The sequence below is a fragment of the Cyclopterus lumpus genome, chromosome 22 (assembly GCF_009769545.1).
Source record: "Cyclopterus lumpus isolate fCycLum1 chromosome 22, fCycLum1.pri, whole genome shotgun sequence".
Lineage (NCBI taxonomy): Eukaryota > Metazoa > Chordata > Actinopteri > Perciformes > Cyclopteridae > Cyclopterus > Cyclopterus lumpus.
Window position 1 is genome coordinate 11,192,781 of NC_046987.1, and position 283,275 is coordinate 11,476,055.

Sequence of the window (283,275 nt, forward strand, 5' to 3'; positions counted from 1 at the left end):
CAATGTGCTACCATTTAGAATTATGTCAATGTTGTCATGTTGATGGAGCAAGCCATTAATGTATACATGGCAATCAATAGTACATACACAATTTATGCATTATACCAAACAGAAAGATGTGCATAAGTTGATTTAATTGCTGAGTTTTTCAGTTGTAAATAAAACTGTACATAACAACAGACCCACAGCCTATTGTGTTTAAAGAGGCATATGTGCAGACATAAATCTGTTGTTATGTTATGGCAGACAAACTGAACTGTGTGTGGCCAAGGTGATACAAGTGAGCCTGTTATATTAAGGTCCTGCTCATCCTGTCTGCAATGTGCTGTGTTGTGCCGTTCATGTCTTGGGCAGAGAGCTGTGCCGGCCGTGTCTCCTGGGCCCCCCGCAGCAGAGGACATGTTCTCAGTCTGTCTCACACAGTGCATCTTTAATGAACTGCAATTATCAAGCATATTGCCCTCCATGGGGCTTAATGACGCAAGAAAACATATAGGTTGCATATTGTGTGCGTTCTGGGCTCGATAAATAATCATGTGACAAAACATCATGGATGTGTGTGAAGGATTTCTGCTGCTCAAGCGAGATCGAAATTGGGGTTTAGAAGTAAATTAAAAGAAGGAAGTAGATTCAAAAACACCTCTGTGAAAGATTCTTAAGTTAATTTATAAAGACAATTTTCTACTTCTATTTTAATTTTGCACATTATATGCACATTTTGCACATTAAGTGTAGTTAATGATGTGAAACAAACAAGGGGGACAAACCTGTACAATACAGGCTGATGCACAGGAGCACTGAAGAGGAATGTCAATGAATTATAATGTGAATGAGGGACCATAGAGTGCTTTGCCTGCCCTGCTTGAGATGTGCCACTTGATGGTAATGCCAATGGACACTGAGCAATTTAAACATTCATGCATTGTCCAGCCACGGCGCTGTGGATCTCACTGTAATAAAAGCAATGTGACAGCACTAGGCGGGGGGACCAGGGATTGTCACTGTCTCAACAAGCTTCGTGAGCCTCTCAGAAGGTATTTCCATCGAGCAAAAGGGCACTGATACACAGGTTCTTTTAAAGGTGGGTTCTTGAATTGAAATGTTTCTGTACAAAACTAGTGCTGCACTCTGTATGAAACTACCTCGCTCAACCTGCTCTTTAATCAAGAAATGTCACCAATGCACACACCTGGTGATACACCATGCTGGTGCACGCAGTCTGTGTGTATCAGAGCTCACAAAGTCCTTTCAAAGCTGACCTTCACCATCTTTGAGGACCCACTCTCTGCCTGAGAGGCCTTTGGTCAGCTTTAATTACCCTCACTACCTCCAGCTGCCTGCCCATCAGGTCAGCACTTCCATAAGGTCCTCCAGGAGGCAGCAGGCAGGAAAGGCAGGCAGGGGCGGGGAAAGTGCTGAATACCTGTGGGACACTGATTACATAAGATGCTGCTAATGAGAGAGGTTCTTAAGTAAAGGGCTGTGAGTTCAAAGGATCACAACGGTGGCAGTGGCTGACAGATGCAACCCCAGAGCAAGGGGGACTTGATTAAACACACACATCTGTGCACATGATGGAATACATGCACATACACACCTGCACCCAGCAACACTTTAATACACTCACACACACACAGAGGTACACAGCAGGAGAGCGGCTCTTTGATGAGACAAGACTAGAGGTTGATGAGAAGGGGCACTGCAGCCTGATTCAGCTACCCCGGGGTCACCGGGGAGTGTGTGTGAGTGTGTTTGTGTGTGATTATTTGTGTGTGTCTGCGTTCATTAGTCAGATTGTGTGATATCATTACACTAGTGACTCATTTGGCATACACCTCTCAACATGGGTCCTCTTACACATGCAGTGACTAAAAAAATATATGCAAATCAAATTTGACTTATTTTTGTCCAATAAACCAATTTCTTCTTGCAGAATACATTTATATCATCAGATCTAATTCATTTTAAGGCTTGATAATGAAATCCTTGCAGCAGTGAAGATCAAAACCAAGATTAATGTGCTGTTCGACTTTCTAGCCCTCGTGTCATCTGTTATTCTCAGACAAGGGCTTCGTGGTAATGCGGTTAGACCTCACAACAATGCTTAATCACAACAAACCACATTAGGCCAAAGGTAATTGTGTTTGCTTGGTATATGCGTGGGCCAATCTGTTTCGCTGCTGCCAATGAAGAGGGGCATGGAGACGTGGGGTGGGCTTTCCACTTTGGGGCGGAAGGGGGGCACAACCAAAATAGTCTTGTTTACCTCCCATGTCTGGCTCCACCTTATCGAGTTACAAAGCTGCTGCTGCACCTCAGATTGGCCTCTGATTGATCAGAGCTCTGATGGCGAGAGGCAGCATGACTGACAGTCTGACAAGGATCTCAGACGGGAGCTGAGTAATGCATGTCATGTGATTTTCCCGGATACACCTGAGGTTTAGTTTCTCATCCAGGAGGAAAAACAACAGAGCCGATTTTATCGCTCTGCCATCTGCATTATGGTAAACTGGACATTTTCCACATCAGCCAGGACATCAAAGGGCAGTAAATGTCACATTTGAATTTTGAAGGGTTTCGCAATTGATATGAAATGACAAAGCGGTCTCAATGTTTAGAAAATATCGTACTTTTATTATACAGCTTGCAACCAAGCAACTTAAAAAGTGATAGAATATGAATGTAACAGAGTGAGCGTATATAAGATTCAACAAGCATTTGCTTTTACACCCTCACAATACTAACATGGGTCTATATAAATTCTTCAAATCTGTTGAACACAACAGTTAGGCACCTGATGCAATTATCTCCCACAAGCCTGCCAAACCTTTAATTATTAGCTCCAGTGATAGCACTTTCAAATAGCATAGATTTACTGTACATATACAAGTATTACACTAAAGATGCTGAAAATGATCCAGTCCAAATGAATCCCACAGCATCAATTTACAGAAGAGTCCTTTTTTGGTCAGAGGGATCGTCCAGAGAGGATGCATGCAGGTCTAAGGACCCAGACTGGACCCAAGGCGACAGCAGAGAAGGTCACATGGGATAGAACTGCGAGGCAGCCTCAGACGACTGGATTTCCACCTGAGCCATCTTGAACTGGGTGCACTGCAGCCATTTGCGCAGAGCAAACGGAGGGGCTCCGGATGTCTGGCCCTGCAGACACTGGTGGTTCACACGGTTCTGGATGGCCTGGAGACGCAACTGCAGCCCCGCAGACAGATGCTGATGAAGGAAAGCATGAAAGATGACAACGTTTTATTCTGACGTCACACAATGAGTCAATAGTAAATTGCATTGTATTAATTAATCTGCACAATTTTTTTAAAGCCTTACCTTAAGGTTTGACTGAATCATGGGTAGCCACATAGGGATTAACTAGGAAAGAGTGAGAAGGGATGCATATTATGTTATGTGTTAAGGTATATATTAACCAAGTAGAAAAATACCATAATTATAGCAAACCTTGACAAAGATGGTTGAGTTGCACTCCTGCAGGGCTTCCATCAAACTAATGACATGAAGACACACCATTTCTACCATCTAAGAGAGAAAAGATCAATCAAAACATAGCTACAGTTTCTTTATCACATATGAAACTGTAATTCATCCTTACACACCACACTTTCAGGCACATTTTTTATACCTGAGCGGCCATAACTAAACAGCAGAGCGCTTACCACTTTATTGTGGGCCATAAGCTGCAGGATGCTGGGTGTAACCCGACTCCAGAACTCCAGGCCAGTGAGGATGGCGTTAGACGAAAATTCTGTCTGGTTCTGGTTCTGCAGGGACGGAGCAGCAGCCGCCTGCTCGCAGTAGATGGTCCACAGCTGGGCAAACATGAAGGCGTGGAAAAGAGAACACATGTGCAGCACCGACGTCTGGGGACGGAGATCAAGACCAAAACAGAAAAGGCCAGTGAGGAGGTTATAGATCATATTAACGAAACCTGGGGTCATTTGAAGGGAATTGTTTCTGCCACACCTTTGACTGTTCCGGAAAACCAATAAGAATGACTATTAGATGATCTGCGATGTGGGAGCCAGCATCTAGAGGGATGGGCATACAGGAGGTGGAGCCCTGGTGCAGGGCACAGTGTGTCAGGGAGCCCAAAAGCAGCCAGGACAGCTGACGAATGTGGGACACACACTCAATAAATTCTTTTGGCCTGCAGAGAAGAAACATTGATATTAAGTTTCACAAATCAGCCCACAATATATTTGATTCAATTTTATTCTCATACCTCTCATGATTATACTCAAGGTTTCACTATAAGTTAGCCTTACTAACATTTGTGTTCACCCAAGTTACATACAAACATATGTTGTCACATATCTCTGCTGGAATCTAGTCATGAAGAAGTTTTTTTCTTTTTCCTCATGGATGGATATCTTACAACCTGGAGATATGTGAGGAAATATGTTTTCATGTAATTTGGGTGGACTGACGTCTGTAGTTTTGTTATTCTTACCCTTGTTGCATGGTGGATGGAGGATGATAAAGCCAAGGAAGATAACGGACCACAGCTTTGTTATCACGGTGATTGCCTTTGCTGATCTCCATGGCTGCGACTTGTGCTAAGCCCACTTTCAGGTTCCCCCCGAAAGTGTCCTCATGCAGCGGCTGACAGCAAGCCTTCATATGGCTCTGAGTGACATATTGGGAGTAAGTAAAAGTTAAGGCTGAATAATAAGCAAGCCATGAGAAAAACAACTCCAACTACTACTTCTAAAATACTACGAAAGTTGTGGGTCATTTGAAAAACAAGACTTACTTTTAGTTTGGTTAGCGTGTGCATATCTGCAATGAAGTCCAGGAGTTCACTTATGTATTGTCTCATGCATTCCATAGCTGCTGTTGTGCACTGTGGTGAACAAAAACAGTTTATCCTTTAGGAGGAATCCCAGTGGGGAACTATCATTATTTCTCGCTGTTTTACGAGGCGGATTCTAATAAGATCCAAGCAGACATCTTATAAAGTCTTACCCCCGGCAGCGTTAAGATCATGTGCTTTTGGATGATGGTGGATTCCGCCAGCCGTGTACCAATATCTGCACAAACAAACTGAGAAATTCCACAGCAGGTTTTAGATTTGTATTCAGGATGAGACACTGTGATTTATTTGGTTCTCGGAAACTGAAATGCATGAAACTGTATTTCTTTACCTGGACCAGCAGTAACAAGTTTGTGTCAGGCAGAGGAGACTTAAACTTGAGAGCCTGCAGAAGCTCTAACACCACAATGCGGGACATGTAGAACTTATCTCTCTCCTGGATGCGAGGAAATAGAGAGTGGAGTAAATGTACTGATGCAGCAAGGCTGCCTTTTTCTATTATCACTCCCCCTTACTCATGCTGCGAGGAGAGCATAAACTCTGTAGCCTGAATAGAGGGGGAAGGACAGGCAGCGAGAGGGGAGGGAGGCGAGGCCGGGAGACAGAGAATAGACAGAGAATAGTGAAGCTGAGGAGTAGATTTAGGCCAGTCCAGATCTCTCCTCCCAGAGTCCCAGGCAGCTCAGATGAGTCTGTCAGGCTGCCTTCTCCCTCCCTGAGGATAGGCTGCTCTCTTTGTTCATCCCTTCCACACAAAGCCCAGCTGCCTGTTTACAAACCACACTGTCATCTTCTGGCTTCCACTTTGTCTCTCTCTTTCTCTATGCAGTCATGTTTGCTTATGTTAGGTGCAGGCACATGCTCCTCCGCTCTTACAGAATGCAGAGATGCGTCTGAGTCTCCCTGTGTGGCTTGTTAATGTGCATACCTGTGCTCGGCACTCTCATAATAAAGTTAATGGAGCATGTCTGTTTGGTAAATAGCAAATTATAGGCTGTTCTTAAGCTAATGCCTGTGACAAATAGTGCATGGTGTGACAAACTTAGGTAGGTCCAGAGAACATGACTTTGTGTCCTCAAAACCTGACCTCCAAAGATAACTGAGCTGCGCTTCCCAGAAACCTCTCTTCTCTAACGGCACAGGATAGGTTCCAAAAGCAATTGCTCATAGTGACTCTGGGTTTTGAAAAGCGTATATTATACAGTGAGGAATTAAAGAAGGTGTATAAAATCAATACTGCAGGAGACATAAAGCATGCAGCGTTGACAGTGGTGGAGGACTGAGGATCCATCTGGCCCAACAGTGCAGACAGCCCTGGCTCCATCTCTGTCTGAGACAGCCACTCAGAAACACACTGTCGCCCCTTGCACGCCAACTAATCATGTTAATCAATACAAGCTGACTGCCTACTTAATCATCTGTGACACATGGCCACATTTCTGTCTGACTGGAGAGTAAGGGAAGTAGGTATAGCACCATAAGAGTGATGAGTGAGAGGCCTGTGAACAGGAGCTCAACATTTTTAACACTGCAGATTAGTTTGAAAGGTTTAACTCTTTCAAGACAGCATACACATGGGATGTAAATACAGGCTTTATTCCTACATATTAAACTCTACCTACACAGAAAGATTGTATGTAAATACACTCAAGAGTACCTTGTTGAAGGCTTTGTAACACAGTCCACATAGTTCTACGAGGTAGGAGAGGCTGAACATGCCATACTGGATGACAAAACTCAGTAGCTTGGAGAAAGGCTCCAGGAGGCTCTGTAGTGTGGAAAAAGAAGAGAGAGGGTTAGACATTAAAAGGCCATAATTTGGTCATATCATTAAATTAAATTCTGATCTAGGGTGGCTTACCCGGGTTGCATTTGTAGTTGGGATTTTCAGTAGACAAATTAATATCCTCAAACTGGAATCCATGGGGCACTAATGAGACACACATATTGCAAACAAATCTTGACTATCAGTAGATTTTGAAATGCAAAAGTTGAAAAGTGCATGGTGCATAGCCATATTCCCGGACTTTAAATTTGTGTGCCGTGATAAATTGATTAGAGTACATTAATTTGACCTCCAAGGTCAACATCGCCAGAGTCAAATCAATTACATATATCCTATTGAATCCGACAAGGGCACTGCTAGATGCTTTTTTCTCCAGCCATAATCCCATTAGACCATATCAGACCATGACTAAGTGAACGGGAGAGTCGATATCTACTTTCAGAGGAAGCACAGAGGGCAGTTTTGTGAGGAAGGTCTGGAACTGGTTGCAGATGGTTGTCCACAGGTTGCTAGGAGAGTCCATGGGAAGAGCCTCCATGAAGGTGGCAATGTTGTCCAGGCAGTGCAGCATTGTGCCCCCTGCTGGTAGACTCTTCTTGTTGTTCAAACCCTAGAGGGCACAGAGGCATAAACCATAGCAGGGTTATATAATCAAATTCTATAAGCGTAGATATTTCCATTTAACTGATCATTCAGTCCTGATCAATCACAATGCTCATGATGAGAGTGGGGCTTTAAGACACTGAAGCACAAGTGATTGCTTGGATGAGCTCATGCATCAATGGGTTTCATATCAGTGCCATTTAGTTAACTTTAACAGTAACAATAACTACACTGGTGTAGAGTAAGCCAGGTTTTCTTGAATCCCCTGATGAGTTGTTGTTTTACATGGGCTTATGCTGTACATGTAGTTGTAACCAGAAAAGCTTGTGCTTTGACAAGAGCTCCTCCTGCTGGTGAAATGACTCAACACAATTGCATGAAGAAGAACAAAATCCCACCTCAAGAAGCATGTTGAGGGCAGCAACAGAACTCAATTCATTAAAATCTATCAGGGAAGATGCAAGTGTTCGCAAAAAACTTCCATCTGCAAAAAAAGAAAGATAGACTGAATTCATAAAATGTATGCGCATTAAAGCATTCAAATATGCATCTACTATAGCTTATAAAACGTAGTGGAACAAAGTCAAAACACACATAAATGAGCAGCTGGGCATGCTGTAAGTCTCTATAAAAATAATGCAGATACATTTGAAGGACTTTTGAGTAGTCAGTGTTATGAGCACACCTTTGATGTTACTCTGGAAGAGTTGGGGCAAGATGCCATTAGGGGCCAGCTGGTGAAACATACAGCGTAGGAACTGCTTTGCTACACCTGCTACATTCCCTGGGATCAACATACTGCAAAACATCAATGGACATGGGGTCACAGTTCACATTAATTATTAAACCCAGCCATAAGCACAGTGAACAGTGGTATGACGATTTCAATGCTTCATACCTCTCAGCTTGTCCAGAAAAATTGGCACTAGAAGCCAACCTGAAAGAAGTTAAAGCAGGATTAGGGCTTGAGGGGGGAATCATGAATGAGTTCTAAAACTTCATTTCAAGGTGAAGTGCTGTGTGGACGTAGATTGCAGGAGCAGTTGTACCTGCCCACAGACTGCATGATGTCAAGGAGCATTGGCGCAGCCAAATCTGGGCTGAGGTGGATGAACATGGAGAGAACCACCACTGCAAGGCCGAGAGTCTCTTCGTCGTACTCCTCCAGCACGGCCGCACAGTCCCGACACCTGGGACATCGCATATAAATAAACCAGGCAAGTCTTAAGCATTATGATCACCAGTTGTAAGACAAGTATAGCTGCTGATTGATCGATTGATTCACCTGTCAGACATTGTGGTCGGCTGCTCATCAATGAACTCTTCCGGCGCAGGGACAAACATGCTAACTGTGCTGGGTGCAGAGAGCAGACTGGTTTTTGTAGGCCCTATAGAAAATGAAGAATACCAGTGATTAAAATGAATAGAAGGCTTTTGGTAAGATCCGGGTATTAGATGTTGATGAGGAATGAGGAATATTTACTTTATTGGATTTCTGTAGATGCAATATGTTACTACTGTATGTCCATATGTCTCCTCAAGGGGTCATTACAGGATAAAGAAAAGTCTTAAGTGACTGACCCGTGTCCCAGGTGCTGATGTTGTGTGGCGCACTGGATTGGTGTTCCAGCTGTCTCTTCATTAGCTGGCTCATGGTCAGAGCTCCCAGGGAGCCGCGCTTCACTTGACGGTACTGAGCTAAAGGTCAGACACAAAAACGACACCTGGGGTGAAGTACCTACTAAGACCGTTTCAGCACTACCATCAAGTGTGTGTGTGGTTACAAAGAAATAGGTAAGACACACATGAAAAGACTATCAATATGATTTTTAAATATCAGGACAAAATTAAGTTAAGCACTTAGTCTGTTTGAGAGACTACAACATTAAACATTGTAGTCTCAACATCATTTAGACTGAAGCTATTTTGAAAAAATTATTTCTGCATTTGTCTCAGGAATTTTAATGGCTTTATGATGGGATGCCAAACAATATATATGTGTTTTTGTTGTCTTTACAAAACATATATATGAGATGACACGTAAACCATCTAAAAATGGTCAATTATGGCCCTCATAATGATACCACAACATTCAAATTGAATGAGGTTTAATAGGGGGCTAAGAAGCAAAGTATTTGGATCCTACTTGATACTGAAGAGCGGTGGCTTGTTTCAGGCATAGCAGCTTCGAGCGTTGGGGCCGAGGCAGATTCTCGTGGCTTTTCCAATGTAGACAGAACTTTGTGATCTGCAAGGCAATATGGGTAAATAATGTGCGGGGCTTTGGCATCACAATATATGCTATTTTATAAGATATGGACATTCAGTAGTAATAAGCACTACTTTTGCTAAAATTAGGGAATTACGGTTGTAGCAATTTCTGTGAAGTTTAGTGTTTTGTTTCCCGCACCACCAGTTTTAAATTTAGAAAATCACAGTTTGCAGTTTGATCTTTGGTTTTGTTCCTCTACTTCTGTTATGTGAAGTCATATTACATAGTTTCACAGCTTCTGATGTGTGCTGTAAAACCTCTGAAGCTTTAGGATGACAGGAAAGGAGGAGCGAATACATACATAGAAACAAACAACAGGACACTACACAGCTGGACTGGATGGTTAAATACAAATGCAGATGTTCAGAGTACACTTATATTAAAAAAACTTTAAGGAGTAAACCCATGTGTTGGCAATATTCATCTCTATACGAAAAGCATGTATCCTTTACATATATAGTGTCTATTGTCAAATGCTTACTCTCACTGCCATTGGCTTCCATTTTATTTGGAATCAATCAGTAGTCTTTAGTTGAATTGTGCTATCCATCACAGTGAACATTAAGCCTGTATTATTTTAAGTCAATGCTGTATTGTCAATATGTAGTAATGTAAATAAAGTGCAGATTGCCGAGAAAATCAGTTTGGAACCTAAGCTGTGAGGAGGTCAGTGATTAAGTCATGAGTGAGGCCATGACGTGAACTCGGACCTGAAGTCTAGATGATTTATAGTAAATGCGCTTGTATTTGGAAAGAAGAATAATAGTATGGTCCTTTAAGTTTAGTGAAAATGATTGTAGGTTAAATGGTTCCACCACAATGTTACAAAAAGAATGACCTTTATCCATCCTTCCTTCTTACCAGTTTCTGTGGTCTGCTCACCACTCAGCTTGTCGAACATATTGAACGTGATGTCCAGGTATTCCCTCTGGATGGCACTAACCGCTATCTTCCTCTGCTTCCGCTGTCGAGGAACAATCTGGATTTTAAACTCTGCCTCATCATTGTCGTCTGCGTGGTCAGGTTTTTGGTCGCTGTCCACTTCATCACCCATGTCGTCATCCTCTTCATCATCCCCATCCTCTTCTTCATCGTTGCTATCACTCTTGCTTTTTTCTGGTGAGGAAAGAGGCTCTGCTTTGTCTTCTGGGATGTCCAAGAAAATTGACCGACCAGAGGGACTGGTCCCCGGTCCAATCCCGGTCTTTACCTCATCACACATGTCATCTAGGGAGGTGTCAGGGACATGTGGTGTCTTCCTCAGCAGGTCTCTCTTCTGCTTCAGGGTCATCGGGCTTTCATGTCCGACATTTTCCAGTTGGTCAGAAAAGTCCAGAGAGGCGCTAGGAGTCACGCGGTTTGGCTTCTTTGCCACAAACAGTTGCTCCGCACCTCCTACTCCCACCAGCAGGTCTAGCGTCTTCATGTCACTAGAACAGTCCTCAACACTCACCTGCACCACAGGAGACAGTCGCAAAGTCTTGCTGCTAGCAGGGGAAGCAGAGAACTTAGGACTCCCGTTGAACTTGGAAGCTATGATGGCGGTAAGGTCAAACTCCTCGTCGCTCTCTACGATCCTCAGAGGAGGCAACGGTTCAAACACCAAGGAGTCGCTGTCAGACATGGAGAGCAGTGAGTGTTTTTCTGGAATGGAGGTGCAGTCAGAGGAGAGGTCAATGAGGTCTTGGTCCTCCTTCCCCTGAGCTGATCCTCCTAGTGACCTCAGGTCCAACTTGTCCTCACAGGTTTCCATGCAGCTAAGGCGGACCTCTGGGATGACAGGCTTGGAACCCCGCCGGTCCAGTGCATCACTGCCCTCCACCCGAACCGAAGAGCCATCAGATGATCCTTTGCCAAGATGCTTGCCGTGCCTCGTTGCTGAGGATGGAGGCAGAATCATCGGTGGTGCCTGCATGTCACAGCGATCAATGCAGGATTTACGTCTGTGTTCGTCCAGATTGAAAAGGATGGAGTCAGTGTTGGAAATGTCCAGAGACTTCTGCTTGTGCATGGCCTGCAACCGCTTCTTCCTGGTGCTTTCCTCCCTCACACAGTGCAGAATGCTGTCCTGAAGGGCGCTGGCTTCACGATACTCAGACAGCTCAATTTCACCTAATACACAAAAATGAGACTCAGATAAAGTGAGACTTTCCTTCAATCGCAAAAATATGTTCTGCTGTTATACTATGAAAGCCTCTGCTTCTTACTTTTCTTGGCATTCAGCTCTACCGGCTGATACTTCACAGATTTGCCACCGCCAATCCTCTTCAGGCGGGCAAAGAAGGTCTGTGACTCCTTGTTAGCAGCACCAGTCGGCGTGTCATGGACGTCTGACTCATCAAATACACTGTCCTCTTCTAAGATGGAGAATTTTTTTCTACATCAGTGCTGCATTTAAGAGGCAAACAAATACCCGCAGAACGATACATTCACAGGGAAGACTGTCATTTAATCCCAGCTTGACATTATAACCTGCACAGACGTTTTTTCTTCTAAATTGTTGTCCTAATTTGCAGTCATAAATGATATCCTCTGTAAGAAGTTACACCTAAAATCAGCAATTGAAAAAGCTATTCATCCGACTAGGCGTTTTAGAAGTCTGGTGTTGATATCAAAAACATACTCTAATTTGATTCACCTTTTTCTTTCTCGCTGTAGCGGCTCATGTTAGAGTTGTCGCTGTAAAGTGGTCCTGCTGTAGCGTGGGGACGACAGCTGTGATACTGGGCATTCAGTGTGTTGATGGTAATGTGGATCAGATGGAGGACAACTTTACTCCCATCCATGTCTCTGTAAGGGTACTTCGATGCATAGAAATATATTATAAGCTTGAAAGCAAGAAAATATGTAACAGCAAGAGACTGAAAAAAACAAATCATCTAGGAAACTGAAAGAATAATCCATGCAAATAAATCCCGTTAACATACAGTAATAATACCTTATATAGGATAACTAGTAGGGCTTTGAGCCACATCTGTCTGATGTGTGGCTTCAAGGCCCAGAGAGAGCATCGAGGCGGCTGCTGAAAATAGTGCCTCAGCTGGGGACACGTGCAGTACTTCAACACCTGGACCACCAGGGGGAGCAGCTGCTTCCCCAAACCAATATTGTAGTCCATCACCTGAAAGAGACAGTTAAATTCCTCAGCATTCATGTTATACTGCCATATTCTTCTTAATGTTCTATTGAAAATACCAGTTAATCTGTAGCTGCAGTCACAGAATACCCCAAAAATGCAAAAAGATCTTATGTCAATTACTTGTGCAATGCCAGCGATGAAGGCATTGAAGCAGGTAGAGGTGCGCATCTTCTGAGGTGCAATCATGAAGCAGCCTTCCTGTTGGTCATAGCCAAGCAGCACGTACAGGTGACGCTTCACTGTGTTGAAGGCCTTGGCACTGCCAATGTCGGCCTCGGCGCTGCTCTGGTCTTTAGCCATAAATTTCATGAGCACCATGATGAGCTGGTGAACCGTCTGGTGGTCGATGCCTGCGTCCTCAGGAAGCAGGTCTCTGATGACAGTGTCGTCCTCAGGAGACGGGGTCTGGCCTACAAGAGGGACTGAAGCGTCAGGGTTAAAGTGTCCAAGGAAACATGCTGCAGACAGAGGAGAAGATGGGCAGAGGAAAGGATGCTGGACCGGCGGGGTAACAACACAGGGGTGGGAGGAGTCAACTCATCCTGCCCACTTCTGTCAAGACAGGCAGAGACATCATCATGCAATACACATACATCAGTGCAATGTGTTTATGGAGTATGTAAACAGGGAAAACACAAACAAGACCAGCTCACTGTTAGCAAGAGTGTTGCAATTGTATGATATTTCAAGTCAATTTTATGTATATATACCCTGGGTCAGAATTGGTGTTAACAGGATGAAAAAACAATGACTGTGAGCAAACATTGCTTGACATGTTTTCTGAGTGGCGTTATTGCTAATCATTGCTGCATTCTCCTCCAATATGATGTGATTATGAAGACTAATGTTTCAGATTTAGGTTGTTATTTACCTGGCAGGACTTTCTCTATCATATCTCCCAGTGTCGGGGCAGAGTGCTCTTGCCTCGTAAGCCTTAGGGCTAAAAACCACATAGGAACACAATTTAGGAGAATGTACAGGGGCGGTAGTACAGGACACATGTGTGAGCTCCATCGTCCCCCAACACATGTGCACACACACACACACACACACACACATAAACACACAAAGAAAAACATACTATATGGTCTCGATAGAGTGTAAAATCCAAGTTTTTTGAAGAAGTAGGTCTAATCACAAATATGAAATCTGAGCTTTTGAAGCCAACACAAGTAGCATCTCCATAATACTTCAAAAGACAGCTTTCTGTGCAGAGCCAAATATAAAATTAATGACATGGTTGGGAGTTCCTCCTTTATTAACACAAAGCAGTATTTAGATGTTGAAGTGTGATGAACATTGGGAGCAAAGAAGCGAGAGAAACATTAGGACAATGGGTCAAATTTGGTCAAATAGTATTTGCAAATAAGAAAGTATTTAATTTCACCCACAAAGCATAGGAAATGGGCAATGGTCCCCACATTAGGACAATGCAGACAGTGTCGGGTGCTTCTCTACGAAGTGATAATATATTGATTTAAGACAAAGTCATGGATTGAACCTGTAATTTCAAGTCAAACAAAGCACCTATGAGGCATTTAAAGTAGTAAACACTGTTCGACCACAGACTGAATGAAAGTGACACAGGTTGAGATTCAACTTAGACTGATCAGTGCTACTCACGGATTCGGTTGCTCAGTGACTCAGGGAGTGAAAATGCTCGTTTAGACTCTGTTGGGCCTCCCTTCACACTGTCACGGAGGGAACGCACACTCTTCTGCCGATTCCTGGCAAAGCGGGCACGTCGTATTTTCCACATCGCCGCATCACTGAGGTTGGCTACATTGGTTCGCACAGCTGTGATGGCTGTCAAAAGAAGGATTATAAAATAAAACACAATTAGGCTGTAAGTTTTACGTTGTGTGCACAGCAGGTGGAGCAGCTGTAAAAACTCTGAATGAGGAAATAGTAGCTACATACTAGTAGGGAAAGGGAACTCCTTGTTGCAGTCCAGGTGTAATTGAGCCTCTAGAGATAATGTTTCAAAGCGGTTGACAAAGAACTCCCAGCTCAGCGCGGGGATGTCTTTCTTCAGGAAGTGCAGCAGCAGGAGCTTGCTGAGGATAATAGGCCGATCCCTCACAACAGTGTCAAACTGGAAATCCAGGCACAGGCATAACCCCTGTATAACACACACATGTAAATATACGGCGGAACATAAATATATATATGCAGCATTTAAATCAAATAAGTATCCGACTTTAATTGGGGCCTAACAACCTGCAGGGCTGGCCTCTTGATGGTGTCCAGCAGCAGTCTGGCTCGGGTGGCCACAGCTGGGTTCACGTCCTCCACAGAGGCCAGTAAGCAGCAGAAAGAGTGAGCCAAGGAATACTTCAGCAAGTGGTTTTTTGTCACCGCGCCGATATCCAGGAATCGACACAGGACCGCTACCTTCTCCACTGGGAATTGTCATGAGAATATAAAGTGGACAGGAACATCATCAGCGACACAGACTGATTGCATAATAAAAAGAGACAACTAAGGTCCTGCATGTCTGGCCATAATTACCTAGATATAAGAATCAGCTATGAGGTCATTGATGAAGTTAAGTTAATGTATTACTTAGCTACTATTTCTAAGTCATCATATTTTTCTTAACATAATGCACGGGTGTGTCAAAATGTATTATTTGTAAACTAACTGAGAAATGGAATAATCAATTATATTAATATAAAATATATTTAATATCTGTTTCAATTACACAATATCTGTATCTGCATGTTAGACATGAGAAATGTAGAAAAATAGGCAAAATGTCTCATTTGCCATTTTCTCTGTTGGTGTAAGTGTAAAAATAAAATTGAATACATTTCTATAATATAATGCTCATAAGTTCACACATAAAGTTACCACTCTTACCACACAATGTCCCATATCCTGTGTGTAAAATATATTTAAAAATCAATTTAAAAAAAGATCCTTCCAGTAATCATTGCTGTTATCATGAATCACAAAAATAGATGCTTTATTCAGAAATCCATAAACTTTCCCCCACTCTGGGCTTATAAATAGCACTCAGTGTTTTGACCACTAGATGTCAGTGTGGAGATTAAGACACATCCCAGAGCTGCACCACATTGCCACATGAAAGGTTTTAAATATATATTTAAATATATTTGTATGACTTATGACAATAGTTATATCGGTTTCAACACTACTAATAAGAGGGTGTAGCATCGTTAGAGCATGTGGTCATGATATATTCCATCAGCATTTGAACCCGTCACGATGCATACATTTACTAGTTCGGATCAATGAATGACTGAATATATCTTACTATTTCCTAGGATATTTATATACAATTATATAAGCTAATTACTACACATTTTAATGTTTTCTGTATATTTGGGGCTATTGTCAATTCAATTGTTTCCCTGTATTCACACATTGAGTCTAAGAACCTGTCCTCTGCCTCTGTATCAAGGTCATACAGCTCATCTCTGCCAATCACAAGACAAGAAAACCTTATCAATCCCACAATTCCCCTTTCCCGCCTGTTTGAGCCACACGGTAACCATGACAACAGAAGGAGGAGATGTGGGCAGGTAGTGGTTTATATTACATAAGCAGATTGGTTGGGGGTATTCATCTAATGGTTCATTGATAAACAACCAAAACCACTTTGCTTTAAAAATGATTAAATAAAAACAAATATGGATGTTTTTGTCAAAACCTGATGAGGTATTAATACTCATGTTGTACACTGTGGATACTCATCTTGAGAAGCAAAGGCAGCTATCAGATACACAACATTTGTGATTTTATACCATAAGCATATCTCCCACCTGCTTCAAATCGTATTTTCCAGTCTTTGCTGTTAAAGTTTGTGTTGATGAGGTTCCAAAAGATGTCCGCCCCGTGCGACAGAGACAGGGCGTGGAGAAGCTGAGGCACAGCCAGGGAGGCCAGCTGGCAAAACTCTGACTTCAACATGGACCACAGACTGAAACAAAGAACACCAATTTAGACACACACGCACACACTATTGTCAAGGGGTTGGTTAAATACAACAATTTAACAAGAATTTTGATTACATTAACAGTCAACACACACCTCGGTATGAGCATCTTTTCCTGGATGTAGGCCAGAAACAGGGGGTGATCCTTGCGGGCAAGGTACAAACACTCTCCATGGAGACACAAGATCTTCAGACAGTTCAGCATGTTGAACAAGATGTCAGGCTCCTCAAACTTGGACATTTCCTGAATACAGAGGAGATGTGTGACTCAAAGTGTACCGCACTAAAATAAATCACAGCCTATATGTGCATCAGTTGTAACATTCAAGTACCTGCAGAATGGTGTATATGAGCTTCAGAGACACAGGAAGCTGCTGGTAGGAGAACTTCTTATCAGAGTTATTCTTCATGGCTGAAGGAAAGAGTGCAGTGTTAGAAATAACTCAACTGTATCAAAAATTCCTCGTTTGTGTAAACATTCCTGGCAATAAACGGTTTCTGATTCTGATTCTGATTACTTACTAGCATTATGACAGAGCAGATGTGGTTGAAGTCAGTTAGCTTAGCTTAGCATAATGACTGAAAACAGGGGAAAACTTTTTCTTGGCCGGGAGTAGTACATTTCCATTGTTTATAATATTCTAGGATGTCACTCCACTTGGTCAAGAAATAGTCAGGTACCAAAACCCCTGTAAGGCTTTTTACTTACTAGATTAAACAAATAGTGTGAAATAGTGAGCGATAGGTTGGTAGGATGAGCCTGGCTAGCTTTGTCCTACTAGCTACTAGAGGTAACTTCATATTTACACTACAAACATGATATTGGCATTGATCTTATCATCTAACTCTTGGCAAGAAAGAAAAAAAACATATTTCCCAAAATGTTGAACTATTTCTTTAAAAACAAAGCTCCAGCTAGCAGCTTAGCTTCGACAAACAAGTATATTTCCAAAAATAATGAATTATTCATTTAAGTATTTATAGTAATCTTTTGGCAGTTAACAATTTATGAAATTATATTTTGTTATAGCAGACAAATACAGAACTGATACACACATGGGTTATCAGGAGAATGGTTACTAGGGTTGTCAGTGTGCGCGCCATTTGGGTTTTCTCCTTCCACATTTCCAGTCTCTGCACCAAGGGAGAAATCTGGCTGACCCATGAGCAAGGTTTCCTCCAAGCTATCTGTAGGTTCCTGTAGAGCAAATCAAACACATTCAAAAAGTCTCCTTCATATGATTTATATAATTCAGCTGAGCGTAAAATGCATTAGTGTCATTCACAAGTAATTTTACAACTACCTATTTGTAAGTTGTCGAAAACAAAGAGAAGCAGAGATTGAAACGATGTATGAACATGTATTTTATGTTATCTACCACAACAGTAGCACAGTGGTGTTTGTGGTATTGTGGTAGTGGACATGGGAGCTTATATTCAACGCCTTGCATGCCTAATGCACAAGGTTCATTTATATAAGATGCATAGAAATTCATGCTGTGTCTCACCACAAGGCGAATTTCCTCTCGGGGGGTAAGCCTCTCCAGGAGCTCACAGCCCAGCTGGTAGCACAGGATACTGGATTGGCACAGGCTGCACTCCAGGGCCTTCTCATCCTTCTGGCAGGTGTGTGAGCCCCCCCATGGGGCCTGGAAGACGTTGTTGATGATGCCCACAATGTCCTTCCCCAGGCTGCTGTCTAGACCCAGCATCACACCATCATCCTGGAGCTCCATCTGGGACAGTGGGGGATACGACCGTAAAAACCGGGGAACAAAAAGTGGAGTACAACACACAAATCTCAAGATCCCACCTGTGAGCATTGTTGTCATTATTCTCTATGTTATATCTTATGAACAATAATTGTTTTTAAACTGTGTGCACTTCAGTGTTCAACCTTGGCAGATGTTTAGTAATACAATATGATAATGTTTGTATTAAGACGTTTATTTACTCCCCTAAAAATATTATTAATAAACAATATTAATATGTTTTAGATATATCATCGCCATTGGGCATCAGAAATAGACCCGTAGTCCCTCGAGGAATATGATTATCCCTATGTCTGTGCGGTTACCTGCTTTAGGATGAGGTCAAACATGAGGATGAAGCAGCCGAGGTTCATGTCATCATCGTCACAGTCCAGATCCAGAGCGCAGTGGCCGGTGGCGTGACCCAGGTTTTTAAAGGGGCTACAGCGCAGCGGGCTGCGGAATGGGCTCCTGAAGGGGCTGGGGAACGGACTGAGCGTGTTGTGCTGCCCACGGCGTCCTGGATCTGACACCACGCTCACCTACAGACAAAGAGCACATCGCTGTATAAAGTAAGTTTCATGTGTTTCAAACCATTTATGCCCCTGACAGTCTTTTAGTCTCCAACGTTCCCCTGTCACTGCCAGTTATAATAACAAATGAGTGCAGAGTTGCTCAGCTATACATTTCAATGATAGATCTGTATCACAGTCAAGTTCAATTAAGCCTTTTAAGGAAGTTATATTTAGACATTGGCAGTTACCATGGCAACACACAGTCCAACCCAAATAAATGGTATGAACTATAAGCAAAGAAGAATAGAAATGTCATGATCCTCAACAGGTATCGGATTCAAAATAGCACAAAAAAAGCTCTCTAAGATGTAATAACATTAAGTCAGGTGATGTTTTAAGTTGGGTGAAGTGTTTTTTTTAAATATACTATAAATCCTGGCTTATAACTAACCAAACTAAATTAAAATGAGCTTTGAACCCTCAGGGCTTCCTTTATGGCTGCACCCTCCCTCTGTAACTCTCTCCCCCAACAACTCACCACTTTCAAAACTGTACTTAAATTCAATCTGCTTTTCACATGTGATGCTAGTTATGTATGTTTTTGTTTTGTTTCTTACTGTTATGATGTCATCTCTCTGCCTTATTTATATTGTTATTGCTTGTATTGCTTCTGTATGTACAGTTTCTTTAAGTACCATTTAAAAGCTCTATACAAATCAAATGTATTGTTATTATTATTATTGTATTAGAATAGTTTTGACCCAGTGGTCTCCCTCACCCTGCGAGCCCCCGTGTTGCCAATCAGATCTGATGCGCGTGCCTTTCTCTGATTGGCCAGCTCTTTTAAAGAGTTCACACCATCAGAGAACATCCCAATCAGCAGCTGAAGAGGCACCACAATGTCCAGCTCTGACAGCACCTGCGTCCAAACAAGAGACACAAAACATTCACACTAGTTACAAAAAATATATTGCTATTTAGATAGTTTTGATATTATTTCTAATGCTAAAAAATCTGCAGTGGTGGAAGATGTTTTCAGATCCTTTACTTAAGTAAAAGTACTAAACCCACACTGTGAAAATACTCGACTACATTCAAAGCCTGATACAAATAAAAGTATATACGTTTTATAAATTGAATACACTGAAAGTATACAAAATAAATGTCGTAATTGTGCAGTAAAATTAATAGCAATGCATCATATTCTATAAGATCATGAAGTATATTTAATAACTCAACTTCTCATTAGAGCTCAGAAAAACAGCCCTGTTTTCCGCATTGTATCATTATATTGTCCAACTGATACAAGAACATTTCTAAATAGTTTATTAAGCTTAAGAATAATGTTCTTAACCCATAAAGGAACACTTCATCCTTCAGTTTGTCATAAACAGATCTGCATGGTTTTCACTGGACAGGAAGGGTATGAAAAACTGTAATCTTTAAAGTTACTAAAGCAGAGGAATACCTTGATGTACGGAGTCAAATGTTGCACCATTTCTTGAATGTGACCTATTTCATGTGGCTAAATCAAAGCATCTCTTGATTATGGTTGTGACAGAAAACTTGAAAATAATCCATGTATACAGGACAGCAAGCTGTGGGTGCATATGGGATGAAAAGCAACATCCCTCCTATCTCTCTCAGTCTCATTCAGTGACCCAGATCCATATTCAGCAGGGCCCCTGCCTAGACTCTTGCACTCTATGATAACCTGTTCAATTCAGATGCACTGTGGACAGAACCGCAGGCTGTGAACTGGACATGACGAAGTGTGTGTGAATGTGTGTTCATGCTACTTACATGGAGCCACAGCAGTGCCTGCTCTTGCACAGATGCTGGGTAGCCAGAGAATCTGCAGCTGATGAAGCCAAACATTTCATCCATGGAGAAGGGAAGGGGGCACAGCTCAATATCGAACATCTTACTGAAAGCAGAAGGAAGAGCAGAATATTATGTTCCTTGGATACTGTGGCGCAATCAGAGATTTTCAGTTCAGGTCAGGCCTTTTTAAAGTTGTTCCAATTGTATGGTCTCCACACTGCCAGTTTTAGTTCTCTGTCAGTGAGTGATTTCATTTATGCAGACATTTTCCAGAATGATGCGTAGGGGGAAGATACCATCTCTTTTCCACTCTTCAAAAGCCAGTGTTGAGCTTTATAGACCATTGAGGTCAAAAGTAGCATTTTTGGAAAAGAGTCAATAACAAATGTCTTTAGTACAAGAATAACAGCTAAAATATGCAAACACTGAGGTTGTGGTGGACGTACCTGAGCACTTCCCGGAACTCTTTGAGCTGATGGTCGGGCACCTCAGTGCGGATAGCTTCCAGCCACTCAGGCATAAAGCACTCCCACAGTGGCTGACTGATGACATTGTAAGGTATCAGACACAGGATGCGGTTCAGGCCCTCCTTCAGTTGGGTCACTTTATTACAGGACTTGTCCCAGTAACCTCCCACCTGGGGAAAAGTGTGAACGGACTGGCTTAGATCAGACACAGCAAGAGAGCTCAAATAGGGACCTGTATTCCACAATTTTAATAAATCTCAGCCCTCAGTGACATAGTGATTTAATGAAATTCATGAAACATGCGTTATGACTGAGATAAACAAAAGTTTGGATGTGCATTGGCTGGATATTTGCAGTTATAATGTTCATGCTATTAGTGCTTTCTGAATATAACGTCGTCCCCCCCCCCCCCCCCCCCCCCCCCCCCCCCCCCGCATCAGCACGCTGTACATCCTCTACAATCGATCTTGGCCTTACCCTGGCAAACTCAACAGGCTTGGGCAGCAGACACATGACCATAACATCAAATCGCACTTCGCACACAGTTTTTAGCCACTTGGTGACAAACTGAGGCTTTAGCTTCTCCACCAGGCTTCCGACCTCATCGTCCATCATGTAGGCGGTGGAGTGAAACCACTGGAAGACCATGCTGACCAGCCGAGCCAGACTCTCCGTCGGTGTGTTTTCATTGGGTGTGCACAGGCTCACCTGCATATGTGAGCAAAGGTCAGAGAAGCAAACTAATCAGTCAGATAACCATAAATTCAGCGAGGTAGTGATAAGTGATAAGGTAGTGTACACATCCTTGTCTCAAAACTCCCTGTTATTGACGGACAGAGCAAACGCCTTTGATTACACACCAGGAACCAGATGCCAAACTGACTAAGGAGGCGCTGGTCGTGCTGATCGTCCTCCTTGTTGTCAAACTCAATGTTGTCCAGAGAGTGGTGGGAGGCGGACAGGCCCATCTGACGACGTCTGTTCAGCTCAAACTCACGCTGTTCAGCGTGAATTTCTGCCTCCTTGAGAAGGCTGGGTGGATATGGAGAGGATAACAGAGAATTCACAAAATAGGAGAGAAGATATTGACGGAGGAAGAGCAGAAAAGGAGTTAAAAACCCAACCACACATGGCATAGACATTTATAATCTCTTTATTTCCCGCCGTATTGTTTTCCATATGTTCATGTGAAAACATGTGTCACAGCATCAGATGCATATGCCCTGTAAATGTGACTGTGATAGAGGATGTCAGTGTAAACACTGTGGATGTACCTTATAACAGCTTCCACAGTGCACACCAGCTCCTCGGCTCCGCACTCCCGGGTGTTGATGGGAGGGGGCGAGGTCTGGTACAGATGGGTCTCCGCAGCAGCCCCCACCTCGCTGCTGTGATGGTTGACATGGCAACGCTTGCAGTAGCGGACAGGCCGGTTGCCATGGCGCCCACAGCAGCCAGCCGAGAAGCAGGTGACCACAGCCCTCCGAACATGAGAGCTACAGTTCTACAAAGCCAAGAAACAGGGTGAAGGAGGAGGAGATTAGTCGTTTCTATTCTTGGCAGTAGGCAATCAAATTAAAATATGCCACCATCACAGAAAATCAGGCAATAATGCATTATGACAAGCCTCTAAAAATAAACATATTTCCAGTCCTCAAAAGCAACTAACTTCTCTGACGGTGAATATCGTCCGCTCCGATATGAGTATGTTTAGGGAATGTTGATCTGTTTACATCTACAGTGATAGTAAAAGTCTTTATGTATCCCAACGGTGTCTCAGGTTTCTAAAAATAAAAAGGCATGGCCCGAGAGAACCATCCTAATCTGATCAGCCTGTAATCTTGTGCCATTGGAGGGATGCAGTGCACCCTATCAAATTAACATATACGTCCTCTGATGATGAGTTCTTTCATTCACTCACCCTGCTTTCAACAACAAAAAACACAACCCTGATATTACTGATGCTGTTTACAGTATGTTCTATCTTGGGTATCATGGTGTATTTATAAGTAGCTATTCTCAGATGAAGATGACAGAGCTTGTGTAAATCCAGTTGGGAGTTTAAAGGGCTTTCTGAAATGAGTGTGACAAAGCCTGATCAGAAAGGGAGGCTGTGGATTATAAACTGCTGGACAAACCACGATGGAGGCCAGCTGTTTCCCCTGACAATGCGCGGTGGCTCGGCCTGATGGAAATACCTGAGATCATCTCACACTCAGTTTTCCTTTTGTCTCCCTGGAAACCAGCAGGGAGCACTTGCCCTCAGCAGTACGTTCAACAACAGCAAACAAACATCACGCCCCAGCAGCTTCATTTGAAATGTGGTCTTTACTGAGCTGCTCGGACTTCTCAATGAAGATAACATGTCAGGTTCATAAATAAATTACTTTGCTATGTACCACAGGTAAAAATGGGTTCCATGATTTGTTTTAGTTTTGAGTTATAAAACCATTGACAGCACGTGTTCTGTTTGATTTGCGTTTGTATTGGAAGTTGAAGGTGAAGGTGAGTGAGGTTAATCAGGAACAATAAATCACGGCAAAGGTTTATTTGTCCTCAATAAGGAGAATCATTTGATAATGTTCGATATGACATCATGCTGTATTGGATTGGATCAGAATAAATATGACCAAATGAGAGAGTCGGCAGCTGCAGGACAAATACAAATCTTACCTTCTTTTGACAAATGGCAGATATCTCTGCTGCAAAGACAAATTAACAAAATAATTTTAGTTTGCACATGACAGAAGTAGCTTTTTAAAATAAATTACATGTTTCAATGGAAACCCCTTATTCAATATATCCTCAGACAATGAAACATAATCAACGTAAAGGACGAAATATGGGTTCTCACCATCTGTATTATATTATTATGTGAACAACCTTTATGTATATTGTAGATTATACTGAATATATTCCATGTTTGTCCCATTTATATTTATATGTCTAATTGTCTGTGGGGAGCAAGACAGACTTTACAATCAAACACCTTATTGTTTGTGAACGCTCACCCTGGGGTAGCAGGACGTCAACAAGCCATTCAGCGTGATCTCTGAAAAGGGAAAAGAAATGCATCAAGTTAGATTTAAAGGCAAAATGCTCCACTGAGGCTATATATAATTCTACTTGGTGTGTCTCAACTTCCTAAAAGAACTGGGACACAAAATATCTTCGCTCAATATCAATTCAAATGAAACACTGCAGAATCCTACAATTATAACATGCTAAACACACACTGGAGAAAAGGCAAACAAGTGGCGCGTGGTTTCGTGACGATGATCTCATTATCAGCGCAAGTGAATTACGTAACCATGGCGATGCATTTTCCCTGGGATGAAGTGGGGAATAATGAGGCAGGCAGTAGGTGATGTATGCTTTGAATGGCATCGCATTTAAGGAGGGGGAGGATCCGGGGTTATGGAGAAAGAGGTGAAACAGATGCATACCCTGCTATCCTCTGGCTGCACTCCTCACATATATAAAGAGGAGGGGGCTTGTCTCCCAGGGCAACAGAAAGAGTAGGATCTATACACATCTGAAAAGTAAAACAGGTAGTGTTAGAATATGGATGTGGTATAAAAAAAGTGAATATACTGGTATTTTGATGTTTTATTTTCATACAAACCAGAGGGAAAGAAAACCATTTCTGCGCATTTTGGGATTGTACAAAAATCATCAGGATGTGAAGGGGGACTGAACATCATGCTTCAAAAAGTAAGAAAACACCATGGAATTGGTACAAATCCCTTTTCCATTATTCAACAAAGATCCATGACAAAGATGGTATAATTTAATCTAAACCTTGTTCATGGAATGGTCATTTTCACATAACCACCAATTGAAGTGGAATAAAACATACCATGGATTACCTGTATATTCCAATACCCATACTACCATACTATTTAATATACCAGAACAAAAAGTATATCGCAATACAGTATGTAAAATGCAGTATGTCCTACTGCATCCGGTCAAATTTTTCAGAATGCAAACCAGCATGCTTTTTCTGGCTAGTCTGACCCACTATCCTTTTCGAAGCAGATATATGGAAGAGGATCAAAGTTCAAGGTGCAATGTTATGACAAGGTAGAATATCCCAATTGAATACATACTGCATGCAACTGTACGTACGTTGTAAGGCCATCTTTAGTATACTAAAAGTGAAAATAAATAGTATGTGATTTGGAGCGCTGAGAGCATTTACTACTGGTATTTTCCATTTGTCCCTCTCACATATAACTCTCCAACGGGAGTTTATCATGATATTGCCCAAGAAGTCACGTGACACTTGTCTCCCCACGCTTTTGCGTGGATGGCTGCGTGCATATGCTGCACTCTGTTCTCTTGCAACCTGTGCCTGACCCTGTGCTAAACCTCAATGCTTATGGCCTCAATGTTCAGATGGTGCACTGTAATTTACTGTGCTCACTTGATGCCACCCTAGCCTATCCTCAAGGGCTGCACAGGGTCAACGCTTCCAATTAAGCTCCCTTCCCTCCATGCCCCCTCCCTGCTCTTGGTAATTGAAATCAGGCCCCTGTCAATGCCTTTGTTTCTACTCTATTTGTCAGTTTTGAGCACAGTTGAATAAAAGCAGGTGGAGCTGATAAAGCAGAGCAGCCAGTAACAGATGATGTTATAAAGTAGCATTGAAGCTGATATCATTACCCCAATCCCACAGCTGCCCAGGCATGCACTGATATATTTACCAAGGGGGCTCAAAAAAGCAAACATGCCGAGACGCGTGGTTGAACTTGGCAAAGCAATGTGGCACATGCTCCATGCGTTCCCAAAGGATGTTCTCAAGGGAAGCAGCTTTTGAATGCAGGGTGTGAAGCTAATCTTACAGTCATACGGAAATACGGGGTTGTGGGATCCAACAACCATAAATGTACCTGTGATGTAAGCGTTCATGTTAAAGGCATATTTAACATGTTTTTTAAGACTGAAGTCACCTTGACAGCCGGTTTATTGATAGCATTGTGGCATTCGATATGTTGACAGTGGATGGGGTTCCAGGCTGATGAAATTGAAGAGAGAGAGAAGATGTCAGTAGAGACAAGAAGACAAATTGTGGATGCGTTAGACCTTTAGTCAGTTAAAGGGCAGATCAAGCAACAGATGTGACATTAAGAGAATCTTACCTGTGTACTGAAGCCCTCTATATTCACTAATGGCTCCAGGTGGCTTCAGGTTGGGCCAGTAATGAAACAGCATCTGCACAGCTGGAGGCTTTACTTGGGATGGGCCATAGGATATGACATACAGAAGGTCCTGCACACAGTATAAACAGTATCAACAGTAAATACAAAGTGCAATGATATTCAAAGGTGTACGTTTGCATGCTAACGAATGGCAACTAATTCAAGGTTTTCATTCCAACATGCTTTATACCCATTTTGTAAAAACTAAATTTTGCTCAATGTCCATTGTTCAAGATTAAGAAAACATTGATGGGACTATGTCTTTTACATTTTTTTTAATATCCGAAAGGAATATGCATTTCAGGATATTTTATTTTTTGTCAAGAGTTACTAAATGAAAAAATGGATACCGCTAACACCCACCAGTAGACGGTTAGCTTAGCTTGGAGCAGCTAGCTTGACATTTAGTTGTGTATTGATTAATTAAACTTTGTATTACATGTTGATTATTTAGCCGGTAGGATGCTTTTTAAATCTTTGAACAGAGCCAGGCTAGCTGAGCTGTTTCTCCCTCCTTCCAGGTGTTTTGCCTTAAGCTAATTGGAGCTAACCGTCCTCTTGCTCTAGCTAGCCGAGTGGCACTGGTCTTCTCTCTCAACACATTGTACATGTTTGACTTCCATAAAGCTATAAAATCTGCCATTGTGTTTTACACAAAAGACCTTATATCTGTAGCCTACCTTCCACACTTCCTGTTTGTGCTTCATTAGACACTCCAACAGTTGACAGTGATACACTAGAAAGAAGAAGAAGCCAGTTTAAAATGGGAGCCATACACACCATCACAGTGTTAGTTATATTTGCATGTATGCTGTGAAAGCTGCCATCGTGGTGGTTTACCTGGATTTGTGGTGTACTGCATTGCAATCATTAGCATAGAGGAGGCAGACAGATTGACATAGGCCGGGACTCCCCCCTCCCTCCGAGTGGAACCCACTACAGCAAGCAAGCAAGAGAAATAATTACTTCACTTTTTGATAAATGAATTAACATTAATGCATTTCATAAATCACCAATCATGCCAACATAAAGGTACAGTTTTATTATGATGAAAAGTGAATTAGTTGTCAAAAGTATCTTATGATAGGTTATACTCACATATTGCCATGGGGAGAAAAGAGGTGCTCAGGTACTCAATGATGTCTTTGTGGAGGAAAGGGGGAAATGTGGCTAAAGTGGAGATCATAGTATAGGGCAACGTGCTGAGAATATCGTCACTGAGAAAGGGCAGGAGGCATGTTGTTGTGTAAAATATGGACTGTCCCAGATCTGATGAGAACGGAAAAAGGCAACAACAAAAAAAAGAGAGATACACAGACACTTTCAATTCAATTAACAGTACATACAGTACTCACACAATTGTCAAATGTACATGAAATTTCAGTCATTACATATTGATATATTATAACAGTAATAACAGTAAAAACAAGAACATTTAGAATATTAACTTTAGCTAAGGCCAGTGAGCTTTTTTAAAAAGCCACTGAGGTACAATTTGCCTTCAGGAAAAGTAGAACATTATAGTCAAGAAGATGGGTTTTCATGCTTTTTTTAACACTGGTAAAATATTCATGAAAAAAAAGAGCACTGACTGTGATGCAGCCTTTAGCCCATAAAAATACAGTGCTGGAATAAGTCATTCTCAGATGTATTCTAAACGTATTGAAAAAAATAAAACATTACATTGGCCGATGTGTGTTCTTCCATTTAACTTATATATTTGCACATGACACCATAAGTAAAACATTTCTCACTCTTTACATAACAAACATGCAGTCAAGTATGATACACAGAAGAGAAGGCCTGTCTGGTGTATCCAATGGCTTATGAACGATAAGTTGACAGGATCCAGCGTGCTCCCAATCACCCCATGCATCCCTCAAGATCCTCAGCAGGACTTCTCTCCTCCAGTTACAAAAAAGGCCAAAAAAGCAGCAGTGGCTTCATGCAGGCCAGACGGCTCGGGGATGATGATGACAAACAGTGGTGCACTGGGCCTTGACTCACCATGCTGACCATGCTGCAGCAGGGGCACCAGGTCAAGCAGGGTCACGAGGGTCACATAGAGGCCCTGATAGTCCAGAGAGGGGTACTCTGAGAGCTGAGCGTCCCGACTCTGCTGCCCCTGCCCCCCGCGGTCTGACGGGGCATCGCGCAGAACGCTGTAAAGGAGGGAGCGAGTAACTGAAGGGTTGATGGAACTGACTTGTGGTCTTAGAGATGGGGTGAGTGGGAATGGCACAGGAAAAAGACACATGGTCATGGGCACGGCCAAATTGGAAGCTTCCTGGTTCTCCTTCCTGCCTGTGCGGGACAGAATGCTGCTCCGGGGCGGGAGGGGAGGGGAGGGGAGGGAGGGTAGGGAAGGGGAACAAGGGAAAAAAAGAGACAACAAAGACACAAAAAAACAGCACATTACATTGAAATGGCACTACAGAGACAGCGTAAATAGAAAAAAACAAACCCAGATAAACCCCACATAGGATGCAGTGTCTCACTATTTGACTGTATCACTGAAGGCACGGGCAATTTTCCCTGCTTTGTCGGTTCAGAGTGACTTTGATTCAATTTATCTCGTTTTGTCTATCTTTGCACTTGGAAAACAAAAAAAACATGAGCACAAACTGCAATGATCACTGCATCTCATGCGTATCTGGTGACAAGGAGCAAAAATATAAAAAATGGCATGTTTTCAGTGGCAACCCCATACTTCTCCAAAAAGGCACAGTGCAAAGGACTGTCCCTCGATGGCTGCTATCTTCCAATCAGCAAGGTCAGAGGCTACCATGCAAAAAGGCCAATGAGCCGTGGAATAAAAAAAATAAACAAAATAATTTCCTTGTCTTTAGTGGGGCTGTCAAGGATGGGAGTGACACCAAATTGGTTCGGGAAAATACAGAGGTGACACTTTTGAAACATGCTTCAGCCAGTAATAAACATGTGTGTGAGGTTAGATCAAGTGCTCCCAGGTCACAGCACATGTTTATTGCACCAGAGAAATAATGTCCGTGTGCATACGTTATGATACTGTACCAGTATCATCAGGAGAAATAATGAGATCCAACAGGCATATGGATTCAGGTTTCTAAAATATAAATAACAACTAATCTACGGTAGAGGAGAAACTATAATGACAAAGGAATAGGTTGTATCAGGGGGAGATGACTGGTAGCATTATGTTTGTGAGCTAATGCAGGATGGACAATTGTGTTTGCTGTTCCCTGGGAAAGGTGGTGGACATATTAAAATTTAAAAAGGGGAAAAACAAAAGGAAAAACTAGTTGGGTGTGGAGCGTCTAGGGTGAGGATGGGGGAAGGGGGGGGCCAGAGAGCATTGCTCTTTTTACTGCACAACTAAGCTGTTCTATCAGGCAAATGATTGGGATTTATCAAGAGAGCCCAGATTATAAATGCTGATGTATTGTTTATTTATTTATTTTATTTTGAAAGGTCATCCCAGAGTTACAGCATTCTCGGCAAGTGAGAAAGGGGATTTCAAAATCGATTAACATAACATTAAAGACATAATGTTGAGCATATTGCTTAACAGTTTATACTGTCAACAGCAGAATGTAACATTTCCTGAATCATCCCCTCAAAGTTATACTCTGTAAGATTTTGGTCAGCGTAGATTCATTCTTAAAGCTGCGTATTGTACAGCGTAAGCTCAAACAGGACTAATTCAAACAACAGACTTTATCTCAGAGTATGACTTTTTCACTGCCAATTCTCATATAGAAAACATCATTATTTTGAACAATGAACATAGAGATAAACAGACACGCTCACACGCATACACTTAACATTTACACACAAAGAGACACACATGTGTGCATACATACACACGTACGTACAAACAACACAAAGAATTACAAACATGTACGACACATAAAACACATGTAGAAATGCACTGATACAGACACATGACATACATTGACTGTCAAACCCTGCACTGTCAATACAGAATCATTAACTATGTAGCAGTAATCCAAAGCACAATCAGATTTCATAAATGTACAGAATTAGAGAATATCATGTCTAAACAATACTAGATATGATTTCTGCTCCTTCCAGTCATTCTTCTCAGAGAGATAGAGTTTGGCATGAAGTCAGCATGGCTCACTGATGCAGAGAGCTCAATCTGACTTGCAGAAACATGAAAAGTGCCTTTCTTATAAGAGGCATATTCAAGTGTCAGTAAACAGAAAATGTTAACCTTTCTTTGTTTTCTGACCTGATCTGACCTCAACCTAAAATTGGTGTGTGAATCAGCAACAACCTCCTTTGGCCATTTCAGTTTTTCTTTCCAGCAACATGACACATCCCTGCTCCACTTTTCAAGGCTCACTACTCCCACTGTCTCCCTTTCTTTCTCTCTTTTTTCATTTTTCTATCTTTTTTCACCCCGGGTTTCAGAAGGCACAGGTGTATGGATAATCCTGCAGTCCCCGCTGAGGAAACCAGACCCCTCTAATGGTGGCGAGAATTACTTGTTCTTCATATCCGAGGCTGAGAGGCTCTGCTTCGGGAAAATATCATGTTAACAGTGGCATCATAGCGAGCCATTCCTTTCGCATTAGGATGTCAATGTCTATCTGCGTAAAAGACATATGAAAGGCCATGTTTAAAACAACACAGTGGCTGCTGGTGCTGGACAATCCTTCAGCAAAGGCTAAGCACAAAGTATGCACTCTGTGAGCATCACTCAACAGAGGAATAATCCTTATGGGGCTGAGGCATAAAGTGTAGAATTGAGGCCGGCTGCCAATCTCAAATAGATTGCACCCTAAGCTGAAAATAATGATAAAAGTGGAACATACAACTTCAGCCTTTAGCAATGCCATCCTTTGTGTAAATTAGCCATTTCAGAGGCGCGCAGGCAGTAAGATTAAACCTTTAGACATATTCAAATATGCTATCACTATAGATTACTTTTCTATAGAAAGAAGCACCAGCTGGAAAAACAGGGACATGACACATTGTGAAATAAGACGTGTCCAAAATGGCTGCCTACTTGACCTGTGTTGGAGGAGGAAATAACATGCTGTTCCTTTCCTCCGGCTTCCACAGCACCCAGGGGAGCAGGCTCACCCTGCAACTGCAGAGCCAGAGGAGCTGCCCTCCAACGGCCCCCTTCTGGGAAGGACACAACAGGCCGCCCCAAGGAAGCGTTTATTTAGCAGGCGACCCCTGAATCAATAAATCTGCAGCTGCTTCAAAACAACACAACGATATCTGCTCCATCTTCTTCTATCTTTCAAAGCAATGCAGTCAGAGTTGGCCACGTCTCTGACTCTCTTGACATACTAAATTCATATTAGCCATTTAATTATGGCATTGTCATCCCTTTCAGAAAGCGTGTCAACCTGCTGTAAGTTAACCTGTCTGATCCAGAAGGAAGCTAAATATCACACATTCTAAAGTCTGTTACTTCACCTGTTGGCTCCAGAGCAGGGTACTTACCTGAGCAGAGTTTGGGAAAAGTATTTCAGTGTGTTTGCAATGTCTGTTCCGGAGGGCACAGGGTAAATATTGTGTTGCACACGGTTGTGATACTCTTGCAAGTATCGTATCTTAGAGGCAACTAGACAAAATAAAGAACAGAGTAACAAGCAAATCAACACAAGACGATCATTTGAATCTGAGTACACAGATGAGGCAAATGGCAGAACATGCATAACGCTGTGTTTCTGTTGTTTTTTCTTGGTTCAGATTCATGTAAGACAGCATGTAGTGTACAGCACAGATGCTCCAATTATTAAGTTAAACAAAGAATCTGTGTTCTCATGGCTCTCTGGCCTTCAGCAGGTGACCTTTTTGGTACAGCGGCGAGGTCACGGGAAACCCTTGAGGACCCAGCAACCTATTGCTTAGAGAAACACGCTCATGTACAAAAGGTTGCCAGTTCAAGTCCCAAGACAAGCTGGGGATATGCAGTCAACATGACACGCGAGAGAGGGCTTACTCATCTCTTAGCAGATGATACTGAGAGACATTTCAGCACTGACCCCTTCGGGTTAACATTGTCCTTGCGTTACTGTTAAAGATATGAGTGTGTTATTTTTGCCTGGTTAAATAAGAGTACAATAAAGTTGGAATGGGTGATCGCTGACCCATTTTCTGTGACTTTGGGCAGTGGTGTTTAGGATCCTCCCTGAACTGTAAATGACAAACCCCAAAATAAAAATAACAGCTGTAGGCTTTGAGTATGTGTGGTCAAATTATTTGTTGCAAAACATACAACCATACACCTGTTTCTCTCTTCTTAAATCTAAACACCTTTTAGATTTGTCATGCCTAAACACAATAATACATTTTGTTTTCAATGTGGAGATAACCGCAGCTAATTAGTTGTTTTCTGTTGTTTTTTTATGCTAATAGCCTGATTAATTCAACCATATATTTACCTCTAAACAACATCAGCCACACACAACTTTAGGCCAATTGAAGTGGAAGCCTTAAACACCAAGTTTGAACCCATTTTGTATGCCTGTTACACGAGCCAAATCAGATTAGAACTGTGCAGCGATCAGTCAATAACATGGTATAGAGTCCGGAGGTAGATGCAGCTTTCCACCTGTTCAAACGCAAACGGAGCAATGAGGAGAAAATTAAGAACCGCGTCCAGGATGGTGTGATCAAACCACAATATCGATCAATCATATACCACCATATTGTTCAGTAAAGACTCGGTCTGGTCGACCTTGAGACCAGCAGCACACCTCGTATATTTGCAGGCGCCTCATCCAGCCACGTCAATCAAAGAAAAGATAATGTGACGATGTAGCCATTGTATTGTTTCCCCCTTAACATGCCGAGAAACACACCGCGGCGCCCGTGTGCGAGGAGCCTCCAGCCATACTCTGCAGCGAGAGGACGTGTTGCAACCTGCCATGGCAACCGCGGTTTCATCACCAAGGACAGCTCCCCTCGTTCGCTTTCTTGGTTACAACAAAAATCACATTTCCAGCTCAAACCCCCATGACAACACAGGAAAACACACACACACAGTCGTACTTACACTGCTCTGCCTTCGTAGACATTTCGCAGACACTTGGGGAAACATAAAACCAAGACTGTCAATTCTTTTGGTGTATTTTTTTTTTCCTCTCCGGCGTTGTGTTTCTCTCAGTCGTGAAAAAGTGAATATACCCCACTCGCAGCCCAGACTCGGCTTGATTGTACCACTCTGCGCGATGGATTTATGCACTGTGGCTTTTTTAGCGGTGGCGCGGTCGCTTTTAGCCGAATTAAAATAAAGACCCAATTTTGTGAGTCTGATTTTAATTTTAAGAATTGTATTCTTTCGTGACAGAGAGGAATGCTGATATACATCTGCAACACCATACCTTTCTAAATGGACTGATCCACCTTTGACAAATTGTCATTCAAGATCTCCAACAGCCGTATCAGTCCTATTTGAACTGATCAGCCTAAAAAAGGGAAATACCAAGGAAATCTCAGAATTTGTCTAGATATGCACGCGCACTTTTGTATATAATACATATAACAACAACAAAAAGTGCAACAGATGGTTGTTACATTGTCATAACCACAAGCATGACATGTCCTGGAGGAATATTTATTTTCATATATAGTTTTGTTTTCATGTTTTATAATATTCAAATTCTTCCATTGCAGTGAATATTGGTCTGTCATTAGGCTAAATATATCCACAATATTAGTTTTTTTTAGCCACCAATTAACATGCAAACTATTATTTGAGCCTGTGATAAATGTATTCTTCAACATTTTCACATAGCAAAATACAAGTGAAAGATAAACAGACTCCAGGTCTGAACCACTGACAGAACCTTCCCATTACGGTTTGTGCCAAGAACTGTTGCAGTATTTCCATCTCATCTGTAGATTGGGAGAAACATCCTGGAATGGCCCCTGTGCTTCTTGCTACTGTTTATGCTCAAACATTAAGCCAAATATTAAGCATTTTCCAAACATTAACTTAATCAGATGAGTCAACAAATCAGCCTGTTTGAAAAAATGTTTAACCTACGTGTTAAAAATAAAACATACCACTGCAGATATCATATCAGTCTTTATACAGGAAAACAGTTTCATCGTCAAGTTTGACCTTCACAACATTTTGCACATTGGAAACCACAATAGCACAGTCCATGGGTGTCTTCCTGAGCGTAGAGTTTTTAAGAAGTCAGGGTTGTGGAGGTGATCTCTGCTTGTAGTCTGGGATGTGATGCAGGATCCATCCAGCCGGGGCCAAGAGGGTCACGGCAAATACACACATGGCAAAGAAAGATTGCTGTAAGAAAGTCCATGAGAACATGAACATAAATGTATGAGTAAAGATTTTTAGTACACAAAATGTATAGTGTAGTATAGCTCCCAAACTTATGTTGAAAAGAGGATATTGAACACATGTGTCCACAACAGAAGGTCCCAATCTCAGTGACTCACCAGGTGATATAACAGAAGCCCCCATTTATATTGTCCTGCCATGATATTCCCTTTGTCCCTCTGCACTCTGGTATTCCTAACCTGAGCCAAGCTTTGTAAAAGCCCCTGTGTATGTCCCTCAGGACAGATCAACAGATTTATAGTGGCATAAACACCAGCCGCTATGTTGCAGTTCCATTCGTAGGATGCCTTTACGGAGGCCAGAGCTTCAAACTGACTTATGGATAACAAATGAATAAAACATCTCTCCCACTCTACGGACTGGGGAAAACAGTTCGCTTGAATTCCTCACATTAGGGGAAATACAGTGAAGTATCACAGATACGGACTTCCCAAGAGTGTTGCACTTTGTGTGTGCCAACATGGTCCTTATCATTTGTATTAATTATAGTTAAGCACCCAGTTAGTACAGGTATACACAACCCTGCTTTTGCAGTACATATCTTTAGAGTCAAAAGACATGGGATGTCTGTCCATTCAACTTCTACCAGACAACGACTAATACAAATATTCTTACCACGGGTCCAATCTTTTCCTTTGGCGGCTTGCTGTAGATGGTTGACCTGTGATTTTGCTGAATGGTTTTCGTCAACCTAGACCAGGCCAGCGTGGGTCTAAAAAGGGAGAACATCTTTCTGCTCACAGAGTCATTGGAAAATGCTATGTTTCTGTGAAATGTCTTCTCATATCCTGTGAGATGCTAACAGATAGTCACTACTTTCATCTAATTCCCTGGGAGGAGTTACTTCCAAAGACACTCATGTAAACATACAGATCAACTTCTCATCAAGATAACCAATTTAGCCTTCTCCGTGAGACTGTAAAAGTAACTGAATAAAATCAACTCTGTATTGTCTAACAGGGATTCTACATTAGAATAAATTATTAAAAGTACTTTTATTTTGAGACAGAGACGTATCTAAATTAGTCAACAACAATAACGTTTCTTCAAAAAAAATTTTTTAACAACTAATGTGGACCAAGTTCCTAGAGATACCTGAGACTTGAGTTGACAATTAATCAAAATATTGGAATATATGCAATGAGACATTGCAAAAACTGGGCAAAATCTGCAAAGATATTATCAGAGGCAATTACAAAATATATCATACCAATTCAAACAGTGTAATGGGCTTCGCCTAGCTGCTTAAGGTAGGTTTATGGATTAGATTTTACAGCTTAGATATACGGTCAATTTGAATGGCCTAAATGTGTGTTATAGCCTAACGTTACATCCTAGTAACCCCACGCAGCAGACCCTATGAAGGACATACAAGTTATAAATAATACTTAATTAACTTCAGTAATTATTGCAACTAGTTATTTGGCCCTCTTTATCAAATTACTGACATTCTCTTAGATGATAATCTCATCTATGATGTTGATGGCATGCAGCCCTCATAATCCCCACTGCAACAAAAAAACACTAGAGGGCGATAGCAACTGTATAATTGCACAAATTGCTCGGAGTACTGATGGGCCTCTTGGCCAGTCGGTGTAAAGTATTGAGAACCTGTCAAGCTAGAAAAATACAATAAATTAGGTTATTTCGCTTTCAAAATAAAAGAGCGACAACGGTGCAGACACGCTAACATGATCTAATGTGAACAGTATTTTCGCGATTTTCCATTCGCTCTTCATTGAAATGATTTTCAATAAATAATACATGAACATGTAATTGAAACGGCTTTTATCAGATATATATTTGATTCTACAAATGAAAAGAATGTAATATTCTATTGTTTTATTTTGAAGGTGCCAACCGGAAACTCGGTATACCAATCTGCTTACCTTGAAACGGTTATCGTTGGGATAGGCCATAACAACCACCCAACAAGGCGTCGTGCTACTATGGGGAAATGTCGGACCGAACCGAGAATATAAACGGTGTTGGTTTAGTTTAGAGTCCAGATAAATGCTGGAAATTTGCCGGAAAGTCGACGCAAGTGGAAATGATCGCATATTAGGGATCAAATGTGGACCTTGACGTCGAGCCGTGCGTAATGAGCAGAGTTGGAAAAAAGAAGGTGTTGAGCTGCATTTTTTTTCTCTCTCTCTGCCTGCCTGCCAGGACAACTTGTGTTGGAGTACTGTCTAAACTACGAGGTGCTACGAATTAATATAATGTCCACGAAGCTCTCCACTTTCTGGTAAATAATTGTGAGCGCTTGCTTTTCAACAGTTGCATCCTGCTCCAAGTGCATGTCTGTTTCCGAGGGGTAACGTTGAAGTCAAAGCGACAGAGCGGAGATAGCTTACCCTAGCCTCCGAGGATATGCTACTAATTACAGGGCTGTGGTGAATGTGACTCCCCTCGCCAGGCTGTCGCTGAATGTTTGGACATTACTTACCATTTGTATCGTCTGAGAAACCACTCTCTTGGTTTTATGCTCTTACAAACACTTTTAACCTGAGCTTCCGCTGAGCAGCAATAGCCACCAATAGCCCAAAGAGCAACAATAGCTCCGCGTTAACGTAAGGCTAACAAAGCCATTGCAAATGATTGATTTCTTTATACACCGATTACAGAGGAGGGGGGGTTCTTCTTCCGTTTTGGGGAGTTTATATCGGTAGAAAAGTTCGGGATGAATTTGGATTTTAACTTTGGGGGTCAACCTACATGTTGCTGTTCATTGCCTATGTGTCAGATAACGGTATTTGTAATAGTTTGTATACTGTGGCAACATATGGCATCGTATATTGTAACCTATAGGCTACTTGTGGATGAGGGTTCATTGGTGTACCAAAGTCATATAGTACTTTCCTGCAGCATAAATATTTGGAGATCTCTAATAGATGCCCTTTCTCATTTTCCCAAGGATGTTATTTGTATTGCTTCTCGTGGGGGTTTCTCTAACAATGTATTTTATATGTGTTGGTACCACCACCTATTTAAGTGGTGAAGAGCCATATGCACATAATCCTGTGGTAATCCCAATGAAATACTGGTTCGACACAGCATTGTTTACACCCTGCCTTCCTCTGAAAGACAACCTGTGTGTATCTTTCTGTTTTTTTTCATTCAGAAAAGTGCATTCACTGCTCTCCTCAGCATTTAAGTTTGTCATTTCACCAGGTTAAGAATTTGTGTCAGTGCTCCTGGCCACTAATGCCATGTAATTATTGAAGTTACATGCTCAGAAGTCCGTGACTGAAGTTACTGAAAGAGCCGGACTTTGGCCTGAATGCTGTTTACCCTCGGCTGTCGGGTTGAGAATGAGGAGCAGTGACAACTCACTTAAAATAAGCACTTATTGTTTCCTAGGCCGCCTTTCATTTGCTCGAGGTTGACTGCCAGGTTGTGTTTGCATAGTCTTTACACACTTAACATTTCTTGATTGTATAGATGGCCTTGTTCAGTTGTTTTGCCAGCTGGCCGAGAGCCTGTTATTCACCCGTTCATTCTTTATCATTCTAGGTAACCTCATATCTTTACCTAAAGATCTAAACAAAATAACTTATTGATGCTGATGAACTATCTTAATAACTACATTTGTGTGTGATGGCCTCCAGAGCAAAAACAATTATAATCATTTCACAACATAGTCTGCAAAATGCTAAATATGCAGCACTACGGCCCATATTGTTGGTTGACGGGCTTATCTAGAGACTACCCACCATGAGTCATCATTGTGAGGACTTTTGTTTACTCTATCTATCTCTGTCATGTCAGTGTGTTGCTGTTTCTCGCCTGTTCTGATTCCTGTAGTTTCCTGTTGCTCTCCTGACAGTCTGTAATCAGTCGAATGGCCTGATTAACTTCTATACTGATTGACCTGATTGGCAGAAACACTGCCGAGGTAAGCAGTCTTCTCTGCCACTAAATCTTCTCTCTCTGCTATCATTTCAGACAAAATACGACATGTTTATTATTTAAAGAGAGCTGCGGTCCATATTCCATTTGCTCATCTTGGTGTGAGATGCACACAGACGCATCAATACCGTAGAGGTCACTGTTAGAAAGTTCTGGTTTCAGCTCAACCGCTGCATTGCTTATTATGATGTTTTTTGAGCACCTCTGATTGTATCAAATATCCAAAGAGTCAAACGGTCTATAATTACTGTCTGAAGCTGTGCTTGTTTAACAAAGCACAATCTCCAAGTCTCCATACAGGTCATTTAACAGCTTCTGTGTCCGCAAAACGTTTTTGTTATTTTCAAATTACAAGGGATTAGTTGACGTATTTGGATTGTTTTTTTAAATCAGTTGGACGAGGCCTGCATCTTTCTTTTTTCCGTTGTATGCGAGTCAAGAAATTAAATTATCTCTACGACTTCATGAGATAACATGCCAGCAATAGACTAATACACATTTCATATTGAAGAAATGGTATTGATGTGTTTTTGTAAGCTTTGACACATTTAGAGAATTTTGCAGCTACTGTATCATTCTAGACATGGACGTGTTTGGGGAATGTGTTTCAGTATTTCTACAGTGGTTGCCCTGACATTCAGGCCTGACTGTGATACTGGCACAGTGATTGCTCCGCTTTAGAAGATTAGGGGCTGTGTCATTCAACCTAACAAAGATTACTGTCAAACGGTGGTGATTTTATCATTTAATTCATAGGATTCACACTGGGACCAATGAAGAGCACAGCACCCAGGTGTCTTTGTGCCATTTGAACAAAGCAGTCTAAGTCTTTAGATTCAAAGTGTTATAAAATTACCAAAAAAAGTCATGGAACATAAGTTTCTCAATCATTTGCTACACTGCCCAAGTAATTCTTCACATCGCATTCAACTGTTGAAGTCTTGTCATGCTGTCCTAGCTTCATTGCTGCTGTCGCTTTTGATTTAAAATGTTGCCTGTGTGTTTCATTAGTAGAGCGTTGGTTAAGTGGATGAGTTGTAAAAACCTGCTTTGAAATAATAAGAACAGGCTCTTGAGATTTGGCGTTGCAGACAGGCAAGAAGATCCAGATACCTACCGGTTCCCTTTTCTATAGCAGTGATGAGGACATCCACATACATGATTGATAAGGTGCCGTGACTGACATTTGAATAATACATCGGTCCTGTTCTCGTGCCAAGCAGTTTTGTATGGTAATGTTCTGTGGCAGGCTGGGGTTCTGTCTTTTAACCCTCTGCAAGTGTCTGCTTTTAAATTAAATAAAATGATCCAAGCGACTGAGGCAAGGTGAGCAGCAGTTTGAAAGGGTACATATGTCTCTGTATGTAGAAAGAGATAGGTGGGGGCAGGGAGTGTCTCCTGTCACCTCTCATTAGGGGCGTATAGTCCAGCTTGGCCGGCGTCTGCTTCCCCCCAGCCTTCCTCTGTGGCCCTGCCCTCCTCTGCTCCCAGCCTGAACACAACAGAGCAGCACGCTGTTTCAGTCAAAACTGCTTGACGTCTCTTAACGTTGAGAGATTATGGCAGAGAGTCCTAATGTTGAACAGTGCGAGTCAGTTCTCAAGGAAATAGCTGTCTTAATTTTTGCTTTGAGAAATTCTGCACTGCTACTAAGTTAAATTTGGTTCACTCATTTGAATGCGTTAACGTCGTCCTAGTTGGGAGTCAGTGTGTTGTTCAATTGATGTGTTGGTTGCTTTGTTTTATTCTGCCTCTGCGGTGCTCCTTGAGGACCCCCGCCCCCTTTTATAAACAAGACGGTAGGTAGCTCAATGGCTGCCTCCGCTCTCCTCCATATTCATATTCAATTTCTAATTTTGTCCAAATGAATTCCCTGTGAAGATGGAGCTTATTTAAAGCAGTCTAATGAAATAAAGATCAACCAACATTTTTATTGGAGTGCTCCAGTGTGACTGCTTGGTAAATATTTGTGTGCCTGTGTGGAGTAACAGCCTGTGGTTTTCCCTTGAACCCTTGGGAGGCTGTAGAGTGCTGCTCTAAAGGGGCAGACACAATGATTTATTGGTATAGTAGGCAGTAACAACTAGCAGGCTGAAATGAAACGGATCTTCCATCACACTATAGTTCTCAGTCTTGCATTAACTAGAGAAGAAATGTATACATATTACTTTTTATATTGAGTTATTTAAATGCAAGAGCAATTAGAATTACATATCTAAGTCACTTAATAATGTTTATAAAGGGGCATATTTATGCAACGGTAACCGTAATGTAAGTGCCATAGAAAATTGAGACGCTGTCCCTCTATTTTGGAAAATCATAGAAATATATTTTTTTAATGTTTGTCGAAATGAAGTGAGATATACTTGTCTTGTAATTAATAATCGTCTGGTTATGGGTATGCTTAATAACAACTTAGTAAATGGATTTGTACTGGGGTAGCGTTTATTTCTCGTCTTCCGACAACTCAAAGCGCTTGAACTACATGTCGTCATCTATCCATTCTCACCCATTCATACACTGATGGCAGGAGCTACCATGCAAGGTGCCACCTGCCCATCGGGACTCAAACTAACCATTCACGCGCCGCACGCAGGCACATCCTGTGCCAGTAATTTAAGTTTAAGGGTCTTGCTGTTATTGATTTGACTTAGGTGAATGAGTTGTCACTAAAATTCTAGTATAATTGTACTCTGTGTGGACATATCCACACTGAACTGGAAAACCATTCAAATGATTCATTAGACTAAAAATGTCAAAACTACTAAAATTGGCAACATGTGCAACGGCTGAGTGAGTTGTACGTTCCTCTGAATATCACTCTACATCTGCATTTGATTTGTTGTTGACTGCCAGTCAGTTTTCTGAGGACCGACCAGAGGAAGTCTCTGTTAACCTAAGTCACCAATGAAGATTATAGATAGAAGCCTGTACACGCAGTCTTCAGATAAAGACCTCAAAATCACAATTTGTAGCATTTCAGGCCTGTAAAGTGGCAAAGGAATCTATGATTCATGATTGCACATTAATCAATGTGGCTGAAACAGTGTAATAGATAGTAATAGATGTCCCTCTGTTCCGCTTCCTTAACACCAAGGCCCCTGGCCATTCATTATCTTTAACAGAGTCCAAACAGTCCAAACTCATCATGTTGCAATCCCTGTCAGATGTTTTAAAAAGCATTCACTCTTTGACTTAAACATCTGTCTAACTGTTCTTTCCACCCTCTTCCATCTTCCTCCCTCCAGGTATGGCAGGCTGGGCCCGGGGCTCTGAGGATCCGTGCCTGAATCACGACTGAGGATTGAGAGGAATATACGTTGTCTGAGCAGAATGACTCAGCAGGAGGGGGGACCCCCAAATAGCAAGTGAAGAGAAGTGAGGATGGGTGCTAATGGATCCAGCTATCCACACTCATGCTCCCCACGCATAGGGGGAAATTCACAGGCACAGCAAACATTTATAGGTAGGTGTTTTGTGTTGTGAGTGTTGTCATCGGTTGCACTGTTAACACAAAGTCAGCTCTGATCGATGATTCTGCTTTTTCAGTCAGCAAATGATAAGATCTAACTGTTAGATGAACTGATAGTGGAAAAACCTGAACCTGTTCCCACTCGTCTGAAAAGAAGTATTAAAACCGTACTCCTGAACTGGCTTTGGCAGTGTGCACCCATGCTCCAAACAAAATGGGGGTCTAGCATGGCCAAACTCACACTTTAGATTCCATTTCATGACAACTAATGAGGCAAGAGGTAGATATGTGTGCATGAGATCTGTTGAACTGACCCAAATACATTAAAAGAACAATGCACCTACTTTTCCCTGCCATATGGCTTTTATGAAGTATTCTGAGAGGCAGATATGCAAGTAAAGTTGTGTCCAATGTGGGTGGTTAACCAAAATCACATGAAGTGTTCTGCTGTCTGAGTTTAAAAGTATCTTCCACCAAAAAAGAAATACTAGCATTGCAGTCTTGCTCTTCTTAGCTTGGTTGTTTTTATGTGCTTGTGGTGTGATAATTATCAGGCTGCTGGCTATTAGACTGAATGATTGTTGTCCCTGTGACCAGCTGCTTGTTAGACTGTCACATTGTTCTGCTGAAAGACATGACATGTACAGTCTGAGACCTTTTGCTTTTGTTTCAATTTCAGAACTGTTGATGTCATTGTCAGAAAGCATTGTTGTAAGATAGCTTATTTCTGTCTAGTTGTGTGCCTGCATGCAATAAATACAAGTTTAACATGCAGGTGGTATTGTTTGTGTGTGTGTGTGTGTGTTACTTGTATGCACAGAGGTGTATGAGGTCACTTTGTATTGCTTATATTTACAGATTCACAGATTTGTATAGGTTCTTGGAGTTAACTGTTTATTATGAGGCATGTTAGGAGACTTAGCTGATACTCCTAAATTATCAACTGTGAGAGTCTTTTTGGCATATGGGCCGTAAATCTTTCAATGCAGCCCTCAGTACCAGAGGGTTTGGACAACTGCTTCAGATATACATTTTAAATACATCTCTCAATAGCAAAAAACATTATTTACTTCACTTTCTAAATGACCTTGAGTTTTCTTTTTTTTTTTTCTTCAAAGTGAAAGTATTGTTTAAGGAGCCAAATGATCTCTCTAGCCCTTGATACCATGAGGTTTATGCTAAACTCAGCAGTTGCTTGGTTGAGCTGGCCTGGGCCACGGATGACTCAGTGGATGATTACTATTTGGGTCACATTGATGGATGCTGAGAGAAGGGCAGGAAGAGGGGATCTCCTTGGCAGCGCTTCCTCTGACGTACGAGTCCTGTCTCTCAAGCCAAACATGACTGCTATTTAGTGTAATTGATTGGGCCCGTATGTGAATGGGCCCAAATTAAGTGAAAAGTACAAAGCAGGACAAAGTCCTCATTGAGCTAATTGGTTCTCAGTCTGTGATGAACCATAGTTTGATCTAAAACAAAACAACATAATGGTATTCTGTCAGGTTTTTTTCTGCTGCTGAATTAGATCCAAATGCTTTGGTAGCTGGGTCAGGGTAGTGTGTATTTAGCCTGACGGAGCTGCCCACACCACAGGGGTGCTAGAGACGGATTGTGCTTCCAGATTGTGTTGGGGTTATGAAGTATGTCTCATCAGAACACAATGAGCTATTTAAAAAGAGGTGTCTTACTTTAAATCCAGAATGTGTTACACTTTCAGATTGTTTAAACTAAATTAAAAGCTAACCTGCGATGTGGGTTTATTCCAGGGACCTCATCCTTCTCGCAGCACGGATATGGCTGGGAGTCAAAGCTATACAGTTTGGAGCACGGCCATGAGCGGCCCACAGACAGGAAGAAGAAGAGCCTCGGTCTGGCGACCCTCAAACGGAGGTTCATCAAAAGGAGGAAGTCCAGCCGCTCAGCAGATCATGCGCGGCAGATGCGGGAGCTTTTGTCAGGGTGGGACGTCCGTGACACAAACGCTCTGGTGGAGGAATATGAGGGCACAGCAGCACTCAAGGAGCTAAGCTTCCAAGCCAGCCTCGCACGTGCTGAAGCACCCAGCCTGCAGCGGGATCTGGCTGCCCTCTACCAGCACAAGTACTGCACAGATGTGGACCTCATCTTCCAAGGTACTTGCTTCCCAGCTCACCGGGCCATCCTGGCTGCCCGCTGCCCCTTTTTCAAGACTCTGCTGTCAACATCCCCTGGCTATGGAGCAGAGGTTCTCATGGACATTGAGACAGCTGGCATTGATGTACCCATGTTCTCTGCCTTACTTCACTACCTGTACACTGGGGAGTTTGGAGTGGGCGGGGCGGAGGATACCAGGCTGCAAAACGTGGATGTACTGGTGCAACTCAGTGAGGAGTTTGGTACACCCAACTCCCTGGAGGCTGATATGAAGGGCCTGTTTGACTACATGTGTTACTACGACGCCCTGCTCAGCTTCTCCTCAGACTCTGAGATGATAGAAAGCTGTAATGAGCGAGGGGCTGTGGCTGCAGCACCAACAGTGTGCTCAGCAGGCCCCGGGACCCCGGACGAGGACCTTAGGGCTCATAAAGCTATCCTCTCGGCACGTTCTCCTTTCTTTAGGAACCTTTTGCAGAGGCGCATCCGCACAGGAGAGGAAATGACAGAGCGCACATTGCAGACACCAACCCGCATAGTGCTGGATGAGTCCATTATCCCACGGAAATATGTGCAGGTTATTCTCCACTGCATGTACACAGATGTGGTGGAGCTTGGGCTGGTGCTGCGGGGCAGCCCCTCAGCGGGCAGCCTTGGTGAGGTGCAAGCCCTGGTGTCTGGGGGCCGGGGAGCGAGCACACGCACTGAGGAGGCAATGGAGCTGTACCACATCGCTCTATTCTTGGAGTTCAGTATGCTTGCGCAAGGTGAGTCATAATTATATTTACATTGCACATACACACAAGTTAACAGTACCTGACAAGATAAAGATTTTGTTCTAAATAGACTAAAGCCACGTTGTCCATACTTGGTGGTGCTTGTGAGTATGGCTGGGTAAAATGACCTTCAATTTACATGAAGACATATTATTAGATTGACCTTTTAACCATTAACGTCATACATTTGTTATGCATCAGTGCATGTATTTTCTCTCTCATATGTTTGTCCTGCTATATAACATTTCAGTGTAACTTAAAAATACTGTACTGTTTTATTTTACTTTTGAGCAAAGTCTGCCAAACAATTTAGTGTGGTTTGATTTCTTAATAGTGTGTCGTACTGACTATATGAGTCTCAGTTGAGTTAGCAGCTTTGACAACTTGTTTTTAAACTGTGATTTATGTAGTGTAATAGTCTTTACCTGGAATTAAAAGGTTAATTTGTCAGTCCACTAATTATAGTGTTGATCTCTGTGGATAAAGTAATACGAGTTGGATTTTTTTTTGTAAATTATGTCCGTGCATGACTCAGGCCTACTTAAATTTCTCCCTTCATGCATTCATATAATGTGTCTGACTCTCCATTTGTTTGCATCTCCCGGGGCAGACAACTTACCCGCTGCCCCTTTTTCATACATGCGGCGCATCAGAACCTCTACCAACACTTAGTCTCTGGTCGTCTACGTCGTCACTAGTCTATCTTTACCCTGATGACACTGTTTCTGACTCTTGCCACTGTTTCAGAATGACCCTACTAACATGGCAAAGGTTAAAGCCCTGGTTTGACATGACATGAGCCAGTCACTTTGTCACTCTCATCTGAGCGTTGTGCAGGTTCTAACACACCTAACAAAAATCAGAATAACCTTTGCAAATTGCAATACTTGTAGAAGTCTTTTTTTATTTATTTGCACAACAAGTACTGCATTAGTCCTGTATATATCTCCACTGCCCCATGCTGTGTGATGAAGTCATAACACTATTATGTTCATGTTTCAAGTTACTGTGCTATTCAATGTATTCTCAACACTTCGGTCAAGCTGAAAATCCTGTAGCTTAAAGGATTGTATTGTGAGGCTAAATGTCCATTTAGTGTTATTTTTTTTTGTGATCGCCAGCATCTTGTTCAATTGCTTCTGAGGAGTGAGAGCAAAAAAGCACTGCACCAACCAGAGTGCTCTGACTTTTTTGTGCTTATGTTTTACGAACGCTGTTAGTTGAAAATCTCAGAACTTTCAGGAAGGCTTTGGTGATGCTAACGCATGTATTTATAATACTTGGTTTGAATCCAATAAACTCTACAATAGTAAATATGCTTGTATAGAATCTTACAATACCACATGATTAGTTATGGGCAGCTGCTGAATTGTCTGTATTGACTAAGGGGCCAAACATCTCACTTTTTTTGTAAGACCCCTGCAGTGATCTCAATAGCACTGTACACTAACACCAGACACTCAGCTGGTTAGACACCACCTCCCACCCTCAAGCTCTAGTGTCACTCTCAGGGTCACACTGGCAGCTTAAGCTGACGAGCAGCCAAATAGTGTCATCCCCACACACCATCACCTCCTCTCCTTTCCCATCCCCCCTCTCATCAAGCCCTTACTTGAGGGTATTTTTATCCCCTCTCCTCCGTCTCCCACAGTGCTGCACCGCTCTAATCAGTTCCCATGAAACCACAATGTGGAATTTGGTGAGATGGTTTAGGTTGACCTGGAGTCATTGGGCATTTATTTTATAAGTAACCTCTTTTTTTCTATTTTGCAACCTGCCATTAAGCTTTTTTGGAGATGTCCACATTTAATTAAAATCCTTCAAACTCCAAGTGGCATCTGTGAGTTGATTATGAAATGAGAATAATTGGTCTGTGTCCACCCCACCACTTCAGCAGTTGCCATATCTCGTCATGAGGCAGCAGAGAGGCTTATGTCAGGGTTTTCATATGGAGAGCCCTCTCATCTGTCACACGGTCGGCCCCCTTGTGTGCTCCTCGACGGCTACTGTCTGGCTGTGTGAAGTTTTGGCTTATGGAGTTTTTTTGTGGAGCAGATCTTGCTGTCATTCTTCCTGATTAATTCTCAAGATGTGTATCCCTTTATGACTCCATCTCACTCAAATAGCAATACCAATATTAAAAGCCGTATTAATTTTTTAAGTGCACCGCAGAGATGAGAACCAGTTGTTGTGGGTTCAGCTTGTGCACTGTGGTACTTCCTCTCTCTCCATGCTCACTGACTGACCAGTGCTTTCAGTGCCCTGTCTTGTGTTTGGAGTGTGCCGACTTTAGTCCCAGTCCTTGAGTGATCATCGGACATGATTTACATCCACAGGCTTGTTTACAGGCCATTGAGTGCTGTTGATGATTTAAGTGGCTTTGGAGACTCTGCGCTCCATAAACAAGGAGCTCCAAATATTAACAGCAAGACAAAATGCATACGTCCTCCAAAGTTAGTGTAGTGTAAAGCTGGCTGTCGCTGCTCTTGCTTTCCTGTTATATTCTTGCCAGTCGACTCGTCTCCAGTGAATGTGGTATACCACCCATGGAGAGATGGGGAGGCGGGTTAGTATTAGATATAATGCTGATTATAATCTCTAGCTCATAATAAAAGTGCTGCATTTTAAAAGGCCGGCTGTCGCTGTGAATTTTAATGGGCTAACCCAGAACGTGTGTGTGTGTGTGTGTGTGTGTGTGTGTGTGTGTGTGTGTGTGTGTGTGTGTGTGTGTGTGTGTGTGTGTGTGTGTGTGTGTGTGTGTGTGTGTGTGTGTGTGTGTGTGTGTGTGTGTGTGTGTGTGTGTGTGTGTGTGTGTGTGTGTGTGTGTGTGTGTGTGTGTGTGTGTGTGTGTGTGTGTGTGTGTGTGTGTGTGTGTGTGTGTGTGTGTGTGTGTGTGTGTGTGTGTGTGTGTGTGTGTGTGTGTGTGTGTGTGTGTGTGTGTGTGTGTGTTTTTCAGAGAGGGCAAAGGTGAAAGATTGACGTGTGCAAAAGCACTTTCTAGAGGACGAGTGGTGGAGACAGATGTTGTGAATCCATTCCCTTTTCCAGTCTGGCTTTTTTTTTAGCTGCTATAAAACAAAGTGCCTGGGTCCACATTTCAACTTCATCTGTCTTCTTAACAATGCAGGAGTTCCACCCTTGGTTTTAAAACACTGCGGGTGTCTGCTTTGCATTCTGCTAACTTGCCATAACAACTTTAAGACGACCAAAAGGGGAAATGCATCATACCTTTGTGAATCCATGCATGTATGTGCACGTACATGATTGCCGACATGTGTATGTGTTCATCTTAAAAATGTACCTTAAATGAGTTGTGCTTGGACCGATATGAAGCCTCGTATTCAAAAGCATTGCTGGAGCCATCCCTCTCAAGTCTGGTGTCCAGTTTCCTAGAGTGTATGTTCAAAGTGGTGGTTTGGGGGCGGAAAGGCAGCTTAGATCCTCTACTTCAAGATAAGAGAAGCATTTCCCCGTGGAGCGTTGCTACTAGCCCAACTATGAGCTGATGGACAGGACGGCCTGGAATGAGGAAGTTGGCAAGCTTGTGTTACAGTTCAGAGCAGCTCTAACTGGACGTCAGTCAGTCTGGCTTTATCTCGATGGATGTCCATTTTGTATTCAACAATATTTATAAGAGAAAGGCTGAAAACAAGGCGTGTTAGGGTTTGGTATTGATAGCATGACCTAGCCAATCACATGTTAAATTGAGTGGATGTTAGGGAGTTTAATTCTGCTTAAATGTATCCTTCTTAAGAGTAAGTGTAAGTTAGCGTGCCCTAATAGGCTGAATTTTCAAAAAGACGTCCTTTTTTTAAAGAAAATAATGTTATGGCTAGAGCAGCAGGTACATAATTCACAAAGCTTTCTGTGGCTTTTTAATGCATTTTTGAATTATGCACACAAGTGTGTACGCTATTGCAAAGTGCGTACACAAAGTGCACTGGCAGCACATTTCCTCAGGCTGCTGTGTTTACTTATCACGGTAAGAGGGGGCAGCTTGAGACTGAAACACATCAAGGTATCAAAGGCATTTATGTGGGTTGGTGTGTTACAGAGTTAAACCACTGCCTGCTGTTCTGGTATGTGCTCTGATTTAGGAAACGCAGCGAGGAGGATGTGGGGGCTAGTAGAGGGAGACTCCCTGGGTCAGTGAATACAAGTCAAAACTACTGATGGTCTGGCAGCGGCTGCAGAATTACCACTTGTATTCCAATAACTTTTCAATTATTGTATTTCTTTTCTTTAAGCTTTTATTGTAATGCTATTTTTTTATTATTATACATTTGTGCCCATATATACACAGGCTTGAATATCAAGATGTAAATTGCTTATCTATTTTATTGGCTCTCCCAGGCTGTGAGGACATTGTTGTGGAAAGCCTGTCTCTGGACTCACTCGTCCCCATTCTGAAGTGGAGCTCCCAGCCGTATGGCTCCAAGTGGGTCCACAGGCAGGCCATGCACTTCCTCTGTGAGGAATTCAGTCAGGTTGTCACTTCAGATGTTCTCTACGAGCTTGGCAAGGAGCACCTTCTCTGTGCAATTCAGTCTGATTACCTTCAGGTAAGGAAACCGAACATTGCTTCATCTGTCAATCTGTCACCCTTAATGAGATCTCACAGTTTGGAGGTGAAGCGTGAACTTTCAGTAATGGGTGACTGACATGTTCACAATGACTACTGCTTGGTAAAAGAATACAGTAAACACAGAGATACATTAACACATTATCTGTGTCACTCACAAACTATGCACACACACAAACACAGACGACACTCGGGGTCTACAGAGATGAGTAACACTGTTCCCTGAAGGGAAATACCTTCAAACCAAGAACCTAATCAAAGCTGAGCTGTCATGTGCACTGCCAAGCTACTCGAGCATTAGACCAGATGGTTGAGGTGTTGAAATCCAACTCCACAAACAAACCAACCAGGCCTGAGCTTTGCTGGGACACCGCCTAAACATATTGCATTTACACCTCATCCTCATTTAACAGCTTCCCAGTTTTGTTCTCAATAATATCTAACCTTGTCCTAATAATACTTTTCTGTCTTTCGTTCTCCCTGTCTCTCTCTCGTTTTCTCTGTGCCTTGGTCTCATTTACAGGCGAGTGAACAGGACATTCTCAAGTATGTTGTTAAGTGGGGCGAGCAGCAGCTTATTAAGAGGATGGCAGACAGGGGTAAGATAATACACTCTATAATTACCCTCTGAGCAGCCCCCCTAATGGCTCTGAGGAAATTACCCACTTACCAGAGCCTCCAAATACACTTAAAAGCATTACTGAAAGGCACCAAACTTTACCCTAAAAAAAAAAAAAAAAAAATGTGACCTGATAGTGATTGGTCATGACATTATGTGCTCTGACCTAGTAAGCAATTGTTTTCTAGAGAATGTATTTTCAAGGTCGTTAGTCATATTGTATGGGCCGGCAACCTGCTCTTAGGAAGCTGAGCCACACAGGAAGCCAATGCAATATTCATAATTTGTTAAATCAAACTGTCCTGAACAATGTGAAAAATAGCCAGCATGTTGACTTCCGATCATTAAACGCCAAATCATAGTTTAATAAATAGTCACGGTTATATGCATTATATATTAAAGCTGCTAATGGCTGCTCCTGTTCTTATTTACCCAGAACCAAATCTTTTGAGCGGCACAGCCCACAGTGTAAACAAGAGGGGAGTGAAAAGGAGGGACCTGGATGTGGAGGAGTTAAAGGAGATCCTGTCTCCCCTCCTGCCCTTTATCCGAACTGAGCACATCTTACCTCCCAACAGTGACGTCCTCGCTGACGCGGTCAGTACTGCCCGTCTACTTTTTCCGGCGTGCACCTGAGTCATGGTGACCTTCATAGACTAAACATTGATCCACATTCTTCACCCCTGTTCACAGCTTAAAAGAGGTCTGATAAGCACCCCTCCCTCAGACATGCTGCCCACAGCTGAGGGGGGAAAAGCAAATGCCTGGTTACGGCAGAAGAACGCTGGCATCTATGTGCGTCCCCGCCTTTTCTCTCCTTATGTGGAGGAGGCTAAGGTAAGGCTCATTCACTACTGATAATTCAGACAATGCAGGAAGCAGTGGATTATTTTTGTCCTTTTTTAACTAACATCAAAGAGTAGAGGCTCTGTGAAGAGGGGACATTTGTGGACCAGTTTATAGCTCAGATGCGAAAAATCATCCATGCCCAGTTGCCATGCATACTCAATGTTTTTATTAGCTGCGGCCATCACTTGACTGAAATTCATTTTATGTCCATTTGCACACGTTTCCTAATAACTTATATGGCTTACCAGGGCCATGAATATTTATGAACCTTTCACTAACCCAGAGAGAGTCATTATTAAATGGAACTAATTTGAAAACCCTCTTGTGACCTTGAGTTGCACATATGAGTCTTATTTCTTAGAAGTTGTGGTCTAACTTGCCCTCTCTCGTCCACCTGCTCCTTAGTCTGTGCTTGATGAAATGATGGTGGAGCAGACAGACTTGGTGCGTTTGCGATTAGTGCGCATGTCAAATGTCCCAGACACACTCTACATGGTCAACAACGCTGTGCCTCAGTGCTGTCACATGATCAACCACCAGCAAATGGCAAGCAACTCAACCACAGCTCCATCGGTTGTGGCCAATGAAATTCCAGGTAAGAATTACTTTAGAAATGACCAGATAGTAACAGAAACTGGTGCTCATGTCGCCAAGTATCCAAACGAAGTACCCTTTAAATATGATGCTAGTATCAAAAAGTAAAGCATCCCTCAATGTATGTGTTCGGATTGTGTGCATCTTTCAGTGCCTCAGCTGTCTGTGGTAAAGGAGATGATCCGGAGGCTGCAGGAACTGAGACACACAGAACAGGTCCAGAGAGCGTATGCCCTTAACTGTGGTGAAGGTGCCACCGTCAGCTACGAGCTGCAGCTGCGGGTGCTGAGGGAGTTTGGTCTGGCAGACGGAGCCACTGAGCTACTGCAGGTTCGTAGAAAGCAGAGTTTGTTCCGAGGGGTTTGAGAGGTGATGAGATGGCTATGGCTGTGACACTAACGGGGACGGTTGTGCTGAGGATACGGACAGACCTCAGTAATGCAGCAGATACAGACCTTAAACTACCCCAGGCAGATAAATCTTAAGGACAATCTGAAAAAAGCTTTGTCAGCACCACAATGGACAAAGATTTCTATATCTTGTGTTTTGTTTTTGTGTTTTCAGAACCCGTACAAGTTCTTCCCTGATGAACGGTTTGGAGATGAGAGTCCAATTCTGGCTCTACGCCAGGTGGGTCGGTGTCGGGTAAACAGCAGCCCAGCCATGGATAGCATGTTCACAGAGCTAGAAGGGGTAGTTGGCTTTCACCCTCCCCTACCTCCTCCACCTCCCCCATACCACCCCCCTGCCACACCCAGCCATGCTCAGCTCAAGGGTGCCTGGCGTCCTCGTGTGCCCATGCCAACCCCTACCCGTTCCTTCTCCTATCCCTGCAACCGCACCCTGATCCAGCGCCATGCAGCTGCTAAGCATGGCAGCTCGGACTACTCCTCTGTGCCCAGGCCCCAGCCCCCAGACTGCACCAACCCGCAGGCTATGGGCCGAGCTTTGCTTTCTGACCAGCAAGCGGTGAGTGTGTGTGTGTGTGTGTGTGTGTGTGTGTGTTACTTCCTAGAGTCCTTGTGCTACGATTTTGTTTCCGCTGCATGGTTTTTGCGTGGGATCATCAGTTTCTAAATTGTCAGGTAACGTCACACATTTGTATCTGTTTTCCGGTGCAGATGAGCATGGAGCCTGTTATGAGGGAGTTCATGCCTGACATTGCATTGGGTGTCTCTGTCATGTCCCTGAGGGAGCAGCACATGGCAGAGTTGGACAGGGAAGGCCCTCACGGCTCAGTGGGACCCTCAGGCCACCATCTGCCCCATGGGCCCTGCCCTTCTGCCCGCCACGGACATGGACATGGCCATGGCCACGGTCCTGGACATGGCCATTCATGCAAGAGACATGCTCCTGAACCCACGCTGGAGGCTCAAGCCGAATTCCCTGACCTGTATGACTTCTCCTGTCGACCTGCAACCCCGACCTCCGCTCACCCTCTACCATCCTTTGCAGGACCAGACCTCTACAGCCACAGCTGCACTCCCTCCAGCTGTTATCCACCTCCCTACATTTCTGAATCTCAGTCCCAGGGCCGCCAGCAGGGACGGACTGCCCCAGACCCACTACGTCTTGATGTCCTTAATATGACCTCTCAGAGGCATGATGGAGTCCTTGCCAGCCCTTCTGGGGCCCAACCTAGGATGGGACAAATCCCAAGGGGGCGATCAAATGAGACAGATTTGACTCATGGCTTAGGACATTTACGGCCTCCCAGTGGAAACATGGACAACTATGAGGAGAGGCACACAGGACCTAGAGAAGCTCCGGAGGAAATGGTTCTAGCTGGGGAATCATTGGGCCCGGGGTCCCTCCAGCAACCTCACAGGAACAGTGTCAGCGAGGAGATCGCCAGAGACCGCAGGTCACCCAGCAAGCCTGACTACCCTTATAAGAAATCTGCACTTTAACCCCATTTGAGGACCAGGGGTTGAGTTAGGAAAAGGGAAAGCATGATGAGTGGCTGTCCATCACAATGGATGGCAAAGCACTAAATGTGTGTGTGTGCGTGCGTGTGTGTGTGTGTGTTTGATTGAGAGACGCAGGGTAAAGGGGTGGTCGATGGTTGCTATTTATTGGATCTGTCCTTTTGTCCTACCTCTTTCACACTGTGCTATCCATCACACAGTCAGAGTATGGAATGAGTAAGAGCTGTAGGTTAACTGTCTGCTTGTAGTAATTGATCGCTGCAAGTCTGCCTCGTCCTGCTGGTTTAGAGGATGACTCAGGCTCTACTAGGACCGATTGCTCTCTTGAGTTTGATTGTAAAGAAAGGGTTTCGCTCTATGCTGTGTGAGTCCTGCATGGGGAGGTCACAACACTAGATGTAGCTCAGTTATGAACTGACAGTTCAACAAAGATTACATTCATAAGCTCTGTTGTCTCTCGATTGTTTTAGAATTGAATGGGTAGATGGTGGGATAGGAATCTCAATTTACACAAGCTAACAATGGTATACCGTTTGGGAGAGAGAGTGTTGTGATAAAATCATATGTAAATACATCTGACTGGATTCTTTCCCCCCCCCATTATTTGTATTTCAATTTTTCCTGTAGCATGCCTATAGCAACCCACTTGAGTTAAAGGGCCAAGACTTGGTCACACAAAGCAGGAACTGGATCTGACAGGAAGTAGGTCATCAGAGTTTGTCATTCTTCTTTTACCCAGTCTGATAATTGTGTCAGGGTTTACCTATTACATGCTTTGAGTGTCTAGCTTGGAGGCAGACGCCTGGTGTTTTCAGAGGGCTAGGGGTGGCAGGAAGGAGCACGAGCAGGCTCATCACTAGAATACAGTGAAAAATATAGGGGTGCCATGGCAACTGACGTACAGTGATCAGAAGGAGTACTCGGGGTTCGTTGGTCTTTCAGCTGAAACAGGTGTGTGTGTGCGCGAGGATAACTTTGATACACACAGTTGTGTAGAGACAATCTCAGTACTGTACACTCCCATCTTTAGTCAGCTCTCTGTACATATCAGAGTCTGATGAGTTAACCAGTCTTTGCCACAAAGTGTGATGGTCAGCGAGCTAGAGCCTCCTGTTCTGTTTTTACGCCAATAGCATTAAGTAATCAAATCTAAAGCCTTAACCAGTGCTTGGAATATTCAGTTTTAGCTACCTTTGTTCAATTAAGTATGATGTCATATCGCTCCTGTTAATTGCTTATTTGACTGTTCTGTTTACTTTGGACACATTAACTACCCCTTACCTGAATGCTAACATGTATATACATCAGGCCTCCATCACATCACCCCATGCGAGATTGTGGACCTGCATAGTCAGCGTTGATATGATTTAAATATACTGTTTAAGAGCTGCAACAGCTGTAGCTCCAGCACCATGCAAGTACACATACAAGCCTGTTACAGCCAACAGCTGGCATACAACCTCACATACCAGTATCATTGCACTGTAGGAGCCACCGGTATATTAGCTGAAGGCAAAAGGAACAAATTAATTTTGAACAAAAGGAATCTTCTATTGAAGAAAGGTTGGCAATCGCTGGCTCATCTCCAATGAAATTGTATATAATGAATTGAGCGCCATTCTGACACATTTCTAATGGTTACTATCACATTTTAGTGGTTGTTGAAGGTTTGAGTTTTTACTGTAGTGGACAACACTGTGTACTTGTCTTTGTCATGAAATCTCACTAAGAATGTGTGGTATAAAACATAAAGATTGTGTCTCAATCTACTTTGTTCCTAAATGTTACGCATTAGGGCAGTCTGTTCAATGTTCTAGGTGGTGTGGATTACAATGTTTGTAGAGATGTTTCTTTTCTTCCCTATTCTTTACTTTTAAAGTAACATGAATATGTAGAGGATCTGAAGATATTATTAGCTCTCTGCTTAGCAGTGATGAAGTTGCCAAGCAGAACAATATTTTTTCCATCTACGTTGCTTCATGGGGAAAAAATGCAAAACTCCAGATTCCTCCATGTTCATGTTGGGTAGTTGTTTTATTTTCCGAGACAATGATCCATTGAATAAAAGTCCTTGTTTTGCTCTTTGCTGTAGAGAAGTCAGTGCCTTCCCCCGCCTGCGGCTGGGCTTTTATTGGAGAAGTGACTTTGATGTCTATGCAAGCTTTTTTCTACCAGCTTACCAGCCTGCATCAAACAGTCCTTTGAAATCTCATGTAGCTCGTTTTGTGTACATAGTGTTATTTAGCACCTTTTGGAATTGAACCATCTGAAATGTGTGATTGCTTGTGTTGAATTATAACAAGTACTTTGTACTTGTATGGTATTATAGAAAACATGTTTGTAGATTGATATTAAGTTGCATTTAGTTTCACTGAATCTATTTTTCTACTGTCGCCTCAAAAGGTGCATAACAGTGGTCAACTTGGGCATCCTCAAAATAAACTGGTTTGATATTATGGAATTAATTTGATCTCAGTTCGGTTGTTTTGTGCACTAGAAATGTGATAACTTTATTTGGAACCTGAATCCATTTAAAACAGTATTTGTTCACATCACAAGTTTGACTTAACTAGTCCCCACCAAAGAATTTAAACACACTGGTATTTAACTCGGTCATAATTACAAACTGGACATGTTCATGTGATGTACATAACATTGTAGCAATGTAACAATTTAAATCATACCGTGCTGAAATGTTTCAAGTCACATTCATTTGGAGCTTTAGCGTTAAGGCATTATTATACATCAATAAAAACAATCGGACACGAAACACTTACCCGAACAATCTCACTCCTTCACTTGAAAAGTAACAAGTTGGTACACTTTGCGCTTTAGGATCACATTGGTTGCAGCAAGAAGCCCATTTATTCAACAAAAAGGTTAATCTAAGTCACGTTCATACAAAGCACCATATAAACCAGGCATATGAAAGCAGCATGGCCTCCTCGTTACTGGTATGCTGCATTGGTCCTTTGCCTCTTTCTGGCCCGCAGCTCCTCGAAGAACTCATGTACAGCTTCAACTGTGACTGTCTGATAGACAGGAGGGAATTGTTTGAGATTTAGAGAAATTAAAAAAATGTCCACCAAACATGATTTTGGGGGGGGGGGGGGGGAGACAAACATTTGCACACTTTCCTAAGGGTGAAAACATGAATACTAATGGGTCAGTCTAATATTTGCACTTGGGTATCAATATCTTACCTTTCCTTCAGCAACACACTGGTCTAAAAACGCAGTGATCGAGGTCGTCAGCTCGTTGAATCCTGAGGGAGGAACACGTGATTAGTCTCGATCAATCGCCTCGTCCGTAGATTGCCCTTTGCATGATTACATCCTTGGAGGGAAACTGACCCCACATCTTCCCCGCGCTCACCGTAAATGACCTCCAGCTGATGTACACGGTCCATGGAGTTTGTCAGTGCCATCAACGGGTGCTGCCCAAACGGCTCATCCAAGCCTTTGTTCTCATAGGCCAGAATGGTGTCTGACTGATCCATAAGAAACTGCACCTCGTCAGCCACATAGACCCTCTGTGCAACAACGCAGCACACAGTTGACAAACGTTCATTAAGGAGAGAAGCTTAAGTACATCAGACTCATGTAGAGCCAACACCTGCAAAGTAACTTTCTTGTGCCCTTTGTTAAAACCCACATAATCTGAGCGGTAGCATTTGTGGCCTACCTTGCAGCTCATGCAGGTGCAGAGCTCGGCACGCCAGCTGTAAGGCCAGAACACCGCTCCCTGTCTCCGCCTCTCCAGCCCCTTGGCTTGCAGCTCCTTCAGCCTGCAGACAAAGGTTTGGGACACGGCCTTTGCAGGGCTGCCTGACATTTCCTCGTGGGTCCGTTTGCAAGGGGAACTCCCGTTTGCCACTTCCTAAGATACAAATGACAGGACGGTGTGAGTTGCTGTGTTACTGGCAGGAGGAGTGACTGAAATCACCTGGGCTTTGTAAAATATCTCGGCTCACAGCACTGCAGACTCATCCCGAGAAGTCTCAAGGCGACTGACACGACGAGATGATTGGGTGATGAAAATCACCAGTTTACAGTAAGCTGCCCTGTGAAGCCTGGCCAAAGCTGACTCCAGTGCAGGGGAAGCAGTGCCTCATGGGTCATTTCTCCCCTAATTACCCAGAGGGAAAAGCACGATAACAGGAGCCTGCTCTATAATCTGCTCATTACCCTCCAGCCCCATCTTGTGGCAACTAAAAACACCAGCTGCCACCAAGGGACTGGACACAGTGAGCACTCAAATACTGTGATGTTCCACATGAAGTCACACACAGCTGTAGAGGGCTTCCAAATTATGGAGGAGGGTATACGTAAACAGGTAAACAGTCAAACACTCCATAGGTAGGAAACATCTGTCCACATGGATACAGATACCCACATCGCTCAAGTTTTTCCCTTTAAATGCAAACCTTTCAATATGTCCTACTTTAATTGATTTGTGCATATACAATATAGGTCCAAGACAAGTTTGAAAGTCATAATCTCAACGATTGTAATTTGATGGTAAACACCATGGTGAATGAGCCTATGGCCCACTGAGGAAAACCCTTGTATTTGCAATATTAAAAACTGGGTGTCTGTGGCGATATTTCCTGGGAGAAATCACAAGTAGGGCCCTCTGAGAAAAGAGATACAAACAGACCTGCCATTACCGCTTTAGAGAATGAAATGGACATCGAGTTAGTAACTTTAATGAATTTGGGGGAAAGGGATGCTTTCTTAAAAATTCTAATTACTTTTCTTAATCTACCATGAGCACAGTTGAAGGAAAATACAGCTAAAACCATTAATGGAAAAGTAACAATAGAAACTGTTTATGTTTCTCCCATTTGACGTCAAATTTGTTTTGTTCTTTTGAAGTATGCTGCGTCATATGGGAGCTTTAGTCATTACAAATGTCCATTAATTCTGCAACTGGGAAAGCTCATATTTCACCTTCGCACTTAATGTGGAAATGCCAGAAAACCAAACATCAGCCAATGATAATCGTTAAATGTAATCAAAACCAATTTTCTGGATATAGCTTTATATTATCAATGCATCAAATCTCTGATCATGAAACTGTTTTAAGTTGTCAGATGACAAGAACGTTTGCATGTGGTTAACGTGGGAATTGTCAAATCGCCAAATTAATTGGTTTGAACAGATTAGGTGCTAGTAGGTCTTCTTGTTCACTTTAACTCCCTTTTTTCTGTTTTTGCTCTTAATAAGACAAACCCTCCAAGCAAACATAGAAACAGAGGCAGACGGTCTCCTGAATACGGGTTCTCACCTGCGGCTTTGTGTGCTCAGCACTGGTGGATGGTTTCTCATCCCCACTTTGACTGAGCTCAGAGGCTTCTTCCTTTCCTGCTCCGACTTCTTCTTCTGCCTCTTCTGCCTCCTCCTCCTCCTCCGCCGCCGTCGTCGTCGTCGTCGTCGCCACCACCTCCTCCTCCTCCTCCTCCTCCTCCTCCTCCTTTTTCTTCTCCTCCTCCTCCTCCTCCTCAGGAGGACTGACGCTGGTCACAAGGGAAACTTAAAAGGGAAAGACAAATGCAAAAATTGATCTCTGACTTTTAAATGTTTGCAAAGTCACGTGAGTTTGTATTTGCTTACCGCAGCTCAAGATTATTAATTACCTGCAAAGTGAGCAGCATACGTCCACAAGACAGGGACCTTGTTCATGCAGGCCTCACATATCATCTCTTGCAGCTCCTCAGGGTCCACTGTAGTGCAGCCCAAGTGCTATCAGCGACAAACAGATTGACTACGTAATGAATACAAATTTGAATAAAAGAAGTTCTCACAAATGTAATTTGATCAACATGACTTATGCTTACCCTGCTATGAAACCAATCCTCACAGCTGACACACTGAATCATCTCATCGTTGGCCTATTGGGTAATTAAAAAAGGAGTTTTGTGTAGTCACAATGACATGATATAAACAGTACATTGTATCAATTTAATCTGAAATACATGAGAGTTCAGAGATATAAAAATAAATGAAAGGAAAACCTGATCGTCTGTGTCTGGGTACGGCCGGTCACACGAGCAGTAGCAGCCATTGAAGTTGTGATTGTAGTGATTTCTAACGTTGTCCTCATCTTTGGCCTGTGAATACACAACATGGAATAACTTCAGCATTAAGAACATAGAGCATGATTCAATTAGAAATCATTATAAAACCAGAGGACTCACGGGAATTAGCAGGCACTTGAATTCCCCAAACTTGCCATTTCCACAGTCGCAGCGAAAGTTTCTACATGAGAAAATAAGGTTAGTTATGAAAAGTATATGACAAACTGTAGGGCTGAATTTGTATGATCAGTTCACATCACACACAAACAACTCAATCAAAAATACCTTTTGGTGTACAGTTCAAAGATATCATGTCCATCATGGCATTTATTGGCACAGGCCAAACAAACCCCAGCAGGTTCTGCAACATTTGGAGTGCAGGTGTTGCATGCAAATACAGCCTGTCTCTTTGCATAGCCCTGTAACAATAACACAGGAAGTATAAATATACAACATTATACATACTATTGATGACATACCCCCTCTAATAAGGACTGTAGTGGTAATTTTATATTGGCTCATTAGAAATACTGCAGTGATATCAGAACAATAACTATAATTTCACAGTTTCACTAGTGAACGCCCCTCAGAAGCTACAAAGACCTCACTTGTGACACACACAGTCGCACTTAACACACAACACTGAATCTAAAGAGCTGCAGAAGGAGCTTTTTCTTACCCGAGAATAAGAGCAGTTTTCTGGGTCGCTTCCAGCCAACACACACAAAGCTCTCTCGAGCTCCTCCGCGCTGGAAGGAATATCGTCCGTGTCCGAGTCGTTTATATTTGCTGCCATTCTGGTAAAAGAGGGTGAAGAGAACACAAAGGCACGCTCAGCTGCACGACTGTGTTGACAAACGACTGTTCCGGGCGGGAGTCGATGGATAGTTTGGTGCCGAGACCACGTGGAGGAAGTGACGTAAGGCGACGTTACTGATTAACAATAAACAATCTTTCAATGTTTTGCAATTCAATCAATAGCGTTAGTGGTTTTAGTTCAAGGAAGTGATATTATCAAGAATTCAAGGATCGGCTTAATACAAGGGTTGCATGTAATTGGCTTAAATAAAATGATGTGTCTGTATTGTATTGTAACAGACACAAACTGCAGGTGGCCATGGTGGAATTATTTACAGTAACGTTATATGGATAGGAATATATATAGCAATAGAAACAAATTACACTAGACATTTAAGAAATATACATTTTGAGGGGGAATTACAGTGTATATTTACAATAAGGGAAATCCATTCATGTTTTGGAGGGAAATTAACTAAACATCACTGAAAATAAACAAAGAGGCTTTTCAAGGTCTGCTTTTTAAGGTTTAACGATGAGACATACCTGTCCTTGTGGGAGACTGAAGTGAGGAGATGGACTGGAAATCGGTGGTTTCTCACATTGTGTACATTTAAAAAAAATGTTTTGATATTTCGTTTTCAAGAAGTGATTCGGTGTCTTCGAATTATTTTGGATCGATCACACTTAGTGCGTGCGTGCGTATGCACGCGCGCGCGCGTATGTACGTGAAAAAAGTATTTAACAAATGTAAATACTGTAGGTTGCAGTGGGTTTCCAATAGATGGCGCCACTGTGATATGTTTCTCTGTTTGGGCCTAAACTATGCGTTCATTGCTGCGCTGAAAAGGGCATTGCAAGCTACAACATGCCCACAAATAGAAGGTCAGTTCCTTGTGCTCACTGAAGTTCACAAACCACTCATCCGCGTTTTGCTTTTCTTCATTGTTTATGTCTGTCGTGTTGGTTGGGTTGACAGTCAAATAGGGAAGCTGCTGAACTTCTTTGACCGCATCCCGGTTGCTTTTAAAGACTGTCGTAAATATTGTCGAACCATCATGAAAAAGCCCAAAGAGATGATAAATGCGAAGGGACAGAGCGAATAATCATGAGTCTCCAGCAAAAAGAGTAATAATCCTACTGTTATTTTGTGAATAATGAAACACATGCTGCTGTTAAAGTAAGGACTATACAATTAAACAACTGCTCAACAGCACGTACAGTATACATTTAAATGTACAACACTTTTCGGGGTTTCATTTCGTGTTTTGTTGACTTGAGCAAATTATTCAGCAAACAAAACTCCAATAAATACAATGATCAGTTTTTCAGCGATAATACAAAATGTGTCTCGCTCCAGCCCATCCAATGCAACAGTTTGCTTGTCAATTTGTTAAAAGTCACTGAACATTTCATATCTCTGGATTTAGGACCGTTAACAAAATAGTATCTCCCAATAATTCTATAATTAAAGCACATCAGCGCGTGAAATCAGAACGGACTGTGATTGAACAATGATATTTTCCGAGGGGCTCCTGAAGGCAGCATCAATCTCCTGGCTCCTGGGTGTGTGCAGGCAGTTCAATCTATAGACCGAGGGAGAGGAACCAGGAACATCTCATCGTGAGTCCAGCTGTGCTGTCATCTGTCACTTTGTTTGAAAACCCCTTCTTCACCGGACGAGCCGAACATGGGAAACTGTCCGAGCTAGTTTCTGAAGAGGACAGATTCACGGGGGAGCTGTGCTAAAATTGCCAGGTTAGTGAATGCTAGCTCCCCACAGCCTCTCTGGCCAAGCTTTAGTTGCCTTTCAGTCAGTTGCTTCATCTTTTCGCCAACGAGCCGCCGCCGCTGGCCGTCGTTAGTTAGTTTGAACTCTGTGGATATTTGGAGGTGGTGTGACTCTGTTCTGCCGGATAACGTCGGTCAACCTTGTTAGCCAGCTAGCTTACGTTTCCTAATTGCATGCCAACGGTTAGCTTCGCAAATGGTCTCTGCCCAGCTTGCTAGCTAACGTTAGCATTGAGGTTAGCAAAAGGGGCTCAGTGTGCGTGGTCCGCTGATGCTGCTCCACGTTAACTGAGTTATTACGTTTGAAACTAGAACATGTGTCTAAGCGAGGATGGCTGTGTTTGAGTAACGTAACGTCTCGCAAACCGGAGAAGCGAACTTGAGTATTTCCTTCATTGTTGACTGTTGTGAGATTAACGTCATAGTGTGGTTTCCTGTTTTTCGCCTGTCCAGGTTGAGTCTTCAGCCACTCCATTTACCTCCCAGAGAAGGAACAGGAGTACAGTGGAGATGCAGACTTTCCTGAAAGGCCGGAGAGTTGGCTACTGGCTCAGCGAGAAGAAGATGAAGAAGCTGAATTTTCAAGCATTTGCTGATTTGTGCAGGTATGTGGCTTTGACACCAATCCAATGCATCCAGGTCAAGTGATTGTAGAGCAGCTAACCGATACATCCACACAGTAGGCCTACCTTAATGGATATCACAGTGAATTAAGAGATATACTGACATACGCTGTACTTCCTCTTAATAACTCGGTTGCAAAAGGGACTAGTTTATAAGGCCTCAGGGCTGCTGTGTTTCTTTTCTTTCAGCTGCAATACAATACAATATAGTAAAATATGTACGCATGCCCAAAGGGAAGGTTGCACAAGTCACTTTAGTGTATTTGACTTTGTTTGCTATTATCTTGAGTCCGTGCCTGTTGAGACATAGTGGAATGAGGGAATGTGTTTCGTATGATGGTTCTTAGTTGCCTATGGCACATGTGTTACAGGACAAGCAGATATAACAGGTGTTGTTATTTAGTTAATTGCCCTGAAGCATGAAACTCTAAGGCATGTGCTGTTGAATTGAAGAAAAACAAATGGCCTGTTATCTTTATTTTTAAACCAAAATAAGTGCTCTTATTATACAGAATTAACTAATACGGTATCTTATATTGATTGTAATTGGAGGCCAGTCTTGGCTTTTTGTCTCTCGTTGTTAGACGTTTTATTTATAGATAAAAAGGGGAACTTATCTTTTCAAATGCAAAGTCATAATATTCATTTGTTCAAGGGTGTATTTTGACCGTAGCAAGGATTTGTTCTCCAGCCTTGAGAGGGGCAGCTATATGAGGGTTGTATGTAGCTTATCCTTCTTCAGACCAAGTCAATTGTTATATACGGTTTTATAGAGTAGAGCATGGATTTTCTCTGCCGACATGATTTAGGTCACTGAGTTACATTAGCTGCTTTACAGTATACTATATTGGGGAATGGCTCCAAGGTATGGTCGCAGCCTTATCATCTTTAATTGCAACATTGCCTAACTGCCTTTGATGTATGAGGGCCACGGTTATCATGTAAACGCAAACGATGACAGTGACTAACAGTGAGAGAGAATGGAGAAAACATTTTATAGTGTTAAGTCATTTGAATAAGCAAGAATGTGGCATGGTAGGTCAGGTAAGTTGTCAGTGCACATTATAGCAGGCAATTACTTCCTACCTTTTTCATGAGGGTTGTTGCCTCACAAAGCAACCTGTTTGAGCCAGCACAGATTACTACTAATCCACAAAACATTTTTAATCTCCTCATAAACCTTCAAGTAACACTCCCCTGTGCTCCCTGCCTGCATCCCGCCAACCCCTGTCTACAGGAAGAGCTGGACTGAGGGCTGTTTAATATGAAGGGCGGGGACCAAGTGTTAAGAAGGGGTAATTGTGGGTAAAAGTCAGATGTATTTCCTTTTTACAGGAACAACAACAAATACTACCCCATTTAAATGTGGGTGTATCATGTTTATGATCACTGCATGATCACATCACTACCAGTCAGCCACTGAAACTTGTCTTCTGTTTCTCCTTTTCCATGACATATTTCCCTTATCATGTACCATGTTAGAAAGCAAAAGTTAGAAATCTAAGATTGAACTAAAATAACCTTCCTATGTGCGTCTAAAGGTATTTAGCCTTTATTGGAGGCACAACTCCCCAAGGGTGTCAGTTTTATTTGTGAATGAATGATTTCCTTGACAATATCATACTCTTTGAATTTCATTTCCTGCACCTTGATTTCACTTAACAGATAGATATAGGCAGGCTTTTTTTTTACTTGTACGGCTGTATGATCAAAGATAAACCTAATGTTTCACCTTAACTGACCGGGTCACTATGATACTCTAATAGTGGCTGAACAGGTTTTCTTACTTTTGTCAAGTGGTATGCAGCTGACATTGAATGCTTCAGTGTGGAGTCTGGCCTGTCTTTTGCAGCTGGACTAAAGGGATTCCTGCTGGTCAGAGCTACTTTGATTTATGTTTGTGTCCCATGGGCTTGCAAAGCAATTTAGAGGCTTCTTACTGACTCTCATAAATACTGATTTGGTAAGATTCAATGCCCTCGAGAACAGCCAGCCCAAGCGTCTTTTGACACAGTGACAATATTGTCACTTAGTCCAGTCAAGGCAAGGCCACTCTACGACAACAAGTGTGAGCTACACGCTCTGTATGTCTGTAGTCTTTCACCCAAATGATTCAATTTACTGCAGTGATTGAGAGACTTTTATTATTTAAAACCTGTTACGAGTATGGCTTTAAAATATGTAAATAAATTATTGTGTTGATTTCAAGGAACAGACAAAGTTTAAACAGCCTTGATCTGCTTCTCTGCTGGGTCTTCTCCTTCATCCCTTCATTCGGCTGGCTGTGTAACTGTATAGGAAAGCAGACAATCTGCATATCTGAGATGGGACAAAACTAAAGGCCCCATTCACACCACACGAAACACGCCAGCTGCAGTATTAAATATCCACATTGTTATGAAGCAGTGAATGGATACTCTGAGGTTACCATGGGGCTGCTCGCTCAATAACAACTGGTTGTGGTGCTGGACTAGTTTTGTGCTCATTGTAAATTTTACGGTTGGCTTAAGTGTGTGTGTGTGTGTGTGTGTGTGTGTGTGTGTGTGTGTGTGTGTGTGTGTGTGTGTGTGTGTGTGTGTGTGTGTGTGTGTGTGTGTGTGTGTGTGTGTGTGTGTGTGTGTGTGTGTGTGTGTGTGTGTGTGTGTGTGTGTGTGTGTGTGTGTGTGTGTGTGTGTGTGTGTGTGTGTGTGTGTGTGTGTGTGTGTGTGTGTGTGTGTGTGTGTGTGTGTGTGTGTGGTCAAAGACAAGGAGACAAGTCCATGGCCCACATGTACAGTGTTGTGCTTCACTACGTTATGGTCATCTCTGCCAACAACTCTGCTCATGTAGTCGTCTGCTGGTTGCCAAGCAACACATTTTTATCCAAAGACTAGTATTTCTCTACCGTTTCTTTAAAAGTAGAATATTCTCCAGCTTTGAGATGGGATCTTTGTATTTTAGTTACTTTGCTGTCCTGATAAAAGACAAATCTCCTGAATAAGTTGACTCATTGTTTATTTGTTTTTGACCTAGACACAGAAGGACCCATGTTATCACTAACTCGTGTCTAACTGTCTACAGTGAGTTTTGAGTTTCTGTTTTCTGATTGGCGCAGTGTGCGATGTCACTTAAATGGCCCGTTTGAGTGACACTCTTTTGATTGACCCATTTGATTTGCATGGCCCATTGATCGTCAGTTATGTGATTGGCCACTGCAGTGTGGCGCTGGGTTTTGTTTCCCAAAAAGTTGATCCTGTTTCAAGTTTTTGCAGCAGGCTGCTGCATCTTTTTCAGCATTCCCTGCGGTTCCCAACGCCACATTCCAAACGCACTACACGCATTCAAATGCATGGCAGGACTGGCGTTGTCCCTGCAACACCTGATTTGTTGTGAATGCGCTTTATGGAGAGGAACTGTTTTTTCACATTTACATAAAGAGTAAAAGGAACCATCGCATGATAAAGGGAATAAATCAAGTGAGAGCAACTAATGCAAATACCTGTTTTACAAAGCTTGTATTTTATAACATGAAAGTAAAACAGAAATTGAAGTGTGCTTTCTTGTCAATTTAGTGTATCAAGTAAATACATAATATCTTGTAGTTGAGGTATTGTCAATGCACAGCAGTGTCTATTTATAACTGACTACATACATTTTTTGGTAAAACTATTGACCCTTACTTTTGTCTTTTTTTTTTTTCAGGAAAAGAGGAATAGAAGTTGTTCAGGTAAGTGGACAACATTTTGGTATGATACTGTTGTTATTGTCACAAAAGCAAAACTGAGCAGTCAGTCATTGAAACATTTACTGTATCCCTTTTATGTATTGAGGCAGAGTCTAAATTATTCTACTGTAAAGGACTGCAAGTTTGTTACGTACCACATACTAAATGTAGTATTTTCTGTCTGAATGGATCATCAGGGACAATTCACCAGACAAGTCCATTTTCATTTTTACGCTGTGAGTGTTTAGTTTGAGTGTGTGTGTGTGTGTGTGTGTGGTTTAAACGCTTGGTAGTAATTGTAGAAGTAACCGTATCACAGTATCCAATATCAATCACCTACACCAACAGCTATATTTCTTATTATATAAAATTAGAGAAAAACAGGCCCCATGGGATCTAAAAGCTGCTGTCATTAATGGATGTTGGACACAGCACACGTTGAGTAAGTAAACACAGCACATATAGCAGCATAGTAACAATTGTTATTAAGTCTTGGGAGCTCAGAGTTGAGTACTTGTCAGTTAAAGGGCTTTCTGTAGTTGAGGAGCAAATCGTCCTACCTCAGCCTCTTACTCTGTTTTTCTTTTTTTAATTCTGTCTTTTGTCTCCCAGAAAGAGCCTTGTCCTGGGAATAGTCCCAAAGTAAGCAAGGCTTTGTTTCCCACTGTGCATTCAGTCACTCCTGGGAGAGTAGTTCCTCACAAACCCTCAGCTTGGGGCACCCAGGGACTTTAACAGCCCTCTGGCCTCCACCATAACTCTAGTCAGGACTACCTGTTGCCCACTAAGTTTTACTTTTACTTTTTAGTTTGGCCAATTGAGAAAGCTCAGTTTACTTGGCCAGAGATATTTTTAAATTCACATCGGTGACTGTTGGCCGAGATTCACTCAATGCCAGTCTGTGCCTGTACTGTCATGGTTGCTTCACAAGCGAAGATAATGGGAGCCGTTGTAATGCGTTGGCCTTGTTATACAAGACTCTGTACAAAGCTGTCTTCTCTTATTCCTCTCGTCAATTCAGAGCTCAGCAACCCTTAGACTTTACCCTAGACTGTTATTTTGCAGTCTGTGAAACAATATCTAATGCCAAGTTATGTATTTGAAATGTTATTCTAAAGATTTTCCCCTGTATGTCTTCGCAGTAATTATTTTGACCATATATTTTAAGCCCGATCTTACTGAAGCCTACATTTTAACCGGAAAGAAGATTAATTAATTAATCTCAACAAAGAAGAATAAGAAGAATGTTTTGTGAGAGTGGGATGCAAGAGTGATGATAGATGTTAGTGAAGAGATATCATGGAAAGGAACTGCTGGTACTTACCACAGAAAACATTTAGCTAAAACTTGTCTGGCACTACTAATGGAAATTGTGTTTTATTGCAAATTAGGTGTTCATTTTGAGTTCTAGTTGATGTTCTATTAATTTTGTAAGGCTTTAAAGGTGGCTGGGAGTGGTGCTGTGAATATCAAGTTAATTTAACCTTCTCTAGAAGGCTGGAGTAGAACATATTTGCAGATTTATTGAACCAACCGTGACCCTGTGGTCCGACAGAATAGCTGATCTTGATAATAAAAAATGCACCTTGGATATCCAAGGATAAGTTTATCCTAGGCTTTTTCTGGTGGAATAAACCATTAGTTAATGTTTACGTTCTCATTACAAGCTAATTCACTTGTTGGCTGTCTGTCAAAAGCACATATTTGTTGGAACAATGACTGTGTACTAGAGCTGAAATGATCCGCTGATTGGCAGAACCTGTTGGGTTTCAGATTGTTTTTCATGACGTTGTCACCTTGGGTTTTGAGACAATTTGTTGGCCATTTAAAAATTTTAGACCAAATGATTCATCAGTTTATGAAGAAAAACATCAACGATTAATTGATAATGAAAATAATTGTCAGTTGCAGTCTTAAAATCTACTAAAACAAAACGTAGAAAAATTGAAGTAAATTGATGTATAGATATTTCACATTGCACATCCACTTGGGAATATATGGTATTGGCCACAAGAGATTGGATGCTCCAGGGGGTTGGTAGTGGTTATGACGTCGCCCTGTGTGAACAGATCTTTGCTAAATCTGGCAGCCCCAGGGAGCTCATTTTGTATTTCCATTTCTAGTGTGGGAAAACATCTACATGTATACCCATCAAGACTGACAACTGAAAGAGAACAGATGGTTCTTTTGTTTGACTTTACATGATTGCTCCTTTCGCCTCTAGCATCTTTCCGCTCTAACTCTTCTTTTTTTTTTTTTTTTCAAGTATCCCATTATCACGCTCACCTTGTCTCTACTTTTCATCCCTCCAAGCGCGCTCTCCCTCCTCCAAGCGGTTTTGCAGCATCTCATCAATACTGACCCCTTAGCCCTGAGCTCCTGAGAGCCATCCACCCGGGGCTCTGTACATTAGCTTGTCTGAATCACAGAGCTGATGAGATTAACTCACCAGGCTTGGCCTTGAGTAAGCCAATATTCGCTCTCCGAGGATGGAAACCCATCACAGCAAATGGCCATCGTTTGAGTGGGCTGTTCATAGAAAGTTATTGAGTTCTGTTTTTATTTTATGGGAAGTGCTTTGGAATGTAGTGTTAATATCCGTCATTCTTATATCTTATTCTTATATCCGTAAAAATATCCGTTTTTACTCTTTTATCTTATTTCTGTTATTATACTACTTGTTTTTTACTTATTACTGTGAGCAATGCTGCTGTAATCCTGTAATTTCCCCACTGAGGGACTAATAAAGGATTATCTTATTTTATCTTATGCTGGATCTCACCCACATATTGAATTGGGGCTTGACAAATAAGAGCTTGTCTTTAGATGGTATTTATTGGTCCTCCAGTGTACCACCAGCCAAAGAAAGACATTATTTGCAATTAGTATATAGTTGTTTTTTGTATTCCTGAATGAAGGTGGAGATGATATAAATTATATATTCATCAGTTTGACCCAGATGAACTCCATCGTGAATATTATGTTTTATCATCCCCTGTGATTTATCCACCTGTCAAAAATATCTTTAACAATGTTAATTATTGGTTGGAGGCAAAGGACATTTGCCTCATAACCTCCCAGTGCACAAACTAGTCTGCAGTGCTGAGGAGACAGCCATTAGCCTAATGAGCTGCCACTTTGACCCTCCATAGAGTTTTTTTGGTTGGAGATTCAGTCATGTTGATCCCCTCTCATGTTTAGTCTTGTACTTTATGTGAAGTGTGGCCCACAGCCGCAGTTTGTTTCCGACACATGTGTTTCTTTTACACTGGACGAGGGTGTTGAGTGTCTCACACCATACAAAATAAATCCTTCATCACATGTCTGTCTACACTCTGGGATAGTCTGAAAACAAAGCGAAAGGCAGGTGAGATTAGATCCAGTGGAGGACCACTAGAAAGAGACTTCTAAAGGATGAAGCAGCTCCATGGCAAAAACCTCACCAGGCACAGAAACAAATAACTGCTGCATACATGGGTTAATACTGTTTGTGTTCACCATATTTGTACATAATTATGTTGAAAACGTAAATCCACATGGGAGCTTTGTCCCTTTTTTTCTTTGCTCAAATTCACCATTCTTAGATGTCCCTGGGGTGTAGCTTGGGCCCACCATGGAGCTACATCAAAGCCGAAAATATATTGGCCCTGACCTACCCTCTCCCTCTAGGATCCAGCGTGTTTTCTATGCTGTCCATCACCACCGTGGCCCACTGCAAGCACTCAGTCCAGAGGGACTTGCAAAGAAGTCAGCTGACATTTCTGCTTTTAGCATTTAGCAGGACATCAGTGACTGCTGGGTCTTTGGATGAGCTCTAAAGCAGGGTCTACACACAGCAGAGCGTCATCCTCTGCGATGCGTCTTTGCCAGTGGGTGTTGACCCCCACGATGTAGCCCTGTGTTTGTGGAGAGGCCAGGCTGTGGAAAGGCCCTCTGTGTTATGGAAGCAAGAGATTAAAAGCCATGCCTCAGCGGCATACAGACACATTCCCTTCCACCCGGCTCTAGCTAGACAGAAAAGCGCCAACTGTTTTTTACCGACCTGCTGTACCTCACGCCACTGCGGAGACCCTTTCACCACTGCTGCTCCTACTGTTATAGACCCAGTAATAGGTTATCCACAGGTGATGGCACATTTTATCAGCGTTGACTTACCAGGATAGTGCTATTAATGTCATAGCTGCATGTTTGTGTTTTATGCATCTGCCATATGCCACACCTGTCTACCACATGATGCCTGATAAACCAGCTGGACTACTACAACGCTGAGTCACCAAAACGTCTGTTTTTTTTCTTTCTTTTTTCTACTTATCATACTGGTTATATTGGTATGTTGTCAATGCAGCATTGTATATCAACTCCTAAAACTGTCTGAGTACTTTTGAATATCTGACTCAGTGAGTCAAAAATCAAAATCCTAAATCGCCCACTGTCGTCACCACTAGCTTCTGCCGCGCAATAACATTTTGACAGAATGATTTTGCACTTATCTGATTTTGCATAAATCCAAAAATACAAAATTGCATATCCTGTGTAGTACATATACACTCTATTTGATGTGTCAATTCTTGCAAACCTGCTAACGTCAGTAGATATTTTCATCTTCATTGCCTTGCGTACATTTTTGCAGCTCGTGATGAAATATTACTTTTGAGTAGACGGGCATGTTTTTACAGGCAGAAGGAATGGAGTATGGTGGAAAATGAGAGCCCACAGCATTAGATGGGCAGGGAAACGCTTGCTATGTTGATGTATAGTGCATAATGAGCTCTCAAGGAAATGTGGCTAGACTTGCCCATTACAGGGTGTGTTGCCATTTCTTTGTATGTTAGGATATTGTATATTGTGTCGTATACATTGTGCATGCTCTACATAGAAAAGTGCATGTATCATGCCAAATCTAATGAGAACAATAAACATACTTCTATCAAAATATGGTCTCCCCGAATGCGAGTAGGACCTAAACTACATTTTGTTCTTCCTTATGAACCCTCTGGAAAGACCATGGTATCTTAGTCAACTGATATTTAACAGATCTACAGCTCTGTGCAATTGACTTGTCTAGGCAGGATCAAGGGTACGCAAATTAGTCATCTATCAATCACACTTCTCACAATTATTAACCAGGACATGTTCGCTGAACTGAGAGGTTGATTGCGTCCAACCATAAACCAACTGAAACTAGTTTACAGTACCTGCATTGATCCACACCAGTGTGACGAAGGTGTGGCCGCTCTCTGTTTGCGAACTCTATGGACAGTACAAAGGATAGTGTGGTGTCCTGCCCTGCTCTGGCTCATTTGTATGTGTTGCTGAATTATCTTTTATCTTTTGTCTGTAATGATCAGGTGATTCCCATTTGCTTATTAACTAATGAGTTTGTGACTGCATTACACATCAGCACCACTGAAACCTACACAATTAGCTCTATTTGACAGTCTTGAGGACATTGTTGCTGTTTGCGCTGGTTTTAGTTTCACTGTCTCTTAGTCCCATGATTTCATTTCATTTCACATATTCATAATGTGCTGTTAGATTATTTGTCACAGTAGTATTACTGCTGTTAGGATAAACATAGCCTACGGTTTTAGTTTGTCTCTTAAGATACTTTTACTCATGGCCTTATTCGGTAATAGCACACTTTGCCACGTATTGAAGGCTTCTGTATCAGTCTCTTGGTCTGTCTGTCCTCTCACACAACCATACCTCTCAAAAAAAAGCAGTCATAATTCTAAGCAACCTTGCGTATTCTAACTTTAAAAGTTGTCTTGTCTTGACTCTTTGTCGCATCAAACTTAGTCCTCATCAGCAGAGGACGCAACATTGGTTGCTAAAGCCTAGCATCTATCGTGTGTGTGTGTGTGTGTGTGTGTGTGTGTGTGCGCTGACCTAGATGAATCATATCCACTTGAAGAGCTGCTTTGACTACTTGTGAACTACTTAGCTAGTGCAGTCTTTTGGTTGCGTTAAACGAATGCTAATATGGCATTTTCTCAGAGGCTGACTATGCTCAGACTGGAGGCCTGGCCAGAGGGAGAGAAAGTTTGAAATTCATAGTAAAATAGCTGATGCCAGAAATAAAACCTAATGGTGAATAACAAACTCTGGCTGCACCAAAGTTAGAGCTATGAATAAAAGAAGAGAATTTAGAATCGGACCCAATGTTTTATAAGCAAAGAAGCAGAACATAACATTTATGTTTGCTTCATAGAGCAGAACTATGAGATTAGGATTATAAATGAGAAGAGCAATGGAAGATTGATGCTTTCCAAAAATGTGTGTTTTTCAAAAGTATTCTCCCATGTTCAAAAATATATCCATTCGATTGAAAGAAATAACTTAAATTGTCTTGGAGTTAAATGTTGTTATTCTGCAGTTAATGGTATTTACTGTTTTTTGTGTACACTACTTGCTTTGATTAACATGATTGTGCAGCTATGATTCAGTCTTGTTTGTAATTTCTGAACATCCAAGACTTTATCAGCAGTACTGCCTCCTAGCTAAGATGCCTGGCCAGTGCACTGGTGCATATTGTACAGCATAGGTATGAGTATAATGAAGCATGCCCGATATATATGATAAAATTCCCTCTTGCATTGTATTTGACATGCAAATAAGTTGAAAGTGGTTTGACTAAACAGTACGTATAGGGGAAACATCGTTTGACTTTGTTAACAGACTGCAGATAGCAATACTTAAGTGGCGGTAAAGGAGAATGTTGGGACATTTTAACGAGTTCTGACTTGAGGCCTGAACAAGCTGTGGGGATTTCATTGTTTTTTTTTCTTCTTCTTTTGGTCAAAAACTTGCCATACTGCTTGTGAGAACATGCTTTTGATTTTGTGTGAAGTGTGCTGTTGGCTTTACTGTTCTCCCCCTAAACGGCCCGAGACATAAGAGTTGATACACTATCATAGTTTTTCTGTTTAAACGTTAATAAAGTACAAATTTAAAATAGAGGTACATGGCATTACGTGAAAATATATACTACATAAAATAATAGTTAGAGTTCTTTCATTTTTATTTAACGTTATTGAGCTGGAATCAATCACATTTGCTTTTTTTTTTTTTTTTTTTTTTTTTAAATGACGTACCAAATGCAGTAAGTATCAAACGGCAGACACTCTTGGCTGGTTTTAAATTTAATGAAGGCTTTCTATGGATGATTGCTTCGGTTAACCTTTTCTAAATATGATAAATGAATACCTGAGCGTAGGGGTGTTTTGTGTGTTTTATTTTACCATAACCCTTGACCCACGGCTGTTCTTCTCCTCTTAGTTGGACCTCAGCCAGCCTCTGGAGGAGCAGGGTCCCTTGGACGTCATCATCCACAAACTGACTGACCTCATCCTGGAGGCTGACCAGAATGACTCACAGGCTGTGCTGCTGGTGCAAAGAGTACAGGTATGCATGCATCTTTGTCTTCCCTCATATCCCCTGAGTAGTTATAGGTAATGTAACCTATAAAGAAGAAGAAAGGTATGTGTACAGGATGGTTATTGATTCTCAATAATTGTTTGTTTGTCACATGTCTGTAGTACCAAGTATTAAAAAAAACTGAAACTGACTTATTCGTTGACCAGGTAGTTCCTGTTTGACTTTTTAGATTATTTTATTTATTAGATCATATTTTATTATTATTTTAACAAGGCACATTTCTTGCATGTCTGCTGGTGTTGAGACAACATTTAATATAAAAGAACTTTCACTTTACCTTCAGCAAACCTCAAATGATACCCAGCCCTTATCTCACACACTATTGACATGATCCAGTGATCATGTGGCCCAGCCACTGTCCTCATGCTTGATATGGAACTTTAGTTCTTCAGATACAATTGAAATGTAGAGAAAGGCGCAACACCTCTGGATACTGTTGTCTGTAATACAGCAGCACTGCAGGCAAGAAACATTTATGGATTACAGAATTTTGTGTTTACATGTAAATATATCAGATCAAAGAATCAAACAGAGAAAAACAAAGAGCCTTTAGGAACATAAAGGACATTAGCAGTTACATTTGATCATATGGTGAGTTATTAAACCTAAATGATGTCACTTTAAGTTCCCTAAGAGTTTTGTTTGTTCTTTCTGTGAACACACTTCAGAAAACTTGTGTGTGTGGCTGCGCCTGTGTATTCATTATTCTAGCAGTGTTGTAGATTGTGTGAAAATGTATTTTGTACCACCAGCTAGCTCTCTGTCTGTGTGTGTGATGTGCATTATTTTACTTTTCTTTCTCTCAATAGATGTTTATTAAAGTTGAAAGGTACTATAGTTTAAGTGAACAGTGGTTACTTTAATACAAGGCCCTTTACTTAATTGTAGCATTTCATACCCAATAATGGAGTGTAGTTTGTTGATCAATAATTCTCTATTATTCCAGTATTCGGTGATTACAGGGTAGCATAGACCTTCTATTCCCCCCCAGCTACGTCCTTCAGCTCCCTTTAGGGCATCCTCAGGCACCCAGTGTGTCCTGATCCTAACTAAATGTCTCCTCCCAGTCTGCTGTGTGCATTACATCTCTGAAGGACGTCATCCTGTAAGTACTCAAACCACCTGGACAGGTTTTTGTTAGTGCATAGGAACAGTGTTTTTTTTAGTCCAATATTGTCATTTCTTCACTCATCATTTAAAGCTTGTAAGGTTTATGTACCTGACCACATCTGTGATCTGTGATTACATTTTTGATATACCAGCATGTTCTAATATGACACATATTTGAACATAAATAACCTTTTTGTGGTAAGGGGAATATGCCTTGTGGTAAGGGGAATACTCTAATATACATTTTTATTTAAAACAAAAATGATGTACTCTGAGGTGTGATTAGTGCGCACAGCAAACTTGGCGCAGATATTATTAGGATGATTTTTTGAGCTGCATAATTATGGGTGCAGTGTTAATGCATTTTTTTTATTATCTTGATACAGATGCTTCAAATAAAGTTCTGGGTGTGATTCACACTGATGTGGTGAATCACACCCATCTGGTTGTGTTACTTAAAATGACTTTCCACTTCAAGTTTGATGCCTGTGACATAGTTTCCCCTTGGAAACAGATCTGCCTTGAAAAACGAAGAGAAAATGTGCAGCCTCAGCACCAACTCTCTCACGCCCACACTGACATGTCTGGCTCTTTTCCTCTTTAACACGTGCTCGCCAGTGCTCATCTCCATCTCACCTCCCCTTCTTGTCTATGTTTCAATGCATTGAGCAGCATTGCCTGTGAGATGCCTGCAAATCCTAAAGATGGGTCGCTCATGTCGGGGCAAAAACATTTGTTTACATGTTGAATGTTTGTATAATAAGAGCAGGATTTTTTTTTTTTTTCCACGCTGCACAAGTTTGTTTAATGTCTGATATTTACTTGTGTGTTTAAATTCATGCAAATGTGTATGACAGTGGTGCTGTGATGTCAACGGGCGGGCGGTTTGTGTAATGTGCAGTCCAGCCAGCTCCACCTGAGAGTGTTTATGAGTCAGGAAAAATTGCTTGGAAGGGACGGTTGGCAGAGAAATCCACAGAGCAGAGATGGAAATGCGGAGAGCATGGAGAGCTGCAAAGTGGAGAGGAGGTGGTGTGGGGACAGAGCCAGAGCAGAGCCGACAAGAGAATGGGGAGGGCAGTTATGTAAAATAGCCATGCAGAGATGAAGTGATGTAACCAACACAGAGCCGCTAGCATACATCTCATGCGCTCTCTCACTCATACACATATACAGAGTGAGGCATGTTGACCCTTCAACTCAGTGTTTGGATTTGTAGTTTGCCTACTTTGTTTGTTTAATATTTAACTGTGTGTGTGTGTCATGGCAGATGGTTGCTTGTGGTGTGAAGCCTCAGGGTACTGGTGTGCAGTCCTCCTTTTTGCATATTTTATTTCATATCTGTCCCAATTATTTATTTATTTTAATACGAGCATTATGTTAAAAATGTCTGTTTCAGGACTACATTGATGCCCACCCTGAGACCATCGTCCTGGACCCCCTTCCAGCCATCCGAACTCTGCTGGACCGCTGCAAGTCCTACCAGCTCATCCACAGGATAGAGAGCTGTATGCAAGGTAAGATGTTTCATGAAACGTTTACAATTTATGAAATTTGACAAGAAAATTAAAACTAAGTCCAAAATGGAGGAAGGTGTGACATAAGCTGAGATTCAACATGGTTTGCAATCCGTTGTGAGAAAAGAGTGGATGGTCCAAATACATTCAACTGAAAATAACCTCCTTTTACATATTGTCCAGTGAGTGAGCGGCCGACAGCTCAGGCAGACACTTTATCACCAAGGAGCACCACTTATTTCAATTTTACTGTTTTTTTTTTAGGTCCATGTATTTTTTTACATTTTTATTAAAATTAATTTAAGCAGGAAAAGCCTCATTGAGATTATAAATCTCCTTTTACAAGAGTGTCCTGGCCAAGACAGCAGTAGCACATTAAACAGAGTTTCAGACCTACAAACATGTATCTTAAACTAATTCAGTCTTATAGAAATGTTCAGTTTAGAGTTGTTGATTACAAGTTATTGCAATTCTTTTTTAAGCGCTGTTGAATTACACTGCGTAATACTTGGAAGTGTTTCTAATATTTTGTCCATCCCATCTATATTGACAGCACTGCAAACTGCAGCCTCCAAAATGTCCATAAAGCTGAATCAATCCTAAACAGTTTTAAAAACAAAATTCATGAAGGTAGAATGTACTATTCCATGAGACTGCATTTGTTTTAGCTAGATGTACGTAATAAACTGGCAATTGAGGGTTTTTTGCTGTGTCACTACCGTGTGACCAGGCTTACTTTGTGTATAAAGTCAAAACACTCCCATGTCATTGGTTCAAATGAGTTAAACACCATTAACATCCTTCTTCCTCTCCCAGTCCTTGGTATTATATAACAGAAGTTGTCTAATGTAATAAAGGAACTGTTGATTTCATGGACACTATCCTTTTAATATCATTTGATGTGTTACGTAAGGCAGAGTCGTGGTAACTGCAGATTCTGTCTTTCCTCTTCACTTCCGGAGGGGATACATGGATAACATATGACAGCCCTGTCGCCGCTCTCTTGAATTATGTTACGCGATGCTTCCGAGCAGATGTTTAATTCTTGTCAGCTGATATCATAATTTCTCTCCTCCCTCTCACACGACAAATGCACCTCTCCATTTCCCCCTGCCAGAACCCAGTATAAACTTGGCTCTGTTTAGGTTTCTCACTGATGGATCAGAATTTGCCTTTGAGTCAGTGCAACACCTTGCTCTGTCACGAGACCATAAACTAATCGGCAAGAGATATCTATTGGCTGGAGGCATAGAAAGGCAATGACGACAGGAACACATTCCCGACCCACACGCACTGTAAACACACCTGTGACTCATCCACATTTCCTTCAACCCCGTACATGGCAGGCAGGGGACATGAACCTTTAAATATTACTTTACTGATTGTCCATGACTCTTTGAGAGGCCTCAGTTTGGTATCAGAGGAACGGATCAGAGGTATTTCATGTCGACTGTCATTAGGTTCTCAAAATAGAACCACAAGAAGACGTCTTTTTATCCAAACAGACATGATGGCTGTTGCATAATAGTATAAGCTGCATCACTCTGCCTTACTGTGTGCATTAGGTTTGAAGAGGAAGATGGCTCACTGGCTGCATTTATAGGAAGCTCTTTTTTTTCACCTCTCTGCTTCCATTAATGCTCTCTGTTCACACTTAGGTTTTGCATACCTAACAATTGTGGCTAGTTTAGACACAAGCATGGAGTGTAAGCCATAATAATCCTACACCACACCACTGTGATTGTAGGAAAAACAGCATTAGTATAAATGGACTTTCTTCAGTCAAAGAAAGAGGGACTGAGAGAACTGGGTTAAGTTTAAAGTGGAAAAAAAGGATAGTGTGGAAAGTCTACCTAGCTTTCTTAGACACAGCCACTTCCTCCTCCTTATCAGCAGAGGCCATGGAGTCCAGAAGCAGCTGCCAAGGCAACCCAGAAAGCTTGCCATGCTTAATTCTGCATGACTCAGAATAGTACTCAATAGAAGGAAGCACTTGAGGTGCGTTTGTGCCTGTTCTGGAAACCTTATTCTATCACTTGAGTGGTCTCTCCATGTTGAATAACCCCAGTCGCAGTATATTTAGCTGTTGTACTCTGAATTGTTGAAATGGATTTGAACTTGAGTACAAAATTCCGCTCATCTTTAATAATATGTTTAATAGAAAATAGCCAGAGCACTAATGGGTCAGTGTCACTGATTCATAGTTGTGCTTACTGAAACTGTTGGCGCTGCTCTGTTGTCCGACTTGGTTTTGTGATTCCTGTGTTAGCCAGAGCAAGGTAACTGTTTATGTTACTTAGTGGAATCTACTGGTTCCTGTGTATGCTTGAGTTTTGATATCTTGGACTGTTTTTATAGACAGAAACCGTTGTCAAGTCAACTCTTCTATCAAGCAAATCCTCTCTCAATGTTTTAAGCTTCATATTCTCCAGCTCAGGATAAAAGGATTCTTCTGAATACAAAAAGGATTGCTCTGGATCAAACTGAAACCTTTTGGGGTTTATTTGCATATTATCTTTAAGGACCAACATAACAAGTGTCCCGTTTATGCAAGTGATGAATTTCATTCTGGCAATTGCATAGCTGCAACATGAGAAGAGGCAAACGCAGACTTTTTAGGACCACTTGTCCAATGAGCCAAGTGGATTTCCCAACTATTAAATGATGAATACCTCATAAAAGTAGGATTTACCTTTTTTGTGAAAACAATCACATTTTCTTTTTCAAAATAAATGATTCATAATTGTAATTGCAGTGTAAGCCTCTTACATATATTTATATATACTTACGATATTAACAATTGCATTACACCCGGTATGCAGCAAGAGAGGATGCTTTGGTTTCTAGGAAACATGCTCTAAATAGCAACAGAAGAGGTCAGCCTTCCACCTGAATAACCACTTTTTCTGAAGCTGAATATAACTTGGCACTGTGTCGTTCACAGCATGAAACCAGAGGGAAGATATGATCTGAATCTTAGGTGTTATAACTCTGTTCAAGAATTTTCTTATCTGTTCTTTCTCAGGCACATCAGTCGTTGCCTCGAAGTTGGGAGTTAATTTATTTGCATGCATGGATATGATGTAACAGACCAGACAGATGGTGGTGTGTGCAGCGGATGTCCCAAGGAGATACAAAAAGAACAAAACACAAAAGGCAGTGTAACTGGATAATGACATTTAAGAAGCATCTCATCGAGGAGTCCCGTAAACGTCGTTCTCGGCTCCGCTGGGTCTGCTGCGAGCACGCTGTGTTTAGACAGAGCCAGAGATTGATCCCCCCCCCCTTCCCTGCACCCCCTTATCCCTAAAGCATCATTCAAAGCCAAGTATGCATGCTATTACAAACTTGGCCACATTCTCTAATCCACCATTCCTCTGTCTCTTTATTATAAGTCCTTAACTTGGAGCATGAAAAGTTTTTCGTTAAGTTTTAGGTAATTTAATGTTTTTTTCAATGACAAAATGTAGCTGCATCAGGCTTTGGGAACTCAGTAATGTGGATGTTTTCCCTACCAGACATTATGCTGCCATTCTCGTCCTGGTAAAATAACGGCAGTGTAGTGAGCGTGGCTGTAACCAGTGCACAGATGACTGATGGGTAACCCTCGAGGCTTCCTGCTACCAAAAGTGACCGGTTGCTGGAATAGACCCAGCTGCACACGGAAAAGTTATAGAGCGTAGAACAAGTATTTGCCTGTGAAAGAGAATAACAGTATTCTGTGCTCTTCTGTCATGTAATAGCAAAAAATAGAAACATTTTAACCATGCAAGATCAGATGCTGATGCTTTTTTGAAGGGAGAATATAATAATTCCTATTCAGAAATGAGTTTTGTACATTGTGGTCAAAGCACATGTTCAGCTGCAGTGGCATAAAAAAACTGGAGGGCACAACGACAATGTGGATACGTGAATGATTATTCCAGGTTATTATGTCTTGGGTCTTATGTCCGTAGCTGTTATCATTTCTATCAACTTTGATAGCATTGAACTCACCAAAGTCATTGACAAGGTATTGAAACTTGACAGAATTGCTGCTACAATAGTCAGACAAGGTACAGTTGCGCCAGAATATTTTAAACTACTTTTGGTAGAGGTCCAATCGAAGAGATTGTATTTGGAAAATGTCAATAATAATCCCATATCCAATTGATCCTAGATGTTGATCTATAAACTCTGATGCATGTTTACAACATTCAGTTTCATAAGATAAGATATGTCTTTATTCACCCCAAAATAATCTGTTGGCCAGAGAAGCTCAGTATACAAAACAAAATAAATGTGTACATCATCATATAATATAAACAAAATCTACAGTAAAATAGAAAAAAGATAATATTATATGTATATTATATAAGCATTGAAAAGGTTTTGTTTACAGTTCCCCTTTTTCTCTTTCAGATAAGTGTATCTGTCTTTAGCAGTGTAGCTACAATACCCAGTATCAGCCAATAACCAGAAGAGCACATTGTAAAGCTTGAACAATGCTACTATTTTTAATTTATTTTTCAAATAATATCCCAGTTAATATCTAAAATGATCAATGAATTGCTTTGTTTATAATATGGCAGTATATGACCCTACATTTCTATTCCAGTTTAAAATATCTGGCAATACATTTTCTGTCAATTAATTAATCGACTAATTGTTCAAATGCTTGTGCAATATTATTAATATTCTAATATGATGGCCAAAACTAAGCCAGAAACCCCTTTTAATGATATGTCGCCCTCGTCACTATACTATCATGCAGCCCTATTACAGAAGCGTGCGTCCGTGCGCGCGCACACGTGTCGAATTTTCTTGGAATCTGCTTTTTGGCTTGACGTTGAAGATTCTGGGATTACTTTCGGCCTTTTGAAAAATCTCTTTTTGCCTCGTGCATCAGCTTTCATTGTGGGGTTTTCCAAACGTTTTTGTGTGTGTCTGCACTATCTGTCTCCGGTGGGAGCTGTAGATGTCAGTGGGGCCCAATGCTAACCCATAGTTCAACACTCAGCACTGGAGTTAATGTAGGCAAATGAGATTCTCCTGACCTCAGCACTAGCGGGGGCAGAGAGCCCTGCTACTGCAGAGGCCCACAGAACACAATGACCGGCGTGTTTCTATTGTGTTTTTGTCATTAGCATTTTGCCAGCTCTTGGTTTGGCCCCCTCACTGATTCTCTTTGGTGATATCTCCGACCAGCTGGCTTATCATCCCCATGTACCTACTGTAGAGGGGAGATTACTGAAGGCAGAACATTTGCTATAGATGCATCCTGAGCCCGGATATGGTGAAGTATGACGATACTGCAGGGTGTATTGGAACTGACGACCTGTCGCTACAGGATGTGATGTAAAAGATATTATGGAAACAAACAAACATGATGGGATGTAAAAGAACATGGTGGAGATGGAGGCTGAGTGATTTAACCTGACCTCAATTATGTTTAATTAATGTATGGCTGAGTTTATATTCTAATTGCACCTACTTTGTTGGCTGCTGTAAATCACGCCTGTCAGCCAGGTGATGCATCTGATGACTGTAATGTCCTCAGCTGGTTTGACCTGTTGTCTATAGTTCCTCATGCGGTTGTGTGTCTTCCTGTATTTCAGCATTTTCCTGTGTGGGTGTATGTGTGCTGTTTGAGAGCAGCAGAAGGGCCTGGCAGCTTTCTGCTTTATTTATTTGAACAGAAGTCATGTGTCCCCCCCAAGGCCTCAGATGGTCACCAGGATGGAATATAAATATAATTGTTGGTCCAAATTAAATAAGTTGTGTCTACATCTGCGAGAGACTCGTTGACGGATCTTGAGCGCTTTTTTTTTCAGACTACAGTCTGATGATCTGTCCTGAATCTATTCCTAAATAGGCTTTGGATGATAACAGACCAAATAGCTTTGAGTACTGCTATTTTAGCATTATTATTTGAAAAAAGTATATAACTTAAGGTACCTTGGACAGGTGAGACGGTATGTAGGAACATAGATCACCAGTCACTTTAGCTGCTCGCCAGAGAGCAAGGACAACTGACAATAAACCTATTTTTAAAGTTACTGTGTAGAAATATTGCCGGAATTTTAGTTTAAAATATTAAAAGAAAATTAACTAACATAATCAACAGACTGTGAAGACGTTACAGTGTTGTATTGTGTTGCAGAGATATTTACTGAAATTAGCATGTTAAGCGACTGGTGTAGTGTCTCGTGGTAATACCGGTTCCCGGGGAGGCGATAGTGAGTCACTGTAGCATCTTGTCTCAGTCCGCAGAGTGAAGAAGTAGAGCTGCAACGGCTCTTGTCAATTATATACACATCCTCCGCGGGTAGGACGAGATTAAGGTGCGAGTTGTTTTCCCACTTCTCCCAATTTAGATTTAGTCCACTAAACAAACTATCAAAGCGAGCATGGCCGTGCATGTTAGTGGAACACACATTCAGGTGGGTCGGCAACACACGTGAACATTATGCGATAGCGGTGTGATTTTGACCGGCTCTTAGAGTTTTAGCACATTGGTTGAATTGTGCGTATTCTTACTCTGCTGTCAGTTAGTAGTTGGCTTTTAAAAAATATATTATATATATATATATATATATATATATATATATATATATATATATATATAAAACTGATTTTGTACACTGAAGTGTAAATATCTGACATTTATTCTCCATCATTATTTCCTGTTCAACTGAAATTGGTGCCTTTGGTGTCTCTAGCTTTTTCAACTCCCTTTTACTTCTCTTTTTATCAGATGAAAGGATTTGCTCTCCTCCATTCATGGTCCTGAACACAGAGTGCAGCCCAGATGTGCTGGAGCATATCAAGAGGCAAGGACTCACATTCCCCTTCAGTAAGTGGGTTTTCTTCTTCTCTAGATATTGTGGACCTAAATCTATATTCCCTTTACATTACTTTGACCTGATATTGCACTGGTAACTACTAATTATACTTATATGTTGTTGTATAAACTGTGAGATTTAGTTTTTCTGCTTGAATTTTCATTTGTGCTTTACAGTATTGTACTAAGGTGGGTTACTGTGCTTATGTTTTTCTTGCTCTTCTTACTTCCTCAGTTTGCAAAACACGGGTGGCTCATGGAACCAACTCCCATGAGGTAAGAGGCCACAGGGCTCAGGTCACTCACACCCTTAAAAGTTTGTTTTGTGTGAGCAGGAACTCCTTAAACTCAATTCCAAACAAGAAAATCAGTGTTACAAGTGTTGTAAATCATTGCCTGTCAGCTCAAATCAATACGCTGTCAGGCTGGCCAAATAGTCTTCATTCCTTCACACTCTCAGCATTGAATTTAGTTAGGAATTAACTAGACTTGTTGGTTTGGACACTTATTTTAGTTGATTAATAGATTAGGCGTGTCATTTACTCTCTGTCCTCCTGTTCACAGATGGCCATAATCTTCAGTGAAGAGGACCTGAAGGACGTGAAGCCCCCTTGTGTGATCCAGAGCTTCATCAACCATAACGCAGTGCTCTACAAAGTGTTTGTGGTAGGAGACTCTTACACTGTGGTGGAGAGACCTTCACTGAAGAACTTCCCTGCTGGACCGGCAGGTGAGACAGACAGACAGACAGACAGACAGACAGGCAGGCAGAGATATCTAAGGGCTGGCACACAGGACAGACTGTAGAAGTTGCAAGTTTTTTTCCAAATAACCCAATAAAAGAGCTCATAAAATGGCTTTATAGTCCTTGTGATTGGACCTATTCACCCTTTTAAGGGCTGCAGCATGGTGCAATTGAGTTGTGTTCTGTTGATACTGTTGACAATATAGGAGGAGTGGTGTTTTTCCTCCATAAACATGTCAGAAGCCTTCCCCATGATGCAACTGTGAACACAGGGTTGTCCCCTGGCACACATGACTCCAGTATTTGCATGTAATACATGAGAGGCCCTCATGCAAAGTAGTTTTGCCATCAGTGTAGTTGTCTGCTTTGTGTAGCTCTACAGAGAGGACAGTTGCCTTTCGCCTGGAATGCTGAGCGGTGCAGCTGAAAAGCACAACCCTTGTCAAACGCATAAAAAATTTTTTTTTTAAACATATCACACGGTTACATCTGAGCAGCATTTCATTCAATGTGCTCGGTAGCCCAGACCTACACGTCGGGTTTTGTAAGTGGAGGGAAAGGCCAGATGAAAGAGTGAGGTATGAAGATAAAGAAGTTTGGAAAGATCTTAAAGATAACAGAGTGAGAGACATTCTGTCCCATCCGGCGGTCCTCCCTGTGCTTCTGTCGACTTATATTGGTGTCTGTTCATCCAGTTTAGGAATGATCGAACACATTTGCCACAACCCCTCTACAAGCTGAGGGGCATATTTATTTGGACAGTGGTGGACTTTACCCCCCCCACCCCCCCCCCCCCCCCCCCCCTTTCCTTCCCTCCAACACTCTAAAGTTAATCATCACAATGGTAACAGAGAAAAAAGGGGCTATAAATTCAGAAGTTCATCCTGTCACATTCATCACTTCTTCAAAGAAAATCCAGGGTCCCAACGGGCAAAACAACTTACATGCTGATGAGTTCGTAGGTGAACACTCAACATGACGTGGTGAGAGGGTTGGATGTTAATACTTCACACCAGGGGGGTTTGGTTTTAGGTTTCTGTTTCTTAAAGATAATCATAAATCAGTAAATAAAGACATTAATTAAGTCAATCTGTGGTTGCCTCATTGCACTGTGTAACCAGTTAAGTTCTGCTGCCACCTACTGCCAGAGATGAGAAATGTATGTAGATGACTGCACTCGGAAAACATGTAGTCAAAGCTCTTTAATATTCAACCTCACCTTTTTTCCTCTGCCTCCTTTTCAGACAGGAAAGCAATTTTCTTCAACAGCCACAATGTTTCAAAACCAGAGTCGTCCTCAGACTTGACCACGGTACGTCCACAATGTCACAGACTGCTATCCCATGTAATTTGTACGAGTTTTGTTGCTGATAATCTTCAATATTGTACCTTATCTCAGAGAGAGAACGTAGAGGGAGAATCTCTGCCACCCAGTGACGATGTCATCAGAGAGTTGTCCAGGTCATTGAGGCAGGCGCTGGGCGTGTCCCTGTTCGGCATCGACGTCATCATCAACAACCAAACAGGCCAACATGCTGTCATTGACATCAATGCATTCCCTGGTAGGTGCAGCCTCCCATCCACAGGGTCGGGTTCTATTTTATGTGTGTGTTATGCCTCCACGCCAACGACAGCCGTGACCGTAGACATTATATTTTCGGGGTTGTTTTGTGCAACCAATTCTATGGTGAACTGGTTCATTCCAGATCTCCAATTTAAAATAATCAAGTCAGATGAAATGGCATTTCCGTCTGACTATCATTCTAGTAAATATACTAGACTGTACTATACATAAATACAAAAACAGCTTGCATGTAAATACGAATATAACCCTTGTGAGCATTTATATATATATATATATATATATATATATATATATATAATACGACCAAAAGTTTAATTAGCTAAACTGACTGATGTTCTCAGGTTATGAGGGCGTCCCGGAGTTTTTCAATGACCTCCTGAACCACATCACCAGTGTGCTCCAGAGCCACAACCCAGACTTCCCCCCTGCCAGCGAGCAGCCCAAAGGCCTGCCGGTGAGCACCACGGTATCTAACGCCGCCCAGCCAGCCCCCGGCTGCTGCAGCATGCTGGGAAAAGAGGCCAGCGGCAGCCCCTGGATCGTAGAGGGCGACGGAGGGCTGAAGGGCCCCCGTCAGAGACTGGGCTGCAACTCCGCCATGTCCCCCAACTTCCAGCAGCACTGTGTCTCCACAATAGCTACCAAGGCTTCCTCCCAGTGACTGATTCCCTGCCCCCACTCTGTTTGATCCCTGAACATAAAACGGATGACAATGGTGACAATAATAATTAATAATAATCATAATAATTATGATGTTAATGATGATAATATATCTAATCAAAAAACAAACCTTTTCCTATATAGTTATTGAAAATGATGGTGATTGAGTGTAAGCTTTTTTCTCTCTGCCTTTTTTGTATTTTTTGTTTTGTCTAATGAGACTTAACAGTACTGTAATGTGAACTTTTGGGAACTTTTGCCTCATAGCTGATTTTTATTTTTCTCTCTTGTGTGAGTTCTCTGTAACAAAAGGGTCCAGATGAGGGAGCTAATGGGAATGGCTGAATCAGGACTGGAGAAAGATGTGCCACTAGACGTGCAATGTATGATCCCTTGTATCTCACACACATTGACACACTCACACATACACATAGGTACGTTTACATTGCGACGGACCGTGCCAGTGATGTGTGTTTGTCTTCTGATCAAAAACACGGACTCCGCTGCAAAAATTGACGGGGAGAAAAGGTGGCTGGGCATTTGAACATTACTCCACAGATCCTGGGCTGCTAAGCGAGTGTGGCCAACTGACTCCAGAGGACATAAAGATAGTTTGGGGTTTTGTTAGTTTACACAAACGGGTAAGCCGTTTTACTTTTCTGAGTGCCATCAAATTTGCTTTGAGTGTAGGAAGGATGCCTGCAGAAAAAAAAGGTTAAAATGTTAGAAAGAAGGAAGTACATCTCCATGACTACGTGACCAAGTTTATTTTTGTTTCTAGGTCTTTGGGTGCTTTACTGTATGTCAGATGCCGGATATTAGGTGTTCAACAAACAAAACGCGTCCTTGTTAGACTACCAGTCGCTCCGGTGCAGAGAGACGAGGATCACATTCCTTTTCCTGTTTGTGGATGTTTTCAGAGAATTCCATAATTTTTCATAATTCCAGTGGGATCTTGTGACATTTGTCATCACTTTATGGGTTTGTAATCTCCTTAAACAGACACAGTTCTCCACATGTCTTCAATGCTTGTATCTAATGTGAGCAAACTACTCGCCTGAAGCCAACTTGACCCATCACAAAACGTGGGGCTGCTGTGTTAATACGATAATTGTTAATCAAAGAATCAATTATTCCACTAAAATCAAGGTAAAATGTGTCTTTGAATATCTACTTATTGGGTATTAATTATTTTTGATATCATTAAATGACCACAATTATAGATGATTGAGAAATTTGTTTAGCTTTATTATGTCTATCATTTGATTTAGTTTCACTCTAACAGCACTTTCTTACAAAATGTAGTAAAGAAACCTTCGGTCCAGTCGGTTCATTTGCTTCATGCTTAAATTCTCTGACCTGTCTCCTGTTCCAGCTGCTGTATTTGTGTCAGATGTTGAAATCATTTGGAGGGGAAGTGAGGGAGACATGTTCAGATCTTGTTCCCAATGTTCACTGTGAGATTTTTTTACTCCAATTTTGTTAATATCTTTGTCCTGATATCTACTAAGAGCAACTTTATTTTATTGAGATTTTATGGGGAAAAGGTTTTATATAAATGAAATGAAAGCACTGGGATGTTTTTGAACAAACGGTGGATATTTTACTAGAGGTATAGTAAAATGCTGGGTCGGGCTGTACAGGTGGTGTCAAAGGCACAGACGGGCTTGTGGTTGATGCTGTTGTCTCCCTCTAGCATCTAGTGGGAAGGATTGCCAACCTGCAGATGTGTGCATTCCTCTGAGCTTGCTTCTTCTCTTGTCCCAGAGAGCTTCTTCTCGCCGTTTCATTTCCTCCATCAGTATCCGAGGGAACTGACTGTCCTCTTGCGCGCCCTGTGATCGTAAATAATAGTGTCGGCGCAGCCATCTCACCAGCATCTCTCTGGGACAAAAGAATACCAATGATGTTCTAAAGGTTGGTCTTCACTAAACACATCGTATTGGGAGAATATTTCCACAATGCGATTAATATCCTGTGTTAATTTCGCACAATTTAAGTGTGTTGTGAAGCAACAATACATTCAGAATGTAAAGGTAATGCAGCAGATTCAGGGGAACTTTTCACATCCTTCCCCCCCCCTCATCTAGAAAAAGGGGGGGCGCTTTGAGTGTGTCCGTTACAGCTGGAAAGGCTGATATCTGTGTACACCACTATCTTGTGTCCTATGTTGTGTTCCTTATTGTGCTTCTAAATGGGAAATAAATGGTTAATCCTACCCGTGGTCATTTCTGCCACCCAGGCTGTCGTGCTCCCAGTTTCCACCTGGATGTTTACTTCTTGGGTGTCTTGTACAGTACGTGTATATATGCCTCGGCTTACATCCGTACAGTATGTTTTGTATCGGTTCTGTAATTGAAAGGAATCCACAATTGTGACCTTTAATTAAACAGCCAAACCAACAGGGCAAAATAAACATGTGAAATTCAATTCATCTTGGTTTTCTAAACTGACTGGGTAAATAAATGTGTTGTGTAGGTTACCTTGAGTAGTGAGGGACTCAGTCTCATGTAACCGTTATTCGGTGTGAATGTAAAGTAGGACTATCACCAGAACGTTCTCTTCATTCTGATCAATCCATTCTGTTGTCTTATGGTCATTAGTGAATACTTTTAATTTCACGTTCCTTCATGAATGCAAAGTGAAGACTGCAAAACAAAGTGTAGCATTTCTTAACCCAGCCTCCAGATGTTTATTGACTCAGCATTTGTGAATCGTGCATTTCATAGAATTGTAGACAGTTAAAAAAAAAAAAAAGACAACATGACACTTTTTTCAACAAATCCCAATGAGACAAAACGGTTGCTTATTTTAAAAAAAATATATCTTTTCATAATCTTAGTCTTCTGTACACGTAAAAAAACAAACAGATATATTTACAAGAACAAAAGACAATATAGGTTTCTAAAGCTACTTTCTGATCCCTGCCAGGCCTCTGTGCTGCTGGGATGTTGTGCTAATGAGGTTGTAGATGTGCTGTGGGGTTTGCCAGCAGTCCCAAGATGGTAGAGAGACAGTGCAGTTTCTCCTTGACTTGCTCTGGCAACTTCTCGTTGTCCTTATACCTGTAGACAAGAAGAGCATTAATGAGCGCCGTCCCCCAGCTGCCACTGCCTTAACAGAAACACAGGAGCCCTTAAAGTGACAACACATTTCTGACGTGTTTTGCACCTGGTGATCCTCCCCTCTGGAGATGTGTAGGTGATGCAGGAAACTCCAGCCTGAACCACCAGCTGGGACCCATCATTGAACTGCACCCACACCTCTCCACTCGTTAGCTGCAGATACGTGAATAAAGATGAAATCATTGAATCACAAAGACAATGAATTGCTGGTTATAGAATATTAGCTTCATTTATTCAATTACCTGGGATGCCCATCCAACATTGGGCACAAATATCGACTTAACCACTTTTCCTGTGTTTTGCACCATGTGCTGTCGCAATGGGGAGGTTTTCTTACTCAGGCTGGCTGTGGTAAAATCTGACCCGTCATAGGAGATCATCTGAAAATATATATGAAATCTTATCAGAATCTGTTTAAGCCTCTAAACTATCTGTAGGTCCTGAAGTGTGGGGCTGTGAGTCACTCACTGAAGGAGTGATTTTGGGAGGTTGAGGAGGCGACGCTGTATCCGGAGGCACCGGGTGGGAAGGCAGGGACGATGAGCACGGGGAGTCTGGGTTGGCGGGTCGCCTAGGAGGGGTGACATACACAGAACCAACAGTCACACAAGGCAACATTGAAACCGAGAGTATCCATACAACAATCTGTTTCTCTCACCTGCCAATAGTTATGGGGAAGAAGGGGATCTTCTTGGCGCTGCGCTGCTCCTCGGCTGTGATGGCGGCCTCCAAGGACAAACACATGCCGTGGCCCTCATCAGACATCTCCACATACAGCCTGCTCTCTGGGCTCAGGCCGCTCAGCCCCACCTCGCCCTTCACGGTGTACGACTTCCCGCTCTTCTCCACCACTCGCACCAACTCTGTCGTCTTGTGAGTCTTTGCTCCTACAAAACAGAGTTTATGAAGCATTACATATCAACTCACACACAAAAAGGTCAGTGCAGTTTCGGATCACATGGTTCAATAAACACATGTAACTGACTCACCATCATAAAAGCAAACTTCCAGGTCTGCATTAGGAGAGTTCTCCATCAGCATGACCTTTGCATACTTGGTGTAAAATGTCACTTTAGGAGTCTTGGATTTCACGAGCTGCACAAACCTGGAGGCGTATTGGTACTTCTTCCAGTATTTCTCTGTGGCAAAAAAAATAAATAAATATATAAATCAACGTGCACATTCTAATCCTTTCCAAGCTAAAGTTACTGGGTTTGATGCAATACCTGGAAGGTCCCCATAGCTACAGATCAGAATATCTTCTGGAAGAGCAGGAGGACAGTCCAGGACAGGCAATCCCTTTCCACCATTGGGCTGATATATTGTCACCTAAAAGAGATGATAATACGTTTTACGTATATCAAATGATGCCACCAGCCTTGCATCATATAATGTTGGACAACCCTCCACCAGTCACATATGGAACACAGAGACATACTTCACAATGCAATCCTGTGAGCTCACCATCAAACCATCACCGGAAATCCGAAGGACTTCTTTGACCCTCTCTTGACCACTGTGGCTTTTTAACAACTCCATACACACTTCTCCTGTGTCCAGGACGCTCACCTGGAGGAAGCACAAGGCAAACAAATAAGACAATTATCTCAACTGCTTGCACAGCGCACATTTAACAGGTTATCAAAATAATATGTGCAATATCTTACAACAGCATTTTTGGTCTTCTGTCTGATAGACTTTAGTCTGGAGGCGCACAGGGGCGGGACTATGTCTCTCAGCGTTTTCTTCTCTATGTCCACACTGGGTTTGGCTGAAGGGAGCTTTAATTCTCGGCCATGAGGAGGTTGGAACTCTGCTCCAGGTATATTTTCCCTGTATGAGTCAGAGTTGGAGTGCTGGTTGTGGTGAGGGTTCACACCTCGGCTCATGGGCTTGTCTGTCCAGGAATTGTGAACCCCTAAAGGACCTCTGCTGCTATGGAAGCTGCCGCTGCTGCTGTGAGTGCTGCCGTCTGCGGGCCTCTGCCCAGAAGCTGAGAAACATTTGGAAAGATCTGATTACACATGTGGTCTTCATTGTGTTTAGAGAGTTTTAAGATTAGTTTTACGACATATTCAGTCAGTATACTGGCCTCTATATATCAGGGTAAATCCCAAAAAGATATAGATATTTATGAGTGTAACCCAGCAGGTAAACCATCTAAAAGTTCCCCCGAATGAAAACATCAGCTGAGGTATTAAACTGAAGTAACAATGCTGGAACCATGCTGAAATCTCTCAATACGCACAGAAAATGAACAACCTCAATTTTACCTTCATTATTGAGCCAATTAGTAACTCCCTCCCGGTCTTGAAATTGCAAGTTTGGTGGATGTGCAGTCTGTGTGGAAAACAAATACCCAGGACTGAAACAGAAAGGGCAATCTGTTAGTCTTATTACATTTTGTCAAAAATAAGAAGATGATACATAAATAGAGAACTTCTTACTTTTGTGACGGGTGCTTTCCATGCTCTGAAAATGGGTGCTGAGTGGAGGACATTGGAAAGACCGGTCTTTCTAAACCAGTAAGACTCTCCTCCGAGTGGCATCTCCCCAGTTCAGCGTGACTCGACCCCTGGCCTGTGGCAGATGAGCTGGAGCGATCTGAAGAGTGAGCCCTTCTCAGGTAGCGAGATTGCGGCTGCCCACTGTCTCCACCATGACACCCCCTGCTCCTTCCCTCTCTGTGAAATCTGTCGGCCGGATGCTGCTGCCAACTGGTCTCCGTCTTCAAAACAGGCGTGGTTGGGTTGGCGTGGAAGAGTTGGAATAGGTGCCATTCGGTTGGGAAGGGCAAGAGCCAATCATGTGCCTGGTTCTCCTCTGGAGGCGGGTATTGCTGCTGGCCGAGGTGGAGGAGGTGCAGGCTGTGGAGATGGTGGCAATGCCGCTGTCCATGGAGCCTTCATCCCCCAACCCCAGCTCCTTGGTCCTAACCAAGACGATTTTGGGTCATGAATGGGTGGTCCAGCACTGCAGAAAGGCTGGGCCGATTGGGCGGGGGTCCCTCTGCAGCAGGTGATGGATCAGGTCCTGAGCCTCTCGAGAAACATGGCTAGGCATCTCATACTCCCAAGAACCACTTTAGACAGAGTGTGTTTGACTGTGTCAGTGTCAAACGGAGGGTAACCCATCAGAAAGGCGTAGAACATGCACCCCAGTGACCAGACATCGGATTCAAGACCATGAGCGCTGCGAGTGGCCACCTCCGGAGAGATGTAGTTGGGTGTCCCCGCACATGGTAAAGTGCTTTTCATTTGGGAGTTTGAGCTGAGTGGCCAGGCCAAAGTCTGCTATCTTAATGTTAATGTTGCTCGACAGCAAAAGGTTTGACAACGTCAGATCTCGATGCAAGATGCCGTGGGTATGTACAATACAGCATTCCTTTCACTATTTGATGCATGAAATGTCTTGCTGTGGAGCAAAGATTTAAAAGGGTAAGCAGCTTGCAAAACCGAACATCACTAAACCCATGTACTGCAATATAATTCAAATTGTATTGTCAAAGTAAAGTAGTTGCCTGACCTTCATACCTCTGAGAAAGGCATTTCCCGCTCTTTAAGGTGCCGACTCATCTCCCCACTGTGGCACATCTCCAACACCAAGTACACATAGTTGCTGTCCTCAAAGTAGTTGTACAGCTTAAATTAAGACATGACATAATACAGTATTTATTATCATGCCAAAATAAGAAGGCACAGAAAATATTTGAGTTTGACAAAAATGAACACATTTGACCTTCGGGGGAAAACTATCACATTTTTATCGAAAAATGAGTTTATTGCTGTGGTCCAAAAAAGGTTCAGCTTTCCACAAGTATTTAGACAAAGCAAAAGAGCTGCTCTCCTGGTTAATCTTCAGACAGACACTAGGGGCAAATTGTCCACATCACATAACCATGACAACGGTAGCACAACGCTCATATCAGCAGACTCAAACACAACCATCACACAGGTTTTTGGGAGGAACTAACGGGAGACGGGAAGTTAGTTCAAGTGTATTTCGCTACCAGAATTGTTTTAGGTCTATTGTACATTTACATCGAAAAAAAATAAACCTAAAATCTAAAATGAGAGCCACAGCAGACTTTGTGTAATAATAAGCTACAGTAATACAATAAATCAGTTGTGCCCAGCCAACATTACCTCAAGTATAGAAGGATGTTTCAATCGACACTGGATCTCCACCTCGTTTATCACACGCTGGACCATACCGGCTTTGTGCATTGCTTTTTGTCAATCCTGCAGATGGGAACAACACAGATAATTATACACCTCCCACTCATAGGATCAACGTGTTGCAGCGCTGCTGCATGGTGGTTTGGTCGGTGGCTAATAGTCAATCTGTCGCCAACAAAGAAAGTGAACTATTCAGACCTCCCTTGTGAGGAGTCAAGGACCACAAGAAGCCCTTGGGAGACAACTAGGGTCTAATAATCCAAACAGTTCCCGTTGGCAACAGCTTGGGAGTTGGTTACAAGTCTACATTACAGGTGAAGCGTGCTATAATTACCTAATATAACTGACAGAGATAATGTTGGGATTCTTACCGTTTTGATAGCAACCTCCAGACCAGTTTTCACTGATTTTGCCCGGTAAACACATGCAAAGGAGCCTTTGCCAAAGGAGTGTGAGGACCTTAAATCCTACAGCAGAAGACAGAGAGAAACAATTAAGAATGAGTTTTACAAACCATAAATTGTATTTGCAGAGCCAGAGAATGTATGATTTTCAGATTTAAAATGAATTATATTTTGATCCCATCTAACAGGATCTTTAAAAAAAGCATGATACCTCGATCCTGAGCTCCTGCGCATAAGAGAAACACTCCTCCTCATCTCTGCTGCTTGGGCGTCAGCAGAGAGATGTTTGAAGAAAGAGTGACTAACGTGATCACACCTCGTCCCTCTAGCCTGCAACATGTCGGTGTGCAGCAAAACAAGAATCTAACGACTGCGACTTCGCAGAGGAGAAATCCTCCCACAACAAACGTTAACTGTCAAACAAGCCACGGACAGCTGACGCTGTCAGATGGCCAACCAAAACTTTAATTATCCCGGCTCTCTTCCCGCTAACGAGGACCACTTGGAGCCGTTTCCAGGCAGCATGGTGAACGACCAAACTGATGCACTGGGGAGGAACCACACGGTTGGTCCCGGGGGAGCCGGGGTAAGGTTACACACCGGAGTGCAGAGGCTGCAACACACGGCTGGAAGCCCCGACATCACGACGTAAAACATAGTCATGCCAGCAAGTTTAAAACATTTTAAAAAAGGGAGAAAAAAACAACACATGTATCAACAAACAAGGCGATAAAGAAGCTAATGCTAACACAGGTGGCTAGCTAATTAAAAAGGCGTCAACTTCACAGCATTAGCGGAAAGTTAAACGTTTGAAACATTTTAATTAAATGGATCAAATTGAACGCTTTCTTGCCACTTTAAAAGTTGAAATGTAAAGAAAAGCTTCGTTGAACTGCACGGCGAGGCAGCTGTGTACCAGCTCGCCTCAACCTAAACGTTAGTGTGAAGACGGCTTGTGGGCGTCCAGCCGACGAGACGACTCACCTCAATCTTATCGCCGATCGAAGCGCTCATCGTGCTGCTGTTCGGGTTGCAGATGCCCGCGGGTTCGTAATAATATTCCTTAACCGACAGAGTGCATCGGTAGTCGGTGTGTGAGTCCTCAGAGGGCAAATAAATGTTGTTCTTGTGTTCCCCTCCAAAACGTTGCAATTTCTTCCATTTTGAAAATATCCGCCCGTTACTCTCGTGACTACGTCACATGACAACAAACTCTCATTCTCGTTTACCACGCCTCTTTTTTTTCTGGATCCGTCCCAAACACTTCTTCTTTCACCTATTTTACTCTTTAAGTTAGTATGTTTGTATTAAAGCTTATATTTGAGTCGTGTAATTAGTCATTAATACATTGTGAAATAAGCAATAAGATGAGTGCATATAGAACAAATAATTAATATATCCATGACATGGAGAAATTCTTTATATGGAAATATTTTTACATTGTAATGAAATATTTAATCTAGGGCTTTAACGAATGATTATTGTCAGTTGATGATTATTTTTATTGAATACTCATTTGTTTTAAATATACTAAAATAAGGAAAAATACATTTTCCCAGAGTTGTGTCTTTGTTTGAGGTATTCATTTTATAGTTATAATAAACAAAAGAGCAATTGTTTGGCATTTCTGCTTGAAAAATTACATTAAAGTACACCGTCAAAAGAGTTAATGATTCATTTTTGTTCAATTAATCAATTGATTGACAAGATGTTTCTGCCGTTATTTCCAAAATTACAATCATACAACTGACTCTGTGCCATGTTTGTCTTGATTAACAAAGACTCGCTGGCATTGTGAAAAAACAGTAAATGTAAGAAAATAAATTTTAAAAATCAAGACAATACATTTCTTGTTTAAAAATCAAATAAGGTATACTTTTTAATATAATTTGCTGCTTGCATTAAACATGTCGTCTGTTGTTATTCACCCATATTTCTTAGTGTCCAATGTATTCATTAACTTCAGGGCTCCATACACATACATACATAATATTCCTTAAAGTGTGAAGATCAAATCACAGATGTTTAATCACAGACTTTCACTTCACTCTTTAGACTCTTTAAAAGTGTACAATTAATATTGTCCATAGTTTTTTCAGAAACCAGGGTCCCTCTCATGTTGTACTTTTGCAGATCAAGTAGTAGTAGCAGTAGTGTTAGTGTTAGTAGTCGTAGCAGTAACAGCTTACATTCCCGAGCTGTCCTGATCTCATCTCGGGTCTTCACTCGGACACAACTAGAGTACGGATTTGGCCAATTTCTTTCAGGTTCTGTTGTAGAAAATTGAATTTCAGACTAAAGAAATATTGTCTTACAGACAAATGTATATTTGTTTGCCATCTCTAAATCCCTGGATTTAATTGTGTAAAAAGGCAAGAAAACAAAAAGGGAATATGCAACCAATCACCTACTAAATATATTTGGTGTATCAAGCGTTGCCATTGTACTAGGAATATGTTCTTCATGTACATATATTATATACGCAGGCCGCTTTTATTTACTAAAATAGTATTTACAGTTTCTAGACATGGACATCATCTCAAACTCATTAGATACAAATATATATAATTTGTATCATTGCATACAAATTAATAGTTCCGCAATAGCAATTATTTGGAGAGCACTACGTCGAGGGAAAGGATTTACTGCAAATACTGGATGCATATGAGACATATGGAACGCAAACACAAAGGGTACCTTCCTGTGTGGTACAGAGGAAACAGTTTAACATCACAATCACAGTTTAATCTATTGCATCATTCTTTCATTTATTAAGTATGTCAAATCTTAGAGAGAGTAAAGCACACGATTGTCACACATAAGGATGAAAACAAAAACCTCAAAAGGTTAATAAGTCCAATGGGGGGCACAACAAAACAAGCCCACAGAAGTTGCTAGTGACGATTGAGAAATGGTCCCAGTTATTGATGTGTCTACTGTCTAAATGGTCAGTTGTGGGAAACGCGTGATGATTGCGGAGTTTGCTTCTCAGACACTGATCTCAGTCCACCTCCATCTCTTTCGTGCCAGGCTTTGTCTGCTGGCTTCCCTTTGCATCTCCCTTTCCTTCTGCTGCTTGCCTGGCTGCTGGGTCATTATGAGCTTCACTGTTTTGGTCATTAACTTCAGGCGCCTCCTCCACCGTGGGTTTTTGGCATGTTGATCCTTGATTACAAACATCCTCCAGTTCCTGGTGAGTAAGAAGCATTACAATTGTAGGGAAAAGAAACTCACTGCTAATTAAATCAATAATTACATCTTAAATAGTCATTCACATACCTGTATTTTGTCAATGATGTCTGCTACTTTAACAATGGGGTCCTGAGTAACACCAAGTTTACTCTGTGCGTTCAGCCTGCTGTTCAGCCAAACCATGCCTTCCTTCACACACCTCTCCACAATACTCATCTCCTCTGCACTCAAATGCAGGTATCGCTCATCCTAGGGGAGAATTTGTGACAAGAAGATTACTAAAGTTACATCTACAAATCCCAAAGATTTTGTAGTGGGTGCCACTGAAGCCGAACCAAAACATAAGCATTAATGTGACACAACAATTTTAGAATGTATGCGCAGACCAGTGTGTTAAATATCACACAGGTAAAACACATTGCAATTGCACTCAGACCTGGTTGACGAAGAAACTGCATAGACATACTTATAAAGAACTGTACAAAACCCAACAAAATAAAGAAAACTATTATCATTCAATTCATAAAGAAGATGTGTAAATGCATTGCATCCCTCGATCAAAAGTATTTACCTTCTGTTTATAGGAATCCACAAACTTCATGTAGATTTGCAGTTTCTTTCCCAGCTCTTCAAAAGCTCTTGGCCTGTCCTCGTGCTCTCTGTGCCGAACCTGAATGGGTTGACCCAACCTCTAGAAAATACCAGAATTTACGTAAATGTTGACGGTTATCCTCCCTTTAAGTCCCTAAAAGCCTTTCAAATACCTCTTAGCCTCAGTCAAGCTCAGTAGGTTGTCAAAGCTTTTTTCTAGTAGATAGATAGATAGATAGATAGATGGATAGATAGATTGATAGATAGATAGATAGATAGATAGATAGATACTTTATTAATCCCCAAGGGGAAATTTGTTGTCATAGTAGTTTTACAGACACCAAATGGAATAGACTAAATAAACTAAACACACAAAATAAAATAACATATAAGAACAGGGATGACAGATATATACAAAATATAAAATAATATATATATATATATAATATATATACACAATAGAATACAATAAAATATATATATACACAATAGAATACAATAAAATATATATATACACAATAGAATACAATAAGGACATTCAATAAATGATGTGCAAAATATGTCAAATATATATATACACAATAGAATACGAATAACTGCAGTGTGTATTTAAGGACATTACTTTAAGTTTAAACAGAGTGTGCAAAATGTAAAGTATGTGTAGTGTATATGAAGTGTAAATCAACATGAATGTGTACAGTGAAAATTAAAATTAGTCCATAGATAGAGGATCTGGCCAGAGGTGATTTGTTGTACAGTCCAATTGCTGTAGTTAGTTAAAATCCCATCTGAAATTGAAAATAGGAACACAAAATGAAACAAACAAACCTTAAGTGCATCCAGCTTCTCCTCATAGACTTGTTTGGGTTGGTCCTCACCGTCCTCATACAGCCAGTTCTCTGTGTCCTCCAGCATAAGTGTTAGCCGGTTACTGTCCTGTTATTAATGGCAAACATAAAACCGATTTTAAGTAAATACAGAAGTAGAAAACTTGCTTGGTTCATCAGAAATATGTAAGAAAGCTGCACTCACATCCTCAGTGATATACTTTTCATATATCCCACACAGTTTGTCCCGCAGATCGTATACATACTCCTCAACAGCATTTTTAGCATCATTCTGCTCTTTCACCAATTTGTCCTGGATAATCATCTGATGCTGTGAGGAAAGAAAAACACAAACAATGTCACAGGACAGCAACAAATAGCAGCAATACCTTAAATATAATGCTATCTGGCTAATAACATCATAACGTGTCATGTCAAGTTGAGTTGAATGAACACCTCTAATGTTTAATTCCACTCCACCCATTAGTGTGCCATGACTCAGCGTTTCCAAAGGCCAGCAGGAGCACTCACCTCATACTCCACAAAGTCGTTGAGGACGTCGCTGTCAAGCTGTCGAAGGTTGTTGGCCATGATGGGAAGCTCAATACTCTTCACTTTCACTTTGGGTTTACTTCCTCCTGCTGCTGGGTCCGGCTTTTCTCCAGACGCCCCCTCGTATATTTGGAAACCAGAAAACACTTTAGACCTCAAAGACCTTCTTTTGTAAGTCTACAGTCGTTATAGACGGGACATTTCATCAAACTAATACTCATATATTTTTCTGACTTTTTTTGTGACTGTGTGAAAACATATACTTTTTTTATTGAAGGAAGTCCAGCTGACCTTACTGCTGGAACTGTTGTCCTCGTTCTGCTGGTCGCCCTGGCCTTGGCCTTCCTGGTCCACCTGCATTTTGGTCTGAGACACAACACACATTCAGCTGTTTCATCAAAGTCAGATTAGATATAAATAACAACAAATTATAATTTAAAAAAAGCTACTGTACATTGGACAGGCAAAGGAATTAAGGAATTAATTGTGTTTTTCTGTTTGCACTCTTACCTGGTCTTCTGCCCTGCCTTCATTCTGCACCATTGGCTCCGAGTCGATTTGCATGTCCTCTCCCTCCCCTTTCTGCTTCTCAATCAGAGAGGCGCTGGACACACTGAAGATGCCATGGACATTAACGCGCACTTTGACCTTCACTTTAGAACTTTCTCCTTCTGGCTGGGGAGCCACATTCTGTACAGAGAAGCATCCTGGTGGCAGATGGGAACAAAGCGAGTACTCTGTTGAAGAGCTTCAATTAAACACCTTCAACATATTCCCTTAAGAGACCGAATGTACAAACTGATATCCCACCTGAGGGTAACCCCCCTCCTTCCTACCACACACACACACACACATTTGTTTGGCTTGCTCAGCAACAATCGGGGCCAGCCATAAAAACTGGGTTACAGGCAGGTGTGACTGACTTTGAGAGGGCAGAATGAGTAGAGTTACCTATCCTGTGGTCCGGGTAGGGGAGCTCTTGAGGGCAGCTGTAGAAGGCTTCAAGGTCAAAGGGCTCCTTCTTGTGAAAGGTGATCACTTTGGAAAATGGAGCAGCGTGATTCTTACTGAACACCTCACACTCTCTGTGACACAAATGCAGTAAGGTGGGGAAAGAAAAAGCTCAGTCAGATTGTTGAAACCCAGCAAATACTGCATCGTCAAACTAGCTGACCTAGCTTGGCTTACCACATAAAGAAAAGACTAAAGAGAAATATAAAGGCTTGTTTTATGTATATTGGTCCTGCCGTGCATGGTTAATTAGGATAAGGTAAAAAATGTCCTAACCCCACTCCATCCTCTGTTGGTGTTTTCCAGCGAAGAGTAATAGGAAAGGGAACCACGTCAGTGATGGAGAATTCACGCACCTTAAATGCTGGAGACAAAATTGCACACTACACCGAAACCGCACACACACACACACACACACAGACACCACACACACACACACACACACACAGACACCACACAATTAAATGCACATTAACTGCATTGTATTTGACAAGCTACAGAATAGTTGTACAGTGCATCAAAACTAGAAAACATGATCTGTTAGTGTTCCACCTGAAGTGCACAGCCTCTAGCGACAGCTTCGTCTGCATTGAGCGTGGTGCTGATGTCTTTGCCGAAAAACTTTGCGATTCTCTCTTTGACAGCTGGGATTCTCGTGGCTCCTCCAACTATCTCCACTGCATAGATATCATCCCGGCTTAGCTCTGCCCACAAAACAGACACAGGACTGAGTCGATTCTTACTATATACAGTATTCAAGCAATATACTTCACAAATTCAACCAAATGTTCGGCACATACTTGATTGTTCAAGGACTGCTTTCAGTGGCATCTCTACTCTCATCAGATATTGAGCACTCATGTCTTCAAACTGGCCCCTATAGGTTGCAAATGAAGAAGAAAAGTAATTTATAATGCTTGATTTCCACCAAAGGGAGGCACAATTAAGGAGTAAAACTTAAAATGTGTACCTGTTCATCCTGCCGGAAACATCAATGTCATTCATGAAGCACTCTATGTTCAGAGGCAGATCGGAGGAGTTGGCACTCATTAGCTTCTTCAGTTTCTCACACTCCTGGTGCAGCCGCAGCAGAGCCCTTGGGTTCTCCCTCACATTTATCTTGTACTTGTTCTTAAACTCCTCGCAGAAGTAATCTACCAGCGCCTCATCCATATTGCGCCCTCCAAGGTACAGGTCAAATGCAGTGGCGAGGACCTGACGGAGCAGAATCAGCACTGAGTTGGGTTGCAAAGCTGCAGGTGAAGGTGTGAATCAAGGTGGAAAAAAGGCGAAAGGCTAACCTTGAGTTTGCCTTTGTTGAAGGCAGTGATGGAGACCTGGAATGATGAATGTCCCATGTCAACAAATACCACATTTCTTGGCCTCTCTTCCGGAGTAGGAAGGTCCTGCTTGTAGATCCCGTAGGCCAAAGCCACTGCAAATACAAAATACAAATGAAACACAAGATATTCTACTGTTGGTGGAGTTAGATTGTTCTGCTATTGCCTTGCAAGAGTTCAGTGTGTACCTACATATTAACTTAGCGTGGGGTTAGTGAAATTTACAAAGCTGGACACTGAAGAACTAATCGTCGTTCCACTTTTGAACTTTGCCCCCATTCAAAAGGTTTTACTGTGACCCAAGAACACTGACCTGCAGTGGTATCATTAATAAGCCGTAAACAGTTCAGCCCTGCTATTTGAGTTGCATCAAACACTGACCGCCTCTCAGCATCTGTGAAGAAACTTGGGACCTGTAAAACAAAGCACAACTCAATATGTATCATTGAACCACTTTGTGAATCATGCTGCCGGTCTTCTGTAATGTTTTCCTCACTCACAGAGACGACACAGTCCACGACCGGCTTCTTCAGGGCGCTCTCTGACGTCTCTTTCAGCTTGGTAAGCAGCATCCCGGTGATCTGCTCCACTGTGAACACTTTGTCCTCATCCAAATAACGCACCTGTGAACATGATACAATTAGGACCGGCAAGGACAATTAAAGGCTAGAAGGTACAGCGTATTAAGCATACAGCCAATGAGTTGTTTGGAGGTGAATTACAAAATAAAACATCTGAGCATCCCATGCACTTATTAGCATCCTGGTTGAATTTGAATAACAAAGGTGTGCAGTGGCAGCGGGAAATGGTCAGGATCAGAGAGAAAGGGAAAAACAAACATGCTGTAAGTTTGTACAATAATTCACCTTAATTCCCGTGTTTCCATTGGGCAGTTTGTGTAAGCTGTAAGGCAGTTTGGGTTTTTCCACTTGGACCAATGGGTCATCAAATGCTCTGCCGTGGAACTTTTTGAATCCATGGACTGTATTTTTAAAGTTTGTTGTCATCTAAAATGAGAGGACACTCATAAAACTCAACTGTAGACTATACAACTCATAATCAATAAGACAACTTTAACAATGTATCCAATCATTTCAGGGCAATGTTGCATTTATTACAGAAATTAGACAAAATGCCATAGATGATCTTACTTGACTCTTGGCTGCATTTCCGATCATGCGGTTTTTGGAGGCCAAAGATACACAAGCCCTTCATGGAAGACAAATGCATCAGAAAATTAGGATACAGTAGAAATAACCGTTACCAGATGTTGTAGACGGGGCAGAACTCTAATTGACTGAATGTCGCAGACAGAATCAAATGTCGAGTGCTGAGAGATTTTGATTTAGGAAATTTCACAAGGGAGTCTGAGGAAGAACCACAAACTAGGGCAGTGAGAGAACAGTTCATCTTCAAAAGTAGGCTCATCCTGTACAAAAAAAATGTTACCTCTTCAACTCATAAAACTCTTATGTCTTTTAGCCGACGTACTGCAAACCATTCCCTTTACTGACAAAGATAAATGTGTCTGCTCATACAAGGTTTAGGGATCCATTTGGCTGACAGTGACAAGTCACTCCCTAGTTTCACCTTGCCACAAAAATATCCCCATTCACATCAAGGTGTAATGCTCTTTCTCCTCCACATCTCTGTTTGCAGGATGCTGCATCTTTATTTCCCTCAGAGTCAGAACCATACATGGAAATGTCTTAGTATTGTAAGATTAGTTCATTCATGACATATTCCATAAATAAAACGTACACCATTAATTCCCTGTTAATTCTGGGCTGGTCCTTGTAGAGGAAGTAGCTTTTTGGCAGGCCATGGGATAACCTATTTATTTTCCTTCGCAGACGACAGCACTGACATATATTAAAATGCTCTGTAATCTCGATAACATCCTGTTTTCTTTAAGTTACTCATTCTCAGTCAACTTTGAGGTGCAGTGCGCACACTTTGGTGGTTACCGGGATACACATCAACTGTCTGTTTGTTTGCGATCATTTCAGAAAGACATTTTGTCATTGTGTCTTTCTGAAATGACCCTAGCAAACCTCCGTTAACCTGCGGTGATAAACCAACAGCTGGAGGCCGCATCACAGCCGCCGCCGCCGCCGCCGCCGCCACCCGTGCTGCCTGCACACCGTCATCGCTCAGCCAGCGCGCCCCCAGTTTGCATCATTGCGTAACAAACACACATTTAACGGTGATGGTGACGGTCAGTATTTGTACTTACGGTGTGCATCTGTCACTGTACTCGTTCGCAATGGTTTCAATGCCACCGCTCCTGGCCACTCCGATGTAACAGTTTTGGTAACCCACATCAATCCCGACCACTGACATAGTGAGCGCTCTAAAATACAACTCCTGTAAATTATCCTCCACCACGACGCACTTGACAACTACGACAAAATGCAACTGTTATTACATACAATGACCGTCTGCACCTAAACGAATTGTAATTAAGCGTGCCCTCTGCTTTGAAACACTACGAGAAAGCTAGCTGAGGGAGTACTAACTGAATTACTAGCTGTTATGTAAGTCACGCTGTTTATAGCAAACTCATTCAGAGTAATCCCAGGGAGCGATGATGTCCAGACCGGATTCTCCCTCTCCTCCGCCGCCCTCACATCACCCAGCGGCTCTGGCTCCGACTCACGGATTCTCTCCAGCCCGCCCCCACGCGTCTGTGATTGGCTGCGGCACACCCATTGCCCTATTGTGATTGGTGGAAAGAGCAATTGAGAACAGAAAAATCTAGAACTCCCTGGAAAGAGGACCGTGGAATACGTCACAAGCGATCGTCAGCAGTGGCATTACAGCGATGTTTGCTCTCGGTTGAAGCTGTCAAGTAGAGTCTCCGTCTAAATCTCACGTGTTTTAGCACTGATGAGTGCACAGTGCAGTTATATCTGTGAAGTTAGCGTTACATATACCTGGAGCTTGCAAGCTGTCCTTCTGAAAGGCTTTGGACGGGGACACTCCCATACCGGTGACAGGTGTGGTCAGGCCATAACATGTACAGCTCATCTACTTATAATATGTAGTAACTAATATGGAAAGAATGAGACAAATGAATCACCATCCTCCTGGGCTGGTGCACTGCATCACAAAATATCTCCTTAACACGTGTTTCTCTGTGTATTATTCAAATGTCTGAATTATTTTTCTTTGTATATTTTTGTGTTTTATTTTAATATATCCAAATTCACAAATGTGCCCTTGGCAGTGGTGTAAGAAGTACTCAGATCCTTTTCTTTAATAAAAATAGTAATACCGCTGTGTAAAAAGTTAAAGTCCAGCAGCAAGATGTTATTTCAATAATGGCACAGAAGTATAATTCGCGAGAAGTACTTAAGGCTATGAAAAGCAAATGGCTACTTGCTTCTTTGGAATGTATTTCTAGATATATCTTATTAAATTGTTCGTAACGTTAATGTGGAACAAGCATTTTAATGGAATTGAGATGGAGATAATAATTACTACTTTATATGCTGTCGAGTTGTAAAACAAGTTGTATATATATATATATAACAACTTGTTTTTTTTTTTTAAACAGAGGTTTTGAATGAAAAATCATATCTGCAAAGGAACTGGAAACAATAACTATTAAATAAGTGCAGTGAAGTTAAAATAAGGCTGCTATATTTCCCTTTGATGTAGAAAGTAGCATAAACAAAAATACTTTAAGTAAATGTACCATTACCTGAAAATTGCAGTTTACAATTTTAATATTATTGTACAGTAATTAAGTATTTCCAGCAGTGACTTATTTACTTTAATTTCTGCATAAAGATACAAAGTGACAGAAAACAACTTATAGAGAATAACTAACCTTAGTCATATGGCTTTTTTTTAAACTAAAGTCTAGACATTTTACATGGAGCCATGCAATAAATATCAAAGAAATTGCGACTAAAGTAAATGTTAAAGAAATATTAACTTTTATTTTGACTGAACATTCAAATATCTTCAAATGAAATGTCTATTAAATAATTATGATGTCTTTGAATGTGCAGAATTAAAGGTAACGTAAAGGAATAATTATTGACTGATCATTTTTATTATGGTTAGTGTGAATTTAAATTAAGATATTTGGAATTAACATTTCTGAGTCAAAATGTAATTACAGATATTTAAATGTTGACTACAAAAAAACATATATATATATATATGTATATATATATAATTATTTAAGTTAGATGATTTTTGACTCATGATTAAATGCACTGTTAATATCTTTTCTGTAAAAATAATTGTACATATGTAAATAGTTTTACCATGAACACATCATTGTATTGGTTGTGTGTCCGGTTGGATTTCATCCTCACTAGAACACTTGTCCTTGTTTCCTTGATGAAAACCAGACCGACTGCCCGTTACCACATATTCTAACTGAGCCTGAGCGCGAGAGCAGGAAGTGCTGCTTCAACAAGCTGAGCAAGCTAGCTGGTGGTAGTTAAGTAGGTTAGCTTGGCATTTAACGGAGTAGTCAAAATGGGACTGTTCGGCAGAACACCAGATAAATCACCAAAAGAGCAGGTGAGTACTGACTGTTGAATCCCAGGACTGTCTTTGAGTGTTTAATCCGCCGTAAGACGACAACGTTAGCTTAGCTGTCAGTTTAACGTTAACTCCGCATACTTCGTCCAATCTGTTGCTACTTCATGCTAACTGAAAAGCTGATGTTAGACTCGTTTAAAAATAACTAACACTTCCTGTAATAGTACCCGGTGTTAACCAGCAGTATGTATACAGTCTTTAATGTAATACGCCGGTTTATGTGCCCCAATAACCGATCAGCCAACCTTGTTTTGGTTTCTGTAGTAAGAGCGAGCTAGTTAGCACTCACGCTAACACTCGTCTGCTTCGATGTAAACAAATCCTGATTGTGTTCGCTTCAGTGTAGCTGCCATCGTGATCTGTTACAGTTGTACATTGCTTTAGTCTGATACTACACGTAACGCCATGTTGAAGAGCAATTTTTAAACGATGTCCACAACATTTCAGGTGAATGAGTGGTCTCAAAAGATCAGGAAGGAAATGAGAGTGATTGACAGACAGATTCGAGGTAAGATACAGTCAACTGTAACAACTGTAGTTTTTATAAAAGGATATTTTTTTATTATAAAATGAGTGTTTATTTCACATTTCATGATTAGTCTAAAATGTCTAATATCTGAAAATCAATGGAAGAAATTATCATATTAGTTTCAATTGGAATTTCTTGACGCAAAATGGGGACAATTTGCTAATAGAGATCTTAAAACATTAATTTGAAGTGACAACAACTGCCTTATCTCATTCGCTCAATAGCCTGAAAAATGTCAAATAAAAGAATTTCAGTAAAAAGTATTAATGACTTTGCACTGGAGGCAGTCATTCCATAAGATGGTAGATTTGTCATGTTGCATAATTTAATTATCCACTAAATGCAATGACCTAATTATATGTTATTTGCTTTACATAATGTCTGAACCCGTTTCTTTCAGATATTCAAAGGGAAGAAGAAAAAGTTAAAAGATCTATTAAAGATGCTGCCAAAAGGGGCCAGAGGGATGTGTGTGTGGTTCTCGCAAAGGAGATGATTCAGTCAAAACGAGCTGTCACAAAACTTTACGCTTCCAAAGCCCAAATGAACTCTGTGCAACTGAGCATGAAGAATCAGCTTGGTGAGTTTGGGACTAAATAGTCTGAATGATTGGACAGGGGAATATTTAAAGTCATCAGATCTAAAATTATGTTTGCTGTTTCATCATAGAACTTAATGTTCTGCTCTGCACTGTCAGTGAAGGGAATGTATTTTGTATATTTCTAGCTGTAGTGCGTGTAGCCGGGTCCCTGCAGAAGAGCACAGAGGTGATGAAAGCGATGCAGAACCTTGTCAAAATCCCAGAGATCCAGGCCACCATGAGGGAACTATCAAAGGAGATGATGAAGGTCAGCAGAAGTGTCCAACACGAATAGATACATTTTACTTACAATGAATGGAACGCCGTGGCCACCATCTACCATTACTCCTTTACAAGAAAAACGTTGCTAAGCCACGTCATTGTGTATACATATTAATCTTTCAGGCTGGCATCATTGAGGAAATGTTGGAAGACACATTTGAGAGCATGGAAGATGGAGAGGAGATGGAGGAAGCAGCAGAGGAGGAAGTTGACAAGATCCTCTTTGAGATCACAGCAGGTGAAGAAATTTGTTCAACTAAATCATCACAATACTTTGTTTCATTCCTGTTTTGGTGTCTATATTTTCTTTAAGTCTGAATCACTCCAAATGAATAATACTGAATGCTCTGTTTCATGGTTCTATTTGCTTCGTTAGGTGCCCTTGGCAAAGCACCAAACAAAGTCACAGACGCCCTGCCTGAAATAAAGCCAGCTGCAGCTGCTGCAGCTTCAGAGGATGAGTCAGAAGAGGACATTGAAGCAATGCAGTCCAGATTGGCAGCTCTGAGGAGCTAAGGTGAACTGCCACTGTTCTGTCAAAGTGAGTTTACTCACTCCAATAAGGACAGAGACAATTCTGGTGCTGGGTTTACAGTGCTGAGCAGCCTCCAAGCTTCATATTCTAATTATTATTTTACATTATCATTTGGGGTTAACTTTGTGCTATGACAGTTAATGTTTTTTTATAGAACAGTTGGTCCACTTGGACAGGAAAAAAAGGTGTTTTTGCTTTTTGTCTTTTATTATCAGGGGAAACCCTCGGTAAGTCTTTATTATCCAAAGTCAAACAGAAGGTTTTTGAAAGTGTATATAATGTAAGTATGACAAGCCTGCTGTGCCTATAGTGGTTCATCATATCTTCTGTCCTAAGTTATGGAATGGTGATGGATGTACTTGGGTATTTATGATCCAAACAAGCGATTAAATAACCACCCTGCACTTAAATCACACCCTTGATCACTACTCGGCAGTTCTAATCTGTTTCGGATACATTTTGTAAGCAACAGCTGTTCTCTTTACTGGTAACGAGTCTACATCGTCTGAGACACTAGAGATGGTGGGTGGATTTCTCCTTTGATAGTCTGTACAGTCAATATGTATCTATTCTATATGTGGTCATACATGTTAAGTGAATGCACGCATGCCACCATAACCCATTTTATTTGCATTAACATTTAGCTCATTAAATGTTTGACTTCATCATGATCCAGTTTCTTCTCAGCGGAAAGATGCAGAGGAAATCGAAGGGTTGGTTGGTGCAGAACCTATGTATTGTGGAATTATTGTGCATATAATTTTTCTATGTGAATTGGGAAAAAATAAGGAAATAAACTTTAAGATCAAAGGTTGCTAAACAGCAAACTGGATTACACTTTTTTTCTGCAATTACTTGGCGTACATTTAGCATTTCAACGTCAAAATAAACACTAAATGTTTGTCTTAATTTGGGAAATCTGAACATGCTGCCTTGCAACAGCCCCCTCAACTGGTGAGAAACTGAACTGCACGGAAAATATAATTCTGTAATTCTGTCAGATGAAGGTGCTTGCTCGCTGTTCAGCTAAAGCAGTCTAGTAATAACCACGTGCTGGAAGTATGACTCAGAAAAATATGTCAAATAATTATTCTCTGGACTTTTTATATTGAACCTGCCAGACAATGGAAGTAATACTACATTGATATGTAGAGTCCTTTTTATGAAGGGCAAGAAAGATAAAGCATTTCCCTTGTTTTTAAGCCTTTTCTTGGCTTCAAAATGGACAAAAGGATTAGATTTCAATGAGTCACAGCACTCTCGCAGCAGCTTTTGTTGTACTTTAACAAAACCATTGCCCCTTGTTCTTTGGCTTCAGCATGTAGGCCAAAGGTACAACAGCTCTAATGAAGAAAGTCAGTTTGATGAGAAATGTCATTCTGATTAAGAGATGTATTATTCTAGTATATTTGGCTATATTGTGACATGTAGCACTGAAACAATATGTTGATTTAGAGATCAGTCAATTGACAGGACATAAATGGGCTAACTAATTTGATAATCAATCAATACTGTCATCATGCAACAGCTGCCTGTATTCTCTGGTTCCAGGTTCTCCAATGTGAGGATTTGCTGTTTTTCATTTTTTCACAAGTGAATAATATGGGGTCAATCAATCTGAAGAAGTCATGGGGTTTAGGGATTTGTGATAGACATTTCTACTAATAAGATTAATCAAGCAAATGTGCCGCAGATTTGAAATTCGATAATGAAAATAACTTCACCCCTATAGGCTATAGGGCATATTTCAAAAACATATTGTTGAATCAAAATTGCTTTTCAGGCCCAACAGAAGATATTTGCCTCCAAACCAATCCGGGAATGCATACAATCATATCACATCTAAACACACTTGTTAAACCAGACAGCGTCGTCCTTACCCACCAGACATAGCGCGTATCTGTGCAACACTGCCATCTATGGATGTGAGTTCTCGTTCTCCCGCATCACGTCGTGCGCGTCCAGACGCAGCCGCCTGGACGCGCCTGTCATCTGGAGGAAACTCCTCCCCGCAGACAGCGCGTCCTGTCGCCTTTCCAGCGCAATGGTCTCCTGGATCATCTCTAGACTTGTGGTGTAAGTAATGCTATTATTTCTTCACGTCGACTCATAATAAATTGTGATTCTCGGTTGTTGCGAGTATTTGAGCCGCTCATTGACGGTCCTGTGGGCGGCGCGCTTTACGAGCCCCTGCAAATGGTCTAATATTTAATCCGAATCAGACGTCAGCGTGTAAGGAGGGCAGACGTCCATTTATTATTATTTTTGCTGAAAAAAAAAAAGGTCCAAATTCCACTGGATTGCACTTTGCCATTTCAGCAGCAGAAATGCTGAGCAAGGCCTGTAACGACTGTATGTAAACGGAGCTCAGCAGCCTGACACTCTTTAGGGTGATCAGCTGCCTTTTTATTTACAGACAAAGAGGGGACGTGATTTGTTATATAATCCATTGTCATCCATGAAATGATAATATGAGTCACATCCAGAAATCAGAGACGTCATTCACCAGCACAAAGCTAAATGTCACTGAGCGGCGAGGTGACTGAACAACAGGGGCGATATTCTCTGTTGATGTACCAGATTGGAAAAAAACAAAACAAAAGGGATGGGTCAGCCCTCTCAGGTTACAGTGCAAGTTGTTCATGTAATATGACATTTATGCATATTTGCCGATATATTCGCTTTGATTTTAAATGATTAAGCATAGGACGACATTTAAGTTGTGGTTATTTTTACCTGCTCAAAGTATGAATCAGCGCCTTTGCAGACCGCGAGGAGTATCCCAACCGCAGGCCCAACCTCAAAATAGTGAGCCAATTAAATTTAGATTAACAAGACCTTGTTAAAGAACTGCTTCAGCCCTGCGGTCCACAACGTGGTCGCGTGATTAATTTTTGTGTCCAATCTTCAACTCAAATGTTAGTCTTCCGCATGTGATCTGTTTACTCTTGGTGTCCTTGTGCTTCTTAACTCTGTTAGAGCACAGTTAGGCCGGAGAGGTGCAACATGATGTGGGTCAGTAATTTGATCAGGTCGCTCTCACAGCTGTTGCTGGCTGTAGCCCTGTCTCTGGGTCACCCAGCAGCACAGGTGTCTACACACCAAAATACATTTAAAGAAAATGAGGAAAACACATGGACGCTCATTTAACCTCATGGCTAGAAGTTAAGCACCTGGACACATTGTTTCGCCGAATCAGCAGGAATAAATCTATCTTTGTATTGCTGATATGATAGTTTCCTTCTGGAAGGGAAAATCTGTTGCACCTTTTCTGTTTTAGCTTGATCTTACCTGACCACAATCTGTTCATCAGTTAAGTTATGTAAGCCGGCTCTTGATGCTCATAGATACAAATGTACACCATAAATATATGCATTGAAACAGATACAGTATTTACACATACTTTACATGGATTCATGAAGACCGAGAAATACATTTGACATTTGAGCTCAGGTATTTTAAAAGGGCCTAATTTGAAATATCTGCCATATAGCTTTTATTTTTTCCAGAACCGAGATTTATTTTATTTAAAATGTCTTGATTTCATATGTTTTTCATGCACATTTGAAATATCAGTTGGAGTGCATTGCTAAAGGATTTGTTTCTGAAGTTGACGGACACATTATTTTGTCTTCCAGACTTGTGTTTGGGACACTGTACCCAGCATACTCCTCTTATAAAGCTGTAAAGTCAAAAGATGTGAAAGAATATGTGAGTATATTATTTTTATTTTTAGTTACGAGATGATATCAGGTGAGGTGTTGTGTGTCGGTACTTTAACTATTTTCCACTGCCGTGATACATTTTAGGTGAAATGGATGATGTACTGGATAATATTTGCCCTATTCACTGCTGTGGAAGTGTTTACAGACATGTTTCTTTGTTGGTAAGTGACTACAGATATGTCAATTATTTAATATTATTCCTCTTGACTCTTTTCTTTTCATATCACATGCTACATTTTGTCATCGACATGTTTTTTAAATATACAATGCTTTGTTGAACCAGTGGCTCCATCATTGTGTGTCTTTATTGCAGGATTCCTTTCTACTATGAACTGAAGATAGCCTTCGTGGTGTGGCTGCTGTCCCCGTACACTAAAGGCTCCAGCGTGCTATACAGGAAGTTTGTTCATCCTACACTTTCCTCAAAAGAAAAGGTGAAAAACCCTTTGTTTCTTATAGCTTCCTTTCCTTCCTGATGTAGTTTAGGAAAGGCTTAGGTGAAAATAGACACTTTAAGTTAGTCTGCATGGGTATGTAACTAATATAATTTGAGCTTTGCAGCTGTGTAGAGAACAAAAGTGCCTTTGTGCCAATTCCGTTTTCCACTTTAGCTGTTGAAGATGTGTTTTCAGGACAGGAGAGAGGAAGTGTCATGGTGTTCCTCCCTTTCGCCTTTCCTTTTCCTCTCTACATCTGAGTCAGGAAACACATTAGCGAGTTGGTGAAGATTAGCAATGCAATCAAGCAATATAAGAAACACTTGTAAAAACAATGAATAGAGTATCATGGATACATTATGATGATGATGATAAACAGCGACACAATGTTCATGTGCTTTTTTTTAACCTTGTCTCAGGACATTGATGAGTATATCTGCCAAGCAAAGGACAAAAGCTATGACACCCTTGTGCATTTTGGGAGAAAAGGGCTGAATGTTGCTGCCACAGCTGCAGTTATGGCTGCAACAAAGGTAATGCAGGCTTTGGATATTTGTTTTGTATTTACCTGCGCAGAAGGTCATTGTTTATAAGAGTATCAAGCATGTCATGTTGTTTGTAATTCTCATAAAATAGGCTTATTGTATGTTAAAGTATCCTGTTATGTTGACATTATTTATACCCTAAAGATGGTCTATGCTGTAACTATCACATACGGCTGCTGACACTACCATCTGCTGTGACCTGTTCTAGAGCCAAGGGGTCCTGTCAGACAGACTGAGGAGTTTCAGCATGCAGGATCTGTCTTCCTTCCAGTCTGACCCCGTTAACCCCGGCCCCACGCAGCCTGCAGCAGCACCGCAGAAGACCAGGACTATGATGCGTAGCAAGTCGGAGAGCCACAGCAAGGGTGAGCAGACATTACTCTGTGTTGTGGAGGAATATTACAACTCTGTTGTAGTGTTGAGAGTATTAGCCACAATAGTGTCATTATAATGTAATAGCAGTGCACTGGTTTGTTTGTGTAAAAAAAAAAAAAGATTATCTTGTAGGTTTCTGTGTTCCTGTTCAAGCTGGCAGATATTGTTTAGAACCTCTGCTTTCCTGAGTGGCCCCCAACGTTAGTCCTGCCTTCCTGTTTGGAGCAGGCCGGGCCTCACAGGCTGTCAGACACCCTGTGATACAACTCACATGTAGCTGGGGGGATTTGTTCCTCGTGTGACATCGTGTGGAAACACTTGTTGTTTGTTTTTATCTACATGGGGTGTCTTGTTTTTCATCTGATAAGTATTGCTTTGTTCCAAAAATATGGACATCACAACTTTCATTTTTAAATGCTCGGTAATTCCCTAAAACAGCTGACCACGGTAGTTTTTAGGAGACATTGCTTAAACAGAAATGAACAGGTAATTTATTGGGGACTATTTTCAGCAGCGGATTAATACATATGTTGGTGCTTTAGTGAGTATTTATGGCAGCATGATTGTGTATGTGGGATTGACAACAATAACAATATATATACAGTATATAATAATAATAATCCATTTAATTTATATCGCGCTTTTTAAGGTACTCAAAGACACTTTACATGTTACATTCATACACTGTAGACACAGCTACGGGGAGCAATTCAGGGGTAAGTGTCTTGCTCAAGGACACATCGACTAGGGCGGAGATTGAACCACCAACCCCCTGATTGAAAGATGGACCTGCTAACCACTGACCCATAGTCGCCATATACATTATAATTTGTTGACAACTTTCTTACAGAAGATAAACTATAAGCATTATTTCATTGTTGTTTTTGGTCTTTTCAAGGGATTCGTTGACAACATTAAAAGTATATAATATTACAAAAATCGCTGTGTGGTTCGCAGAATGATCATTAATTATGATATGAACTTGCATAATCCCCGCTGACAAAAATCACATGCAACTCAAATAGCAATTACACAAATTATTTTGCTTTCAATCGAATAGACAAGAGACGTGTCATTCATTCCTGCCATCAACATTTCTTTCACGGTACAGGACAGGATTTTGACATGACCGAGTATGAGATGTTGGGTTTGGACCAATGGGACTCAAAGAAGTTGCTGTCCCAGACCATTTCCCCTTCTGAATCTGAATCCAGCACTATTGCGCCCTCACTGACACCCAAGTCCTCCACACCTTCCATACCCTCTCCACCACCCTCTCCTCCAGCTCCGGAGCAGCCTGAGGAGGTGGGGAAAGCACCAAGCTCTCCACAGCTCAGGCTGTTTAAGAAGAAGGCTCCTGAGGTATACTGCCTCGTCAACGCGGCTGCTCAGCTGCTGCCTGACTCTAACTGCCCCTTGAGAGTGGTGATTTACCCACCGATTCACTAATTTCTGCTGCTGTGTAGCTAAATAATAATTCATGGTTCAGTACTTCTGCAAATGTGGAGAGTCTGGCTGCCAAAAGGATTTCTGTACTGATAACCGTGTTTTGAGATCTTAGTGCAATAATTGTTTAGTTCAAATGAATGTGTGATCTTTCTCTTGCATGAGTGAAGTTGCTCACTTCTTTGGAAATGATTGACATACTGACATGGATTTCAGTGTATTTCAGCACTGACAGTAACTTCTATATTTATGGAAATGATTCTGCACAATCAGTCCCTGGAATTATTGGGTGTTCATTAACACATTTAAACAGCTAATATCAGTTTCTTTAAACACGGTCATGCGAAATGAAGTAGCACTGTTTTAAGAATAACACCAGCGGTATTTATATTTGTCTTATTCTCAACAGATTCCATTAAAAAAAAAGAAGTATTGTTTGTGTAGCTGAAGACTGATATAGCTTATTCCACTCTGCTATAGACTCAAACTGCATGTATGTATATGATGTTTTTTTAATAAGTTTCTTTACGAAACTAAATACTTGTGACCTGCTTTTAAAGATAAAGGTCTTTAGTAGGAATCAATGTGTCTTGGACAGAGACACTTCATTCACAGACAGGGTGTGGAGGTCAGAAAGTCTCAAGAGATGTTGGTCTTACCTTGGGATTTGTTGACAATAAGCAAAAAAATACTAAATAATGCCAGCATCCTTAAAATATTGTGCAAATCGTTGTAGCTCTCTCGCTAACCTTTGCTTTTATGCTCCCTTGCAGCCTCCTCTTAGGGTCTTAAGGCCTCTCACAAGATCCAGGAGGGCTTTCTTCGAACAATGAAGCCATGTGAAACTGCCCTAAAAACTACTGACGCTGCCTTTGCTGCAAGAAGTAAAAATACTGAATGGCCAAAAGCTACATGACTAAAGCAGCCTTGCTTTGGAATAAGGTATTACCAAAGTGACCTATGATGACCCCTCTATAGATAGTATATGGCTCATGATTTAAAAACAGTGACGTTTGTGACATTGAGATCGTACAAATGAATGAATGGGCTCCATGCTGATACACATTTTGAGTTTGTGGGTTATTGAATATGTATTTATGTACAGATTGTGTGTACTTCATCTTTCTGATTTTATTGTTTTTATATATCAGGTTTGGGTAGGCAATTGCATGTGTCTTCCCAGTTATTAGTACGCTGTTTATTGAACAGAAAGTACTGTCACTGAATAGTTAAACAGGCATTGAGAGCAACATGGTCACTCTTAGAGAATGTGTTAAAAGCAAAGAATCAAAAGAAAAGGCTGTTTTACCCCCATTCAATATCAAGAAACATCTGTGATCAGCTGAGTTCTGCACAGTTTAATTATTACATTAAGGTCTTCAGGAATCACCCAAAAACCTATTCCAAGATGAGACAACCTACCTTTGTAATAATGAAAGGTCAGACAGCAGTGGCAGACAATATTCTGTTATTTACCTCTCTATTAAAGCCTTAATGCAAGACATCAAAATACAAAATGTTTCCACACTATATAAGTATTTCTATCACAACTATGTTCACATTAAACAATCATTTTGCACTATGTTTAAAATATACAATTGCTGCCCTTAATTCTCTGAAATGGCCAAAAATTACAACAAAATAGTAACTGAATATTATTACAAATAAGTATATTGTTATTGCTTAAATCTTCTGTGTGAAATAAATAATTACTCTGTAACAAGTAATAGCATTTGCATTACGGATAAATGAAGTCACTACTTCAAGAAGTTTCCTTAGTAAAGCAGACTGTTTGTCAGCACATTTTGTCCTTTAATTGACAATTTAAGGCCAATTAAGAAAAAGTCCCTTTCAGCTATAGCAGAAAAAAGATGAGAATTTATTTACTGTATATTAACATGGTTCTTTTTCCATGTTTGAAATCACTGTGTCGTGTTCTGCTGTTAACTGAGCAACACGAAACCCAATGATCTTACCTTCTACTTGCTTAGTTTTTAGGAGGGACTTTATTTCTTTGCAGGTTTACAAACTTGTATTAAGTAAATATTGCATGGTGATCAAGTTTGTTTTCATTATGTACTTAATTCACTGAGCCTGAATCATAGCAACATTTTACACAAAGTATCACTCTGTTGGACGTCTGCTGCAGATGTATTGTTGTCATCGTCGTATCTGTATCATTAGGGTGGTTTGAAGTTTGAAACAAAAGCTTCTCAGGTACAACTGCTCTGTTTACACGTCATTCACTCGGATGTTGTAGATGCACTTGTTATGCTCAAAATGTCCTTTTAATGGATAAAGGATGAAAAATCTGATTGTGTCACAATGTGAGTATAAGTGTTTGTGCTGGAGGGGATTTCCTTCTATTAAAAGTCATGCAAAGTAAAACAGAGAAAAAAAACATGTGGCTAAGTAGCAGTTTTGTAAACTTGTGTGAAACTCATCATTGCATGATGTTTGTTATTAATTTGTATAAACATTGGATTTTTAAAATGATTTTGTTAAGATGCCTTGCTGGTAAACAATTGTCATTTTGGTTGCTTTGTTGAAAGAATATGAAATGCAACGACTATACACACGTTGGCTATACATATATATGAATAACGTCTTATTTACCGATAAATTAGCCACTTTAACTTTAATGAGGAGACACCACTTAAGTTACCCTAAGACATTTTGTTCTGGCAGGCCAGAATATCAAATTACTAACATTTTAACTTGATTGTGAAATATAAAACAAAGAGCAGTGAAGTGGTAACCTGATGGTTCATTTGTCAATTTATTGTTCTAACTAGGTTAAATATTTGTTTAAATCGAGCCATTAAATATGAAGCAAAACTTTAACTGTGTGTTGATCTTTTTTGTGTTCATCTTAAAACACCATTTAAAAGTAAAGAATCATTTAAGATATATGATTTTATTACGTATGTAACATTATTACATTATATTCAAAACAGAAAACAAGATGTCACTTACATGACTAAGCAAATTACAGTTTGAGGTTGACCCTATCGTGGTATTTCAGGTATGGATCATTAACAAACCAGTTCCTCCTTTTCCAAAAAGAGGTAGTCATTTTATCCAAAAGTTTGGTCTGTGTTTTGCTACAGAATACATGCTCCCGCAGGCGCTTTCGTCGGGTAGCATTCTTCTTCCACAGTTTCTTCTTGTATCCAGCCTGTTTTCACACAAAAACAGTAAGTCAGCTAGGAAACGCTGTTTAACCCTCATCTTACCAAAAATATTGTTAAATGTTGAACCCCCCAAAACTACTGTAAGAAACAACCGTTGTGAATGTATTTCTTCTCAAAACATTAGGTATAGAGTAAAGTCATCTAAAACAAATATTATTAAAAGGAAAGTTAGTTTAATTTGAGGAAATCGGTGTCTGTCTGTTTGACTGACAGAATGTCCTTTATCCCCTTCATAGTGTGTGCAACTTTAAATGTGTACCCATGGCATTTTAACAACATTTTATCCATCTATTCGGTTTTATTTAAAGATGTTGGTGCTTTTGACTGGGGTCCTACATTTATATTTTAAGTCACCAATTACAACATAAAACAATGATATGAAGTTATTAGTAACAAAGGTTTACGGCTAGAGTCTGTGAGGACTCTTGCTGGTAGGAAGGGGGTTAGGAAAGAAAAGAAAACAGTGATATATTGGAAGTTCAGATAAAGACACCTTGCGTCTGATCCAAAGGTCACAATGCAGCCTCATGAACCGGTCTGTCACTGATTTAACAGTCTTCCTCTTCCCCTTCTTCAGACTGACATATGTCAGACTTCTGCTTGGTTGTTGAGTCAGACTGGGAATAAGTGGCGATACCCTGCAGCAACAAAGGAAGCAGAGAGTGAGATCACAATAATTGTTTATAAAAAGGTTAAATTCACTCAAATTACAAAACAATATATTAGAATTCAACACAAATAAGTGTGTTTAATTTGGTCAGGTTGATATTTCGCTCCCTGAGATTACTCACGCCACTCCGGATACACATGTTGAGAGTAGCATTTTGATTGTGACACCTACGTTTTTGGCTATATTCAATCATTCCAATAAACTCGTGAGAGGTAGATATTAAACGATTTCAAGGATTACTATAATGTAATTCGCGGTCCCTGACATGATAAGCAGCGGAGTTTGAAGGGGAGACGTATGTGTTGACATATTCAGCATACTATGAAGGGGTTACAGTAGATATTAATATTCGCAGGAGCACTCCTGGCCCTGTACCGTTGTAGGATGCTGTACCGGGGCGTCAGACTCGCTGCAGCCCGCAGAGGAGCGCGGACAGCGGCTGCGGCAGAGCGGTAGACAGGCGGAAGCTGGACGAGGCTGGAGAGCTGACAGAGTTGCGGTGCCTTTGAACACAGAGAGACTGACAGCGGCCTCAGCAGCGCTGTGAAACACAAGGACACCATGGAAACACATGAAGAGTCACAGAAAACAGTCTTAGTTGTAGCAACTTCACGGACTATCGGTGCTCACAAAATACGGTTATATTACAAAAAATGTACGGAAATGAACATGTATTATTGTCAAATTGCAGATACACACCGGACACCCTTCTCGCTAAGGCGGCCGCCATGTTTTCTCCTGAATACTGGCGTAAGTACGGAGCCTTGTTGGGACAAATTTCAACGTTATCGCATTCAACGTTAACGACACATTACCGCCACCTAGCAAATGTTACTGCAAAAATACAGTATTGTGGTACTTGTTTTTTGCTACTGTATAATTATTATTGTCCTAATGTAATAGTGAATATTCGTACTTTTCACCCAAGTACATTTATTTGCCACTTAAATTATGTTATTTAAACCTGAACTTGTACAATATGATGTGTTGTTAAAGGCCTGCAATAAACTGACCAACATGTTGTACAGCTGTATCTGTCTTTCTAACTTCACGGTTGTCACACTGTGTAAACATATTTGTCCGATCCAGATATATGTCATTGGTCACGGTCTCCTGTTGGAAAGCTTACATAATGTGGAAATAATTTTTTTGTGCTGTGTGACCGAACTACAGTCATACTCTATGAGGGGGATTTCTCTCAGGCTTTTCTGTCTGGTAAACCTTGCAGTAGGCCTATATCCACTGGATAGATAGATTGTTTCACTTATCATAGCATGACAAGCACATGTGAAACGAATACCATTAACAACGTTCCTATTCCTATTTAAGAGTACAGTTCAATTGCCCTGGATCTTCAAATTGAATGCAGACGTTAATGTTATTAATTAATTAATTAATCCTGTCCTTCTATGACATGTCTTAAAACGTCTGCTGTAAGGAAGGCCTATTATGTGAATTAAACCTCTCAATTGTGCTTTAGCATCCTTTACTTTTGATTTTTCTGATTGTACCAAAATGTTCAAAACAGTCGGACATCACAGTTTATCCCAAAAGAAAGGGAAGAAAATACCAAAACATTGCCATAAAATATTCATAAGGAATTTACAAAGGCTTTGTTGGCAATTTCCATGTGTTTGGTACACTTGAATGTTTTACTAACAAAACTTGTAATGGGATGATTATTCAAAAAAAGAAGAAAAGTCTGTGAGGTCAAATATGTCATTATGGGGCAACCTGTACTAAAAACATTGGCAGCTACTTGTTTAATGATGGCCATGAAAAGGTTAAATGTGTGGTATTAGTTCAAATTTGACTTATTTGTAATTTGGCATACAATACTCAAAATTGTATTATTATTTTGCGAAACAAATATATTAAAGTTTGCAATAAGGTTCAAATGAGCACAAAACAGTTGGAAATTAGGGTCAAGTCAATAATTGTCTTTAATTTCTTTTAAAACATACAAATATAACCTTAAAAAAGCAGATGAAAAACAGTACGCAAAGATTTACAGACAACATGGTGTGCTAAATGTATTAAAAAACACAAGGTACCAACCCCCGTTCATGTACCTCTCTGTAGCTGTGGAACTACACAAGTTAATGGAGGCATCCACAAGTAAGTGCAAAGTAAATCAGTTATCTGTGTACAAAAAAAGAGTGCTATTCATAAGCAAGAGTGGTTTGTCTCAGTGGGACAACTGTTACAGTGTCAAACTACAAGAATTCACAACAACTTCTGTTAACCAATAATATATTCAAATGTACTACATAAAAAAGATGATGGCTTGTCAGAGTACATTCAAGGCACAAGTCCAGGGTTTTACCATCAGTCCTTTTGTCTTTGTTTGGGAGCCAACTGAAGAGCCGACTATAGTTGGTTTGTTCCCACCAAACACTAAAGAAAGCTAAGATTAGGTCCTCTGGTTCACCAGCCAGCATACACAGGTTCTGCATCACAGGGGATCCCATAGTATCGACCCTGAGGTCGCTCTTTGCCTAGTAATGGCACTCGGGCTACAGACAGCTCTCCATCAGTGTCTTTCCGTTGACGGAGGACCATTAAAATGATGAACAGCAGGGCCACTGAGGAAAGAGAGGAGACAAACCAGAGGATCTTACAGGAAACGTCCCTCTATAGTTGGGTTCATTTACTCTTGCACAAAGAGAATATTGATATGTCAGCATGACTCTATTTTATGTCCTTTGTACATAAAGTGGTCTCTGTGTAAGAGGGGAAAGAACATCTGTTTTCAGTGTGCAAAAAGTGTACTGTTTCTGTTAGTTATTGGATAAAATGACAATTAAACTGTGATATATAATGAGTATTTACTACATTCCCAGAACAGCAATTCAAATCAGCAGTAAGAAATGCATATTATCAATTCAAATGCAAATAAATGATTCAATACAAGACATTTCAACTATAAAACCTTTCAATTTCATTAGTTATACATGTTGAGTGGACTGAATTATAAATTAACATGGTTAATTTATATTTATATAGTTATAAGAAAACTACTTAGTCTGTCCAGAAGGGTAATCCTGTTTTATAGTCCTTTTTAATTAATTGCTAAGTCAAGAGTGGAAAGTACCTTAGTGTTTTTCTAAAGTTCTACTTTATATTTAGATTGTTTCATCTTTGCTCATTTCCTTTAACAAGTGAAAAATAAGCTCTGACCCTTTAAGCTATAGAAATAGGCATGCCTAAGGGAGCTATGAACCATTACTATGACAAACACCATCTACTAATACACACTTTAAAGCAATTATTTTGTGTGTAATTGGATTATATAAATATTGGATTTTGCAGTTTGAAGCTTGTCAACAATAAAGTCAACCATTTAGTCCTGTTGCCTTATCTTTTTTTAATGTATTTTATCTGTGTTATGTGATTTCTGTTGTGTCTTGTGACTGTTGCAATTATTCTATGCTGCTGTCTTGGCCAGGCTTCCCTGGAAAAAGAGATCATTGTATCTCAACGGGACCGACCTGATTAAATAAAGGCTAATACATAAAAAAGGCAATCAGTTTGAAAAGCATAACTGTATATGTACAGATTGTAAAGCCTTTGGAGGCAAATTTGTAATTTGTGATATTGGGCTATAAAAAATAAACTGAATTGAATTGAATTGAACTGTAATCCAATGCCTTGAACATGGTGTTAAGTCGAGATGCATTTTGAAAGACGGTCAGAAATATCAGGATAACATACTGGATAATTAGGTGTTACTTACCTCCTCCTCCAATAACTAAAAGAGCAATAGTGACAGGGGCCAATTCACAAGAGTCCCCTTCTTTGCGGAAGAAAGTTTCCATGCAGTAGCCTGGAGACAAGCTTCCCTCAGGACAAAACGCGTCGCTGGGACACTGAATGGGGTTTACGTCTGGACTCTGAGAGAATAACATACTCTGTCACCAAACATACGCGGGAACTTTGTCCAACACCCACAGGTTCATTTTCTCTTGTGAGGCAGAGGGGGGAGGGAGCTGTACTCACAGGGCAGTAGTGATTATCTGGGCATACATCACAGCTCTCCTGGCCCCAGTGGATCTGGAAGAAGCCGCTACCACAGATTTGACACATCGTCTGATGGGGAGCCTTGTGCATGCCTAATCAAAACCAGATATCAGCTGGATGGATATTCATGCTTCCCCTCTTCTGTCATGAGCCGCTGTACTCACCAACATGACTTAACAGGGCCCTGTGGCTGTAAGTTACCTGGTCGACATTGTGTGCAGTCTTTAGCTGCAGTCTGTAGAGCTTCTGTTCCTCCAGGACAGATCTGGCACTGGCTACAGCCAGCGGAGCTGTCAGAGAGAGACGCTTGTTTGTGACCGTAAAATGGACAAACTACCTTACTGCAGGTTCACGATGGTAATTTAATTTAGAGGCATTTTTGAGAAATTATTTAGTTTAAAGCTGTTGTTGCAGCTTGGTTTCACACTGCTAACACACATATAAGCCAATGGTTTGATGTCGGACTGTTATCCAAAGTTTAAGACGAGACACTACGTGAAAAAACATAATTTCTCCTTGCACTGATCAATTTTAAGGTTTTGAGCTATTTTGCTTCCACAACATGTCTTCTTTCAGACTAGAGGAAATAAAACATCCAAAATACACATTCAGGTGTTCATTTTACTACTTTGCCTATTTGCATCTGTAAGTTTCTCCTGAATTCGCCAAAAGTTAGCATTAGATAATGCCTCATTTGCATATTTAAACATAACATTTCACAAAAACTTGTAATACAAAAAAAATATTGTCTCAATGCAAGCAATCAACTGGAGAAGTTTCATGGTGATATCTGATGGCTCTTTTTGTTTACCCTATTCACCTGTAGTGTCTCCCCTGAAGCAAAAGGCTTGCATAATATTACACACATCATCACCACTAAAAGCATCATACATGCCTTCTGCATGTTCATACCTTCTGCTGATTAATCAATGCAGCGACTGTGTAACTGGTCTGTGTGTGTGTGGGTGTGTGTGTGTGTGTGTGTGTATGTGTGTGTGTGTGAGTCTGTGTTGACAAACAGAACCATGGGAGGAAATCATGTGATGTTGTTAGATAAGTGAGTGAGTTATCAACGTTCTATATTAATTCCTGAGTCCTAGTTACTAACAACAAAAGACAGAAATAGAAGCAGAAACCCGGTGACCAAACTTACTTGCAAAACCTTCCCAGTGCACATGGAGCACATGAAGTGGAGCTCTGCTGCGATGTAAAGAAACCTGAAAGCGGCAGACAGATAATAACTCCACACACGTGATTTGTGTTTTCTCTCAAGTTCTAGATTAAATAAAACTATGTTGAGATTATTGCATTTAAAATTGAAAGCATGTATCTTTATGTCTAGGTAATCTATCCATTCATAAGCTTGTAAAGCTCATCTGGTCAAGACATTTTACATATATAAATATAATTGCTGACGACGAGCATACTGCTGTTTTTGTCTGAATGCATCACTAGTTACTGATTGACAACAGAACTATGTGTTTTCATCTAAATCTAAATAAACACACCTGGTGAACAAGTTGAGCAATTGTCTCTGCCGGTGTTATTGTTGAAGGATCCAGAAGGGCAGGGGTGACATAATGGACTTCCTGTGAAACTGTGTAGGAGTGTAAAGTAGTGTAAAATACACAAGAAAGTGGCCAGTAAAGTACACAGTAGAGTATTCAATACCGTTCAAGGTAAAATAATTTGTTGGCACAATCTGTGTCCTTACTTTGTGTAGGATCCCTGGTTGCAGGGCAGACACTGCTGCTGTCCTGCTAGTGGCTGATAGAAACCTGTGGCGCATGGCAGACAGGCTCCAGGAAATAGACACAGCCCGGGGTCCGAGCAGCACATACACATCAAGGTGTCTAGCGAGGAACAGAGACACATTTCTTACTTTACCTTTTACAGTTTGTATTGCTGCAGTAAGAAATCGTAAAATGGTGGCTTCATGTCGGATAACCTAAACATAAAAAACACCATATAGTTGATGGTTATATTTTCACATTACACAATGATAAAGTGGTTTAGTGTTTAACACATGTAACACGGTGGTTGACTCACTGTTATCGTACTGAGATCCCGGTGGACAGGGCTCACAAGTCGAAGTGTTGAATGCAATGCAGCCCGGGGTCGTGGTGCTGAGAATCACGGGAGTCATAGTCAGACTGGTCACATTCTCGATGAGAGTGGTGTTCATCACAGCAGGTGTAAGTGTGGTCTGGCTCAACACCATGCCTGGAAGAGAAGCACACTGCATATTTCAAATCAGACTTCTGGTGGTGGGCTGCAACACAAACTCCACTATTTAATTTGGGTAAAATTGTTAACGAATTTTTAAAAAAAGAAGATGATTAGGGTAGTAATCATAGTCATTGAAGACTGTAAGGGCTTAATCGTGAACTGCAGCATCCCTGGTTTGAGTCCAGCTTTGGACCTTTGTCGCATGTTGTTCCCGATCTCTCTCCTCATTTTTGGGTCATTCCTCTACTGTTAGCTGTCTGACAAAGGCATAACATGCACAAAAACATTGACAAAAGCTACAATATGTAGTAAATTAAATAAAAGGAAGGGAATTATTGATTTGACCTGCAGCTGACCTGTTGCAAAGATTCTGCAAATCTCTCTGTTTTTTTGAGTATTAGAGTTGTCTAATCCTTTATGTTTTTCTTTACACATTATAAGTAATAACTGATATCTCTCCCCCTCTAATTTCTGCTTGCTTCACTGGCTCACACAGTCTTTATTTAAGTTGTTTCTGCTCCAATGTCACACATAAAAATACACATCACAAAAATAAAATGTTCTTCTTTCGTGGTAAATAGTTGATCTAAGCGGATTCACTGTAGATTTGTCTCCCTCCTTCTCAAACATGCATTGAACATATAGATGCAGCCTCGGCAACACAAACAAGATATGAAAAAAGTGTTGTATGTGGTTCTCCTCATATAAAAGTCTTCAAACGATGGCTGTGTCATTGTGATATCTTAAACCACCCCACACAATCTTAAGAATGCCATTCAGCTGTATCTAACCACTGAGAAAGTGAGGACAACAGGTATGAGTACAACAGCTAAACAGATCCCATATTGTACTCATAATCACATTAGCCATGTGCTTAAGTGCTGCCTTGAATACAAGCCATCCTCCTCATGAAATGCAATTATTCAGAAAGGGGGTCATGTGATATCTCTGGCTTTCAGGGTTGGCAACATTTCTTACTCAAACTTGTAAACATACTTTGGTTAAACTGGCAGAAAGAAATACTTTAATCCTGAAAGTTTGGCAGGATCAGATTATTGTGTCAGCAAAATGATGAAGTCCCTTTAGTGAGATTATAGTAATACAACAGTGAGATACCCATTTAACTCAAGATCAGTATTATTTTCACCATTGAAACAGAGTAAGCTAGAACATTCACTCCATTGCAATTGTTCACGAGAAGAAAGTTTGTTATGAAGTTTGAAAGCAAAAATAAGTAAGATTCTATTATAAATCTTCCCAAATAATTAACTTGTATGATAGAAAGTATATTTGTCATACTTTCAAACAATAGATGTTTTCATTACATGTCCTTTTTTTCCATGTATAGTGTGTATACTTTATTTAATCCACAACACAATTCTATTATTAGCGTAATAATGAGCTATAATCGCATTCCATGTTTTAAGTGGCGAGATAACACTGTGGTATTTATTATAGTTCAATAATCTCTCTAGTGCCTTTCCAAATGTGTTGCAGTTATTGTCGAAGAAGAGTCTAACTTACCCATGAAACAAGCGGCGCACATTGCAGGCAGAACTCCCCGGCAGTCCATCCTGCAGATATTAATGAGTACTACCACCAAACAATGTCCCTACAGCATCTCATCCCGGACAAGTGCCCGAGCTGCCTTTGTTTTTACAGAGGACGACGGTGACGCTCGCTCGCAGAGGGATCGGTCCTTGAATCAGTGTCATATGACAAAATACACATCATGTGATTTTACTTTACAGGGAAAAACTGAGGAAAATGGGCCGGATTCAGACCGATTTCTTGTTGTTACACGGAACAACCAGCAGGGGCGACACTGTGGTCAAAATGAAATGTATTGTACAGCGTATTATATGCCGATGATTCAAATCTATTAATACACCTTTACATGGAGAAGTGTTCCTATTTATTCGACACAAATAGATAGATAGACAGTAACATACTTAACATAATTGTCCATTTTAAATCATATTTGTTGATACATTTATTAATAATTAAGATGTTGTTATTATTATGACAAAGATATTTAATTTCTATAGTCCTTGTGTAGGTAATATAAATAGGCTCAAAATATTTCCATTTTTTAAATATACAAATACACGTATTTATATATATATATATATATATATATATATATATATATATATATATATATATATATATATATATGTGTGTGTGTGTGTGTGTGTGTGTGTGCGTGTGTGTGGAAAAATACAACTTAAACAGATTTACTTGCTATAGTTCTCCTTTTGAATGGGGATGACGTTGCTGCATGGTCTTGATGATGAGTAATAATGAGTGACATTTTCTTACAGTAATTGTTACCAAAACATACAGGCAACAAAAATAAAACGAACATTGATTTGGGGAAGGGAAATGTTCTTCATAAGTCATAAGTTGAAGGTTCACTTCCCTGTTCATGCCACATACACAGGTGCATGGCATTTACTTTGTGGAGACATTTGTGACATGTATCGGACAAAAAACTAATTTAACACTTCAAGTCATGATAATAAATAGAGTATAATCACTCACAGAAAATCCACAGGACAATATAATAATAATTGTGGGAATAAATCAAACAGTTTTACAGCTATTTTAATGCACAATGTGTCCAATGACATGACAAACGATGACAAGCTTCTCGTCCCACACATTTCTAGCAACAAATATAACTAATGCTCCTTATGATCTAAAATGAAACATTCACAGACTTGGGGAGCATGTTGTGCATATTTATGTCTGGAGTGTTTTTGTATGAGAAACAACATAAGGCGCGTCCTTCTGGAGGTGACGCTCCAAGCTCAGCTCCAATTCCTTCCAGCTTTTCTCTGTCAGGCTTTTCTGGCAGTAAAAGAAAGAAAGAGACCATTTTTGTTACTGCTCCAAGCAAGAAAAATGCCAAGACTAACAAAATCAGACAATGCTTACAAGTTACTGACTGAGAGAAGCCATTTCCTCTTTGTTTTGGAATTCATACTCACTTTGGTGGGTGTCCCTGTGCGTGCTGCGGCCTGTTCAGAGGTTTTAGGCTTCTTGCTTTCAGTTTGCTTCAGTCTTTGACGCTCTAGTTGTTTCTCTTCGAGCTTCTTCTGCAGAGCAAACACTGTCTCATCCTGAATCATCGCCTTCCGAAAACCCAGCATGGCTTTCCTCTCCTCTTTCCTGCAACATGCCAAAAACTATCAGCCCCGTGTTTTCCTTCGAACCATATTCAAGTCAGAGCCAAACATTTTCCTGACCTGATGGCAGCAGCCTGTGCCAGCACTCTTGTGTTGAGGTCGATGGCGTCCAGCTGCTCCAACAGCAGCTGCTTCTTGTTGTGCTTCTCCTCCAGGATGTGCTCCCGTTTCTCATGCTGCTCTGTTTGCTGCGCCTCCCTCAGGAGGCCCAGACGCTCCTTCAGCTCCACCAGGGACATCTCTCCCAGCAGCTCATGGCCTGCAGGCTGACATGGGACAACAGATTCCCCGTGACACAAGAAGTATACGTGAGTTTTTCTCAAATGTTTGATGGCATCCATGCTTTCCTTCACTCACCCCTGTGTTATCAAAATCCCTGACTCTAACGTGAGGGAGAGATTCGATGGCGCGGATTTCACGAATGACTTTAAATTTTCTGCTGAGCTCTGCTTGTGCTTCCTCCAGTGCTTGACGAAGGAGCTCTCGTCTTTGCTCTGCGACTTCTTTCACTGTGGAAATTGATGAGAATGTAAAGGAAACTGTGAAAAAGTGATAAATCACTGTATCACATGTGATATCAGAGAGATGGAGGGCCTACCTATACTCTGCTTGAATTTATGTAACTTCTCTTTAGCCGTCTTTGAGTTCTTGTGTCCTTCTGCCACTTGTTGCACCAAGTCTCTCATTTCTTTTTCATCCTGCAGCCTTTTCTCGGCATATCTCCGCATCAGCTGAGCTGTCTAGAGGAAAACAAAACAACCATAAAAAAACACTTTAATCCTGCATAATTGTAAATCCCTTTGAAATGACTTCTTTAAAGGCTGTTTGTAGACAACAGGCCCACTTTTGTCTAGTGACCCGTCTCGTTACACACTTTAAAGTACCGTGTCATCTTCTGTTCTGGTTGCTCTTAGTTGTCGAGGGATCTTTACTCACCTCTTCTTTCTTCAGCTGAGCAGTCTTCTGGTTGCGTTCCATTATGCGTGTGCGGGCCATAGCTGCTTCCTCATAACTGATGCGTCCTTCCAGACGCCTGCACTCAATCTTGGCCAGCTCCTCCTGGAGGTCCTTCTCACGCATCTCCTTCTGCCAGTGGAGGAAAGACGAGGGCTCATGTGCCCCCTCGACCAGACGCTCCATTCTGTTTCATAAATACAAGCACAAAAAACTTAATTTATTTGAGATCAAGATCCTCTTGGCAAGACAGACCTGAGAACGTATTACAAATGTACTACACAAGACAATTCAGTCACACAGACATCACACACAGACAAGTATTATTAAAACTATCAGTAGGTAAAGTATAATTGTATTGTTGCTCAGATTCAAATTGTGTTGGCAGTTCATTCTAGTACTGTCTTGTGTATTATACTGATTATGTGCAGATGAATAATCCCACTAAAATATGACAAGCATTCGCAGGTAATTATTGTACCTTTGCAGCTCTTCCTCCACCTGACGGTCGTATAGCACCCCCTGCCTTAAGATGGCTGCACTGTTGAGCTTGATGGGCCAGCTATTAGTCTAACAGAATCAGAACAATCACATGCACAAGCACGTGCTAGTGGATATTAGCCAACATTAGTTCATATTCATAACCATCATACTGATCCACTGAAGCAGGTAAAGTAATAAGATCTCACCTTATTACTGGAGGGTAGTCCAGAGGAATGAAATGAATTGAACTTGAGTTTTGAATCCAAGTCCTCCTTAATCTGAGACATCACTCTCTGCAAGACAAATGAGGGTTCATCAGAAATGTGAACTGACTCACTCAATAGTAAATGTTTCTCCTTCCACCTCTATATATAATCAAGTTTGGTCATGAATCAATAATATTACTTTGAAAACAGACAACAGCCCCTACCTTGGTGTGTTCAGACTTGTGTGGATTTACACATCTGAACTGTTTCATATTTGCCTCATACAGCAGTTCCTTTTGTGAAGAACAGGAAGAATATCATTACAGAGGTATGTAAAGAATACGTGTTGATTATGATGTATATGATAGGACTCGTATACGCCACTTTGACATGATTTAATTCAGAAAAATTATAATTCAGAAAACAGCTTTTCTGTGTTTCGAATGTGCAGTAATCCAATTTGTGTCTGTTTTGCTTAATTGTTGCATATGCCAGTTGTCTTTCTGCCAAACTTGTTTTCTTTTGTATAACATTTATCCTTGTACTGATGATAACGTTAAAAGCAGATTGTGTACCTCAGTCTTTTGACGGTTCTTTTGTTTGATCTCCTCCATCATCTGCATGTCTTTTGGAGCCTTGTATGTGCTTTTTGGCACCTATGAAACAGAAACCTTTTGAGTCTGTGGCAGCCTCAACACATATATATACAGCTTAATGACCTGTCTTGTTTATCGTAAGACGACAGCACACACAACAACTCTGTGTGGCAATGTTTGAAGAAAATATAGTATAGAACTGTAAATGAGGCTGACTGGTTTTGATTGTTCCTGCTGTGGAATGAGCTCAGGCACAGGCAGAGGTCGAGGTTTAGGTTTGGTGAGAGAGAACTCCTGGGGCTCAGTGGTTTTGATTGGAGATGTCTTGAACTGATTCCCGTGAGATATTTTTACAACAAGCTGGTCAATGAGAATATCCATCTCAGGGCGCCATCTAATGGACAATAATATGCAGTCAGTCTTGTGTGTGTTTGTAAAAACATTGGTTTTCTTAAAAAATGTTTTCCTGTTCTTTTCTTACCTTAACAAAGGGCAGATGCAGTGTTTCTCCACATATGCAGCATCATATATAGTATTCCACTCCTCTTGTATCCACGTGGTGAGATTTGTGAAGAAGAAAGTCAGGAACTACAGCCAAACACAATACACACTTACATGAGGGCAAAGTATTGGAGCTACTGATTGCTGGTTATTTCCAATGCAACTACACTTCTGTTTGAGAGTTTCTTACTGTGTGCATCTTCTTGATGTCCAGAGATGTAATAATGTTACTAAAACGCTGAAGTCCAAGGTCATCAAGAGAAAATGTGGCAAGGTAACAGATAACTGAAGAACAGCAAAGTAACGCATGTCAGTCTTGTGTCATTCAAAGTCAAATTATAATTATAATTTAGAAGTGTGTTTAGTTCATTGACTTACTGACAAACTGGCTGCGGTCCCCTCTGGATACACATTTCCCCTTCTGTCCATAGAAGACATTGACAACTACGTCCAGTAACCTTTTGTGCTCAATGCATCCGGAAACGACATCAAGTATGAACTTCTTCTGCAGAGTATCCCTGATCTGTAACACATAACACATAGCTTCTTGAAGGAGACATTCGGGCATCGGGGCACTGATCTGAGTCCACCTACCTGCAGTTCCCTTGAAGCCTCTTCCATGAAGACATCCAAACACTGACTGCCAGCGCTGAACTTATCGAGCAGCACACTGGCCTCTTTGGCAAGTGATCCAAAGCCTGATGCCATTTTGCATCGATCTGCAGAAAGCTAGTGGAGATTGATAACTGTGGTGAAAGGTCTTTGCTCGCAGAAAAGCCGGAAGAAATACAGTCGGCCTAGTTATATGTCTTCAATACCCACGTAGGCCTGTAGAATGTGTAAAAAGTAACATTTGACCTGAGACAGAACAAAATGGGTGCTATTAAAAGATACATAGATTCATAGAAAGTGCAGCGGCTTGTTTTCTGTGCGAACCGTTGTCATGTTCATTCGTTGCTTAGCAACACACTATCGTAAACAGAAATGTATCCCAGCTTCTGTTAAATGAGTGGAGCCTTAAAAAAACGAGGAACTGTCGAAATATATCAGAATTCATAGGAGATGTTTATCTTTTATTTTGTTTACTTCATGGGTTTTAATCCAACAGATGCAGATTAACAGTGTGACAATCGAGATCCTTTGTTGGCTGCCATAACAATAACTATGACGTAGCATATTCTGATGTCTGGGCGCGCTGCCTTCACGTACTGTTGGAAATTTTGCAATAAGCACAGCAACGTGATAAATTCGTTAAGGAAAGAGGAAATGCATGCTGTTAATTATAACCAGATTAACGGCTAAGTGTATTTGTTACAAATAACTGTAGGGAAACGTGACTAACTTCAGAGTGTAAGGGGTTAGTGGGGAGAAGCTGATTACTGAACAAATCACATGCAAACTGAGGGTTTTAGTCTCACATGGCATCATCTGATTTCGTGCCATAATCTGATTAAAATAAACTCATTTGTGTGAGCATGTAAACAAAACCAATGGATTGTCACTCTATGGTTACAAAAATACATTTAAAACGTACACTTTACAAAGGCTATATATTTGTAGTCCTATGGTAAGTCTTAACAGTGAATTGTTTAATCAAAGATTGAGCTGTGAGAATGAACAGTCAAGCTTGGTTTACTTTTTCATTGCAATTTAGCAAGTATATGTCAACTCTCTGTGGATGAAGACAGTGCGATACAATTGAACGTTCAGGAACCATCGAGTGGACTTTGAGCTGAGATTGTTTTGCCACCTCCTGTTATCCTGTGCAAGAATTAATTCACATTTATGTTGCAAAGTAACCTTGCGTGAATTTAAATCCTCCTCTGCTCAAAAATCAGTTTTGCTGATTGTTACATACTTGCAGGACCTTCAGTGTACAGACTGATGTAGTTCTGCCTGTGGGCAGAGTTTGACACCATAGACTTTTTCTCCTTCATCTGCTGAAGAGGGCACGTTTCTTTGTGGTGACCTCTAATCTGAATTTAAAACGTGTACAGAAAAGCACACGTTTATGAGTCACAAACAATCATGGTCCAATTTACAACTCACACAAGTTGATGTGGTAACCTGAAGCATCCACGACACAAACAAACAGAATGTTTTAGTGAAGTAGAAGATAGTTTTCTCTCCAAGAGTCAACATGTTTATATTAAAGTGAAAAAAAGGGAGTAGACCAATATGTAATTTTAGGATTTTATAACTGGGTAATTCAGTTTTTTGTAGAAAACCCATAACAAACACAAATGTTATTGGGAGTCTCGTATTCATTTTACAAACACACATGGGAGGGAATGTTTAACAAATATAAATAACCAGTCACACTGCAGGCCTAACATGGTCTGTTTTGTAGGTTTGGTATCACATTTCCGACCAAAAGCGATACGGAGCACGGTATTTGTAAGCGGACCTTGAAGGCATCCTTTCCTGGGAAAGTGGGAGGTGGATGTTGTCAACGTGACTGTCATCAAGCAGCGTTAGAGGGGCAGAGAGCAGCACAGCCGTCGCTGCTCCGCTTGTCTGGATCGTTGGGACTTGGAAAGTGGCCACCGGGTGGGGAGACAGGCAGGCAACCTCGGGATTCAGCGAAGATGGGAATAAGTCGTCGTTGTCGAGTATCGACTTTGCACGCGTCCAGAGCCGCGTTGTAACGTTCAGGGCAACTTAGCAAATATTGTGTTTTGTACATTTTGCGTGTTGGAACCCACCAGCGCGAGCTAGCTTAGCAAGCAGCCGCTGAGACTGTCAGGCACACAGGTACCGGAGAGGAGAGGAGGGGTTGGTGACAAAGGAAGGTGGCGAGGGGACGATGAACCGCTTTCGAAAGTGGCTGTATAAGCCCAAGGTAAGTTGTCTTGGATTCACACGCTGTGTCAGCTCTGCGGTGGATCGTTTTCTATGCATCGCTTTGGGGATAGCTAGCGAAACAGCCGACCGGTGAGGCTGTTGAGACTGCTAACGTTAGCCAGTGTTCCTAATGTTACACTGTATTAATCAGCAGCATTCCCTTTGTTGTTGTTGTTGTTGCTGTTGTTTTTAAGTGCCAGGCACGGCGAACAATGTGACAGCCTGACAATGCACGCTGAATTAAACTGACTGACTTACTGCTGCCTTCAGCTGGCATTGCCATTAACGTTAGGTATTGTTGAAGTGATTTTCTTTTCGTATTATAGTCACACATTCTTTGTAAAACTATCATACTAATGATACAGTATTGATAATATTAGTAACAATGTTAATAATAATGTCATCCTTTTACAAAATAAGAAATGTATCCTTTGTGAAATATCGAAGTAAATGTTAGTTAAATATAATAATAATTAAAAGTAATTATATGTTATGGCTGCAAGTAATTATCTTCATTGTCAATTTATCTGAAGGTTATTTTCTCATTCACCCGATTGATTATGTGGTATAAAATGTCAGAAAATTTTGACTTATAGTCCGAATCTTAGATATATTTAATTGACTTTCACATAATACAAAGAAAATCTGAAAATCTCACAACTGAGTGGCTGGAACTTGGAAAAATGTTTTTCATTCAAGATAGAAACATTATTGAAATTATTTATTGATTATCTAAAAAGTTATTTTAATGTTTTAATTGTTTCAGCAATGTTGCATAGAAGGCTTAATCGTCTTGTTAAATGAACAGATAAAATATATGCCAACTTCAGCACTTTTTAGTTTGAGTGAATGCAAATAGTTCTCAAGGGAGGTAACTCTTGTTGATTTTTAGGTTTTAGGAGGATACATTATACTTAATTAGATGATTTGCATGCACGCTAAACTGAATTAATCTGAATAAAGTAATGATTGATCAGTTTATAATTTGTTGTGCTGTATCATTTAATCAGAGTTGAGTAACAACAGACAGGCACAGATTGTGTGCCCAAATTGGATTGAGAAACACCTACTGGTCTCACCCACCTCTAAACAATTCTGAGCTTTGGATGTTGTAATGTTTAACGTGGGTTTACATTCTATATGCACTCATCCCCTTGACCAAATTACTCATGTCCTCTTGTTGTAAGCTTTTATATTTGCTGGGAAGACTGAGCAAATAGTCCAGTGAAGCTCTTTGCGAAATGTTGCACACCACTTGTACTTGAACTACACAATATTCCAATGCAGCCTCTTCTGGAGGATGGGTACGGTTGTTATTATCAACTGTAGAGCATTTATATAAAAACATTATTGATACCATTTTTTATTTCCTTAAACTTTCTGTACTCTTTTGTGCTAATCTTTACTTTTGAGGACAAGGCTGAAGACCGAGGTTTTCCTATAGTTCACATATCCAAGTCCAGAGCAAGCCGACAGAGCAAGCGCTGCACATAAACAGTTAATCTTGCATCATGCACTGGAGGAAAATATACTGCAAACAGCTGCTTAAACATGTTGGGGACTATAGTGCTTTGTTGTTTTTCTTGGCATAGAATATCAGATGTTTTGCTTAATTTAAAAGGGTTGTCAACATGTCAGTCTCTCTGTTAATAGAAAGTCAACTGTGTTTCCATATCAAACAACAGTAATTATACAGTAGTGTCAGTTATGATAAAATGCCTGTGATTATAGATTGTCCAACTGCTCTTTACCACATACACGCACCTGCGTCACTCTTCTCTGTTTACCATTTTGCTGTACTAGCATTTTGGTGGCCCATTGTTGTGGTTAGGCCTAAGTGTTGGGGTTCACCAGAGTATTGTCGCCTTCATGAATGACTACTGACTCTGAAGTGCTGAGCTATGACATCAGTCCCTTTTCTGCCAAATCACAGCCATGGTAGGAATTAACAGAGTTACACATAAGTCTGTGGGTTTAAATGATCTGCCTCAAAGGGGTGAAGAGAAAAGTGTTACAAGCCTCTGTAATTATGCCAATCAGTATGAAAAGACAACAGTAATGAAAGAAGGATTCTGATCACATAGAGTAGATATTTCAGTGGTAGTTAAAATCTGTACCCAACCCACATAATCTGGCATTGATAGTTGAACACTGCATAGTATTGTCATTTTGCATCAACAGTAAGCCATTTATTATTGAACTAATGTTCTCTTGGAGACAGAAAACCGTAGAATTAGCTTGTTCCCCTGACTGAAGCGGCACAATTGATATTGCCAGAACTGCTCTTTATTTCCCCAGATAAGTCCCACTGAGGAGGACTTCCTCTTGCCTCTTCTATCCCTCCCCAGTGCGTTGGAGAGTAGTGTGCAGCTGCCGGACATAATGTACCTGTCTATTGACTCTGTCATCAAAGTGCCAACTTCTGGAAAAAGAAAGAGTAGGAATGGATTTCCCTGCTCACCCAGAAGGATGTGGGGGGAAAGCTGGTATAGTTAACTCACCCAAAGGATCTTTTTCACATTCCTTCTCGGCCTTTAAACTGGTTTATCTAGTTTTTGTGTGACTAGCTAACCTTTATCTCCCAAATTATCAACAAAGGAGATTTTACTAACCGCTATAGGTATTTTGTGTGCTTTTATTTGACTGCTCATTCGTTGACCTTTGACTTTACATTCTGTAGGTAAACATTTTAGATAAGTAAAGAGGCTTTGGAGAGGGTGAAGTCAGGGGAGACATGTTTCAAAAAATCTTCTTCAGCACAAATCCCTGCAGTCCCAAAAAAAGACGAGACCTGGCTCAGGTTTCCACGCAGCCAAAATGGCCACTGTTTCCTCACCTCTCTGTCATCAGGGCAAACTTGCAGAGTGACTGGTAGGGGGAAAGAGAGATGTTAGGCGGGTACACCTGTGCACCTCCTCTGTAGCCTGTGCTTCTCTCTTGGTTGTTATAACATCAGGCATTCAGGAGCTGACCTTCAGCTCCATTCCACCTCATCTGTCAGTGTGACAGGCTCACAGCTCGCACCAGGCCGGGTGCACTCACCCCCATCTACAGGATGATACTAATTTGCCTTTCATTCCCCCCTAACCGGCCAGTTTAGTGCGTGGCTAGTTGATACTTTCTGCACTCCTCCTTAGCGAAATGTCAAACAGATATCGTGTAACAATTTAGGCTGTTAGCAAGTGCAGGAACCTATGTAATGCTAATGCCTAATTACTTTGATAAGGTCATCCATCCTATATCTGACCGGTTACTGATTCTTGCAAACTGATTATTTTAGAAGAATATAATCACATCATGGTCATCTTAACAGAGTAAACGATAAGAAAAGTTCTCAGTTTATGAGTAGGCTAGTTTTTCAGTGTAACTAGTTATACCTTTTTATTCCTCTCACGAATGCCATTTATTTATTATGTCATTTTATGCCAACAGTGCTATTTAATGAATAATTTAGTGTATCACAAATGTGTAGTCTCAAAAGCTAAATTTCTATGCCGTGGCATCCTTTCAGAATGATGGATTCTGTTTGTAATGTGTTCCTTGTGCAACTTTATCTGTAGTGTATAATAAAATAGAAAGAATAGAAGACCATTTTGGGCTTTTAAAACATCAAACTACAGTTAGAAAGGTCTTCTCTTGGCAGTCCTTATGATTGAATTGCATCTTAAGGTAATACAAAGTTGTATTTCATGGAAAAGATGATATCTAAATACAATACAACTAAGAAAACCAGCAAATGTTTACCTTTTTAATAGCTAGAACCAGTGCAATGTTTGGTTTAAAAATGAATATCATTACAATTGTTAAAATGATAAATCATTGTCAAGCCACCATAAAAGATGCTTTAGAGTTGTTTGTCTACACTGACAGAAAGTAGACCCGACATGTTGACAGCTGATGGTGTCGACAAAGCAACACATTGTTCCTTATCTTCCACCCAGGAGCCCCTTTTCCTCCTGTTGCCATCTGTGTGGGCCCGACTTGAAATGCAGCAGTTGAATTTGATTTTGAGGAAAATGTTCATCTATGAAGAGGTGGTTATGATCTGGTCAAAACAGCTGTAAGAGCTATGTATGTCTGATTTAAAATAAGTGTGGAAGGCGAGGCAGGATCATGGGAGTTATGGATGACCATCAGTTTTCCTAATTGTAATGCTTAAATAAATTATGTCACATTTTCAGGTACATATTGTCTTTAAGTGGTTTCAGTTGGTAAATTGAGCCAAAAGGCCCAATTGCAGGACGTGTTCCTTTTTTGGGGTTCATTTTAGACTGTTTGTTGGACACAATAAATCATTTATAGACATTGGGGGAGGAAATTGTGGTAGGAATTTTCACAATTTCCTGTCATAGACCAAAAGATTTGTCTATAAAATGATTGTCACCCCTGCTCCTCTTTAAACATTTACCCATACATTCAGTTTATACTTGATACATTCTAAATTAATATAAATAAATATAGGTACATTCTTAATTAAGATATAATTATCTGAGAGAAAATATAAAATAAATGCCTCCATGTATAGTTTCATCAGATCATCACTTTTCTCCCTGGGACACATTTAGTCAATCCTGTTGATTTCCTCAGTAATGATTGCAACACCTCTACTGAATGACAGCCCGGGTTGTAGTAGGTCCTACTGTTGCATGATTTACCTCACCTTCTTGTTCGCCCTTCATTTGTCATTTATCACCATCCTGGTTTGTTTCTGTGAATATTGCTAACGTGACATTGCGAGAACTGAGAGCAGGTGAAGCGAATAGGGTGCTTGTCCTTACAAAGTTGATTCTGCGATCAAGTCGATGGAAGAGGGAGCGGCAAACTGCTGAGCAGCAGCCAGCGTGGCTTCATATTTAGCCTCGTTTCTGGAATTCTTTGCGGACGTCCCATTCTGCTTAACCACCAGCAATGCGGTAATTGATTTGGTGTCAGCTGCCGGGATTTAGAGGGCTGACCCTAGTGCAGATTGAGACGGGCTCGGCGATTGAAGGCCTTTTTAAATTCATTGCAGGTTTGGGGAATCAGGGCCCACTGTCCGAGGTGTGGGGAAGCAATGATTGAAAGAAAATTGCTGTGGGAGTGAAATTTAAAGGTACCAAAGAAAATCAGCTTGTCTTGGTATCGACTGAGAGGCTGCATTTATTTTCTACAGCCAGTTTCTTATTGGTAATAATTGGTACCCTCTCTGATCAAAGGCTTAAATTCCTCTTTTCATTTTCACTGAAGATAAACAAACCATGCATTCAAGGTGTCCTCTGTCTGTATTATGAGTCTGATTGTTCTAGAAAGAGCCAGCAACCCCTTCTGCTTTGGGCTCTGTCTTATCAGCAGGGGAGAGGGAAGGAAAAAGAGGCGAACAGTAGGCCTGTATTTCTGGGATTAGATTTTGGCCTTGGTTACAGTTGGCAGGAGATAAGATGAACGGATGTCTCTCTTTAGCAGCTCCACTGTTTCTACCTACAGGACTCTAGAACATTAATATTGTAACTCATATTTTAATAGAAACAGTTTGTGTACAATAGATGGATATTGAAATATGCCCCTCTTGTCATTTTGATGAGATGACTCACTTTACAAAAGTAAAGTCAGCAATGACTGGTATTTTAAACACGCCTTTTTAATGAGGGAAAGTGCTTGTCTGGAAATATGCAAACAGAACTGCTACTTGTTTATTGGTGCAATCCCAGTTGCATAATCATGTTGACTTGCAGCCATTTAATCTCTGCAGACAGCAATCAAAGATGTGTGTTTACTCGCACGTATTGTTGCTGCACACAGCTGTCATAGGGGGGAGTTCTGGACTGCTGCCGGGGCGAGGCCAGCTCTGTCACTGTTCGTAACCATGAAAGGTATGTGGACAGAATTAGTGTGTCATGCATATCCTCAGTTGTGAAAAGGGAATGTGGGTCCTATGTTCACAGAAAAATCACGAGAGGGCATAGTTGGGGTTGTATGAGTTTCGTTTCTAAATGTTAGACATGCCAGTGTTTCTGTCCCTCGTGTTTTTGTATAAAGATAGGGAGTATGCATCTTCACCGCCACCCTCTCTTCAGAACTTGTACACCATGACAAATGTAAAGTTGTTGACTTTGTAAATCTACAATTCAACCTTCTTCTCTCTAGTCACAATTTAACAGCCAGCTCTGGATTGTATAACCAGATTATTTCTTGCATAATAACTTCCCTGTGATGGCAAGAGGGATGTCACCACACTACCAACGGGGGATCCTAGACACAACTTGCAGTAACCCAAATCCCCCCCTCCCTCCCCTGTGTCACCTCAGCCTGTCATGCTAAACCATGTGCCAGGCACATGCAGTGGTCATTGCTTAGTCCAAATGCCAGATTAGGGCAGCCCTCTCAGAGGAGACAAGCACACGGATTATGCCATCAGTCCAGATGGGCAGACCACTCTTAATATATTGAGTCAATGAATGTTAATCTGTAGTCTGCTTTGGATCCAACTTCCAGCTGGTTAGTGCATACATACTCTCTGCAGTCTGTGATCACTGCCGTTGATTTAATTGCTCATTTATGTTAAAATGTGAACGATTGGCGTTCATGCCTGAAAAGTCACCATCAATAACTTTGTGGCTGCAGAAAACAACACAGAGGTGAGAAAAGAAACTCCTGATGCAAGCGTAACATGAATGAATGAATGACTCGACACAACTGAATGCACGTAAGCATCACACTGCATTCTCAGAAAGATTATACTTTTTATTCTGCCAAACTTAATATAAATAATGGTCAAGGAAGTTTGCTTGTTTGTTACCAAAACGATTAGCTTGCTCTTGCCTTGGCTTTTATGCTGAGCCCTGAATAATAAATAAGGTGATGAACTGTATCCAGCTGATTTTTTTGCCAGTCTGCCAACTGACTGGATGAAGCAGAGTCAACTGGTCCCCCGTCCCCCCCGCCCCCCGCCCACTCCCCCCTACAATGTTTGCCTCTGATCCTTGGAAGGCAGCCAGAAGGCAGCAAATTGAGCCTGGAATAGAGTATGGAGGCCAGAGGCAAGGTTTCTCATAAGTCCCTTAAGTGGGCTCAATGTGCACGCACCGATGCTATGGACGCTCATGAAGCATTAGCCTGACGGCCTCCATCATCCACACAGTCTGAATAAAAGTGAAGTCCAGAATCAGTGGCTCAAGGAGAAAGCTGGCTGAGATGATGAAAATGTTGATTGTACAGAAACAGGCAACTCTCAGTAACTCGCTTCAATAGAAATCCCACTGTCATCGCCTGTTATTGATTTAATGTTAAACAGAACAGACAGAGTCATTGTCACATGATGTGATTGAGGGGGCTTAACAGTAATTGTCACTGTGGAGCCTAATAGTCTGAAATGATGGGTTTGTGACCACATTGGATAGAGTTTTTGAGTCATCTCAAAGAGAGGGAACCCAGTGGCATGCCACAGGGGATGGGAGCTGAATCTGCTGAATCATTTTCTGACGCGAGGTAGAGCTGTTATTGGTGGAGACACATTATCAGGGTCCAGATCCCCAGATGTTCACATTGGCATAACAATTTGAATACCCGCTTGTAGGAAGGTATTGTTTTCAAGCTTTTTCATTTTATCGTTATTAATAGTTGCAATTTCTTTAAACCGTTTACACTTGTAATGTACATGCCAAAGCCAAAACTTTAGTCTGTGCCAACCTATGTTATGTAAGCAGACAGCTTGCCTTCTGTTGCTTTTCAGAGTAACATCATTGTTGACTCATTGTCTCTGTAACAAAGTGTAAATATCACCATGCAAGGTTTACATTTATATTTTAAACATCATGACTTGGCAGGCCTCATCTTTCTGAAGCAGCTTCCCTTATGGTTGCCATTTTAGCTAAAACTTCCCGCTTAACCCAGTTAATATTCAGCATTGTAATCAAGTGTTATGTGTCTACCTCATCCCATTACCTCTTTTTGTTTTTTAAATGAATGCCACCATTTGTTGTGCCTTTGCGAGAAAACGGTCTTTCACTGACCCCCACTCTTGTTTCCTGTTTGATCATCGTGGCATTTGTGTCATAGACTCACTCATTGTTGTGTAAAGTCCAGTCAAATCTGACTTCTGCCTGGTGATGATATTGCCTTTTACGGTGGGTTTGTTTGCTTCCTTGTTTAATTAAAATGGTCTTTGTGCTGATTTCCTATTAGCCTCTACACATTCAGAGAAACACACTCAAATAGATTTCCATTGTAGTAATGCCAATGCAATATTGAATATGACTATTTACAGCATTTTGTTTTTTGTCGCTATATTACCGTGGCTGCCTATTCCCATTCTTCACAGATTATTTATATATGGAGCATGCATGTGGCCTTGTTGAGAAAGAACAGTCAAGGAGAGTGTGAAACACTTTATTTGCCTGCTGTAAAACAGCCTTTAGAGCTGCCTGCTTTAGTTTGGATTAGATGCCTTTTTTCTGCATTGCTCTTCCAACTTGTTCCAAAAACATGAAAAGACATAAACATTCACACCCATGAACAAAGTGTGCAGAAATATTATTGATTTTGCTTTGGTGGGCAAACTGGGTTTGGCCATTCAAGTGTCCTTGAACAAGAAAAGACATGCAATTCTGCGCTGCTGTTCTGTAACTCACCGAGTGCAGCATGATTTAACCTGTAAAACTGTGACAAGTACTCTAGCTGTAGTTCTATCTCTGTTTTCTCCTTGCTGGTTGTTTTATTATTAATGAGGGAGAGTGAGGGAACAGCACCATGTATCATATTCAGAGAGAGAAGCCAGGGCCCACGGGGAGAGCATCACGCAATAGGAAACACTGCAAATTTAAAGGAAAAGGTCTTGTGAGAGGTTTCGGTAAATACCAGTATTCATTTTGACTTCATGAAGTATATTTCCAGGTAGTTGACGCGTGCACGGCAGGCAAAACAAGCCTGTTTACTGTCTTCAAGTTTGCACGGTCATGCCGTCCTTTTTAAGCTCCTGTACCGTCATAGGGTCCTCGTGGTTTGTGATCATGCACGTTGGCATGTGGTCGACATTAGCCTGGGGATGTTTGTGTGTGTGTGTGTGAGCGTATACAGTGTTTGTTGATGTGATTTAAATACTCTTTATTTTACTGCAAACGTATTAGTTTATGTTGGGTCGGCAAGACGACTGATCAATTGTTGTGTTCACATTTGTTTGTGCGTCAGTGTTTCTTCCCTACCTTGTGTGTTGTTGCTGTGTGTGCGCTTCACGCAGCAGCGGAGGGATTTGCTGCGCTCTGCCTCCCCCCCACACCGAGGGGAGCATGGTGGGAGATAATGACATAAATCCTATTCGAGGGCCAGCGTCTCTAATTACACCCACTCTTCTGGGGAGTTTTCACACTATATTAACCTTTTGTTAACTCTTGTTAGGACTCATGCCATTTTCTATCACTTACTGTCCCATACTAGTTGAAAATGTGTTAATGCATGAATGTTTGTACGACCAATGCCTTGTGTTCTCTCATAAATCACCACAAGACCGTGGCAAATGGGAGAGCAATCTGTGGTGAAGATGGCCTATACAATGCCCTACTTACCTGATTTTATTTTTGTCCCTCCAGATTGGAAGTATGTTGCTGTATTTTGTTGTCTTAATGTTATTGTTGTATTGCCTGCACATGACTGCTCCTTCTACATCACTCTGTGTCATTGTTTATTTCCAAGATAATGGGGTTCATAGCTTAAAGCAGAAGGTGAATAAAGGAGTTACATTCACTGTTGGTTATATACAGAGTGGGTGGAAGTATGCTGACCACCTGTTAACACCAAAGTGCTGTAGTAGCACAGTGTTGTTGTAACCAGGAGGCTTGCTGAACATAACAGGTAATTCACGCGCTAACTTGACCACAGTTTGAACAGCATGAAGCTGGTTTTCTTGAGAATGCAGCTGTCCATGCCTGACTCTGTAATTCCCACATGCAAAGCTCTAAGTAGTGTACGTGTTAATTCCCCCATGCACTACACACGGAAAGAAGTGTAATGACTGAACAAAGGCCCAAAACAGAGCACATCTAGACTGATGTTGCTGGATTTCCTCAATGCATGACATCAGTTACTAAGTTTTTCAGATGAAATGAATAATTGACGTACCTCATGAAATGGCAGGCTTTGGACACTCGAGAGTTTATTCATATCTCTCACAGTTTAGTGAGATTCTGTTTCTCTCATCCCCTGATAACAGAAAAACATAGCATGTTGTCTCTGACTTCCAAGTTGTCCTGGCTTGGCCTGGCCCCTTTTCTGTTTTCAGTCAGATAGAAATCTGGTTTGCTTTGATATTCACAAATTCCCAATGCTAATGTTGTGTTTTGAGATGTACGGTTGGACTCTGATGATTTGACAGCTGTTGACAGTAAAATGCACTTTGCTGTAATCTGAGTGAAGTTCTCTAAATCCAACATATTCAGATGTATATTATATTTCATGGCTTGCTTATGATATTCCGTTATCAGTCCAGCAACTACAACTCACATGAAGCATTGACAGTGTCTGGGACTCGCAGGATATGTTAACGCACTCACACAATTATCACTTTGCTTTGGTAAAATGATGAAGTGCTCAAATTCTAGTAGGAGTCTTTAATCAACAGATTAATCGATAATGACAACAATATTTATTTGCAGCCCCACTGCATTGTGGTATAAGATGTTAAGAAGAAACAGTCAATGAATGAGCAAAGCACACAAAATATGTACAGGGGTTGGAGGATGTTTTAAGCCCAGTTATTAATCATCAGAGTGATTTTAATGTGTAACCTTTATTGTGTTGTTTTCTGTGCGTTGCTTTGTCTGTATGGTTGCTCATAAACAGCGACACCGGTATTGAAAGTGACCTCCTTGTGTCTCTCTGTGTTTCTGTGCAGAGGACGGACCCTCAGCTCTTGGCCCAGTTCTACTACGCTGATGAAGAGCTGAATCAAGTGGCCACTGAGCTGGACGGCCTGGACGGCAGGAAGGACCCTCAGAGATGTACCCTGTTGGTCAACCAGTTCCGCTCTTGTCAGGTCAGCGGCGAGAATCCCGCAGAGTCATCACCTCTCTGCCTCTTTCATTTCATTAAGGATAACGCTCAGCCTTTGTGAATTAGCGTTGTCGTTTCATTCATTCATCATGAATAAATCATAAGAATAGCCCTAGGTTGGAGTAGAGTTAGAAGTCAGCATTGAAACAGGTTGTGCTTGCTGTAATCATTCCCCCTGTTCATACAAGACCGACTCAGCCGACTGTCTTCGCTTTGTGCGATAATGTAGTCTTTATTAGAAGCTGCTGTGAAGTTTCAGCAATATGAGTCGGTCAAACTAAGTGAGTAGTTTTCTTTTTAGTAGCAACATCTTTATGATGTCCAGTGTTTTTCGGTTTAGCTGCAGTGGAAAAATAGTGACAAAAGAAGGATCTAAAACGAACTAAAAGAAGACATCAGCTTGATTTGTCTAACTGGTTTAGATACTATAGATACACTTTTGAATGGAAGGAGGACTCACATTGAAAGCACATTAGAAATGGATTTTTATTGGCAAGCAAAACTTGTTTCACCTGACTGAGACATGAATTCCTATGTTTATTTTAAATTATTTCTGTTCTCATAATCACCTGACTGGACCTTTTTTGGGTTTGACCTGAAAGCTAAAAATAAACACCACCCTTATCACCTCCTTCTGGATACAGGCCTGGTGTAATGACTGTTGCCTTACTCCACATTGCTTGGCCAGGTTCTAACATCAAGCAGTTTTTCTGATAAGATGAGATAAGTAGACTTTGTTTGAACTGGGCTGTGTGTCTTGTGGTTTTTAGTAAATGGTTACAAGAGCGGCCTCTTTGGGCAACTAGCTTTGATTGAGGTAATATGTTTAAATGTGTTTTTGTTTTTACTCTATGAATGAAACGTGAATGTGGTGATACCGGTTCTGTTTGGTTCAGGTCTTTATGTGGTCATGGCTGAGAGGAGCTAATAAGGTGTTGCTGTGCATGAGTGATGACTACCATGCTGCATCATGCTGAGAGAGCTGGAGGTGGTGGAGGGAGGTCGTCCTCTGGCCTGTTGTGCCTCAGCCACCCCCCACTGCCTCGGCACACAGGGGAGAACCACTTAATAAGGTCATCACTTGATCCCCAACTATTCTGTCTATTTCCCCTCCATCCTGGCCTCTGCCAGTCTGTCACCTTGTTTTTCTTTGCTACGTGTTTGCAGTTTCTTTCTCTTTTCATTGTTGTGAAGCTTTTCTTACTTTGTCTATTAAAATCCACTTTATCGCCCCAAATCAATCAAGTCTAGGCTTTTCAGCAGAAGCAGTTGAATGACTAGCTCTTGTTAAAGATGTGTCCGTGCCTCACATTTGTCTCTGATATGGTCACTCTACAAGTTGCAGTGAGTCCTCAATGTTTGTTGGAGAATGAATTGGGCAGTGTGATACTCCACAGCCTTGAGGCCCAGAGAGTATAGGGCAAGTGCACTCAAGCCAAAATGTTGCACTCGAACCTGCCACTGCTTCTATCAGCTCTTATTCATGGGTCTCTGTCGGGGGTTGCTGGCATGCTGCTCATATTATGTTGGCACGGCTGTTCTTACGGTGCGGCCTGCTGGAACCGGCGAGCGAGCATGTGTGTGTTTTGAGATGGACAAAGATTGAGTTAGGTGGCCTGCACAAGAGACAGAGGAAGATAATAGGTCAGAGATGGTGAAAGGAGTGAGAGGGAGGCTGCAAAAAGGATAGAAGCCCGTCTTTTGTCAGGCACAGGTATTACGCCAGAGTGACTACGTCTTGATGATATGAAACCAACAGCAGTGAAGGTTATCATTGGTGTCCCCTGCTGGGAGACGCTCACAGACAGTGGGGTGGTGCTCGTGCCGGGCAAAGATACACAGCCTAAAGGAATCAGTGGTTAAGCTCTCCTTCGCAAAGCTTTTTAATCTTTTTCCTCAGGGCCAGCAGAGAAAGACGCAGTGCTGTGCCTGACAAGATTACAGTGCACAGTGCAGCTGCAGTAGAGTGAAAGGCTCATTGTAAGTCATTGTTATGGCTGTTGTACATGCCAGCGGCACATAAGCTCTTGATTAGCTCTCTCTGCGTGTGACACTGCATTTTCACAACTAGAATTATGGGCTTAAGTTTTATGTTTTTATTGAGGGAGAATGTAACTGCGAGGGCCATATTGGTGTCATGCACTTGGCAAATTGTTTTGATTCACGTCCTAATCAACGGTCTTTAAACGCTGCAATACGATGGCTGTCTTGAAAGAGATGATGCCGGGATTATTAACCAGCATCAGTTCAACACTGAGAAAATTGTTTATCCTTCTAACTAGTTTGTTAAATTTTATTTTCTGTCACTCTTTTGTTCATCTGCAGGACAGTGTGTTGAACATTATCAATCAGATAATGGATGAATGTATTCCCAACGACCGGGCCAACAGAGACTTTTGTGTCAAGTTCCCCGAGGAGATTCGCCATGACAACTTGGCAGGGCAGCTGTGGTTTGGGGCTGAGGTACTGTATTCCCTCGAACATCAGTCCAGAAGAAAACAATCTTGCACGAGTCCTACATTCGTGCATAAGAATATTGCAGTGTGCCATTGTAAACATAACTTTTTCAGTTTCATTTCTGTACAAGAGGAGATGATTTATGATGTACGTGTTCTTGTGTAGTGTTTGGCTGCCGGCTCTATCATCATGAACAGAGAGATAGAGAGTATAGCAATGAGGCCCCTGGCCAAGGACCTTACGCGCAACCTGGAGGAGGTACGCAACATAACCAGAGACCAGGCCCTAAGAGACCTCAACTTGTACACGGACCGCATGAAGGACGCGTTGCGACATTTCGACAGCCTTTTTGCTGAGTTTGAGCTCAGGTAGGTGAAGGGCCAGACATTATTGGCAATTGTAGCGATAAGAATAATCCACATTTATCATGTTCAAAGATTCTTGGTCGCAAGTTTGCCAAAGACAAACAACAAAGCTGTGAAAGTCATTACATTACAACTTTCTTTTTCTTCCATTGCCAGTTATGTGTCAGCCATGGTGCCTGTGAAGTCGCCCAAAGAATACTATGTACAGCAGGAAGTGATTGTGCTCTTCTGTGACACTGTGGAAAGGTGAGTTTACTGCTAGATTCATCTGGAATGGACCAGAATTTAAATAATATCTGGAGATAATGTGTTACTTTTTTTACCATGTGTTTTTTTCTCCTCTTCTGTTGTCCAAGGGCCCTAAAGCTGGGATATCTCACACAAGACATGATCGATGACTATGAACCTGCACTGATGTTTACAATTCCCAGACTAGCCATTGTATGGTAAGTGTTGCCTGTCATTTCCATTCTTCCACCCACTCTCTTGTTATCTCCTTCTCCTGCCCTCTTATAGAATTTTAAACATATTTTTTTTAGTGGGCTGGTTGTGTATTCAGAGGGACCTCTCAACCTAGACCGAAAATCAGAGGACATGTCTGAGCTCTTCCGGCCTTTTCGCACTTTATTAAAGAAAATCAGGTACAGCCCATGAATATTTAAGTTTTCATCAAAATTATCGTTTTTCCTGTATGTATGACATTTTCTGTATTTCAACTATCTTGCTATTCTTTTGCAGAGACCTGCTCCAGACCCTTAATGAGGAGGAGATAATGACACTAGAAAAACATCTGTGTATCACTCAAGACGGGGAATTGTCCACGGACCAGGGGCAGGCCACAGACAGAGCACCAGCTCCAGTCCAAGAGAATCACTCAATCTCCAGCCCCGCTAATGATACCTCCAAAGGGGAGAGTGAGGATGACCAAGAGCATCTGGCTCCATGTGTCTGTCCCAGCCAGGCGGAGGGGCTGGCTGAAGTGGAAAAAGGCTGGGAGGAGGTAGAAATGGGAGAGGAGGAGCAGGAGCAGGGCCTGCTGTGTGAGGAGGCCGAAGAGGCTGAGTTGGCCTGTTCCATGCAGTACGATGAGGAGGAACTGGAGCAGCTCAACATGATGGTGTACCGTGTGGGCGACGAAATGTCCACCTTTCTGTCACCTCCCAGCCAGGGTCAGTCACCAGCACACCATCCTCACAGAGGAGAGGCAGGAGGCTCCAGTGGGTCTTCTAGCACTGAAGCCTCTCCTCGCAGGCTCCTGGTGGGCCGAGGAAGGACAGGCATCTATTTAGAGGAGGAAGACAAGGTCTTCTTCATGGAGGACCTGGACGCCACAGCAGGAGATGGCATCACCAGCATTTCAAAAGAGGCCTGTCGTTGTATTACCTCTCCTTCCAAAGCGCCAGAGTCTGCTCGTCCTGTGCAGTGCAAGCTGGGACCACAGCCAGACTCTGCAAGGAACGGTTGGTACACTGAAGCCCAATCAGAGCAGCCATGCCCACAGCCACGCAGCCAGAACACACACTGTCCTAAAGCAAAGTGTCCCCCTTGCACTTCCGCTCTCGGCACTGAATCCTTGCCTTACACCAATGGGTGGGAGATGGGCTTGGAGGGGACAGCGTCTGAAACGGCTGAGGTCATCGCCCACCGTATGGGTGGGATGAAGCTCTCTGCAACGGTCATCTTCAACCCTTGCTCGACAGAGCTGGCTGTGGAGAAGCTGCTGCTGCCAAGGCCAGCTCCCTCTGAGATTGAGCCCTGTGGCCCTCTGGTGGCCACTCACTGCCTGCTCAACTCCTGTGTCTGTTGTGGGAGCTGTGAGGATGGTCATGAGGATGCCATCACTGCAGAGTCCACTGGACTTGGGTTAGGCCTTGCCCTAGGTTTGGATAACCACTGTAAGACGGCAGCTCCCAGCACTGTCTTCCAGTCGTCTGCTTGCCGGCTGCCCCCACAAGGTCACGAGCCTCACAGCAAGGGTGAGCTCGCTCCGCTGACTCCCCCTTCTTCTCGCTGCTCTGCAGAGACCCTGGAAGAGGATTCAAACTCACAGCTATGTGAGAAGTGCCTGGTCGTGGCTCCAATGCCGGGGCATCACCCTCATGACTATGGCTCCAGTTGTGGGGATGGACCCTCCCTGTGCAACCACCAGCTGAGTAATGGAAGGAGGCAGCAGGCCACTGGGGGCCGACAGAGGGAAGAGGAGACGGATAAGTACAAGCCAGGAACTAAAGACTTGAAGAGGGACACCAAAGAGGACAGCAGGAGGAGCTCCAGGTGTGCGGTCTTTTCTGAGTCCTTTAACTAGCTTTTTGATTTATTTGGGGGACGTAGGATCTTTACACAATCTTGCATCAATGTAAAGAGGTTTTATTTCACCATATTTGATCATATACTTTAAATTATTCTGTTGCTTTTATCCATTCTCTCATTTTGCACTTTGCCTTGCCTTAGTTTTAGTGTATATACATTTTATTCTGTACTACTTGTATTCATCCTCTTTTTTTATTATTTTGTTGGTTGTTTTTAGTTTTCAGAGCTCTCCCCTCAGCTCTGTGTCAGGTAGTGACTGTGAGAGTGTGTCGGTCACCACTTGTAGTCTGTCAAGCAGTCCATACACTCCCAGGTAACTCATAAAAGTGTGTGTCACTGTTACATTTGTGAGTGTCTTTTTCCTGCCCACGCTAAAAAACAGTAGCTTAAAAACTGAGTCTTTGCATAAAAGATAAAAAATGGTTCCAGTCTTTATGCAGTCCTTTGTTCACATTCAGGAATCGATTGAAGTGTCAGTCACCCCTTCCCATATGGGCTTCAGGTGACAGCATTAATTTGCCTCCTGGCTTAGACTGTAGATTTAATTAGACAGATGTTGCAATATTGATTGCCATTTACATTATGCGCAGAATATTTAATGATAACAGCATATTCCTGACAATTTGTGAAATGGGTAGGGAGTGGATTTGTTTACTTTTATTGCATATGCTTTATTAGTGAAGAATTTTTAACTTAAAATCTACAATGGATGAAATATGATTTGTATCACCACTCCCTCCAGCCCTGTCAGCAGCCTGACCCCCAGCTCAGGGATGTCAGAAGACCTGGACCATCAGGAGATCCAGCTGGCCCTGCAAAACGCCAAACTGGCTGCCAGGAACAAGATCCGATCGCGCTTCCACAGCAGCAGCGATCTCATCCACCGTCTTTTTGTTTGTATATCAGGTAAAAGCTCTCACACTGTTGGCCCGCTCCCTCCACCTCTTTGGCTTTGCTACTGCCTCATTTTGATATCCATGTTGTGTTCTGTTGTGATGCAGGTGTTGCTGATCAGCTGCAGACCAACTATGCTAGCGACCTTCGCAGCATCCTCAAGACTCTGTTTGAAGTCATGGCAACCAAGTGTGAGGAGGGAGACATCGAGAACCAAAAGAAAGGTGAGGAACGTCTTTTAGACATGCAGTGCATTGTCCCCCTTTAATATAATACAGACATAATTCAGAAATGCCTTTTTAGTATGAATCAAAAATTCATTCTGAGTGTTTGTATTGGCTTGTAAAGATTGAATATATGCCTGTAAACGTCTTCATTATATTGTCTAACTGAGCCATAAATCTGCAGCAGTGCTTTTAACACAAAAAAAAAATCAGTCACACACTATGCTGGTTTCTTCTTCTACGGTGAACAGCAGGGCCTGTTCTGCGCAGTGCTGTGCTGGAAGACTGTGCCCTCTGTCAGGAGACCATTTCCTCATCTGAATTGGCAGCCAAGGCCCGGGATGGCCAGTTCGAAGGTCAGAAAATACACTAGCAGTTCTATTAATCTGTTCCTTTTCATCCTTTTTCTTGCAGCAGATGGTTACTTTGTGTTAACTGTGCTTCTCTCTGTGTAGACCCTCCAGACTGGGTCCCAGATGAAGCCTGCAACTCCTGCATTGCCTGCCAGGCTCCTTTCACTGTCATCCGCAGGAAGCATCACTGTAGAAGCTGTGGAAAGGTACGATAACTTTCAGTCTGAGGGAGTCTAGGTGGCAGAATTCTCAGTTTAATGTGTAGTTGATGGTGATTCATAGAATGTGTGTTGCCGTCATATGGATAGTAACTTATACATTATATACTGTGTCATTTCAGATCTTCTGCTCACGCTGTTCTTCCCATTCTGCTCCTTTGCCCCGGTATGGCCAGGTGAAGCCTGTTAGGGTTTGCACACACTGCTACATGTTTCATGTCACACCCTTCTACAGCGACAAGGCCGGCATCTAATTCCACATTGTCACCCAAAGCACACAGTCCGCCACGACAAACATGTGGAACGGACAGATCCAGGGCTGTGTGCAAAGCAAATGCCACTCTTCGCTGGTAAACCTAATGGTCATCATTGTACCTGCTGAGCATGGCTGCACTGTGAGGCCATTACAGATGACCAAGCAGAGACGAGGCATGCAGCCAAGAGTGGTGACTCGACCCGTTTCTGTTGCTTCGGAGAGACTGGCAACCAAAGGTTTTCAGTGCCCAGCCACCACACAAGGATTCACAAATGCCTGCCTGATTTATAGAGGTGTAAAGGAAAGGGCGGATAAACAGGCAATAACAGATTTTTAACTGACATTGTGCAACGGTCCTCTGTAGCAGTTTGCAGCACAAAATCAGAACAGGCCACTTTGTTTGATTTGTTGTTTTATGTGTAAAATGAAAGGACTTGTGACATATTTTCCTCTGCTTTTGCGAGCTTCCTACAATTGTGCCAGGGCTCCCCCGGGACTCGGATTACTCAAAAGAATGTAAGTCACGATAACCATGTAAATATGGATACATCTGGTAATAGCTATGCTGCAATGTCTTCAGCAAACATTTGCTATTTATATGGGAACTGGAAAGCAAACCTCTCCACACTCCCAGACCTAGTAAAGCAAAAATGAAAAACAGACGGCTTTTATATTAAGATTCTTTCATGCTTTTTAATAGCAATGAATGTGTAATTCTTTATCACTTTGTGAAAAGGCGTCCAGATTCCAACAAGTTTGACCCTTCACCTCTTTGTGGCAATGGGCTGTGCCCGCTGCTTTTACAGTCACACCATGGCATGTTCACTTTTCTGAGGACTACGCTGCACACTGACATGATTCAAAGGGATTCCCGAGTCATCACTGTCGGGTCTTGAAGGCCCCCTAGTGGAGAGTTGACCTCTTTTCGCTCAGTGCCCTCATCACCATGTTGTGTACAATTTGTTCTTAACCAGAGGCCTTCTAAGGTGCTGGCCTACGGACTACAGGCCGATTGTTGCCCATTGATTTATCTTCCTACAATATTACTACTAACTGCAATGGTCCTGCACATTTTAGAGACAGTATGTAGCTATATAAATTGTAGTTATAGACCATTTTTTAAGAGATAAGTTGTACTGATTTGGGTTTACACTAAATTATTTCCAGCTTTTGCTCTGTTGGACAAGAACAGATATTTTGTCCCCAGATTGACATCATTTGCACCTGACTTCCTTTCTGCTCTTGAATCTGCTTCCATTGACCGCGTACGAAGTATCTTCCATGCTCACGATATCACAGTTTGTGTGTCTCAAAGGTCGGAAGTTGCCAGTCAAATATGGACCTTTTGAGCAACATCAGTGAGATATTATCATGTCCCTTCTGCTCTGACGTAAAGCAGTTTCTCAGGCATTACATAATCAAAATCATTTGCTACTCTTGGATCAATCTTATTTTCATCGAAGAACTTATGAACTCACTTTGAAAAGGTTTTTTTTTTCCTTTTTATAAAGAATGAAAATAATGTATGAAGCTATAATTACTTTGATGTAAAATACAAAGAATCATTCAGTAATTAAAGGGTGGGGTATCCAGTTATTGTTTCAGAGTTTATTAATTAATTTCCATGATAAGAGCTGTGTAAAATATTCAACAAACAAATAAATAATGTTATATAGTTTTAAATGCGATGTATATTGAAATAAATTACTTTTTTCCTGTTTAAAATGTTGACTGATAATGTCTCCACTTTATTTTTACAGCAAAGTACCATTGAATTTCTGCTTTGAAATGTGTCGGTAGATTTGAGTCCTGGATTAATCAACGTACTGTCTATTATAGTCCAATAAAATACAAAAAGAACCTGGTCCTGCCCCCTATGGTAATTACATACTGATGTACAGTTCCACAGAAAACATATGAAATGCAAGATATCAATGGTGTGGATTTAAAACGTAAACTTCACTTTAATTGCCACATACTTTACATACATGAACTTTGACCTCTGCATTCAACCCATCATAAGCTTTTGGGGAGCACTTAATGACACTGACATGAAAACAAGAGGAGCGGGGATGATGCACTCCAACCCCCGATCCACAGCCACGACTATTTCAGAAGTGCAACTCGAATGTGCCCACAAATCCCTATTTATAAGAGTTGAGTTGGTTACAAATGGTTAAAGTTGTTTGTTTTGAATATTGACTGACTAAAATATTCTCCAGAGTTGCTCATTTACAGCCCGAGGCTATTTTAGTTGCTATTTATCAGTTTTCCCTGCCACCTGAGTAGGCAGTGCTGACCCACTCATCAGATCAGCAACATCCTGCTTAACTGAATTTCTGAGTTGTGTGGGCAGCTGGAGGGACACACTATTCGTGTTTCAGATTCTTTCACACAGTTAAGCTATGTTGTATTGTTCAATGGTTTCTGTGGCTCTGGATGGAGCATTCTTAAGAAACCTTGTTTTATTTTGGCGAGATCATGAAGATAGCAATTTTCTCAAAGAATGTTTGTGTTACAGATTAGGGAAAAGGAGTTTGAAAGATGTGGGTCTTTACCAGACATGAAGGGGCCAACTATGCTATTAGTTGCCATACTAAAGACTTAAAGTCAGGATTAAATTATGTTTTTATCCATCTCTTGGAAAACAAATTGCTTGAGTAACCCTCTAAGAAAATACAAGATCGGCCCCAAAAGTTACAGTGCACCATACGGGACCAGCACAGCAAAAATATTTTCAGAGACCCCAAAAATTCTGCACTAAATTATAGGCACAAATAGATGTAAGAAAGACACATACTCACATTCATGAGTGAAACAGATACGCTGGAGCTGTGGAATACACGAGTCAAGATTTGTTTTACCCTTAAATATAGAAACGGTTGTATGCCGGACGTGGTTTCAGTAGAAATGTACAACTTCTGAAGTTTATACTTTAATGTGGATATTTGAGTCTGTGAAGCCCAACAGTAGGTTAATAATGACTTTTACTATACGTTTTATTTTGTTTTGATCTCATAAACGAGAATAGCAGTAGTAACCTCCCTTTTGATATCGCCATGTGGACTTAATCATCGATATTTGTGTATATAATACGAGAGAACCGAACCGATTTAGTTTTTTGAAAATGGCACGCGACCCGGAAGTACGAGTCTGACAAAATAAAAAACAAGGTTATAGAAGGATTGTAGGCAGGTAATATAGTTTAATCAAAGTCATGTTTGTGTGCAGTGTTTTTTTTCCCCCACCGTGTTGGTTCTCGAGTGAACGCAGAGCAGAGTCTTTATGAGGAGATTCAGAGTAAAGGTGTTCATCTTTTTAACCAGTAGATGGCAGTATAAGTGTATCTAAACCGTACATTTAGATATATTTACCTGCGTCTTTGATCTAGGATAGATTATTGATACAGACGTATTTAATGCCGTTAATTTTCTCTGACATTTAATGTTCATGGTTCATTTGCAACCTAGTTATATACGTCATGTATTTTACTTGTTATATTTGTATAATTTTAGAACCAAACATTCCTACAAGGAAGAGTGAGCATGTGTTGATCACAAGGCAATACATAATGACAATTAAAAAAATAAAGAGACGGTTGGTTTATTCTTACCTGTGCTTCCCATTTGTACCTTTTATTACTCATCGCTGCACCATCATCTCTGTGATGTCATACTCATTCAACATCTAACCTGTTCTGTTCTAACTCTGCTGTCAGTGTCTTTGACCCTCTGACAAACTCACATCATCTTAATATAGGCACTTTGCTCTAAAGAATGATGTAGCGCTGTGCTGTGTGTGAACACTGTGGTCGGAGTTGACTATATGAGTTTTTGTATAAGACTGAAACATGGAGAGCAAAGCTACTCTCACATTTCGGGTTTATAGTCCAATGATTATTCAGCGTTGTTGCCGGTATTTAGCCGTATGTCTGTGCATGTACATTTAGATACATAATTTTATTGTATGTGTACACACTTAACACTGATTCTGATTATATAAATAACTATATCAATAGAGATAGTTTGCTGTTCCTGTAAAACTGAGCAACAGGCTCTTATTATCTGATCCAATGACACTCTTTGGAGAGGACATCACATTTATCAGATCTGAATCAACAATATTGCACCACAAAGTAGATATTTTGATATTTGTATTTTAGTTTCAACTTCAGTGCCAGAAATTCAAAAATGCTTTTTCCACACTTTCAGTAACCAATATACGTTTTGCATGGGGTATATGTGGCCCAACCTCCACAATTATATAAGGTTATACAACATTAAACTTGTTGCCGCCCACAGCTCCCAGCTTCATTTAATCTTGACCAGTAACATATAGGCTGAGTAAAAACAACTGACCTAAAGATTCTGTCATCTCTGTATTTATAGCTGACACCAACAAGTATATATTTAATCTCTGAGAATGGTGTTGTCGTGGTGCTAAGCTCGACTGGATATTTTGGGGACATTAGTATTGTGTGTGTATGTATATATATATATACTGTATATATGATGCATGTGATTTACAATTTATACATCCAGATTTTATTTTATTGATCCTTGTGTAAAAGAAACAACTCTCACACAGACACACATTATACCTTTCTTTTCTATTCTCTGTATTGCTATCTTTCTTTTCTGCTTCTTTCTACTCTTTTCTGCTTCTCTCTTTTCTTTTATCCTTCTTATTTCTCCCTATGCCTCTCTTCTCTTCCTTCTCTCTGTCTCTGTTTTCTTTTCAGGCAGGAACATAAACCACACAAGAGAGAAATTGACTGAATCGTATATACTGTATAACCTAGAACTGTATTGGAGGTTTATCTACATAAACAATATTTCTAATCTGAGGGTAGATGTCACACCAGTGTCAGTATCTTTCTCCAGCCTCCATCAAACACCCCATTCTCATTTTAAAACCACCATGTGGTCATAAAGCAAAACCTACACTTACATCCAATTTATATCTGCAGGACTCTAAGTCATCCATCTCTGAGGCTGGAATTGATGCAATACATTTGCAGGCTGAACTTTGCAGCTCATACATAGTACAACGTCAAGCAAATGCATCCTTTTGCAAAAATATATAATGATACACCTTTTCTACACATTTAGGCAAATCAGCTCTACAAAATGCAGAAAACTACTGTATGTCAGTACAACAACCGATGAGCCGGTTAGTGGCAGTATTACAGAACAATAGGAGCAGTACAAGGTTTACCAAAGAAGTTAGTAAAGGAGTGCCCGTGGTTTTAAGATACTTTTTGGTTGACATCCCAGTGTTCAAATATACGCAAGGACTTCAGTGACGGCCGTGCTACAAAAACTACAACCGAGCAGGTCGTAGGGTCACTGTGACAGGCAGGAAAACATCTGTGACTCTAAACATAAAATTGTAATATTGAGAAAGAAAGTTGTAATGTTTTGAGAGTAAAACCGTACAAAGATAAAGACAATTAAGTTGCAATTGTTATGTCTATTATTGAGACAAATTTGGAATTTTAAAAGTATTGTTGAACTTTATTCTAACAAATATAACAAGTAAATACATGATGTATACAACTAGGTTGAAAATGAACTATATAAATCAAATATCATAGGAAATAAACATACATATTTATAGATAATGATCAAAGACATAGGTATATATATATATATATATATATATATATATATATATATATATATATATATATATATATATATATATATAAAACTAAATAAAGGGTTTAAATACATTTATGCTGCCATCTACTGGTAGAAAGGGTAAACACCTTTACTCTGCGTCTCCTCAAGAAACAACACAATACGGTGTAAAAATAAATATGAACGCTAACTGCAACAACTCTGCACACAAAAATGTCTTTGATTAAACTATATTACTTTCATATAATCCTTATATTGCCTTGGCTTTTATTTTTGACAGATTCGTATCCGGTCACCTCCCTTGCTTTACGTCTCTCTTTAAAAAAAAAAAAAAAAAGAATAATTTTTTCAAAAAACAAAATCGTCTCGTTAGTTAAATTTGATCCTCTCGTATAATTTCGTTTTGGGATTCAGACGGAAAACAAACAAAAAACATTGTATTTCTGTATTTTCGTTTTTTCAACAAAACTACATCAAACAGACGATAAAGACGCACACGGACCGGATACCGTGTGTATCCTCCTTTAATCTCTCCAGCTGTTATCTCTTTGCTGGTAACGGCTCGGGGATAAAGAGTTAAACGCGTCCGGCCTCTGCGGCCTGTGATTGGCCCGCAGCGGCGGCGCTGGGACGGGCAACAAGTCTCCGCTCTGCGCGCACTGGAAGAGTCACTTGGTGGAGCAGGCTGCACAGAGAGGAGACGGCCGTTACTTTTTTATTTTTATTTATTAGCATATGGGAATTTTGTTGTGATTTATGGAAGCATCCGGTTTGATTCCGCTTTTGAATCCGTTATTTTATCTCGAATACAAGCGCGTGCTGGTCAGTTAGAGGTCGGTGAAAAGTCGACCGCTGTCACTGATTCATGGGCTCAACACGGACTTCAGCTACAAACATCTCTGTCAAGAGGCTGACACAGGGTTGACTTCATTCATTGAATATCCAGGTATGTTATCCACATATTTATACTGCCCCCCCCCCCCTCTTCCCCCAAATTATGTTCCTATTTATTTGCATGCTTACAAGTGAGGAGCATCAGTGATATTTTACGATGAGCAAAGATACACGGTTAGCTTGGTTATTTAAATATTCAGACGACATATAAAGGGGATATTACATTTACCAGGACTTCTTCAACTTTGCAAGGGTCTGTCTGGGAGTGAGTGTGTGACACGGAATAGTCTCTCTTTCAATAGGTTTTCAATTATTTTTTCAATATTGATTTTAAAATGAGTTCATTTGGGGTACATTTTAGACCCTAAAGTGTAACTGCAGTGTAGTTTGGGAACCACTGATTTCAACTACATAAAAAACAGCAACCATACTTTCTCTAAATCCTAGGGTATGATATGCATATTATCCTCCATGTGGCTGGGTCAGTGATCATGTGTTTCTCAGATTTAGGGGACATGAAGTTGTCTTTGGACAGTATGGGCGTCCTGAAGATCGTGCTGTTCATCTTTGAGGCGATTTTACTGACTGACTGCGCAAGAGGTAAGAGTCGTTTCATAAACGTTCCTTCTTTCTTTCTTAAAAAAAATACTGATGATACCAAAATCACAATTTCTATGATTCTCAAAAAAACAACTGACACCATTCTTTAAATCCTGGAAGTAACTCAAGTTTACTAGCTGGTTTCATGTGAGCGTGAAGGAACTCTCAGTGGGCTCTTCACTTTTTCACACCGAGAAGTAAGAGACGGAAAACTAAGAACTAAAAAAATCTCTAAACAGGGCCCAAAATCAACACCGGGCAGGCGAATGAGAGAGGGCAGGCCAACCCCTACCTCCAGCTTGTGTGTGTTTCAGTCATGGCCGAGTGTGTGTGTGTGCGTGCGTGCACATTCACTACAGCTAAACCAAACAAACATCATCCATCAGCTTCCCAGGGTGAACAAACACAAGTTAGTGTGAGAGTCGAGCTCTCCTGTGGCTGGCCAAAAGACTGACTCGCATCTGTGTGTGTGTGTGTGTGCGTGCGTGTGCATTAGTTTTTGCGTGTCTTTGTGCGTGTGCATGTGCGTGTTCATGACTGAAACGGTGAGTGGAGAGTAGAAGACTGACCACAATTCACTGCACTGTTTATTTTGCCAGTATCAATACTTTTCTTTACAAGGACAACTTACAGTGAGGTTGTCAACAGGTCATGAATAACTGTCAAGACAATTTCTATGATTTCATCCACCATCTCTGGCTACTGAACCATTCTTGATGCAATCCAGCAGCATGAGTCAAAGACCGAGGCAAAACTTCACTTTAATGAGAGAAATCTGAAAGCCAGACACATTTCCCCTGAAGACTGGCAAAGCAAACAGACTCGACTGCGCTCTCTTTTCTCTCCCGCTCAGCATGGAAGTGAATTCAAGAGGCGTCTGATAGGTATAATACCTGTATGTAGATATCAGGGCTCAAGGTTGAGGGGCAGGGAGGGGGGCGGGGGGGTTGTCGGCGGTTGAGAAGGGGAGATTAGATCTGGGGGTCTGCAGACAATGCCTCATTCACAGCGTGGCAGCCGTGCCTTCACGGCACGACTAACCCAAAAGTAAACAAGACGTGAAGGCTAAATAAGATTAGACACGCAATTTTGTAATGTTCACAGATTAACAGAATGGGAAAGAGAAACCCAAAGAAGGATCCAAATGGACGATGAAGACTGGAGGTCCAACTGATACAATGGAAGACAAAAGGGAATATTGTCCAGCCAGTTTTTCATGATTTCTCAGAAAGTGGTTGCAGATGCACAGACAGATTGACCATCAGCAGATATGTAGTTGGCACTGAGATGATTTTGAAAGATGCTTGACTAGCTGTGAAGAGTAAATTGTCCACAGTTCTCCCCCCAGCAGCTCCCGGTGTGATACAGTGAGTTCTGTGTTACAGTCCAAATGCAACAGCTTTACTCTGACAACCTGTGAAATACAGTCGGTGGGTTTTGACTCGAAACGTGTGCTGTTACTTTGCTGCTAAAGCCAGAAAGGCTATAAAACTGTTCCTGTAAAATTTAACAATGTATGATAACATCTTTGACAAATGTAAATTACATTTTAAAGGACAGGACCCCTTTGACTTATGTGGTAAAGCAGTAAAAACACGTTGTAAGTGTTACTTTACTGCTGTTATCTAAACATTACAAGCAGCACACCAGAAGACAGTAAGTTTGGGTGAACGATTTTAAGCCTGTTGCTGTCAGTCATCAGGCGACATCTGACCCCGGACCCCCTGCCCACACACACATACAGACCCTCCCTCTCTCCACTGCTACGACTTTGCGACTGGCCAAGCAAGAATTATTTCTTAAGACCTCCCTAGGAACCCCCGCACTTCCTCCATCCCAACACCTTCTTTCCTCCCCCTCTGGTGCTCTGCCACCCCCAGCAGCTGGAGGAGGTGCTCAGTGATGTGTCCCAGCATAGCCTCTAATGTGGTGACAGGCCCGGGGACCACTGGGCTCCACTCACTGAGGAATGCTGCAGCCCGGACATATGGATCTGCAGAAATGCACCCTGGGAGAAACAGAGAGGCACCAGGTGTCTCTGCTATGCACAAGAACTAGCTAACCATTCGCACACACACACACACACACACACACGCACACACTGAATGGTACTGTTTTGATGCGTTTTTTAATTAGAAACAGGCAACAAATGCAGTCGTGCCTTTTTGTGCACGGATGTGACTCTGTTTTATTTCCTATTTTCAAAACCGCACACGTTTTCTTCACCTCTCGAGGCGCCTGGTGAATGTTTAGAGTTTGCAAACTGCTCTGCAACCTCGTTGGAAAATGTACATTTTATAGCAGAGTTACCTCATAACAATAAGGTACTATGAGATACATTGTATGCCAAGGGCTTTTAAAATCACGAGGCTATTTGGCTCCCAGACAGTTTTCCATTTCCTTTAACCGTAATGAGGCTAGTTACTCAGTAAACAAATGCCCCAAAGTCTAAATAGCTCCTGAATAGTAAGAAGATGCAACAGTGGTGTTCTGGCTCGAGGGCCAAGCTGGGGAGACTGAGGGCGGGTTGTGAGCTTGGATGTGCTGCTGTGTAGCATGTTTTCTTTGTTTCTTTTTTTTTCTTCTTACAATCCTTGCCCAGCTAGCACTTGAATGCCCCATTGAGGTATTAGAAATCAAACATCACTCGTCTTCTACTGTAATCCTTGCGGCTGTTCAACGCATCACCTCAAACTTTCTGTTTGCCATTGCAGTCGCTGCCTGCCACCCTTATTGACACACGTCTCCCTTCTTTTTCTCTTTGCATTTCCACCCGTTTACTACCAGCGTAAGTCGAAGGAAGTAAGTTAAGTTAATGTGCTGTCGTTAAAACAGGCATGAGCTGACCTTTACTCTAACCCAGCCTTTCTCAGCTCACCGTACCCCCTATTTACTGAGCCTGGGTCCATTTGTGGAGAACAATGGATGGATTATTATGTGCAGCGGTCCCACCAGGTTGGACATAGCAGCAGTAATTCACTTTAAACACTCCTCATCCCTGTGGACCGGACTTGTTTTGCAATCTATTAGAAACTCACAGTGGACGGGGGAGTCTTTTTACTGAGGCGCTGCCATTTAGAGGTGCGTGTGAAGAAGTTACGAGAGTGAATGAGCGCTGCTTTCGTGCATCTGAATATATGTGTGTTTTATTAAGCAGGCTGGAATGACCCTGAGAAAAATCATGATAATGAGACATCCAAGGAGCACTGGGCAATTTGGAAAACCTCAGCGATAGACCAACAACTATTCCCACTCAACCTCTTTCTCCTCTAATCCAGGTGGAGCTAATGTTCCTGTTGCTCTGATCCCTCTGTTTCTTCCACGGAAATAATGTCTGCCACCATTTCTTACCATCTATCGGCATACACCTGCTGACCCCTGTCGGCTCAGGATGGAAACATTCGTTAAGAGGAATGGGTCTTCACCCCTCCAAGGGGGAAGAAAAGGAAAGGGCTGTAGCTGTGATAAGTACTCATAATGGAGGTCAGTCGGTTAGTTTACTTAAGCAGGGGTCACATAATCCCTGTGAGCAACACTTCCACTCATTGACGACTTTAATGGACCACTTCAATTAGCATTCATGGTGGAATTTCAACAAGGAATCGTTCCGCTTTTCAGTGTTTGTCATTTTCAGCTGTATGCTAATGCTTCAATGCACATGAGGAGAATATTCCTCTTTTTGTTCAATTATTTTTTAAAGAAAATCCTATTTGACTCACTACGAAGGTCTGTGTGTGTACAATGCTCATTAGTTTGTTGGGCAGTTGTACTCTGGAAGTGTTTTAAGACCACACACACTCTTCCTGCTGGCTGAATGGATTTGGGTTCAGTAAATAGGAATTCCTTTTTTTGCTCCTGTTAACCTTCACAAAACTTATGGAGCTGCTCACAAAGTGCACGCGGAGGTGCCAGGCTGTCACCATTCAGATGATAATCAACTTCCTGGCCTGACTTGCAGGATTTACCAGACGTATGAATAACAGATTTGTGTTAATTGACAGCTGTTTGGTGTAAATAAGCATCTGATAATACTGGACACTGTTTGGACTCCACAGTGCAGGCTGCTGTGTTACACCCTTTGCCAGAGAGAGAGTGACCTGAGTGACTGTAAGCTGGAAGTAGGTGGGGGTGAGGGTGGGGATCCGCCTCGCTGGACCCTTACAAGTGACCTTACAATAACATTACAGTTCCACACAGTGGGAAGTGTTTGTCTTGCGCAACCCCTCTTTCTAACCCTTCTTCATTTCTGTAGTCCCGGTCTGTTTTCTCTTTTTCTTTTGAGGAGCCAAGTTGTGGAGAGAGACGCCCGCCTCCTCGTCCTCCGACCTCCTCACCGTTTTGTGCTTCACAGCTGTTCACTCAGTCACTTTAGTAAGTAAAATGATGAGATTCCAATTGCTCTCCTCTTTCACCGTTCAACAGGAGAAGTTGATATAGTTTTCCTGTAGATTTGAACTTGTAGATTTATGATGTGGACCATGAAAGTGTATGCAGCTGCAGGCAGATGGTGCAGAAATCAAAACTTTTCTTCCACTTTTATTTCTTCTCCCTGTTTCTCCTTGTTTGTCCTCTAGCATTGGCTCCCGGTTTTATCTTCTGTATTCTCCTTGGTATTGACCAACGTTGCAAAAACAAAAACTACAAAAGATGTCATGACAACCGTTTGTTACATCAGGAAAACATATCTATATGTATTTGTAGCTGTATTTATGTGAAGGTGGCCATGGGATGTTGCTTGGACTGAGCAGGTCTGGACTAGTTCAACAATTGTCACTGTGATGTTAGTGAATAAAAGAGTGATTTAAACTGCAGAAATATCATCTGCCACATCTTACTGTATGTGCTTGTTTGCTGTACTTGCCACAGCCTGCTTGAATCCGTGCTGCTGTAGCCTCATACTGACTTATCAGAATACCAAATCCGGCAGCCAGGAAGTACCTGTTGTATAACTTGATGATAAGCTTCCTGCCTTTTCTTTTTGTACTCCTCTGTGCCATCAAGTCTTTTATTTTGAAGCAGTTCGGTGTTAATTCTCTTTATCATTTGATATCAGAAGTTGCGTCGAAAGGATTCTGAACGTTTTCTCTGCTCCGCTATCTCCTGTCAGCGGGGGTTTCATTAGAAATCACTTGTTGTTCTGACAAACTAACCTCACTAACACACACACACACACACACACCAACCCTGCCATGCTGCAGTTAAAAGGTTGATTGAAAGTTATGGTGGTGGCAACAACGATGGCTGGCTGAGCCTGAAGAAAGCCGAGCCAGGGGACAGCTGGGATAACGAGCTCTGAATGAGGCCACCGGTGCCTTCGACACACACCCCCGGACCCTCCTTCCAGTTTCTGCCATCCTCCCCTCCTCGATCCCCCTCTTTCAGTTCACCTCCGATGAGCTTCAATGAGACCCCACATGGCTTTGTGGCTTTTTCACTTCCACTTTGTTTTTCATTAGCAATTCTTTTGAGCGATTCTTTGTGCATTGTGCCCATTGATTGTGGTTATAGAGAGTCGGGTCCAGGCGATTGCGTGTCACAGTATGTCAAAATAGGAGTTTTCCTTGCGAGCGGATAGGCTGTCATGATGGAATTTGCTTGCACCCATTTCCAGCAGCAACAGTCTCTCTCAACACTGGAGGTGAGACAAGGAGGTAAAGAGGCCCTGATTTTTCATTCAGGGGACTTCTGTAATGAATGGAACAATATGTCCCCGCTTTGACTTGAAGAGTGGAATGGGACATGGGGGGAAAAAATCATTTCAGAAGCAAGGAGTATACTCTGTCATATTTTATAGCTATCCCAGACTGGAATTCTGCACCATGCAGTGAAACTGATTTGATTTCCTCATGTACAGGGATGTGAGTTTTGACCTGGGATCAGCCCCCAGCCTGAATGTACTTTGAGTTAGAGGCTTGGCTGATGGGGGCACTGCACCATTCATACAGTTATTCTATGTCTAGATTCAATATTAGCTGAACTTACTGTTCATTTTGTTTATTTTTATCCATGCTGGTAAAACTTGGGATGTCAATGTCGGTTCCACTTTGGTCAGGACTGAAATATCTCAATCCATCTGACTTTTCTTCCAGTGCCACCAGCTTGTCAAATGTTTCATTTCTTCCGTGAAATATTTCAACATTTGATAAGGGGATGCAATGATGTAACAGAAGTCCTTGCGACGGGACATTTATTCTGGTCATCCGCCGCCTGTTCCTGTGCAGGTCACCTTGGTAAAAGAACCGGGTAGCTCAGCGCGGACGGTTGATGAACAAAGAGAGAGACAGTCGGACTGGCAGACGTATAGATGAGATGGATAGAGGGCAGTGACCTTTGTGCAGCTGAGTAGTAAGGAGACCTGGGCAAGCACTGAACAAATTGTCACTTTGAAAGGGTGCGTATCACAGCACAATGACAGCTCCACGGTGACAGATTGATTTCAAACAATATTCCCGGATTGTCAAGAGGCCCCATTGCTGTCAGTGAGAGCTTTGCCAGTTCCTCCACCCCGTCCGTCTGTCTCGCCTTGCCTCTCCCCCCTTCTCCCCGCTGTGTCTCGTCTCTGTCTCACCCGCCTTTCTATTTCCCTCACCCACTCCCCTCCCTCCCTCCTGCTCTGTTCTGAATCGCTCCATTCTGCCCAAACACTCCTGCTACATCGCAGTCTGTCAATGGCCCTCCTGAAAAGACCTTGTTGACAAAGGCGCTGGTGTAAATCGCTTCCCAGTGTCATGGAGATTGGCTGATCCTCAGACTGTACGTTGGTGTCGGGTTCCTATGATGAGGGGCACTCAGTGCCAGGCTCGGCCATCACCATCATCATCACACAGATGTGACCACAACACGCACAGAGAGACACACACATGTCTGCTGGTGACAGCATGTCTGGCTTGAAACAGTCCTGTTTACAGCCTGCCAGTCAGTCGAACATCAGACCAACGCAGAGCGACAGTGGCTCGACTTAATAAGACATCTGTATCTCATTCAGCACTTCCAGACTGGACTCCGACTGTGTCGACCGTACACATTGAGCGAAGCGCAGGTTGGGTAGTTAGTTTTTTCCCACTATGGAATGCAGGAGGGTTGAAGTAGGAGGAGGCATGCAGGGAGTGGCAGGATGCACCTCACTGTTGACTGATGGAGGCCATGAAACAATATAAACAGAGTTCTCGTTGTGAGGAGATTGTGTAGCGACCCACTGGTGTTTTCTGTCCAGTGAGCATGCTCTGGACCCGTGGTTCCCAATGTTTTTAGCGAAGAAATGTCTACTTGTGTCCCATTGTAATGTGTTGCATAAGTAGCTCTTGTTTTTGCCATGGTGGAATGCAACTAAGAATATTTACTCAAGTACTGTACTTAAGCTATAATCAGTCATTTTGTTTAACTTTAAACTTCTACTACTACATATTGGAGGCAGTTATTGTACTTTTTACTGCATTTATTTGACAATATTAGTTACTAGTCACTTTGCAGATTCAGATTATTAAAACGAAATAGAAATTAACTAATACATTATGACGTTTTATTAAGTAGTATTGTAATCTTTAAGTATAAAGTACTTAATATGAGCTTCTCGTTTGCCGCAACATAAAGTGATGAAAACATTAATGCATCAATATTTATAATCCAATGATAAACACCTACCATAAATATATTATTTTAAATGGGCCTTTCTGTGTAAGGAGTCCTTTTACTTTTGGTACTTTAAGTATATTCTGATGTCAATACTTTTACTTTAGTTACATTTTGGTTTTGGACTTTTACTTGTAACAGTGTATTTTTACTCCGTGGTATTATTTTTACAAAAGTAAAAGATATTAGTACTTCTCCCATTACTTTGGCCTAGTAAACAGTTTAATCATAAACACGAGAAGAATACCTACAAAAATATATCAAGTATTGGCACTGAAACTTGGGTATCATATCAGCGCAGTTTCACTAATTGTTTAGGCGTGAATTGGTAAAACAGTGGTTCCCCAACTGTTTGACCTTCTCTCCTTGTGACAGTTGTGTGCACCAACAATTATATTATTTGGAGGATTAACCAATTTTAGAAAAAAAAGGCTATCATACTTTTTGGTTACAAATGTAATCTGTCCTATATCAATTTAATAATTGTGTGACCTCTCAAATGTATTATGGGATCTATTTGAGGATCCCTAACCACAGATTGGAAACTGCTGTATTAGTTTAAATAATGTTTAGTTCCTACTCTCCTGTCTCAGGGCCCCTCAGGAAGATGTTGGGAAACACTGCTTTGGAGGAAAGAGTATGCGATGAAGTACTAATCTAAAGTTAGGGCTTTAATCTTGGCCCTTTCATTTCTGTGTGTGTTTGTGAGAGGGAATAAGAGACAATACGCAGGCGATCCAGAGCAGCCAAACATGTGTTAGCGTTCACACAATCTCCCTTTCAGTGCCAAGTGGTCGGCCCATCTCCAAACGTATGAGGCAGACAGTGATAAACAGGTGCTCGTTGGTACCCTGCTCTGTACTGGAGAGAGAGAGAGGTCTGTTTGAGTGTGTCATGTGGCTGAGGCTGAGCCCGGGCCAGGGAGTGGGGTGTGAGATTGTTGGGATTCCTGGTTACTGCCGCCTGGGCCCACCTAATCCCCCTCCACTCCCCCATGCAGCCCTCCTCTCCTTATGAGCGGTGTGTTAAAGGAGGCCTCTCTGCCATCTTGGCCTCTGCTCCCTGCCACTCTCGAAATCAACCGTGCTCCGTTTAACCCTCACCCTGCTTCTCTCTCCTTGGCTTGATTGTCTTTCTCTCGTCTCCTCTGACCCCTCTTTCTCTTTCTCTGCCTGTCTATCTGGCCTTTCTCTGCCTTCCCAGCCTCCTTCCTGCTGCCTCTTCGCTGATAAGTGGCCCTAAGCACACACTCAGCCCCTGTGTGTGCACCGGGCCTTAGCCTAATGGAGTGAGATAAAGCGACCAGAGTGCCGCTCACTGTGAGCTCTTTTTGATGGGGCAAGACCAGCGACTGACTCACATTTGCATGAAAAGTTATGCCAGAATATTATTTTATTCACCATTCCCACAGAGTAATTGAATGGCTTATTGTTTCGTAGTAATATAATATGTATTGTCTATCCCTCCATTAAAAAAAGAGAAAGAAGAATATACCCAACACTCTGTCCAGTGGTAGATCAGGTAAAACAAATTGGAAAAGCAGGCTACTATTCCACAGTAACTCAGATCCACTCCAAAAACATTGTATGAAAGGCCTCTATTAATTCAAGTTAAGGACTTTCCAAAAGAACTCCTTACTTTTCCAGGCTTGTGGAAGTATGGAAAACGATGTAGTCCCTTATGGGAAGTCCTGAATGAAAAGGGCTTTTCATATAATCAAGTCGAATCAATACGTTATAAATGGAAGATTTCTCACAGGAAATAGTGAGCTGTGAGCCACCTGGATACTTATGTGTTAATGTAGTGAGCAAGTGATGACCTAAACAATAACCACGTTGACTAAATCTATGACCTTTGCTTTTACCTGAAGGTTAATGTTATATTTCATAAAAGTGCATAATGTTTTTACATTGAGATCAGACGTTGGTTTCAGGGAAGGTGGATCACCTCTGTATGAATGATGACCAATGGTCAGAAAAATAACAATATGTCTCCAGTTTGTTGACAAACAAACACATATTGTTGTCGAAGTGATTTATTTTGGGTGGAGCTGCAGACAGTAGCAAAGAGTCTACAACATGCTGCTTTTCTCTGACAGAGGCAGCTGGGGCCGGGAGAAGGCAGTCGAGTCTAATGAAATACAGCAGCTTAGAGTTCAAAGACTCCACAGTAGGGCCTGTTAAGGGAAGGCCGCGTGATGGAGATGTTTCCAGAAGCTTTATGATGCTGGAGTAATTTCTCTGTTTCTTTCCTGTTCTTTTGATGAGGGGGTCGACAGGAGCCTGTTGTTCAGAGGCCATTAGTGAAGGAAGCAGATTCACTGCAAACAAGCAGATAGATCGACTGGAGAATCTCATTCTCTTTACCTCTTTCTTTATATTTCACCCCCTCCTGCAGTTTCTCTCTTCCCTCATGTCACCCAATAGCTCCTCCTGTACCATTCCCACCACCGAAGCGGTTGCTATTCAGCCCACATCAGATGGTGCCGAAGAAAGAGCCATTGTCCCTGCTGGTCTTACCCTCGCTCTTATCTATTGATTGGAAAGCCGAGAGGGGAAAATAACAGGTATTGATTACCACACTGGGTGACGCTGCTGGGCAGGACGTCTGGAGGGGTAAGAAAAGACGGCATTCTTCACCCTTGGCTACCCCGCTGCTGTCAGAACCGCCTCCACCGCCACTCCACATACCCTGTCCCCTCTCACCCTGTCACTGCCGCCTCCTCCCCTCCATCCCTCACCTCACCTCCTTTCTTGATTTGCCAAGGTGGCTCTCCCCACTCTCTTTCTCTCTCACTGTTTTATGCCGATTTTGATCTCTGCTTGTGAAATGTATAGCCATGTGCAGCAACAGGCTTTGAACAGAAGCTGTGGCCTTTCACACACTCCCCGAGCCGTGGAGTCTGCCTCACCTTTCCTCTTCACCCAACCCCTCCAGTCTCATGCAAAGTCACTGACTCTGGATTTGGTTTCTCGCTTTCATGTAGCTTTTTGTGCATTTCCTTTAACTTCCCTCATGTGTTCCTTGAACTTGACTTTCTTCTTTTCCATCCATTTAGTTGATTGTATTGTTTAAGTGCTCCTGAGGTCTTAAGAGATGCATGATAGAGTATTTCCCTGGAAGCACAGGCTCCATTAAATGTCCTCTCTTCTGTTCGAGGTCTGTCTGTTCTTGTACGGTCTGCTGAGCTAACACAGTGCTGGTGAGTAGGAGGAAGCATTCTCCAGCTTCTATCTGTCTCTCTGCCTCTTATCCTTTATGTAAATACTGCATATTGAAGACACATTCACTGAGATCAGTGTTTATCTAAGTAAAGAATCACTACAGTCTGGCAGTCTGCAAAAGCCTTTTGATGCACAAGAAATTCTTGCAGTTGGCTGGAGATTAAGGACCAACTCCTTTTTATTTGAAGATGTTTACTGTGTTGTTTGAACAACTATGTGCCGTATTGGGCGGCTGGTGTTGCGTGCATTATCGAGTTGCTCTCATTGCGGTTGGTTAAGTTCCAGGTGTTCGCTATTGGAGAAGCTGTCAGCAGCCAAGCCAACCCTTTATTGACATGTTTGCAATGACTAAGACCGAAGCACTTTGTATGGGAAGAAAAATGCATGTACACATCATTACAAATCCACAGGTGTTTTGTAAAAAACAAAATAAATGAGGAAAGGGGTGCCAGCACATCTGAACATTACTCAAGTCTGGCAGCCTTTGTAGTCTGTTTTTTGTATTTTGTATTCCTTCTTCTAAACATATTTCCATTCACGGAGGCCTGCACGTCAGATCAACAGATCATTAACCCGCTCACAAGGTTTTGTAAAAATGGCTATATTTACTCTGAATCACAAGAATGCCTTCTATTGAATGTGCCCCTTTCTCTTAGAAATAATCCATCACCAAATTGAGCAAAGAAAAACAGAACTAATTCTGAGAGTTGCCAGGCCTCCTCCTCCTCTTCCTGCACTATGAAAGATCCCATTCACACATGAAGCTTGACTATAATAAGGACCGCCGTACCAACGCTGTAATACGGGAAAGCCCATATGGTCATGTGTATCATTTTCCCTTTACAGAGCAGCTAACAATTCTAACAATTTAAGTAAAGTGCTCTGAAACACGCACTAGTTTGTCATAAATCGTAGATTCCCATTCATCACAGCCTCAGTAGAGGACCATAATGTTTAGTTCAGCAACCACGAGAGAGCCTCAGAAGACTGAAGTAAAAACAGCGGAGAAAATTGCAGCCATGTTTCAATAAAGCAGATAAGGCAAAACATTTTGTTACAGAGGGCCTCTGTGAGGTAGTTTTCCGAGCTTTCAACTCCAAAGTTAAAATAATCTGTCCTTGAGATGGAGGAGGCGGAGGAGGAGAGTCACTATTGAAGAAAGGATGGTGGTCATGCACACAGCACAAATACTTATTAAGTTATTCAGACGATGTCCTTGATTTCAGCACCTCTTCAAGCCTTGTTTTTCAAAAGGACTTCAAAAGGTTTTTAGAAGAGCGGAGATGGAGGGAGGAAATCATGTGTTGCACATTCCTTGCACTTAGAGCAACATTCAAGTTTTTCTTGAGACGGCCTGAATAACCCAAATTCAAGATCACATATACTTTTATTACAATTAAAGGAATAGTTATTGGAAATAGAAGCCTTTTCCCCAAAATGTCAAACTATTTCTTCAATAATAGTCAAAGGGCAAAATTAAATATGTGATATTTAGTGATAAACTTAGTTTATAGAAGATTTAAAAAGAGATATATCCCTGCTATAAGGAAGGGGTTGAGTGTACAATAAGTGTCAAATGTCCTACAAACAACACTGCAGACAGGTTTTGTCCAAGTGCACCGTTGTATATTTTAGCAAATGGGAAAGAGAATTCCCATGTCTCTATTCATTTTCTCAAAAAGAATATAGCTCAAGAAATGTTTAGTTTTCAGAATGTTTAGTTTGACAGAAGCAGTGCCCATGCTGGGTCAAGGTGTTTTGACATTTCGCTTCAGCTAAACCGTTGACATAAATCAGGCCTCGCCAGTCCCCTCCGTTAAGCCAGAAGGAGCACATGGCTGTGTAGCTTGCAGGACCACAAGTCAGAAGAGATAATTGAAGCATATATGTTCAAGATTTGGCACACATGTATTTATGTTTTTACAAGGCGATTCAGTGTTGTATGATCAATTCAGTCCAAATGAGCCCCAAGCCAACGCTGTGACCTGTTTGTGTTCCTAGAGCAGAGTCTGTACAGTCAGACACTGAACAGTGAGCAGCTCTGTTCTGCCCTCTTGGTAGCAGAGGAGCGAGACATGTGCCAGCTGACAACAACCAAAAAAACAAAACAGTGGTTGCGTTTTCTCCACAGACATAAACAATGACACTTCCAATTTCCTGTGCATGCAGTGGACCAGGAAAGGCCGTCCACAGAGAGGAAGGAAAGCTCTGAGTTTGTGTGTGTTCATGCATGGTAGAGAAAAAACATAGAAACAAGAAAGGAATGAGGTTTTTATTGGTTTGACGCTCGTAAGTGTCACTTTTTTTCCCACTTTGGTTTGTGTTATGACTAAATATGAGTGAGTCCAGTTTTTTTAAGCAGCGAAGGTCACCAATGCAGCAGTCCAGATGTTGTACCTGCAGCTGAGATACATCTGTCTGCAATGTGATGAATAAAACAGCCAGATGGAGTTACCTGTGTCACCTACCCCCACAGTAGCCCCATCAGTATAATGATCTTCTTGTTTACCATATGTGTGAACTGCACCAGAGGAATTTGACTGTGTGTGTGTGTGTTTGAGCGTGTGTATATGTGTTGTGAAAGGCCATGTGTACTTACCCTCCTCTTTGTTTTTACTGCTACCAAACCAGCCATTTGTTCTGAGGCACAGACTGTGTTCTTTTGAGGGCTTTTGGAGCTATAGGCTTTGGTGGCATTTCCTTCCTCTCTTCCTCTTTTTCACTCCTCCAATCTCCAGTTTCTCTTCGGTGTTCAGTCTGCTCAGTAATTCAGGATTTGTTTAGTTTTTGGTGGGGAGTTAGTTTTACGCTGCGCGAGCAGCGGCGCAAGCCTCCTAACACCATCACAGAGTGTTTTGGACCGCTCCACTTCACCAGATCTGAGGGAGCAGACCTGAGCCAATTAAGAGCAGGGAGAACAGGCTGCTGTCCGTCTCACTGTGACCCGCCCCCCTCTCATCGCTTTGATCTCTTGCACGCAAAACCAGAGCCAGAGCACTTTACCCTCTCTGTGCAGGCAGTGGACGACTGAGCTCACCCAATTATAACAATCTGGTTTCAACGTTTCTGGGTAATCAGACAAAAAGATGACAAATTACCTCTGTCTCATTTTATCTGACCACATCCAAGCTGTTTTTAGAGCGGTTTCTAGTCAAGTTCATAGGTTCATTCCAATACACTACTTTAGCCAAGCTGCACACTAGTTTGTCACTTTGATAGCAAACCCATTCAATTTTGTAAAAAAAAATTACTTTGTTGGATATGAAGAAGGCTCCTCTTTGACCAAACTGAAAAAAAAAAAATGACAATGACTGCATCCTGCTTGTGTTTTTTTTTTTTTTTTTTCAATGACATGGCTGATGTTAACACCCCATTGTTTTACCTACCACTTAATAGGTGAAAAAGTTAAAAGTGTTGTGCTTTTCAATTGAGACTTTGATGTGGTCTCGTTCAGTATTTCCTAAATTGGGGAAACAAGAAAAAATAATTGTAATTAAAAATGTAGTCTTAAACAGCTGCTATTTCAACTCTATCTATAAAAATGTGCGTAGATGTTCACAGATGTATTTCTATCAATGAGCTGAACAGAATTTCTGGAGTTTTTATTGCCAACTAGAAAGAATACATTTCTGCAACAAATCGCTTTCTTTAGAATTTGTTGTGCTCATTTATTTTTTCTTGTGGATTTCAGCGAATTGTACTTCTGACGATTATTAAAACGTAAAAGAAATTTGAAGTTGAAAAATCCCCCTTTGACTGAACTGGTCACTGACGTGGCATGCTTTAAAAGAATGCTGTGAATTTCAGATCTAGTTTCAGCCTGACATGAATACAATTTTTGGGAATTACTGCATACTTAAAGAAATGTGCCACTATAATGTGGAATACCTTCTAAAGATATTGCTATCGGCCACGGAAACCCATTTTCAATGTAATTTTGGGCTGATGATATAAAACACTATATATAATATGAAACCATATGAAAAGTTTTTTATTTTTTCCTCACCATTATTGTGTTTGTGTATCCTCAGGACCTCCAAGGGTGTCTGAGAAGGTTGCTCATAGACAGATGGCCCGGCTTGGGAGCGCCATTAAGCTGCCGTGTCCAGTGGAGGGAGACCCTCCGCCCCTCATAATGTGGACCAAAGATGGGCGCAACATCCACAGCGGCTGGATCCGTTTCCGTATACTCCGCATAGGCCTGAAGATCAAGGAGGTGGAGGCAGATGACACGGGGACCTACATCTGCAAAGCCACCAATGGCTTTGGTAGCGTTAACATCAACTATACCCTTATCGTCATCGGTGAGTGCAGATGGACTTTGTGTGTATCACATTAGAGAGTTTGTACAACCGGTTGCTCTGCAGGTGCCTGAGATGAGATCGTCTCGGGTTGACGTGTCACTCTTGTTAAAAATTCAAGCTCGATTCTGCATCTATAAAACATGAAGTCGTATGGTAACTAAAACCAGAGACCATGGCCGCGAGTCACTCCCCTGATTTGTACGATCAGACCGCATCATCTTCAACACTGGTGTTTTTATGCCATTTTTTTTTTTTTACTTTCCTGCATTCAAAAATCTCACAACAGTTCAAATGTTAAAAGACAGCATCGCTCACAGAGGTCGAGGTCTAAAACAAGTGGATTTATTTCTTAGTGGTAGATCCTCTCATCCAATGTATGTGTTAAAGCCCCTACCTCTCCCTGCCCAAAGTCAACAGGGGTACAGGATATTGTTTTATACTACTTCATCCTCTGTGACTCATTGGATCTCAAGCTCTTCCTTTTCCTTAGGCTACACTCTGTGGCGGCAGCTCCGCAACAGGACACACATTCAATGTAATAGTGTCGGTTTGTCTTCAGACTCTAACGCAGCTCTTGAATGGGGCCTGGAGGATTTAGCCACAGTTTGACCCAGTGTGCTACTCGTTTGTGCATATGCATACATGCATTTCCTCTGCACCAGAGCAGAGCATGATGAATGAGCGGAGTGGAGCGTGAAGGCTGTGTTTAGTCTAATTACTCTAAGATGCCTAATTAGGGCCAGAGTCCGTGCTCTCTCTCTCTCTTTCTCTCAAGAGGAGCTGCAGCCTGGTATTGTGACAGCCAGGCTTCAGAAGAAGAGCCGTAATCAGGCAGATGTGGAAAACACAGAGCACTTCCGAAAGCAGGGCTTTTTGTAGTAAAGCATGCTCATGAGTTGGGAATAGTCTGGACCAAAGTTTATTTTCGGGTCCCCCTCAATGGGATGTTTCCAGTGAGTTCAAAGAGAGGGTGTCTGCTGATTGTGCTGAAATGAAAGGTTGGAGATGAAGGCATGGTGCCAGCTATAATGTGAAGGTTCATACTACAGTTGAGCTATAAAGTATCAAAGTCAGACATGGTTGTCTGTGTCTACATTGCACTTAAAAGGCATTCTGAGTTTTTATATACACTAAACACATCTTTGTGGAACACATTCAGAATCAATCATGTGATGGATAACAACCAACATGTCAGTTTAAGTTTGTTTCAAGGCTCTGTTGATTGAATACTGTCACAATCACGCATTTGGATTTGATGCAGTCGGTCTATTTGATGTTTTTTCACTGCAGAAAGTAAATGTGTATTATTTCAAGTGGGGAGTGGAGCCAATGTGAATAGAAATTTAAAAAGCAGCGTCATTATTACAAGACATGATGTAGAAAATAAATAGAATACACTAGAAAAAGCAAGGTTTTCGGAAGATTTTTGTCTGCTCATTGCTGAAAATTCAAAGTTTGAAATAGCTGAATACAAATACTGTAATAACTAGAATTAGTGCTAAAAGAAGAGTTTAATTTCAAATGTAGACACTGAATGAAGTTGAAGTGAAAGCGTGAGAAGCAGTCGAAGATTCAGTTGAAGTTCATGCACTGAAAGGAGTTGAAATGTCAGACGAAGACAAGGACGAAGAGTACGAGACAATTTGACTTGGATGTGTCTTGTGAAGTAGATGTCATGGATCATTCGGTCAGGAACTGTTGCATTAAAAAGGTCTGTTCATGACTAACACAGGATGCTATCACACTTTCTGGTGTTGGTGTTGGTGTTGTTGTTGTTGTTATTGAGCAACATTTTGACCTAATTTCTGCTCTGCTTCTGTTGACCTGTAATTTTCCAAATAGTTACTTTGCCTTTGTCTGAACTGTTATAGAGATGGAATAATACCTCAACATCTTGTTTCGATTCTGAAACAGATGGTTCAGATAAAAGTGCAAAGACTTCTTTTAGTTCATATAAACCAGGGGAATATAAATTTGTACTTTGTAAGCAAACAAGGGAAAAGGGATCTGCAGAAATTCCCTGACTACTAAGATCTTGTCTTTTTTTTAAATACAGTTTTTAAATAAATAGTGTACATGTACATGGAATTTGTTTTGGATTAATAATTATTAATATTGATTTAAAGCGTGAGAGATCGAATGATGTTTTTGATAAATTAAAGCCACCTACACACACACACACACACACACACACATATATATATATATATATATATATATATATATATATATACACACACACAACACACACACAATCAGCCAATTCATCGCTGTGATAGATAACCATTTTTCCCTGTGGTGTGTTTATGCGACAGATAATTTGTCTGGTTTGGCTTCTGCTACGTAAGAATGAAGACTTCTATGAAGACAGTTTAAGGCTGATGTGATGAAGCTGGAAGGGATCTCCAGTAGATCAGTTAAACCTGACTGCATGCGTTGCTCCCACTCGGTTATTACCTAAGGAAAAAATGCTGTTGGAAGTACAATCATAAGTCTTTCTTGGAAGCATATTTCCATGAGATTTTCATCAGTGTTTTTTTGCCCTTTATGGAGTTACCTAGAGACTTCCTGGCCGGACTCTTAATCCTGATCTGGTTTATTCCTTTTCCTAGTTGTCCTCTGGTGGTGGAGAGTGCATGCCAGATCAACCTTAGCAAGCCCCCCCCTCTTTCTGCTCTCTTGTCCATCATCCCATTATGCACTGGCGGGCCTTCAGCCCAGCGTTTGTTTTTATAGGTAATTGTTCCATCAGGGCTGCAATGCATTCTGGGTGCCTTTTTGCCACAAAGATCAGGGGGCCTCAATGTCAAAATACTTCCAGGATTGAGCTCAGCTTAATATAACCGAATAGTCTGCAATTATCATGAGCAACACTTTCCATTAACATTGAATCACCTAATCGTACCCATTTGCATTTACTTGCATGCAGTTAACTGTAGTGACTGGAGGCCTATTGTGTTGCTCGAAGAGATCAGAGGAGAGAGATTGTTGATTTAAAATGCTGTAAATGAGGGATATCTCCCGGCATAGCTCCACATACAGTATCCATCATGTCATTTGTTTTGGACCACAGAGTAAAAAAGTAAGAAAAGCAACGGCATCGGTTATAGTTGCCGATCGGCGGGAAAGGGGTCAGCGAAATCTTGGCAGCTGTTCGAGTTCACGGCCCAACGTGGAGAGCGTAACTTCTCTGCCTGGGACCCAGCAGAGAAGCCCAGCAGAAGAAAGATAGTAAGATAAAGAGACAGCGAAGGCTTGGGAGGGTGAGGGGTTTTGCAGGGTGATGTCAGGAGGGGGTGGGGGGGGGGGGGGGGGTCCACTTCAACTGGAGAGATATTCCTCCTCCCATCTGCCAGCGGACAGCCTGTCCTCCCCTGAGCTATCTGAAGAATCTGGTCAGTCAGTGCAACATGGCGCCTCCTCAATCCCTCCAGCTGGCTGTTTGGGCCCTGTTTGGGGTGGTCTCTTGACAACTGGCCCCAGCACCCCCCCAGGACAGACTGATGCATGCAGCAACCTCTCTGTCCTCAGCTGCTCAGTCTTCGGCAGGTTTCATATTAGTATTAACATGGGATTGTCATATTAACATTCACAGCATTGTATTTTAATGTTTATGTCTGCACAGATAATATATTACAGAGCTGGCGGTGCTAATTTTTCCTACATGGAGATTTGGGCTCTCGCAGCACATATTTCATTTCGCTCCTCTCTGGAGACGTTGTCAGTCCAACTGCTGGATGAACTGCCCCGTGTGTGACTGATTACGTGTGGTAGCTGTTTGGAGTCATCCTGAGTGTGATGCAAGGCCACTGCACATAACTTTCCCTGGACAATGTAATGTCCCCATCAACATCTGGAGCTCATTGTGACCTCAAATCATCCAGCCTTTTCCTGTGATTCAGCTGGCACAGGAGGCCAGCAGAGAGAGTGTGTAGTGAACTGTTTCCTGTGGCTGGATTTGTGAATGAAGAGGGAGGGGATGGCGTCCGGCTCCAAACACTGTATTGAGACCATGAATGGATTTAAGTTGTATGGACGGTGATTGAATTTTAAACAATTTTGATACTTTTACTTGCATAAGCATGCACTTGAATCATGACTGATTGAATTTCCCTTTGTGTAACGAAGCTTGAATTTCATACCGTGCATAAAGTACAAGGGTATCTGTTCCATCACTGATTCCGTAATAAGTTGCAGCTTTTACGTACTAACACAAGAATGGGCCTCTCAGTAACTCCTCATTTATCTTACAAATATAACAATTATATGATATATACCTTGCCTCTGTCTGCAGTGTAGTGAGCTAATATTGTGTAAAGACAATAGTGGCCAGGGATAGCTTTAACAGAACAGCCATATAAAGGGCGCCATTGTTCCCTAGAATCGCCTAAAAGTAGAGAGGAAATAGATTCAGGAAAAAAACAGTCAAAAAGAAAACCCCGGCAGTGTGGGACCGTGTTCTGTTTGGATTGGGAGGTTCAGGAACCGGGAGGAATGTGGAGAGCCCAAGTGAGCAACAGAGAAATATGTCTTCCAGTAGAGGCTGTTTTTTAAAGGAATGGGTTATTATAGTTGGCCAGTTAAACCCCTTCAAATAGCCATGACATCATGGCTGGGCTTGGTGCTGCAGGGGACAAACAAAGGAGGGTTTGTACCCAGAGAACCCGAGAGAGCTTTGAGGGTTTCGGGGGGACTCGGAGGGAGGCAGAACGAGGGGGTTAGAAGTCACATCTGGCCTCTTTACCTGACCCAATCAAACCTTGAGAGAAAAAATCCAACTTACGGCTGCACTGAACTCGAAATCAAAAAATGGTAGAAAAGATACAGAACTGGAGAACCCCTAAGAATGACTTAGACTACTTTATCTAATGGAAAGGGACAAATCAGTTGTATCATATAAAACCATTTAACAGCAGCCCTTCTTTTAATAATAATCTACTCAATGTCTCTTCTTTACAGAGTGGCAAAAATTGGCGAGGAACCCGATCTGCTGTGTTAATTCATCAATGCTTAACTCGAAAAGTCGATATGCATCACAAACCGTCATTAGGTTTCACTCATTATATTTTCTCTAAGCCCTGTTTTAGCTCCGCTGCATGATGTCAGCCAATGACATAAACTCCACAGCTGTCTCCTGGAACGGGGCTTATGAAAACTGATCATATTACTACCAAATGTTGCAGAGTATGACCTGAGCATGCACCCCGCTCAGAGGAGCCTATCTATAAATGCTAAATATACTCATATAGAGCCAAGAACACTTTGCTGGCCTGTTGGCTGCGTTGGGTCGCTGCCATGAGAGTGACACTGTTGACAATTAAGGATTCTAATGGAAGACTTTACAAGTAGCAATATACCTTCAATATCATATGTACACTTTCTTTTATAGTGCCATTTACACTGGAAAAAAGTTGATAATACTTTAATAGTTCAATGCTTTCTATTAAAGTCAATGCATCATACATCTGTGTTGCAACATTTCCTTTATCTTCACTGCAAAAGAACACCTGGCTGTTCGGTTTTGCTATCAGCTGTTGACTAACTGTTGTCCTGCTGTGCTAACAGATGACTCAGGTTCGGATAAAACTGGAGCCGCGGCGGCTGATGGAGCAGAGTCTGACCTGGGCACTGATGGCTTGTCAGATAAACTTGGTAAGAGCTCTGTTGGCATGCTGTCAGTGGTGCAGTGGTAAATTCACCAGACGATACCAGTGGTTCTGCATGTTTTATCATGTTTACTACAAATCACATTGAAACAATTAGCAAACTATGCTGCTGTCATGTATCCACTGGAAAGTTAAGTAACTAAATGTTTCCCTTTATCTCCCATATAGTGCGTCCACGCTTCACCCAGCCGCTAAGATGAGAAAAAAGGGTGATAGCTCGTCCTGTTGGCAGCTCGGTGCGGCTCAAATGCACAGCCAGTGGAAATCCTCGGCCGGACATTGTCTGGCTGAAGGACGACAAGCCGCTGACGGAGCAGGAGGTCGGCGAGGGCCGTCAGAAGAAGTGGACTCTGAGTCTGAAGAACCTGATGCCAGAGCACAGCGGCAGATACACCTGCAAGGTCTCCAATCGGGCTGGGGAAATCAACGCCACATATAAAGTTGAGGTCATACGTGAGTATCCCCACAGAGAGGCTGAGCTGTACGCATACCAAACGTATTCACCTGGAATATGAATGCCAACAGATGAGGCAGAGATGATTCATTTAAATGATTACTGCTGTTTGTGTGGATCATTTTGGGGTAAACGTAACGCTGTAATGGTGGTTACTAATTTGACCAAGGAAGAACTGTAACCTTTAAAAGAAATCTCCTCTCTGGTCTACCTACTCCTGATATCTGAGTGCGATCAGCAGGTCTCATTCATATGCTTGCTGCATGGATGAATGTGCTTGTGTAATCATGTATATGAGAAGCATATTGAGGAAGCAGGCTTGAGACTGAGGCTTGTGCCCTGGTGTTTGCACAGGGGGGAAGATGGAGAGAGGGACTGTTCAAACTCAGGGACCCTCCACCCCAATCTGGAGCTGATTAACGGCCCAGCTGTCTGCCAGACCCCCCACCCCCATCTCTCCCATGAGAAATGTGTGCTGTACAACCAGGGAGTAAAGAAAGAGAGGAAACTAATCACATATACTTCTTATGTACATGGTGGTATCCCCCCTCTCTGTCAATTATAACTTCTAAGCCTGAGGCTAATACTGGAATGGACAACTAAGACCCCTTCCACCCGCAGAAGGTCTGTCATGTGAAATAAATGTCTGTGTGTGTCTTGACTGTTTTTCTCTGTGTGTCCATGCAGAGAGGACAAACTCCAAGCCTATTTTGACTGGCACTCACCCGGTCAACACAACGGTGGACTACGGCGGCACCACGTCGTTTCAGTGCAAAGTGAGGAGTGACGTTAAGCCGGTCCATTCAGTGGCTCAAACGCGTGGAGTCTAACGAGGAAAGCCGCTACAACTCCACCATTGAGGTGGGAGACCACCGATTCATGGTGCTGCCCATGGGGGAGGTGTGGTCCCGACCCGACGGCTCCTACCTCAACAAGCTGCTCATTACCCGCGCCAAGGAGGACGACGCTGGCATGTACATCTGCTTAGGCGCCAACACCATGGGCTACAGCTTCCGCAGCGCCTTCCTCACTGTGCTGCCAGGTGAGGCCTGGGCAATGTCGGTTTAAAGTGCAGCTCACAAGCATACTGCAGAGAAACAAATCGGCAGCTTTGAACACAGATCTGTGCTATCAGTTTGTATATTGCATGTGGCTGTTTATTCTAAGGAGTGACATACCTGTCAGCAAAAAGTACTAAAGAGGACAGGTGCCAACAAAGCAATGTTGTCCTGTATTATACACATTATTGATATTTTTGGACTTGTGTGTGTTATTCTCCACCAAATCTAAGAAAACCAGTTAAATTCAAGATGCAGTCAAGCTATGGATTTGTCTTTTTTAAGTTTAAGAGTTTTGCATTTTCTGTACATAAACTCAAGGATATTGATGAAGCTTTAAGCATTTAAATAAAATTACGAGTTGATTAATCAATTGGTCAACAAAAAATAATCAATAATTTTGTCAGAAATCCCATAGTCTTCCCCAGTCGTGGAAGTATGGAACTCATCTCGGTTCAAATGTTTTTGGACTGATCAAACCTTTTATTGACTAAATGCTGAATAAAAAAAAAATCAAACAGATTCATTGATTGTAAAAATGATCATTTGATTTAGGCCATAAGCACTTCAGCTGTGCAATAAACAAATTCATGGCAACACTGAAGAGTTGCAATGTTTTGATTTTTCTTTGGTCCTTTTCTTTTTCCAGACACAAAGCCTCCCATCATGCCCATGTTCTCGCCAACCTCCAGCTCCCTCCCCTGGCCTGTCATCATTGGCATCCCTGCTGGAATAGTGTTCATCTTTGGCACAGTGCTGTTGTGGTTTTGCCAGAGCAGGAGTGGTCCCCCACCCAGTGCTCCAGCTGCAGCTGCACAGGTACTGCAGAGCTCCCACCGGCTGCCGTATCGAGAGCGGGACAGGGGCTGTGTGGCTCCGTCCTCCAGCTCCTCCAGCCCAGACAAAGACTGCATGAGCTCCACGAACTATGAGGAGTACCTGGCACAGCAGCAGCTCCTCCTCACCCAGGGAGGACCAACAACCCCCCCTAAAATCTACCCCAAAATCTACACTGACATTCACACACACACTCACTCACATGTGGACGGGAAAGTACATCAGCATCAACACATTCATTTTCAGTGTTAGCCAAATATCCCCCACGAACTGCTCCAGTATCTCAGAGGGACAATAAGCTCTGGACTTAGTTGCTGCTCCTGAACGGCATTCACCCGGCATTATTCATTAGAGACTCTTCTCATTGCTGAAGAGTGTGCATGAAGAACAGCAGTGGCCAGTAATACACACCTTGTGTTTTTACATCCAAACTTCCATATTTGGTGCTTTTTTTTTTACCTGTCAGATTCTCACACCACTAAAATCCATTAATCCTTGTTGTGCACTTAATACAAAAAGGACAAGGACATTTTTGTGTGCGAGTTTAATTACAGCTATTCAGGCCAGCTGAAAGGTCTTCCTCAGCAACTTTTCCTACTTGAGGTGTAGCTGAAAATGGAGGTGAGGTTTTACCTTTCACTTATTCAGCTGTTGGAGCGCAGCCTGGTAAATAAGACAAAAATGGTACTCAAGATTTTCAAAAGGGCTGGTTTTGAGCCCTACTCAGGTAGTCTTGTGTTTGTTAAATATGCATAATGTTTGTAACGCTGACCACTATCCTTTACCTTTCTCCAGCCCTCACTTTTCTTCTCTGGTAAAAGTGATCGAGAGTATACTGGTGGGTTTTTATAGCTTCTTTTTTTTATGGCATTCAAACCTTGCCTAAGACTGCAAGGGGTGGAATAATTGCATTTCCATGTTAACTGAATTGGTCTTCTTAATTGTTAGCTTTTTTTAATGGTAGGTTCCCATTATCAGTCAGTAGTATGTTGAGAAACCAGCAGATGATGCCACCGTATCAAACAACAGTGTATGAAGCTGTAGTCATTTATAATCAAATTGTCTTGATATTTAATTTATTTTCCTAAAAGTATGTATTAAAATTTTATTTTTCAGAGTAAGGCATTTTACATATATGTAACGTTATTAAAGTATTCTGTTGTGTATAGTACATTTTGAGTACTTTGTCGCTCAGTTTAATCACATTTAGTTCATGCCAATATTTAAGGTATTTCTGTATGGAAATTGGTTATATTTGACAATCTTGTATGATGCATTTTGTTCAAAGCTCAAAAACTAAACCCATCAAGTTTTATGGTTTGGTAGTTTGATTAAATGACCTGAACAGTATTAGTCACTGCCTCATGAAGATTAATGCTTGTGTTCAACATAATATATAAAAAAATAAATAAAAAAGGCATAATAATCCTAAATTCAGTGGCGGTTACCTGTCCTAAAACATAAAGGCGGGGTACAGGCAGGCCAGCTTCCTTCGAGCCAGTTGAAGCGTCTGAGGGTGAAGTAGAGGGCAGCCAGCAGAGGGACGAAGCACTGAATAGATAGACACAAGAGCATCTCAGTCCTTTTTTACATGAGTGACGGCCCTGCAAGACTACACCGAGGGACCAGCATCTTTTCCCATTTAAGTGACTCAAACCCTCTACGCCTCCCCCCTGGTCCGCACTACCACCTCATTCAACTCCAATCTGGGTAGGATTTCCATTCACCATTTAGGAAGTGCATTGTCCTGCCTCTGGGAGTGACGCGACAGGCCCCTGTAATTGCTCAGGAAAGAAGGGGAGCATTGTATCAGGTGAGCTCTTGTTTTGTTGTAAGCAGGATGGGGATGAGCTTTGGCTCCAGACAGGTGAAGGGTTAGTGCACCGAATAGCTGTGCGTGTGTTTGAAGTAGAAAGTTTGCAGAGAACGTAACTTTGTTTAGTCCAACAGTAACCTCCAGAGCCATTTGTATCAATTCAAATCCAAAACCCTATGAAAAGGCAAAGACTGCCCCCTAGTGGGTTGTAGTCATGCATATAAATTAAAAAGACAAGTCACTAAAACATGTAAATAGTCTTTATTAACTTTTTGTACAGTAACATTGATAAAGACAAACAAAGTACACAAGAAAATGATCTCAACACCAACAATAAAGAACAAATTAAATTACAGTATTTACAAATGAGCTCAACCCTTCTGGACTTTGGTGATAAGTTCATCACAAGTTTAGTGAAGCTCTTCGGACTCCTTAGTCTGTAAAATAAAAAGATAATATTACATGTCTTATCTTTAATATATCTGCAAATACACACCCATCTAATTAAAATATGCACTCACCTTCTGATCCAGGCTCTTGTCCAGTGACTGCACCTTCAGCTGTTCCCGTCGCAGCTGAGCCTGAAGTGCAGATACCTCGGCCTTGTTCTTGGACCGCACCTCAGCGATCTCTTCATTTGCACTAAAGAACGATAATTATCAGTCAGATGCCGAGTCTTGCAACTCACGCCTTTATCGCGGTGGAGTCAGATTTCTTACCGAGTAATTTTCTCCTCAGCATGGGCTTTAAGGGTCTGGTAGCGCTGCTCTTCCTTTTTGATCCTAGCCAAATAGTCCCGAGCACACGCTTTCAGAGTCTCTTCATTCTGGGGAAATGTTACAGGAAACAATTAACCAATTAAACTACTGCAACTTTAGAAATATGTCATGTATGTGAGGTTTATAACCGGGCAAATGTCTGTTTTCTCACCTTTTTGTAGCCCTCCACAACAGCCTTGTATTTTCTCAGTCTCTTGAAAAGGTCGGAGAAAGATCTCTCCATAGTGTTCAGTTCAATGGCCACTTGCTCCTTCTCCACCAGCGCCTCATTGAGCTTCACCTGGGCCAGCTCCATCTCATTCTCTTGATTAGCTGAATAAAAAAATATAATAATTTGAGAGCTCTTGTTAATTCATTGCATCGAATATCCTGAAGACTGATGTATACTTCATTTATATCGACTTACCCATCATTTTTGCGATCATGAGCTCAAATTCTGCAATTATTTTTCTTTGTGGAGAAAGAAAAAGTTACGAATTGTGTTGACATTGTATTAAAATGACAAAATAAAATGTAACAACGCCCAGCTTACCTCATTTCTTGACCGTCGCCAAGTGTCTTTTTATACTTTGCACTCCATTGCCCCTCTTGTTCCTTTCCCTATTTGAGAAGATACAGACTTAAAGTTATAGCAATGGACTTTTATAACCTTTAAAACAGTCTCAAATAAGGTGCGACAATTTATTGTATTTGAAGTCAAATTTGTACAAAATCATATTATATCATTTATTTGAGAATTGATTAATTACTAATTAGTTGAAGAATTGACTAAATGGTAAAAATCAAAAAATGATCACAATTGTTCCAACGCGGTGCTCCATTTTGATAACATATTGATCACAGTTAAAAAAAACTATTCAGCTGACACCAACAACCCTGTAAGCTAAACAACAATAATTGACATTTGCCTGTTAAACACATTTCTTTGATATCCGATGCTTCCGATGTTAAATCCAGAATGCACCGTGGTTTCTGTGGTTGAATCGGATCGTTCTTAACTCTGTTTTGTTTGGAAATCCACTGAATCCATGCCATCAACAAGGTATAGTGTGTAGTATTTTTTAGTCTGTATAAAAGGTCTGGTATTCAAATAGACACAAACAAAGAGACTTCAAATGGAAAAAAACTCTTCCATTGCAGTTATTGTCCAAATCATAAACCATTGAGCAAGACATACTTCTGCCTGGACCCTGGCGATGGCTGCAATCCATGTCTTTCTGACTGTACTTCAGCACTTCAATAATGGCTTCCTCTGCGATTGCTTGCTGGGGGAAAGGAGGGACGAAGTCTGCAAGGATTGGAGGAACCTAGATGACAGTTCCAGTGTAAATACAGCCAAGTTAGGAGAGGCATGTTGATTAACTTTGACTTATGTTTTATAAATAGTTACTAGGCATAGTCAATGGTGGCATTTCCAGAGGGACTTACAAAACAGTTTGAAATCATCCTTTTGTCCTTCGTTTTCAGTCTTTTCAGCCATTTGTGGAGTTTCCAGCCTGAGTTGGGGGAGACAAAAAAAAAAAAACTCACTTGTGAAGTGGTCACATTTCAGACATTTTATTTTGTTCATCAGGATGTTTGACCAGAACAATTCAGCTCTAACATTTAGTGACAGCAGCAATCGGTGAGTGGAAACGCAAGTGTTTCATACCGTGAAACAAAGGCAGCGGGGCGGGGGACGTGGGTAAGAGCAACCGGGACTGCACACTTCTTGGGGCTCTCTCTCATGAGAGGGTCAAATTTAAGGTACAGGGATTGTTTCCTCAATGCAGATTCCTTGAACTGTTGACAAAAAAAATAAAAATAAAAAAATAAAAATCACATTTGTGTGATTTTTTTAGGTTTTTATTTTCATGCACTGACAATCAAAAAATGTAGTCATTCAACAAACGTGATGCAAGTACTTACACTGCTGGACCCAAACCTGTTTCAAGGTAATCCATTTGTCCATCAAAGTTATTGGCCATGACTAAAGATAAAGATCATCGATTAACAACGAGATTTCCATTTAATGCTACTTCATAAATAATATAGAACTAAGCATTTTCTCAAGAGAAAAGTAAATTTGATTTCTGTGTAGTTACACTAAAATGGGTAAAAAACTAGTAAAGAAATTCAGAGATCCTTGCGGAAACTAAGAAAATGTGTCCAAAGTTTACTTACACAGGGTTCCAGGAACAAACTCGTCATTGAATTCTGACACGTCGGTCTGTGACTTTCTGAATTGTGTCTGCGGACACAATTCAGAAAGCTCAGGAAGAGTCTGCACAGGTGGTTCAGCTTTAAGTTGGAATCCCTCGTCTTGGTCAGAAGCAGCTTTGTATTCAGCGGTCTGTCGGTCCAGAAAAAACAATTTGGTTTTGTAAAGACACACACAACCAGGGAAAAATTAAATGGATTAATATTTATATACATGCATTAGACAGCATTACTTCTCTCACCGCTCCAGGGTTGGATTCGGCTGCAGCTGGGACACTTTCTGCAGCCCTGAGGAGGGCAAAAGCACAAAAAAAAACTTAGTGAAATTAAGTGTTGCTGGCAAGTGAAGTGTTCACTGCAAATAAATGCTTGAGACACTCGGATAAAAAGGTAAACATACCACACCGATGATACAGCTTCCTTCTCCACAGGCCTGTCTGCTCGCTCTGGAATGGAAGTTTCCATCAGCACAGGGCCGGATCCCTTGCTACCATCTAGAGAATTGTTCATGCTGGCCTTTGAGTCAAAGGGATTATAGTTTGGGCCATCAAACTTGTCAAAGTCCAATGAGTAAGCCCCTTTTGAAACGGGAACATCAGCAATATCACTGGTATCAGGCATCACTGAAGTTGTTTTTGTTGGTTTGACATCACACGCCGGCTTCCGTTCGTTAGGTTTCACACCAGCTGGCCTTTTGCCAAATTTCTTAGGCGGTTTCCTTTTGACCTCACTGCCGTCATCGAAAATAAACTCCATTTTGACTGGTTCTTCCTTGATTGGGGCATCAGCTGGCAAGGTGGTGGATTCAGCAGCTGAAGTTGTGGCAGCATTAGCGGAGACTGGGGCCACTGCAGCTACGGGTTTCTTCTCAGGCTGAACAGGCACCTCAGATATGACAATACTGGTGGGTTTATTTTCCCTAAATGGCGTCTCCTCAACAGGTGGGCTGATCTCTGGCACTTTTCTCCCCAGGACGGGCGAATTCTGAATTTTAGAGCCCCCGGTTTGGAAAGGATTGACGGCATCAAGGTTGTCAAAATCCATGGTGTAAGCGCCTTTCGCTAGCAGTGGAGCATCTTCCACAAAACTGTCTGACATTTTGTCTTGATCTACAGTTGAAGACATGTTAGCAGGTTGTTTTTCATCAGGTGTGGCAGTGCATGAATCTCGTACTTCGTCTGCTGGGACCGTCAACACTGTGACCACACTGCTTTCACTGGAGATGACGTCTATGGAGAAGTCGACCAGTTCCAGCACCCCTTGAGCCGCCTCAGGTGTGTTAACAACATCTGTGGGTTTATGTTGTTTTTCCTGCGTCTCCTCAACAGGTGGGCTGATGTCTGGCACCTTTTTTCCAAGGGCAGGGGAATTCTTAATTTTAGAGACACCATTTTGGAAAGGATTGACTGCATCAAGGTTGTCGAAATCCAACATGTAAGCCCCTTTCGCTGGCAGTGGGGCATCTTCCATAAAACTGTCTGACATTTTGTCTTGATCTACAGTTGAAGACATGTTAGCAGGTTGTTTTTCATCAGGTGTGGCAGTGCATGAATCTCGTACTTCGTCTGCTGGGACCGTCAACACTGTGACCACACTGCTTTCACTGGAGATGACGTCTATGGAGAAGTCGACCAGTTCCAGCACCCCTTGAGCCGCCTCAGGTGTGTTAACAACATCTGTGGGTTTATGTTGTTTTTCCTGCGTCTCCTCAACAGGTGGGCTGATGTCTGGCACCTTTTTCCCAAGGACAGGGGAATTCTTAATTTTAGAGACACCAGTTTGGAAAGGATTGACTGCATCAAGGTTGTCGAAATCCAACATGTAAGCCCCTTTTGCTGGCAGTGAGACATCTTCCATAAAACTGCCTGACATTTTGTGTTGATCTACAGTTGGAGACACTCTTCCAGGTTGTTTTTCATTCGGTGTGGCAGTGCATGAATCTTGTTCCTCAATGGCGGGGACCTTCGCCACGGTGACCACACTGCTTTCACTGGAGCTGATGTCAGTGGAGATGTCAACCAGCGAGTTTTCCACAGACGGGGTGAATGGAAGCGTCTCATCGAGTGTACTTTCTATTTTGGAGGGCTCCTCAAAGATAGCCTTTGGTTGCGCATGTTGAGACTCTGTTGGAGGGGATTCAACAGCAGGCCTCATCGGAGAGAGGACCATCTTAACAGAACCCAGAAATGGATTGATAGAGTCAAAGTTGTCAAAGTCAAACTGATAGCCTCCTTTGCTTTGTATCGGCATGTCATCATCAGGGTAAGATGACACTTCTGTAGAAAAGTCAAGAAGATGATCACCAATGCTGCACATTCAAGGAAAATTATTTGTCGTAAATAATGTTGGATGAAATACCTTGTTTGGGCTCAGGCAGCTCCGTGGCATCTTTCTGTAAAGTACTATAAAAACACAAACCTGGTTACTTAAATGTCAATTATTAGGAGGCATGTTGCGTTTGAGAAATGTTACGTACTTTATTTGATCAATATTCAAGGACTCCATCGCTTTTGTGCACTCGTCCACATTTGCCATCTTGACAGACTTGGTGGGAGATACAATTCTTTTAGTCACAGGATCTCTTCTTGGAGTCTGAAAAGCCACCTACACACACGGAATTTGATCAGTATCATAAATATCATATGTATACTAAAAGAAAAGAAAGTTATAGCGAGCATTTTTACCATAGTCATACGCAACATACTTTGCAAATATGGGCTTGAAATTGTCCTTTTTGGGGTTTTGTCTAAACAACACGTGTTCAGTTTTTATTTAATTACATTAATTAATTATTATTTTTGCGTATTAGCAGAGGCAGCAAAACTAATAAATAGGTAGATCTTAATTTCCCTGTCTAACTCTTCATAGTCTAATAGCTGTATAACATGTATATATATATATTTTTTAAAAAGCCTGGTGTCATTATGGTGCATTTAAAGCGTCAAGATGAGAAGGGAGACACAACAACTCAAAAGCAGAGCTGGTTATGTACCTTTGCTCCTTTTGGCAGCACCTTGCTGGGCAGGTTCTCAGTCTGACGCAGGATAGAGGGCCTCCCAGTTGGCTGATCCAGGGCAAAAATGTCATTAATTGAGCCGTTATGCTTTCCTCCAGGGCAGACCCCACGATTCTCATCATTCACATCAACGGAACTCATCCTGTAAAAGCAGAGAGACAAACAAAGTTACGAGGCTGGAACAATCTGACAAACTGAGGGAGGAGTCACCCTGAAAGCTGCACCCAGTTGATAAGACACTTTTGGTCGTGAGGTTTACTGATGCGTGTAAAAAGGATCTGCACAGAGAAAGATGGCACAAAATTAACCGAAGAATCAAGGCAAATGAGACTCGCCAATTAATTTCTGTTGGTGGATCATGGTTGGCACATGCAAATAAACTCCTTCCTAAAAGGTGGAAAGGTAAAAAGAAAGAAAAAAAACATGATCCCCAAAGGTTGAATAAAGACATTGAAGCTACACATGCAAGGATGCCGTGTGCTAGGCCGATCGGTCAGACAATATTAACGCATTCTTGATATGTGTTGGTATCTAGTGTACATTTAGGCCAATATGTGGCATGAAAATAAGAGTACAGCTATGCCAAAATATTTGAGAGACACTGTGTTGCCATTGCATAGTTTATCCACCAGAGTGCACTAACGGGTTCATGTTTCAACTGTAAAAATTCCAGGTCAGTGCATAAAATTAAAAACCAATGTCTGCCAATAACCTAATAAAAAAATTAAAAAGCATAAATATCATTATCAATTTAAACGATGTATCAGCTTTCAAATATTGATCAGGCTCTAGCGCCAAGAAGTAGGAACACTGGCTAAAGTTAGTGGTTTGATATGAAAACAAACTACAAAGATGACTAGGGCCACCTGATCTGTCAGCTCCTGAGACAGCATATCCCTTGACAGCTGGTGGCAGGTGAAGCAAGTAGCTAGTTACATTAACAATGGCTCAGTCCCATTTCATGGGTGCCAATGGTAATGTTGTTAATGACCTATGATATGCCAAAATGGCTGCTGTGAAAAGGGTCCGTTAAAACATTATTGGTGGAATGTCATCAAGCCATTGTCACACTTCCAATGAATTTCAAATGGCTAAAGTGATTTCCAACCGACTCTCAATTTGAGTTTGCTTCAGTCAATGTTGGGCTATAGAGGATGTTAATGATGTGCTGAATTTGAGTAGCAAGTAGGCAAATGTCCGATTTCACAAACTTTGAAATATTGCTCCCAGATAAATTACATTTTGACTAGCGTTACATGGGGAAGTAATAACGTTAATGTTTGCATACAAATGAGGTACGGCGCTTTTTAATTCGCCGAGCAACAGGTTGAATCCCAAGATAACCCTGCGTACGTCAGTGAATCGCGTGTCCAAACGACACCATTTTCTTCAACTCGTTACTTGTAGCCAGTGATACCCAACCGCAACGTGCAGCGCAGCATGCAATCAGTGGGTGAATGACTCAACGTGTAGTGTGCGACTCAGTGGGATTTACGAACGGAATCATCCAGAACATTAGCTAGAGGTTTGTCGGAAAGGGCCACCAACGTTCCGAGAGAATAACATAACAGTTAACGTAAAGCGGAGTGAAATAAAGACGTGAGAACAAACGGAGTAAGGCGTAGGCTACTATGTTATTAGTCTATATTCACAACCTACCTCACAAAAAAACAACTCAGAAGCAGTCTGTCGATATTACACCGTCTTTCGTCAAAGCATCCAACAGCAGGGTGACCACGGTCGACTGGTGTGCTTTTCAAAAGCCCTCGTCTTGTCTGGGAAACAACCGTTTGGATTTTAAAAGTCTTGAGACTTACCAATGAAATTGCGAGAAACATTCAAAGGATGCGCGCTTCCTGGTTAAGCAGCCAATCGCGCTCTAGAGCGGATATGAGCCAATCGACCGCCAATGTCAAAGATAATAGACGTGGCAAGAGAGTTATTACGGCGACAGCAGCAAAAGAAAACTACAAAGACGAAGTGCAACGATGATATAATAAATAAATAAATCCCACATTTTCAACACCTCGTTATGATCAGGACATGACCTACTCTACGAAGCGCATTCAAGGTTGATGTATGCAACCTAGTGACAGACATTATCACTCTGATTGTGTGCGAAACAAATAGCTTGATTATAACAATGGCCCTATAACGTTGTTTTGATTGATTGCTTTGACTCAGCCAAAAAACGAAGGTGATTTGGTTTGAATGGGAGAATTGAAAGCGAAGTGGCAATGAAGCGCGGAGACTTCTCTCATTGCTTTTATTTTTTTTGTTTCGAGGTTACTATGGAAGCCTTTTGCTGCAACTGGGATGAAACCATTAAGATCCTGATAATCACAATTATATGACATCACATCACTATGGGCTTCCATAGTTCACATATCCCCATTGAAGACCAAAACAAGTTAAAATCTGTCTTAAAAGAGGCTCAAAGACCCCCAAACAGGAGGCGTCAATTCCAGTTTTAATATATTATTACATTATTACACTACAATTGAAATACTCATGATGGTATTTTGTTGTTTAGTTCCTTTCTGTCTGAGTTTCTTGTGTAAAAACCGCAGTTTTTACACTAAAATAACACAATTTTTCGCCATCATGCACAGTTTCAGAGACACTTTGTGTGTTGGACTTTAAATATAATATACTATTATAGTACATTTTATTGTAGTGACCTCTGACTTATCTCTAATTACTTCAGAAGTGAATATTGATGTTTCTATTAGTAGATATTGCACAGCTTTACACATAAGTGATACTGTTCCAATGCGTATTAACAAACTTGGGTTCTACATGCCTTGATTTGTATGCAGGTATCCACCTGGAGGGACTGACTGTTTGAAAATCTACCGTAGAAGAAGACAGCAGAGCATGTTGACTAATGAGGTCCTCAACAGCATGACTGGCTTCATGGCTCATATGTCCTGGTTCAAGCTCCTTGCTGTTCATCACAATAATCTGGGACGTTATTTCTAATGTTTTACATGCTTATATAATTTAAAACGATGCCTTATACATTTCAGTGTCCAGTTGGTGGCGGTATACACATTTCACGCTGGTTTGTAGCCTACCCCACGGAGAAGAAGAAGAAGAATTGGGACTGTGAGCACTGCAATAAAGCAGAAACAGTAGAACATTTGCCATTGCTAGAAATTCATAGTTGAGAGAGACATGCTGAAGAGGAAGCTGGAAGTAGAGGAAACACAATTAAGAGATGCATTAACCTTGGGGGCAGGAAAGGTACTGCAATATTTGAAAGAAACAGGATTGAGTGGAAGGATATAGGTTAGGTTTTAAAAAATGGTATTATTATTATTCTTTTTTTTAAAGGGATAGATAACTCTGTTCTACACCCCAATACAGTAGGTGGCGGTAATGCACCTTTTATTGGAAGCCTAAAAAGACCTGCCCGCCAATTTCGACGGATGTAAACAGCGTCAGTCTGACTGTAATGAAGAAAGTTAGCTTCTCTACATGACATCCAACATTTAGCTACGTGTCAACAATGAATTCCAGCGGCAAAGGTAACGTCCGCGCCACCACGCTGATACGCGGACATTTTTTGGTAACCATGGAAATTTAGTTTAACGTAACGTTAAATGTCGTTCGTTAACGACACGATCTCGATGTCTCTCATTCTGAACACACAGTTATAAATTAGTTAATTTACTAACCAGAATCACGTCAATGATACAACCGTTACTGTATATAACATTACAAAACTATTTAGGAAGTCGAACTATATTCTTAAAACACGTTTATAATCATGTGATTTTGTTTCCAGGATCTGGCGATTCCTCTCAACTTGGTGCCAGGTAACGTGACCTTTTTAGGATGGATGTCTTGTTTGTTGCGTACAGAAAACAACTACTCTGACGTTACGCTACGCTTCTTGCGTCAACATTATGATACACACATGAAGTCATTTGAACAAGGGGTTGTTGTACCACATATGTACAGCAAGTCGAGGTTAGCTCTTGTCTTATGGTGAGTTTGAATCTGAGGTTTACTAAACTGACTGAGGAGCACAGCTAACGTTACATTAGCTGGAGCTAACGTGTTCATGTCCCCCAAACTTAATGAGCAGCTGTTGTAAGAGTCAAACTTGTCATCTTGACGTTTTAGTTTTCAACATTATCAGCTTAACTTTCATGTCTTACACAGTTGTATTTGTTCCCCCGTTCCTACAGCTATGATGGTGATTCCATCAAAGTTTTTGTGCGAGTACGACCTCTGACCCAGTGCTCCGGGCTGACCACAGATGGAGATCCGAAGCTGTGTCTCACAGTCACCTCACCCAACACCATCCGTCTGCTATCAAAACCAGAACCACGAACCTTCACTTATGATCATGTTGCTGACATGGATACATCTCAGGTTGGAAGCATACAGTTATTGTGTTATTACCATGCATCTGGCATCGGTACCACGACAGACTAATAATAACCTGATTGATCAGTGTGGGATGTGTAAACTCATAAAGTTGGTCCTGGTCAGTGCGTGTGTGTGTAATTGTTATATATTTTTAACAGGATTCTGTATTCTCCAGTGTGGCCAAGAATATTGTTGAGTCTTGCATGAATGGATACAATGGTACTATATTTGCCTAGTAAGTGGTCTTCACTTGTTTATGAACAGTATTAAATTACAAATATTTTAGGGCACTGCATTGTGCTTAATATCCAGCCATTCAATTCCATCGTATTCCCCTCTTGCTTCTGCAGTGGACAAACAGGCTCAGGGAAAACATTCACCATGCTTGGTGAGAATTCAATATATTATTTACATAGTGCACTACATTCTTTAACATTAAGAAATAGAATAATTGTAGTGACACTTTTTGTCTCTCCCCCTCTAGGACCATCTGATTTGGATAACTTCACAGATGAACTAAGGGGGGTTATACCTCGAAGTTTTGAGTACCTGTTTTTTCTCATCAACAGAGAAGTGGAAAAGGTGAGCTGTAACATTTCATCACCATGAAGTGGTTGTAAACTAATATTTCACGTTTGTTTCCTAATTAAGTTTAACCTTTGTTTGTTCTTTTTTCCTAAAAGTCTGGCCAGTCCAAGAGTTTCCTTTGTAAATGTTCATTTATTGAGATATACAATGAACAAATCTATGACCTTCTGGACACAGCCTCAGCCTGCCTTTTCCTCAGGGAGAACATCAAGAAAGGTCTTTTTGTTGAGGGAGCTGTGGAGAAGTTTGTCAACTCAGCTGCCGAAGCCTACCAGGTATACATTACTTGCTTGTTCTCATTCAGAAGATTATTGTACTGTGTAATAGATGGAAACACACGTTGACATTTTAAGTGTGTTCTTATTAAATGTCAAAGTATTACAGAGTTGAGGGCAGGTGCCGTTCAAAGAAATGTACCGTAGAAGTGTACATCATTTGTGTTAACTACTACTTAGGTGTTGTCTATGGGCTGGCGTAATCGACGAGTGGCCTCCACCTCCATGAACCGAGAGTCTTCCAGATCTCACGCAGTGTTCACCATGACTTTGGAGTCCAAAGAGTCTCTGAATGAAGTGGTAAACATCCGAATGTCTCAGTTGAACCTGGTAGACCTGGCAGGGTCTGAGAGGCAGAAAGACACACACACAGAAGGCTCTAGACTCAAGGTGAAGCTTCGGCCATGATTTCAGTCTCATACTGTTTTACTACATTTATGATTGTTGCTGTTGCTAACAGCTGTTGCCTTCATTGTTTCTCTTTCAGGAGGCCAGCAGTATCAATCGCTCCCTGATGTGTCTCGGTCAGGTGATAATGGCACTGGTCGATGTATCCAATGGGAAGAACCGCCACATCTGCTACAGAGATTCTAAACTCACCTTCTTGTTACGGGTTAGTGATTCTAAATACAAAATGCATCTTGAGCGTGGCTTTGGTGAAGAATGGAGTTTGTTGCTGTTTACCATTGTGGACTCAACTTCCCTGGAATTATGGCATTGTGTGTTTAGTGACATCATTTAAATGCAATTACTACGTAAAATACTATTTTATTTTTTTAAGCTTCTATTATGTCGGATCAAGATTATGTTATACATATTTGTGGATTTGAATTAGTTCAAATTAAGACAAGGAAGCATGGATCTTATGCACTTTCAAGTATTGAATTTTGGCTCCACATTCATTTATATTCTTCTTTTGCTTTGGTAGAATATCATAATACATTTAAAGATGTGGTTGATTGCACTTTATAATTTTAATAGATGTTATGCAATGTAACAATTATTGTTATTTCAGGACTCTCTTGGAGGAAATGCAAAGACTTATATCATAGCCAATGTACATCCTGGTGTAAAGTGTTTTGGAGAAACGCTGTCCACCTTGCAGTTTGCTCAGAGAGCCAAGTTGATCAAGAATAAGGTATCTGTCATTTACATAACTATATCATATTATTTAATAATTATTCATTCCAAGTTCTGGTGATTTCTAAGAACACTTTGTCATCCTTGTGCTATTATTTCGTTTTGCCAGGCCGTTATCAATGAAGACACACAGGGAAATGTGAGGCAGTTACAAGCTGAGGTGAAGAAGCTGAAGGAGCAGCTGGCACAGGCACAAACTTCTCAGGCAGTGGACTGTGGAAGAGATGTCGCGCCCGGAGGACCTGTAGTCCCCAAAGGTAACGATACACACATGTTAACCTCAACCAAACTATGCCAAATATGTTGTTGTTCAACTATACCGTTGCAGTTCGCACTTATGCAGAAAAAAAGAAAACGTTTTAGGTGAAATAAAATAACATCCTTTTTTAAACCATTTGCACATGCTGAAAATGTAACAAACCAATGTATGTAATAAAATAATTCAGGCGACTGTATTACATGCAGAGTTACATGTGATTAAACAGATGTTTTCTGGTATGATGCAAAAGTGTAATTCAGCTATTCTCATCCGGTCCATCCATAGAAATTCAACATGATGTCTCGTATAAAGCAAAGTTTATGGCTTCTGTTCGCCTGTGGAGGAAGCGAGAAGAGGAGAAGAGGGTATGGGATTATTTCTTTTGTCATTTATTTGGGTAAAGTATGCTGGCGTAAGGAAATACTGTTGGTGCAGGAAACTTACAAATAATGATTTCCTACACTCAGGTGCTGCTCGAGAAAGTGTCTCAGCTTGAGGAGGCCTGGACGCAGAAAGACAAGTTCATCCACTCAAGCAGAATGATTATCAGGTTTCGAGAGGACCACATCTGTCGCCTTGAGAAAAAATTGAAGACGGAACAAGGTTCACTGTCAGACAACACGTCTCAGTCTCTGATCGACGAGCAGAACAAAGAGATACAAATCTTGAGAGACCAGGTACAAAAATCCATTTGAACACTACCTAACCTCCTACCGATGCCATGTGTACACATTCAGAATGAGAAATACTTTATTGATCTTAGGGGGGAAATTGGTACATTACAGCTGCTCTTAAATAAAAGCATAACACATATTTACAAATGGAAATTAAAGTCAATGTAAATTATTTACATAATGTTGCAATATAAACAATATGAATGTAAGTAAATAATAAAAATAGGAAATAAGTATTACAAAATATGTGTATCAAACAGATAAAATACATACAGTGTAAATAATGTATTTAACCAATGTAATCCTTTTGCACATAAGAGTAATCAGAAATGAGGGTAGGAGCTGCTGGCTGGTGGTCTATTGACTTGAGAAGTTGAAAAGTTTGATGGCCACAGCCAGTAATAAATTCCTGTTTTGCCAACTTGGTGCAATGAGTCATGTACTCGATGTCCTCTTCTGCCCCTTTTTAGGTTGAACACCACCCAAAGATGGCACGATACGCAGCGGAGAACTTCAGCCTCAGACAGGAGAACCGTCAGCTTCGTTGTCTTGAATCAGTGGTAAAAGCCGAAGAGGTTGCAGTTCATGTTGCTGCTGAGTTGGAAGAGGCCTTCCAGAGGGCTTTGGAGACCGAAGGACCCAAAGAGAGTAAGATAATTATCAGCTTCAGTAGAGAACATATCAAGTAAATGTGATGTGTGTGTGTGTGTGTGTATACATTTCAATGAACTCATGTTGCTCCACAGCTCCAGCAACCTCTTCAGCCCCTGTGCCTGTAGATGCTGTCTCGGCAGCTACAATTGAGAGGCTGAAGGCTCAGCTGCTTCAGAAACAGTCTAACCTCACTGGTGCCCTTCAGGCCTTTGAGGAGTACAAAGAAATCACCAAGTAAGGAGAGTATTTAATGAAGAAATTACTTTTAAACAAAACTCCCATGCTTTTCATGCAACGTCTTTTTAAGTCTTAAGTTTTACAGAGCTTAATGGGGTTTTTGGATGGTGCTTTGTGTTCTAGCAAACAGATGTCACAGCTGGAGTCTGAGAAAAGATATCTTGAGAAGTCCAACGAGCATTTGGAAAACATTTTGGAAGCCAAAACCGCTTACAAAAATAAGGAGGTCTCTGAGCTGAACAGAATTCACGTTGAAACTATAAAGGTGAGTGGATGTTGACATTTTAAATTCAGATAACAGTAAGGCAAACCTTTCTTTATCACCTTTGTCGAGGAGGTTATGTTTTCAGTTTGTTTATTTGTCAGCAGGATTACAGAAAACTACTGGCCTAATTTTCATGAAATGATAGATAGATAGATAGAGCATAGCCTTGGTGGAGGTCTGCACTCTCCGAGTGCCCCTCTAGTTCCATAGATTTTGATTGTCTTGAAAGCATTGTGCAATTTTTAATTATCTTGTATCCTTCTAATGTTTGTTGTAACAGATTCTCACCACGCCCACCCAATCATACAACTTGCGGGCCCGTGTTGTGGCTCTCTCGAGCCCGGACCACCTGAATGGGACAGACAATAATGCAGAGAACATTTGGACCGAGCAGCCTCCTACAGACATGACTGAGATAGCCTTGACTGAGGAACTCTGTCAAGTGCAGGTACAACAGTGTGGATTATCCTGCAAATGTCTGTACAAAACAGACAGATTGTCATTGTCTCATACTTTCTCTAAATTCTCACCAGGAACAAGCTAGCCGTTCTCAGACACAGTTCAATGAGGAGGAGCTGAAGAACAGCAAGCTGTTGCAGCAAATTACAAAACTTGAGGTGCAGATCGCTGTCATATCACAAGAGTCTGACCGCAAGGATGAGGTAGAATTTCCTCATGTTCCTCCTTTACAGTTTTTTCTTGTCAAAATTGAATGTTGTTTTTAAACAAATTGTATTTGATGTGTCTAAATTTGGGAAAGACGCAATGCCTTTTATTTAAAACATTTTCAAATTGTTCTTTACGTCTGATGCAGCTACTTTCTTCTGAGCGAGCTAACAGAAACAGAGATCACCTCAACCTGCAAGAAACTGTCCATGAGCTGCAACAGAGCCTCCAGTCTGAACAGCAAGCTGCAGAGGGTAAGGATGGAACTTTTCTCCTGTGTTGTAGAAATCTCTTTTTTTCTTTTTTTTGCCCGTCTGGACTTTAGCTGGTGTTGAACTTGGATGATTATTTGAGATGGAAGTAGGGAAAATGGCACCAAGAGGACAACTCTGTCTTTTCCCTCTTTTCAGTGCTGAGGAGTGAGATCCGTGATCTACGCCTGGTCCTGCAGTCGTCTGACACAGAGCTGGCCGCTGTGAAGAATGAGCTAAGAAATGGCCAGAGCGAGAAGCAGAGAGAGATGAGCCAGTTCTCCTACAGTCTGATTAACACACAGCTCCAACTTGACAAAGTCCTGTAAGCATGAGTTTAATATCTCTGAACTGTGACTCTTCATGATCAGATGTGTGATGTATTTGCCCACAAGTACCATGTATTCATTCCAGGCTGGAGTGGGAGCAGCTCCTGGAGCAACATCGGACACTGCAAGATTCATTTGACCAGCTCCAAGCTGAGGCGAAGTTTGAGGCTGATCAGGCAAGACAGCAGCTGCAGGACAGTCAGCAGGAGATTGATGAACTGAAGGCACAGCTCACGGTTAGTGAACTCATATCCTCACCTTTGGTTGTTTTTCATCCTGAAATTTAGACTGTGATCTTTGAATTGTCTATAATTTCTATTTTTTCTGTTGTAGGAGTTGAATAATTATCTGCAGACTGAGCAAGAGCACACACGCACCCTGCTCTTCCAGTTAAGAGAAAACAAAGAGAGTACATCAAAGTAAGTTTGTCCAAAGCTTTCTTCTATTCTTTTTTTCCCCTCAACACTCCAAATATTTCTTATTAATACGAGTGACCTTGGTGTGTGCCCTCAGAGAACTTATAGATAAAGTGGAGCAGAATATACATCTTGGAAAACAAGTCTCAGACCTGACAGTACAACGTCAACAACAGGTCAGTCCTGAGAACAGCATGCATGTTTGAAAGGTGTAAGCATTATTATAAAATTAATTGCAGCTCAGTAGCTTAACCTGGTTGTCTGATTTCTGTTTCGAAAGGCATCCAAAAATATCGATCTTGAGCAAAATGTTAACTCTGCAAACGAAACTGTCAAAGGCTTGGAACAGAAGATCGAACAGGACAAAGTAAGCCTCAGTGAATAATTCTCTTATTTCTTATTCCTTCAAATGTAATTGCATTGTTAATGCTACCCTCCTGAACCCCACCTGTGTATTTTGACAGGATGTTGTTTTAGATCTCATCAACCACACCAGAGACCTCCGCAGTGAGCTGAGCCAGAGGGACCAGACCATTACCCACCTGTCTGGAGACATCATTGACATCACAGTACGTTTCTCCTCCACCTTTTTCACCCTTTATATTGTGATCATGGCATTGTTTGCTGTAGTTGCCTATTCATTTAATCTACCACTTTATACTGTAGATATGTTAGTCGAGACATGTTTATAATGATAATAACGATGTCATTGCTCTTCCAGGCCAAGTTCAATGCTGCCTGCCTTGAAAGGCAGGATATCCAGGAGCAAAACTTTACGATGCAGGCAGAAATCTGTGATCTGAAAGAAACTTTAGACAGACGGGTATTATCTAACAAAATAGAAGTAAGTTGGATCAGCATACATTTTTGTATTATAATTATTTATTTTTGTATTATAATTGTTTATTTTTGTATTCACTACTCTCTATATATAAATTAAATAAAGTGTGTGTGTGTGTGTGTGTGTGTGTGTGTGTGTGTGTGTGTGTGTGTGTGTCTGTACTCAGGTGGAGGTGTTGCAGGAGGAAGTTGTTTATGCCACTGAGGAGGTTGAGAGACTCACTAAGGTTTTAGATGAGCAGAACAGCCTCCTCCAAGCATCCCAAGAACAAACAGCCCAGAAGGACATCATGATACAGAATCTACAGCAGAATGTACTTTTTTAAATTATTTTGTATCATCTCAACACAGATCAAACAATAACGAGTAAGGTCAAACATATCTAAAGAAAGAATGTTAGCGAAATGACTAACAAAACTCTCCTTTTCCGGTGCAACAACAGCAAGAAGCTGTTGAAGGATCTATCAGAAATGGTCTATTCAAAGCCCTTGTTGATGTTACTGGCACACCTAAATCATTACCTCGGGTAAGACTTGTCTGTGGTTTATTTACTCTTTAATTCAGCAATTCCAAATAAACGATGGGGCCTGTTTTTATTTATTTATGTATTAAGATTTTCAGTAAGAAATGCCCAAATATATATTTGTGTCCTGTCTCTGAAGACACCCTGCACCCCAGGAAGTTTCAAGAGGGACTTGACCCAGGTGCTAGAAAGCCAGGAGATTGAGTTGGAGAATCGCCGCTCCTCCATGATGACCATGGAGATTCTTTTGATGGAGCTGAACGCTGAGAGGGCTGCCAAGAATGATGAGATCCAAAGGCTTAAGGTACATCTTTGCAAGAGTTGAATTACTCTGTAGCAATTTATCGTTGGACTAAAATATCCATCATGGTTGTAGCAGACTCTTCTTGTTTATTTTATTTTTTTTTACTACATTTAAAAAGGTTCAAATAACTGCATCAAAACATTTTGTTTAATATTAAATATATTTTTTTAATGAATGCAATGACATAAGTTTGAATGGCCTTAAGGTCTCAATGAACTTTGAAGTCCATCAATATTGACAATGTGATTTCACTTCTCAGCTGCAGCTCACCGAGAAAGAGCTGGTCCGAATTGAGATCCAGACTTTACTTGACCAGTTTTACAACAAGCAGAGCCAGCTGCCACAGAATGGGAATCATAATGGGTTGAGTATATTCATCCTTCAGCTATCCACTGCCCTAAAAGACCTCACATCATATGTTGTGGATGGATTAATTCAGATTAATCATGTTAATGTTAATTGTAATTTTTCAGTGAAGAGTTGAATGGAGCCATCAAGCAAACCATACTTAAAGAGCTACAGGAGGAGAGAGCAGAGAAGGTTTGTATTTGTACTGGTTTTATTTTTTCTCTGTGTTGAATAATCTGTTTATAATTTCTTCACCTCATTTAATTAACAGAGCAAAATAATGCAGAAGCTCTCTGATACTCATAAAAGGTAAGAAAGAACCTGTGGTTTAGTGAAGTAAATTAATCAGCATTTTGGTTATTGTATGTTATTCTGATCTTTAATTAATGCCTAACATGTTTTTTTGTGTGCTGTGTGTTAGACTGCAAGAGCAGGATTCGATGTTGGCCCGGTCGCAAACCTGCGTTCAGGAACTGACCACCGAGCTGAGGAACCGCTGCCTAGAGTTGAGAGACCTGAGCCTGAGGATGCAGGATGAGGAGAAACTACTCCAGGTCAAATTTGGGAGTGGATGCGTATCTTTCACTAAAGAAAGATTTTTGGGATAATGTACAGTATCTTTTCGAGTATTAAAAATGAAATCCTAGCGACAGTCAGCAGCTGAAACTTGGTTTACGTATTCACAGTACCCAGTGGATCTGCTAATGAGTTCCTGCTTTTACTCTAGAAGATGGCCTGATTGCGTCAAGATGACACAATGTAACAAGCATGACACTAGATAGTCTGCCATCTTTGATGGGCCGATAATGTGGACAGTTGTAGATTACATTTTGATAAGAACATTTTGGGTCAAATTGTCAGGCTGTTTATTATGTGAAATTTTTGTTTTGACAATCCAATTTAAAATGATTGGGCTTGAGGTAACCTAAACAAGGTTGAATAACTGCCAAATTTACACTGATAATAACAGTTTAGGGCTGCAACTTTTATTGATTAAATGTTTAATGTATAAAATATCAGAAAATAGTTAAAACTCCATGTCATATTGGATTCATAACATTATCAAGATTGTTCCTATTATTTCTGTTTTACAGGAGAACGAGGTTCTCCGTAAGCAGAATGTTCAGCTGTCGGAGGAGAATGGAAAACTTGTGGGGCATAAGAACCACAAACAGAAGATTGAATATCTGGTGAATCTGAAAAGGGACAACACCAAATTGCAAGAGGTAACTAACATTTCCTATATGATCAAAGGATTTTCTCTTGTACCATGTGGAAACTGTCAACATATTACATCAATCAACTTTGTTTATTTTTGTCATGTTTTAAAGGAAAATGAGAAGCTCAGAGCAGAGAATATCGTATTGCGTGACAACGGTGGAATTCCTTCCCTGGAGATGACATAAATTCCTGATTCTTTAATTGTTTGAATCTCTTTGCCAGTGAAATAAAAAATAAAATAAAACTTTTTGTAATAATTAACTATTGACATGGTTATCTCTTTTATTAGTTTGAAGTACAAAGACATTTGGATTTATGATGTTTGTTCTTTTTCCATTGAGGAAATGTGCAGAAATTATTTTGTTTTCATATTATTACACTTCCGACATAGTTTGGCCTGGATGCATACTGTACCTTTTACATTGATCTGCTGTCAACACAAGTATGGAAAGACCAGCTGTCTAGTACACCTAGACAGACTTCTCAGATTATATTGACATTACAACAATGCTGAACATAATCTTCATGTGAAAACTGAACTTTTTTGTATTATTAATTTTTCAGGGATTTATGTCTAGTGCTGTGGTTGTTATTGTTTGTATTTTTTCCATCATACTGAGGTGTATAGCCAATGTTTTTCTTTGTAGCATAATGGACTTTTAAAAACTGTAATACTGTAATTAAAATAACGTTTTCTCTTATTTGGTGGTATTGTTTCCTAAACAGTTCAAGTAATGTGAATGTAGAAATGCTTCTACATGCATGTGGTAGCTGTGATGGAAAGTACATTCACTCAAGTACTGCACAATCCAACCGCTGGGGGGCGATGTAAAAGGTATTCCTCACGTGCCGCACGCGCTGCTATCTTGCTTTTTAAGTGAGAGACTACTGAAAAATGAGAGAATTGCAAACGCCGACAACATGAAGAAAGTATTTACTGCAGAACAAATTTCGGATTGGTTCACTTCGGGGGCGACGTTTGCAAACCTTAAACTCGCAGAAGACGCGGTTGAAGGAAAGTTGGATGAAGCGTCGTCGAAAGAGCCGACAAGGTGAGAACGGAGGTGAAGAGTGACGCTGCTAGCTTAAAGGTGGCCTCGTGACGGATGGCGTCCTTGGCCGTTTCAGAAACTAGCAAGTTACAGAAAGAGACTCCCGGAGACGGGAATCGCTTCTCCATCGGAGCCACAGTCACTGGTTGAAAATGATATATTGCACTAAATGCTAAGTTACATTTTTGAGGATGTCCTCTGTGTTTGAGGAGTTTTATCTCACTTTTGAGATGGTAACGCTACATTTGAGGTTAGCTAAGCTGCGTCGGTCTTAGCTAACTGGAGGAGTCTTAACTTAGTCTGTCGCAAACTAAACGGTATCATTGAGCATGATACTAGTTTTATAATAATGGCAGATTAACGTTACATCTGTAAATTGGCTCGTGTTACGAGTCACAGTAACGTTGAACGCATTGACGTTGACCTTAAGAACAAGTGAAAGTGAGTTTTCCTAAATCATGCTCGGTTCGCATTCACTAGGTTAATACGTTATTTTACAGTAAAGTTTAAGTGCCAACTTGGTTTTTTATGATATTTTCTAATATTTCCAAAGCTACGTTTTCAGTGATCGGCACTAAAGTAGACACACAAAGGGTCAGGTCTATATGCTGGCTTCTCTCTACTGCCAGGAATTTAGGAAAGTATTGGAATTTAATTGTATTTAGTCTAAAAACACTAAGATCAATTAAAACTTTACAATTAAAACATTTTTTTTAATTGTAAAATGCACCATGCACAGGTATCTCACATTTCCAGAAAGAAATGATGAGGATATCAGGTCAACCATGGGGGGGTCACAGCTGGATGAACAACAAATCTACTGCACAAAGTTTTTCATAATCTCTGCTTTTTAATTTTTGTAATTACTTCTTTAGGGCTTTAAAACCTGTTCTCTAGGGTAGAAATTTAATTTTTTGGTTAAACTGTTCGAAGCTTTTGGGATATTTTCCAGACTGACAAGCATTCCCGCATGTCTTCACATCCTGTTCCCTTATCACATCACTCTTGCCACCTGACAATACGCTATTGCAATTTATGCCCAACTGTACAACATCTGTAGAAAACCAGTCTATTAAGTAGGGTCTGAAAGAGCAGGTTTCTTACTAGTTATTGTAATGAAATGATTCAATACTTTGAAATGTCGTTTTTCCTTAAAACCTCAACGGAGTGGCCTCTCACAGTGTAGTGCTGTACGTTCCTGTGGCCCTGAGAGGAACTGGGAGGTCCCAGTCTCTGTTGGGCCCTGAGAACGAGCTGGAGTGCCGCATGGCTCGATCCACATATCCAGAGATTGTTGGGATCTCCTCCCTCAGGTTGTTTCCACAGTTGGGGACAATTGGTGTGACGAAGCCCTGCTTCATTATGTAGCAGCTGGTCCAAGCGTCCATTGGTCGGAGCTCTACTGCCTGCACTAAGAAGTTCCCCTCTTCATGCTCCTTTTGGCTCAAGAAATCCCTCAGCACCTGCTTGAAGACAAAAGCCAGCTCCCAGGGCCTAACGTTGTTAGTGGCAAGCACCTCACGAAACCTATGGAAAGAATCAACCAATAGGGTTAATTAAAGACTTGTTGAAATAGCAACGATCTGCATCAACACAATGCCAGTGTAGCACATTTTCTATTGGCACTTTCTAATATTTTATAATTGAACCAGGAGTCTCGTAGTTTAAAGAATTACATATTTAGGACAACAGTACAGCTTTTTAGAAATGGTACAAACACATTTCTTACTACATATGATGTCCTTTGGTCATGTAGTTATGTAAGCACACAGTAGTGACCCTGGAATTGAATGGGAAATGAGTAAGTAGGTCACAGTGCTCAACCATCTAGAATAATGTTTTGTTATGTCATTATGGCTAACATAGAGATGATGAGTAGAAACCCCTGGCAGTCTGGCTTCACTTAGCTTTACAGGGCATCCTTCACCTACACATGTTCACACTCTACATCGCCTGTCTCCATGACAGTAACACATGATGGCTTTCTTGGCAGCTTGCCATGCCTCCCTTTCCCTTTGGGTCTTCTCTGCTTTGCCTGCTGTCAGGCCTTGTGTTGATGCAGTAGCAGCTAGCCACTGTTGCCAGCATACTAATATTAGGAGGCAGCATGGCATGCCCGCAACCAAACACCTTGAGAGCACGATGGCTGCGTCGATGGGTGGAATCTGGGCACACAGAAACTCCAGCTGGTGTAGCTCTGATGTGGGGATGAGGGTCCGTAACCTGGGGTACTTTTGAAACCAATGGAGACCCAGGGCGCTGTGGGTCAGCCTATGCTCTCGATCCAGTTCCCTCACCAACCGCTCGCGCTCCTCCACATGCCAGAGGAGCTCTCTGATCAACACGCGACTGGGTACGACCACCGAGGTCTTTGGAGGTGCCACTTCTTCTTGAGCCTGCACTTTTGTTTCATGGGACCATTTCATCCAGCTGAAAAGGGGCATGGCAGTCATAGCAGACAGTCCTGAAAAACTAAAGAAATAAGAATTACGTGTTATTTCTGATTTTGATGCCTAGATGCCCTGACAGCACAGTTTTAACACATTTGAATATGTTGCCATATATGTTACTTCAAACCAAGTGTTAATTTCTCTAGAGTCTAGAGGTTGCGCCTACAGATGACAAGATAGCACTAGACCTTGTGATGGACTGCATAAAAGCAGATACATCAAAAAGAAAAGAACGAGAGAGAAAAAACAATGGTGGAAAATGAAATATGATTAGAAAATGTGTACAAATCAATATATTCCTGCTCATGAAGAGGAGGATAAAGAAATAAAAGTATCCAGCCCTATTTCTGACAAAATATTGCGCTTGTGAAGTAGTTAAGACATGTTTGTTTTCATTTTATCCATAAGCCCTATTATAATTACAATTTTAAGGTTGACAGTGAAAGATGACCACCCCATGACCAAGCTGACCTCGGGTCCCTGCCTGCTGTGTGCTCTGATTGCCTTCAGTTCAAGTCAAACACAATGTCCCGGGTGTAAATATTTAGCCTATCCCCCAGACTGATGGATCCAACACAGCTTCCACCTGGGATTCAGATCGATTACACCACCTGCAGGGTCAAAGGTCGGCCTCACTGAACCCAAACCATTTGTGTCACGTGATGTCACACATCGTAAGGTTGCAAAGCAGAGCTTTTCATTTGATTTAATTCCAGTACTCAAACAGCTGTCAGTTCTCCAGCATGTGCAGGAAGAAATTATCACACTAACATCTTGCTGAAAATTGAAAGGAAAGATTTGTACTTACAGGTGAAAACTGCACTGCTGATGCTTTTGTGAGATATTGGTCAAAGATCAGCTTTTCACAGAGTACCGACTCCAGCTCCTTATCTCCGTGGGTCAGTCCATGTGAACGTCATTCCTTCACTTGCTGTCGACCACGTTCCTTTATGTCAAATGCCATCAAAGGAGCACTTGTGTATCGGCAGCAATCCTCCAATATCTTGGCTGTTGGAAGCGTTTTTCCTCTTGTCTTATAGTAGTTGTCTTGTCCTTATTGTCCCTCCCACTGCTCCTGTCACACTTCTTTCCATGAGAGTTAGTCACACATTGCTTACTGACTAAGAGCTGTCACCTCTGCTTTCACCCCACTCGCACTCTCCTCTGTGCAGTGTGCAGCTTTGTTGTAAGGTCAGCTGCTTTTGAAGCTTGCACAAAATGTGCATTGGAGAGAAAGGAGGAGAGCGAGAGAGTGCGTGTGTGTGTGTGTGCACAAGCTGTGGGTGTGTTGCATTTGAGCTCCTCTTAGTACTGTCAGAGATTTTGCCTGCTGTTGCGATAAAATCTTTCCCCCACGAAAAGAGAGCAAGAGGCAGAGACAACTGGGAATGCTCTCCCGACTACAGTGCTGTGGGCCTCGTTCACCAGAGGGAAAGACAAGAGGAGGCAGAATGTGCAAAGTTACAAATGGTACCAAGTAATTATGTGGATAGAGCTGCTTACATTTGTTATTTGATTAAAGCTGCTAAAGAGCTTCACATTTGAGAAAGACCTTACTAGCACATACAACATAATCTTTTCTTCTGTAATTAAATAATTGCAGGTATTTTTACAACAATGCTTCTTGGGAGTTTGGTAGTTAGGTTTTCAGAGATGAGACAAGTAGGTGTAAGCTGAACAATGGTTACACTGAATTCTTTATCTGTTCATTACTGTGATACATTTTTGTAAGAAGGACTGGTTGTCTATCCCCTATTAGTGCAGATGAGGAAAGTAAATATCTTTCTGTCTAGTCCTTGAAAATAATTTACATGCTTTTGTAATGTGAGGGGAAACGGGTTTAAAACGCCTCAACTCTATTGCAATTCATTGGTGAATAGAGCCTCAAAAAAGTATTAACTGCTTAAAATTGCTTTCATTTTGTTGCAGTCAATCAGATGTTCCTGATGAGAGCTGCCTGAAAAATGTGAACTCTGATGAAGGGCGATTTAAACAACATAGTGAGTATTAAACTTTGTGTTAGCTTTTTCTGATCTCACACCATACTCACCTTCTGCCCAAAACGGGTTGGCCCTGTTTCTTGTCCATTCGATTCTGTGTCCTTAGGTACTGCTCCTCCTCCACTTGCCAGCTACGAGTACCCCAGCTTGCCCATAACAAAAAACAGACAGCAGGTAAAATAGACCATGCATACACCACATACTCACACCCTGCAGCTTGATGGTCTGAAAGTACTTTCCCATTCTCCTGTAGTACTTTCTATCTTTATAAATTACCATTATGTCCTTAGGACATTGGTGCACTTAAGCTTTTACTGTTTGCTCAAGATGAACTCAATGTCATTTCATGTTGCAGCCAATTTTATAATGTACTGTGGTGTGTGTAATTGTTAGGAGCTCATGCTCATAAAAGCCGTACTTTTCTTAATGCAGATTTAAAAAGTGTGGACTTCCGGTTAGAAATGTTTGTTTTATTTTTGTTAATGTTTTTAAAAAAATTTCTGTGCACATTAAATGCGCTTGTCTTTGTGTTTTATATAAGTGTGTGTGTGTGTGCCTTTCCTCTTTCAGCTGATTTCCCTCATAGAAAACAACTCTGTAGTAATCATTCGAGGAGCCACAGGCAGTGGCAAGACCACCCAGGTGCCTCAGTACATTCTGGACCACTACAATGATAAAAAATCCTCATGCAACATTGTGGTCACCCAACCACGCAAAATTGGGGCCTCCAGTATTGCCCGATGGGTTGCCGCCCAGCGGAAGTGTACCCTGGGTAGTCTGGTGGGATATCAGGTTAGTGCAACTTTTAGACAGAATCTGATTAACTTAAACTTTTTATTACAGATACATATGTGAACCTGTACATATGCTCACAGCTCCTAGTACTTTTTTCCAGTTGTTTAGTTAAAAAGGGTATGAAAAAAGAGTAAAGCCTGCACCAAAAAGTACTCATTGCACCTCTCTCACAATTTAAAGAGTGTTTGTATGCATCTGATAACAAGCTATTGTGTTTGCATTGTTGTGAGGATCTCTGGCTGTGTTTTATGGAGTTCTAAAACAGCATGTCTATTAATAACTTGTCTCCTCCACTGGGTGTAGACCTCTGTAGTTAAAGATGATGTCACTGACGGTTGGAGCTGTGGATGTCACGATTGAGATTTTGATATCATGATTATCCTGAGAGGAAATATGACAGTTTTACAGTTTTAACGGTTACACTACTTATATAAAATAATGTATAATGGTTATATGACAATAGGCTATACAGAACGTAGGCCACACAGACCGTCCGAGAGAGGGAACGACAGTCCCACCCACAGTCCTATGCATTTAGTTTTATGATACCTCTGCAAGATTTAGAAATAAACAGTAACATGTTGTGAACTACTCCCATGGCCCAGTTAAAACTGTTTTAGCTAGTACCGGTAGTTTTATTTATTATGTACCTGGATCAGGCATAAAGGGGTGTATGATTATCTCGAAGATGTTGGAAAAATATTCAGTGTCTTGTCTTTAGCCTTTCTGAATTATCTCAATTTGCTCAAAGACGAGAGCTCTTTCCTTGTTCCCATCTTTATTTTATCCATGACCAACCAGAAATAGTCATTTTGCCCATTGCAGATATTAGTTCTTAAGACACTGACAAAAGTTAAGGCCTAAAGCTACTGTAAAGGAAGCATATAACAAAAGAAGATTTAGAATTCTAGTTTGCTCTGTAAGTCAGAACACTGATGTTTTCAGATGATAGGAGGCATATTGTGATCATCTTGCCGACTAAAACAACAACAAGAAACAAAATCAAAAGGCTGTTGCAGGTGCCTTTTGTCAGATGCCCAGTAAAAGTGCCATAAAGAGATGGTACTCATTTACAGTGTGTGGTGGTTTCCAGATTTATCAATACAACTTTGTATATGTGTATTCTAGGTTGGACTGGAAAAGATGGCTACTGAGCACACACGGCTCATCTACATGACTACAGGAGTGCTGCTGCAAAAACTGGTTTCAGCCAAGTGTCTCACAGAGTACTCCCATATTTTCGTAGATGAGGTGCATAAACATGAGGCAGATCATTTTCTCTATTAGCCAGGCTTGTGTTTTTTGTTTTGTAAATGTTGGTATTATTTTACAGTGTTTAATTCAAGTTTATCATTTTATTTAGTTATAGTATTTCAATAAAAAAATGTACGGGTGTAATTTTAGTTTAGTTTCAGGTTTCCTTTAGTTCTATGATCTCATCAGTGATTCGTGACAATTTGGTCTAAGCCATTTTACTCCTCTGCCTTTGCCCAAGGTTCACGAGCGCAGTGAGGAGATGGACTTTCTCCTGCTGGTTTTGAGAAAACTTCTTCATTCCAACTCTTGTTATGTCAAGGTAATTGCAAGATCAAGTAAAATCCCTCTTCTGTCTTCCTTTTGCATCAGTTGAACTCTCATAGGACCTGTCTTTTTTCAGATCATCCTTATGTCTGCCACCATTAACTGCAAACAGTTTGCTGAGTACTTCGGAACCCCAATTTGTGGCAAAATGAACCCTGCCTATGTGTTCGAAGTGGAGGGGACACCCTATGCCATTGAGGAGTTTTATCTGGATGACCTCCAAACACTGTTTCCATACAGGGTAAAAGGATGGACGTTTTTTTCTGTTGCTACTGTTCTCTGTACTGAAGACAAATGGTTAATGTGGGAATGTTTTGTGTGTCTGTATAAGGAGTTTCTTCATCTCGACGACCCTGGCATTTCAGAGGAGATGTACAATCACGCCATCAGTCTCATCCAGAGCTTTGATGAAATGGAGGGCAACGATTCCAGGTGAGGCCATAGTATTTTAGCACACTTGAGTGCTTTAACAAATTAGCAGACACATAAAATAATAATCATGTGTGTTTCGGTTGGATCAGCGAAGCAGAAAAAAAAGCGGGTATGACTTCATCAAGACGGGGCAGCGTGCTGGTTTTCCTTCCTGGTTTACATGAGATAAGCTACATGCAGGAGGCCTTGGCCAAGATGGTCCACAAAAGGTGAGCTTTTGAGATCATCTCTTTGTTGAATCCTACCCTATTTCTTCTTTGTCTGTTTGCTGGCATCCTATAAGACAGTCAATTTTATGTCATTTACTTTTTTATTGTGTTGAATGTTTACCTTCTCCGTTACGATGAATGTGCTGCTGTTGTTCAGATTGCAGATTTATCCTCTCCACTCCACTGTGACTCTGGAGGAGCAGAATGGTGTGTTTCTGTTCCCTGTCCCCGGATACAGGAAGGTAAAAAACGTATATCTTGTCTTATCTCAGGTGTGTTCTTTGTACCTGCTGTACCGTTGACCTCCTCATCTTAACAGGTCATCCTTTCCACCAACATTGCTGAGAGTTCGGTGACTGTTCCAGACGTTAAATATGGTTAGTTTTTTCCCCAAGCTTACTCTATGGTTTGTAATAAAGTATTTTAAAATTGTAACTGTATTGGTTCCTTTTTACTCACAGTGATTGATTTCTGCCTTGTCCGTCATATGGTCTGTGATCAAGAAACCAATTACCAGTCTCTGCAGCTCACCTGGGCCTCCAAAACTAACTGTAACCAGCGTCGAGGTACAATATTTGCAGCACAGAACATTACCTCTAAAGTGTAAGCATCTGCTCACTTTGCACTTATTTCTCCTCTCTGTCAGGTCGGGCAGGTCGAGTGTCTAAGGGCTACTGTTACCGTCTTGTTACCAAAGAGTTCTGGAGGAATGAAATCCCAGACTACATGATCCCTGAGATGCTGGTAAGAGAAAGTTCACTTGCCAAGAGATTCTTTTTTTTACTTTGCTTTGACTTTAATAGGATAACCTATGCCATACTGTTTGCCTTCCTCTCAGCTTGCCCCGTTGACCACCATCATGCTGAAGGTTAAGCTGCTGGATATGGGAGATCCCCGCTCCATCCTTTCCACAGCCCTCTCACCCCCTAACCTTGGTGACATTGTGAGGACAGTGCTCCAACTCAAAGAAGTAAATAACTATAGATTGATGATTCTTACAACAGAGAGCCATTAATGTTTAGTCAAGTATGTATGAACGTTTGGCTTTAATGATGTATTTGAGCTGGCAGCTGACCACACAGATATGTCATTGAGTATTACACCAGGGGTTCTCTAACAGGGGCTTTGAATCAGCCAGTGTTTGCGTAAGTCTGTTAGGTAAGGGCAGTGTTTTGTTATGTATGTTAATGTGTGGAAGGGAAAGTAGAATATGTGTACGATACCTCTGGTTTCCTTTTTATACCATCTTTCAAAACCAAGTTACAAAGTACAGAACAAAGGCAATCCAGTACTCTGGTCAAAGTGAAAAAAACACTGCATCAAACTGTATAAAATAGACGGTAGTAATAGCACAAAAAAGTCAGGAAATGCAAATACATACATACAACAAGACCAAGGATGCATAGGTAGATAAAACTACTTATATGTAACAACAATTTTAAGAAGCCATTTTAAAAGATGTTACTGAATCTGAATCTAGCCTGATATTCTCATACAAATAGTTTCAACAGTGAAGATCCAGCCAGCTTTAGTTCTGGGGATTTAGAAACAGTTTGTCGATCTCTGTCTGAGGATCTCCAGCTAGCGTTTGGCTTACGGGCAACCAGCAATTCAGCAATACACAATCAGTGTTCCTATGAATTCTACAAGTAAGGGGCAAATGGCCAAGGGAAAAGGTATGTAAGTATCAGTAATTTCATGTCCAAAACCTTGTATATCTGAAGCCAGATTTTAAATCTTTTTTTTAGCTGATTGGAGATACTAGCTGGATGTTTCATTTTGTAGATGGGTGCACTGTCTGCAAAAAATGATGGCAGGGGTCACGATGGCGAGCTAACGTTCCTGGGCCGAGTGCTGGCCCACCTACCCGTTGACCTGTACCTGGGGAAGCTTATTGTCCTGGGCCACATCTTTGGCTGCCTGGATGAGTGCCTCATCATAGGTCAGTCTGTCTTTATGCTAATGCACCTCAGTTAATGCATTTGCTGTTGTATGTTCACAGTTGTATAGACATGCAAAAAATCAATGACAAGTCATGACAGCACTCTTGATGAATCTGTTTGTGTACATAACCTCCTTATAAATAATGATGTAATGTGTTTTTTGTGGGGGACACTAAGAATGTATCTTATTCTCAGCTGCCTCGCACTCTCTGAAGAGTTTCTTTGCCATACCTTCCATGCAGCAGCTTGCTGGCCACAGGTGAGTCACATCCAGCTCCTGCACTGATTCACAGACTGCCAGTGCTGATCATTTGTATGTCCCACCAAGGTGACACAAGATGTTTTGGACATTATGTTGTCATGTAACCTGCTCCATGGAGTTTAGACCTATCCATTGACTACTGACTTACTTTTCCAGCTTCAGTACCATCACAGTGTTTTGTGGCTAATGATTTGTCTCTCAGTTAAAAACGTCCGTTTAGTCAAAATACAAGTAAAAGTCTACTTTCCCTTCCACACACAAAACACAGGTTTTGGAGTTTGCATGTCCCTGTGCAGACGTGGTGTTTTCTCTGGCTTCCTCCCACACAGAGGAGATGACTCTAAATTGTATTGTCATTGCACAGAGTACAGGTACTGAGGCAACAAAATGTTGGTTAGCATCTGACCAGAGCAGTGCAAAGAAAGCCTTATATCTACAAAAAAGAAAAGAAAAAAAGACTAGCTGCATACGCTCAGATAACATTGTATAGACACAGGCCTTTTCTTCAGAGCACAAACCGGCAATATGTTTTCATCAGAATACATGTAGGCCGGACACCGATATGTGATCGGTGTATTATATATTTGTTTCTATGTGCACTGAATAATAATTATCATTCCAGGAGCAAGCTGGCCTTTGCCTTTGGCACACCAAGTGATTCCATAGGTTTTGTCAATGCCTTCAAGGTAATGTGCCAGCAGCGATGGAGTTCAATGGATTTACATATTTGCCTGATGGCTGTTGTTCTAACCCTTCCCTATTGTCTTTTACTTTCAGGCATGGCACTTGTCCAAAAAGAAAGGACAGCTGAGACACCCAAAGGTGATGGAAACAACATCCAAACTTGAGTTCACTGAAACAACACTCACACACCGCATTTAGTATGCTGTAGCTTACAGAGCAGTTGTGTTTTGTCCCTATTTAGATGTTTTTTATAATTTCACCTCAGTTGGAGAAAAGTGTCTCTGCCTATTTTAACATTTAAACTATTCACTAACGTTTTTTATTCCGTGCAGCCCTTTCTTCTCTTCTGTAATTATTTCATGAAGTGTAAATAGTCTTTATCTTTGCTGCTTTCTTCTCTTAGGATGAGTTTGACTGGGGAAAAGAGAACTTCATTCAGATCAAGAGGATCAGGGAGGTACAGTGATGGAGCAGAGAGCTGGGGTCACATGAGCTCATCAAGCCACAGCACAGGATGTCTTTGTCATTACCCATCATAGTCAAACAGTGAACAACAGGCATTAATCCTGTTTTTAGTTGTGTTACCAAGAATGAAACTTTATGTAATCTGTGTAATGCTGCCAGTAGCAGAGGAGCGGGTGGGTATTATTGACAGTGTTTCAACTTGGTCTGTAAGTGCCATTACAGAATTTAGCGAGTTAATGGTCATAGCCTTTAGGTGCACAGTTGGCTGTTAAACATGTCTCGTCTTAAACTTCCAGTCTTGATTTAGATCATATTTTGAAATTGAGCTGTAAAACATTATGGCTCAGACCTCCTCAGAAGTAACTCACTGTCCAGGTTGCAGAGCTGTACGACGACCTGAAGAAGCGTGTGTCCTTTTTCAACATGCATGTGCCGGAGAGCATCCAATCCTTGGATTACACCAGCACACAGAGGCAGAAGTTCATACTTCAGGTTAGAGCCAGTGCTGCACATTGTGTAAATTAAGCTATACACTTGAGATCCAGTTTTCCCGAAACATCAAATATTCAGTTGCTGAATAGACACCTTAATATCAGTCTGTTTTAGGTTGCACCTCTCTCTGTCTTAGGTGGTCATTGCTGGTGCCCACTACCCCAACTATTTTGTCCAGGGAGAAATAGATGAAGACCTAGCCTCCAGGGATTTGAATGGCTTTAACCCCAGAACAACAGTGATGGTATGACCCATGGTGTTTAGAGTAGGTCTGTACTGATATCTAATATTGTGCCAATACTGACTCAAAAAGCTTGATCTGGTATTGGTGATTTTATTTGTTACATTTTGTTTTAAAGTTAGGAAACCAATGTTGCCTGTTGTTGTCTTACACATTAAAATAATGATCACAGTCACTTCCACACAGTGAGGCATGCATCTTTTTAATTAAACACTGGTATCGGATCAGTTCTCGGTATCAGCAGATACCCAAAGCCCAGGCTTTGATATTGAGACTGAAAAAAACTAATAGTTGCATTCCTAGTTAAGAGCCAAGAATTGATTACTGTTCTGGAGTTTAATGGCCATCAAAACCCTTGTGGGTTAAGAATGGCTTTAGTCTTTAAGCCTCATTATGTAGGATGTAGTGATATTGTAAAATAACACCAGACCACGTGTTGTTTTCAGCTGAGGAACCTCCCTCCATACTCATTCCTGTATTACAAGCAGCTGCAGTCTCTGTTCCGCCTGTGTGGACAGGTCAAAGCCATTTCCTTTGAGAGCACCAGGTAGTGAAAGCCACATTATTTACTTTTTTATTTAAACAACACTGAAATGTGTATACTCATAATTTTTGTGTGTGTTTTCTCAGAGCATATGTGGAGTTCTACAGGACATCCCAAGGTGCAGGCGTGCTGCCTGAGGTGTCTCTTGCCCTCCTCCTAGCACAGCAGAGTGCTCCTCTGGAGCTGCCTGTCTTCTCCATCGAGCAGATAGAAATCTGTGCTGGGTGTAAAAACATTACTCACATGAAATCTTCAAGGTATGGCACTTCTATACCGTTTATGGTAACATTCTTTCTGTATGCAAAAAAATAAGAGCACAAATGTTCTTTTGAGGGCTGAACAGTCCTACTTTTTGGAAAGTTGAACCCTTAGCACCACAGGCGCCATTGGTCAGTGCCCATGCACTGAGCCTTAATATAATCTGACATCTTAATGCTCCGCATGACTCCAGCTATCATTTGGACTCAGAGGGGGGAGGTTTTAGACAGGGCCAGCACCAGCTTCTTCTTACCTCCCTCTGGGTAGGAGATGGGGTGACTTTGCACATTACTAGCTATCCAATAATAATACAATTCACCAACTATTCCCACTTATTGCTCTGGCTGTAACACTGATAATTCCACCCGCCAAAAATGTTGTGATAACCCTGAAATAGATTTGAGATTGTGATTCTTGTTATTAGGCAACATTTCTTTTAATGCATCCACCCTGCCGAAGTACTCCTTTCTGTTAGCAACACACAGACGCTCTATCCAAATAGTGATACTGGCAGCCTTGTCTCACAAAAAAATATTGGAAAACTATTGCATCGATTGCTGTGATCAGTAGTAAACTCTGATTAAACTTGATATATTTACAAGGTAATCTTTGATTATGGAAAGCTTATGAACAGCTGCCAAGCAACTATGTTAACTATTAAATATGCTTGTATTGTGATGTTCTGACAGGCAATCTCAAAACAACAATACATACAGTTAGTAAAAACATCAAAGTTGTTTATGTGCTGTTTCTGTGCAGGGTGAATGTAGACTTCCAGAGCCAGTCTGTCTGCCCAGTGGAACTGGTGAGCAGGGCCATTGACCCAGACAAGCTCCCCCCCAACCCCTTGTTTGTGGTCAACATCACAGAGGTCAGTCCTTTAAATTTAACTTGGTCAAACATTTCTAAAGAGATATCTAGGTGTTGGGTTTCTGATTTAAATGTTTGAATCTTGAAAGGTTGTAGCCTCTCTTAACTATGATTTCTGCGTCAGGTGGTGGATGTTGGTCATTTCTGGGGCTTCCGGGCAGATGAAGCCAGTTTGGAGAAGCAGCGCCATCTGACAGCAGAGATAAACTCATGTACGCTGCACCCTGTAACTGTGTCCCTCTACCCCAACCTGCTGTGCCTGGCTCCTTATTCTGAGATCAGTGAGCAGAACATGTACTACCGGGCCAAGATCCTTCACATGCGTGGCAATACAGTGGAGGTGAGTATCGGCCACAAGCTGCAGCTTTTAAGACGTTGCACCAATTCCATATTTCTCATAACAAATCTCATTTACTTCTCTTCTGTCTTATTTTCAATGTCCTTTCAACTGTCTCTTATATGCTCGTGCCATCAAAGAAGAGAAATTGTCAGTGCATTATGGATTTCACCGTTGCTGATCAATATTTCAGAGAAATTACTAATTTCAGGGTTTTATATTGTCTTTTGACCTCTTTGCCACCAATCAGAAACCTTAAATGGACCACCTGGCCATAATATGATAAGATAAAATAGAATATAAATTGTATGTTAATAAGCACATTTTTGTTGGAAAATGATTTACTCTTCATATTCTGCACATGTGTCTCTGTTTTGAACATCTTAAAGGCATCCCATTGTCTCCAGGTATTCTGGCTCATAAGTTTAAAAACTAACCTCAGTGTAGGGAAAACCATTCTTCACAGCAGTATGTAATAGCAGTTGCTGGTGTTACTTCATGTACCACAGCGCAGAATATATTGTTATCCTACAGGTGTTCTTCTTGGACTTTGGCAACAGCGCGATTGTCGCCTGCAGCAGCCTCCGGGAGCTCCCTTCTGACATCCTGGCTCACCCATTCCAGGTAGCCGTGCTATGAGTGGTCACAAGCGAGCTAATCACTCGATTAAAATCAACACAGTTTGCTGTCCTGGCTCCTCAGTGGTGGAACGAGCTCCCCACTGACATCAGGACAGCAGAAAGTCTCTACATCTTCCGCCGGAAACTAAAAACACATCTTTTCCGACTATACCTTGAATAAAAACCGATTAGCACTACAGTGGCACTTGAATGGCACTTACTTATGGTATTTTTGTAGTTTTGCTTTCTTGAAGACATGTTACTTTCTTGATTCTTGTTTGTACTCATGATTGAATGAACTTATTGTAAGTTACTTTGGATAAAAGTTTCAGCTAAATTACATGTAATGTAATGAGTGGTCAGATAATTACGGCACACTTATCTGTTTCACTGTCCAACCTGTGAACTAACAGTAACACAAACACTCATGGTCTCAGGCTCAAGAGTTCCAAGTTATTGGAATGCATCCTTCAGCCAAGTCTATCATCCTGGGGAACCAGTGGAGCAGCCAAGCTCGCGAGCGGTTCATCACACTAGTGAAGAGCCGTTCACTCATCGTGTCACTGTACTCCATCCTCCATGGTGTCAATCGTGTGCAGCTGCTCATCAACACAGAGACAACACACACCACTGTGGTGGACATTATGGTGGAAGATGAACATGCTGTGAAAGCTGAAGAGAGCTTTGATTCCAAGGTAACGCATTAGTGAAAGGTATTGGGCCGTGTGCAATATAGAAATAAATCAATCATACCATGTCCTACTTAAAGCAATACTTAACCTAAATATGTCCTTTTAGTATCAACGACTTTTCCCTTGCAGGCTTGAAAGAAGCTTTAGCTTGTTAATCTCCTCATGAGAGGAGTAGCTGTTGTCGGCTTGGATTAACATCAGTTACAGTTTACCAACGTTTTCATGACCAATAAACAGCCTCACAACATCCACAGACATGTAATTAACCAAACCTGCAGCATATTCAACTTTATTTCCCACAATCCAAACGCTTTCCAACCGATAGATTTGCCAGAATACAGCAAAGACAAGGATTCAAGGTTCATTTATATTTAACATTGTTGTGCAACAAAATTCAGTGTGTTGTCCCATATTGTTACTTAAGAAAATGCACACTGAACATATATGTGTACTGTAGAGTGGTGAATGATATGTTGTGTTAAGGCAGAACTTATTTGTTTTATCTAAATCATGATGGCCCATATTCATAAAGATCTATTCATGTCCTGTGCACCCTTCTCAGTCTAGATGTCTTATTTTTGTGTGCACTTGCAGCAAAACCATGAAGCTCTGATGTCCCTGTACAAAGACATGGTAGAGGGTACATATGTCCCTAACTCTGCCAGCAGCTCCTGGAAAGATCGCAAGAAAGAGGAAAAGCAGCTCATTGACAACCTACTCGCCCACTTTTCCAAAAGCCGACCGTCCCAATCCAAGACAAAGGCAAGATGCCCCCCATTTTCCATAATATCTATATAACTTGTTGTACTAAAATCTTATCGAGAACAATATTACAAAGAAATAAACAAATAATTACAATCAATAAAGAGAGAAGGGATTTAAAATTGGACACTGTCTGAGATGCTGATATTTTGGTATTGGGTGGATGACCACATCGCTTCTGTCTGTTGCTCTCAGTTTGTCCAGGAGATGGAGCAATTTCAGTTCATTTGTTGTGTTCATTCAAAGCCACACCCATTCTGTATTCTGTCTGACCAGCAGAACAATGGATATGTCCCAAGTCTCTTATTTTTCATTTCCTTGTTTGAACCGGAAGTTGTTATGCGCCACCATATTGACTGCTGCCCTCAAGCTCTTATTTCTGCTATGAGGATCGAGGAGGGTTCTCTAAGGAGCCATGAGCGAGGATGCAGGAAGTGTTTTAATGTCCGACACCTCCCCTCATTGTTCTATCAGACTGATCTCATATTTATCGTTTCATACCAAAGTAAAAACGGATCACGGATTAAACTCAAGATTTATGTTTGATTTGTTTACTGATTCACCATCTGGTTAAAATATATGTTAAGTGTAGGTCTGAACAACAAGTTGACGACAAACAACTTTCTTCATTCATTAATTTATTAGAAAGAATTGTCTTTTCATGATCTCTCTTTTCCCCCATTAACTGGAGAGACAAACACTATTACATAATTGATAGTCATTTCCATTCAGGCCTGTGAGGCTGATCATTCCTGAGTGTCGGGTTTGACAAGTTATATAATAAAAATTTCCCCTGAAACAATGAGCCTATATATTAATATATGTACAGTGGTTCTTTCTGTGTCTTTATTAATATAAGTACAGTGATGATAACCATCTTTATTAGTATAAATGATCATGTGTGCAGACACAAACTCCTCAAAAGTGAGGTACTACTCACTTTGTGCTACTGAGGAAAGAACGTCACCTGTTTCATTGTTTCCTCGCATGGAAAAGACAAGTGAGGGAAATGTGGATGCAATTAAGAGACTTGGGACGTACGGAGTGATGACTGGTTGACTGTCAACCGTAACCGATGTATGAAGTGATGTGTCTGACTGCAGTCTTCCTTCCAACACCACAGGTTGCTCTGCATGGACCACACAGTCCTTATAAGATACACTTCCACAGCTTGAACCACAAGACCTTCTACAAGTAAGCAATTGCGTACACAACGGCCAAATTAACATTCAGGTCATGAATGATGCTTATTGCTCATGTGTGTGTCCTCCTGCAGAAGCGTTATTATCGAGAGAGTCAGCATCAACTCCTTGGCCCTGAATGAAAACCCTCAAAACAAACATCAGAGGATGCTGGTGGCTGGGTCTGTGTCAGTTAACTCCACAGGTACCAGATACAACATCTCCTCATAAATACACTCACATTAGGGTCCGACTGCGCATTCTCCAATTTCACTCCAAACTCCAGTAGTTGTAGGTGGATGCCAAGAAGATAACAACATGGATGCTTGTTTGGAGTGGTTGTTTTGAGGAGATCCATCGTTATCCCCATTTATATAGTTTGTCTTGAATGGAATACAAAGACAGCTGAAGGGCATTGAACTCCTGGCAAACAACGTCATTGTGCAAAACCGCTTCCAACTGGAAAGGAGTATAGATTGGGAAATGTGCATGTGTGGAACCCCAGACTGATGCAGACCCTCAATTCCGTTCGGCCAATACTCTGCAGATGTCCGCTGAGCATGGAAAGTAGGTCAGAGGCTTTAGTCTCTTTAAGCTCATCGTTTTGGTTGAAAGTTCTGGTACAAGGAAGCTTTTTCTTTTGATAAACACACTGGATACTACCTGCCCAGCACCAAATAGCATACAGACAAATGTAGTGACTAACTTATGAACATAACGCAGCAGCTAACAGGGTTAAGACCCCACAAGATATTTTTCTCAGGTGGCCAAAAACACAACTCCATATGAATGCTATTGTCGCTCTGTGCCTGTTGAATGTGAAAACATGCACTTGTTTGTCATTGGTTGCCAACCCTTTAATGTACTTCTAAATGTTGAAATCAACTATTGCAGATTTTAAATGTGTGGTTGTGTTGCAGGGACATGTATTCTACTGAAAGATACCTCCATCATGCCAGACATCCCTGGGCTGCCTGCACTCCTAACCATGCTTTTCACCCCCATCATGGAGTTACGGTAAGTCAAACACACAGACTTATAACTGCAAATAATTATATTTTACTATAATCCAAATGCCCATGTTAACATCCCCCCCCTCCTCCCCATTTTCTGAAGCACTAATGAAGAGAGGACTTGCTACACTGGCGCCCTCTGTGGCTTGGGCTGGAACGGTCAGACAAAGGAGGGCACCCTTCCCGAGCATGACATCGAACTCACCTTTGATGTCAAATTTGATGTAGAAGACATCACTGAGGTAACAGCTGTCACCAGAGAGATGGTTGTGTTGGGACTGACAGCAGCTATGAAGTCGGCAGGAATACGGATTGTTTTTTGTCACTGGTTGAATCTTGTTGTTTGATGGGTGATTTGTAACATGTCTGGCCTGCAACACTTCCTTTTCCCTGAACAACGTTAGTAGTCCTTGAAGTATGTGTGGTTAGAATGCGGTTCTCCAAAGTATTACTGAGACAGAGCAATGTTTTATCAATGCTTAATGGAATTATCTTTTTTTAAAGATTCCATAAAGAAACTATTTTCTTTAAGGAATCTAAATAAGATTTTGTCAGTAGTTTTTTGTTGTCAGTATTTCGACAGCTAATAATACATATCTTGTAACATGTAGTATTAAAGCAGTAATAAACTCAAGCTCATATTGTACCTTGGATTATGGCACTGGTGTGCTAATGATTCATGTCTATTAAATACTACCAATCTATTCTATGATTACTTAATGCCTATATTACATGATGAAGCATTCCCTTTTGTGTATTATAAGTTCCATGTGTTGTTTCTTTTTTTAGATAAATGCCTTGCGAGTGGCTATAAACCGCCTGGTGTGTGAAGGGCCCAATGGGACTATGCATCTGGGGCCTGATAGGATAAGACAACTGCAGGAGGACTGCAGGGACTGCCTCACAAGGTTATTTACATACACCCACAGAAATCAGCAATAATCAATGTGTATGGAGTTATTGATCTGTTTATATTATGTAATGCAGACTTTTCACCAAGTCACCGCCAAGGGAAGCTGTCACTGAAGTGTACTACGAGAAAACTGATAAATGGAACCAGGTCTGGTACATGATAGAAATCCTGCATAAAAAAAATATTACTTTTTATTTCATCATTAGCCCTGACACTGATTCTTTTGCACATTTTAGCAATGTGTGTTTTAAAGTGTTTGTGTATTAAACATGCAGGTGGATCCTGCTCTGAAGATGGATATTGTGGACCCTGGTGGAGGAAAGACCAGAGGTGTTCTCTTCCAGCTGCATCCCGTCACCCTCCTCAACAGCTAAACACAGCTGTACGTCTTGCATGTGTTGAAATGGAACAGATTGTAATGTTCTAGAAGCAGTTTTTCATGCTTCATTTTGATTATGTTCAGAGGGGTATATTTAAAAAAAAAGTTTAAATGGGGCTATAGCTTTTAACAGCACAGCCAAATCCTCCATCCTTACTTTGTAGTTTGCAGCTCCCACTGGAGTAGTTATTCCATGTTTTAAATAAGTTGCTGCGTGTAAGAAATGTGATTCTCATTGATGAGATGCTGTAAAGCTCTTTGTATCAGCGCTTCAGCAGTAAGCCATTAAAAATAGTTGTTTGCAACAGATGAGGCTTGTCAATCATTCTTCATTCAAACAAAGTCTCATTGTGACCCGAGAGTCAAGTTAAATATATCCCCACAGTGCGCACACACACACACGCACACTAAACTACTACGAGATGAGGTGCGTCTGCCTGAATTCATTGGCTTGTATTTTTAGCTCCTCATTCCAGGTCTCCCATCCAAAGTGTTAACACGACAAACTTAGCTTTGGTGTCACACACAAACTCATCTTGACTTGAAGTTGTCTTATGAATTTGAACTCGTCAGTAAAGGGGTTGAGATGTTATACATCAAGGTACATTTATTTTTCTTATTATTGTAATTAAATACATAGTGTAAGTGCAAATAGTTAAAGAGTCCAGGGTCTAAAGAACTACAGAGTATAGTTGAACATAGTACAACGTTGAACAGTTATTCAAACAAGCTAAATATCACCAGATACTCCTTGTCTTCATAGTAGTTGTACAACAGTACCTTAAACATGTGTATTGTTCCTTATGGTTATACAAAAGCAAAAACCCTACAATTACCACATCTAAGACGCATATTGTTAAATTATGTTGTGCTTGGAAACACCAAAGGAAATCATTTTTGCTATTATATATATATGGACATATACTGAGAGAAGCCCTGTCAGCTAACTCGGAAACATGAAGCAGTATTTAACATTGGCAGCAGAGCACGTCTGTGGGCATTTAGCTTTTTTGTGCCAAACCATAAAGTTTGTAGTAAGCACTGCAAAGCAGAAATGTAGCGTGATTTAAAAACTGCACAAAAGATATCAAATATTATTTACCCAAGGCTTGACTTCATGCACTTTAATAATAAGCAACACAAAAAAGTCAGTTTCTTTTTTTGTTTTCTAGTCGTGTACTTGTCTACCTAGAAACAGGATTATGTATGTGTGACTGTGTGTTAGTGTTTCGACTGCTATAGAACAGGGTGAAGGTTTCTCCAGTGGATGCTTTTAGAGAACACCAAGATGACAGCACTGTGCCCCACAGATGACGACCAGGCTCTTCAACGGTGACTTCTGCCTGGCTGAGCTGGACTGGGCTGTCGGTTGCATGGTGAGACACAGACCTACTCCTCCTTCCTCTTGGCCCCAGGGATCTTCGCTTGGATCCTGGAGAGAGAAAACAGCCTTTCATGCCACATGTCCATCAAGGTAGTTATTGTAGCTCACGGTGTGCTTATTTTACTTCATTTTAAAACGCAATGTTTTTTGCGCTCTCTTTTTTTTCAGGTTTGACTAAAATTGGCAAATAGATAGTGGTCATAGACAGTTTGGCATCAATTAACCTTTTAGAAATCCATAGATCCATAGTTTCTGTGTTAACACAAAGCTAATATGTATATAGGCAAGTCAGTTGATTATATTCAGCCTGTGCAACATGTTACCATCTGTAGCCTTTTTTATTCATCTGAAACTGAATAATTCATAACATGAATAAAAGGTTATATGAGCACAGTTGCTCTTTTCAGCAACACCCTGCTTACACACAAATACCTGGACGCTGCCCAGTATAACTGCAGTCTTATCTGCAGGCCACTGAGCAGAGGAGTATGGGTTAAGTGCCTTTCACAAGGGCCCACCAGTGACTCGAATCAAGTTAAATTTGGTGCTGCTTGTGTTATTGTTTGACCCTAAAGACTCCTCACTGTATCTGAACAAGGTGCACTGCTCGATCTCTTCTTGTGTGGCTTTGTGCTCAAACTTGGTACTTGCAGCTGCATTTGTTTGTATATTGAAGTGTACTTTGAACAAAAGGTCTGAATGGCAAATACTCACTTCCCCACCACAGAGTTGACCTGGGTCCGTATTAGTCCCACGTACTGGTCAATCTGTGCCTGAAAACAAACGGAAAGTGACGGGTGTAAATACCAGACAACATTTCGTAAACTCTACTTATCATGATGCTCAAATTCCTACCTGATGTTTCTCGTAGACCACAGGCATGCCGAACATGGAGACCACAGCTGTAGAGGCATGGAGAGAGTAATGGTTAAGTCTGACACTTGTGTCAGCAGGGCCTCTAGCACACCTCAACAGCCAACACTTATCTAAGGTAAACTGGAAAAGTCAACAGATAATGTACACGTTGCACAGTGAAGTAAACATATCAAACATAACCAATGAATGCATTTAGTTCTGGCATAGTCTTAAGGACATGCTGTACTTCTCTTTGATACATATGATACAATACAACTTTGTTAACTGTAGATTGTTGTTCATCAAGCTTCTGAAGATTGTTGAACTTTTGACACAGAAAAGGCAAAGGGTGCGTGTGTGAGAGTCAACAACAGTGCTTGGAAGTTTGCTGAATAAAACACGTAGTGAGTCAGAATGGCCTCACCTAGGATGAGCAGTGTCAGGCCATTGAAGAGAGCGCCCACGTAGGTCAGCAGCCACATCAACACAGCAAACTGAAACACACAGACGTGACATGTTTTAATCATCGTAACCTGCATGTCTGACAGTATAGACATGTCCTATCAGATTGTTCTGGTGTCTGTGTTCTTAGTTTTGTGACATGAGTCAAGAAGCCCCTTTCGTGGCCCCGAGAAGCCGAGCTGATCTTACACTGTACCTGAAGGTGGTGCAGTTTGAAGTTACTCATAGATATTGTCATCCCTTGCTAGCGATGCTAAAAGGCAAACGAGTGAGTTTGAGGCAAACCTTTAAGGAGTCCACCAGGTCTTGTACAAGGAACAGCCTGCGGAGCTCCTTCATACAGGTGTTGGTGTACAGTAGGATTTTGTCGGCATATTTACTAATCTGCTCCTGGGATAGAGCGATTTCTATCTCCAAGTAGGCTCTGGTAACAAAAACAGAAACATAGACCTTTCAGTAAGTAAAAGCTACAGACCTTTTCATGAAATCCATTATTGAACTATGTTTAATTGGACTTACTTGAAAGGGTGTCCCTCATCGGTCTTCTGCACAGCCTGCAGCACAGACTTGTAGATCCTGAAGCTGATGCTGGCAGAGAGGGCCGCCAGGGCTAAGTAGGCTCCGACACTGACCACGCTGAACTGGGTCAGCGAGAAGAGAAGCAGAAGCACGCTGCTGAACACAGCCCCGGACTGCTTCACATTCCTCCAGTAGAGCAGGTCAATTGCTGGAAGGAAAGGACATAACAAGGACACACAGGGTCATGACCCACCAACAGCACGACCTGACCACTCACTTTGTGACAAGTAGGCACGGGCATCCACAGACGTATCCATTTCAAATTGGATTCGGTTGCTGCGCGCTACACACCACACATTTGGGTCAAATATCTGGAAGCTGTTCACAACCCAACGTCCTCAGAGATCCTCGGCTGTCACGTGATCCTGTTCTAACCCAGCTTCCTAACCTAGCTTTTCATTAGGTTAGAGTGAGCTGTGGAGCTGTAAGGTGGCGTTAAGGTGTCTGAGTGATGATTTTCTAGTTCAGTTTCTTTGCTCCTATATATATAGCACGACCTTTGGAGAAGATAATACCTGACTTTCACTTGTCGAGCAAGTGTTTCAGTCTGTATTGCAACACTCCGGACTGATGTGACTTCATATTTATCTGACGTGTACTTTTGGTCAGTGGCATCTGGTCTGGTCTCATATGTATGCATATGCAACAGGCAGAGGGAACTGCTTGAAATCCAATGTACACCTGCCCTGGCTGCTCACAGAACATAATTAATGATTGACCTACAGTATGGCTCAGCAAACCCGTAGCAGAAATATAAGCACTATCAGCAGTTCACAGATAACGGTTCAATGTGACCTGGTCAGACAAGCAGATTTGTGGTCAATGATGAAAGATAACAATGCTTCAATGCAGTCTCATTAATGCAGTGAAACACAATGATTCCTCCGAACCGTGTCACTCATACAGGAGCACACTTAACATATACAGCTGCATCGTTTTCCTTTTATTCTAACATTTTCTCTCCTTGGGGCAGTGGGGCCTGTAATACAAAGCCACTAGCAAAGATGAGAGTAAGAAGTGATAACTGAGGATTAGCCCAGTGTACCATTACAGCCGACACGGTCCTCCTCTGGCAGTCGTCTGTGTCGGTTGGAAACACAGGCCTGTTTCCATGAGAACTGTCAGCTGCTTGTTTCACCTCTGCTAAACCAGCTGCCTCGAACACTGCACGTCTAACAGTACTACCAGGGTTTGCCATTCATTTGTTGGTACAGACACCTGGATATCCTTTACGTCACATCAGGAGGCGAGCAGAACCGGTATGTTAATGTCAACTTTTGTGCCTGTGAAGATGAGAAAATTGTGGCTGAGGTCTCTTGGGTGTCTTACTCTTTCTCTCTGAGCTGTATGCCTGCCTGCTCTAATTTTAGCTGTGGAGCTGTGAGCAGCATAGTGATGACGGCCATCTTTACTCTTTACTAAAAGGCCTCTGAGAATGCCAAAAAGGCAGGCTTAACCTGGGTGACAGAAGAACAACCATGACAAAGTGAATCTCTGCTACCCACACACAAACCTTCCTATACTGTAAAAAAAAAAAAAAATCAGAAACCAATAGTTACTTACAGTAACCATCTGCCCCTGCACCCCCACTATCAATTAAAAGACTTCTCATTCAGAAACAGTGAGAACAGGATCCACGTGCCCTCGTTGCTGTACATGCACCACTCCCCACAGAATATGTTGATGCTGCCATCACTGATAAACTGTCCCATGTGGCGACTGACTTGCGTGGGGATGCTCGCATACAAACACACTGGCAGGCACAGGTAGCGCATACAGCAGCTTTAAAACAACACGGACACATCAACAACAGACAGCTCTGCCAGAGACAGGTGGTGACTGGCGACAGCGACTGTGCCTTGTGATGTGCTGCACAGACTGCCCGCAGACTGAAAAAGCTTTAGCGAGTGCAGTAGAAGAATGTACTGACCTGCGGCTCCCATGGCTGAACAGGGAAAGAGGCAGCTGCTTTATCCACGGACAAAAGGAGAGCACTAAAGGGGGAGTCAGCCCCTGCACAGGAGGGGAGGGGCCACAGCCACACCAGCAAATCAGCATCCGGCTGTGCAGGGGGACTGAGACAGGGAGGATGGGTGTCTGTGGGGTGCGGTTGCCAAAGACTAAAACTCTCTCTCTCTCTCTCTCTCTCTCTCTCTCTCCCTCTCCCCTCCCTCCCCCTCCCTGTGAGCTCTTTCATGCTCAGGCTTTTAACTGCTGACACGTGACAAAGACTGCCAAGCAGTGACTTTAAGAAAAGACTGAATCTAAATGGAAAATGAAGCCAGAGTCCTTTTCATGTGAAGCATGTGACTTGTTTATCTAAAGATAAGACAACTAGCGTACTATTGCATGCTAATAACTACACAGACTGTCGCCATATTCAACTCCTCCATTAAAATGCTTCAGTGGGAAGGATTTGCGGAGCACCTGCCTGATGCAGTTACCATAGTTACCATGCTCCATTTTCTCTCCACCACTCACTGGGAGATGGAGAGAGGAAGGAAGGGAGGGGCCGAAATTGGAAGGGGAGGGAAGAGAGGGGGAGGGAAGAGAAGGGAAAGAGCGTCTTGGGAAACAGAAAGAGACTCTTGCTCTGAATCTGGGGAATCAGCTACACCCCGACACATGAAGTCAGCCTCTCCCTTTATTGTGGCGCACAAAAGGACAATGGCAGGTTTTACACAAAGCCTTGACACTTGACACACACAAAAATGAGAAAGATGGTGTGTTGAAAGGGCTTCAAGAATAACCGATTGACATCTGACTCAAATTTGTACAAATCTGAGTTTGTAATGTGACTGATTGAAAGAATAAAAATGCTCATTTGTTTGGCGCAACTACTTTATACCAAATGACAGATTTGGTGATATTTCAATTGTTAACATAATGCTTGATAATCATGTTAAGACATGCACCAAATGGAAAATGCAGTTAGTTTGACAGTAGCAAAAACTGACAGTTAAATGTAAGACATGCAAATGTTGAACCAGAGTCCAGAGGAAGGACAAACAATGAGCCCTGTTTGTTGATATGATTCTTGCCTCTGACATTAAACACATACACCGAGCAAAAACCAAAGCTAATGATTAACATCAGTGACAATGATATGATCCCCCTCCTTCTTTTCTGTAGTGGAACTAGTTTAGCTTGACCTCATTAAATCACTGAAGACATCCTTTTGACCTCAAACAAGCCATTAGCCAGAGTGAGCACACACAGATGTAGAACTTGAGTCTCAGACTTGGAACTTGAACTTGGGGATGATGAGTTTAGATTTGGGTGTGACATGATGATTACGAACGTCAAATTCATTATCAGAGTGATAGTTTCTGTTTTTATTTTATATAAATATGAGTCACAAGCTCTAGCAAATAATCCAATTAGTGTATACAGATATCTCATCAAACACACAGCTACTCCAACAGAAATGAACCAACGGGGCCAGTTAACCAAAACGGCACTAAAATGTGTCGACCACTCCAACCACCTTGTGTGTAGTTCTAAAATTAGGTTATTCTCTCAGACCTCTATCATTTAACTTATTTTAATAGATCTATGCTTGCATCAATATCTCCAGCAGTAAGTCACCAAGTTGTCAGAAAATCAGACATATTACTGTCTTTCTGAACTGTCTAAACATTTTAAAACACTGATACATGCAATATGGTAAAACTGGTTCTACTGTTGCAATGAAACATATCATTTTAATTGTGTTATCTGTGTGCTTTTGTGACCCATTATGCCATAATATTTAAGATTAAACATAGACTTGTTTGATAAAGACAGCCATTCGATTCGATACACTAATGAGGCATTCCCAGTAGTGAGTATATGTTTTGAGCATGCATTAGAAAACCTGGCTGTTGTCATCATGTGTCCTGTTTGACTTAAAAGTACATGACTCAATGTCTGCATCATTGTTTGATCATTCTTGAGTCTCTTGGTAGCAGTGAGTCAGTACTGTGCATGTGCAATGAGAATAACTAAACTTAAACATGTCTATAGCTTTGAGGTGATTCATCTGCAGAAACAAATCTGCTCCATTTGATCCTGTACTGTTCTTGCTGTATCAGCTTAATGTGATGCGTTCAGATCGGCTATTATGTTACAGTCTTGGCCAAATCAAATGTCAACAGTGACTCAATAGAATAATGACAAATGGGGCTTTTCATCAAGGTTACTTTTACAAAGCAGCACATTCACAATCAGTGACTGTCGTGGTCTCTGTTGGGATATTTAAAGCAATTACACTGCTATTGTGAGCTGAACCTAAAATGATGGCAGATAATAACCCCCAACCAGTGTGGCGGAAGGGACGCCATTTTCTCTCTTGGCCCCTTCTACGAGCCCTCCATGCTATGGAAACAGACAGACGGAGGATGCTCTTCTCCGGCCCAGTCTCTGCAAGGTGCCATGGCAGCCGAGGAGATGGGGCTGATGTAATCAGGATGGGTGTGCCCTGGTTACCATGGAGACACTCTGTCAATGCTGTCCCTTCCGATACTCTGACTGCCTCGTTCCACAAAAACAGAGCATACGCCATATGAAACCAGCTCCCCTGCACGGTTGCAAAGTGGGGAGGGTGATGACAATGACACGCCTTAGTCCACAGCACAACGCTGGCATCCATATTAGCGTGCACCCAAAACCGATGGCTTCCAGCACACTGGTGTGTATACACTTCTTTTTCAAAACATCGACCAGCGTCTCTCACCCCCCCTCTAATCTTTTTTCTTTTTGTTTTTGATCGGACGCACACACATGCAGGAGAAAGGATCTGTCATCAGGGCGTGTCCACGGGAAAGGAGGTGCAGGAAAACACTGCTGTTTGATTCCCCAACACATGACAAATACAGGTCGATGGTAAATGTACACATGCGAAGCACACACACGTTCATGAATACACACCAACAGTGTCAGTAATATTTGACCTACATGCAGAGATAACAGTCCCTCCTCTCTCACAGCCACAAAACACAGACAGACTGATGAGTAGATCACAGTAAACACATCAGTACCCTGGCCCTTCCAGCCGCTCCAGGAGCTCTCCTTCTTGGTCACGTCTGCAGTGGCCTGCATGCTGATGATCAGTTATGTCCCTGTTCTTTTTCTCTGTGTGGTCTCCGTTTTCTTCTTTGTCTCCCTCTTCAGTAGCACCGACTCACTCAGTCATCCAAGAAAGGCATGAATGGCCCAAAAAAAAAAAGGATGCTGGAGATAGGCTGAGATGACAGAGAGGGAGGAAGGGAGGGAGGGAGGAAAGGTTTCCAAGGTGCTGCCGGCTCGCGGAGCTCACAGACTGATGCTTGCGAGCAGCGATGGCTTAAAAAGAAGGAGCGGGGAAAGTGCGTGTGTGTGCGCTGGGGGAGGGAGGTCAAATTGTAAACACCACACCACAGTTGCTGCTGCAGCAAACCATCCATGCAATGATTAAGAGCCTAAGAGGGTGAAAGGGTGGGTGGTGATCGTTGGAGACTAGGCTTTTTTCTTGAAAGGAAAGGAACACTAGCTTTCACAATAAAAGCCCGAACACAGCATCAGAACCGACTGGTGATGGTGGGTAGCAGTGGGAGGGTTATCTCACATATACTTTCCTTTTAGATCGTTAGATTTCTTTTCAGTATTACAGAACAATATTTATCGGTGCAATTAATAATGTAGGCTATACATATGGTTTGTAACAGTAGTCATTTTAACAGTCTGATGTCATGCTGTATACCAGACACAGCACAATAGCAGTGTTTTCTGAAGGTTGAAAATAGCTGGACTTGAGCCCATGTGGCTAAGGAAAAATATGGCAAACATCCAGGTCTGTTATTTATTTGCACAGAACAATAAAATGGTTATAGTCATAGATGGAAATAGCTGTTTCCACTATGACTCACTGATCATTGAAAAGGCTAAGTGCTTGCAGTTTAATAATTCATAACGAGAGACACTGCATTACAGAACAATGTTCCTTATTTAGTGCCACGTGTTTGTGATTTACAATTCCTATTTGTAATGCAAAAGGTCCTGTAAAGAGACCTGGAACTGAATAAGCAACATAGGATGCTCATAAAAGCAGTGCAATAGAAATAGTGTTGCCAACACTGAGCAAAAAACAATCCCTTTGTAGTTATGTCATTTTTCAATCCAATCAAAGCCATTACCCCCCCTCCCCACACACACACACACACCCCTCCCCGCCAACCCCCTACACCCCCACACCCCGCAGACAGCCACACCCTCACACCTTCGGCTCACTGCAGCCTTGACATGCTTCAATGCCAATAATAACCAAGAATATTATATATAAATATAAATATCCCTGAACCAGACTGAAGATGCTCTCCCATCACTGTTTCTATGGCAACTGACATGGAAGTGCACCATGAAAACAATACCTGCTGATCTTCAACAAGGTACACTGCACCCCCTAGTGGTGGAGAAAAAATACACATGACCTGCTTTTTTAGCATTTCCAGAACCTTCTTACAGTCTGAGTAAACAAGACAAGGACCATCTGTTTTATTTATTATTTAATCCCAACAGCTGATTTTATACATTTCCATTGTGTAACTGACTTAATCGTCACGTACGGCTGGACCAGGGTGCATTAGTAGCTGTGAGTTTCAGGAAACCAAAGCCAAACAACACTCATTAAGATGTTATTTTGTCAGCTCTGTATGCAGTGAAATTCAAGAGGAAGCCTTCAAAGCTCCAAGTAGGAGGGTGCCCCAGTTCTGACTTCATAGGATTATGTAAACCCAATGTTTACAGGGACAGAGAACAGACAATAGAAGTCAAAATACCCATGGCGGCCCCAGCCAGCTTAGACAGCATTAACTGCTGCTTACTGCAACTGACATCTCTGACTTATCTAAATACAGAGGGATGTTAGGAGTCAGATGTAGAAAGTGTTTTTCCTCAACACCTGCAATTCCACAATTTGAGAGAGTAATGTTTACACATTTAGACAGCGAGTTTCAGTTACCATGAATTATTATATATGTGAATCAATGCATCCTCACTCCTTTTTTTTTCCTTCTCAAACGTACCACCAGGGGGAAGTAGACCTCAGGAAAGTACAACACATCACCTACCCCCAGCATGGACACACAGTCAGCAGTGGAACATCCCATCTCTCTCAGCTATCCTGTTTACTTCCCCAGCCTTGTCAACAAAACAGCGCCAAAGCACACCATGCAAGTAGCATCCAGAAGGTAAACAAACACAAGTACTGCGTTAGTGACTTGATTACAAATATGTCAATCATTTTCAGTCTTTAAGTTCATCACTTTGTCTCCCTAGCTATTATGAAGAAGGTTTTAAGCACAGATGCACATGCGATAGCTGTTTAATTCGTCCAGGAAGACATCAGAATATGCAACGCTACAGAATATGCAACGCTACCTGTTCCACAGCACTATTTCTGGAAAGCCAATACCGGGATAGCAGCTTTTAAGCCAAGGTGAAACCACTGTAACAATGAAAAGATTACATGACATGTTCTGTAAAATTATATCACTTGTATCCTTTAGGAAACAACTTATTTTGTGCAAAAGAGAAAATCAATATTTTTAAGACTGACCTTTTTGTTTATCAAAGCCCTGCAGGAAGATTGAAGCAGCAGGCTTTCCGAGGTCTCCTTTGCCCTCATTGGTGTGCATGTCTTCCTGGTGGGGCCTCTCCGATCGCACCTCTGGGGGCACGGCAGCAGTTGGTGGCTTGGGCTTGCTGGGGCGATCCTCCTCTGTTTTCACTGGGGTCTTGATCTTTTCTGTGATTAGGGGCTCGGCTGGCGCCGCCTCAGCCATACTTCGGGGAGGGACGGCACTGGGAACCAGGGGGGAGGGAGGGCATACTCCCTGTTTGGGGTCACTGAAGCCCTGCTCTCTCTTTGGGCTCTCTTCAGACGCAGATTCAATGAAGAGATCACTGTCAAGCTCTGCCTCTCTCTCCTCTCTCAGAATGCTGTAGGCTGTGGGTGAAGCGTGGTTGCCTGCTAGGCCGAAACCACCCTTGGCTACTGGGGGATTGTCAAAGGGGTTGTTAGGCTGGCTGAAAGTGCCCTTGCTTTTAGGCGACTGGACAAACGGGTTACTAGGGGCCTTTGGAGGCTCCTCAGACACCAGCTCAATCTCCGAGTCTCCAGACTCAGCGCTGCTGCCGTCATGCTCCCTGCTGCCTGCCTTTGTGCTTGGACTGCTTTTGGAAGCTGCAGACTTCACTGCATCCGCCTTGAACATGTCATGGGAAGAGAATTCTTTTTCTGTTCACAAAGAAATGCAGAGAGGGCATTCAGGTCTTCATTCACATTACAAATTCAGACATAGAGTATCTGCACATACAACTTATAGCCATTTTGAAAAAAGAAGAAATAACAGTCTTCCTCTGACAAATCAAATATTTGCTTTATCAATTCAACTGTGATTCAACATCATGTGCAAGAAAAATAGCTGCCAGCTAGCTGTGATGTAGTTTAATTCACACAATGGGATAAAAACATGCATTCCCATGTGGTTATTTTATCCATGAATACCATGATGAGGGATTGTATCTACATCCTCTACTTCTATGTCTGACAAAGTGTAGCAGGTGTTTGTGTGTGTGATGTGCCTACGTGTTGGTGAAGCATTGGGAGTGGAGGCAGGGCTGTCATCTTCTGGCTCTGATAGCGTCACAGTGGGAACCCCCTGCAAGCCCACACTGAGGACGTTTTCACGCTCAGAGACACTGACTGGAGGGGCGTGTTGCTGCAGCTCAGTCTTGGCAGTTTGAGGATGGGACTCGGTCAAAGTGATCTTCACCGGGCTGGCCGTCTGTGGCGTTCCACCCAGGTTTCGGTAGGAGCGGTAATCTGACAGCTCTTCATCGGATGGCTCCTCTACGTAGGGGAAAGAGTGGGAGCCCAGTGCTGAACCTTCCTCTTCCTCCTCATCTCCTCTGTGGTTTTTATCCATGTAGCTGCACAATGAGTCATGACCAGTTAAGCCTGTGTCCACCAGGCTGTGCTGCTCTTGACGCTCATCCCCGTGGCTAATGTCCATGTAGTTGTAGGATTCTGTCTTATCTGAACCAAACAGAGATTTTGGCATGTCATCAGCCAGGTTGGAAGTCATCTTGGTGCTGGAGCTGAAGCTATAGGGGTCGCTGGAGAAGGAATCCAGGGCAGAGGAGCCAGTAGAGGGCTTGGACGGTTTCAGGTCATCCGACAGGTAGGAGGCTTCCTGACCTGATGTGAAGCTCTGATTTGACATCAGGGAAGTGTAGACATCCCCATCATCATACATAGGCGTCCTAAACAGGCCAGACATGGGGTCATCTACAGAGATTGGCAGGAAGAGAAAGAACTGAAACTCAGTGAGGTTACACACTGAAAAGGCAGAATGACACCAGTCTCTGTGACACGCTCGAATCAAATCAGCTTGTCCCTGAGCTTTGAAAACATACAGTTAAACAAGACTATGCTTCAGCTGGTGCTGCTGCCAGGGAGAGGGGCTGTGGCACTGAGGGCAGCACAGTCAGACTGGGTGCTCGGCTGTGAAGATCAGTGAGGCAGCAGTAACAGAGGGTACTTGTACCCAGTTTGGGACAAAGAGGGATTGTTCAGACCCCAAAACACCACAGTGCAACAACCAGAGTCTGTTCTAAATCATGCAGGCAAAGGGCGTTCTTTTAGTAACATATGTGCTCTGTAATCACTATAATCCTGCATCTCCCCTGACAAATCAGTGTCATGAAAACAAACACACACATAAAATATGAACAATACACTGTATGTGCAGGCTACACTCTCTAGAAAATAAAAAGGCTTAAGCTACTACACTAGATTGTCTGCTATAAAATATCACTCAACATTTCACTGAATAATGTGTTACAGTGCTGCAGCAAAACATTAAGGATGCTCATATGACATATACCTTGCACAGGAAGAGACAGACTCGATAGGGATGTTATTTCAAATGATCAGGTCAGAAGTCAAGGTCAAGTCAAGTATTCAGACTTGTTGAATTTACGTCTTAAATAATGCAACTCCCACCAACAAACACACACCGTCTCATATTCATACACAAATACAGAAGCATACACACAATACTGTAGACCACCACACTGATGCTAATATTTTTGAATGTTCTATGTACAAGTCAGAGTTTATACTCCACATACTGAGCACCTCCTCGTGCTCTCTAGCCCTGCTTCTCCCAGGACAGCGGTGCTACTATAAATAGGCTTGGTCCAGCTGCTGGGCTGGATGAGGGGGGAGATTTAAAATAGCAGCCTTAGGGTTAGCTCTGGAGAATGCAGAATAACTGACAGAAGACCCAACGGGTCAGGACGTCCCGTCCCTCCCTGCGCTTCCTCTAAAAAGCCCCACCACCCTTTCCTTCTGCTGTCCTTCCTACTGCTGTTCCTTCATCGTCATTAACAATACATCATACCGCAGTACAATGGCACAAACGCTACACACACATGCTGGGACAAAGGGGGAGGACTGACGTGACATGGAGGAAAAGCAAAGCAAGCCCACGCTCTTGAGCTGCAGATTATTTTGCATCTAATAGACTCAAATGTCTTGTAGATCAAGCCAGATGCAAAATGAATGTATAAAGCCGTGAGACAAATTCAGTTTCAGTGACATGAATGCCCTTGATGTCCTGCTAAAGTCAACCGATGTATAATCCTCTTAGTGTACTACCATCGCATAGGTCACATCAGCCATTACCCTGGCAACACCATCATAATCTTACACGCACTGATACACTGTACATAAACCTACTGTGCAGATGTGGGAAGCACTTAGAGCCACTACAAACTGTGAAGAGAGGTGATCTCAGGAGCTGTGAACCGCCAGTAATCCTGTTGACTGTGGACAACACACCCCCTCTCTCTCCATCATCCTATTCTACAAACCAACACAACAACTCACCAGCAGTTGCATTAGGTATCCATAACAATAAAGAAGATGGTGCTTGTCTTTAACTGCCATGGGGCAGCCATGCTGGGCAGTGACAAAGTTTTTTGTTTTTTTTAGATTAGGGGCATTTTGAATCTGTTGATATGGCATAGCACCCAAACACTGGAGAGAAAAAACCTCAAGGCGGAAACAAATGCTTTGCTGCACTTAGATGGGATTGGATGTGACAATAGAGGAATCCTCAGCTCCCAGTGTAGCCACACAACATAATCATGTCACGGAAGGGATGGTGCAGTTAAATAAATAAGTCCTGGTGGATGTGTTGGGAAGGGGCAGTTCTTTTGTTGTCCTCTGTACAGCCAGTCCAGCCCCGAAACTAATGCGGCCTGACAATCTGTGCTACGCCAAGGCATAGGCTCCTAATTATCGGGCTACAGACAAAAACATGTGGACTCAGACGATATTAAAAGAGCCGGAGTGGCGAAATGAATTTATTACCACTTTGAAATTAAGGGGTTTACTGAGCTGCATGTGGGACAAGAGGCTTTACTCACTTGAAGACGCTTACTGATCCACTGCAGTTATTCAATATGGTATAAAATAAATAAACTAATGTGATAACAGAAAGGGATTTTAAAATCGATAAAATCTTTGCAAGTCTCCAGAACACTGTGTTGTCTCACGTCTAGCAGCCAGGAGTCCAGTGCAAAGACTTTCAGAGGAACTATCTCTGTCAGTTGGTGTTGTCCAAGTAAACACCATCGTTAATCTCATCAGTAGTTCAGCTTTACTTTAAAACATCTGTTAATCTACTGCAGTCGATTCCATTACTCTGTCCGTGACCCCCTTGACTGTGGTGTTACCTTTCAGGAGCTCTCTTTCACTCCATGACCGAGTGGAAAGTAATCCATCAAGATGCTTACTTACTGAGATCTTCTTTCAAAGCCATCTGTGCCTTTGAGATTGAATAATATGCTGCAGCTTGATAGTTTTAGGTATAAAGTGTCCCTTGTACTGGGAACAGCACAATACTTTCTTCCTAAAGATACAAAATAAAAAACAGAAATAGATTTTGAAAACATGGATTATGCAAAAAACATTTAAATTAGCCAGTTACACTACTTGGAGAAAGCCTGGGAGATGACAAAAAACACACAACAAAACACCCTTTATCAGCACAGCTTGCCTTCTTTCTCCTTTTATTTGGTGTACAATTTATTTAGAAATGTTTACATAAATATGTTATTTGAAGGTACATTGAAGTATATATTATGTTCTATAGAGAGTGATATACTATTAGATTTTCTGAACCAAGTCCTTGCTAGTAAAACTGAGACACAATTTGACTGTTAGTGGTCTCTGGCTTTAACAACTTAGATTATGAAATTTATTTTCGTAATGTATTGATTACAAAATCCTTGGCTGAACAAATACATGAATACCCACTAACTATCCCACTTTAAAAAAAGAAGATAATGGAGAGCACAAAAACAGTCTATACTCAGAGCTGAGGTACAACAAAACCACTAGCAGAGTTCGAACGGAGAACAGCTGTGCCGAGGGATTCAACCGCCCTGAGCTGCATTGATCCAAAACAATGAGGACACACAATTATTGTAAGAAACGTCCACCATTCTTAAAAAATCACAAAGGCCAGTTGTTCGAGCAGTCTTTTTCAAAGATAAATCAATGAAGAGGCAGTTAAAATAAAAGCTAATCTGTCCCTGTTCAGTCTTTGAAGTCGTAGTATGTACAGTATATGTCTTCCACTGTATTGATCGTATTTATCTTGCTTGGATAGAGCTTTATGGATGAATGGAGAGGATGTGGGAGAATCCAGACTGAGTGTCTGCAAGCTGTCTGCTTTGGGTCAAAGCTGTCAATTCAGTGTGACTTTGGATTGGCATTTCACTTTCATTGTACGGACATGAACAGTCATTAAAGAGTACAGTTGAGTACAGGAACGCAACCAGCACAAAAATAAGATGGACGTTATTGTTTAAAAGTGTTGCTGCTGGTAGTAGCTCAGGGATTACTTTGTGCCCACGGGCTAGAGAGCTGGACTGACTGAGGCAGTAAAATTGTAAACTTTATTTCGGGCTTTCAAATGTTTTCAATGTTAACACAGGGGAAGAAAAGACATGATGAATTATGATTTATCGATATGATGATGATAGCAAGATTGCTTTGCTTTGTCTGCTGCAGTGGGGCAGCAGACAACAAAAGTGGGGCTTTTTGAGTCTGTAATGCTTTTATAACAAGGCATTAGCTAATTGGTCCTGGAGACCGATGAAGAAAGATTTGATTGGAAACCTGGCAGGTAACACATAGGATTAGCACTCTAAATCATCCAAAGCAGACACACTTGTATGTTGTTCACCCTTTAAGCCTTATTTAATTATGTAAGGTGCTAGATCACACATTTTCAACCACAATAGCAAACTAGTACATACAAACTCTGGCTCACACCTGGGAGCTGCTCAGCTGACACTGACTGAGTAAGTAAGTGCTTTTGTCAAGAGTCAGATACTGAATTAAAGGTATTTGTGAAAGCAAAGTATTTCCTGTGTTTCCCTGACAGCCTGGCTGAACTAACGGCCTTCTCATCGCAGCCTTGCCTCTCTTGCCATTAAGCTGCTCCCCCCTCCATCATCATCATTCTCCACCCCTGTATTATCTTGCATCTTTATCATCCAGTCTGAAAAGACCTAGCACTGCTCTGCCCCCTGGGAACAGGAGCTAAAGGCACAAATGCACTGTGCTGGTTTATGCAGTCCAGTGGAGTCCACTAAGTGCTTTCCTTATTTGACAGATATGGAAAAGACCGAGCCAGACATATGCTGTGTCATCTTTGTCCCAGATGATATGCTGAAACGGAGAAGAAGTCTAATCCACCTGTCAGGGACTTCATTGTGTTGGAGACTGTGTTATGTGCAGCTGCAGGTAACTGGACCCAAACGCCGTCAACACTCGAAAAGGCAACTTTATTGCTCAACAGGATTTAACAGGATTCAAAAACAAACAAAACAGGCTCACACACATGATCTTCAATGATCTAGACACGACAAACCGACAAAGGGGAATGACACGAACAGGACTTAAATACAGAGGGCTGGTGCAGGTGATTGGACACAGGAGGAAACAATCAGGGACAGGGCAGACAATCACAGGGACAGGAAGTGCAGAGAAACAGAGGACACGAGAGACAAGGACTTCAAAATAAAACAGGAAACACGACACAACACTACAGATCCTGACAGACTGTTTCTCATGACAATGTGATGAAGTAACTAATATAATTTACTGTCATGAGATACAAAGAGCTTGTAGAGGGGAAGGGGGGGGGATGTCAAAATGTTTGTGTACAATATGCACTTAGTTGTTTACTTCTCAGACAGCAGGGGAGGCTATTAGACACTGACACACCATGTGCTTCAGAGAAAATGTGGGATTTTCACAGCAAACGTAGACCTTGTCATGATTCAGCAATATCTTCCACAACGATAATTCTCATGTCTCTCAAAGCTTTGACAGAATGTGTAACTTAAGGATAAAATAAGATATACTGTACTGCACTGTCTTTGATCTAAGGCTAAGGTTTTGTCCTGTTGTAATTTAATATAGCTAAAATCAGCATTATTGCCGTCCTGCGGGGAGATTACTGTTGTGAACAAGATTTAGGACGGGGATACATCAATTACCTGGAGAGGCAATGATAGACATCTTGGGGAGTTACTACTTTACAATCCATACTGTTGAAAGGCCAAACAGATTTGCTTCCCTCAGTAAAACTAAATCTTTACATTTCCAAAAATTGAAATATTATTTTAGCTTGGTAGTGATGAATGTCTTTGACAAAGCTCAGAATAGACTGTAACATGTCTGGTCAAGAGGAAAATGTCCAGTCTGCCCTGCTAGATGTGATGAGATCTGCACTGTTCCCACCAAGAACATAAGTGACAGAGGGGATTATTTCACTGGCATGGACATGGCTCAGCGGGAGTCACAGCAATAAGAGACAGCCTTTCTTTCATTTTTAGGACTCAAAACATAATCTGTCTCTCTCTCTGTATATATATATATGTGTGTGTGTGTGTGTGTGTGTGTGTGTGTGTTGGGCTTTCCTGGCACTGTTGTGAAATAGAGCAGAGCATGTGCTTTGTTTGTGCCTTTTTTGAGAAAGCCAGACCAAACAGTTTATCCTTTCACATATATGTTACATGCTGCTTAAAAATGATATGGTGTGTAGCTTTTGTGCTGTACGGACTGAAGCAGCCAGATGAGAAAGGCCTAAGAGGAGACTAGGCGGCGATTTCTTTTTTTAAACATTTCCTCATGAATTTTTCAGTGAATTCGTGAATGAAAGTACAGGGCTCTAGTTTTGCTAGCCAAGCGAATAGTGAGCTGTGTTCTTTCAGGATTAAAAATAGCAGCCGAACTGGACTGAGAACCGATGTCTGCATGATGTTCCCACAAAAACCACTGCCTCCAGTATCCAATAATATAACTATATCATTAACAATATCCAGTCCCGTGTCGTCACGCAGGTTACTTGTTAGGCTACAACAGGAGTAATACTATTTTTGGTCGAGTCTCGTTCTGTTGATAAACTATGAGATTGACTCATCTTCAGCCACACTTGTCCTCGTTGTGTCATCCCTCTACGCCACCATGCCAAGAATACAGGTAGTTTATGAAGCGATGGCTACAGGCCTACATGTGGGAGCTGCAACAAGAATGAACGTTGAGGCCATTTAAAGTTCAACCGGATCGTGTGAATGCATGCTGCTTCCCATCTGTATGACCGACTCCTCAGCCAGAGACCTGTGTGGACTGGTGGGGGGGGGAAAACACGTCTGAATAAATGATAGTTTTGAAGATGTCTTACATCTTGTGACCACTGATTTACTATCATGTTATAGAAGTTACTCGCTCGCCTTCTGTGTTTTCGAGCCCAGAAGTTGTAACTCCGCGGAGAGACAGACGGGGAAACGCTGAATCTGTGACAAACGGACTCGGGTGCGTCTCCCTCTCTGTGTTTACAACGAAACGCCGGTGTGGGTTTTGTCAATAGCTGTCAAAGATGAAACCTAATGTGGCGGAAAAACTATAAATTGGTAAATATCGCGACTTAACTGCCAGCATTACCTGTAGATGCAGTTTCCATAGCAACAGGAGGCCTTTTCCCGTCGTCCTGGAGAGAATGAGACTGTTGATCCCGGTCGTCCGACGCCTCGTCGCCTCTCGGTTTACGGTCCTCACGTAGGTCGCCCAACCGGGCCGGCGTGTTCCCAAACAGGCCGTTCCTCTCATAGTCATCCCCAAACCACCTCCCCTCCGAACCTAGCTCCTCACCGGGCTGAGCGGACATGCTTTTTCCTGTTTTCGGACAGAAGAGATACGAGCTAACGGTGCACGGCTTTTTATTCTCTTCTTCTTCTCTTCTTCTTCTACCTCTTCTTCTTCTTCTGCTTCTTCTTCTCCTTCTCCTTCTGTGCCGGGTCTGTTATTGAAGCGGCGACAACCCTTTTGAGCGAGAAATGGGTGACAGAGACAAACACATACAACAATTCAGCTCTCGGCTCGCGTCTGTCAACTGGGTTCGTGTTCGCCACAGAGGAGACGGCAGTCGGTCGGGGAGCGAGAGGCGCGAGGGTGAATGTTTTAGTTCAGTGCTCCGACGGTGACGTCATGCCGTCCGCGAGGCTCAGGGTTGGCACTTTTATTTGGGGCAGAGTCCAAACATGAAAAAGGGCATTTCGTCGTATTAGTGGAGTCGAGTGACATTGACAGAGTGAATGACAGCTGGATTAGGCTTGGTGTGAGGAAACAGTGACTCGACGCACACATAATAATTATAATAATGTAATAAAGACAGCGTGATTTCAAAGTCAAAAATACGAACTGAAATTTTCCAAAAATGGCAAGAATTATTTCAAATGTGACGTTGTATATAAATGTGTGCCTAAAAACAAAGCAAGCGTTATATGATGGTGTTGTGAACATGTTTCTTGCGGTGTGGCGCCCTCACGTGGGAGCTCAGGTAGGACCCGGGCCGTTTCAACATGGCTGCTTAGCAACCAGACTTGTGTGCCTAGACACGGACCGACGCTGACACCAAACATTGCTGAACTCAGTTGGGTCTCAGAGGTTTGACCCCAGAAGTCCGCCGTATTAGGTAATTGTGGACAATAGTGTTGTTGTTTTTGTCTTCAATGCAAGGTTCACTTTAAATGATGAGTTTATGTTAATACGGCACTAACTGACGTCCCATATCTAGTGTGACCTGTTGTTACCAGGTAAGTTAGCTTAACTTTAACGTTGGTGGCAAGCAAAGTTAGCATTAATGTGTGGCGAATTCTAGTATGTCTGCTTACTTACTAACCTCAGTTATTTGTTACTATACTCCCTATCTGGCAGCCTCATCGACATGGCGGGTACGTCTTTAGTCTCCAATTGACCATGAGTGAAATAAAGCAGTACATGTAATATTTTTCTAAGCGTTATCTCAGCGACGGTACATTTCAAGGCAGAAAAGTTATGACACAGAGTGAGAAACGAAAGCAGCGCGGTGATGAGGAGGTGGTCAAGGAACTGGTGGGTATGAAATTCACATTCATTTGGCTAAAATGATAAATGGTATCTCGGTTTATATCCAGTTGTAATATTTGAAACAGCTTCCAACAACTGAATTCATCAGCTGAAATATTGCAATGCAATGGTATATTGCTATATATTTGTAATTTTTACTGCCTTGTCATTTTCTTTTTCAAATGAGGATTCTCGTGACTATTTTGTATCAACAGTGTTTGGCCAATGGAGTGTCTTATGAAAATATTGCACATGAAGGAAGCAACGTCAGCTCCCTGGAGATCTTCTTCTCTGGTTTTCCCCGCATGGTTGGGCTTTCGTTCTTCCCAAGGCTCTGCCAGTTCACCATATTGGGCCAGAATATAAAACACATTGAAGGACTTGAGTGCTGTCCTCTGCTTCGGGAGCTCTGGGTCGTTCAGTGCCATCTCACCGTAAGTGTGTTATGCTTATTATTATTTAATAATACTGGTGGAAACAATAATACAGTGTGTGCATTGTGTCCTTGAATCATTAGAGTTTGGTTTGTTTTTTATTGGGAGTGATTCCAACTTATTGTTGTACTGCAGAGTTTCTTTAAACCGTACACAATGCAATCACATTTTACCCCCTTTGTGGCATTTAATTACATAAAATCTTGCATGCATTAACCATCTTATTATTTTGCAGGGGATATCTGGGCTACAGAAGTGTCTACAACTAGAGAAACTTTACCTGTATGATAATCAGATCTGTGAAATAAAGAATTTAAAATTGCAGATTAACCTAGAAGTCTTGTGGCTCAACAACAACTGCATAACTCAGATAAAGGTTTGAACTCTTGTCTTTCTAACTGTCTGTCTGTTTGCATGTTTATCTTACAACATTTGACAATATGTGAACCTCAGATTTATTTCTGTATTCCTATGGATTTGGCTCACAAAAACAGTAAATATGTCCGCATGTTATTTTAAAATAGCATGCTCTTGTTTTTATGTGTTGTTGTTTTTTCATCCAAAGGGCTTGGACACACTTCAGAACCTCAAAGAACTAAACCTTGCTGACAACAATATTGAAAAGATTGGTATGTTTTTACATTCTTCTGTATTTTTGTGTCATGTTTGATTGCGACTCAGTGAGCTGTTTGAAAATAATAAAATACTTTTAAACTTCTTTCAAGGGCATAGCCTTGATCCTAATGTCAGGCTTCAGAATCTTAATCTGTCCGGGAACAAGATCAGCTCATTTAAGGTGAGAACAGAAATATGCTATTGACATTTTTTCTGTAAATGTTTTCCTACTTATTTTTAACAACTTATTAAAATCCTTGGTCTGATAAGGGCTATTTAAAATTCTTTTGAAATGTCGGGGTCAAGTCACATTTTCAATTATTTCTACAATGGGCTTGCTGCATAAGACCTTCAATAAGGTATTGAGTAACTTCATTTCAATATATATCAATGATTCAGTATTCAATGATATACATTCATGACCGCATCTTTTTAAAAACAAATTAAATGACTACAAGATTTTTGTGATATGACATTTTTCGTTTTAGTCAGTAATACACTTTAGACATATACTGTTGCTGACAGACTCATTCAGAGCATGTGTAGTCGTTGTCTTTTTCAAGGTCATTTTGACGGGACGGTATTTTTGCTCTTGCTTTGATTGGATAATTAACACCTCGATCATATTCCTGCAATCCACTTTTTGTCACAACCCAGCTTGGTATTTAGGAATGCAATTATTGTTATTCATTGTACTGAGAGCCAAGTTTATTGCAACCACTGCAGCATCAAAGCAATTGCTTCTTTGTCATTACAATGTGACATTTCATTTGAGCTGCTGTAAAGCAAGTATTTACACATCAGATGCCATAATACATCTGTTTAAAAAAAAAAAAAATGTATTTTGTGTTTTTAGGGCATAACCTGAGCCTTAGAGTGAAGACAAACCTTATTACTGGGATATCCTGTGTGTTCTGTTGATATTGGTTTAACAGGAGCTGACCCTGCTTGCCCGCTTACCCCATCTGAGAGAACTAGCACTGAAGGACCCAACGTCAACCTCAAACCCAGTGTGTCTTCTGTGTAACTACGCCACACACGTTATTTACCACATCCCAGGCCTCCAGCGACTTGACACATATGATGTCTTTAGCAAGCAAGTCAAGGAAGCAGCTGAGGTATTTAGAAGACCAGCAGGATTTCTGTGTTACACCAACTGAGCTCATCTGGGTCTCTGCTATGCTTGTCAGAGGATATAAAATGTTTTTGATTCATGTTAATTGCAAATGATTTGCTTTAAGTTCTAATAACATTTACCTGAAATGTTCCTTAGCTAGCTGCAGAGATATGAGAAAAAATACTCATATGTAAATTGGGTAAAATATTTGAATCCAAGACACATTTCTTAATTCCAAAATTCTTTAGGTTTTTATGCATTACATTTGCATATTTCCCTTTAATTTAGCTTGAAGTATATAATATATTTGGCAACCTTGTTTAGGTATTAAGTAACATAAAATATGGTTTGAACAGTGGCTGTCTATATAAAAAAGTATGTTATACTATATACTGTATATAATTTGTTGCATCTGTGCATTTTGTTTGCCTTATTTTCCCCTTTAGTCCACAGTAATGAAGAAAATGATGTACTACAACATGCGTGTACATACTGCTCAGAGGAACCTGGCAGAGATCCAACTCAGTTTGATGGAGAGGAAGAAAACTATGTTACAGTTACCAGGAGAATGCATCAAAACACTGAATCACGCCCTCAAGAGTGTATGTACAATCCTTGAAACATTTTAGAAATGATTTTAAAAGCTGTAAAAAGAGAACAGTTATCTAGCTGTGGTCTCCAGCTTCGGGTTGCTGTTGTACGAAGTTAAGAAAAGCTGTTTTCATCTGGTTGCATACCTAGCTTGAAGGTGAGCTCTCCAAGGTGCCAGCTACTTGTAAGAAGTCTGCCTGCAAGATGGAGGACGGATCGACCCACCTGGTTGAAGGTTCAATTTGCAGAAGTGACCCAGCCACTGACTTCAGTCGTGATCCTGCCATGGAGCACAAAATACTCAGCAAGATTGAAGCACTAAGGGAGAGACTGGTGCTAAGGACGAGGAGGCTGGATGAGTCTGTATATTTGAATAAGATACAAAGAAAAGTTTACTGTGCTTTATAAAATTTAGCCTTATGCTGTGCATGTTCCTATGTTGTAAAAATAATGCTCCCTCTTCTGTATTCAGGATTGAAGCATGGTATGAGCGGGGTTTGACACATGCCACAAACATGATGGAATATACAGTCCAGTTTCTATTGATGGAGCTGGAAAGTGTTGGAAATATTCGTTTGGAAGAGGGCTGCTCCAAAGACCCATGGTACAATATTATTAAATACAATTACAAACATGTTCAATTTACAAAAGCAGACCCCCTAAACTCTTATTTTCTATATTATGTATCCAACAGGTTTACTTCCTGTTGCGACCTCTTGCATTCCCGCTTCTCTCATTCAGACTTTAAGGTTTGCAACATCGCTGGCATTAAGATCAATAGAGTTATCCGCATCCACAACAGTGCTTTAAGGCTTCGCTTTGAGGACAAACTTCACACCCTTCTAGCAAGCAAAGAGTCTGCTTCACAGTAAGTTCATCTGAATTGTAATGTGATGATAATTGAATTGAATTTTCCAATAGTGTACAGGCATTTTAACCTTACTTTTGCCATCATTCTAAAAATGTATTTCTAATCTAAACTTTTCAAGCAGGAATTACAGACGTCGGCTGGAGCACTTGTTCTACGTAGCTGACCCTGAACAAAATAGCGAGAGGGAAGACATTTTGTGCATTTTAGAGGAAGGCTTCAAAACAACCAAACAAAATAAGGTGTGTTTACTTCTGTCCACCTTCTCTCGATCCCATCAGGCAGAATTTATTCCTCTAAGCATTGAGATAAAACTTCAAGCAAGTAAATCATGAACTAGTAACTTCACTATGTATATACACAACAAAATGAACAAAAGTTTAAAAAAATGATTTCTATAGATTAGATTTTTTTATTAAGCAGAATGCAATGGACGGAAAAGTGTGAAATTGTATCTTATTAAAAGTCACCCTTTTGTGTACAGAAATAACTACACGAGTGCTATGAAATAAAACAGTAATTTCTTTCTTTACAATGTTGACTTTGAATAAGGCATTGGAAAGAGAGGGTACTATATCTTTATCCAACAGCCTGAGTGTGGTTGAACAGCCCAGAATTGAACACGCACTGCGTCAGGCCAGCCAAGATGATTCCAAGCACAGTACGGACACAATCCACTTCATGCACGGTGAGTTATTTTTTCTCATAGTTTTATATTTCCCTTAGCTGTTGTTGTTTTTTATTTTCTAAAATACTACTGTTTTTTGCCTATAGGTCAGGTTATTGTCTCCAAAGTTTTTGTGGGCCACAGCATGCCTATCCGAGAGGGAGACCCGCTGGACAGAAGCAGATATCCCAGGGCGTACTCTGTTTATCGCAATGTGGACACTAAGCACAGAACTGCAATAAGTGAAGGTATGCTGTATTACAAATGAAAACAATACTTTATCAGTCAGTATTTGTGAAATGTGTTTCCATCGGTGTCTGTTTTTCATTCAGAGAGACCCAACTCCACAAAAACACACACGGGTCCTGAGTGCAGTCCCAGACGAAGACAGTGGTTTGTGTTTGACCATGAGCTTGTCCTGCCTGAGTACATCATTTATTTTGAATACATCACCACCAGGGTATTTAATGCATTGGTTGTGTTATTGTTTGATGATAAATGATAAAACATAATTCAGATTTGTTGTCCCTAGTTGCATAGTTGTTTTACAAATATGAATTTTATTTTAATACCCAAGTCAATAATGATGTACCTACCAGGCAGTTCATGAACCTTGTGGTATGTTGTTACTAGGATCAAGAACAACCACACAGCACAGGAATTGATGATACTCCGTCCAACAATATCATCCTAGACAGGGAAGTCCTCAACATGGAACCGGTGCTGAAACCGCAGCCCAGGTTGTTGAGCTTGGATGACAAAATTCTGCTGAATGTGGCCAAAGCCAATGTCCTCAGTCAAATCACCGTAAGGCTTTTCAAATGACAACTTGAGTTTTGAGAACATGTCATGTACTCACGAGAATCTTATCTTCAATGTATTGAACCTCCAGGTGCTGAATCTTCATGGCAACAGTCTGAGTAAATTAAAGGAGATTTCCCGCCTCACAGCTCTGAGGCATCTTACCATCAGCTTCAATGAGTTCACACACTTGGATGACATTTCTCACATGGTAGGGGGAGACAAGGGATGAAAATAGGGAATGTTATTACGGTTAAACTTATTACGGTTAAATTATCATGAGAGTCAAAAGAGAGCAACATGTTATAGTAACCTCTGAAACATTGAATTAAATGTGGTAGTGAAGTGAAACATACTACGAAGAGACTGTGTTTTGGACCATGGCATAAAGTGGAAACGTTTACCATCTATTGTCTCTGTTACCTAAAACACAGCCCAACCTTGAATTTTTGGATGCCAGCTACAATCGCCTAGTGACCATAGAAGGGCTGAGGAGGTTGGGACAGCTTAAACAGCTCGACCTGCGTTGGAACATGCTGACCAAGGCCAGAGAGGATACAGCTGTGCTCAGAAAACACACGCCTGCTCTGCTGAAGCTTGACACACGATATAACCCCTGGATCAGGGTGCGTGCTGTTATCAAATAAAAACATAAAATATATTGTACAAGGAACAATGAGGAGGTATACAGTGAAGCTGTTTTCCCTTTTTCAGTCCAAAACAGTTCGAATGACAATACTGGGCCAACTAACAACCCTCACCCACCTGAACGATATGATGGTAGCAGAGGAGGAGGCTGCTTATGCTGTTCTGATGACTGCTGGATCCAAAATTAACCAGGTTAAGATCTTTCAGATATCGTTGGTTGTGTTGTTTTTTGTAAATTTGACTATTGATTGTGTCAAAATAAGTATAAACATGCTCCAATGAAGAACGCATACAGTTTGTGTACATGAACCTTCAGGATGCACTGTAATTAAATCGGACCTGTTGACACTCTGCTCACAGGCATCTCTTCTGGTTCACTCGAGTACCAACAGTGACCGACCCCGCAGTCTCAGCCTGCTGTCAACAGCCCAGCACCTATGTCCTCTCAGTCCTGCACCCTGGGGCCTCACCCGAGAGCTGGAGCTTGACTGGACTGCAAAGGTGAGCTACAGACTTGTGGGTTTCTCTCTAAAAGGTGTGATTCTCAAAGTGCAATTGTAAAGCTTGAGGAAAATGACCCCTCCAGGGAGTTACCATGATGCATGATTGTAATACTCTAGCATAACATTTTTAATTGTAATACACGTTTACCAAATGTAATGATTTATAAAATCATTATTTATGTACCTTAAATATTGTCCAGATCACTGCCCTGAACCTTGACAGCCAGAGGATTTCCAAACTGATCAGTCTGAATAAGCTGGTGAACCTTCGCTGGGCTTCGTTCAATGATAATGACATTTCTAAAGTGGAGGGTCTTGACAGCTGCTTGAAGCTGGAGGAGCTTTCCCTCAACAACAACAGCATAAGCACACTCAATGGTTAGTCACACGATCAACTTGACAATGAAATTGGGATGACAGAGTTCAGTACCTGTACCTAAAAAATAAGTTTCTTATTTTTTAAGTCTTATACCCCAACCCTTAGCACAGCTGCATCATTATTTCTGTGTCGGTCTTTGCCCTCTGTTTCTCCAGGACTATCAAAACTGCATTGCCTAAATAAACTGAGTGTAGACGGGAATCAGCTGTCTAGTCTAGATGCCTCGGCCCTAGATCGGCTGACTAACCTGTCCTTTATGTCTGTGGAGAACAACTATATCAGTTCCCTGCATGGCATCCAGAGAGTTCGCTCCCTTCTTGAGCTCTACATCGGCAACAACCAAATCTCTACCTCACGTGACATCTACTATCTGAAGGCAAGTGGGAGAGAAAGAAGGACAGTAGGTTCCAGATTGTCCCACCTGTTTTCCATGGATGCTGTCTGAGCTCATATGCTTCTTCTTTTGTTTTCAGGGATTAACAAACCTCATCATTCTGGATCTTTATGGGAATCCTTTAGTGGAGAAACTGGAAAACTATCGTATTTATGTGGTTTTCCACCTACCCTTTCTAAAAGCGCTGGATGGCATTGCAGTGGTATTTACCAACAACAGCAACCAGTCAAACCTTTCAGATATTGTAGTGATGATGATATCACTACTACATTAGCTGTGCTTTTCTCTAGGAGGTGACTGAGTGTGAAAGTGCAAAGGATATGTTTGGAGGAAGACTAACCCCTGACATGGTAGCAGAGAAGCTGGGCCACTCAAACTACACAGACATCACCTACCTTACCCTGCAGTCCTGCTCCATTAAGTAATCGCCTGAACATGTCCATATATGAGCATGATTGTAGTGATTTACCTCGTTTGAAAGACGAGACTAATTAAATGGGTTTCTTTCCTCCACAGGATGGTCGATCTGTCTCCAGCAGACCTGTTCTGTAGTCTGCGCAGTGTCAACTTTGACCACAACAACCTCACCTCTTTTTCTGGCCTCATTTACCTGCCCAACATCAAAGTATAACCTACACTGAATGTCAAAAAACAACAGGCTGGCTTGATATGCACCTGAGCCATAGACAAATGAATTATTGACAGTGTCTTCTTTATAGGCTCTGTGCCTGAACTACAACCACATTGAGTCCATCCTGCCCAGACTGAAGACTCAGGCTCCTCTCACAAATAGACAGATTCTGTACAGCAAAGTTCACTCCAGTGGTTATGGCCAACAGAGCCCATCCAAAGGCAAAGGGTAACACAGTTCCTATTTCACAAGTTCATGTATTTTTACATTTTATAATGTTAGACTATTGTCAAGTGTGAATAATGTGTACGCTGTAACCTCTAGGGGGCAGCATTGACCATCCAGTGGATGTACTGTCTCCTTTCATCAGATTTGTGTGCTTAAAACTAGATATTTATGAGACACAAATATCTAGTTTTAAGCACCATTTCAAGATGTTTTGATTTGATCTAAAATAAGTTAATATGTATTCTCTCCAGAGATATTATTCCTAAAATAAACTAAATATGTAAATAATAAAATTAATATAATGTAATAATGTAATAATATATATATATATATTAAGAATATATATTAAGTATCAGTATACCGTAATGATATTATCTTCCAACCACATCCTTTTATGGAAACCAGTACATAAGCAGTGCTGTGACAGGACAAGGCTTTGTTTACCCTGGCTGTGATTGCCTTTAGGTGGTCTACGTGTGTGAGGTCTGACCAGTTAAATTAGGCAGCGGGGGGGAGAAGGAGATGTTCATTTGACCACAGAGGTTTCAAGCTATCATTCTGTGACTTTGTTTAAGGGAAACTGGGCCCACTGGCAGTCTAGAGCCACTGATGGGCAGCCTGGAGGTGCTGCATTTAAGTCACAATGGCATCTCCAATATGGCCAATCTGCAGCTCAGCAGGCTCACCAATCTTAAAGCGCTCTTCCTTCAAGGTATGTATGGTTGGCGTACCACCCCTCCCTCACACAGCCTGTTAAAAGTGCAGTGCATAAAGGCTGTGAAAAGGCAAGCACTGAGAGCAAAGTCTTCCATAGACTGTAGGCCAGGTGGGAGATGAGACCTGAAGAAAAGAATGACTGACTTTCTTTCAACCACTTTTGATGGCTTTTGAATGAGTTTATCTTTGTCAGAGGGATTTGTCCCACAAAGCCGACCTTACTTGCCCATTCTTCATTTTTTGTTTAGAGATCTTTCAAAGCCATCTCTGTAATGTCAGTGCTTTTTACATCAGGGCCGAAAAACACCCAACAAATGTTCATATTGCCTTTTAAACGCTGCATTTTATATTGTTTAGGGTGTTTAATTTACTCTCTTTTTTTATAAAAATATTAGACTATTGTTTGAAATATCTTTTCATTGGTTTGATGAAGTTTCTCCCGCTATAGGTAATGAGATCAGCCAGGTGGAAGGATTGGAAGGTCTTCACCAGCTCCGAGAGCTTGTGTTAGACAGGAATCGGATCAAAGCTCTGGCTGATAACTCTTTCATAGCCCAGACCGTCCTGCTAGAACTGCACCTAGCAGAGAACCGGATTCGGGAGCTCAACCATCTCGATCCTTTGCTTCAGCTCCGCAAGCTCTTTCTTGGCATGAACAAGCTGCAGGTATTCTCCTTCAGCAGCAGTGGATTTCTTGTAACGTTTATATTCAGATTTCTTATTAAACTGGCTATTCAGATTCTTTATAAAACTGCCTTAATTACTCACAGCCCAGTGATTTCCTGGGGTGACCACCAAGGTCACAGTAAGCTTTTGTGCAGTTTTTGATTTCCCACCAGTTTACTGATTGGTTAATATGAAAAATGTGTTGGATGCAGCATGCAACAGTATTACTTTTCCCTGCATTTGCAAAGTAAGACATGAAGTATAGTAATCATGAGTCATTACCACCCCACTGTGGCATGCGAGGGGTAGCATTAAGGAGAATCAAGTTTGATTGAAGGTCAGGGCTGTGTGTATGAAGAAAGAGGGGAACAATCAGGACAACGTGTAATCAGCTTCTCAGTCTGCATCTGCTTCTCACCCAGGGCGAGTGATTTGCACTTTTGTAGCTAGTTCCTTCTTCCCTTCTCATCCTCAATGTTTTCATGCATTCAATTAAGGTATAAAATACAGCAATCATCCTGGCACTACAGTTCTCACAGTGTTTACAGCCAAATGCAACCATAAACCTGGGAATGAGAAAAACACCCCCATGCCCTGTTGCGTGCCCAAACTCTCTCATGAGATTAATGAGAGCTCACACATGTAATCTCTCCCATCAGCTGCTTCCATCCTCCCTAACCCAAAATTATGAAAAGTCCAGCTCTGATACAAATCTTTCCATTTTCAACACACAGTAGGCTAAAAAGGTAAAATGAGTGGGTAGCGAATGACAAATTCTTTAACAAAATCTTTGTTTCTTTACTTTTTGTAGGACATCACAGAGCTTGACAAACTAGAAGTTCTTCCTTCGTTGACTGAGCTCTCTGTTGTTGGTAACCCTGTAAGTGTTCCAAGTGTTTGTGCATTACCGGTATGTAATTTCTGAAAAAAATTGTTTTCCTATAATGAGTTTTGCCTAGTGATGTGAATCTACTAGCTTTCAGTCACAGAGCACTTTGAATTCTCACTTGCACGATCCAAAACACTATCCCAGTGTAACTCTGTGGTTCCAAATTAAGTGATTACATGATGTGCCATCTGCTGTACCTCAAACTGGCCGGCATCAGAGACAAATCTCTTGACCAAATGGCAGGGCACTATTGGCCCGGTTACATCACCCATCTGGAGCTCATGGATCAGGCCTGAGCAGAGCCTGCATCCCATAGCCTCCCTATAGTCCATTGGGCAATGCTCAGCTGTGGGTGCCACTATTCTGCTGGACCCCATCCCCCTTCTCTTCCCGTGGGGGGGGGGGGTAATCCTGCCAAGGGGTAGAGGCCAACAGCCACCCTGGAGACAATACCTCCTGCTGTTGACAGCATGAGATTGCTACCTCACCCATGTTCACAAGCCAAAGTCTCTCTTCTCCTCTCCCCTGGACATCCATTGGCACACATTCACAACTTAATCACAGCAGCAGTGTCCTATAGGAACATGAAATTATATGACTGGACAGGCTGAATTTGTACCCTGGCCAGAGGATGCCCTCACCTGGGAGCTATCTGCTGCTGTCAGCTGGGTCACTGGAACAGCTGTTGGGAACATGATAACTACATGGGGACCCACATAACATCATATTTATCCCAGATGTCTCAGGGCCAACGTCCCTAATGTTCCACAAAAATATTGCTGAACTGTATAATTTTTCAGTGGGTTGTTTCATCAAACAGGTGCTTTTTTTTCTTCTTCCAGGTTGCCAAAAATTCTCTCCACAGGCCACCGATGGTACTCCGTCTGTCCCGGTTGCAGGTCCTGGATGGAGAGATGGTCACCCTGGAGGAGAGGACCAGGGCTGAACTCCTCAGTGCTGATCCATTAGTAATAACGGCACACAACATACATACTCAATCAGAAACAATCACACAGATTGTATATACATAAATGTGCAGGGTTGTAGCTACCATTGAGGACACAATGGTATTTGTAGTATTGCAGTATACATTTATTTAGTTTTAGTTTTAATTTGATTACTTTAAGAACATCAAAACAAAATATATGGCTTTAGTATTTATTTACCTTTTTTGAACAAAAGACTTTTCTGTGTTAAAAGCTCATAATGGTTCTTATCAGGTAAGATGCAGTCCATCTGAAAGAATCAAAATATTAACAACCACACCAGAGCCGCCAAAAAAGGGAAAAGCTAGGATCAAACTCTTTTAGTCTGACTGATTTGATGTTCATGTAATGAGAGACCAAAGCAGTAATTCTCCTGCAGCTCTGAATTAAAAGCAGCCTAAGTCTGCTGGCATCATCCTGCTGATTAGATGAAATGTGCCCGGCCGATAATGCACCAGTGGATTTACCCCCTATTAGCCAGGTCAACGCGACCCCCTCTGCTTGTTAGCATCATGGATGTGGAAATGACAGAGCAGAAGACCTGGGTTTTCTCATTAAAAACACAAACTCAAACCTCCCCCTGTTGACTCTCATAACTGTCATCTCGGTTGACTCAATTTAAACTTGTGCCTCTGCTTTTGTTTAAATTTGAACATTGTTATTGATGAGTAGTATTTACTATCCCCCTATAAGATGTTTATGTATGTGAAACAATAAGCAATCTGATCTCCAATCCCTCGCCAAATGTGCAGGAGGAGTGGCCACAGGAAGGTAGGGACAAGAGAAACGGTTATAGTTCCCTGGAGTCTCACATTATCTGAGTATCTGCTTATGTTTTTAAATGCAATCCTGTCCTGGAGTTTTACTTACAGTATATCTTCCTCATGGTCCTTATTGAATATCTTTTCTTAAAGGCATGCTCCCAATGCTCTGGAGCTTCTCTTCCTACCACTGAAATAAACCTACCTGAACTGCTACCCCTCGTGCCTCGAAACACCCCACTCAGAGGAATGACTATAAGTGGAGCACTACAGAACTTTATGCACGGGCACGATATCCTGCCAAGTAACGTGGACGAGGCCCAATCTCATCACACATACAAGCGTGAGTGTGACATTTCTCTTCTTGAAGATCTTTAAAAAAAAATTTGTATATGGTTTTGTATGATTGTTTAAAGTTATAATACAGTTAAAATGAGTCACTGGTTTGACTCCCCTTATTCCACACCCTTGTATTAATTCCCAATTCAGACAAGAAGCACAAGCACGGTAATGCTGTTCGTAACGGCCAAGCTGACATTACATTTAGACAAATTCGAAGAACAGGAAACAACCTGCCAACCACAGGTCTTCTTCATGATGGGAACAGAGTCATTATCACCCATCCCAGCCAGGAGCAAGAAAGCAGGTTGGTTCAATCAAAAATTCGAGAGACATAATTATGCTTCTTTAAAATGTGAGGGATCTATTTTAAAGATAATAGACTACACGTTGACTCTTTCCTCATACTCGTTATTTTGCAGATTTCCAAATGGTGGCAAACCTCCACACATGTAGCGGCTAGAAGAGGTGGCGCATAATCTGGTTAAAGTTGAAACAAAATTAAACACAAGAAACAGCCATGTCGTATGGTCATATATATCCTATATCATAGTATTTTAGGGCATCATAGCTTGAGTGTGGTGTTTTAATGTGTGCCTTAATGTATGAGCATCTGCACTTATGTATGATATATGCATATTTAGTTTTTTGATATGTCAATACTTTCCCTTTTAAAAAAACAAACATATTTGGGGTTAAAGAAAATTAGGCTACTTGAAGTGTACATGTAGTGCATCCCTTTCAAATGCATTTATTATAACTGTGACCTTGTTTTTTTTCACATATGTGGATCACTAACCATGGTAATCTGAGGATGAGAGATTTTGGTTTCATGTATACTGCTATCCCATCCTTGGCCCAGAACAAGTCAAAAAACACCCACAGATGTAAGGACGTGTGAGGCTGGCATGCTGCTTCCATGGGGTCAAATGGATCTCCAACAAGTGGATAATCCAGCTTTAGCACACCTCTCTGTGGACAATAATCTGCAGTCACTCAGATAAAGATGTAATCTTGAATGAGATCCAAATGGATTTCAGAGATTGTCAGTTTCATCATGTTAGCCTCTTTTCAAAAAGCTCTCCACAGTTTTTACTAATAGGCAAATCTGGTGTGTTGTAACTGGAAATGAACCCACTCTATTTGATATTGATGTTAGTTCTGCTGTACATGAGATTATAATCCTTCCTGTCTTCCTGTCAGTTTAGCCAAGAGTCCTGTAGTTAACAAAAACACCAGTCTGAGCCTTAAATGACGATACAGCCCATAGTATGTGGCCTCAAACCTTTTCATTCTGGGACCTCTAAACTGATCATTGCACGGTGAAAACCCCCATGTGAAATGATTTCGATAGGACATCTGTTTTCATCAATCAAACTAGCCACTGTGTAGACTGTTATCTTTCTCACCAATTTATTGTAGTTCAATTATTGTTTGTACTTTATACATACATTAAGTTTGAACCAAGGTTTGGGAAATATTTGTTTTACCAAGAACACATTTTCTAAAGGACATCTCTTTGACTCCATTTAACCAGAAGCATCTATATTTCTTAATTTTTCTAAAGATTTGTTGTAGTCAAAAACAGATGATGCTTAATTTACAGTGCAGTTGCAATATGTTAAATATATAAAGTATTCCATTTGTGCATGAAAAACATATTTAAAAGAAAGGGAAAGTAAAAGAAAACACCTATAAAATAGTGATAATGACATATAACAAATTCAACCAGAAAAAAGTAAGTAACAAAAAACTCATGCATATTAATATGTAAATACATAACCCCTCCCGCCCAATTTACCTTGTAGAAGCATTAACATTTTCTGTCATATTTCTAATACCAACCTGAACTCGGTGGCGGTAATGTGACCACTAGGTGTCCTTAGAGCTCCATTAGCTCTCCCTGTAGACACTGCTAATCAGTCCTCAATGTATTTACCACTTGCCCTGTAGATAGTAATTTATCAGTTGAGGGCGGTTATGTCTGTATGCTTTGGTGTTGTGTTCCCTGCCTGTGTGGCCTTTTCTGAACATGCGAGGCAACAGTGAAAAGCTCTCCCCAAACAAGCTCCTCTAATGCATGTACTTAACTTCACTTAATTTGTGTTAATTCCCAGCATTAAGCTGGGCTAATGACTGTGTAAGTGAGTGCTGTCATTACCTTGCTCTGCCCATCAAATGGCAGCTGATGGACTCATAAAAAAAAAAAAACTCTAATGCACAGATTTGGGAGCTCTGGGAGAGCTCTCAAATGCATTAGGTATTGCAAAGGATAATTACACACTTTATATTTATGTACAGTATGTGCAGTATGGATATGTTTGAAATATCAGTTGTAATGCAATTGTATGTCTATGTGTATTGTAAGTTTGAGCACACCACTTCATACATTATGCTTACTTTTGCATATCTGTCAGTATTTTTAACATTAAAATGACATTAGCATAACGATTGTGAATAATTCATCAGTCCTGAGTGAATTCAGAAGCACTGCTCTCTCTGTCTATCTCTCTCACTCTCTTCGCTCCTCCATGTGAGTAGACCACATGGTTCTTAGCTGGTTTAATGGGATGGAATGTGACAGGTTATGTTTTCATCTGCCTGATATGGAGCCTGACTCGGGCGGGAGGGATCAAGGGGGAGAAAGAGAGACAGAGAGAGGGTGGAGAGGGGAAAGTGAGTTAGTCTACAGTTGTGGTCGGGATTCATAATTAGACATGTTTGTGCTTGTTTTGAATCAGTTATAGATGATGCTCTCACACACACACACACACACACACACACACACATAGAAAAACACATGCTCTGTATGGGGCCATTACTTCTGGTCCACTAACTCCCTACATTTGCTGTGTCTGTGCATTCAGAGCACCATTAGTCCAAGACTCTGTGAATAATTGCTGAATGGACCGTGTTTTCACTGCTATCTCCTCAGGTTCCAGTGTTGGTTGATGTTGTGGGTGAAGTGAGAGGGATGAGGACATTGATTGATGTTTGATGCTGAAGATAATGCTGCATCTTGCGCAATGCTTATCACAGCAATATGTGCAGTACATGTAATGGTTGAACAACATTCACTCAACAACTCCACATGCATTACACATTTATAGGCTTGTATTAACATTAGAAGTGCTGAGGTTACAATTACATCATCACTTGACTTGGAATTGCTGTTAAAAAAATTTAATGTTTTCTCCACATTTGGCTGCTGATGGCAAACTAATTCAGATAATGAAAATATAGATTATTTTGTTTTCAAATGGTGCATATTATGTCCCAGACTTCATTTTTCCTCCCCACAAATACATCTATTCAAAAACAATCTTGCCATATTACTTCTCTTGAAATCTGTCATTGAGTTATTGTTGTTGCTTGTCATTTTCCTGTAATTTGTTTTCTGTGAGGCTCCCTGGAATAAAGAGTGAATGGAGAGAGAGGAAATACAAATAAAAGAATGCAGTAAGAGTGACAATTATAATTAAAAGGAAAATGCTTTCATTTTGTGCAGATATTTTGGATGGCAGCATTAAAACTTAACTGCTTTTCATTTCTGGACTTGCGTGCGATTTATCACATTATTGAACTTGTGTATCATTTATCACATTATTTCAATCACATAGGTCATGTCGCTTGGATAAAATGGCAAAAACAAGGCAACCAAACAACCAACAAATATCCAATTTTCTTGTAAATTTAACGCAAATCAATTTTCCGACCACCATCGGATGGTCTACTTTTTGCAGATTGTAGCCAATTTGGCATCAACCTTTTTTTTTTTAATGATATTTGCATTTGCATCCTGTAATAACTCCTAAGTCTTAAACCTAGTTGATATTCTTCATCAGGCAGCTATAACAAAAATGGCATAATGATTTTAAATAAGTGGTGCTATGGGAGGATTACAGGGTGCAATACATGTTGTTGTGACTGACAAGGCTTTTCCGTTGTTATAGTTTATTGTGTCCGACACAGAGCAGAAATTGCTTTTTCAAGATGACAAGGAAACACAACGTCCTGCTCACCCTTATCCCCCCAGTGAAGAATAACAACAACAATTTAATCTCCTTGGCTCCAGATTATTATCTTTCTTTGTGTTGATATTTTGGACTTTTGTTAATCACTTCAAGATCGTCCTTTTTGCCCTCCTCTCTAAGTAAATCAACATTTTGGAGAGGCAAACACTTTCATTATATTGAAATAATAAAATACTTGTAGGATTTGCTCTTTTTGTATTAAGAACATGATAACAGGGATTTAGAATGCAATATAAATATTTATAATCCTATGTCAGACTTTGGGGTCAACTAAGCGCATTAGAATCAGGATTTAAAGACACTGGCAAGAGAGAGGTTAAGAATATATTTAAGAGATAGAGGATAAATAAGTCCTTAATGTGCCATTTAGTGTAGGGATGGTCTTTTCATTGTTCAGTGGAAAGCAAATTGGATCCTTTGTTATTTATTAATGAGGGTATCTGCATTGTGTTGTTGATTTATTCCTGTAGTTTTGTCAATGTTTCATACAATACCATTTTTAATAAAGATTGATACAGTTGAAAAGGGATTCCGACTCACACAAAAACTGACAATCACAGTCGTATGTGCCCTGCACATTTGAGGCTGATAGCACTGCTTTATTTTAAATGACATTGATAGTTGTAGGTTAAAGTCATAATCCCTTATTCCCTCTTAAATTTGTCATTGACTTGATGAAAAAAAAATAGCACCTGTCAAACAGCAACAGCGAGAGCTATGTGCCGAAGTTGCATCACATCTTAATGTTATAATCCAGTTATAATATGTTTGGTATGTTGGTAAACTCCTCTGGGTAATGATCTGGTTGGCAATGTTGTGTAAACAATCGCGCACACCACACTGTATTGTGTCTGTTCTGTGTTTCACTGAACACCCAACATTAAACTGCTGTTTAATAAGGTAATGCTAAAAATACAGATAAAAACTAAATGTTTTCTTCCTTTTTGCAAAACATACAGAATAAATACAAATAGGGCTTAGTACAGACACATCCTCATTTTGCAGATCAGCAACATTGACCAATAGTTATTAGTGATTTGTTTGAATGGGCTGATTGCTTTTTGTTACCTTAACCTTAATAAATATTGCTCTCTTTTGTTATACTGTTGTTTGTAGTGAAAGGGGCGGGGTTATGTTGTTTAGGGGCGGGCCATACGTGTTCCAATCCAATCAGGGGACGCGCTCACTCCTTCTCGCTACTCCTATTGGTTACAATCTATCTGTGTATTATGCCGATGTTGCTTGGCATTCAAGCGATTAGCTCACTGCTAATGTAAATGTTGGCGATTTCCTCCTATTTCCCCATTATTCTACCTATATTGTCAAATATTACACAAAGCGTGGCTGAAGTGTTTTTTTCTGCTTGCTACGGTAAGTTTGTCTCAAACCAGTGTCACCCCAGGTTACCAACCTGCTGTTATTTACCTGTTAATGTTAGCGAGCTAACGTTTTGTCAAGCTGAAAAGACTTGCTGCCATCGCTAGCAAACAACAACAATATATCGAGCTAACGTAAAAAGACGAAAACAGTCTCGGGGAGGTCCAGAAACTAATTCACGTTCAGCTATTTACCTGGTTCGTTTATATGACGTGTGAATGTCCGGGTGTTAGCTCGACAGGTTAGCCGACGTTAGCGCATCCATGGCTACTGCTGATGTGGTATGTTTTCATGGCAACTCAGCAGCTGTTGCTCTGGTGTTTGTGTGTAATGTTTTATTGTATGCTAAACATCAGAAACCAAAAGATGCTCGCGATTGCTTTGTTCTTAAAACATCCACTTGTATTAGAGACCGTCATATTTGGTGCTAACGACACAATTCAACATAAGTTAATTCATTGAGAGTTTCGAAGTTAAAAGTAGTATTATTAGCTCCTTATTTAACTTCAGTTTATGTGACGTTACTCCATGTGAGGCACATACTAGGGTCCTCTTGTATGCCAATGTCAATGATATATTGTATTAGGGCATCTATGGTTTGTTTGATTTTAAAATGAGTTTTCCAATGCCTGCTAACTGAAGGTGTGCTTCATTGCAGGCAGCTTCATTTTGTATGGGACGATGAATGGACCCCCGACTTCAGCTGTGTGGAGATGACCTGCCACCCCTTTGGGAATGGTCAGAATGGGGCCGGATGTGCCCCTTCTTAATGAGTACAAGCAGGAGTTCTTCTGGAAGCGCTTCCCCCAGACAGTGTTGGGGGGTCCACGCTTCAAGTTGGGCTACTGTGCGCCACCATATGTCTATGTCAATCAGGTAGTCTTGTTCTTGACACCATGGCTTTTTGGGGGCATTGGTACGCTGCTCTGCCAACTGCAGCTGCTTCAGGAGCTTCACGCCACAGTGCTCTCTGGTATGCTTATGTCCGGGGCTGCAGCGGGTGTCCAAGCCCTGGCACTGTATGCTGCTCGGAGGAGTGGCACAGTGGAGAGACTAGGTGCGCCCAATATCCTGGTTGATGAAGAGGACGTGGAATTCACACACTGTGTCGGCCCAGAGACTGTCCGATTTATTGCCCCAGGGAAGCGGTTTGGACTGAATGTGGTACTGCATACAATGCTAGCTGGGGTGCTCTGTGGCTTTGGGACATGGTACGTGTTCCTTGGCAGACTGACTGCTCTTTATGGCAGCATTGGCATATCTCTTGTCGTCTTTGTCCTGAGTTGGGTGACACTGTGTATAGCTGAGTATTCCCTCATTGTAAATACAGCCACAGAGACGGCCACTTTCCAGGCACAGGACACTTATGAGATCACCCCACTCACCCGGCCTCTCTACATTTTCATTTTCATTGCTGTGGACATGGCTGATAGGTGAGCAACAGCAACACAGTTATCTGATTAATTAAGTTTTCCTCTTAAATAATTAATGAAAAAAATGTTTTCCGCCATAATTCATCTCAATGCCTTGCTTTGATTTAGGTTCTCAGGCCCTGTCCCTGAGCTTCAACTGGCAAGCCAGGTTCTCCATGTGCTGTTCCTTTTCCTACCTCTGCTGTGGGCGTTAGGTATACTGCCTCCCCTTGATGCCCTGCTCCTCTGGGGCATGGAGCAGGTTCTTGTTTTTGGCTTAGGAGGCTCGCCCATGTCCAGCAACCTCAAGTACGTATTGAAAAAGCATGCTTCAGCCTTTGCTTTCATTTGGAGTTTTACACTACAGTAGAACATCTGAAAGTCGTAAACGTAATCATCCACAACATGTTTGTAAATGACACCAGAGGATCTCCCTCCTATGCCATGAGATAAATATAAAGAATATCTGGCTATAATGAAGGCTATGGTTATATTTGTCATTCCGTATATATAGCACACTGTGTGAGTCTGTGCAAGTTAGATATTTAGTTTATAACTCTTGTTGTCAGACAATATTTACCAATATTTATTTATTTGTTGTTTTAATTTGTGGTACTATTACATTGTCGCACTATCATACAATTATTTTGTGTGGACGACACTTGGATATTGTGATTTAAAGCAGTACCAAGGCAGAAGTTTAAGCTAAACACAGTTTTGTTTATTCGCATCAGGTGTTATGTGGGAAGCTAGTTCTAATCAGATTATCATAGTCTCATTGGAATGACAAGAGCGACAGTAACCTGTATATCATCAGCACTGACCTATTGTGTGTACACTGTCTCATAGGCTGCTGTTGATGTTTGGTATATCTGCCGGCGTAGCTGTGTGTAATTACTTCATCCCGTCAACACTGGGTGTGGTTCTCTTCTCCATCTCTACGGGATTTCTGCTGAGTCTGGACCTCAGCCAGGTTGGCACACTCTGCAGAGGTCCCAGGGCAACCTTGGGGAACGTGGGATTTCGAAGAGGTGGTTCGCCACTTCCTCCTCCCAGTTCCTTTGGCTGGAATCTGGGCTGCAGGGAGCTGCTGCTATATTCAAGCCTGTTTTTGGTCGCAATGGCAGAGGCAGGGCTGTTGCATTACTTCATTGGTTCAGCTCAGTCCCAGAGCTGGGTTAAGGGACCCCAGGCTCCTGTCAGCTACCTTCTCCTCATACTCTTCTGCTTCTGTTGGGCTCTCAGAGAAATCCAGGGGGCCTATGTATTTGGAGGGGTGTTCCTCAATCCCCTGTACCCTAAAGGCATGTCCAGTGTACAGACTTTCAAGCAGAGGAACAGAGGATTATACATTGCTGCAGCAATTAGAAGAGTCCTTCTTCATCTTGGTGAGCTTGTTGTGTATTTTAAGTCTGACGTTCTCCAATCTCAGTTGTGATAAAGATAGTGCTGTGTATCTGAATGTGTTTTTGACTTGCAATTATTGTGTGTTTTACTTCACAGTGTCTCCGTTTGCAATGATTGCGTTCCTGTCTATGGACAAATCTCTGCTTCTGCTCCACAGGGTTTCCCTCAGTGTGGGATTCACACGAGCCTTTAGAGTGGTATGCTCATAATCTAAGTTTCAATATGAACAGAAATGTAAATGCAGAAAATATAAACTTCAATAAATACCCTCTTTTTATTGTGACTGCAAGCAGATTCTTAATGTAACCAGGAAAAAAATCACTGAAAAGTATGACATTCCAAATCATGTCTTCTTGGTACCTTTGCATAATCTTCTTTTTTTTCTTTAAAATGAACTATGTTTTGCTGAAATGTTTTGCTCAGCACAGTGGTTGCTCTTTGTTGCTGTGCAGGTGTGGCAGAATTCAGAGGATGCTCTGCTGCAGATGGTGGTGATAGTCTTGGTGCGGCTTGCAGCTGGAAACAACATGCTGTCAGGCTGGGACAACCTGGGCACTGGAGTTCAGCTTCTTCTGGTGAGGTCAACACTAATTTCTCCTTATTTCCACCACATATCAGCCCAAACAATGGCCTCTTTGACCTCCTTGCTCGGACCACGCCCCTTTTCAAACCATGCAGCTGTAAAGTTTTGTGACAGCATATTGCATGGTTGCAATCATGATTGCAGAATCTGAGAGAAGAATAAACACCTAGCAAAGTAGGTGTCCCCAGGCCACATTCTGCCCTAAAGGACACACACCAGACTCACAAGGAGAAGACGATACCAAAGTCACAGCTGATAACAGTCCCAGGGCCCCTATTTCTCGTACCTGGCTATCGTAGTCCATCCATCCATCAATTATCACCCGCTTATCCGGTGGCAGCAGGTTCAGCAGGCCGACCAGGCTTCCCTCTCACCCGCAACACTTTCCAGCTCATTCTGGGGATCCCGAGGCGTTCCAAGGCCAGCCGGGAGATATAATCCCTCCAGCGTGTCCTCGGTCTTCCCCGGGGCCTCCTACCAGTTGGACGTGCCCGGAAAACCTCTAATGGGAGGCGTCCAGGAGGCATCCTGACTAGATGCCCGAACCACCTCAGCTGACTTCTTTCGACACGAAGGAGCAGCGACTCGACTCCAAGCTCCCCCCTGATGTCCGAGCTCCTTACCCTATCTCTAAGGCTGAGCCCGGCCACCCTACGGAGGAAGCTCATTTCGGCCCCTTGTACAAGCGGCTATCGTAGTTAGCGGGATAATTTTCTGGTCAGGGTTTTCGGTTCCACAAAGCAAGTTTGGCAAAATCACCATAGCAACACATCCAAAAATTTGAACCTGCAGGCTCATTCAGTCTAGCTGGATAAACTGGCCACTCCCCCAGAAGAAAATGGCAGCTCCCTTCCTCATTGATGAAGGAGCGATATTAGTTAGATTAACGTTTTTATAGGGAGAGAGTTCTTTGAGATCGCCACGATCCGTTATCACGTGATGATGACTTCCTTTACGAGTGCTATTGATTCTGCCCACAAGGAATCATTTATTAAAGACCTTCTGGAGCCGTACATTGAACACCACACGCCGCAGCCGGTCTCACAGACTGTATGCAGAGCCTTGTGGTACATTGTTGTACAGTGTGGTATATTGTTTATATATATATATATAATCTTGGGTTAATTTAAGGTGGATAATAGGACATTTGATCAACTTAGTTGAATCACGTACGAGAAATAGGGCCCAGTTTTAACACCACAGTAAACTCAACGTATAGCTAAAATACCATTCTGGCCGTGTCATTCAAAACGGCCCATTATTTTCCATGCAAATGTAGAATTTGTAAAATTAACTATTGTACTTGTTTGTATTCAATTCTACAGTTTACGCAACCGAAGGTGCCGCTGAGTGTATATATTTAGAATATTGCAGGTAAAGTTTTTAGGTTTGGTCAGCAGATATTAAAATAGTAAAACAAACAAAGTAATAAAAAGTGAATGAAGCACTCAAACATACGATATATTACATTTACATCAGCTGATAAGACCTAATGGTGGTTCAGTAAATCAGTGCCTCTTTATGTGTGTTTCTAATCCAGGTGGGCCTCCTGATTGATAGACTGACCCAGTTCCTCACCAAGCTAAAGTTCACCCTGACTGTGTTGGTGACATCTTGGACAGAGAAGAAGCAGCGCCGTCAGTCGGCTGGAACCCTCTTGGCTCTGAATGCCTCCCTATGTCCGCTGTTGCTAGCGGTGGTGACCCTGTCTGCCTTGCTCTCCGCCCCTCTGCTGCCCCTCTTCACCCTGCCCATCTTCCTGGTGGGGTTCCCCAGGCCTCAGCGCAGTTGGCCAGGCCCAGTAGGTACCGCCTGTCCCTGCCCGGACTCGATCTTCTACCAGCAGATGAGTGGAAGTCTGGCCTCTGCTCTGAGGACGGCCTTTGCAAGAGGATCACTGGGTTAGTTGTCCATCCTTTACATCTTCTTACTATGGTGTCTTCTTTTTTTTTTTTTTATCTTTCTTTAATGTTACAAGTTAATATTGTTTACTGATATGGTCTGCAAATCAATTTAAATATTCTATATCGTTTTTTATCATTATACATATATAGTTTACCCATCAGTTAATAGTTTACAAATGGTTGGGGTAATAATAATACATAACTAATATTTGTAATTGATATTTACAATATTTATTAAAACTTTCAGTGCTTTCTATTGTTTATTTACGATATTCAAAGGTTAATATATTCTAAAACATTTTTTTTTTACTACTGTGTGTTTTGAATTGTACTGGAGCTGTCACAATATCAATTATCAATGCACGGTTATTGTGGCCTAAATAATTTACGATAATGACAATATCTTAGAAAAACGAATTAAATCAAAATCAATGATCTTTAATCCCTTTTTAACAAATGAATTCTACTTAATATATGAGTGTAGGCAGGTGAGAGTCTGTCACGATAACTGTATAAAAGCCTCATTTAAGAGGCGCTGTATTATTATTTTATCATGTGTGTATGATATAAATAATTTCATTAAAAAAATATAACCATACCGTTATATTGCGACAACCCATAATTGGAGTGGCTAAACTTTTCTATGCCTGAAGTAGGGACAGGATGCAGATCAAAGAGCATTGAATCAGCGCCTCATATGGTTTAATAGTAAGAGGAATGTTGTTGGGAGCAGCTCTTTGGAATTGCATGATCCAGTTGAGCTTCCTGTGAAGTGACCCAAAACAAATAGCTCTGATCTGTATTCATTACATTCAAATATTTCCACACCATTAACCTCATAATGCTCGGAAGCCAAACAGAGCTGCTGCTAGGAGTTTGTTTTGGGTTCGATCAGGAAGAGGCAAGATAAAAAAGTAGAGAATCAATGTTTATGGATTGATTATTCAAAACTGAATAAAGCTGCTGAAGTGATGGCGTCACTCAATCTTGTTTTGTTTTTTTGTTCGCTTGAGGTGCTGTAGCTGTGATGTTTAATTCAGAATAAGCGCTTCTTAGATGGATGCTCACAGTCTAGCGATGGCAGTTTGTAGTGTTCTTTTGCTTTGCTCACACTGGGGGCCGTGGAGCAGTGAGCGGGAAGGAGTCTGCCCAGCTTGTCACTTTCCATCATGAGGTACGATTGGGACTATTCTGAGATGTCATTATGGGACCTGACATTATTCTTGAGCGAGTACTAGTCAACTTAAAACAAAAGCCTCCATCACCTTGCCATTTCTGTTCATCTGCGTTGAAATAAATGTCTGTCTTCTGTAAAAGGAGGCAACAGTTAGAGACTAATGGGAAACTAAGGCTAAGAAAAGATATAATATTTAGATCTCTGTGCAGTCAGCCAGTTAATACAGTATCATGACGACCTTCCTGTACAACTCTGATGTCTCCCTGCAGCTCACCCAGTAGCTGTGTTATCCATATAGTCAACAGAGGGATGCACAGCTGATGCAAATTAAAAGGACTGTGTACCATTACTTGTGTGTGTTACATGATGTATCTCTTTACATGTTGGATACATGGATGGCTGATGATTTTTCTCTCCCATCTGTAGGTTCTTTAGCCCCAGGCTCTCATTTTCTTGGGCGCCTTCAAGACCGTATGGTTTGGATAATGATCCTGGAGAGAGGATATGGCTACTGTACAGTCAACATTAAGGTACTGTATTCGTCTGTCTTTTTTTTTTTTTTTTAAAGAATCACTGAGTCATTTACAACCAGATAGTACAATGTGGTTTGTTACAGGGTCTGGAGCTGCAGGAGACATCTTGCCACACAGTGGAAGCACGGAGGGTGGATGAGGTGTTTGAGGCGGCTTTTGAGCGCCCCGAGCGACTTGGTTTCACCCAGGGCTTTAACCTGCACTGGGGAAATGCCCTCACCCCATGTGCTGCCCTTGCAGTACGAGTCTACTCTGATGCCCGAAATGTGCTTTCTGGCATCATTGACTCTCATGACAACTTGAGGAAACTTCAGGATGACTTTCTAAAAGCACTGGTCTGGTTGCTCCTCCGATACTGTGTGCAGAAGCATAAAGGATTTCTATGGAGCAATGAAGAAGGGCCAGGGGTTGGAGGCAGGAAGTCCCAGTCTTCCCAGTTGGCCCAGACCACCTGTGTTCAGCCACCTGAGGCTGTCATGGTGGAATCTAATGTGTCTTCTCTCAGGTTTAGACAGGACAGCTCCAGTCTGACCTCCTTTGGTGAATTGGTCAGATGAGGACGACTTATTTGGACCTCAACCAGCCAGGCGGACAGTGGCATTAGTGACCGCAGAGGCTCAGCCTGGACTCGCAACACTGCAGACAGGGGCCTCTCTGCCAGGCTCTGTGGAGATGGACAGCCTTTTTGAAAACATGGCTCTCTCTGCCCTGCAGCCTCTGCAGCCTCTGGGTTTGAGCATTGGGATGCCAGCTGTGGATAAAGGCCGGAACCCGGAAGTCTTCAGAGAAAGTCCCGGCTCTCTCCCTCAGCTGAACTTCAACTGCTCCCAGTCGGAGGTGTTCAACCTCCCAACAGGGTGGAGGACTGCACCTTTGCTACCATCCCGCTTGCTGCAGCTCAGGTCTTTGTTTCCTGAGGACTGGTTTCGGTTCACCTTGGGGGCAGTTTGGGCCTGCTGTGCAGGGCGAGACCTCAGAGGACATGACCAAAGCCCTGAAGGAGGACGAAGCTTTGAAAGAGCTGCATGCACAGGTTGCACTTTCGTGTCTCATCTCACTGGGAGCAGAGTCTGCCTTCACCAGTCCCAGTTACGTCTACAGACTCTATTGTGGAGATATACCATGGACGGAAGGACTCGACTGGCTCTCCTCAAGTAAAGAACTTTACCAGCTTGCACTTCGAGCTTCAGGTAAAATTGGCAGTTAGACTTTCTAGGTTTTGGTAACTGATCACAGCAATCCAAATTATTTCTGTCAGGAAAAAAAATATATTTGATTGATTTCTGCCTCTATGTTTGCCATCAGGTTCAGTTTTCAAGCTGCTGTTTGATCAAGCAAGTCTAGGGCCCATGGAGTCCCCTGAGGAGCTGTTTCAGCACCTTGGAGGAATATGAAAGGGATTGGTACATTGGCCTGGTGACCGAGAAGGGCTGGCACGACAGTGTCCTTCAGGAGAAACCCTTCCTGTTCTCTCTAGGACATGACCTCGCTATGGTAATCACACGTACCTGTCCCTGTTTACATCCTCTCTAAGTTACACTGTTGATACCTAACTACAGCTTTTTTCTTATTCAGTAATTGGAGAAAGAAAATTGAGGGTATTTAAAATAGCAGTTTTAGAGTCAATCTCAGTGAAAGGTGTGCATTTAACTTCATTGTCCTTGTCCACAGGGTACCTACACAGGGCGAGTCCTGTCCCTGCAGGAGCAGCTGGTGGGCAGGTGGGTCGTCTGGAATGGAGAGGGGGTGCGAGGCCAGTGGGCAAACCTTTCATGGGAGCTCCTGTATGCCTACTAATGACGACGAGGAGCGTTACAGCATCCAGGCTCACCCCTTCATGCTAAGGAACCTAACTGTTCAGGCAGCTGATCCCCCTCTAGGATACCCAATTTACTCCTCAGCCCCCCTCCACTTCCCCTGCCTCTGACATGTGGCATCGTCTGCCCTTTCTGCTGAACATACTCTGGACAGGTAGGAGGATGTTTTTCATGTCGGTACTACCACAGCAAAATGTCCATTTCCAAAGTCGATGGTTTATCTTGAAATTGATGTGGAAACTACAGCAAAGTCAAGAAAACTGATGTCTGTTGGGAACCTACTTAGTTTTCACATTAACTTAACTTTTTGAGGGCTTAATTTTCTAGCACCACAGAGGGAAGCAGTGGTATCACCAATGTACTCTTGTACAAGTTACAAAATGTCGTTAACAGATTTTAACTGACAATGTGGACTACCTCCCGAGAACGGCACATTAAAGAAAACAAATCCCTGAATGGTTTCCACCAACGCACACGGCATTTTGTGGTTTGTTTATTAATTGTGCTTAAGTGAATACATTTTCCCACCTCCCCTCTAGAAGATGACACCTGCTACATACCTCCAGTTTTATTAGATTTCACAATTTTTTGGTGATCCCTCTTTATGTCCACTAAACCGGGACAAGAGTTTTAATGTTTTAAGATATCAAGGATGTGCCTCGAGTGTCTTGCTGTATGTGTAAGTAGTCTAGTGCTATTGTTTTGTTTACAATTCACTTGTTTACAATTTAGAATATAGTTAAATGAATTTGTCCATATTCTTATGTACATATTGTTGTTTTATATGTTTAACTGTGTATACTTATAATAAAATAGCTTGGCAGAAGCAGTGTTATGTTTCCCTAAACCAACTTTCCAGGGCAGAAAATTGATCCAACTCAATTTTATTAGGCATTCAAAAGGTTAGTGCAAGTGCTTTGTTACATTCAATATATAACCCCAATACTATAATGTAGGCTTTCAGCCATAAATTCACATAATCTTAAGACAAAGAAATATAAAATACAGGTTTTTATTTAACATTTGAGATGAAAGCCTAATGAAATAGAAAATATACCCATTTTTATCAGACCCTGTCGAGCACTGAGCTCCCAAAAGCAGTTGTTCTTCGAGATCAAGGCATAGACCCCCATCACTTTCCAGGTCGAACATAAGGAAATTCATGCTTTTCCTCTTGAGGATTTGACCTTCAGGAGGACTTTGGCTTGGTGAAGTATGCAGTGTCTGCATCCTGCAAAAGTAAAGGCTGGCAGTTGGTACCGTTTGACTACAGTACATTTGATCTACATTTCTAGGTGTGTTTTCACCCCAAGATGTTATCCTTTAAAAAAGGTAATGATTTTTATATGACATTTTGCATTTCCAAAATTACTGAGCTTAACTTCCCTTTGAAAATTAGTCACATGCAAATTCCCTTAAACCCGGTGTTTCGGAATACTATGTACATTATCAAGTTTTTCTTTTGTCTCAAAAAGGTATACGTCACAAGTCTTTAACACAGTGAGAATCCCCCGGTCCTAGGTTGAACGAAGCAAGGTCAACCATACAGAAAGCAATTACAAGGTCAACCAAAATATGACACAAAAACTGGTCTCATCCCTTGTGAGCGCTTTCTGGTGCATTCTGACTAAAGTGAGCCTTTCTATCTGAATTTGGTTTCTTTAAATATAGGAAATGTGTTTTTCAGTTGTATAGGAGATGTTTTTAAGAGGTCCTATACACCCAAGGTACAAACCAGGTGTTTTCACTCATTTTGGTTAAACAAATCTCAACCGAGTCTATGTGAGCCTTTGGCTGATTGTCAGTAAGTATGAATTATTCCTAGAAAAGTTCAACATGTTGGGAAACATGCTCATTTGCTTTCTTGAGAAGAAAGCAGATGAGAATATTTCTAACCACTCATATCTGTATGCTAAATATATCGACTGTGGCAAACCTCATTTACATATTTACTAGACAGACCTAGACATTGTGATATCCGAGTCGGGAAGACCTCAAGGATGATAAATCTAGTCAATGCATTGGTTGAATATGCAACATATTGACTTTGTCCACATATATTTCCTAAAATTAGATTATATACCTACCAGACCAGCTTTGAAATTCTGCACCCTTTTTCTGCCCAACACGTTTGTGACGAACCAGGCAAATGTAGGAGCATACTGCCAGGTGTAGTAGAACAGGAGGAAGGGCTGCTGTGCAATCCACATTTCCTTGACACCATTGGCAATTCCCACCAGCATTAAACGCACACAGCGACTCGTTGCCATCTTGTGCCCCTGGTTACCAGCTGCAGCCATGGGCTTCGGTAATGGAAGGAAAAGAGGTTACTGAAATAGCTACTGTCATATCACATACAGGTAAAATATCGGATTGTTATGTTCAAAATGAACAGCTCTATAGCCGATACCTTGAGCACTTCCTCCGTGAAGGCATTTTGGACAATTTGTGATTGCACAGGCCCTGGACACACCGTGCTGATGAGTATGTTTGGAAAGTCAGTCAGCTCGGTTCTAAGGGAATTAAAGAAACCCTGTAGACAAAACAGTAAAAATCAGCAACAGGACCGAACACATATTTCACAGATAGAGAAAAAGTGAGAAAAATCAACATTCCTGAAAAAAGAAATGACTTAATCAACAACGTGTTGGTAAAAACTGTCTGAGGACACCGGAGAAATTAAATCAGAGAAAACAAACAGAGTCTTATGTGACTATTGCAGCTGTGGTCCAAACACTTGCTATCTGTATTCCCTTCACCTGAAGGGCATGTTTGCTGGCAGAGTATCCCGTTGCCAGGGGTGCCCCGGCCAGGCCAACTACGCTGCTGACGGTCACAATGCTTCCTCTGCCTTGCTGCGTCATGTGAGGCAGCACCTGCTTGGTGATGGAGACTGTACCCAGGAAGTTGAGCTCCATCAATGCCTGATACACGTCAATGCTGGTCTCCAAGCACAGAGAGCGCTGACTTCGGCCCCCATTGTTAATTAGGACATCAATCTGAAAGGGAAAATTTGACAACCACAGAATAGGGAAACGGCATGATTTGAATACATTTTTAACTTTCAATGTTAAGCTGTTCACAGTATAGGGTAACGAGAAAGTTTGAATATGGCGTAAATATTGTGATTTTTTAATATATATATATATAATTAATTAATTAATTACACATTGTTCAAGGTCTTCATTCCTATCTGTGAATGACAGTTTGTGACATGTTCTTATTGCAATTAAACTAATGATGAAAACACATTGTATGATAAAAGAGTAATTGCCCTACATGTCCAAAGTACTGAATTGCAGCTTTTGCTTTTTCTTCATGTGATGTCCTCTCCAACAAATCAAGTGGAAGAACACGAATATCTTCATCCTGAAGATCGGAGCACTCTTGAGGAAAGCAATTACAGAAATGATTCAGCTATTCGCAACTGAGTAAGACTAAATTAAAGTATGACCAATGTTATTATAGTGTTACACTGCAGTGTAGCAAGAGTTTGACAAAGTATTTGCACATTTTAAATCAGCTTTCTTTTCACTAAGCCATTCTATCGATATATATCTATATATCTATATATACACACATTAGTTTTATTATCTTACCTAAACAGCTACGTTTCACCCTCTTTAGCTCCTCCTCACGTCGAGCAGACAGGATAAGTCGTGATCCACACCTTGCTAGCTGGTGGGCCAGCTCCTCACCAATACCACTGGAGGCTCCAGTGACCCAAACCACCAGCCCTTTCAGTTTATTCTCTGGTTAACAAAAAAAATACAACTGTCAACATTGCATGTCATATGCTGAGACTAACATGACCCTTATACTGCAATTCATCCCAAGTCTAAAACAGCTTGCTAAACATAATTTAGGCACTAGCGTCAATTTTGTTTACTGCCAATCCCGTGAATCTGGCGTATATAAAGTATTGAGTCATAATTCTCGCGGTAGATCCCGGCCAAAGGTCTGAAAGTGAAAAAAAAGAACTGAACCTGAAAATAGATTTTAACCCCCAAAAATAAGATTCGAAACTGTAAAAAAAAAATTTAAAAAAAAGGTTGAAAGTTCAAAATATTAAACATGCTACTGAAAACTGATGATCAAAAACTGAATAATATGAAAAGGTCTGTACATCATTCCAAGACATGACTACGCTGAACTGGAAAATATTCACCACTTATAAAATGTGGAGTTTGACCTCTGAAATCCTCAGACGAGCAACGTGTGACTTAGTAATAAATCAAAGTGAAACGTTTGGCTAATTATTGTTAACCGTTTACTTCGTGCTACAAAACCTCATTGACTTCACGTTTATCGGGGAATATAAACATTGACACCGACTGTCCCCATTTTATCATCAAACATTACGATACATTTATTTGTTTGTGAATAAGAAACGGGACTCAATAAGAGACATGAGTAAGGTTTCATTACCTGGCCTGTGTCCGAATAGACCTGCCCAAAGAAGAGTCAAGTCTGCGTCCGCGAAAATAAAACATAGGAAGTTAATAAGTAAATAAAGTGGTACAAAACACCACAGTACAGATGCAATGCAGCATTCCATTTGATGAAAATGAATGAATCACGTTAGACTTATGGTTTAAGTTAAGTCGCCATCATGTATAATCAAGCTTCTGCCACAACAAAGCTGCAGCAAAAGGATATCGACGTCACATCCGCTCAAATATTTTCAGAATTAAAGCTGACATTTACTGTGGTGAATGAAAACTTTTTCGAATAATAAACTTCAACCAGTGTTACAAAGAAACTTGTTGGTTCTCCAAAAGCGATTGCTGTTACAAAACACAATTAACTTTCAGAACACAGGGACAAAATGATGTTAAAATGTGCAGCAGTGCAATACACAAGCTGTCATGTAACCAAAAGAGAGATGGAAGAAAATGTCCATGGCCTCTTATGTTGCAATAGGGGTCAACAGAGAATGAACAGGAGTAGCTAAAAAGAGTGACTGTGACACTGGGTTCTATTACGACAGGTACCAATTGTTCCACAGTAGACTTCTGAAAAGTATAAGGGTATTATCTGGACATAAAACAGTACATCTCTAAAGTACCAGTTGTCTCATATTCATTATCAGTTGACAAGAGTGCAAGCTCCTTTTTTTTGTTAAGTATATAGTGAATTTGTTGTTGAAACAGGTTATGCTTTTTTCTCTCTCTCTCTCTCTATTGGTGCAGGCCATGCATTTGGCTAATGCAGGTCTTACAGAATATGGATTGTATGCAATATATATGTATTTCATACCACTGACGGCACAAAAAAAATAACAAGGGCAGGTTAATGATATTAGTGCCCAGACAATTATTATGGGAATTCACGAGTCCTTTAAAACCCTCCCGTGTAAAAATTCTAAGCCATATATATATATATATTATATAGAATTTTTATATATATATATATATATATATATATATATATATATATATATATATATATATATATAATATCAGATTGGGAGTCTATTTTGCATTGGTTACATGCCTCCTGTGTTACAGTCTGAGCAGCCACAACTCTACAGGGATGATGTCATTTTTTTCGAGTACACAACCGGCAACATCCGGGTCCTTTCTCTTAGGACTGTGTCATAGATGCATTAACAATAACAGCATACCACGTTTAACGATTGCACACCATTAATTCTACATTGCTTATTGGGCGACTTAAATCCATGAATGTATAATAAAATCACCCGTCCACTGGTCGAGCGACTCGAGCCTGCTGACTTCCACACGAATGGTATTAAATAATTTAATCACGCAGCTCTTTCCAAACGTAATTGGACTGAATGGCTCAAATTCTGAAAATGTAAATAGTCATTTTCGGGGGGGGTTTGTGACGCTCAGAAAAATGTATTCGCCATTTTACAGCTGGTTCTTTTCCAATGATTGTATATGGGAAAAATGGCCCAGTGTGCGTCACGTGATGATCCCGGAAACTGTAATTACCTATAGCAGCCACTACGCCGAAATCGCATCACAGCGCAGCGCTGTTCCTGGGGGCTCTCGCTGTGCTCCTCAGAAGCTAACGTTAGCTAGCAAGCTGTCAAGTGGAGAGGCTGGGACAGACGTTTCAGCTTCCCCCTGGCTTGACCACACAAATCTCCGGTCCGTAAATTCCCTCGAAAATCTGTGAGAATATTCTTAATATCGCCAGCTGAGATAATGTAATGCATCACGGGCGCGCGCAAAGAGGGACCTCCGCACTTAACCCATTTATATGAGTCTCGAGTGACGATTGCTCCTTGCTAGCTAACTGGCTAGCTAGCCTAGCTAAACCGCCGAGAATCCCCTAGTTTCGTCGGTGTAATCTGAGGCTATTCGGTCCTTGTCACCTTCCCAGTTTCCGTTGCTGTCAACTGGTATTTCGGATATTTGGTAAGTCATAACATGTTAAGTCAGTAACTGTTGAGGAACATTGTGTAGTTTAGCTTTCCTAGCCGTTTTAGCATTCAATGCTAGCGATAATACGTTAGCAAGGCCGAGGACTTTCCTTGCCTTTAGACAATGTTAGCAAACCGTGGTAGAGGGAGGCCTGTCAAAGTTAGCTGTCGGGGACAAGGGTCAAGGCCCACAACTAGGTACGACTGTTTGTTTATGTGGGTTATGGTCCAGACATGCTACAGAATTAACTTGAACATTTCCCGTTGATCTAATACGTTAGCAAATGGTATCTTGCTGAGCAGGTCAATGTTGTACATTGGCGTATCACAACGTTAGCATTACTGTTTGATTTGCCAGATCTCCAGAGATTGTTTTGTAGTGGTTATCGAGTCTGTTAGCTGGCGTTCAGAGGGCAGGCATGTAGCTATAGCTTTAACTAATATTTACCCGAATAGCTAGTATGGTGCTAGTATGTGTTGGATATTGCTACGGTCAGATAGATTGTGTGTCGCGGTTTAATGTTATTCAAAGTTCAACTAAATAACTTACACCGACTACATTCAATGTTACACTTGATCAGACAGAGGCTGAAGGGCGTTTCAATCGGATCCACATCAGCAGGGTTCCTAATAAGTAGCCAAAATGTTTACACGGCTCTACTATTTTTAGATAAGGGCAGGGGACCTAAACCTAGCTCCAATATGCCAATCTTTTACCACAACGCGATGTAATGCGTGCTATTTGTTTTTATCCATTGATACACAACTGTGTACATTCGTTTAGCACTAGATATCCAATATTTTAGTTTATTTATTATAAAATATACAGTTTCATAATTTCATGATCAGAAACTGAATATTGCCACAAAGTCCTTAAATAATTGGCTTCATTAGTAAACACTTAATTTCTGTCTTATCTTGTAATTGGATGCTTTTCACTTGTGTTACAGGTCTTAAGAGAAACACAATGGGTGCATTTCTCGACAAACCAAAGATGGAAAAATACAATTCCCGTGGTGAGGGCAACGACATGAGGTATGGGCTGAGTAGCATGCAGGGTTGGCGAGTAGAGATGGAAGATGCACACACAGCAGTTATTGGTCTTCCTCATGGTCTCGACCCCTGGTCATTCTTTGCTGTTTATGATGGGCATGCTGGCTCTCAGGTGGCCAAGTACTGCTCTGAGCACCTGTTGGAGCACATCACCAGCAACTCAGACTTCCAGAGTGCTTTGCAGGAGGACCCATCTGTAGATAGCGTGAAGAATGGGATCCGCACAGGATTCCTGCAGATTGATGAACATATGCGAACCATCTCTGAGAAAAAGCATGGTGTGGACCGCAGTGGTTCCACGGCAGTGGGAGTGATGATTGCTCCAAGCCAAATCTACTTTATCAACTGTGGCGACTCACGGGGACTCCTCAGCCGGGGCGGAGGTGTTCACTTCTTCACGCAGGATCACAAACCCAGCAACCCTTTGGAGAAGGAAAGGATCCAGAATGCCGGTGGCTCAGTCATGATCCAACGAGTTAATGGGTCTCTAGCTGTGTCTCGGGCTTTGGGAGACTTCGACTACAAGTGTGTACATGGAAAAGGTCCTACAGAGCAGCTTGTGTCCCCGGAGCCCGAAGTGTATGCAATAGAGAGATCCGAGGGGGAAGATGAATTCATTATACTAGCTTGTGATGGCATCTGGGATGTCATGGCCAATGAGGAACTGTGTGACTTTGTCAGATCAAGGCTAGAGGTGACGGATGATCTTGAAAGAGTCAGCAATGAAATTGTTGACACCTGCTTGTACAAGGTATGACATGTCCACAGAACCCACATCAATATTTTGTTACACACTTGTCTGTTATAGTAACCTGGTTGATTTACATCACCTATGTGTTTTGCTCTTTAATTTTTACAGGGAAGCCGTGACAATATGAGTGTTGTTTTAATCTGCTTTCCTGGGGCGCCAAAGGTATCTCCAGACGCGGTAAAACGGGAGGCTGATCTGGATAAATATCTGGAGGGCAGAGTGGAAGGTAGGAGCAAAAAATCATATTTGGGGTCAGTCGACCACAATAGAACTTGGGATATTGACATCACAATACCTTTTTAGTTTTGGTGTGAATTTACACTTTATTCAGTGTAAATTCCATGTTTCCTCTGTTTTACATCATGTTTTAAAATAATGTTAGCCTTATTAACATCTAGGCTGATGGGAAAGATGTATAAATGTTATCTGTCACAGCTTTGTTTAGAGCCAGGAAAACATCAAAAAGCCTGTCTGAAAACAGTTATTTTATTTTTACATTACATTACATTACATGTCATTTAGCTGACGCTTTTATCCAAAGCGACTTACAATAAGTGCATTAAACCATGAGTCCAAACTCAGAACAACAAGAATCAAGCGAGTACAATTTCTTCAATAAAATTAAACTACAAAGTGCTATCAGTAAGAGCCATTTAAGTGCTACTAAAGTGTTAAACTACAAAGTGCTATCGGTAAGAGCCATTTAAGTGCTACCAAAGTGCTACTACGGCGCTACCTTCCCTATTCAAGGTATAGTCGAAAAATATGTGTTTTTAGTTTGCGACGGAAGGTGTCAATGGGGAGCTTGTTCCACCAATGAGGAGGCAGCACAGCAAACAGTCGTGACTTCATCGAGTGTTTAGCTCGTAGTGACGGAACTACAAGCTTGATTCCACTATGCTCAGGCAGCATCTACAGTGGTCAGGAAGAACAAAGTTTAAAAATAAGCAAACACTTGACTGAGTATAATAAATGAAATCTGCTTGATTATACATAACCACTTGTGGTTTCTAAATGCTTTTTAATTTTATCACTTTTTCAGAATTTAAAGACTTTACTCTCAGTCTCTACAGTTAGAGCGCCACTGGTAGAGCTTTACAAAAAATTCTAAATGCTTTTAGTTGTATGCCTGTTCTTTTAGGGAAAACATTCACTTTAAGTGTTGGGTGAGAAGAAGCTAGGAACCCACTGTTAATGACTTTAGCTCATTTTCAATTACATTTAAACTTTTGAGCAAAGAACATAAGACATGTATTCAAATTGGATGCCAGTTCATCTGGGAATTAAACTTAACACACGTTGTTCAATGTTGACTTGACAAGCAGGAGAAGAGGTTGTCTGTTAAATATTTCTGGTAAAAACCTTCAGTTGGAGGGAAAAGGAAAGACCTCCAGAAGAGCAACAGAGGAGGTGTCACTCTTCCAGGATCGATAGACATGTAATGCAATAGATGTTGTGTATACAGAGAAAACACTTGCATTTTGTTGCGAAACAATCCAAATATAATTTTGTTTTCCAACAGAGATTATTAAAAAGCAGGGGGAGGAAGGTGTCCCTGATTTAGTCCATGTTATGCGGACGTTAGCATCCGAGAGCATCCCCAACCTCCCTCCCGGAGGAGAGCTGGCAAGCAAGTGAGTGAGCTTTGTGTTTAGAATTGATAATGGCAAGTTTGTCTTTTGACAGTGATTGTCAGTTTAATCTTTTAAATGAAAAATAAAGTCCAATATGTTGTTTTTTTATATATATATCTCTTTACCTTTTACTTTTTCTTCCCCTTAGACGAAGTGTTATTGAAGCGGTATACAACAAACTCAACCCCTACCGGAGTGATGACACAGTAAGTATGCCAACTTGTCCTTTAACTATTCAATAAATGTGCTTGGATTGGTACATGCATGCTTTTTGATGTGTGACCAGCAGATTTGAAATACATTTAGCATGTCATTAGTATTAAAAAATATGATCTAGACTTGTTGCCATGTCTAATTTACTCAAAATGCAGTCAGAAAAGATAACGTTACTCACGGACTCATCGGTGACGTAGTGACTCTACAATGTCTCTTTGCCTTTTGTCTAGTTTAAGTGAATCTAAAAAACAGAACATTTATAAAATGATATTGTTGTAATACTAACAATATGTGTATGGCTGGCAACACTGTGTTGCTGTCATGAATGTAATGACAGCAATGTCTTGATTGTTTCCCTTAAATAGTCCTAGTAAAACATAACTTGTCATAACTGACAAAAGACCACAATTGCATTGCCGGTCCTATGCCAAAAAGGCTCAGTTTCATAAAACATGAGCTAATTTCCATAATTGGTGCTTTTTAAATCAAAGAGGGGAGATCTAATAAGGGAAATTGTCTGGTATTTTCTCTGGTTTTGTGTAAACCTGCATTCTCTCACATACTGGTTTAAAAAAGGAACATTGCTCATCATTCTTTTAAAATACAAACGGACCACAAAGCTGTTGCCCTTGTCCACTCGGATATAAGGCTTTTGAGTTTTCGTCAGATAAGTTCACTTCGTCTCCTCGGTAGTAAGTCAGACACGTTCCCGGTGGGTGTTGGCCTCCGCCAGGGCTGCCCTTTATCACCGGTCCTGTTCGTGCATTTTGCAGCCGAGTGCGAAGCGGCAGGGATGAGAGTTAGCACCTCCAAATCTGAGGCCATGGTGCTCTGCCGGAAACCGGCGGATTGCTCCGTCCAGGTGGGGGCAAACTGCCTACCCCAAGCGAAGGAGTTCAAGTATCTCGGGGTCTTGTTCACGAGTGAGGGTAAGGTGGAGCGGGAGATCGACAGGCGGATCGGTGCGGCTGCAGCAGTAAAACAGGCGCTGTACCGGTCCGTCTTGGTGAAGAGGGAGCTGAGCCGGAAGGCAAAGCTCTCATTTACTGGTCGGTCTACGTTCCAACCCTCACCTATGGTCACGAACTCTGGGTCGTGACCGAAAGAACGAGATCTCGGATACAAGCGGCCAAAATGAGCTTCCTCCGTAGGGTGGCCGGGCTCAGCCTTAGAGATAGGGTAAGGAGCTCGGACATCAGGGGGGAGCTTGGAGTCGAGTCGCTGCTCCTTCGTGTCGAAAGGAGTCAGCTGAGGTGGTTCGGGCATCTAGTCAGGATGCCTCCTGGACGCCTCCCATTAGAGGTTTTCCGGGCACGTCCAACTGGTAGGAGGCCCCGGGGGAAGACCGAGGACACGCTGGAGGGATTATATCTCCCGGCTGGCCTTGGAACGCCTCGGGATCCCCCAGAATGAGCTGGAAAGTGTTGCGGGTGAGAGGGAAGCCTGGGTCGGCCTGCTGAACCTGCTGCCACCGCGACCCGACTCCGGATAAGCGGGTGATAATGGATGGATGGAAGTTCACTGGTTCAGCTGGATTTGAATTGTGCATGCTATCTTGTCCTTGACAGCTTTTGTTTCAGTCTTTTATGTTTGTATAAAGATGGACTTTTGAAATTACTTTAACACCGAGTTATTTTTTTAAAGTACGGGTCCCTTCAGAAAGCCGTCAGGCCCCTTGGCTTCCTCTGTATTATGTGGTGCAGCTTGAATACTCAATGGGTTAAACTGACACAAAGCTTTCAATGGAGAAAGTAAAATTAGGTTCTTTGAAATATTTGCAATTATATTCAAAGTGACTCATAGAAATCATCTACAGTATTCATAACTGTATTCAACCTTTTGAGTCATTTGACCCACCTTTGGTGGCATTTGTACTTTCAGTTCTTCTAGGACACATATATTTATCATCTTTGGACAACTGGATATTATCCACTTGTTTGCAGATTTTCCCCAGCTTGTTCAAGCAGGGAAGTGGGAGGATGTGAACAGTTAAGTTTTCACAATAATTCTTGGTAAAATTTGAGGTTTGGCATGGCCACTAAATAACTAACATTCTTGTTCTGAAGCCAGTCAGAAGTTGACTTTGCCGTATGAGTAAGATAGGTGTGTAACATTTTTTTAACAGTGAGTAAAAGTTATATGAAGCAAAATAATAGATGTACATGTTAACTTAATCTTGGCTGAAGGTGAAATAAATGTGACATTTTCTTCATAACCGAAACACAATTGTTTTAATTTTCTTTAAAGTTTTGTGCATCACACCATATAGTGAGGTGACAGTACTGTTGTAGCTCCTGTAGTGTACTGTGATTGTGTTTTTAAAGCACAAACATCCCCTTACCATTTGGTCTATCCCACCAGATTCTCCTTAAGAATTTGTCTGTATTTGGCTTTATTGTCAGTGGTTCTCAAACTTTGGGGAACACTCTTCTAGTGGGGTGCAGTGATATTACAGGAGGAAATGCAGAAATACCTAAAAATTGAATACACAAGTTCAAAATACACGGACATAAAAGGCATTAATAAATACATGGCGAAATGCCCGTACCTTTTGTGTAAATGTTTACGCTACGCCGTTAACAGGTTACACTTGCGCGACGGCCAAGATTATTGGTGATCCGCTGATTCCTGCCGTTTTGCCAAAAGACAATCTCCGTA

The 283,275-nt window shown here is 41.5% G+C and overlaps 22 protein-coding genes across 37 annotated transcripts in view; 11 read left to right on the plus strand and 11 right to left on the minus strand.

Annotated features, from left to right (window-relative positions):
• Window positions 1-3,042: 3,042 nt before the first annotated feature.
• On the minus strand, window positions 3,043-33,408 carry LOC117751583 (protein unc-79 homolog). The gene is given in 51 exon segments (XM_034563511.1): window positions 3,043-3,231; window positions 3,343-3,384; window positions 3,472-3,549; window positions 3,687-3,890; window positions 3,994-4,177; window positions 4,481-4,656; window positions 4,784-4,873; window positions 4,996-5,073; window positions 5,175-5,279; window positions 6,501-6,611; window positions 6,705-6,773; window positions 7,066-7,239; window positions 7,631-7,716; window positions 7,918-8,030; window positions 8,131-8,169; window positions 8,282-8,422; window positions 8,518-8,620; window positions 8,748-8,930; window positions 9,379-9,480; window positions 10,366-10,501; window positions 10,547-11,616; window positions 11,712-11,861; window positions 12,143-12,305; window positions 12,443-12,625; window positions 12,764-13,053; window positions 14,267-14,449; window positions 14,564-14,765; window positions 14,864-15,045; window positions 16,432-16,589; window positions 16,700-16,848; window positions 16,937-17,028; window positions 17,670-17,802; window positions 18,113-18,340; window positions 18,682-18,897; window positions 19,649-19,789; window positions 20,674-20,797; window positions 21,141-21,331; window positions 21,639-21,869; window positions 22,022-22,193; window positions 22,436-22,665; window positions 23,835-23,863; window positions 24,173-24,213; window positions 24,608-24,696; window positions 26,117-26,181; window positions 26,306-26,435; window positions 27,046-27,101; window positions 27,206-27,301; window positions 27,464-27,634; window positions 28,373-28,686; window positions 31,829-31,949; window positions 33,387-33,408. Coding segments are annotated over 51 exon segments (8,025 nt in total).
• A 3,195-nt stretch (window positions 33,409-36,603) lies between these two features.
• Window positions 36,604-56,030, plus strand: btbd7 (BTB (POZ) domain containing 7). 9 transcript variants are annotated; one of them, XM_034562998.1, is made up of 12 exons: window positions 36,604-36,948; window positions 38,472-38,598; window positions 41,861-42,078; window positions 43,851-44,984; window positions 49,347-49,555; window positions 50,099-50,174; window positions 50,631-50,791; window positions 50,888-51,031; window positions 51,449-51,638; window positions 51,789-51,967; window positions 52,202-52,606; window positions 52,759-56,030. In XM_034562998.1, the coding sequence occupies exons 3-12, from the start codon at window positions 41,997-41,999 to the stop codon at window positions 53,545-53,547; spliced, it is 3,369 nt and encodes a 1,122-aa protein (XP_034418889.1). In that variant the 5' UTR covers window positions 36,604-36,948; window positions 38,472-38,598; window positions 41,861-41,996; the 3' UTR covers window positions 53,548-56,030. The 9 variants fall into 9 exon arrangements, with proteins under 9 accessions (XP_034418889.1, XP_034418888.1, XP_034418890.1 ...); XM_034562997.1 differs by having other exon boundaries at window positions 38,508-38,598; XM_034562999.1 differs by having other exon boundaries at window positions 38,530-38,598.
• Window positions 56,031-56,059: 29 nt separating this feature from the next.
• LOC117751269 (putative E3 ubiquitin-protein ligase UBR7) lies at window positions 56,060-60,559 on the minus strand. Its single transcript, XM_034563005.1, has 11 exons — window positions 60,324-60,559; window positions 59,930-60,063; window positions 59,765-59,825; window positions 59,582-59,677; window positions 59,405-59,458; window positions 59,204-59,309; window positions 58,855-59,099; window positions 57,250-57,444; window positions 56,941-57,097; window positions 56,769-56,830; window positions 56,060-56,597 (listed from the first exon to the last, which is right to left on the minus strand). Exons 1-11 carry the CDS (start codon window positions 60,438-60,440, stop codon window positions 56,514-56,516), a joined length of 1,311 nt encoding a protein of 436 aa, XP_034418896.1. The 5' UTR covers window positions 60,441-60,559; the 3' UTR covers window positions 56,060-56,513.
• A 1,421-nt stretch (window positions 60,560-61,980) lies between these two features.
• Window positions 61,981-88,654, plus strand: itpk1b (inositol-tetrakisphosphate 1-kinase b). 2 transcript variants are annotated; one of them, XM_034562773.1, is made up of 11 exons: window positions 61,981-62,065; window positions 62,687-62,838; window positions 66,538-66,562; window positions 73,838-73,963; window positions 76,506-76,623; window positions 83,360-83,458; window positions 83,682-83,722; window positions 84,011-84,176; window positions 85,436-85,503; window positions 85,591-85,753; window positions 86,118-88,654. In XM_034562773.1, the coding sequence occupies exons 2-11, from the start codon at window positions 62,744-62,746 to the stop codon at window positions 86,435-86,437; spliced, it is 1,221 nt and encodes a 406-aa protein (XP_034418664.1). In that variant the 5' UTR covers window positions 61,981-62,065; window positions 62,687-62,743; the 3' UTR covers window positions 86,438-88,654. The 2 variants fall into 2 exon arrangements, with proteins under 2 accessions (XP_034418664.1, XP_034418663.1); XM_034562772.1 differs by having other exon boundaries at window positions 61,982-62,200.
• A 567-nt stretch (window positions 88,655-89,221) lies between these two features.
• On the minus strand, window positions 89,222-95,350 carry plk4 (polo-like kinase 4 (Drosophila)). The gene is given in 23 exon segments (XM_034562774.1): window positions 89,222-89,501; window positions 89,608-89,714; window positions 89,804-89,941; window positions 90,030-90,132; window positions 90,220-90,448; window positions 90,551-90,700; window positions 90,788-90,890; window positions 91,026-91,130; window positions 91,229-91,554; window positions 91,835-91,926; window positions 92,009-92,277; window positions 92,279-92,356; window positions 92,358-92,510; window positions 92,512-92,562; window positions 92,565-92,632; window positions 92,635-92,794; window positions 92,796-92,933; window positions 92,935-93,006; window positions 93,095-93,202; window positions 93,707-93,802; window positions 94,111-94,206; window positions 94,355-94,404; window positions 94,407-95,350. Coding segments are annotated over 23 exon segments (2,877 nt in total). The 5' UTR covers window positions 94,483-95,350; the 3' UTR covers window positions 89,222-89,392.
• Window positions 95,351-96,617: 1,267 nt separating this feature from the next.
• hspa4l (heat shock protein 4 like) lies at window positions 96,618-104,305 on the minus strand. The gene is made up of 19 exons (XM_034563043.1): window positions 103,893-104,305; window positions 102,808-102,865; window positions 102,523-102,663; window positions 102,157-102,279; window positions 101,970-102,069; window positions 101,618-101,751; window positions 101,287-101,531; window positions 101,117-101,193; window positions 100,869-101,020; window positions 100,593-100,699; window positions 100,257-100,390; window positions 99,816-100,012; window positions 99,597-99,671; window positions 99,285-99,425; window positions 98,959-99,084; window positions 98,755-98,862; window positions 97,907-98,026; window positions 97,423-97,584; window positions 96,618-97,333 (listed from the first exon to the last, which is right to left on the minus strand). The coding sequence occupies exons 1-19, from the start codon at window positions 103,997-103,999 to the stop codon at window positions 97,145-97,147; spliced, it is 2,496 nt and encodes an 831-aa protein (XP_034418934.1). The 5' UTR covers window positions 104,000-104,305; the 3' UTR covers window positions 96,618-97,144.
• A 1,721-nt stretch (window positions 104,306-106,026) lies between these two features.
• On the plus strand, window positions 106,027-108,972 carry chmp3 (charged multivesicular body protein 3). Its single transcript, XM_034563044.1, has 6 exons — window positions 106,027-106,198; window positions 106,667-106,727; window positions 107,149-107,328; window positions 107,475-107,596; window positions 107,734-107,848; window positions 107,987-108,972. The coding sequence occupies exons 1-6, from the start codon at window positions 106,154-106,156 to the stop codon at window positions 108,124-108,126; spliced, it is 663 nt and encodes a 220-aa protein (XP_034418935.1). The 5' UTR covers window positions 106,027-106,153; the 3' UTR covers window positions 108,127-108,972.
• Window positions 108,973-109,943: 971 nt separating this feature from the next.
• reep1 (receptor accessory protein 1) lies at window positions 109,944-117,486 on the plus strand. Its single transcript, XM_034525609.1, has 8 exons — window positions 109,944-110,221; window positions 111,784-111,856; window positions 111,955-112,031; window positions 112,184-112,304; window positions 112,727-112,840; window positions 113,061-113,217; window positions 114,339-114,589; window positions 115,447-117,486. Exons 1-8 carry the CDS (start codon window positions 110,190-110,192, stop codon window positions 115,504-115,506), a joined length of 885 nt encoding a protein of 294 aa, XP_034381500.1. The 5' UTR covers window positions 109,944-110,189; the 3' UTR covers window positions 115,507-117,486.
• An 88-nt stretch (window positions 117,487-117,574) lies between these two features.
• mrpl35 (mitochondrial ribosomal protein L35) lies at window positions 117,575-119,279 on the minus strand. The gene is made up of 4 exons (XM_034525610.1): window positions 119,237-119,279; window positions 118,913-119,078; window positions 118,361-118,505; window positions 117,575-117,851 (listed from the first exon to the last, which is right to left on the minus strand). The coding sequence occupies exons 1-4, from the start codon at window positions 119,265-119,267 to the stop codon at window positions 117,663-117,665; spliced, it is 531 nt and encodes a 176-aa protein (XP_034381501.1). The 5' UTR covers window positions 119,268-119,279; the 3' UTR covers window positions 117,575-117,662.
• A 1,179-nt stretch (window positions 119,280-120,458) lies between these two features.
• si:dkey-21a6.5 (proprotein convertase subtilisin/kexin type 5) lies at window positions 120,459-126,546 on the minus strand. Its single transcript, XM_034563689.1, has 9 exons — window positions 126,311-126,546; window positions 124,607-124,780; window positions 124,272-124,410; window positions 124,066-124,154; window positions 123,711-123,774; window positions 122,759-122,847; window positions 122,537-122,649; window positions 122,274-122,430; window positions 120,459-121,122 (listed from the first exon to the last, which is right to left on the minus strand). The coding sequence occupies exons 1-9, from the start codon at window positions 126,357-126,359 to the stop codon at window positions 120,965-120,967; spliced, it is 1,032 nt and encodes a 343-aa protein (XP_034419580.1). The 5' UTR covers window positions 126,360-126,546; the 3' UTR covers window positions 120,459-120,964.
• An 829-nt stretch (window positions 126,547-127,375) lies between these two features.
• On the minus strand, window positions 127,376-131,677 carry cfap99 (cilia and flagella associated protein 99). Its single transcript, XM_034563574.1, has 15 exons — window positions 131,312-131,677; window positions 131,096-131,240; window positions 130,908-131,002; window positions 130,698-130,804; window positions 130,433-130,610; window positions 130,196-130,276; window positions 129,845-129,913; window positions 129,621-129,707; window positions 129,413-129,501; window positions 128,914-129,118; window positions 128,576-128,717; window positions 128,335-128,486; window positions 128,038-128,243; window positions 127,780-127,960; window positions 127,376-127,639 (listed from the first exon to the last, which is right to left on the minus strand). Exons 1-15 carry the CDS (start codon window positions 131,423-131,425, stop codon window positions 127,532-127,534), a joined length of 1,959 nt encoding a protein of 652 aa, XP_034419465.1. The 5' UTR covers window positions 131,426-131,677; the 3' UTR covers window positions 127,376-127,531.
• A 1,466-nt stretch (window positions 131,678-133,143) lies between these two features.
• zfyve28 (zinc finger, FYVE domain containing 28) lies at window positions 133,144-152,293 on the plus strand. 4 transcript variants are annotated; one of them, XM_034563290.1, is made up of 15 exons: window positions 133,144-133,559; window positions 135,860-136,047; window positions 144,423-144,563; window positions 146,906-147,043; window positions 147,203-147,405; window positions 147,559-147,648; window positions 147,759-147,848; window positions 147,942-148,043; window positions 148,141-149,676; window positions 149,930-150,025; window positions 150,455-150,618; window positions 150,714-150,830; window positions 151,082-151,186; window positions 151,286-151,389; window positions 151,524-152,293. In XM_034563290.1, exons 4-15 carry the CDS (start codon window positions 146,936-146,938, stop codon window positions 151,653-151,655), a joined length of 2,847 nt encoding a protein of 948 aa, XP_034419181.1. In that variant the 5' UTR covers window positions 133,144-133,559; window positions 135,860-136,047; window positions 144,423-144,563; window positions 146,906-146,935; the 3' UTR covers window positions 151,656-152,293. The 4 variants fall into 4 exon arrangements, with proteins under 4 accessions (XP_034419181.1, XP_034419178.1, XP_034419179.1 ...); XM_034563287.1 differs by lacking the exon at window positions 135,860-136,047; XM_034563288.1 differs by lacking the exon at window positions 135,860-136,047 and having other exon boundaries at window positions 151,085-151,186.
• Window positions 152,294-158,022: 5,729 nt separating this feature from the next.
• LOC117751505 (fibroblast growth factor receptor-like 1) lies at window positions 158,023-182,441 on the plus strand. Its single transcript, XM_034563416.1, is given in 8 exon segments — window positions 158,023-158,245; window positions 158,698-158,793; window positions 173,678-173,950; window positions 179,516-179,602; window positions 179,785-180,069; window positions 180,758-180,870; window positions 180,872-181,112; window positions 181,778-182,441. Coding segments are annotated over 7 exon segments (1,524 nt in total). The 5' UTR covers window positions 158,023-158,245; window positions 158,698-158,708; the 3' UTR covers window positions 182,218-182,441.
• A 1,582-nt stretch (window positions 182,442-184,023) lies between these two features.
• tacc3 (transforming, acidic coiled-coil containing protein 3) lies at window positions 184,024-191,569 on the minus strand. The gene is given in 19 exon segments (XM_034563415.1): window positions 184,024-184,218; window positions 184,303-184,423; window positions 184,501-184,607; window positions 184,712-184,872; window positions 184,967-185,010; window positions 185,093-185,160; window positions 185,738-185,764; window positions 185,766-185,867; window positions 185,990-186,056; window positions 186,212-186,342; window positions 186,469-186,486; window positions 186,489-186,529; window positions 186,724-186,892; window positions 187,002-187,047; window positions 187,160-189,035; window positions 189,118-189,161; window positions 189,236-189,363; window positions 189,752-189,917; window positions 191,435-191,569. Coding segments are annotated over 18 exon segments (3,381 nt in total). The 5' UTR covers window position 189,917; window positions 191,435-191,569; the 3' UTR covers window positions 184,024-184,152.
• Window positions 191,570-192,897: 1,328 nt separating this feature from the next.
• kif15 (kinesin family member 15) lies at window positions 192,898-203,406 on the plus strand. Its single transcript, XM_034525089.1, has 36 exons — window positions 192,898-193,021; window positions 193,145-193,305; window positions 193,566-193,596; window positions 193,972-194,158; window positions 194,314-194,390; window positions 194,506-194,543; window positions 194,640-194,737; window positions 194,839-195,018; window positions 195,199-195,408; window positions 195,506-195,631; window positions 196,034-196,156; window positions 196,268-196,415; window positions 196,703-196,782; window positions 196,885-197,094; window positions 197,562-197,739; window positions 197,838-197,979; window positions 198,106-198,247; window positions 198,528-198,695; window positions 198,781-198,909; window positions 199,062-199,167; window positions 199,324-199,489; window positions 199,579-199,729; window positions 199,827-199,912; window positions 200,007-200,085; window positions 200,190-200,276; window positions 200,374-200,478; window positions 200,631-200,753; window positions 200,917-201,063; window positions 201,192-201,275; window positions 201,412-201,576; window positions 201,836-201,939; window positions 202,050-202,116; window positions 202,196-202,233; window positions 202,346-202,478; window positions 203,019-203,150; window positions 203,256-203,406. The coding sequence occupies exons 2-36, from the start codon at window positions 193,287-193,289 to the stop codon at window positions 203,328-203,330; spliced, it is 4,134 nt and encodes a 1,377-aa protein (XP_034380980.1). The 5' UTR covers window positions 192,898-193,021; window positions 193,145-193,286; the 3' UTR covers window positions 203,331-203,406.
• A 660-nt stretch (window positions 203,407-204,066) lies between these two features.
• tdrd9 (tudor domain containing 9) lies at window positions 204,067-223,315 on the plus strand. The gene is made up of 35 exons (XM_034525130.1): window positions 204,067-204,197; window positions 208,577-208,647; window positions 208,754-208,821; window positions 209,218-209,439; window positions 210,571-210,693; window positions 210,938-211,018; window positions 211,100-211,264; window positions 211,355-211,455; window positions 211,545-211,664; window positions 211,822-211,906; window positions 211,984-212,041; window positions 212,126-212,230; window positions 212,311-212,408; window positions 212,503-212,634; window positions 213,450-213,606; window positions 213,803-213,866; window positions 214,492-214,555; window positions 214,647-214,691; window positions 214,957-215,010; window positions 215,394-215,510; window positions 215,647-215,754; window positions 216,198-216,298; window positions 216,382-216,552; window positions 217,313-217,424; window positions 217,548-217,763; window positions 218,295-218,384; window positions 218,818-219,075; window positions 219,667-219,834; window positions 220,958-221,028; window positions 221,111-221,220; window positions 221,936-222,032; window positions 222,132-222,270; window positions 222,818-222,936; window positions 223,016-223,088; window positions 223,217-223,315. Exons 1-35 carry the CDS (start codon window positions 204,067-204,069, stop codon window positions 223,313-223,315), a joined length of 3,993 nt encoding a protein of 1,330 aa, XP_034381021.1.
• On the minus strand, window positions 205,373-206,641 carry rd3l (retinal degeneration 3 like). The gene is made up of 2 exons (XM_034525132.1): window positions 206,328-206,641; window positions 205,373-205,724 (listed from the first exon to the last, which is right to left on the minus strand). The coding sequence occupies exons 1-2, from the start codon at window positions 206,639-206,641 to the stop codon at window positions 205,373-205,375; spliced, it is 666 nt and encodes a 221-aa protein (XP_034381023.1).
• A 578-nt stretch (window positions 223,316-223,893) lies between the features above and the next one.
• On the minus strand, window positions 223,894-243,288 carry rtn1a (reticulon 1a). Its single transcript, XM_034525212.1, has 9 exons — window positions 242,649-243,288; window positions 235,206-235,907; window positions 234,174-234,854; window positions 226,541-226,748; window positions 226,307-226,445; window positions 225,984-226,053; window positions 225,560-225,606; window positions 225,419-225,477; window positions 223,894-224,752 (listed from the first exon to the last, which is right to left on the minus strand). Exons 1-9 carry the CDS (start codon window positions 242,869-242,871, stop codon window positions 224,710-224,712), a joined length of 2,172 nt encoding a protein of 723 aa, XP_034381103.1. The 5' UTR covers window positions 242,872-243,288; the 3' UTR covers window positions 223,894-224,709.
• A 752-nt stretch (window positions 243,289-244,040) lies between these two features.
• On the plus strand, window positions 244,041-256,858 carry lrrc9 (leucine rich repeat containing 9). Its single transcript, XM_034525213.1, has 32 exons — window positions 244,041-244,097; window positions 244,307-244,525; window positions 244,761-244,901; window positions 245,091-245,154; window positions 245,251-245,321; window positions 246,076-246,258; window positions 246,704-246,859; window positions 246,999-247,207; window positions 247,321-247,452; window positions 247,543-247,716; window positions 247,838-247,958; window positions 248,269-248,404; window positions 248,491-248,631; window positions 248,716-248,843; window positions 249,017-249,190; window positions 249,276-249,395; window positions 249,619-249,819; window positions 249,899-250,024; window positions 250,193-250,333; window positions 250,536-250,713; window positions 250,870-251,090; window positions 251,188-251,310; window positions 251,399-251,529; window positions 251,625-251,733; window positions 251,828-251,967; window positions 252,543-252,679; window positions 253,133-253,350; window positions 254,162-254,230; window positions 255,082-255,207; window positions 256,140-256,329; window positions 256,476-256,632; window positions 256,748-256,858. Exons 1-32 carry the CDS (start codon window positions 244,041-244,043, stop codon window positions 256,779-256,781), a joined length of 4,527 nt encoding a protein of 1,508 aa, XP_034381104.1. The 3' UTR covers window positions 256,782-256,858.
• A 4,733-nt stretch (window positions 256,859-261,591) lies between these two features.
• On the plus strand, window positions 261,592-271,395 carry pcnx4 (pecanex 4). The gene is given in 15 exon segments (XM_034563286.1): window positions 261,592-261,730; window positions 262,395-263,169; window positions 263,278-263,457; window positions 263,998-264,536; window positions 264,652-264,752; window positions 265,008-265,130; window positions 266,679-267,039; window positions 268,646-268,749; window positions 268,836-269,297; window positions 269,299-269,691; window positions 269,693-269,942; window positions 270,058-270,122; window positions 270,124-270,246; window positions 270,424-270,543; window positions 270,545-271,395. Coding segments are annotated over 14 exon segments (3,654 nt in total). The 5' UTR covers window positions 261,592-261,730; window positions 262,395-262,471; the 3' UTR covers window positions 270,680-271,395.
• Window positions 271,396-271,401: 6 nt separating this feature from the next.
• Window positions 271,402-275,221, minus strand: dhrs7 (dehydrogenase/reductase (SDR family) member 7). The gene is made up of 7 exons (XM_034563285.1): window positions 274,998-275,221; window positions 274,169-274,321; window positions 273,849-273,955; window positions 273,329-273,568; window positions 272,980-273,102; window positions 272,657-272,872; window positions 271,402-271,800 (listed from the first exon to the last, which is right to left on the minus strand). The coding sequence occupies exons 1-7, from the start codon at window positions 275,125-275,127 to the stop codon at window positions 271,759-271,761; spliced, it is 1,011 nt and encodes a 336-aa protein (XP_034419176.1). The 5' UTR covers window positions 275,128-275,221; the 3' UTR covers window positions 271,402-271,758.
• A 1,319-nt stretch (window positions 275,222-276,540) lies between these two features.
• Window positions 276,541-283,275, plus strand: part of ppm1aa (protein phosphatase, Mg2+/Mn2+ dependent, 1Aa) — a 21,934-nt gene continuing 15,199 nt past the window's right edge. For 2 of the 4 annotated variants that reach the window (XM_034525566.1, XM_034525569.1), the window contains exons 1-5: window positions 276,554-276,958; window positions 277,914-278,767; window positions 278,876-278,993; window positions 280,290-280,401; window positions 280,550-280,607. In XM_034525566.1, the coding sequence (XP_034381457.1) occupies window positions 277,931-278,767; window positions 278,876-278,993; window positions 280,290-280,401; window positions 280,550-280,607 (1,125 nt within the window). In that variant the 5' untranslated portion in view covers window positions 276,554-276,958; window positions 277,914-277,930. Of the gene's footprint in view, window positions 276,959-277,913; window positions 278,768-278,875; window positions 278,994-280,289; window positions 280,402-280,549; window positions 280,608-283,275 lie in introns of all 4 variants that reach the window. The other 2 variants (XM_034525568.1, XM_034525567.1) reach the window with 2 other exon arrangements.

Excerpts from the sequence above, each read along its gene's own strand:
- hspa4l (XM_034563043.1), bottom strand. The coding sequence starts at position 103,999 with ATGTCAGTGGTCGGGATTGATGTGGGTTACCAAAACTGTTACATCGGA. Across the intron at positions 101,532-101,617 it reads TCAACAAAGGCAAACTCAAG|GTCCTCGCCACTGCATTTGA; the intron begins GTTAGCCTTTCG and ends CTGCTCCGTCAG. Across the intron at positions 97,334-97,422 it reads ACATCATTGACAAAATACAG|GAACTGGAGGATGTTTGTAA; the intron begins GTATGTGAATGA and ends CTTACTCACCAG.
- tdrd9 (XM_034525130.1), top strand. The coding sequence starts at position 204,067 with ATGAAGAAAGTATTTACTGCAGAACAAATTTCGGATTGGTTCACTTCG. Across the intron at positions 211,019-211,099 it reads CCAACTCTTGTTATGTCAAG|ATCATCCTTATGTCTGCCAC; the intron begins GTAATTGCAAGA and ends GTCTTTTTTCAG. Across the intron at positions 219,835-220,957 it reads CGTCCCAATCCAAGACAAAG|GTTGCTCTGCATGGACCACA; the intron begins GCAAGATGCCCC and ends CCAACACCACAG.
- lrrc9 (XM_034525213.1), top strand. The coding sequence starts at position 244,041 with ATGACACAGAGTGAGAAACGAAAGCAGCGCGGTGATGAGGAGGTGGTC. Across the intron at positions 251,968-252,542 it reads AGCCCATCCAAAGGCAAAGG|GGAAACTGGGCCCACTGGCA; the intron begins GTAACACAGTTC and ends ACTTTGTTTAAG. Across the intron at positions 256,633-256,747 it reads AGCCAGGAGCAAGAAAGCAG|ATTTCCAAATGGTGGCAAAC; the intron begins GTTGGTTCAATC and ends GTTATTTTGCAG.
- LOC117751269 (XM_034563005.1), bottom strand. The coding sequence starts at position 60,440 with ATGGCAGCAAATATAAACGACTCGGACACGGACGATATTCCTTCCAGC. Across the intron at positions 56,831-56,940 it reads TCAGCTGGAGGTCATTTACG|GATTCAACGAGCTGACGACC; the intron begins GTGAGCGCGGGG and ends TTCCTCCCTCAG. Across the intron at positions 56,598-56,768 it reads AGTGTGTTGCTGAAGGAAAG|ACAGTCACAGTTGAAGCTGT; the intron begins GTAAGATATTGA and ends CCTGTCTATCAG.
- chmp3 (XM_034563044.1), top strand. The coding sequence starts at position 106,154 with ATGGGACTGTTCGGCAGAACACCAGATAAATCACCAAAAGAGCAG. Across the intron at positions 107,597-107,733 it reads TATCAAAGGAGATGATGAAG|GCTGGCATCATTGAGGAAAT; the intron begins GTCAGCAGAAGT and ends TTAATCTTTCAG. Across the intron at positions 107,849-107,986 it reads CCTCTTTGAGATCACAGCAG|GTGCCCTTGGCAAAGCACCA; the intron begins GTGAAGAAATTT and ends TTGCTTCGTTAG.
- rd3l (XM_034525132.1), bottom strand. The coding sequence starts at position 206,641 with ATGCCCCTTTTCAGCTGGATGAAATGGTCCCATGAAACAAAAGTGCAG. Across the intron at positions 205,725-206,327 it reads GCAGCCATCGTGCTCTCAAG|GTTTCGTGAGGTGCTTGCCA; the intron begins GTGTTTGGTTGC and ends TTCTTTCCATAG.
- reep1 (XM_034525609.1), top strand. The coding sequence starts at position 110,190 with ATGGTCTCCTGGATCATCTCTAGACTTGTGGT. Across the intron at positions 111,857-111,954 it reads CAAAAGATGTGAAAGAATAT|GTGAAATGGATGATGTACTG; the intron begins GTGAGTATATTA and ends GATACATTTTAG. Across the intron at positions 112,305-112,726 it reads CACTTTCCTCAAAAGAAAAG|GACATTGATGAGTATATCTG; the intron begins GTGAAAAACCCT and ends ACCTTGTCTCAG.
- rtn1a (XM_034525212.1), bottom strand. The coding sequence starts at position 242,871 with ATGTCCGCTCAGCCCGGTGAGGAGCTAGGTTCGGAGGGGAGGTGGTTT. Across the intron at positions 225,607-225,983 it reads CCTGACACTGCTCATCCTAG|CTGTGGTCTCCATGTTCGGC; the intron begins GTGAGGCCATTC and ends ATGCCTCTACAG. Across the intron at positions 225,478-225,559 it reads TGGTCTACGAGAAACATCAG|GCACAGATTGACCAGTACGT; the intron begins GTAGGAATTTGA and ends GTTTGTTTTCAG.
- cfap99 (XM_034563574.1), bottom strand. The coding sequence starts at position 131,425 with ATGGCATCAGGCTTTGGATCACTTGCCAAAGAGGCCAGTGTGCTGCTC. Across the intron at positions 130,611-130,697 it reads TGCATCTGCCCTTTGTTAAG|ATGGCGCCCTGAGATGGATA; the intron begins GTAAGAAAAGAA and ends ATTGTCCATTAG. Across the intron at positions 129,502-129,620 it reads GACTACCCTCCAGTAATAAG|ACTAATAGCTGGCCCATCAA; the intron begins GTGAGATCTTAT and ends TGATTCTGTTAG.
- dhrs7 (XM_034563285.1), bottom strand. The coding sequence starts at position 275,127 with ATGGAATGCTGCATTGCATCTGTACTGTGGTGTTTTGTACCACTTTAT. Across the intron at positions 273,956-274,168 it reads GGTGAAACGTAGCTGTTTAG|AGTGCTCCGATCTTCAGGAT; the intron begins GTAAGATAATAA and ends GCTTTCCTCAAG. Across the intron at positions 271,801-272,656 it reads AGAATTTCAAAGCTGGTCTG|GATGCAGACACTGCATACTT; the intron begins GTAGGTATATAA and ends TTACTTTTGCAG.
- kif15 (XM_034525089.1), top strand. Across the intron at positions 195,632-196,033 it reads AACTCACCTTCTTGTTACGG|GACTCTCTTGGAGGAAATGC; the intron begins GTTAGTGATTCT and ends TTGTTATTTCAG. Across the intron at positions 201,276-201,411 it reads CACCTAAATCATTACCTCGG|ACACCCTGCACCCCAGGAAG; the intron begins GTAAGACTTGTC and ends CTGTCTCTGAAG.
- si:dkey-21a6.5 (XM_034563689.1), bottom strand. The coding sequence starts at position 126,359 with ATGGACTGCCGGGGAGTTCTGCCTGCAATGTGCGCCGCTTGTTTCATG. Across the intron at positions 124,781-126,310 it reads GTGCGCCGCTTGTTTCATGG|GCATGGTGTTGAGCCAGACC; the intron begins GTAAGTTAGACT and ends CTTCTCTTCCAG. Across the intron at positions 122,650-122,758 it reads CTGCACACAATGTCGACCAG|GCATGCACAAGGCTCCCCAT; the intron begins GTAACTTACAGC and ends GGTTTTGATTAG.
- mrpl35 (XM_034525610.1), bottom strand. The coding sequence starts at position 119,267 with ATGGCGGCCGCCTTAGCGAGAAGGGTGTCCG. Across the intron at positions 118,506-118,912 it reads CGGTACAGCATCCTACAACG|GGTATCGCCACTTATTCCCA; the intron begins GTACAGGGCCAG and ends TTGTTGCTGCAG. Across the intron at positions 117,852-118,360 it reads ACCTTTGGATCAGACGCAAG|GCTGGATACAAGAAGAAACT; the intron begins GTGTCTTTATCT and ends GTGTGAAAACAG.
- zfyve28 (XM_034563287.1), top strand. The coding sequence starts at position 133,524 with ATGAACCGCTTTCGAAAGTGGCTGTATAAGCCCAAG. Across the intron at positions 147,649-147,758 it reads TTCTGTGACACTGTGGAAAG|GGCCCTAAAGCTGGGATATC; the intron begins GTGAGTTTACTG and ends CTGTTGTCCAAG. Across the intron at positions 151,390-151,523 it reads ACTGTAGAAGCTGTGGAAAG|ATCTTCTGCTCACGCTGTTC; the intron begins GTACGATAACTT and ends GTGTCATTTCAG.
- btbd7 (XM_034562998.1), top strand. The coding sequence starts at position 41,997 with ATGGGTGCTAATGGATCCAGCTATCCACACTCATGCTCCCCACGCATA. Across the intron at positions 50,792-50,887 it reads GTGACGTCCTCGCTGACGCG|CTTAAAAGAGGTCTGATAAG; the intron begins GTCAGTACTGCC and ends CCCTGTTCACAG. Across the intron at positions 51,032-51,448 it reads CTTATGTGGAGGAGGCTAAG|TCTGTGCTTGATGAAATGAT; the intron begins GTAAGGCTCATT and ends CCTGCTCCTTAG.
- itpk1b (XM_034562773.1), top strand. The coding sequence starts at position 62,744 with ATGCAGACTTTCCTGAAAGGCCGGAGAGTTGGCTACTGGCTCAGCGAG. Across the intron at positions 62,839-66,537 it reads GCATTTGCTGATTTGTGCAG|GAAAAGAGGAATAGAAGTTG; the intron begins GTATGTGGCTTT and ends TTTTTTTTTCAG. Across the intron at positions 85,504-85,590 it reads CGTCCTCAGACTTGACCACG|AGAGAGAACGTAGAGGGAGA; the intron begins GTACGTCCACAA and ends ACCTTATCTCAG.